General features: G+C 44.9%; 4 protein-coding genes and 1 non-coding gene across 17 annotated transcripts; 3 read left to right on the top strand and 2 right to left on the bottom strand.

The window, feature by feature from the left end:
- Positions 1 to 980: 980 nt before the first annotated feature.
- Positions 981 to 71,618, top strand: ADAMTS14 (ADAM metallopeptidase with thrombospondin type 1 motif 14). Of its 5 annotated transcripts, XM_035137957.2 has the most exons (23): positions 981 to 1,601; positions 4,395 to 4,816; positions 20,492 to 20,645; positions 22,725 to 22,921; positions 39,065 to 39,148; positions 41,007 to 41,163; positions 47,244 to 47,349; positions 48,178 to 48,321; positions 48,677 to 48,809; positions 49,675 to 49,788; positions 52,447 to 52,595; positions 53,445 to 53,620; positions 55,424 to 55,557; positions 56,951 to 57,074; positions 57,922 to 58,005; positions 60,372 to 60,535; positions 61,152 to 61,317; positions 63,491 to 63,623; positions 64,610 to 64,817; positions 66,229 to 66,358; positions 67,206 to 67,316; positions 68,985 to 69,041; positions 69,759 to 69,832. In XM_035137957.2, exons 1-22 carry the CDS (start codon positions 1,514 to 1,516, stop codon positions 69,023 to 69,025), a joined length of 3,219 nt encoding a protein of 1,072 aa, XP_034993848.2. In that variant the 5' UTR covers positions 981 to 1,513; the 3' UTR covers positions 69,026 to 69,041; positions 69,759 to 69,832. The 5 variants fall into 5 exon arrangements, with proteins under 5 accessions (XP_034993848.2, XP_034993844.2, XP_060130883.1 ...); XM_035137953.2 differs by lacking the exon at positions 68,985 to 69,041 and having other exon boundaries at positions 41,007 to 41,154; positions 69,759 to 71,618; XM_060274900.1 differs by lacking the exon at positions 69,759 to 69,832 and having other exon boundaries at positions 68,985 to 69,157.
- A 5,821-nt stretch (positions 71,619 to 77,439) lies between these two features.
- TBATA (thymus, brain and testes associated) lies at positions 77,440 to 121,783 on the bottom strand. Of its 4 annotated transcripts, XM_060274903.1 has the most exons (26): positions 121,651 to 121,783; positions 119,275 to 119,428; positions 115,303 to 115,542; positions 114,309 to 114,479; positions 112,448 to 112,533; positions 109,163 to 109,327; positions 106,508 to 106,589; positions 104,053 to 104,218; positions 103,402 to 103,454; positions 96,481 to 96,668; positions 95,200 to 95,334; positions 92,946 to 93,053; positions 92,175 to 92,291; positions 91,474 to 91,613; positions 90,556 to 90,706; positions 89,949 to 90,106; positions 89,010 to 89,178; positions 87,758 to 87,865; positions 87,416 to 87,628; positions 86,099 to 86,313; positions 85,287 to 85,387; positions 84,956 to 85,077; positions 83,612 to 83,833; positions 82,594 to 82,718; positions 81,838 to 82,008; positions 77,440 to 77,627 (listed from the first exon to the last, which is right to left on the bottom strand). In XM_060274903.1, exons 3-26 carry the CDS (start codon positions 115,520 to 115,522, stop codon positions 77,477 to 77,479), a joined length of 3,537 nt encoding a protein of 1,178 aa, XP_060130886.1. In that variant the 5' UTR covers positions 115,523 to 115,542; positions 119,275 to 119,428; positions 121,651 to 121,783; the 3' UTR covers positions 77,440 to 77,476. The 4 variants fall into 4 exon arrangements, with proteins under 4 accessions (XP_060130886.1, XP_060130885.1, XP_034994588.2 ...); XM_060274902.1 differs by lacking the exon at positions 119,275 to 119,428 and having other exon boundaries at positions 121,651 to 121,782; XM_035138697.2 differs by lacking the exons at positions 119,275 to 119,428; positions 121,651 to 121,783 and adding an exon at positions 116,198 to 117,887.
- A 4,962-nt stretch (positions 121,784 to 126,745) lies between these two features.
- SGPL1 (sphingosine-1-phosphate lyase 1) lies at positions 126,746 to 164,080 on the top strand. 2 transcript variants are annotated; one of them, XR_009557618.1, is made up of 15 exons: positions 126,746 to 126,998; positions 138,381 to 138,546; positions 140,891 to 140,958; positions 141,219 to 141,366; positions 143,061 to 143,140; positions 145,033 to 145,161; positions 154,138 to 154,226; positions 155,294 to 155,399; positions 155,603 to 155,701; positions 156,892 to 157,041; positions 157,817 to 158,055; positions 158,767 to 158,913; positions 159,600 to 159,720; positions 159,853 to 162,914; positions 162,999 to 164,080. XR_009557618.1 is itself a non-coding variant. In XM_035138700.2 (14 exons), the coding sequence occupies exons 1-14, from the start codon at positions 126,996 to 126,998 to the stop codon at positions 159,994 to 159,996; spliced, it is 1,689 nt and encodes a 562-aa protein (XP_034994591.1). In that variant the 5' UTR covers positions 126,746 to 126,995; the 3' UTR covers positions 159,997 to 164,080. The 2 variants fall into 2 exon arrangements, 1 of the variants encoding a protein (XP_034994591.1); XM_035138700.2 differs by having other exon boundaries at positions 159,853 to 164,080.
- Positions 152,023 to 152,101, top strand: TRNAI-GAU (transfer RNA isoleucine (anticodon GAU)). Its single transcript has one exon. It is a non-coding gene; the product is annotated as a tRNA-Ile (tRNA).
- Positions 155,600 to 181,586, bottom strand: PCBD1 (pterin-4 alpha-carbinolamine dehydratase 1). 5 transcript variants are annotated; one of them, XM_035138692.2, is made up of 5 exons: positions 175,467 to 175,607; positions 174,296 to 174,337; positions 168,015 to 168,146; positions 165,533 to 165,613; positions 155,600 to 164,362 (listed from the first exon to the last, which is right to left on the bottom strand). In XM_035138692.2, exons 1-5 carry the CDS (start codon positions 175,467 to 175,469, stop codon positions 164,264 to 164,266), a joined length of 357 nt encoding a protein of 118 aa, XP_034994583.1. In that variant the 5' UTR covers positions 175,470 to 175,607; the 3' UTR covers positions 155,600 to 164,263. The 5 variants fall into 5 exon arrangements, with proteins under 5 accessions (XP_034994583.1, XP_034994586.1, XP_034994585.1 ...); XM_035138695.2 differs by lacking the exons at positions 174,296 to 174,337; positions 175,467 to 175,607 and adding an exon at positions 181,435 to 181,586; XM_035138694.2 differs by lacking the exons at positions 174,296 to 174,337; positions 175,467 to 175,607 and adding an exon at positions 181,431 to 181,586.
- Positions 181,587 to 288,358: the final 106,772 nt, after the last annotated feature.

Here is a 288,358-nt window from a genome sequence, read left to right on the forward strand (position 1 = left end):
CCATTGGTCTCGTCCGCTCAATGTGCCGGATCCTGACACCCCTGACCACCACTTGAGTATTAGACATATATACATTGCTCAAAAGGCCATTAAGCTTGAAATGGCTACCAACCATTTTAGCCATGATGGGGATGTGCCCAAGGAGAATTCTAACACCAAATACTTTGCATCCTAGAGGGGGAGCAGCAATTGTGAGGAGTGATTACTTTTGACGCTACCCTATGTGGACTCATATTGGCTTTTTTAAAAAAACACCACCACCACAGGTTTGTTATATTTTAAGCCACCTGATGGATGTTTTTAGAAGCAGAAACTGCCATGAAGAAATCTTTTCCTGGGACTCAACGGTGCTTATTTCTGAGTAGTACATCATGTACATGTACAGAAACGCACTGGAGGAAACCAGAGAGACGTAGATGACTGCAACACCCTCCCTCTTGAAAGGGCTTCGGTAACTTTTGCAGGAAGTCCTAGCATCCCCAGGCTGGCAGAAACTTTGGAAGGCCCCGCCCGTTCATGAAAACGGTGACCGATCCCATTTCTGAGGGGCTGCAACCAGCTTTGCTTGTACCAAGGTAGCTTCAAACCTCCGAGGCGGCCGAACAGGGCAGGCAGGTAGGGACGTCGCCACGCCAGTCTGCTAGGAGCATAGCTGCCAAGTTATCCCTTTTTTAAAGGGATTTTCCCTTATGCTGAATAGGCTTCCTCGCGAGAAAAGGGAAAACTTGGCAGCTATGGCTAGGAGACGGGCAAGCGCGTCTCGCGCCCAGGCTGCGCGTGGCGACGTGCGCGCGTGCTGCGCCTCTCTCGGGTGCCATCGCAAAAGCCCTTGAGGCGGGGGTGGGACGACCCTCGCCGAAAGTGGGGGCGGGGTTTGGCTTCGTGGCCGGCCAATAGCAAGTGGCGCAGCGCTGGAAGCGCCACGTGCAATGGAAAGTCCTCTCTCTCTCTCTCTCCACTCTGCGAGTGCCTCCCGCGGGAGAGGAGGCGGCGGCGAGCGGGCTGTGTGCAGCCCCCTCCCCTTTGTATCCTATTCCAGCCGGCGGCCCGCCTGTCACTCAGAGGCGTCGCCGTCGTCACGGCCCTCCCCGCCCCCCCCCGGGCTCGGCTCTCCTCAGCTGGCAGCCGCCGCGGGAAGCGCCTCCTCCGCTCCGCCGGTCGCTCGCTGCGCGCCTTGTCCCGTCGCAGTGCATGGAGGGCACTCGTCCCGGGCCGGGCGCAGCGCGAAGACGGGGCCGGCTGGAGGAGGAGGACGAGCGGCGCCTGCCCTCGCTCGCCTCGCCCGCTGACAGAGCGCCCTTCTCGGGCCAGCAACAGGAGGAGGAGGCGGCAGGCAGGTAGGAGAAGGGAGAGCGCGCCAGGCTGGGAGCGCGCTGCTTCCCCTCCAGCCCCTCAGGCGACCCGAAGGAGCAACTTTTCCGTCCGCCTCGTCCTCCTCGCCACCTCCCGGCTGCTGTGTGGGGCTGGCCGGGCGCTGGAGTCCCCGGGTGGCGCGCCGGGCGAGCGTCCGCAAATGGATTACCCGCCTCTGTATGCGATGCTGTCTTGCTTGGTGCCGCTCAGCTGTTGGCTCGCCGCGGGCAGGGGAGCGAGAGCCCAAGGTAGGAAGGAGCGCGCGGAGCGGGGAAGGGCGCCAGCAATCAAAGGATAGAGAGAGGGGGGGGGAAGCTGGTCAATCTGCCCGCACCGGCTAGCGCGCCTTTGCATCTCTCTGGGCGCCTTGCTCGTGTCCCGCTGCTTGCGGGCTTCCTGGGGTAGGAGGTGGGCATCTGGTGACTGGCCTCGGTTGGAAGCAGGAGGTAGGGTCCGTGAGGCGCGCTCTCGGTCCGCGATCCAGCAGCTCTGCCCGCTCCCGGAGAGCAAGGCTCGCTGAGTTCAGGGCTTTCTGAGTAGCAAAACGTGGAAGGTCCCGCTTCCCAGTCTCTGTATCCTCGCCGGCAAGCAAGTTCCACCACTGGGCGCCGGTGGTGCTTGCTGCCGCGTTAAACGGCGACCGGGAATGAATGCAAATGCGTCTTCTCCCCAGCCTGACCGAGTGGCCCGAGAGAGATGGAAATGCTGGTTTGGTTATTGCGCGGAAGTGCAGTCCAGGGTTCTGTTTTGTTTTGTTTTTGGCCGGTCATCTGTCGTCCATCTGATCAAGTACCAAAGTGTTGCACCAAATGCTGCGAAACACGGAGGTTTCACATTTCCAGGCACCCGTTGCACTGTACCCTGCCCCTTACTATACCTTAGAAGCGGGCGGGGGGCGGGAATCCAAACAAAAACTGCTCTTTGATGTTGACTCTTAGACATTCGAGATCTCTATCGGCTAATCCTGCTTAGGACGGGATAAGAAAGGCAGATTTTGGGAGCCATTTTCAGGTGCCTCTGATTTCTCCACTCCTACGTAGCTTCTAAAGATTTTGTTTCTTCCAAAAAACAAAAAAAAAAACAAAAAAAAAAAAAAAAACAACAACCCCCAAAACACTTTAATAGAAGCAATTAAAAAAAAGGAAGGGGAGATCTAGCATTTCCCATATTAGGAGCGACATGTTTTCTTTTCAGGACAGGGAGAACTCCAATTAAAAATTCACAGCCCCCACCCCTGTTCCTTATTAAGTTGGGATGGAGCCCTGAAACAAATGGCAAGCCCTAAACACAGAATTAAACTTATCACTGTGTTTTGGCTCTATGAGTCAGGTTTTCCAAATTAGCTTTAGGCATCTTTCCTCCAAAGTCAGGTTCATGGATTTCAGCTGGACTGATGACATTTGATGGGTAGGCTGAGAATTCTTTCCATTTACCTTGCTGCCCAAGTATTTTTAAATAGGTTCCATTTCAAAACCTTTGCTGCATTTGAAGGGTGCAGAGATGGGCAGTCAGTAAGGCAAATCAGTTTGTAGGAATAGGAGTGCATCACTTGAAAGATTATTGGGTTTTTTAAGATGGCAGTGCTGATCACCTCCATAGTGCATTTTTTTTTAGCTTCGTTTTGACAATTGATGCAATAGCTAAAACAGTGGTGTTTAAACTCTGTTGAGGAATTGGAATACAGAGCTAACACATGGGATTCTTTTGCAAGCCTTGCCAAAGTATGTTACAATGCTGACACACTTTTTTAAAAAGTTCAGCGGGATTCTCTACTTTAGAGGCACAGTGTTACATGGAAACTGCACAATGAATACTTTGGATGCTTGGTCGTTAGCTGGCCATGCAAGAAGCATAAGGGCGTGTCAGTGTGAATTTCTTCTGCTGGGTTGAACATGCCCAGTTGACGCTCTGTGAGCTACAGTTTATGAGGGGGAAATCATAAAGGTTTGCAGGTGGAGGAAGAAGAGCAATAGCTTCCCACTTAACAGAACTGCCCCTCTCCAGAAATATCAACGTTTGCAGCCATCACTCTTTTGGCTTACTCTGAAATAAAAGTTTGAAGGTTTGTAGTTAAATTTAAGAACTACTAAAAAAAACTGGGTGAAGGATGGATTGAGGTAAAAAGCAAAGTGTCTTTGCAGGCCAACACAACTATGTAGTAGCCCACCCAGATATGTTGCCCTCAGCACCTGTGTCTATTCTGTTTGTGTTCCGCAGTCCCAAATGAGCACGGGGAGGGAGGGGGGAGTGCATAAAGCACTTCTGAGGAACAGATCTGAATTTCCTGAGATTCTCAGCTTTAATTTATAAAACAAGTTTCTTATAAGGGAGTGTAGTCAAACTTTGAGCAGACACGCTGAAATTAACGGACATGACAAACGTTGGCCCCTGAATTTCAGTGTGGCTACTCCTGAGTCAAACTTCGTTGGCTACAGCCCCTGTGTGTGTGTGTTACAAACACATTTCTAACTCTTTGGATTGGTGAAAACACACTTGTAAGTTTAGATTTTTTTAAAAAGTATGCCTCCGGAACTTAGGTCTGGTTTGGTAGTGGAACTGGGCAGGAGAAGACATCATTGGTAGTTCCTGGTAGTTCCTTGATTCACCCCCATGGTTAGCAAAACCGGCATAAGTTATGCGAAATACTTGAAATCCCAGAATAAATTTAAAACAATGAAATGGGTTTTGCAAAAGTGCCTTGTGTGCATTAATTTATTCGGGTGCCATAATTCGTCTGTTTTGGTTGTAGAATTTTTATGTATACATTTGTCCAGATTTCATACAGCTCTGCTTTTGTGTTGTTACTGGATGCCTTGTGTGATATTTCCTTCAGGTGGCTCACTTGGAAAGTAGTGTGACTTGCCATGGGCAAATGAATGGCTAACTGCAGGACTAAGCTCTGTGAGGCAGGAGCGACAGGCGTGCATATCTTGAGAGAGGAGCAAAGGCTTTTCAAACACACACTTACGAAAAAGGGGTTTCCCCGCCCCGCTCTGCTTTGAATGTATTGAAGTATGTCTATCTGTATTTATTTCCACTAGAGCTGCTCCTGTCTGGAAAGCTAAGTGAATATGGTGTGATTGTGCCCTTCAGTGCAGATTGCCAGGGACGGTTCCTCTCGCACGTGGTGTCTGGCTCAGTGGCAGCAAGGAGGGGCAAAGCCACCCACCCTCCCGCTCCTCCACCTCACCCAGGCCGGCGCAGGGTTGCCCGCAGCACCTCCTTTCTGAACCAGGGCGTGCCTGGGAATCGCTTGTACTACTTCAATGTTACTGTTTTTGGAAAGGAGCTGCATCTTCGCCTGAAGCCCAACCGGCGGCTGGTATCACCTGGCGCATTGACTGAGTGGCAAGAGGACTTCCGGGAGGTCTTTCGGGAACCGCTGCAACAGGACTGTGCTTTTACAGGAGGAGTCTCGGGCATGCCAGGTGCCGCAGTGGCCATCAGTAATTGTGATGGACTGGTAAGCAAAAGCGGATTGAGTCTTCTCTTCTTCTTCTTGTCCACAGGAGGGATGAATCCCTTTCTGTCTCCCGTTTCCCCAGCTGTAGGACTGTCCTTGCCTTGTTACTTAAGCCCCTCTGAGCCTTGCAAATAATTTTTTTTTGCTATGAGCGTGTATTATGGAATCCACCTCATATTTGTTACGGATATCGGTGGATAAAGTTGCCAACTTCAGAGTTCAAAAATTTCTGTTTCCTGGTTGAAGGTCTGGCAGATCAGGACAGGGGAGTACCGGCAGGTAAGTGGGTGTGAAGGGAATTCCCATTGTTCTGCTGACATCACAATGTTTTCCTTTTGATTTTCAGCAGTCTTGTGCCTTAGTGGGGCTCAGGGAAAACGCTGCTCTTCACAAAAGAACTGTTGTTCATTTTATCAGACTTCTGGCTCTTATGCAGCACAAATTATTTGCTACTAGCCAGGCTGAACTTTATTTTTGGCTGATAGGGAACCCTGCCAACTAGAGTGTATTGCAGAATGGATAGGATAGGTTCACCTGCAATTATAGATAAATCTCAGGGAACCACCTGCTGCCAGCTTTAGGTTATTTCCGTGAGCATCAGCCTAGCTGCTGTTTTAAAGAGAATGGTAGCCTGCATGAACCACTGCTGGACCAGTTGAGGCACCTGCTGGCAATGATGACTTCAGGGATTCTGTGTCGATTTTCAAACTTCCAAGTCACTTGCAGAATCCTAAATATTTAAGTCTGCCAAGGTTTCAAAGACCTGCTTGTGGGACCTTCTTCATTCAACTGCTGATCAACTGCTGACCCTGGGTACCATATCTCAAATAGTTCTTGGATCTACTCTCAGTTTCCAGTTTAGTTTGCCATGGGGCAGGGGCTGCTGCTGTTGGGAGTAAAACAGGATTCCTCAACCTCGGCCCTCCAGATGTTTTTGGCCTACAACTCCCATGATCCCTAGCTAGCAGGACCAGTGGTCAGGGAAGATGGGAATTGTAGTCTCAAAACATCTGGAGGGCCGAGGTTGAGGAAGCCTGGAATAAAACAACTCTAAAGTTCACTGACCAAACTGCGGGAGGCAGTGGAAGACAGGAGTGCCTGGCGTGCTATGGTCCATGGGGTCACGAAGAGTCGGACACGACTAAATGACTAAACAACAACAAAATTTCACTTGCACTCTCAGAGCTAGTTTCAAATGTATTCTGGAGCTTCATAAATGTATCACACAAGTGCAGAATTCTATATTTGGTACATAATTCAGCATCCTGAAAGTTTCAGCTTTTATGTTAAACGAAGTTTTTTTTAGATAACATATTGAAGTGTTTAATGGTCTCTCTGTGTGTGTACACACAGTGAATATTAGGGTTCTGTAGGCTTGCCCTGTCCCCTTCCTGGGCTACTACTATCAGGTCCACTCAATGCCTGTGCACTGAGTGGCACAGTTGAGACCAGTGGAAGCCCTAGTTTGAAGTGTCTGCATACCACAACATTGGCAGGTTTCTGTGTAAGTTTGATGCTGAACAAACAGATGCAGGCTTGGTTGAGTCACTGCCATCCTAACATTGCACGTTTAACTGAACTTCTGTTCAGGTCTTAAAGCGTACCAAGTGCACTGTGCACTGTACCATGTGGTTTTGGCAACAATATCCTATGTTAATTGAAATCTTTGTCAATAGCAACCCTATTTATGCACATTTCCAAATATATGAGAATTTTGTAGGTATTTATTGGTTAGCTGCTTCTTTGTCATCGCTGATTTCAAGTTAGACAGAAGCCTTATGTACCATACTTACTGGCAATTCAAAGGAGTGGATACAGGGGCTCGGTTTTGCATGCTAAATTTCATCTTGGATTTGAATTGGAAATTAATGTACGGTATGGTTTTTTGCCCCGCTTCTTGTAGTAAGGCTCTTCCCTGTAGGTCCTCTCTGCAGCCAGGTACTCCTTACATTTAACCATTTATTGTTATTATTTTTGTTTTCAGAGAAGGGGGGGAAATGAGACACACACCCCTCAATATTCTGCTAGTCCCAATGTGAGTTTTGTTGCATCAAAATATAACGAGCAATACCGATAAAGTGGATTATTAAGATTATTCCTATGTGCGCTAGGTGTTAGGCTATACTTGGGGATCTGATAATATCAGCCGTCCGAAAGCTGAGATGGCAAAGTTGAATGTCTCGGTGATAGAAATGCCTGTTCGTCCTAGCTATGGGGGAATTGGTGAAGCTATATTCCAATGCATGGATCAGTTTACTATGAAGAGGGTCGTGAGTTCTGGTATATACAGGTGGTGACCATTTTGCGTGGGGTTCCATTCCTGGCCTCTGTGCATGCCGGCAAAGCACACATAAATCTGCCCTGCCACCCATACACCCCACCCCGTTCTGCCCCCCAATTACGCCCCCATTCTGCCCTCTTCTCAGTCCAAACAGACCCAAATGCCAGCGGTCATGCACAAAAAAATAGGTGCCCCCTGTGTAATATTTCTGCAGGTCATTTCTATTTCTGCAGAATAATCCCAATGATTAAGCCCAAATTCAAAGGCTTTGAAGTTGGCACATCTTTACCACAGCTCTGCCCCTTGTTTTTCCACACTGCACTAGCCAAGTGTTTTAGTTACAATTTTCACCCACACAAGAGGGCAGAGACAAGACAAGTTGAAGGTAAGACTGGAGAAATGAGAAACGTAAGAAAAACTGATGTTGATGGACTCATCCATGCCTAGCAAGGATCTAGAGATACAGAATTGGTCTGCTGTGGACTTTCCTAAACCTGCCAATTAGTTTTACTCATCCTGAGCCTGCAGGGGCACGGCTTGTTTAATAAGTAAAAATACAGAGCAGTGTCTCTTTGAAGATAAAAGATCAGGTGAAAAACCCACAATAATTGCAGGATATGTAGGAATGAACACCTTCAGATGCTTTTAGCCCCTTACATCAAAATGCTTTTGTCCTTCTCAGCTGTATAATTATGAACATGGGATCCGTTTTTTCCAAAGTGGTTTAGGAAATTAGAAGTTCTAATTACCATGGAGTTGAAAACCTAAGTATTGTATCATTTTGCAAGCAGCACTACAGCTGTAGCTCATATGCCCCTCAGCCAGCTGCTTGTCATTTTCTAGGCAAGTGAGTAAGCAAACTAAGGAGATGCCCAGGAGTCTTCATCTGGCCTAAATTTCCCTTGCGGCCCCTATATTTCATTTCAGTGTCCAGATGTCTGCTGAGTTTCCCCCCCCCTGGATTTGCAGAAAGGAAAGATGGTGATTTCCTATAGCCTAAGCAAGTGGTATTTGGGGGGACGGCGTGGGGAATAGCATTCTTGTTAAATGTTTAGAATTGTAGCCATATTTTAAAGGGGGAACCAAATCAGACAATTGAGCTCAATACAAGAATTCTCCAGGGTTTGACTTCCCCATTTGTACCTCTCCCATATTCTATATATTTTGTCAGATGCAGGAAAAGTTTTTTTGTTTTGTTTTCCCAGACGTTTCCAGAAGGAGAAGTTTATTTGTGGGCAGTAATTGATCTCCTCTGAGAACTGTTTTACCCAGGCACCCCCAAACTTCGGCCCTCCAGATGTTTTGGACTTCAATTCCCATCTTCCCCAACCACTGGTCCTGTTAGCTAGGGATCGTGGGAGTTGTAGGCCAAAACATCTGGGCCACAGTTTTGGGATGCCTGGTTTTACCTGTTTTTACTTGCTTAAAACTTCTTTGTTTTGTTTTTTGTATACCTCTGTGGTGGTATTACGAAGCTTAGAGTTCATAAATATTTCTAATAAATAACAATGTTGTATCTAGACTAACAGGAGGGAGTGTAGTGACATTTAAAGTGGGGGAAGCATAAATTGTGAGCAGGAATAATATGCATTAACTGAATCAGGTACATTAACTAAATCAAGTGATTTCAGCCCCAGATTCTTAATCAACACACTACCCTAGCAATTTCATCCAGGAAGGTTTGATTGCTCTCCCATCTGCTGGTGGGAGAGAGGCTCATCAGTCCCTCACCACTGGGACGTAGACACGTATTCTGAGGAACTCACTTCTTGGGCTGTAGCCAATTTGTGAGGGATGTGGGTGGCGCTGTGGTCTAAACCACTGAGCCTCTTGGGCGTGCTGATCAGAAGGTCGGTGGTTTGAATCCCCGCTACGGGGTGAGCTCCCATTGCTCAGTTGTAGCTCCTGCCAACCTAGCAGTTCGCCAAAAAGTGCAAGTAGATAAATAGGTACCACTCCGGCGGGAAGGTAAACGCGTTTCCATGCGCTGCTCTGGTTTCGGTGTTCTGTTGCGCCAGAAGCGGCTTAGTCATGCTGGCCACATGACCCGGAAAAACTGTCTGTGGACAAAACGTCGGCTCCCTTGGCTTGTAAAGCGAGATGAGCACTGCAACCCCAGAGTTGTTCCTGACTGGACTTAACTGTCCGGGATCCTTTACCCTTTTAAAGCCAATTTGTGGTCAGCTTTGCCTTCTGTCAGCATGTAGGGCTGGTGCTGATGGAACTATTGCCAGTTCCCAATATGCCAGCCGGCCAGATTTAAGGTTTTGCTGTTAAGCATAAGGACCCCTGACCATTAGGTCCAGTCGTGACCGACTCTGGGGTTGCGCGCTCATCTCGCATTTTTGGCCGAGGGAGCCGGCGTATAGCTTCCAGGTCATGTGGCCAGCATGACAAAGCCGATTCTGGCAAACCAGAGCAGCACATGGAAACGTCGTTTACCTTCCCGCTATAGCGGTTCCTATTTATCTACTTGCATTTTGATGTGCTTTCGAACTGCTAGGTTGGCAGGAGCTGGGACCAAGCAACAGGAGCTCACCCCGTCACAGGGATTTGAACCGCCGACCTTCTGATCAGCAAGTCCTAGGCTAAGTGGTTTAGCCAACAGCGCCACCTGGGTCCATATAAACCCCTAAAAAGTTGGGGCCCAGGATATCTGAAACACCACTTTGCTCCCTATGTATCTACTTGCCCACTGTAGGTGTTTATGGGGACTATCTTATACAGTACCAGAGATTCATTCTGTAGTGATTTGGACTAGGCCCTTCACTGAAGTGCCCCCTGCTCGGTGGATCATGCTGCCCACTGCAGTTAGAGAGCTTGGCAGAGCAAGATGTAAGATGGAAATATAAGATGTTTTGTATAAAAGATTGTTTTTTTATTTTAAATTGTTAAATTTGGAAAATGGAATAAAAATTTATTTAAAAAAAATAGAGAGGCTCCAACATTGTATGCATTTTGTCTGATGCTGAAAACTTCTATTTTTACAGGCTTTCTCAGATGAGTGGGTTTATTTGCAGGCAGAGTTTGCTGCCGTTTGATAATTTTTGTTGCAAACTGCTATGGTATTTATTTTTTGCAGTGCTTAATATAAATGATCTCTCTCTGCCTGAAATTGCCTCTCTTCTTGGCTGGTGCTCTTCCAGATCTTTTAAAATCTTAGTGAAATATTAGTTGCAGCGGACTGTTTTTTTGCAGCTGAGATTCCTTGCCTTATGATCTCCAAGTAGCAGTTTTTATCAGTTTCCTCGTATTTCACTGTCAGCATTTCCTGTCCTGTTTGGCGCGTTGTCCTCTTTACCTCCTCTCCTATTGATTTATTGAGGAAACACTAGAGAGGGCAGTAATTTTATCCATGGCACAATGTGTAATGTCTGTGCCAAACTGTCTGACTTTTCATTAAACGACTGGCAAGTTTCCAGCTTGGTGGATTCCACTGTCCTGTATCGAAACAGACTATCAATGGAGATTTGAAACACCCCCGTCCATCCATTCAGTTATTTCATTCCGTAAAACCTCTCCGTTTTGTTTGGATGAGTTTATTTTAACGTTTTCCAAATGAAGCAGCCGTGTTTCTGTTACAAAATTGAGCTCATTCTGGCAATGCCTATCTTGTTGAGCGTCTTAGATAGCTGCTGCTTCAAATTATACAAATCACTGAGTTGTATTCCCAAAGTATCCTCAGTCACAGCAACTTTTCTGTGTCACATATTGGCTTAAAAAAACTTCTAAATGAGAGCCGTGTTGTTCAAATGAGAAAGATGATAGAACTGTGCTCTCTCAAGTGATAGTATCTACAGTATTTGAATGACTAAACCTCTCATTCCCTAGGCATGGACAAGGGAAACGTTGGTGTCCAAGACTACAAACATAAAGGCTTTTGATTTATTTCCTTCCCTAAGGATAGGAGGAGGGAACAAAAGATAAAAGACTGCAGTGTTGACTTTTTAATGGCCCATATGCAAAGGGCAAGTGAAAAGTGAGCTTGGACAGCCTGGAGAGCATCACAGGCTGTGCTGGTCCTTGTTGTCACCTTCTATTTTGGGATTGCATCCAAAACACACTGGCAATTGAGAACCTCCAGAAACAGACATAATCACTTCAGTGGCGTAATAGTCGGCTATGTTGAAAGTTGCGCCCTGAGATCCACTGGAATAGTGCAAGTGCTTATGAGGAGCACTTCTCAGATTGCACATGGCTTCATCGGAACTTCTAAAGAGATTTCTGACCCTAAGTGACTGCATGATTTGCTTCTGGTGTTGGTTCCATTGCAGATGGCGCTGGCGCAGAAAAGGGCTTTTGATTCCCACCCCACCCCCTTATGCTAGAGATAGGCAAACTCTCCTCAGCTTCAATTAAATCTGGCAATTTATGATCAGCATTGGCAAATGCTTGGATCTTTTTTTAAAAAAACAATCAAACTTTTGAACTTGCATGTAATTATACATACACAACTTCTTTCTGATCTATGCATGCTCTCTCGGTGTTGGTGGGGAATGGCAAAACATTGCCTAGTAAAGGCTGGGGTTTTAAAATCCACCAGGCTGCTATATACTGGCGACTTTCCCCCTCTGCATGGTTGGTTATTGTAGGTCACCTGCACCAGCAAAACTGGAAGGCACATGCCAATATTTTTACATTGATTGCCTTGTTAGGTTAACTTTTAAATCGGTTCATTGGTCTGCTGTTCATGATGCAAGGGTTTTGTTTTTCAAATAGCCAGACTTCAAGTTTTTATTTTTAAAAAATTGGAACAGCCAGGTTCCCAATTTGGCTTTCGTTAGAGATCGCAAGTGTGCCTGCACTTGTGGTGCATGCATTGTTATTTTTTTTCCTAACAAGGAAATTCCAAGCCAAACTGATTGCTCAAATCACAAATTAGGAGATAGGGTATTGTTATTTTTAACTGCATACTCAAAGCTGAACTCTGTTTCAGAAATCAACAAATGCTGAGGATGCTTCTGAATTTTTCATCCAAATATCCTCCGGGATTTTCTGAGTCACCCAGTCTTGCTTCTAAGGAAAAACCTGCACACTTGGAATTTCCACTTTTTCCTTGAATGAATGAATGAATGAATGTGTATTTCGAACATGGTAGGGTGCTTGTGCAGTATGTGACAGCTTTTAGTTCCTTGGGTTTCTTTGTGTTCCCCTTGTAATACTTAACTGATGCACAGTGCTTTTTATCGATCTTTATGTGATTGTATGTATAATTGCTCCAAGATTCTTTTTGTGTGGTGTTTTTACCATTGCGCAGAAGTTTGTGTATGCACCAGTGGAAAACCACACAATTATATATTTTTGAGGCAATCATACAATTTATTGTTTTGCAATGTTTCATTGAAGTATATGTGCACTGTGGTGACAGGGGACTGTGCTAACAAGGTGAAGCAAGTGAAATTCCAGAATTCGTTTTAGAAGTTCTCTTAGCTATACTGAAATTCAGGTGGAAGGAAAGAGGAGAAACAGAATTGGGGAAAAATCTTCTCCTCCCTAACCAACTTTAGTGACAGCCCTTAAATTCAGAGGAAAGTAGACCACGGAGGCACAAAAACGGGCACATGAGGATAATGTTCGTGATTTATGAGCAGAAAACTATTTTCTGGGGCAAGGGGAACTTGTGTTCAAAACTGGATATTTTTGAACTCTGGTAGCATTGTTACTGGAGTGTCCTGCGATCCTGATCACTGCATCTTCTTAACCTCTGATGAAAGCCTCTGAAATGGCAATTTATCATTTGATCATCTTATGTCATGGGCAGGTATCTAGGGAGGCTATGATTCTATGTCATGGAGGCTTTAGTTGAGATTCCTGCATTGCAGAGTAGATGACCCTTGGAGTCCCTTCCCACTCTATGGTTCTATTATTTTGGTATTCATCACAGTCAGCACTCTTTTGTTTTCCACCATAGTTTGTTTTCTGCCAAATGCTACCTTGTTTATCTAGCTGTACATAAGTTGCATAAGTTATGTGACTATTTACATTCCCTATATAACATTTAGTGTGAAGAAAATGGCAAAACAACAACAACCATAATTATGTATCATATGCAGACCTAAAAACAACAGCAGCTACATAAATGAATACAGATTTTATTCACTGGACTGATTTTCTTTCCTGACTGCAGAGAAGCGTGTGAACTGCAACAATCTCTGCTTACTTTCCCATTTTTGTTGGAATTCTGACATCCCTTGTCATGGGAGGATGGAAATAAGAACTGGGAGGGGACCATGGCTTGGTGCCAGAATGCATGTTTTGTACGCAAAAGATCTCAAGTTCAATCCCTAGGATTTCCAGGTGGAGTTGAGAAAGACCCAGACAGTGTAGAGACAAACCATTAGTCTTACTCTGTATGGCAACATCCTACGTACCTAACTCGCTGAATTCCTGGTGTTGGATCGAGCTTGGAGAAACACTCTGAAGGAATACTGTTGAGTCCCCCGGCCTCGTTTCTTCTTGTTTTCATTTGTGCACAAGCTGGCAAAACATACAAATAAAGCTAGCGTTCTTTAAAATGGGCATACTTACAAAATGTTAAGTGCCCAACTTCCCTGGCAGGAATTGAATGGGCTGCTCTGAGGTCTTTTTGCTTTTTTAGAATACTCTCATTGTAAGTGAAAAGTGCACACCAGTCATTATTCCATTTACAGTGTAATGGGAACTTGTTGGAGTTTGATTAATGAATGGGGATAGGAGGTTGCAGTTAACTTCCCCAAGGCCCTTGACAAACATTGCTGTGTCTGCAGCTGGTACAGATGTTTCTTAATAACGGCCTTACACAATGTTCAGTATGTGTGGCTGTTTTAACTCAATCCTATTCACTCTTGGAATGTGCCAAAATAGGGACTCTGGTTTTCAGGAACACTTTTTGCAATGAAGAGTGTAGAAATGCTCACCAATTTTGCAAGATTTTGCAAGACTCTCCTATCAGGAATGGCAGGACAGTGGCAAAGATCCACTGCAGTGTGGAAGGTTGAAAAGCATTGGCCTCATTTCCTTGTTTGGTTTCCTAGCCCTGTGACATCTCACTTCCCACGTGAGTCCTGATCGGTTGGAATTGGTTAAGAAGGAAATGTCCCACGATTTGCTGCTGCTGTGGTGTCAAAGAGGGAGAATGCAATGTGTTGGAGGAGGCTGGGGAATATTTCCATAATATAAAACATACTGAAGCTGCTGAAAGATCATTCAATGAACACGTAGGAAAAGCAGTACATTGTACACTGTCTTTTGTTGGCCCTGGGGGTGCCAATTCTTGAAATAAATAAAAACACGCTGGTTCCTGGGGAGGGTCAGGAGATAAGGCCAGCATTTGTGTGTTCGTGTATCTGGATAGGAATCCTTACCACAAAAACTGTTTCCACCTAAAGTTGACCTGCCCACATTCTATGATTGGAGACGATGTTTCCTTGGCAGTGTCACACTGACCTGTGTGATTCAGCATGTGTTTATGCAGAACTGGATCCAACTTGAAAATGAAAGCCTGCATTAAAATTAAGTTCTGCCTAGTTGTTTGGATGGATTAATGAGGCACAGAGTGTGAAAGTTATGTAAAGTAGGGTAGTAATGGAAGCTGTCTAAGATGCAAACTTCAGGAAGTAGAGTTTCCTTCCCTTATGCCTATGGACTAATAAAAACACTTGTAATTCAGTGGATGAAACTGTGGGTGTGGGGTGTGGGGTGGATTATCGAGCGTGTAATCCCAAATAACAAAGACTAACTGTGCTTAATTTTTGGTCGTACTGGGTGGAATTCAATGTGGTGCTAAGGAGGTTGTTCCTACATTGCAAGCATTTCTTCTCCCTCCACACATTGTTCTGGAGGTGGGGGTTTCCCACATGCAGGGCCGGTGCTAGGGCTTTTTGCGCCCTAGGTAAAATCACCTCCTGGCGCCCCTGCGTCCCCTCCATAGGCTGGAGGAGCGCAAGCCCAAAGGAGAGCTCAGCACCCTCCCGCCTATGGAGGGCATGCTGTGAGTTCTTAAGCGGCGGCGGCGGCAGCAGCGCCCATAGCTGAAGGCTTCAGCTACAGGTGCTGCCGCCGCTGCTCGCTCGTTGCAGCCGCTGAGGAGCTCACAGTGTCCCCTCCATAGGCGGGAGGGCGCTGAGCTCTCCTTTTGGCTCGCGCTCCATAGGACCTCCATAGGCGGGAGGAGTGCGAGCGCGCGTCGTGGGAGGGCGGCGGTGGCGCGGGGGTTTTGCGCCCCCTCCATTTACGCGCTCTAGGCAACTGCCTAGTTCACCTAAATGGACCCACCGGCCCTGCCCACATGCCCCTAGAGTGGATTTTTTTTGGGGGGATGCACAAGGGGGAAAGCCCTGTTGTGTTAGCAGGGGATCCCTCATGCTGGTTTCTGCTAGTAGAACAGGGTAGTTGAATACAGCTCAGTGTATTCAAAATAAGACATACCCTGTCTTGAACGAGAGGCGGAAGATATTTACTTCCATCTGCTGGCCATGCAGATGCTGGATATTTGGTAAGCCAGAGAATAAGGTATGGTTGCCCTGGGCGCAAAATTGCTAGGGGCACAAAATTTCAACACCCGGTGCTTCCTCAGTTCAGCTACATGCTTCCGTCGCTGGGGGTCCATTGAAAATGGCTCTCCATGCGAACCAGGAAGTGACCTCTCCATACAACAGAACAACTCCTGCTTATCTCTGCGGCTGCGATCTCCTGGGTGACGTGGACATTGTTAGGCAGTTGAATGCACATGCGTACCTCCCACCCACCCACTTTGCGCAACCCCAGGCACTAGAAACCCATGCTACACCACTGCCCCCACCCTCCCTGATAGGGAGACCCATCAGACATGCAGTTTTGCACCACATGCTGCTTCTGAACATTTAGACTGGCTTTGACTTCATGTGTGTACACAGAACGCTTCAGGGTTTTTATTTTACTGAGTAATGTTGAGCAAACCCGCATCAGCCTAGAGGCTTGTGTCCAGTCATACGCTCATCATCTCCAAGCCAACTAAAATGTTTGAGACCCAACTTTACCAAGATAGCTGGCAGGGAGGTGCAGAGGTTGGCAGGGTCTGCTGAAGCATTGCCTACTAGCCTCCCATGCTGGGGGCTGCCAGGAGCTTCTGCCAAGCCAGTCTCTATTTGGCTTGGGGCTGGCTCCCAACTCCAAAGCTGCTCAGCTGATGAGATTCCAGTGGAGAAACGTGCTTGGCTGAAAAGGCTGGTGCCAGGACCATTGGGAGAAGAGAAAATAAGGGGATTAGGCTCCTGTATGGGATCGTTTTGGGACATTTCACAGCCATGTCTGCACCTTTAGCCCTCTTCCAAAAAGGAGGGAGAAATATGACAATAGGAGAACTTTTAAACCCCACCCCCCAATTTGCTGCTGTTGCTTGTCTTCTGAAGAAGCTCTGTTATGTTGACAGTGTGGTGACTTCTTAGGCTTTTTCCCTTTGCCATTGACATATGCAGTAGAAGAAGCTATTGACCAGGGTTTCCCAAACTTGGGTTGGCAGCTGTTTTTGGACTACAATTCCCATCATCCTGGACCACTGGTCCTGCTAGCTAGGGATGATGGGAGTTGTAGTCCAACAGCAGCTGGAGACCCAAGTTTGGGACACTCCACTATAGACACTATAGACCAGGCATCCCCAAACTGCGGCCCTCCAGATGTTTTGGACTACAATTCCCATCTCCTCAACACTCCCATTCATTCTTGCAGATACATAATTTTTAAAAAGTTTGCATGTACTTTTGTTTCTCAGGGTGGCTTGAACAGTGGGGTCAGAGCGAGCCCTTTCCCTGGAAGTAATTATTATTCCTAGCCCAGGAGAGGGGAGTGCAAGTGAGGCAAGTCTTCACAAGAACACTTTGGTGATTACAAAGGTTAGAGGTTTTAAGTGTGTGTGTGTGTATGTGTTGTTTTCTAAAAGTGTGATTCTAGGTTCTGGACCAACATTGTGTTGGTCCACTCATTAGCAGAGGCCCTGTGCCACCTGCAGTTCGGTGACCTTAATCTGTTCAAAGGCAGCGTTATAACATGGAAAATTAGATTGCTCAGTAGGGAGCAGATCATTAGAATCAATTGTCTAGACTGTTTTTTTAGTCATCCCAGGAAGCTGACAAGTGTGTAACGTGCAACCTGCGCTCTGCATTCCATGTAAAGGTCATAAGAAAGGGTTGCTTGATCCTTTCTTGCAGAAATGCGAAGGAGCAGGCAATGTCGAGGCAACAAATCACATGCACACTCACTTGGGCTTAAATCCCATTGAGATCAGCAAGGAACTTACTTCCATGTAAGCAAGTGTGGGATCAAACTGCATCAGGTTCTAGAAAGTGTTCAACCAGATCAGTACACTGCTGGCTGTCCTTATGCTCCTTTTACTTGGAAGTCATTTGTACTAGCCAATGAAGGCAGTGTCCAGGTGTAGTAAGGAAAACCCAGAAAGAGCCATGTTGAGGCCAAGGCCCAACTGGTCCATCATTCTATTCTCACAGTGGCCAACCAGATGCCTCTGGAAAGTCTACAAACAGGGCATGAGGGTAATGGCAACTCTCCCTATTTGTGATGCCCAGCAGCCAGTGTTCAGGGGTGTGCTGCCTTGGGCAGTGGAGGTGGAACATAACCACCATGGTTAGTAGCCATTGGTAAAGGTAAAGGGACCCCTGACCATTAGGTCCAGTCGTGACCGACTCTGGGGTTGCGCGCTCATCTCGCATTATTGGCCAAGGGAGCCGGCGTATAGCTTCCAGGTCACGTGGCCAGCATGACAAAGCCGCTTCTGGCAAACCAGAGCAGCACACGGAAACGCCGTTTACCTTCCCGCTGTAGCGGTTCCTATTTATCTACTTGCATTTTGACGTGCTTTCGAACTGCTAGGTTGTCAGGAGCTGGGACCAAGCAACGGGAGCTCACCCCGTCACAGGGATTCGAACCGCCGACCTTCTGATCAGCAAGCCCTAGGCTCAGTGGTTTAACCACAGCGCCACCTGGGTCACCTAATAGCCATTGGTAGTCTTACCTAATTTGTCTATTCCTCTTTTGTGGCCATCTTGTGAAACCAGCTTCCTGTAGTTTAAGCATGTTTTGTCTCCTGATTCTTCCCGTGTTCATGGATGTCCTGTGAAGGTCCTAAAAGAGATCAAGGGAGATCTGGTCCCTCCCTTCTAGGGTGCACTCCTTTTTGATTTGCAAGCAGTGAAGGGAGGGGGAGATCTAGGGTTGCCATATTTTGAAGAGCAAAAAAGAGGATGCTATGACGACTCTTACTTTAAATACCCCTACTATATGTAGGCTATAGAAGCTTTGATATATTGTTGAGGGGGGCATAGCTGCCAAGTTATCCCTTTTTTAAGGGAAATTCCCTTATGCTGAATAGGCTTCCTCGTGAGAAAAGGGAAAACTTGGCAGCTATGGAGGGGGGTGGGGCAGGAGAAGAGAAGAGGAAAGCAAGTCTTCAACCACCAGTTATGCCTATGTCTCATCCAGAAAGTATAGCCAGAGCTGTTTTGGCAAGTTTAAAAAATCCACCCAGACAGAAATTTCACCCCTGAAAAAGAGGACGTGTCCTGGAAAAAGGAGACATGGCAACCCTGATCCTGGAGCTCTTCCTTGTCCCCACTTACTGCAGTCTGAAGCTCTAGTGCTGCTTTGGATGGGTAAACAATATTGAAAGGCAGGGAGGTTTGGGAGGTGGTGGTAGGTGAAATATTGAGCTCTTTCATTGATGCTAGCACAGTATAGAAACCAGTTTGCACATGTCTATAACTGTAAAAAACAGAAGAAGGGAAACTGATGGTCATATAAGGCATTCTGAGCTCACCCTAGCTGCAGTACACTTGTGGTACCAATATTCCTTCTTGTGTGTGTAGTCTAGACCAACTTTTGCCAACCTGTTACCAGGCTGGCTGGGGCTGGTGCAAGCTGCAGCCAAAACATCTGGAAGGTGGCAGATGGGTGAAGGCTGGTTTAATATAATTACATTCCACCTGTACTACATAAACCTCCACTGCCCAGCTGTTTACCCCAGGCAAAGCTTGCTGAGTATTTAATATTCACGTAAGTGATTTTACAGCACATTCCTATGAACTGCTGCCTGCTTGATAGGCAAAATTAGTTTATTGCTGCGCAGTCAGTGTGAGAGCACTGCAGCAACTCTTCCAACTCTCTGGCAGTGCAGGTAAATCAACCATTGTTCTCAGGCCTTATTTCCCAGTGTGGACAGACTGGCATGTATTGACATCTCTGCGGCAATGAATTAAGCCGGGACCAGAGGCCACCAAATATGGTAACGTGGCCAATGTTAGTTTCGAATTCCCAAAGCGTTTGTTGGCTTAATAGGGACAAAAATGTTTCTTAAAAAAATAGTCTGGATTGTTGCAGAACTTCAAAGGATACCGCTGATGTGTGTTACAAAAGAGCTTTTTCATAGCCAACAGATGAAGAAAAAAGTGGATGGTGATTAGGGAAAGTCAGTGACTGCTAGGTCAATATTAACATCCTTGCCAAAATCTGTCAGTCTGCAGTGTGTGATTTTATTTCCTTTTGATTGTCCAAAGCCTTAATCAGGTGGAGTTTCAGAACAAAACTGATGGGCAGCCTCAATGCAGATTTATTGGAAGCACAAGACTTATTTCAGAGTAAAGACTTCTGGTATCGCAAGGATTTTGTGCAGTGACTCCTCGGGTTGGGGGTATTCATCATTGTGATGCTCTGCATTTCTAAGGCAGATTCTTCCTAAAGCATTCAAAATGTAGCATGTGAACTGAAATCAGAACTGTGATTAACCAAAGCATTTGAAAACGGAGGAATTGACAGGGGCTCTCTGCCAAGTTGCACGTTAAGAAGACTAGTTGGAAAGAGTATAGAGGATCCAGCAAAATTTGTAATGGCACAAATGAGGAAAGTTCACACAATCACCAGGAGTTATTAATACCACCAGAACTACTGTTGTTATTAATGTCACTCTAGAGTGCATAATAGCACCTTTGATGGCACATATTGGTATATTGAAATGATGTTTATGTTACCAGCTACGCCCCACATGCCATTTCTACTATTCTGGATATTTGCTTGCAGAATGCAACAGAAATTCACTGCTGTCTTGGCATGTGATTTGTTTTCTTTTTGTCTCTAGTGGAAATATGCACAAATGCCCAGTGCTATAGTGTTTAATACAGCGAGAAAACCACAACACTGCTATTCCTTTATCAGCAAGAGAAACAAATAGACTCTTAGTGGTGTCCAGCCTTGCAAATAGTATAAATTGCATGATCACTGAAGTCCTGCATTTTTGCCCCAAAGGTTGGGAGGTTCCAGGATTTGTTAATAATACTGCTGAATACATAGGGGCCAAACATGGCTTCCATACTGACATCACCAATACACGCTTCCTTATTTTTCTTTTGCCATTTCCTTCCATGGCTCTTCAGGCAGGCCTGATTCGTACAGACAGCGGCGAGTTTTTTATTGAGCCCTTGGAGCGAGGACAGTGGGAGAAAGAAAAGAATGGGAGAGCTCATGTGGTCTACCGTAGGTCTACCGTCAAACAGAGAGCAGAAGCATACAAGGACCATCATAATGAAGGTAAGTCTTCCTGTTGAGATAGATGCACTTTTCCGGGATCGTGTTCATGGCTCCCACACATCCATTTCCAGATAGATTTGACATGGAGGCACTCTCTGCTGCTGTAACAGAAAAAAACAGGACAGAAAAAAACATTTTGCCTGAAGAGGGATTCTTGGCAAGGTGCTGCAGTGGTGTTTGAAGTGTTGTCCATTCCCCCCCCCCCCCACAACTACTCCACAGGAAGCAGAGCTGGAATCCTGCTTGCTTGCAAATAAAAACCTAGTGCTCATTAGCTTGATTTTATCCCTTCCTGGGAAAACACACACTCTCTCTTTCTTCTATGGAGATTCTGTTTCTCCCTCTTAAACCTTCCAGATGCCTTGGGAGACCCAGAAAGGCAACCACTAACTCTATGTTCATATTATCTGCTCTTTTGCTTTGCATATTTTCTGTTTTTTTGTGGGTTGCGAATCGTAGCTCATATACAGTGGAACTTCGTTTTTTGAACGTAATCCATTCTGGAAGTCCGCTCGACTTTCGAAACATTCGAAAACCATGGGTCAAAGGGCGGCCTGCAAATTTGCAGAGAAAATTGGGGGGGAAATACAGTGGTACCTCAGTGGAAGCTGTTCGACTTCCGAGGCATGTTTGAAAATGGAAACATTTACTTCTGGGTTTTCGGCATTTGGCTTCCGAAATGTTCAGCAGCCAAGATGTTCGAAAACCGAGGTTTGACTGTACTGCTGTCGATGGATTTTTTAATGATTATAGTCTTGTTTATTTATTGAGGATTTCTATTTTTAACTTTTTTATTGTATGCCGCCTAGATGCTATTTTTGTATTGGGGGGATGAATGAATCAATCAATCTACATGCTTTCATATAGAAAGCAAAAAAGGCATAGCTTCTTCTCCTTTTAAGAGCTTCAGAGCATGACATCTTTGAGCAGATACAGTTTTCCTCAGGACTGACACACTGTGATGGGAGAAGCCTCCTTCTTTCCTGGAGGACAAAGAGAAACACAGATTGCCTTTGTCAGTCACCAAGAAGTTGTTGCACATATAGTTGTTGCACAAGAGATTTATTTTTGTGTGTGACAAAAATGATCCAGAATCCTGCAACCATAAAATCCCAACATATGCAACTCGTATTCTTAAGCACTCCCTCTGGGTGGAGAGAGGTCTACTGAAAGTACTGGTCTAGCGTTCTTTTGCATGAGAGAATGCTGGAGATTTACCGTACTTTTTCTAATAACTGGTTTTTATTTACAAATATGCGAGCAGAGCATAGTAAAAGCTGACAGCTCAACTGCTAGTCCTGCCCCAGGCACCCCAACCAGCAGCATGGACCCCTGTGCCCCTTCCATCTGCTGTACCCAAACTCAAAGGTCTTTCCACTTCTTTCTGTGTCCAGATTCAGAATGCAAAACTGTTGTTAGCTGTTTCTCTGCCCTTTTGAAACTGACTTGAATTTTGTAAGCTAAGGCCATCAAGGCACATAAATTCCAGTATACATGGCAGGGCAATACCTATTCTTAGGCCAACCAAAATGTCACAAAATAGTGTTCAAGATTTGACATTTTGGTTGACCTAATACAGGCATCCCCAAACTTCAGCCCACCAGATGTTTTGGACTGCAATTCCCATCATCCCCAACCACTGGTCCTGTTAGCTAGGGATCATGGGAGTTGTAGGCCAAAACATCTGGAGGGCCGCAGTTTGGGGATGCCTGACCTAATAAATAGTCTGGCCCTACTGTGTATTTTGGGTTTTATTCTTACGGGCCAGCATGGCTACCTTTTTCCTGTTTAAGGAGCATTCAGGCTTTCTTGTCCAATCCTTGGTCCACAACAGGCAATACTTTAGACACAGATTATAGTGATAGCTCGACTCACAGCAATTAAGATGGTCCAAACACTACTGCATATATGTTTCAGTGTGAAGATAACTTGCATGCTTTGGCTTGTGGTGTATGTGTTTCAAGGTTTTTTTTTTTTTGCAGAATAATAAATTTTAGACACCAGAATAACTACTGAAATTCCATAATTGTGCCAGCGATAGCTTTTCAACCCCTTTATCTTTGCTCTTAACTTTTCTAGTTCCAGGCTTTAGCCTAGGTCAGCTCCCAAACACACTGAACCTAATTGAAGAGCAGGTTGGCGAAGCAGATCGGAAGAGGCGCCACGCCAAGAAAGACGACTACAACATAGAGATTCTGCTGGCCGTGGACGATTCTGTCGTGCGATTCCATGGGAAGGAACATGTCCAGAATTACGTCCTCACCCTCATGAACATAGTGAGGCGCTCGGTTCTTTTATTTTAACTGTTACAGATGGGGACTGGAAGGGAGGGCTGCATAACCACTGATCGCGTGAGTGTGGATATCTGCTGTTTGCACTGGATGACGTAGTTTCACTGGTGCGTGCTCTAGTTTCTCTGTGTGAGCGCACATATGTATCCTAGAAGTCTGCGAGACCGTAATGGTGCATATTGTGAAACCTTCATATCTTATAATGGCATTGATGTTGTGTTTGAAGGTGAGGGGCCTACCCAAGCGAAGGATAGTTGGATTGGCTCAATGGACATTTCCATGGGCTGGGTGGGCGGGAAAGTGGCTGTTGAAGCAGGGAGTTGCTCAGATTCTCTACAAAGGAAATCACGACTCTTGATCGAAAGGTCTGATCAACAGTTAGTAGTAACCGACCGTCAGATCCTTCTGGCACCTCAGTTACTGTTTCCGTGGGTGAAGGCTTTTGGATGATGTGAAACCCCATTTAAAACTCTGGCTATAAAATGAAATTTGTTGGAAGTGACCAGCTAAAAGATGTTTTGCTTGCAGTTTTACCAGAGGTCAGACTTCAGCAAATACTGGAGAAGCTTTGGAGTGATTTCAAAATAAGCGGTTCCCTTTTTGGAACAGAGGGTCTATCCCAGCATCAACAATGACAACAAATGTCATCGTGCTGCTAGGATGAATGCTTTTAATTAATGTTTGCCAGATTTATCTGCCGTTTTATATGCCAGCTGTGTTCTAGAACTACTCTTTCATAAACGATGTGCTTCTACATGTGCAGAATAGTTCGTTTGCTATTGGTTCATCTATTATTATTATTGTTATTATTAGTCAATTTATTAGTTGCTTGCCCTATAAAGGAGCCTCCAAGTGACTTACAAACATTCTAAGGGCACAAAGCGCACCATAAAAAGAACAATACATTACATTAGAAATCATTTGAGATCTCATAAAACAGACCCAGTAAAACAATAGCAAAGAAACATAAACAGGAAAAACCATCAAAATATTAAAATCGTAACTTTGTCACATCACAAAACGTAAATGCAAAGACATCTCATCTCCCTATGAACTTGATGTTTTAAATGAGGTGTTTTGGAAACCCTCCCCTTTCAAGTGCACCAATTTGCTCCTTAAATGAACCCAAGTTGTAGAGAAGCGAAGGGGTTCCCGCCACTCCCTGACCCTGCCTTTGCCCCTCCTGCAGAACCGGGTGTCATGCATGATGTCATTTTCCCCCAGCTTCTAGGGGGCGGCATGAGAAGCTTGAAATTGTCAGGTTTAATCAAAAGCTTTATTTTCAACCCCATTTCATGGTTTATACTCAGCAGGGAACACTTTTCACTCTGTGAATGTTCAGGATGCTGGGTTTGGGGCGGAGGCAGGGGGAGGGGGGAGTGGAAGAGAGGCAGCTGCCTTTTCAGATGGAAAAAGGCCCATTGGGGAGCTTAATGAGACAGAAGAAAAGATCGGTAAAAAGGGGAAAACATGACCTCTGTGGGTAGATGAAAAACGAATAGCTTGCTAAAGCATTATTTCCTTCGCCAGCCTCCAGGCCAGACCCTTTTTCTCTCCTTCCTCTTTGTCCCTTCTTTTCTTTCTGACACTTTCTTTTCGCAGCCTTGTCAAGTCTCCCGGCATTTGGTGAGCAACACCCACCATTTAAGGGCCTCGCCTGCTAGTTATCCATCATTGCTGGTGACCTTTGAGAGGCTTCTCTTTGGACTGGACTCCCACCGTGCCACCATGCCACTCAGGGGGCCTCTGCACTTCAAAAGGTGTTTTGGCCTAGACCGCTTCCCAAGCAGTAGTCCCCCACCCCAAACGCAATTTGACAAGTCTCGCTCTCTTCTCAGTACTGTTACAATAGTCCCAAAATGTGGCTGAGGTGGAATAAAATTAAGGGGATGCAAGCAAACTCCCCAGGGAGTAAGAGAACTACCGTGTTTCTCCGAAAATAAGCCATTCCCTGAAAATAAGCCATTCCCTGAAAATAAGCCATAGTGATAGGCAATTTAACCTTGTAGGTTAAACTGCACCATACTTAATAATAATAAAAAAGACATCCCCTGAAAATAAGCCACTGTGTTTTTTTTGAGGAAAAATAAATATAAGATGGTGTCTTATTTTTGGAGAAGCACGGTATTTGTTTTCAATAAGTCTTGTGGATTTTTAGCTGCCTTTTGCCTGTAACCTTAAGTACATCGCTTGGAGAGATTTGTGGTTAAGCAGTCTATATAAATCTTTCTAAATAAATGGGAAGCCAACTTCCTTCTATTTTTTAAAATGCAACACAACTGAGAACCAGATTCTCTTAGTACGCTAACAGCCAACAACCTTCTTAACCTCAATGGGTTGCTTCTTCCCACACTTCTCTAGGAGGTCTCCTTGCTCCAAATATTAACTCTCAACTCATCCATGGCACAGGAACATACAGTAGGAAGATCAGCTGCCTTATACTGTGAGGCATAACATTGGCCCATCTAGCTCAGTACTGCGCATATTGATTGGCAGAAGCTCTGCAGGGTTTCGCATAGGAATCTATCCGAGCTCTACTTGGAGATGTTGGGAATAGAACCTAGAATGTTTTACATGCACAGCATGTGCTTTTATCTCTTGAGCGAAGGCCCTTCCCCAATAATACTTCTGTGTATTCTTTCCCACAGCTTCAAGTTTCTTCTTTGTTTGATAGGGTTAGATCAGCTGGCAGAGGGACAGGTTGGTGAGTGGCAACCAGGGTGTGAACCTCTTTATCTGGAGGAGGGTAGTCCTTGCTGTGAAAAGAATGTGGAGAAACATTTGTTTTAATGGGTGTTTGGAACAGTGAGCCCGAATTAATGGGGTGTTAAACTTATTCCCAACTGCTGAAGGTTTGTGACTTGTTTTATTACTGCTTTTAGCTGCTGTGTTGCTGGATATTTTGCATTTTTAGTTGTCAGCAGGGAGGGGCCTCATCATTTGGTCTTTTACGAGGCATCCCGTTTGTGGGATGGAAAGATTTCATGTGCTTTGGATACTTTAAATTGTCCTGTAAATGCCGAAGTCTTGTGTGCAGAGAAAGAAACCATTGCAGGGAGGAGACTTCGACGTGTGGAGTGGAAGATGGGAGGGCGCCGCAGGTTAGCTCTACTCAGAAGCAGCTCGTTTCTTTCTTAAATCGGAAATAGGTTAGTGGAATGCACAGTTGAGCAGAATGCCCCTGTGCTTTTGGGGTGGTGGTGGTGGGGGACCAAGGCGGTGTTCAGAGTTCATCAGAAAGGAATACAAAAGGGAGCCATGCCAGCAGCTATAAATCACAGCCTGACCAAGACCACACAAATGAACACTAATCCTGTTAGTTCAAGGCAAGGCTGAAGAGGGAGAGCCTTGGCGAAGCTCTTGTCAGATTGTAAGAAGAAAGGATTTGATGAACTGGTAGCTTGGGTGAGTAGAGAGACCACAGTGTTAATGGAGAGAGCGGGAGCAAGGCAGGGCTTAAGGGAGAACCAAGTCTATCTCAGAAGCCTTTTGGCAGGTTTGAGATACAGTACACTGTGTATTATTTTAGCTCTCAAGGGCTAAATCCTGCATGGGATATACTCTTATATAGGGCTGCCTTGAATGGAATTGAGCTGTTTTCCTCAACTAGAAACGCCCTGAGATTTTAAAGGGTTGAGTTTATTTCAGTTGTTTGTAAGATGTATCCTAATTGGGTTTTCTTAATGGAAAATGGAAGTTCCCTATATTGAAACAGTTCTATCAACATAGGGATGAAGTGTGTCTTTTGCCCATGAGCTGTTTATGTGGAAATGAAGTCTATATTTAGGACAGGATGATGACTGGATACTCGTGTACATCTGTGTTGCCATGGATTCATTTTCCTCTTATTATTGTAAACAATATTTGTTTCTTTAGCAGCTTAGGCTGTCAATGAATCATTTAGGTTCAAGCTGTTGTGATGATAAAATATAAAAAGTTGCCTTTAAAAATAAAGTGTATTCCTGTTAGTGCAGTTATAAGACTGCAATACTGCACACACCTACCATTGAACATAGTAGAGCTTGCTCCTGAGTAAACAAGCGCAGGGCTGCACTGTAATAAATGTAAACCTAGTAAATATTCAGATATATTGAACTTTATGAAAACCATTTAAAGTGCCTTATGCTGTTTGCAACATAAACACTACATGGGTTGCACAGATTCTCCAAAAAACATTTTGTTCAGTTTTGGGGATCTCCCTAGAATTCTATCTCTGGTCTTTGACACTAATAAATTGATTCATTCATTCAGCTTTCTAGAATTCTGAAGATCCAAGAGTTCTTTTTATAAAGAATAACAATGCAAAGGAAGTTTCTAGCCTTCATGAATGCAATGATTACACAACAAGACTGAGCACACAAAATATCAAATGGCCAAATATGTGAGGCCATGAATGTGTGCATATGTGTTAATTGCTTTTAAAAGCCAGCCTTGTAAAAAGGTGTGGAGTTCCAAAATTGAATTCATGGGCACCCTATATGGGACATGAATTTGGGGTGTGTGGATAGAAGGTAAGGAATGTACTGGGGAAAGCCAGAAGACGAGTGTGATTCTCTAGCCACATGAACATCCAGGTTTTTTAAGATTCTAACTCAAGCCTGAAAGCAACTCATATGCACAGTCTTAGCATGTGTTGGAACAGAATGGGTAGAAATTTGTGGGAGCTCTGCATTCTTTGTCTACAAAGCCCAAGGGGTGGAGCAAGGGGGCACTTTAGCAGTAGAACAACTGCTTTGCATGCAGAAGACTTCAGATTCTTCAGGCAGCGTTGGGATTGCCCCTTGTCTGAAATCCTGGAGAATCGCTGCCCATTGGTGTAAACAGTACTGAACTGGCTGGACCCAATGGTCTTACCTGGTATAAGGTAGATTCCCCATGTTCCCTGGGTATTTTTGTTCACCTGTTGTGTTAATGCAGTGGTTCTCAAAGAGAGTGGTGGCAAGTGTGGCGGGAAGATTCAAGGACAACCAAAGAAACATTTAAACATTCCAGTGTAATGTAGTATAGTATAGTGCCAAAGTATTTTTATTTTATTTGCAGAATATGGATAGATATCTTCTTGAAATGAGAACAAGAGGGAATGATTCATGTTCTTATGTAGCTCTGCATTGTTTTATACTTTCTGGATGTCCCATGATCATATTAAAAAGTAGTTGTGTTCATGTGTTAACAAATGAAGCACTGACAGGAGTTGTTTTCTTTTGTTTTCCAGTTTTGTATTCCTTATCAATAAAAGATTAGGTGTGGCACAAGCAAATGTTTATTCCGAAAGTGTGGCCCAGGGGAAAAGGTTTGAGAACCACTGCGTTCATGGAAAGTGCAAAAGATTCCTAATCTGCAACCTTGCAGTGCTGCTTTTGTCATTGATGGTTGCTTCCATGTCCCAATGGTTACTCTTCTCTTTGCTGGTAATAATAATAATAATAATAATAATAATAATAATAATAATAATAATATATTTATACCCCACCCATCTGACTGGGTTTCCCCAGCCACTCTGAGTGGCTCCCAACAGAATATTAAAAACACAATAAAACACAAAACATTAAAAACTTCCCTAAACAGGACTGCCTTCTGATGTCTTCTAAAAGTCAGATAGTTGTTTATTTCCTTGACATCTGATGGGAGGGCATTCCACAGGGCGGGCACCACTACCAAGAAGGCCCTCTGCCTGGTTCCCTGTAACCTCATTTCTCGCAGTGAGGGAACCATCAGAAGGGTTAAGAAATATTAAGCTCATGGAGCTTAAAAAGGACAAAGCTCTTTACCCCAGTGATCCTCTACGTGGGGCTGGAAGGTGGGGGAGGCCCTTGAGGCAGATGTCTGTGAGCCTGCTGGGTTTTCATGAGGAGGACTCACTACCGGTAGTTCCTGCCACCTTAATCTGATTAGAGGGAGAAAATTCTTCCCACCGTATTCGAACAATGAGCTGGGTTCAAAACTGTAACAGTTACCATTTGGCACTAATGAGGTGGCCTGATTATCTACTGTGGCCCAAACATTGGCTTTGGAGATGCTTGGAGACCTATCTAAGAGCAATGGGAAGAATGTTACATGCAGGCACTTAGACTTTATTATGCTGCTGTTGGCTTGGTTTTGCTGACATTAGTTAAAATGGCAGTCGCTCTTGGTTTTAAAAAATAAACATGAGAAACGGTAAAAACAGCAACCCTGAACTGCAGAGGTTTATAATCTTTTTGGGTCCATGGCTCCCTTGACCAACGACATTCTTTCTGCAGAACCCCTGTGGGGCTCAGGAGCCCAGTTATGTCACCCTTGCCTGCAATGCTGGCAGCTCCTTACTCCTTTTCGAACACTCTCCCTTGTGGAGTGTTCCCTCAGCCTCCTCTCTTCTCGCCCCCTCCTTGAGAGTCCTCTGGGCAGCTGAAGCTGCCACCTCTGGTCTCTGAGCTACCCCACCTCTGCTCCAAAGAGAGGTGCCTCCTCCTCACTGCCCCACAGGGGCCTGGGAAGCAACTCCTGGCCAGCCCAGAGGCACCATTCTCCTGGGGAGCTTGTAGTCAGGGCTGCTGCAACAAACAGCTGTGCAAGCCTTTGGGAGGCAGAGATGCAAGAGGGCATCCAAGGAGGGATGGAAGGAAAAAGGGATAGAGGCCAGTGTTGCCCGCAGCACCCCTGACCATCATTCAAGGCACCCCAGAGTGCCACGACGGACTGGTTGAAAACTACTGCTGCACTGTAAACTTTGTGATACTGGATCTTTGGAGACATCAATTTGTTCCTCTGTTATCATTAATTCTGTGCCCCAGATTAGTGGGTTTATTTTAGCATGCCCAGCTCAGATTCTCTGCGAAAGGATGCTTCCCCACTGCAGAGAAGCAATCATGTTCAGGCTCTAGAACAAGCCTAGGCAACCTTGGCTCTCCAGATGTTTTGGAACTACAACTCCCATGATCCCTGACCATTGGTCCTGTTAGCTAGGGATGATGGGAATTGTAGTCCCAAACATCTGGAGGGCCAGAGTTTGCCTATGCCTGGTGTAAAGTATCAAATGCAGTTGTAGCCTGCTTTCAATAAAAATAAGACTTCGACTTTTTCTTGAACCATATGTGAAGAAAAGAGATATCAAACCAGAATTGGATTTTTCTTCTTCTAAACAGCTGGATGCACAATTATGTTTTCTGTTCATCAGTTACAGCAGAATCCTTGTTCTTGGGCCTTCATATCAAACAATATCACATCACTTATCACAGAATCCCCTGCAAACATTTGTTGCACCGTTCCTTGTTCTCTGTCCTCATTCTATAAAATATATGTGCTTTTGTCTTGCATTATCTCCGCCCTGCTCTGCTATTCATTCTTCTCAGAGATGGATCTTCCTTCCACCACAACCCTTGCTAAAGCCTTATGGATTGTGTTAGAAAGAGAACAACGATGTACAGATTGATGGCATCATTTTTCCTTCTAGAAGGCAATGGCCGCTATGTTTTGATATGGATGTGCTGACTGCTGCATTGTGGGAGATGGAACAGTAGCTGGCCATCCTGGAAAGACTGTTCTTCCCTCACCCAAACAATTTGAATATATGTCTTTAAAGGCACAGCAGGCAGCAAAATGAGGCATGCCTTCCCCCAAACTTTTTGGGGTATTTCCCACCTCCCACCCTCCCATTCTGACACCAAAAGTGCATTGTTTAGGCAACAAAATGCCTTTACCTGAACCATTTTCGCCCACCGCGAGTGCTGGTAGCTGGGGAGCAGCAAAGAGCTGAATTTTAAAATGGTTTAAGAGGAGACGGGTTAGGTAAAATAAGAAGCTCCTGGATTAAAAGCATACCACATTATGTTAAAATGCAACTTTATCCCAAAGCTAGCGATATTTTCCAGACGGGGAATGCTCTGCGTGATGTGTGGCACAAGACCTTGTTTGGCAAGGAACAGACATTGGCTGCTATAGTGGAGATGAAATTGCTGCTGCCAAAGGAAGAGGGAGAAAAAGAACAGAATTGGAGTTTTTGGGGGTTGGGGTTTTTGGGGTTTTTTTTTTGGTGCATGTGTCTTTTTTTAATGTCGCAAGCAGAGGGACATTAAAACAATGGATTTAGCAGCTGGGTTGTAAGTTTTGTTTATTTAGCTAATTGTTTCATTGAAACAATTTGCAAGACTCCCCCCAAATTATCTTCATCCTTCCCCAAGGAACATAACTTTTATTGCCTATACAAGAGTAGAATAGAAAGAAGGAAAAGGGTCACTGCAAAAGAGTGTGTGCATGTCAATTGGAGATGAAGCGGTCACTTACTGTAAGTAGGAGCCTCACTTCATTAGGGATGGGTCACGACATGCTCTTCCTGAGAACCTCCATAATAGCTTCTTGGGGTCAGAAAATGTGCCATGAAGTAAGCTAAGTAGCTTGTATGCCAGGCAACCTTCTTTTTATTAAATCAACTTAAGGTTGCGTAATATTCCAGCACTCTGGCCAATCCAAGTGGCTTTGCTTCCAGGGCTAATTGACAACTGAATGTTTCATTCTGGTGGCATGGAAGCCGTCTCTGAAAGTGACCCAGCAGCACGGGGCTACAAGTATCTTCAGGAAAATGGGAAGTACTGTTTTCAACAAGGGAGTAAGTCGTCATATCTTTTTAGCATTTCCCAATCAGTCATTGTTCAGTCGTAAGATCTATTATTTTTTATTATTCCTGTGGCATAAGATAAGTTCTTCCTCCCCCCATCATTTTATCCTGTTCTAGCAAAATGCTTTGTCTTTAATCTATTTTTTAAAAAATTACATCTCACTTTTTTTTCTCCATTTGAAATAAAATGCTCCTGGTTAGCTATCGAGTCTTGCTGGAAATCTTGATGGCTTTGTGACATTTTTGTGACATTCTGCTATTAAAGCTTAAATATCTTTTCTCTCTGTGTGTGAGCTTAATCTGTCGGTTAGAAGGATTTGTGCCAAGTAGATTCATTAGTCAAATCTTTCTCAATTTACTGCAAGTGGGGATTAACGGTTTTGCTGGCTCTGGAGTGCAACTTCCCCTCCAACCTTAGTTGTGTGACCTCCACTTTACCCCCTTTGTGTAGCGCAAAGTTTCCCCTTACCTTGGAGTGATGAATTGTCCCCGTGAAACAACACGTGAAGCTTTTCACAGGTCTGAATATCTTTGCACAGATGTAATTCGCTCAGGACTAAACTACACATTACATAAATTGTGTGGCTCACAGCCATACCGTGGGATTTAAAAATAAAAAATAAATAAAAACGTTAACCTAGGTGCAACCCCCTCCAATTTTCACTGGGACCAAAGCAAGAGGGCAGGTTTATCTCCTCCCCCTCCAGTCACGAACCTGATGAAAGTCCTGTCCCCCACTGGTGCCAATGCAGTTAGCTTTCCCCCCTAAATCCAACTGCAGTGTTTTGAAGTGAGGAAAAATTTTCATCAAGGTCCACACCCCACCTCACCCCCAGGATCACGTTTGGGAAGGAAAGGGGGAAAGCTCACCTCCACATAGGCTGCTGTTTCTAGGAAAATTGAGCCCTAAACTGAGCAGCTAGACTGGTGACTGGGAGTGGCCGCTGAGACCATATAACACCGGTCCTGAAAGACCTCCATTGTCTCCCAGTATGTTTCCAAGCACAATTCAAAGTGTTGGTGCTGACCATTAAAACCCTAAATGGCCTTGGCCCAGTATACCTGAAGGAGCATCTCCACCCCCATCATTCAGCCTGGACACTGAGGTCCAGTTCTGAGGGCCTTCTGGCGGTTCCCTCGCTGCGAGAAGTGAAGATACAGGAAACCAGGCAGAGGGCCTTCTCAGTGGTGGTGCCCACCCTGTGGAATGCCCTCCCATCAGATGTCAAGGAAATAAACAACTATCTGGCTTTTAGAAGACATCTGAAAGCAGTCCTGTTCAGGGAAGTTTTTAGTGTTTGATGCTTTATCATGTTTTTAATATTCTGTTGGGAGCTGTCCAGGTTGGCTGGGGAAATTATTATTATTATTACTTGTACCTCGGATTAAATTTCCAAAGCTCCTGATGTGGTTGCTAGCCACACAGTTAACGTAATTTGTATTTTGATGCTTGGTTGCACTGTTTTCAGAGGTACTGTTGCCTCCCTTGTTTCAGCTGCTCAATGCTCAGCCCAGACCTAGTGGGTCCTGGTGCAGAGGGGACCCACGGCAGCTTCCAGACAGTCCTTGTCAAAATCAAGACCCCAAAGGGCCAGAAACCCCCAGATAATGCTAGATCCCATCTGGGGTAGAATTTGGCAGTATTCTCAACCGTTTTTTTAAAAAACCAAAAACAACCCTCCATATTTATTCTATGCCATTGCTTTAACCATTTGCCCTTGTCATGGTTCCAAGCAATATCTTGCTGTTTTGCAAGAGGAAACTTAAGCATGGTTAATAAGAAAGCCAGTTCAAACCAAGCTTGTCTTGCTTTGAAGGCAATCTGTAATCATGATTTAGGTAGTTAATGTATATGTTAAGCGTTGTTTCTCAGTGGAATCTGATTAGAAGCATATTTTCAGAACAGATGGAAGGTGCCCATGATGATGGTGGCGTTAATAACATTGGTGTGTCCTTCTGATGAATGTCTCTTGGAGACCTTCTAAATGTCCCTCTTTCCGTGTGTCCATTGCACTGATTCTGCTTACCCAGCACCTACATGCCAGGTGAGGGTTTTGACTAATGCAGAGACCCACCAATGGTATGACTTCATTCCTTGAGGCCCACCTGCAAGTTCCAGTCCTTGCCTCTGAAAGGAAACTTCCTTTTGGTCCTTAGCAGACTACTGTACAGTCTTAGGAGACTTGCTGGTGGTTCCCCATCCACCTCTTTGTGTGTAGATCAATTTGTTTCTCTCTCATGTTGTTGAAACCGTGACTCAGAATTAGAATGAGAAAGGGCTTTCCCTTGCTTTTGAGAAACCTCACTTCTGTTGTCAGGAGCTTGGAAGAGTTGGATGCACAAACTGTCTCAAAAGCCCCGAGAGTGATGTTTCCACGCCACCTGTTTCCATGTAGTCTGGCCCTTTTAAAAATAAAAGTAAAAAAAAGCATGAACGGAGCAGTTCTTTGTTACACGCAGATGTTGCCTTGCTACCTGCATCTACACAGAGCAGCAGAGATATTAAATCTCCCCTCCTAGCAGTAAAAAAATCTCATCTGGGTGGAATAGGAACAAGTGTACAACTTGTTGCTGCCAGCACAAACAGCTCTGCTCTTCCACTTAAAGCTGGCTTGACCACACTCCAGAACACTTTGTGATCTCTCTCTCTGTGCGTAACTATCTCTCCCATTAACTCGGAGAAGAATGGGCATAGATTGGTTTTGCCCACCCAACTCCGCTTCAGACTGAATTCAGATTGTGTGCATGTACAACAAATGACTTGGAGAGTCACCCTTGGAGAGGTGAGGAAAGGAATTTGCTTAACAATTCTGAGCAAGAAAAATTTCTGCCACTTGGCAATTGACTTGTGTTTGCTTTGCTTACTGTTTAAAGGCACATACCGGTAGTTTTGTGTGCGCTCTCTCTCTCTCCTGTCTTCCCTCTCATTCAGTCCTCATTCTTTCCCCTTTTCTTGACTTGGGCTGAGGCCAACCCATTTTCTTGAGGTTTTGTTTACGAGCTGCCAAAGTCATGCTGAAGGCACTTCAGGTCAGCTCTGTCTGGTTCAGAGATGAGCTGGCATGCTCACTGCTAGTGAAATATCTGGTAGTGACATCCCCTCTCCACATACAGGCAAGATATTTGTATCTCAAAGCCAAGGAGGTTGCTCGTATGCTTTTTCTGCTAATAGTTATTGCTGATTGTAGCCAGACACATTGTGCTAGTGCTTTCTGTTGCTAAGCACCTGATTTTATTCAGCAGGATTCTGAACTCTCTCTATAACTATGTGCAAGTGGTAGGCAACGCGATGCCCTTCTGATGTTGCTAGACTACAACTCTTCTCTTCCCTGACCATTTGCCATATGGCTGGGGCTGATGGGAACTGGAGTCCGACAAAATCTGCTGCAGGGTAGCTACTGCCTGTCTTCTGGTGCAACCTCCAACCCTAACCCATAAAGATGTCTGCAGAACTGTCAATTTCCCGCATGCTGCTTTAAGGCTCACCTGTTAGCATCTAGGTACAGCAGTTGACTGCTTAATGCCAGCTTGGTCAGTGCTAGTTCTTTGTTTGGAGAAGGAAGAAGAGATGGAGAGTCTAGATTCCGTCCCTCCCTCCAAATCACGATTGGTCCTGTATCAGCCGATACAGCTGGCCATCTGCTTGGAGTTGCACACACAGTTCCCAATCCAGTGCCAGGAACAATGTGTGCAGTCCCAGTTTCTGATGCAGTGATCCAACAGTGGGACTCATGCATTTTTGCCCATGCGTTTTCCATTCTAGGAAGCAAGGAATACATATGCATAATCTTCTCTGGATCTATGCACCTGTAACAACAACAACAACAATAACACCCATCTGGCTGGGTTTCCCCAGCCACTCTGGGCAGCTTACAGAATTGTACCGAAGTAGTGGTTGTTACACCATTTATGCACATAGCTGCTTGGAGCCACTGCCTTTGGTATGGATGAGTTTGGCTAAGGTAGCATAGGAAATGGAGCCCTTCCTAGGTTTGGAAGACTTTTCAGCAAGAGGACTGCTAGAGCCTGGACATTATTCTAGATTTTTTAATATTGATATGTACTGAGGGGTGTGTGGAAGATTGTGGTTCTGGGTCTCCGTTTTGTGCGTACTTTTTCAACCATCAAAATGCGTCCAGTTCACATCTTTATTCATAGTTTGGGAAATTATGATAGTGTACAGGGAAAATATCTCTGCCTCAGATACTTGGAAAATATTGAAATCGTCTTGTTTGCTTGCTGGTTATTAAGCGTGACTCCTTTCCCAAAAATGGAAAACCCCATTTCTGTTTTACATGGTAGTAATTATAATGATATCATGTAGTCTGGGAAGAAGAAGAAAATCCTACTAAATTGGGCCAGTTTAGAACTCTCTGTTGTCTGTTTGCATTTAGACAGCTTAGGGAACAAACTGGGAGGAGGTCCTATAGGGCATGTGTATTACTTCGGTGTTGTCTAAGGAGGGCCTGATCTGTGCTCAGCAACTGAAGTCTAGGCTTCATTTGCCCAGTGTGTGTTGCTTGCCCCTCTGCCATGGCTGTAGGCCCTAGAACATTTTTAAGGCCAATTGTGTGAAAGGGGGATGGGGGTTTGAGGAGTTCACATGGAAACATTTTACGGGTTGGGCACTGATCTGTGCCCCTCCAAAGAGTAGGACAATAGGGTAATAATTGATGTAGGGAAATAATTTACATACATGTGTGTGAGAAGAGAGGGAAAGATTTCTTCTCCTTCTCATCCGCTCCACCAGCTGTACATAGAGTGATGGGTTGAGGGATGGTTCAGGAAAATGTTTCATGTTCCTTTGGACTTTTCCAAACTCCAAAATGACTAGTAGGCATCCAGTTTCTCTGTGAGGTGCAAATGTGTTTGGATGTGAACGTTTTCCTTTTAGCTGGATGAATTCCACCCACTCTTTGGCCATTCATTGAATCTGCTGAATGTTTGCGGGATGTTTCATGGCTGATGAACTCCTAGTGGGAAATCCAGCTGTTCTCAGTTCCACTTGGTGATATCATCACCACCACCTAGCTTTCTGTCCTTATTTGAACATTTTGTTTATTCAAGATTAGTCTGTTTATGGTAAAAGAAGATATTCCCTCAGCACCTGGCACAGTAGCAGAGGAGCAGAACAGGAAAAGAGGGGAAATTATTAGTAAAGTTTCCACATTGTCACCGAGAATAATGTTTTTTTAAAAATGTATTTGTTTGTTAAATATTTATCTCCTGCTACATCTCGACTTCCTTTTCTGTAGAAGACAGCAATTCCTCCTGTAATCTTTCAGAAACTTTTCCATGGGTGTTTTGAAATAGGCAACAAGGGAATGAAGTCTAGTACAAGGAGGGCTAATCTTTATTGCACAAATTCTTAATGCAGGCGTAGTCCAGGCAAGTTCTCTTTCAACTTGGGAGTAGCCAATGTCTTGTCTTCCAGAGGATGTTGAACTACAACTCCCATCAACCCTGACCGTTGACCATGCTGGATGGGTCTGGTCAGAGCTGGAATCCAACAGTCTTTGGTGAGGGCACAGCCTTGACTACCCCTGCTTTAATATAACAGGTTTTCCCTCCTCCAGTGATGCTAATGGAAGGTTATCCTCACCTTTCTCCCTTTGCAATTCCCACAGTGCATGCTAGGTTCCTGCTTACAAATGGAGGACTCCCACAGAGACATACTAAAAGTGTATCAGGTCAGGGAAGAAGAGTCAAATGGGGTGGGGGGTGGGCAGTGAAAGAGGCAGAAAGAGGAAAGAGCTTTGGTGACACTGCTTACAACTTATTCCGTGTTTATTCAGCGTTTGATCTAGGATCGATGGCAGTGATTTTTGTGTGTGTGCAAACGGTGGAAAGATGTAAACCACCACAGAAATTTCTATTGGAAGGTGATATAAAAAATTGTGTAAGTAAGTTAATAAAGACTGGGCCCTATTTATATCACATATGCATGTTTCTTGGATAATATTTTCACAGTGGGCATTGCATGCACCCTTTATTTGCAGCAGTGTGTCCCAAGCTTGGCTCTCCAGCTGCTTTTGGACTACAATTCCCCTCATCCTCGACCACTGGTCTTGCTGGCTAGGGATGATGGGAGTTGTAAGCCAAAAAGAGCTGGAGACCCAAGCTTGGGAAACACTGGTCTACATGACCCTTTCTGCTGTGCAAGATGCCACTTTGTGTGACACCATTGGTGGATAAGCCATTATTATTATTGTTGTTTGTTGTTGTTGTTTAGTCGTGTCCGACTCTTCATGACCCCATGGACCAGAGCACGCCAGGCACGCCTGTCCTGCACTGCCTCCCGCAGTTTGGTCAAACTCATGTTCGTAGCTTCAAGAACACTGTCCAGCCATCTCGTCCTCTGTCGTCCCCTTCTCCTAGTGCCCTCAATCTTTCCCAACATCAGGGTCTTTTCCAAGGATTCTTCTCTTCTCATGGGGTGGCCAAAGTATTGGAGCCTCAGCTTCAGGATCTGTCCTTCCAGTGAGCACTCAGGGCTGATTTCCTTCAGAATGGATAGGTTTGTCTTCTTGCAGTCCATGGGACTCTCAAGAGTCTCCTCCAGCACCATAATTCAAAAGCATCAATTCTTCGGCGATCAGCCTTCTCTATGGTCCATGTCTCACTTCCATACATCACTACTGGGAAAACCATAGCTTTAACTATATGGACCTTTGTCGGCAAGGTGATGTCTCTGCTTTTTAAGATGTTGTCTAGGATTGTCATTGCTTTTCTCCCAAGAAGCAGGCGTCTTTTAATTTCCTGACTGCTGTCACCATCTGCAGTGATCAAGGAGCCCAAGAAAGTAAAATCTCTCACTGCCTCCATTTCCTCCCCTTCTATTTGCCAGGAGGTGATGGGACCAGTGGCCATGATCTTAGTCTTTTTGATGTTGAGCTTCAGACCATATTTTGCGCTCTCCTCTTTCACCCTCATTAAAAGGTTCTTTAATTCCTCCCCACTTTCTGCCATCAAGGCAGAAAATAATAATAATAATAATAATAATAATAATAATAATAATAATAATAATGAATAATTATTAATAAATAATAATAATAATAATAAGTGGTGATAAATTTATAACTTGCCCTTCTTCCCTCATGTGCCAATTATAGGGTGATTGCTTTCTTGGTATTCATGTGCTAAAGCAGCCTTATGTGTCTTTATGTAGCAAGGTCCCAAGCTACCATGTCCTGAGGGGGGGGGGGACACTTAATATATTTTCAGCCTAGGGTGATCTCTTTGCTGTTGCCTCATTTGTTCTATTAGTTTTCCCCACAAGGGCTCCAGTCACCCTCCTTACAACTAGGTTCAGACCAAGGGAAACCAGGTCAAAATCCCAACTCCTCTCGAAGTCCTCAGGTAGAAATGGGGGTTGCTTTCTACAAAAGTAGAGCTGAGGTTGTGGGTAGTAATCACTGTGTTGCTTTGAGGATGAACAAGGTAAGGGTTGAAGCATGCTTCATACCCAGAACGTGATGCATACTTTTAACCTGTGGCTTTTTTTTTGTATTTCCCTGCCCTCCTCCCTGGCTCCCTAGGTAGATGAAATTTACCACGATGAATCATTGGGGGTCCACATCAACATTGTGCTGGTTAGAATGATCATGGTGGGATACAGACAGGTAAGGTATTAGTAGCTTTTCTTTCTAATATAATATCTGTGCAGGCCTGTGTTTTAGGCAGAGGAAGTAAGAAGTTTGCAAACCAGTTTACATGGTTTTTCTGTACTAGCTGTTCTCTAATTGGCCAAGCGTTAACATCCCTCACGCCAGAAATAATGGGGTCTGCAGTGGTGCAGAACCTTTAGCCATACAGGTGTTATTGGACCACAGTACCTATCAGCTTCACCCAGCATGACCAGTGGTCAAGGATGATGGGAGATGTAGTCCAACGACTTCTGGAGGGCCAAAGGTTCCCTCGTCATGCTCTTCTGGGTGGATTATGAGCATAGCTGCCAAGTTTCCCGTTTTTCGTGGGAAACCCCCATATTTTAAACCATTTCCCGCTGGCAGCCCGGATTGGAAAAAATCCCGTAAATCCCCTGGATTTCCTACCTGCCAGGGAGGCTCCATTTTGGGTCCTGGCGCCGCCCGATTTCCGGTGCCCAAACATGGGTAGCGCAGCACCGGACATGCGTAGAAGCGACTTCCGGTGCCGCGCCGCTGCTGATCCCGCATTTTTCAGCAGGAGACTTGGCAGCTATGATTATAAGAGATTGTGGGCATTGGTGAGGTGGTAGAGAGAAGGCAGTAGAGAGAACAACAACAGATTTAAGAGTACTTTCAGAGAACTGGCATGATGTAGCCTTGGAGGAATCTAATGTGTGGGCTGTTATCCATATTCTTAAAAATAGAAAGGAGAGGAGAGGACTGAGCAAACATAGGGCTCAGATGCTAGGGAAAGACTCAATAAATGTCTTTTAACTGATCTCCTTCAATTTCTGTTCATCCATCTAAGTCAAGGCTGGCTAGTACTTTCCAGGCCAAGGGCTGCATAGATGGCCACCCCCCTCTTTGAGGGTCATATGGGTGTGGCCAATGCATACTTGTGCATGAGTTCATGTGTGCGCGCGCACACACACACCTGCTCACTTGTTCACTCATCACACCTTTGGGCCACCTACAGCACACGCATCACCCATTAAGAACTCAAAACACACACACACATCATATTTGAAGCTGAGGGTTTTCCTGAGTAAAAAAACAGTTACAGTCATACCTCGGTTTAAGTACGCCTCGGTTTGAGTCAAATCAAACTTTATTTGCGTAGCGGACAGGCCATAGCATCAAAAGGACAAACACTAACAAAAATACCTTACATATATGGTTACCATTAACACCTATTAAACCTATTAAAACCCAAGGTAAAAGCTGGGTTATCATTCATCGATGTCCCTCAGTTTAAGTACTCCGCAGACCCGTCTGGAACGGATTAATCCACTTTCCATTACGTTCAATTGGAAAGTTCGCTTCAGGTTAAGTACGCTTCAGGTTAAGTACAGGCTTCCGGAACCAATTGTGTTTGTAAACCGAGGTACCACTGTACTGCCCTGGAATGCAGATGGTCAGTCGCTTTTTGCTCGTCACAGGCTGAGAGTTTTTATCTCCCCATCTCAGCTTCGAGCACTAGAGCACTGATGTTGGGCGATAATGCTGTGGCTCCCAGGATTCGGCCACCTAAATGGTTAGCCACCTAAATGTTGTAGGGAGTTGTCTCCACGGAACAGCATGTTCTGATTTGTTTTACGGGGTTTTGCCACTCATGGAAGAATGCCCTTTTAGGTCTCCATTTATTATTGAGCCGCTGACTCATTATGAGAAGGCAAATTTCCAATCAGCTGCAAGCCTCACGCTGTATTTCTGACTCAAGAGTATGATTTTTGAGCTGGAGTTTCTGAAACAGACTTTATGAAGCCCCACTTTAAATTCTGGCCAGCCTCACTCATCCTGAATGAATTTCTCATTTCCTTGTTTCCTGTAGTCGATCAGTTTAATAGAGCGAGGGAACCCGTCTCGGAGCCTGGAGCAGGTCTGCCGCTGGGCCCATTCTCAGCAGCGCTCGGACCCAGAACATGCAGAATACCACGACCATGCTGTGTTCCTCACCAGGCAAGACTTTGGTCCCGCAGGTATGCAAGGTACTGTATTTATCTCAATCAGGTATGTGCAGTTTGGTGGACACAGGAGAGAGCCTTCCAGTTCAAAAGCATTGTCTGATGACCTTCTGAAGAGCTTTTCCTTTACCAATTGCCCTTAAAGTTTTAAAATAGGCTTACGGAAGTTGGGGTTTTAAGAGGAAAGATTGGAAGACAGACATAAGTATAGTTCATCCTTTTGAATTGTTCATGCATGCTTCCATGCGTGTATAGAGGTGGCGCTAATTCACACTTGCACCATTCTCTAACCAACCTGGCTAAATGCAACCCCTTAGTTATTCAGTGTGACCTCCTGGGTGCTTGATTAACTCCTTGCCACCCATTTTTGCATTCTTGGTCAGGGATCAAAAGTGGGTTTATTGAGCCTCTATTGGCTATGGGATTTTACATGACTTGGCTGATGACAAGCTGCGCCCGTCTGCACTACATTCAAGAATTTAGAACAACGAGCTCAAACTGCTGTCTTAAGAGAGTACTTAAAGGAAGGGCAGTGCAGCAAACTATATCTGCAAAGAGGTTTCCAAAATCACGTGAATGTAGAGCCTGGAATGGAGGAGGGGCTTGCAGAGGAGGAGCCCCAGAGGGGATGTTTAATCCTTTTTTGTGACTGTCATTCCAGAGTTCTTCTCTGGAAGTGCCACTCCCACAAGTTGATCTCCTCTGCATTCTGGCCCTGGAGTCTGTCTTACAGTTGTGGGAGGGGCAATAGTGTTGTTGTTTTTTTAATGGGGGCATTTGAAGGAGGAAACTGGTGGTTGAAGAAGGGGATTATTTCCCTTGCAGTTTCTCCTCTACAAATTCAATCTGCCCTGCATTGGCATGATGAGAGGTAGGTGTATTGGAAAGCTCATTTGCCCCCTTCTAACATGTGGCATAGGGATGCGGGTGGCGCTGTGGTCTAAACCACAGAGCCTAGGGCTTGCCGATCGGAAGGTCAGCAGTTTGAATTCCCATGATGGGGTGAGCTCCCGTTGCTCGGTCCCAGCTCCTGCCCACCTAGCAGTTCGAAAGCACGTCAAAGTGCAAGTAGATAAATAGGTACCGCTCCGGCGGGAAGGTAAACGTCGTTTCCGTGCGCTGCTCTGGTTCACCAGAAGCAGCTTAGTCATGCTGGCCACATGACCTGGAAGCTGTACGCCGGCTCCCTCGGCCAATATAGCGAGATGAGCACCGCAACCCCAGAGTCGGTCACGACTGGACCTAATGGTCAGGGGTCCCTTTACCTTTACCTAACGTGTGGTTTTGCCCTAGAGCAGGCATAGGCAAACGCGGCCCTCCAGATGTTTTTGGCCTACAACTCCCATGATCCCTAGCTAGCAGGACCAGTGGTCAGAGATGATGGCAATTTTAGTCCCAAAACATCTGGAAGGCCGAGTTTGTCTATGCCTGCCCTAGAGGGTGGGGGGAAAGGGGAAAGGATTTTGCACACAAAACACACCTTTGGGTTTGATAAGAGTTCAGCGTGTGATTTCCAAATTCTAGGTTCCTGTAAGGCAAGGTAAAACTATAGACTGTTTTAACTCCATGCCTTTGTATTTGTGATTGTGCAATCTGAGATTTTATTTTATTTTTTGTAGAAGAAAAGTCATTTGGAATAGCAAAGCAACTGAAACTTGGCCTAAAAATATGTGTTCATATTTGGCTGGTGTTTTTTCTGTAAGCAAAAGAAGTGAGGTATTTGAAAAGAATCTTAAGTATTAGCCTATGTTGCTGCTTTCTCCGCCCCAAGAACAAAGTTTCTGCAACTGTGACAAGTCAACATTTGTTCCTAGTCTGCAATGCGTTTGAGTCCAGTAAACAACACCTAACTTGGACTTCTAACTCCCCTGTCTTCGGAGGAACTTCTTCCACAGATGTTCTTACTCATTGAAGGGTTTATTTTAGTTCCTCCAAGAAGACTATTAAATTCAGATGGTTCCAATTCAGATGGTTGTTTGAGAAATAGACTTTAAGAAATAGAGCAGATTGCAATTAGTTCACTGTGTCCGTTGCAGTCTTTATCTTCTGGTTTATTAACATTTAGCATGAACAAACTCCAAAATATTATAATGATAAAATTTATGAATCAAAATGAATCGAGTTAATGCTCAGATCGTACAAACCATCTCAACAAAATAATTTCCAACAACCAACGGTTGCCTTTCAAATATTATAAGTGGAATTCATGAATGCGAAGATTTTAAAACATAAATTCTACAGTGTTTACATCTTCCCCTCCAAATTTATACGAAGGCAGGTCTATGTTTTGTCATCATGAAATATAACTGAATAGTGATTAGAAAATGATCCTTTAGATGCACTTTTTTCCAAATCCCTATTTGCAGTGCAAGTGACCTTGGAGTTCTGTGTTCAGGTTGTTGTAATGTTAGAAGTACTCATGTTAGAAGTACTCAGCTGGCAACCAATACCATCCACTTAGAATTATAGGGCTGAAAGGGACCTTAAAAGTCATGTAGTGCAACCCCGTGTTCAGTGGCAGGATAGCCAAAGATGAAGCATTCCTCCTTACTCCTCCTGTACATCTCCCACACACACACAGGGTTTTGGGATATTTTGCGAGCTGCTTTCCTAGGGCCACTTCTGCTTTCATAATAAAATAGTTGCCTGCCAAATTGCAGAGAGGGTAGTGAACCCCTTTTAGTTGTCCCTCTCCAATCAGCTTAAAAGGCAAATAAACCTAGACTAATTGGTCTGTAATCTGACGGGCTTCATCCACTTCTGTCTAAAGGTGGGGAAAAGTTAGAGCAGGCATCCCCAAACTTCGGCCCTCCAGATGTTTTGGACTGCAATTCCCACCATCCCTGACCACTGGTCCTGTTAGCTAGGGATCATGGGAGTTGTAGGCCAAAACATCTGGAGGGCCGCAGTTTGGGGATGCCTGAGTTAGAGCTATTTGGGCAATATGGTAGGACATGCTTTTAGGTGAGAAAGCCCAGGGGACGTACGTGGTTTTCAATAAAATGCTTTCCTAAGCACGACAGCTATTGTTGTGATGGAGAGTGTGAGGGATTCTTAAATGAGAGTGTGACTTATATTTTCCTCTTATATTTGGTGTAAACCACTGAGCCTTGGGCTTGCTGATCGGAAGGTTGGCAGATCGAATCCCCATGATGGGGCGAGCTCCCATTGCTCGGTCCCAGCTCCTGCCAACCTAGCAGTTTGAAAGCATGTCAAAGTGCAAGTAGATAAATAGGTACCACTCTGGCAGGAAGGTAAATGGCGTTTCCGTGCACTGCTCTGGTTTCCCCAGAAGCGGCATAGTCATGCTGGCCACATGACCTGGAAAAACTGTCTGCGGACAAACGTCCCTTGACCAGTAAAGTGAGATGAGCGCCGCAACCCCAGAATCATTTGTGACTGGACTTAACAGTCAGGGGTCCTTCATCTTTACCTTTACCTTTACAGTTCCACCCAACCATTTAGTTTATAAATACATTTCAGCACAATCACATTTGCGCTTATAAAGCCCAGTGCCTCATTCATTCATTTTAATTCTTCTGCTTCCACTGGGTATCTCTGGAATGAACACCATGGGAAGATCTCACCCAGTGCACTGAGGTCAGGGCAAGTCTCAAGCTCCTTGGAGGTGGGGGGTGGAAGCAGCAACTCCATAATGTTTCGGCTCAGCACAGGGATATGAGCCAAGAGAGGTAGTCAGCAAAACTGAAACGGTAATTAAAGTGCACACGCCGGTGGCCTGCCTTCTCAAAAGGGGGTCTAACGTTGATCCTGCTAAAACCATTTACTTTAATGGAAGCTGCTCTGGGCCTTTAAACCCAATAGCTATGCAGTGCATTGTAAATGAAAGATCAAAGTTACAAAGGTGGCCATTCATGACTTTGGCAGAAATCCCTGACTTTCCAGTTCCATTTGGCAAGCGTGCCTGCTTTAAAATGCTGAGGCCTCTGTTTGTGCAGAAAGTAGTGCTCGGGGTTGTGTGTGGTGGATTATTATTATTTTTAATCATGGGAAAGAGACATTTCTGCCCCCACCCCTCCATAGCTGTTTATGTGAAGTTTCTGTGGCAAAATTAGTTTTGATAAGGGGTAGTTGGTTTTGTTTTGTTTTGTTTTGCATGCCACAGTGGAAATCATAGACTCATAGAATATTATAACTGTAGCATTGGAAGGTACCCCAAGGGTCATCTAGTCCAGCCCGCTGCAATGCAGGAAACATTTTGCCCACCTTGGGGATCGACCCCACGACCCTGAGTTTTAAGAGTCTCATGCTCGACCAGCGTCGCTAAATGTTATAATTGGATCATAGCAATGCTCTGCATTGCGCCAGTGCTATTTCTTTTGCTCTGTTCTGCATTGAATCCGTTTATGGGGATAATAGCCCACTTGACACAGGGTTGGGCAGGGGAAAAAAAGGTATAAATTCTCCTCCTGCCCCGAGAAGGAAACAGGACAAAAGTGAATGGCGTTGCCACCTGAAAGCACAATCTGATTGGTCAAGGAGCATTGCCATTAAACCATGGAAAGAGTGAGGAATGTAAAATGTCACACACAGAGAGAGATATATGTTAAATTCAGTCCTTGGCAATAGAAGCCGAGATGACTTCACTGGAAATGAAGTTTGTACCCTGCTGGCTGCTCTCCAAACACTTGGCCAGCTGAGGTATGTGGCAAAGTATTTTTGGTTTCTGCTTCTTCCTTGGTAGTGTTTATTTCACCCTCTTTGTGCAGTAGAACAACCGGCATTTCTCAGATGTACTATTCGTTGAGTTTTTCCCGTCTCTTGACTATGTGATCCAGTGCAGAATAAGAGGATAATGGCTTGCCACTGATAACATTTTATTTTTTTAAAAAACACACAGATTCTGTGAATGTAGCTGTTGCCTCCTGAGAGAAGCTGTAACATCACTAAATGAGAGTTGAACAATTTTTCTCAGGGGCCAGAAAATTTCAGGATTGTGGGATCTATTCTTAAAAATAAATAAATAAACCCAAACACCAGAGCCCAAAAATCTACCTGAGGCATTTGCAAGATTGTTGTTTGGGATGGAGCCAGTCACATAAAGAGCTGTGGGGAAGAGAATTACCGTAAATGCCTGTTTTCAAGATCTCAAAAGTATCTAACTGGAGAAAAATCTGTATTGAGGGAATAATTTTTATAGCTTTTAAAAAAATAAACAAATAAACTTAGCGGCACCACTGCATGCCATGCCATATACAAATAATGCACTACACAATAAACATCTAAGCCAGAGACAGAGAACCCGTGGCTCTCCGTTTGCTGCTAGCCTGATCATAGGGCATGTTGACTGGGGCTGTGAGAGGAGTTTGAAGCCCAGCAACAGCCAGGAGGAGAATTGCAGCCCTCACCACTGCGATCTAACCAGTCACAAGGTGTTAAATGCCAGCAACTGGACCTTATGGCATTTGATGACAGATCTATTGAGAGTTTGACCCTATTTCTCATTAGCCTGTTTCAGGAATGGCTGGTGTACAAGTCTAAAGATCCACAGAGTTGTCATACGGCTATGAGGTGCCTATCACTTTACCTCCGGCTCTGTTCCTTGCTAATAGTCTCCATGGCAAGCCTGCGCAACTTGTGGCTCATCAAACCAAAGGCATTTCATGGTCATACATTTAAAGTGGTCCACCGGAGAGTCAACCAACTTCTTGCTTTTGCTACCTGCCTCAGGCTGCAGAAACAGAGGCATTGCCAAGTACATGCTTAGTGGGCCGCATTTGCCTTGGCATTTAGTTTCTGTTAGTTTGTCTGAATGCTTCCCCTGCTGTGTCATTGCCACAATGCCGATTGGGAATGTACTGTATGTGGTGGTGGGTAAATTACTGTATGTGTGCGTGCTGAGATTTAAAACAATTTTTGAATTCAGGACCTTCCAAGCATATATGCTTTCATGAAATTTGAGTGGCGGAACATCCTAAAATGATTCATTTGCATTCCCGGTGAAGCTCACCTCCCTCCAGAGAGAGCTGGGTGTGAAATTTGATGGAAACAGCTCTAGTACTTGATTACCTCCCCCTTTCCTATCTGTCCCCATTTGCTGCCGTGGTTTGTTTTCTCTCCCTTATTCCTCTGCTTTGTTCCAGGATATGCTCCTGTCACAGGCATGTGTCACCCTCTGCGCAGTTGCACCCTCAATCACGAAGATGGGTTCTCGTCAGCATTCGTGGTTGCTCATGAGACTGGACATGTGTAAGTCATCGGGGCAGGTTTCTCATTGATGTCTCTGCAGTGATTGATGCCTGGGTGCCCTTTGTTTCAGCTGCTCTTAAAAGTTTGCTGGCTTAATGAGAAATTTTAATGCCATGCTCTGGGCAGAAACATCCCCTGCATCTTTTGAAGTTGATTCTCCGACGAGTCCTTCGACCTTCCCTTTTTGGGTAAGGTTGTGGAAGTGCTCGTCATCCTGCAGCCTCGTTAGAAGACATTAGATAGCCTGTGGGCCTGGGCCAGCCAATTGTTGGCAAGGGAAGGGAAATGATACACTCCTGATCTCTGGAGACCATTCAGTAGCTTCTAATGCCACTGACACTGAAGGTCTGATGACTCAGCTATGGTACCTGATAGGCCCTTGTGGAACTCATTCCTATAATCACAGAGAGAGCTCATGAGATGTCATCCATCATATGGTCAGAAGGTCTCTCTCTGGACTTCTGCAAATTCTGGTCACAAGTCCAGTTCAGCGCATATATTTGGGCTACTGCAAACATGGTGTTGAATGAGGTGCTCCCATGTTGTTATTTAATTTCTGTGACCTAGAAAGGTGTGGGTCACTTTGATGAGTGACACTGGCTCCCACCGGGTCTGTTTCTAGCCATGGGAGCAAGGGAAGGGGTGGGTTGGAAGTGGTAAGTCAGAGCAGTTTAAACGTGGTTAGGATTGCTTTTGTGTCGGTTTTGCACATGTGGCAAATAAACAAATAGGAACTGAAGCAGTGGCATTCAAACTTCTGCTGTTCCATTATTCACTGTTTCATATACCTTAGTGCTTGGGAACACCACTTACAGACTTTTTAAACAGGTTAGGTATGGAACACGACGGCCAAGGTAACCGATGTGCCGATGAAACCAGCATGGGAAGCATTATGGCGCCACTGGTGCAAGCTGCATTCCACCGTTACCACTGGTCGCGATGCAGCAAGCAAGAGCTGAACCGATACATACAGTAGGTCTATCTTCTTCTTCTTCTTCTTCTTCTTCTTCTTCTTCTTCTTCTTCTTCTTCTTCTTCTTCTTCTTCTTCTTCTTCTTCTTCTTCTTCTTCTTGTCATTGTCATGCGCTATTAAGCTATTGTGAAATTTTGTTTTTGTCTTCTATGGAGAGAATGAATGGGTGAGGAGGGATGCACACTGAATGAATAGATATTAATAATTCCATGTTGAATTAAGGTGGTGAAATCCAATCTAGAATGCCCAGCTGTTTAGGAGAAAAAGGACCTGTGGGGTATCTGAAGAAAAATGCTAAAGTGGCAAGGAACGTAATAACCTTGAGCATGCTTTCTTTATTGTCTTGCGCTACAGTTCCTACGACTGCCTCTTGGACGACCCTTTCGAGCACAACTGGCCTAAGTTGCCAGAGCTGCCAGGAATCAATTACTCCATGGATGAGCAATGCCGCTTTGACTTTGGTGTGGGCTACAAAACATGCACAGCTGTGAGTATAGAAACCCTGTTGGTAGGGGTTCTGCTGCTACTTTCCCTGTCCTGCTCTTGCGTAAATGAAAGGGATGTTCCACATACCCGCTTTTGGGCTGCCGTTTGGCCCCTGGGTGAATAAAGGGTTAGGCCAATCCTGTGATAAATAAATCATAGTTAATGGTTTGCCATGTTTTGCCCCCAGCTTCATTTCTCCCCTAACAAGAGAAGAAGCAACACTCTGCCACCTCTGGCTTAGTAGCATTAGCCTCCAAACAAACCACGATTGGTAAGCCAAGAACATAACATTGGATTCTCATTAAGGGTTGTCTGGACCTAAAGCTAAGCCAGAGATTGTCATTTGTTGCTCCTTCTGCTAGGAAGGAGTGAAGCAGGAGCAGTCTCTGCAGTCACGGTAATGGTGCTGTTGAAAACTGTCCTGAAATCTAGCAAGGTGGCATAAAAATATTTGAAATAAAATAAAATAAAAGGGTGTGTGTGTGCCTTAGACCCATGTAGACTTGGATTCCTTAAAAAACAGAGAAAATCAAGCCTTCTTAACGTGGTTTTGAAAGTACTTTGACATACATAATTTAGCAGGTGAAGCTTTTCCTTGTGTAAAAGGATAATGTGATGGGGGGGGGGACTTCACTTGCCTTAAGTTCTGTATTTTCAGTGGGGGCAGTGCAAAAAGCGGCATCCTAACCTCAGAGTTTCCTAATTTAAATAGATGGTTCTCTGGGTGTTAAAATACAATAATACATGATCTTCACTAGATCATAAGCTGAAGTACTGGTGGGAACAAGCCACTTGCACTTCCCTGTTGGCTTAAACGTACAGAGTGAGTCCTTTCTTTGTCTGCATTGTTTTTTCCTTCTTCACAGTTCAGAACCTTCGACCCGTGCAAACAACTGTGGTGCAGCCATCCTGACAACCCCTATTTCTGTAAGACAAAGAAAGGACCTCCCTTAGATGGAACTGAGTGTGCATCAGGCAAGGTACCCATGCTGTTGAATCTGATATTGGACGGTTTCATCCTTGGCAGAAGGCTGGCATGTTCCACCCCTGCCCAAACCCTTTTGCACAATGCATGCGGGCACCCAGACCATGCCTTGTTATAGAAATATGTAGAGACTGTGTGTATCTCTTTGGGCAGCATTACGCAGGCACCTTTTATTCGTCCAGAGAACATTAAAATGCTTTGTCCACACCTTTCCCCAAAATTGGCAGTGGTTGAAAACAACAACCAAGCCTGAGGTGTTGGTAACATTCTGCACCTTGGAGAATAGCTTCCTAAGATTAGTACAAAAGTACCATATACTTGAAGGGACGTGGGTGGCGCTGTGGTCTAAACCACAGAGCCTAGGGCTTGCCGATTGGAAGGTCAGCGGTTCGAATCCCCGCGATGGGGTGAGCTCCCGTTGCTCGGTCCCAGTTCCTGCCAAACTAGCAGTTTGAAAGCACGTCAAAGCGCAAGTAGATAAATAGGTACCGCTCTGGCGGGAAGGTAAACGGCGTTTCCGTGTGCTGCTCTGGTTTTGCCAGAAGCGGCTTAGTCATGCTGGCCACATGACCCAGAAGTTGTCTGTGGACAAACGTCGGCTCTCTCGGCCAGTAAAGCGAGATGAACCCCAGAGTAGTTTGCGACTGGACTTAACTGTCAAGGGTCCTTTACCTTTACCATATACTTATAGAAAAAAGGTGATTGGAGGCATTGAACAAGAATATATCACCTCTCCATCCTCCACCGTGAAAACCATTATTTTTGTACCTACATGCCGCTCATTTACTCCCATGTTAACTTAGCAGAAAAGTACTTCACTTCTGTTATGCTTACATGGTTGTTTCCATGCAGACTGTGTTGTCTTCTTTGCTCCCGAGAAAAAGACAGTCCAGAACACAGCAGCAAGACTTGGGTCAGGTGCTAGCTCCTGGAAGCACCAGCAACTGTTGTTGCTAGTTTATTTACAGGCTAAATTCTTGGTGCTGCCAAAGCCGTATCATGACCAGCTCAGAAATAATCTATAGCAGGGGTAGCCAATGTTGCTCACTCCAGATGTTGCTGGACTACAGTTCCCATTATCCCAGACTATTGGCCATGCTGGCTGTGGCTGATGAGAGTTGCAGTCTCACAGTGTCTGGAGGGCACCATGTTGGTTACTGCTGTCTCAGGGAATACCCCACCCCCCACCCCGCAACACAGAGACTAGTTGAGATCTCTAAAAGAGATATGCTCTTGAGTCCCCCAACGTAGGGCTTGAAGTTAAATGCCACCAGAAAGCAATATTTTAACAGTGATGGCTCTTGGATCATGAAACTCCCTCCCAAGGTGAGCCCACCCAGACACGTCCCATTGCAGTCGTCCAACACCTAGTGCGAAGAAGCATTTGTTCTGCCTGCCCATATGTTTCTAAATCTGCTTCTGTAATCTTCCAGTGCTGTTAACTGCTGGCTTTAAAACGAGACTGTTAAAAAATCAAACTGAAATATACTCGGAGTCGAGAGTGAATTTCATGCTCTTTATTCAGCTCGTAGTCATCAGGGAGAAGAGGAGAAGAAGAATGCCCTTTCCCCAAAACCATCTGCTTATATACATTATTTACACAATGGGCTTTGCGTGATTGGCTACTTCAGGGCTACACCTGTGGGCCAATCAGTTTGTGGATTGACTTCTGCCAGCAGCCTGATTGGCTGCTCCTGCAGGCCAATCAGGTTGCGGATTCACTTCTGCCAGCTGCCTGATTGGCTGCTCCTGCAGGCCAATCAGGTTGCGGATTCACTTCCACCTGGAGTTGGATTGGGTGGCTCCTGCGGACTAAAAAGACTGCTGATTCTGGATCCTATTGTTCTATGATTCAGCTCAGTACATAACACAAACTATTTTATAAGTTTCATGATTCTTGCTTTAATTCTGTTGTAAGCTGCTTTGAGCATCTTTTGGTGGGAAAACAAACTCCTAAATTCAAATAAAGGATAAATGCCTACATCTTAGGGTACTGGTACTTGGTCCAGCGCCGACTGTTACTTAGGTCTGCATTGCTCCGCTTGGTAAATTGTGTTTGCCAAGGCTATGCTGGCCTTACTCTGGTGGTCTCCACAGTAGAGTACGATGGTTAGCTGTGCATCCTTAAATACTCAGAGCCGCACATCAGGAAATCCTCACTACCACCAACTCCCTGGTGTATGCCCACTGCATTTTTAATAATGAGCATTGGGTGTTTGCGCTTTGCGTTCAAGTGCAGTCATGGAAAACAGGAGGTTCGATCCATTCCTTCCCTTTCCAGTCCTTTGAGCTGTTTCCAGTGTAAATACTGCAAAGTTCTGATGTGGAAAAATCAAGGGCAAGGACAGGAATGCCGACCTCAGTGTACTTTCAGTTTGCAATCTGTGCCAGGGGATTAGCTTGGTGCTGCAGAGGTGACTGGCTTTTTTTTTTCGTGACTTCAGGCCCCCTGAGACCTTTCTTTATTACTTTAAGGTTTCGTGACTTCACAGCCGTCACTGTCCGCCTGACCAATGAGAGTGGGAGAAACAGATTCCGAACCCTATTGTAAAGCCGGGTGCTTCCGTGGCTGTAGAACTGATCTCCTCACTAACACTGGACAGTAATGAAGAGGCAGGTGTTCAGGTAACCCCTGTTTCTTCTCCTGTTCCAGTGGTGTTTCAAGGGTCACTGCATCTGGAAGACTTCGGAACAACCGTACAGCCAGGATGGCAGCTGGAGTTCCTGGTCCAAATTCGGTTCCTGCTCCAGGACTTGTGGGGGTGGGGTACGCTCCCGCAGCAGGAACTGCAACAACCCACCGTAAGTTTGGCCCTTCCGCCAGGGGCGTCGTTTTGGGAAATCGCATCTGGCAGGGGACAGGAGGGGCCTCTCGTCCTTCTAATGCATCTGGGTCACAGAAAAACAAAAACAAAAGGCAGGAGGAGAGTTTGTGGGAAATCATAGGTGAAGGAACAGTAGAACAAGTCATAAATGGATTGCAATAAAATAAAGCAGAAATTCATCTAGTAACAACTGAAACATGTGATCTGTATCCTTGAGCGATAATTCAGTTGCTGGGTTTACTATTTTATGCCGCAGATATGAGCTATCTCATATGCATGGTTCTATATTTAAAACTAAATGCATTGGTTAGTTGGACTGAGATTCTGGCAATTTTCAGGGACTGTACTCTGTTTTACCAATCATCATCATCATCATTTATTATTTATACCCTGCTGATCTGGCTGGGTTTCCCCAGCCACTTTGGGCGGCTCCCAACAGAATATTAAAAATAGAATCAGTCATTAAAAACTACCCTAAACAGGACTGCCTTCCGATGTCTTAGAAGTCAGATAGTTGTTTATTTCCTTGACATCCACAGGGCGGGTGCCGCTACCGAGAAGGCCTGTGCCTGGTTCCCTGCAACCTCACTTCTCACAGCAAGGGAACTGCCAGAAAGCCCTCGAGGCAGTACCTCAGTGTCTGGGCTGAGCGATGGGGGTAGAGACGCTCCTTTGGGTTTGCCCGAGCTTCTGACGCAAATTTTTTGGTGCAAATAATAGAAAGCGCTAAGATTAGAAAGCATGGAAGTGAATGCAATTTCTCTTTAAGTTTTTTGGGCCAATATGAATGTAGGGCTTCCTAAACAGCAGCTTGTTTGTTTTCCAGCCCAGCCTACGGAGGGCGCCAATGCCCAGGTTCTACGTACGAGTACCAAGTCTGCAATACAGAAGAGTGCCGTGGTCCCTATGAGGATTTCCGTGCCCAGCAATGCTCAAAGAGGAACTCTTATTACACCCACCAGAACTCCAAGCACACTTGGCTTCCCTATGAACACCATGATGGTAAGGCATTGAGATACTGCTGATCCGCCCTGAATTGAGAGCTTACCAAACTGGCCTGACTTCATACGCTAGGAGAGAGATTGACTCACTCTTATCACCACGGTTGTTTCCACACTAGTTGAACATTTTAGATGTGATTCATGTGCAGGTGCCTCCGCCTTATGTGCTCCCTTATCCTCCCAAGTGGCTGAGAGGAGCAGTTTGAAAGCTTCTGCTTTTAGGTGGCTGCAGTTTACCATGTCATTTGAACCTGGAACTGTGGTTAAGGCAAACTATGGTTAGCTTCAGCAAGCCAGCTTCAGGAACCACAGTTTGATGTTGCCTCCCCCCTTCCCCAATTTTCATAGTAAAGTTTTTATTAAACTTAAAAATCTTAACATATATACCATATATTCTGGCATATAAAATGACTGGGCGTATAAGACCCCCTCATCTTTCCCAGTTAAAATATAGAGTTTGGGATATACTTGCTGTATAAGAAATACGACCCGGTGTATAAGACAACCCCCGACTTTTGAAGAGATTTTCCTGGGTTAAAAAGTAGTCTTATATGCAGGGTAATCCAGATTTCAAATTTGTTATGCATTTCTCTTTAAACTTTGACTTCCTGCCTTTCCCTCCATGCTGTTCTTAATCCCATCCCATTTACATACTGCATTCTAATAAATATTTCACCTAAGACATTTCATTCATTTCATATATTATCAATCTTCTACCGATTCTCATATTTCAAATCCTGTTTGCGATTTCACCTGATTATAATATTCTTTCAGCTGTTCCAAAAAGGGCTTCCATGAATAGTCCGTCATGTTGGTTTCTTATTTTTGCTGTTCGTTTCACCAGCTCCACAGTTTGATGTTGGCTTTGGAAGTTAACCATAGTTGGGGTTGTTCACCGCCATCGGGCATTGCAGCACATTTCATGGTTAAGGGGAAATTAACGCAAAAGCTTTCGGAATCTTCCTCTTGGCCAAGAGGCAATGGGCAGCATGTGGGCCCAAGGCTTGTTCTTGCTTGTGCATGCTATGCTAAACATTGATTCAGCGTGAGGTACTCTTTAAGCCAGAGCCAAGGCCCTCCTATATGTGTATCAAGAAAAAAATCTCTGGAGGATATGAAATGCACCCCAAACCTGTTAAGCTCTTTCACGGGCTAAAATATCCAAACCTCTGGATTTGGATGCCCTATGGGAAAACATTTGGGACAGGGATGTTTGACCAGTACAGAGCAAGAAAGTTCACATATGGTACTACAGAATGTTGGGCTTCAAGAGGCACTTGAATCCCATTTGGACGGGTAGAAAGAAAGCTTTCCAGCAGCAGCCAGGAGCAGAAGCCAAGGTGGACTTCAACTCAAGAGTAGTTAATGTGGTGCTATCCAGATGGTGTTGAACTCCAGCTCACACCACTCCCCTCCAGCAGGTTTTTTTTTTTGGGGGGGCTCACCATTGACAGTGGCGGCAGCAGATTTTATCTTCCTCCACTCCCTGAAGCGAAGGGTGTTGTGTGTGTTTTGCCACTGTTGCAAATGACAACTGTGTGTGTAGCCTGGGTGCCATTTTGCATCCTCCACAAGGTCTGGACCCAGCCTCATTCTGGTGCATTTTTTTGGGGGGGGGGAGGAATGGTGGAGAATATCCAGAGAAAAATTCTGCAAATTCTTTATTTTCTAGGAGGGTGAGAAAAATAAAAAATAAATCTCTTCTGAGAACATTGGATCACCCCTACAAAATACTGTTATTTCACTTTTGTCTGAAATCCACACACATCGTACCAAATGCCTCTGTGTGTTTGTTTTACTGCAGATGCCCAGAAGTGTGAGCTGATTTGCCAGTCAGAGGAAACTGGAGATGTGGTATTCATGAATCAAGTCGTTCATGATGGCACAAGATGCAGCTATAGAGACCCATACAGTGTCTGTGTGAGGGGAGAGTGTGTGGTACGTAATTGAACTTGCTGGTTCATCTGTTTTTCCTATACTTTTTATGGACAGCAGAGGACAACTATTTATTGTTGGTTGAACCTTCACAGATTTTGGTAGATTTTTCTGGAATGGGGTTGAACAGGTCTTTGCCAGATGTCCTGTAGTTTTCATATCTGTTTCCAAAGTAGCACATTTAGTGCACCAAAACAAACTGCCCCCTCCCCAAATACCCACATTACAGCAATTTCAGCATCCTTTCAATTCTCCAGCTTCTAGGTGCCGTTTTCCTTCTCCTTTGTCCATGTGGTCCTGAGATTCATTTACCAATGCAGCTTTGAATCTCGTCACTTGAGGTGACCCACGTGATTTTGCCTTGAGTGTCCGTAATGGCATTGACAAACCACATGGGCAGTCATAACCCATAGGATAGTTTTATAACCAGAAGCATACACAAATGAGACTGGGGACTTTGTGAGGTTGAGAAAAATGGAAAAGGGGGCAACAAGGAAAGCATCAAAACAAGGCAAATGTGTTTGTGACAAGTGCAGAAAACTCGCCAAAAGTGAGAGGCTCCTTTTTGATGCTCACAAAATATGCAACACGAGTAATTTCAGCTCGGTCTTAGTTTAGAATTCCTTTCATGTTGCAATTTTGGTTTGAAGAGATATTAACAAGTCTTTGGTGCTTGGGTCTTTAGCCAAACTGCCTCACTGCTACTTAGGTTGTATGGAAGGGAATATCCCCACCCTGCGTGTGTATTTGAATAATGCACACACCCTTTTACAATGCATTCATTTAGAAAGTAGTCCAGTGGATGTGTAGGGAGTTTGCTTCTAAGTACATGGGCTTAGGATCTCATCCATCCTTCTTTATTCCTACAGCCTTGCAAAGCAATCCACGAGAGATCGTACTTGCTTGAGGCCACCCAGCAAGTTTGTGACCGAGCAAGTGGGTTGAACTTTGCTCCCACAAACCCAAAACTCCTCACCAGACAACCGCACTGGCTTTTTGTGTGTGGCTGCTATTCATCCGCACCACACACAGGGCTGCAATTGTGGTGATTGCAATAAATCCTCTGGCTTACTATTTCAGTATTTATAGCATGCTGTTCAGTCGCCGAAGCTGAGCTTGCTAGATATAGAATAAAATACTGGACGGTGCTGATTGCTTCCAGGATAATAGGAAGATTTTAGTTGAGTGGGGTGTTCAAAGATCCAATGCAATTTGAATACCATTACACCCACACAACCACACCAAACATTTTCTAAAAAACACTTGGGATCATAACTTTGTTTTAATGATACTGGTGAGAAATAGACTCTATCTATCTAATCTGAAGCAAAAATCTATCTATGTGTTCATGTATATATTTTCTCTGTGTTTGTGTTTTTCTTCTTCTGATGACCAGCACGTTGGGTGCGACAAAGAAATCGGCTCCCTCAAGCAGGACGACAAGTGTGGTGTTTGTGGGGGTGACAATTCCCACTGCCGGACGGTGAAGGGGACTTTGGTCAAATCCCCAAAGCAGGCAGGTGAGAGTACGAAGTAAACTTCTCTCAAACCGGGGGGGGGGGGGGAGGACCTAGAGTGCTTCCAAGACAGAGTGTCTTTTTAAATTTTCCTTACAAGCAATATAGGCTGCCAGAATTAGCAGCTGCCTTTTCTCCACCCCTCTATTATTGGAGGGGAAAACTATTTATATTGTGAGCTGCATCTAGTGTTTGCATAAACACTGGTGATGGAGTGTGTCTGTATGACGACATGCAGAAGTGTGCACCAGTGAACCAGTGAATTTCTGGTTGTTGCTTTCCAGTAGCAATAGCCTCCGAGTGACTGAGGGTATGAACTCATCCGAGGGATTCCATCCATTTGTATATATTGACCAGGCAATGCGCAGAACATCCTGTTTGTTCTCTAATTTTGTGTATATTCTCCAAAGTCATTGGAAAGCTACATGGGTTGAAATTTCCTGTTTATGCTCTCCATCTGGGCATATTCTGGTGTGTGTGTGTTTTTTACACACAAGTACAAATTTCCTTATTCAAAAAATGATATAATTGTCCCTCCGCCTGGCAAACTTTTCAGTGGCTTCCTGTACTCATGATCCGCAGAACTGGATTGGATTACTCAGTCCATGGGGGACATCTCCATTCACTTTCAATGTGGTTTTGTGCCGGAGGTGTCCCTAGGGTGTCAAACACACACTTAAATAAACATAGCTGTAGCAAAAGTCAAAAGAGAAAAATACTCGTGTGTGTTTTTCAAAGCCTGTTATTTCCTGCAGCTTCAGAGAGTCTAAAAGCGAATGTCTCGTGCAACTTATCTCTGACTGTAGCTCTACCCATTTTAAGAATGGCTTCTTTTCTTCGCGATTTTCAGTGGGTGCTTTGAAAATGTTTGAGATTCCAGCCGGCGCCAGGCATGTGCAGATTGAAGAGATGGAGCCAGCAACCCATACAATTGGTAAGAACCAAAAATGGGTTTAGGTAGACAGGGTCGATTTTGCCTGACACTCTTTATACAAAGGTCTTTTTAACAGTTTAGTTCTCAAGAAGAGCTTGTTAAAGAGATTTGCAGGGTTCAGTCCTTTAAAGACTTGCTCGTCTGAACGGGAGAAAACAAACTAAAGATGTTTAACTCTCACAATGAAATCAGTGGGACTTTAAAGTGGGATTTTAAATTTTGGCTGGATCTCACTACCCCCCCCCCCAAAAAAAATCCCCAGCAATCTAACTTTGGGTATTAGCCACACATTGCTAACACCACATGTCAGGTGAACGTTAGTATTTATAAAGTTGTTTTTCCTCTTTCTCGTCCTGTGCCAGCTTCATTAATCATTGTATATCTATATATATTGTGTAAATAGGCTTGGCTTGTGTGTTTGTGTATGTTGTGTACTCTGAGAAAAGGACTACATGGGAGTAACTGCTAACAAACAATTCTTCATCGAACTCAAAATATTGAGGTGCAAAGCTTTACAAAGTAAGCCTATTCCAGATCAATTGACATAATACCCACCGATATAAGGGTTTTGAAGGGCTGTTCCACAAATTACTGCACGTGATAAGCACTTCATCTGGAGTAAACGGCAGGCTAGACCATGTTGTTGTTTAGTCGTTTAGTCGTGTCCGACTCTTCGTGACCCCATGGACCAGAGTACGCCAGGCACTCCTGTCTTCCACTGCCTCCCGCAGTTTGGTCAGACTCATGTTCGTAGCTTCGAGAACACTGTCCAACCATCTCGTCCTCTGTCGTCCCCTTCTCCTTGCACCCTCCATCTTTCCCAACATCAGGGTCTTGTCATTGCTTTTCTCCCAAGAAGCAGGCGTCTTTATTTTCGTGACCATACCATGGTCTGAAACTACACTAAAACATATTCCCCCATATTTATCTTCATTTCTCTTGTCCTTCACCATTCTTCCCTGTTTCCCTCTGTTCTTTCAGCATCATCATTACACAACTATTAAACCCTTTATTAGCCCATCTAAACCTGACAGCTTTTGTAACATGTTGCAGCATCACAGTAGACATTTTAAATTGCATTTCACCAATGTGCTTAGTGATATCAAACCATTATTATTATTATTATTACTATGCAAGGAAGTGTGGGTGGCAGGAATTGATCAATAGGTAGATAATATGAAGCAGTGGTTTCCCTCCCTCTTGTGCGTCTGTCTGCAGCTCACGTCCTGCTGTCTGTAAAATCTGTCCTAAGTGAGACTTCTGGTGGAATTGGCTGTGATCCTTTATTGGTGCTCACACAATGCTCCTCTATGCGCTGTACAAACTTGGAGAGGTCCAGACTAGAAGCCAAATCTCTCGTGCTCATAGGGGGAGAGGAAGGGGAAGAGAGTGTGTATTCCCCCCCCCATCTCTCTTTCTGTTTATAAGCTCTATTAATTCAGAGGATGACTTGGAATGCCAGACATGATTTAAGTGTGCCAGCTGATTACAAACCAGCCAAGCAAAATGAAAATGAACAATAAAGAAGATGGATGGGAGATAGATTGGGGTTTTGTTTTCTACCTTTGCCCAAGAAGAGAGGCAAAAGTATTGCAGAAGGTCTAGCTTTAAAGAATACTGTTTTTACATTGCAGCAAAATGTCCGTCACACTGATGGATGAGGAAGTGTGCAGAAGGAGAGCCTTCATATTGCAAGAGCTCTTGGCTTGTGTGTGGGTGTTTTGCATGTCTATATGTATGCACACGTGTGCAGCAGCAGGTTTTGCTTTCATTGGACCAGTATCCCAAGCACAGCACTCCACATCCCTCCGTAGGAGCAAATGGGAGAGTTGTAGAATCATAGAGCTGGAAGGGACACCACTGGAATGGGAACAAAGCTTAGCCCAGTTGCCTCCCTTTCTCTGCACCCTGGGGCTTGTTTCTTGGTGTAGGACGGAATCTTGGAAGTGTTTTCAGCCCCTAGGCACTCAGCGTGATTTAGCAAACGGATCCAGTTTTAAAAGTTATCTTAAATCTTCTTGTGCCAAATTATTTTACTGATTAGTGAATTGTATAGCCTGCTTTTCACCAAATGGTTCCATAACATAATTAAAACACAATATAGTAAAAACATAAACATAAATGAAGTGTGCACACTACAGGGGAACTTCATTCCCTTGGGAAGGGGCGAAGTGTTATGCTTCTTGCCCTGGAAAAGAAAGAGAACCTACCCAACTGGCACTGACACAAAAAAATCCATACGTACCCTAAAAAGAAAAGAAAAGAAAAGGCTTGAACACTCTTGATTGCCCAATGCCCAAATTCTGCTGCATGTAAAAGGACGTTGATGAGAGGAGATGACCCTGAGCACTACTTTCTCCCTACAGCTGTTAAGAACCAAGCCTCTGGCAACATCGTCCTTAATCCCAAGGGCAAAGATGCCAAGAGCAGCACTTTCCTGGAGATGGGCTTGGAATGGGAGTACGCCATTGAGAATGGCAAGGAAAGCTTGAAAACCAGCGGGCCCCTGCATGAAGCCATCAGCGTCCTGGTGAGTCCTGGAGAGAGGTAGATGCATGTGTATGCTCAGCAACACATGCACAGTCTCTCCCCCCCCCACTTTTCCTTTTGCCCTTTATTAAGCCTTTTGCTCAACTGCGCCAGACAAAACTATTTCAATACATAAACTAATTCAAGAGCATTTCACACAACCAGTGTTGTTTGCAAAATCCATGCAAAAAATAGGAGAGTTGGCACTTCCCTCTTTTCCACATGAGAAAGAGAGAGAGAGAGAGAGAGAGAGAGAGAGAGAGAGAGAGAGAGAGAGAGAGAGAGAGAGAGGGAGAGGGAGAGGGAGAGGGAGAGGGAGAGGCTAGGTTCAGGTTGAAACACAGGTGTCCTTAACCCCCCTTCACTTTCCATTCACTGGGCCATGCCTGTGCCTTTTAAAAATTCCTGCTGGAGTTTCAGAGGAAAAAAACAACCCTATTATATTTCCCCTCCTATGAAATTTAGCATCTTTTGGCTTTAGCCCTTGGGAGCCTGGATCTGGAGGACCCAGCAGAAAACTGAAGAACTGTGCGCACAACTGTAATCTTTATGAAGACTTGTGTAACGGCTGGACAGGGCATTTCCTCTCTCATTGCTCTTTCTTCCCTGCATCCTAGGTCATCCCGCAAGAAGATGAATCCAAGAGTAGCTTGATGTACAAGTACATCATCCATGAAGATCTCCTTCCTGTAATCGGAAACAACAATGTCCTTCTGGAAGAAATGGACACCTATGAGTGGGCCCTTAAAAGCTGGTCTCAGTGTTCAAAAGCATGTGGAGGAGGTATTTCCCCGGCCCTGCATTACTTGGTTTGAGTGTCTTGAATGCACTTCCAGTGTATGGAAGGCTCCTTGCTTGCAGAGGTCTGGTTCATGTATGAATGTCTATCCCAGGACTGCATGCATGAACCGACTCTCTTGAAAAGCAGCGTTTTTCAGGTGTTCACTCTATGGTACTTCATTCATCACTTTTGATTTTGTAGTCAGTCCCTCCAAGTAACGAACTTGCATGTGCAAAAAACCAGCTGTTAGCAGCTGTGTTTGGAAACCTTGAGAAAAATAAGAGTGCCTTCTTTGTTGCAAGTTTTTGACTGGTTTTATTTAGGTGTTTATTTCAACTGCTTTGCATTAGACATGAATTCTTTAAAAATGAATGTCTGTGAGAGTGGACATTCTGGATCCAGCCTAGGAATGGCATGTTGAGTGTCACTTCAGGCAGAGCCCAAATCAGTCCGCTTTAAAAGGAGCAGTATTTTTTGCACACTGTTACTGGCACTGCAGGGTAAATCAGGACATCCCCTGGTGCACATTGAAGGGCTCCCACATCCTAAATCTTGGCATCAGTCATATACTGGGATTGCTCCCTACAGTTTCTTGATGTTACCAATACGAGGAAAGGAAAACCCTTGGCAATATTAATATTCTTGCTGCAGGTAGGTAGCAAACACACATGGTGTGATGTTCTTGCGTTTCTGAGGCAAGTAAGGTGCTTTTAAGAGAGCATGAATTCAAACTTTAGATGGGGGTCACAGTTCTTCACAGTGCCCCTTTTGAAAGGAAGTGAAATAATAAATATTGAGCAGATCAACACAAGCTTCTATCCAGAGCATTTAAATACACAAAGCAGGTTTTGAAAAGCCAGGTCAGAACTTGCTGACTCAAGCCTGCCCTGCTAAAGTTGGAGTGGCTTGAACTGAATTTCCAGGGATATGTCCTGGGAGCAGCTGATGAAGCCCACCCTACACATCCCAAGTTGTGTTGATGACTAGGGTTTGATCTCTGTGTTGTTCTTTACTGGGAAGGTGAGTAGCACATCAAAGCAGCTGCCTAGGTCCTCCCCTATCTATGTTTGTCTTGGCCATGTGTGGAGCTGTTGGATTCTGACCTAGTTCAGTGGTGCTTGAGTCAGGGCGAGGGATCAGCTCCACTCCTTGCAAGGAGGGATTGCGCTAGGAAAACTGGCTAGGCTAGAAATTCCCTTTGCAAGGCGAGGGTTGCAGCCTGCATCTGTCCAAACGAATGGAAATACTTGACAGAAGGTACTCGGATCTGTAGACACTTGTATCATAGGCTGGAGTGTTTTACAAGTAATCACTGTGCTGCCTTGGGGTTGCCAAGCAATCACAGTCGGCTGTCTTTTGTGGGCCGCCCTACAAAGTGAAAGCCGAGCCTGAAAGACCGAAGTTGCCGGTTACACCAAGACGCAGTGTCTGTTTTGTAGTGCGTTTGCGATGCAGAGTGCTTCCCGCACCTTTGCTTCCTCAGAGCAGTAAGGAGCTAATGGTGGCAGCAGCTGTGTAGTATTCATTCATTCATTCATGTGATGCAAAGGCGTGAATGGGAAGCAGAAGTCACACACACAAATACTGTAGTATATTGGTGTTCGTTTTTCAATGGGCACGTTTTCTGCATGGCTGTGCTATCTGTGTAATATGGCTGTTCAGTGAAGTGCCCTACTATGCAAATGAGCATGGTGTGAAAGCGGAAACAAAAATGGGGAGGGGAAGGGGGAGGATTTCAGCTGCCTCAATGAGCCTGTTTTAGCCAGAGATTGGGGGGGGAGTGATTTTATCAGGTGGCATTCATCCAAAAATTGTTTCTTATGCCACATGGAAGTTGCCTATCTGTCTCTCCTGGGCACTGTGACGCCAGGATTCCAAATAGCTCACTTGCACTATTTTTTAATTTTTTAATTTTTTAATTTAATTTGTTGTCTCATGGCACTTTTTCAGTGTCTTCCCATCTGCTTCCCAGATGACCTCCATATATTGTCTGGACCTATTTTCCACTTAGTTGACAAGAGTAGAGTACATCAGGTGCCTTCAGACCATTTTCTGGGAACCCCCCCCCCAAAGCATTAGCGCCTGTCAGGAGGATGCCCACACATCTGTGTGCCTTGAGCAACCTAGACATGCTGGTTCCCTCATAGCTGTAGTTTTGCTTCTTCTGTTTTGCAGGAATACAGTATACCAAGTATGGTTGCCGGAGGAAGAGCGATAACCGGATGGTGCACCGGAACTTCTGCGATAACGGGAAGAAACCGAAACCTATCCGTAGGAGATGCAACATGCAGGAGTGCACCCAGCCTTTGTGAGTCGGTTTTTCATTCTCTTAAAGTTCCAGGGGCCAATTCACACAACCATTTTTGAGGTGCGGAACTCGCCTCATTATTACCATGGTATCGTGGTCTTGTGAAATAGCCATATGTAATAAAATCTCAAGTGAGTGAAAAACCATTGAGATCGCTCTATTTATCCAGAATGCGGCAGCTAGACTGGTGACTGGGAGTGGCCGCCGAGACCATATAACACCGGTCCTGAAAGACCTACATTGGCTCCCAGTACATTTCCTAGCACAATTCAAAGTGTTGGTGCTGACCTTCCAAGCCCTAAATGGGCTTGGCCCAGTATACATGAAGGAGCGTCTCCACCCCCATTGTTCTGCCCAGACACTGAGTTCCACCTCCGAGGGCCTTGTGGTGGTTCCCTCCCTGTGAAATGTGAGGTTACAGAGAACCAGGCAGAGGGCCTTCTCGGTGGTGGCACCCGCCCTGTGGAACGCCCTCCCATCCGATGCCAAGGAAATAAACAACTATCCAAGTCATGTGAAATCCATTCTGGTGCTCCTGCTTATGACAGCTGCAGATTCTGTGGGTATCTGGCAATGTTTTCTGGCTAAGGATCATACTATTGTAGTGGGCGAGAACTTAAGAAGTTCCGTGCAGGATCAGAGCAACTATGTAGTCCAGCCTTTGCACAGCCAGACACCTATAATTTGAAATCTCAACAGCCTTCATATTTGCAACCTAGATGGCCTAGTTCTCACTGAGATGGTAAATATACATCTGGGCTAACTACCCTCATCCCCGCCTATAGAAAACAGACACGTCAAGGTTGAAAGCTAGGCTACATTCCCCCCTACCCTTGATATCTTGGTTTTTTTCTGTGGAGGGAATTTGTTTTGTGAGCTTGTTTTTGCAGGCTGAAGTGGCCCAGCCCAGATTTATCCCGTTCAGTGGGAACCGAGCAGACGAGTCTTTCTGTTAAGAGTGTCTGGTTTTGCTGTTCTCTTTGTAGCTGGGGGGCAGAGGAGTGGGGACCCTGCAGCAAGTCCTGCGGCAAGCTGGGAGTCCAGGTCAGAGTGGTGCAGTGCACCCAGCACCTACACAATGGCACAAACAGGACCGTGCACACAAAGTACTGCACAGGAGACAAGCCAGACGCACGCCGGCCCTGCAGCCGTGTCCCGTGCCCTGCCCAGTGGAGGACAGGTGCCTGGTCTCAGGTAAGGGGCCGCCGCCATTTGGCTACTGTGCCACAGCCAGCATTTCGGTGCCCTAAGCAAAGCAAGGAAAATATCAACCCCTTTGCACTTCTGCAGTGCATCATGGAACACCTTGATTTGACCAGCAGGCCTATGACATGTCAGTGGGGACTTTTTGGGGAAGCTGCCTAATGCCAAGGCAGAACAGTTGTCCATCTAGCTTGACATTGTCTGCACTGACGAACAGCTGCTCTCCAGGGTTTCGGACAGAAGTCTTTCTAGTTGTTCCTGGATCCTTCTGCATGCAGAGCATATGTTCTATCAGAAAGCCACTGGCCTACCTTAATCCACATTCCCTTCGCTCTGTGACAGTGAGCTTGGGAGCCTGGATCCCCAATGATGTTGCTTCTTGCTAGGATTATTTTTTTAAAGATACCAGTAGACACCTTCCTTTGACCACAGCCCTCTCCGTAACAGAATCTGTCTTACTGGGTTTGCTGTTAAGGAAGAGCCTGGCCAAATAGCTCGGACTATAGGGCAATATTATTTTTCTTATTTGGCTGGATTTGAGAACCCTTAGCTGTGTCAGGAGGATGCTTCTTTAAGAAAGAAAAGCAAGCACAGAGCAATGCCACTGGTATTATCGGGTGAGGAAAAACATGGCTTGAGAATGGTGTGGAGCAATTACATTTGCTGCCTGCAAACAAATGAATTGTGGTTAGGATGCAGCTTTTTAGACACTTTTGAGCTGTCCAGGAGATCTTGTCGGAATCCTGAAAATCCTAGACCTCGCAGCTACAGAAAAGTTCAAAAATATCTCTGGCGAAAACTGCTAAAGGACCAGATGTAATTACTGAAGTTGTCACATTCTTTTTAGTGCTTTTCTAAATCTGTATATCAAGACACAAACTGGCGTTGTTTCGAGGGGGTCCTTTTCTTTTCTCTTCTTCTTTCTTTCTTATAACAGTTTGGGAGCAGCCAAGTTTGTGAAGATAGATGGATTAAGCAAAGTGTTGTAGAATGTAAAATACTGACATCCTCTCTTGCCCTCAAGGCTGAGGGGATAAGTTACACAGCAGTTAAAAGATTCATTTCATTTGTATTTCTCAAACGCATACCAGTCCTCATCCAGAACTTCTGACGGCAGCTTTGATAGTCAGCCACTTGTTGGAGGGGAGAGGACATTGTGTGTTTGCTGTTGTCCCAATGCAGTGACTGAAATCGCATTTGTTTTGGGTGTATGAATCCAGACAGAGGAACCACATGCCCTGCTCCAATGACATGTACTTCCTGCAGGTCCTCCTTGCTGGCTCAGCTCTTTTTTCATCGGGGGGGCGGGGGGCGGGGAGTGCATTGGAATAGCTCCAGCCCTTCATTTCCCCTTAGCCTTGACAGATGGGTTTTCCTTCTTCTTCCTCCTCCTCTGTGGCAGTGCTCTGTCAGCTGCGGAGAAGGCATCCAGCAGCGCCAGGTGGTCTGCAAGTCCAACGACAACAACCTTGGCCAGTGCGAGAGCGAGAAGCCAGAGACCATCCAGGTTTGCAAAATGGCAGCATGCCCAGGTAAGAGAAAGAGCTGCAGTTGCAGAAGGGACGAAAGAAGAATGCATGCAAAGTGAATGAAATAGATGCAGCATTAAAACACACACACACACAACTGAAACATGGTGATGTCCATGGGTATATGGCGTTGTGCTTGTTTACACATAGGGGTTGGGTCATTTGGTTGTTGTTGTTGTTATTATTTATTGAATTTCTATACCACCTTTCATCCAAAGATCACAGGGTGGTTTGTACCATGTATGGTACATATGTGTAGAATCCCAAGGAAAATATTCCAAGAGCTCTGGCCAGGTAGTAGATTAATTTTTAGAAAGTTTTAAGTTGAGAATAATAAGACAAATTCCAGTAGCAACCCAGTTTTTAGAAATCCAGGACAAGGCCCTGTTTCGGTTTATTCTTCATCAGCTCTAGTTTCATAGTTTTAAGGTCAAAGCATACCATTCATGCTGATGAAGAATAAACCAAAACAGGGCCTTGTCCCGGATTTCCAGAAACTGGATTGCTACTGGAATTTGTCTTATTATTCTCAACTTAAAACTTTCTAAAAATTAATCTACTACCTGGCCAGACTCTTGGAATCTTTTCATTTGATTTTCTCAACTCTCCAAGGACTCCAATTTATTTAGAATCCCAAGGAGCCATGACAGCTAATGACCATCCCCCAAAGTTACTCTGGCATCCTGTTAGTCTCTAGAATGCTGGAGTGCACTTTATTTTCTTCCAACCATTTGAATCCATTATTAAAGGAAAGTCTCTGGTGTCCCCCCTGCCCCGGAAAAAACAACTAAAACTTGACTCGCTGTTGTGATCTAGATACTTTGACCTGCCTTCCTTTTCGTCCCCCTAGGAAACCTACCAAGTGTCACAACAAACTCAGGCACCAGCGATCATGTGACTCCTAAGGTCCAATGGGTGCCTCAGGAGAGCGCCAAAAATCCTGTTACCAAGATATCATCAAGTAAGTGCCCTCCTGCTTCTGAGTTCCTCAGTTTGGATAATCACCTATTCCCCTCTCGATTTCTTTTTTTATTTTTTTAAAAAATGCCGGACACTACTTAGAAAAGATTGGTTTTGTAGAATATTACAACAGTTGTTGAGGCTTTGCCAGGTTGTACAAGTCAAACAGCTGCCTTCCTGTGACTTTAATGGGTGGGAAGTTGTTGGAGGGGGCGTAACTGAAGGAAAAAGAAACCTTCCTTTGCTTGGAATGCTTCTTGGGCGGCTGTTGTGTGCCTGAGAACGGGAAGCTGCCATCTTGGTCCTCCCCTTACCCTTGGGGAATTGAGAAGAATGAAAACTTAAGATGTTCTCTGTCCAGTTCTGCAAGTGAGTAAATACACTAATTCTGAGGTCTGAGGTCAGAGGTGAGGAACCTCAGTCCCGGAGGTCAGATGTCTCCCCACCACTGCCACCAGGTCTCTCCTCCTAGCCTTTGGGATTCTCCCCAGGCTGTAAACCTTCCCTGGTTGTGTTCCACAACCTCTAGAGTATTTTTGCCTTGCTGGAACGTAGCCTTGAAGTCCGATGACCCTTGCTTGCCTGCATTGGATGGGTGAGTATGTAGAAACTAGGCTCTGGCACAGAGGTAAAGAGTACCTTCATTGGTCTACGCACTCTGGCCTCTGGCCTCACCTACCTCTGGTGGTATGTGGCCCTTGGGCTCAAGAAAGGTTTCCCATGAGTCGTAACATGGAAGTTGATGCAACCCAATACAGACTTCTCTTGTACTCTGTAGATCAGGTCTACCCAACTGGGGACCCATCAAACTGAGTACAGTCCATCCGCCAGGTTTCTGGACCAACTCCAGCTGGAAGCATATTTACTGAGTTCTCGGTGGGCCACCATGCCACAGTTTGCTTCTCATGTTGTGCAGGCCTGCTGTAACATTACACACGGTGAAACATAAATACAGTGGTACCTCGGTTTAAATACACAATTGGTTAAGTCTGTACTTAACCTGAAGCGTACTTTCCCATTGAAAGTAATGGAAAGTGGATTAATCCGTTCCAGACAGGTCCGCGGAGTACTTAAACTGAAAGTACTTAAACCGAAGCGTACTTAAACCGAGGTATGGCTGTAATTTGCAGAAAAGGTTAACTACAAGTGGATCTGCTGTTGCTGTTGCCAATGTGACTATATAGCCTAAGCTGAGAGCGCTTATAATTATAAGCAATTGCTGGGAGGAAAAGGCCAACCTTATTTAGCTTAGAGGGCCAGTAGAATCTTCTGCACCTTAAAATACACCAAATAAAGTGGAAAGGCTTCCCTTTATATGGATCCCTAGATGCATGATTTAGTTCAGAATTAGTTTTGGATTAATGCTCATCCGAGAGCCTTACGCTGCAAGCTCAACTCAGAAGCAAGTCCCATTGAATTTATTGGGGTTTACTCACAGGTAAGTAATTGCAGAGACTTGAGATGGTTGTTCGAAAATGAATCACTGCCCTCTAGTGTTCATCTGCAGGTGTTTCTCGCTAGCGTTGACTCTCTGGGAGGTTTATACAAATTCCTGTGTAGGTGCTTCAGCCTACCTGCCTGTCTGTTTGTCTGACTGTTTCTCTTTCAGCTGTCTGTACACTTGCATCTCACTGACTTTTACGTTCCTCTCTTTGTCTTCTCCTCTTAGGCTCCCCTGCTGACATTCTGCAGTTGCTGACATATCCATAGGCCTAATAGCGTTTGGGTACATGCTTTTATGCACCTTGATTCCTGTAAAGAGTAAATAATACAGTGGTTGTCTCTATATATGTATCATCTTGAATCTTCAGACACACCCCACCTCCTATGTTTTTTTTTTTTTTTTTTAAAGTCCCTTCCCCTCAGCACTGTTTCTCTTTAGAAATATGGTTTGAGTCTTGCAATTCTTTAGTCTTTGTCTCATAGGGGTTGGGATTTTCAATTTCTGACTCTGGATCAAAACCACCATATGCAACCAGGATCATAATATGGATGGAACCCACCCCTCCTACATCATTGACACCCATTGCCACTTGCCTGAGATTGCGATTGCCCCACAACTCTACTGGGGCCTGTGATTCTTTCTCCTCCTCCTTTTTTTCTATTCCTATTTCTGTTTCTCTCTTTTCTTGATGCCTCTTCTGGTATCACTGTTATGTATTGTTTGTGTAACTGATATGGAGCATTCCTTATATGGCATGGGGTGGGAATTGGCTTGGCCCAATCTTCAAGGATGATGGGAGTTTGAGCCCAGGCACATCTAGGCAGCCACAGATTAACAGAGATAAGAGTGATGTAGCCTAGGTTGACATGGCTTAACCACACACATGAGCCTTGTGGGGTAATAGTCTTAGACTGCATTGTAGTACTGTTCTCTTGTGTGCGGTCATCTGAAGCCACGGTCGCTTTCTCGCCAACTTTCCCTAACTTTCCTTCATTGCAGAGGAGCCGTGCCTTGGAGACAAGTCCATATTCTGCCAGATGGAAGTCCTGGCTCGCTACTGCTCCATCCCTGGCTATAACAAGCTCTGCTGCGAATCCTGCGGCAAAAAAGTCCCCACCAGCCAGCCTCCCGCTGTCGACCAAGGAGCTTCCGAGACTGGCACCCGCGGAGGCGCTGCCCTTCCCGGCCCTCTCCCACAACTGTCTCCCCACCCCACTGCCACGAGCCAACTGCGAAGGATGAAGGGCACTTCTCCGAAAGAGACAGAGGCATCCCGTGGCCTCCTGGCTACTCTCGCCGCCTCCACGGCCATTGGCACCTGCCAGGTTAACGCTGCTTCACAGCCTCAGGGCAGCCCTGACAATAGCACTGCGAAAGTGGGCACGCCAATGCTACTACCTCCTCCTCTTCTTCCTCCTCCTCCTCTTCGGCAAGCTCCAGCTGGGAGGGACCCCGAGGAGCATCGCAGCAGCTCGGTGTCCCAATGGCTCCCTGCTGCCTTGGACAAGCCTTCAGTTGTTTCGCAGAAAGGAGGCCCATCTCCTCCTCAAGATGGAGGGGGGTGGAGAAAGGACAGCGTGGGGCCCAAACAGTCAGCTGCCACTCTCAGGACCTCCTCCCCTGTTGTGACATGAAGTGGGGGTGGTGCTTTCTTTCCCCCCAGAAACCCCTCTCTTATTTGTTTTTTTTTGGGGGGGGTTCATTACGTCTCTCTACACCGTTTACATGCACAGGAGCGGGGCGGCAAAGTCACCATGTTGTTGTTTTATCTGGGGCCCTTTCCCAAAACGGAAGGAGTATGAAAAACCCAGTGAAGGAAACAAACTAAAACTGCCGAGGTTGGACACACAACACACACACACACACACAGTGCTTGCGTAGCCCAGGTTAGGTTGCCTCCGAGGGCACCTTGAATCAGCAGGGCTTTTCTGTCAAGGTTGCTAACAAGAGGTTTCTCAATCAATAAGGCAAGCCAGCTGAAGGACCTTGTTTCCCCTCCTCAGTTTCCCCTCATTGCTGCTGCTCTCCCAGCCATCTGGAGGAGCCTTGAAATGGTGCTGCAAGGGACATGGTTTTAGTCCAAGTTACTGCGGACAGCGAGCCTGACGTGTCTCCATAACAGCAGGCTATGCAGACTGAAATTGATTGTGTCAGGAGAGAGGAGGAGACCTGGGGTGCTTCCAGGTGGAGGGCTTAATACTGCAAACGGGTCTTACAGGTAGTGCAAATGCGTTGTTGGTAACAGGTTATTGTTGTTGTTTTCTACCTTGGCAAGGGCAGGTCAAGATTAAAAGTGGCGGTGGGGAGAGAAATGCAGGCTGGCTTTTTTGTTGTTGCTGATGATGGCGCCGTGTAGATGCTGCTGAAACCTTGCATGCCCGGGGAGCACCAATCCCAGGAAAGTGTGTGTGGTTTGAACTAACGGTCTCCTGAGCCAGCAAGCCACCCGCCTCCTTGCAATGCTGAGCTGGTGCGCTGAGAGCCCTGGGATGGGAGTGTTGAACCACCACCACCCAGCTCAATTGGAGTGTCTCTTGAACAGGGAATGAGCAATGAACACCTCATCTTTAAAAACCATTTTTATGACCTTTTTGTTCACCATGGCAGTGACACTTCTCAGTCAAAAGCAGGGAGAATATGAGAACGTAAGGATTGCCTTGCTAACTGGGCCCAATGTCCATTTGTTCCAGCACTTTGCTTGCGCCAGTGGCCAGCTAGACGCCCACAAGCAATTCATGATTGCTTTTCAGCCATTCTTTGTCTGCCCCCAGCGATCTGGTCGTCAGCGGAATGCCGCCCTCGGAATGAGTAGATTTTCAGAACAAACCAGGGAACCAGATACCCAAGTGTGTTACCAAATGCTTTAAAACAATGTTATTGCTGCAAGGATGTTGTGGGCTTCCTGGGGTCTCTCTCTCTCCCCCTCCCTCTTCCTCTCCCTCTCCCCCTCCCTCCCTCTGAAAAGCCACTTTTGTTCCTCATAATGCAGTTTATGTCACTTCTGAGTTTGAAGATGTTCTCTTGCATTGGTAGGACGCTGTTCTGGAAATCTGCTTGAGATGGGAGGTGATGCCAGTTTTAATAAAATACGCCCAACACGGGAATTCTGAATAAGTTAGATAACAGGTGCGTTTTTTAAAAAGCAACTCTGGAGTGACTTTTACCCAAGAACAATAACATGGGCTGCAATAGGCAGCTTTGAAACTGTCTGATACGAGCTGTGTTTTGCCAACAATGGATGCTAAATAAGATCGAGGTGAGGTAAGGTTATGCAAATAATTGAATTGCCTTTTGGGGAGAAAGGCTGGTTTAATATTAAATGGACACCCCATTCCACCCCTACGCACAACACACACTCAAGTCTCTCTTTTCTGGGATTTTGGTTTGTTGGTGAGGGTTTTTTGGTCACCCCTTTTATTTTTAATCATGTTTGCACCATGTCATCTGTCCTTTCTAGAACCTTGCAAATGCCACAAGTGTAGTCTCGGGGATCAGGACGGCTTTGGATGGTGCCCACTGAACCACATTGATCACTCGTGCTGCTTTTTGTGCCTGAGAGATGTTTCCTATGTTACTCTGAAAAGACAAAAGTCCTATCATTTTAGTATCCAGACAAAAACAAATCAGGCCATGGCAAAAAGAGACAAAAGAAAGCAGGGCAAATCTCTGGAAAGTATAGGGGACAGATTCAGCAACTGCATGTTTGCATTTGGAGAAAGAGATGCGCATGTTTTGAAGTTCATCTTCATTGATTGTTTATAAAAAAAAACCCTCAAATTATACTTTCCACGTTGCATGTTTTCATAGGACTGTGCAGAAACGGCTGTTGTGAGAAACCTTTGTATACAGTGTTTGAGAACAGCACTCAAGATGGGCCATTGGCTTGATCCAGCAGGCAATTCCAGTTGAAAGGCTCAAGGCTGAGCAAAGGCACTGCTAGCTTCCCTCCTTGCTCTAGGCTAGGGGTCCCCAGACTACGGCCTGGGGGCCACATACGGCCCATGAGGCTCATTTATCCAGCCCCCGGCACTGCCCACTGCCACTGCCTGCTCTGATCAGCGCGGCACGGCTGCCTACTTCCAGGTCGCTGTGAGCATCGGAAATAGCTTGTGCGCATGCGCCAGCGTCATATTTCCGGTGCACTTCCGGGTTGGAGGAGGTCATACACATGCACACAAGTTATTTCCGGTGTTCTGTCAACCTGGAAGTGCACAGGAAATGACACTGGTGCATGCACACAAGCTATTTCCGACGCTCCTGGCAACCTGGAAGTACGCCGGAAATCGCGTATGGGCGCGCATTCCCGCGCGCTCCGGCCTGCTGCACGATTCGACACTCGAGGCACTGGCCCAACGCCAGGTAAGTCTGAGGCACTGATCTGAAGGCAGCCCTGTTTAGAGAGGCTTTTAATGTTTAATAGATTATTTTATTTCATTTTTCGGTTGGAAGCCGCCCAGAGTAGGTAGGGAAACCCAGCCAGATGGGCGGGGTATAAATAATAAATTATTATTATTATTATTATTATTATTATTATTATTATTATTTACTCATAGGATTTGTGTAGCTCTACTTGGAAATCCTCCACCGAGAGATGTGTTGGAAGGTTGCTCAGCTGGCCAGTCTGTTGAGCAACTTAAATTTCTCCAGTTGAATTCAGGGAAATATAAAAGTGTTGATCAAATGCAGGGGGGACTGTACCTTTGGAAACACAATAGCTGCTTTTCTGAAGCCCATCACAGTTTTGCAGCATGATAAATATAGCTATCGCGTTCTCATCTCCTGCTGAAAGTTCATTCACAGAGGCTTGATTCATCTGTCACTGATGTGTCAGTCTTTTCTAATAAATTAAGTTACTTCGTTTTTTAAATCACCATTTGCTTTATACTAGAAAGCCATTTTATACAAATCATGTCACTGCAACATTCCTACCAAGAAAAAACAAAAACAAATCTAACAAACATCACCAGAAGCTGCTTCTGTCTTTGCTGTCTTCCTTCTAATTAAATGCAGCTAAGCGGGAATAAGCACATAAATAACGAAGTCAGAACATTGCAATGATTTGGTGACGGTTAGTTCTTACAGCATAGCTTCCTCTAATGTGTTGATGGACAACCATTTCCCCTCTAAGAGATTGTAATGCCTGCCTAGCTTTTCAATGTATTTGTGCATCAGCTTAACTAATTGTCTACCAGAGGCTTTCTATTTCGTTTCCCACGTTACAAAACGGCTCACTTTTTACATGCCGCTGCTCCCGAAACTGCTCGCCAAATAATTACAATTTGTCCTTAACACAGGGCCTTCTTAGCCTGCAATGATGAACTCATCACAGAATGCATATAGGTGTATTACTCTCCATCCACCCAGCATCACTGCTGTACATCAGAACTGGGGAACTGTGTCCCTACAGATGTGGCTAACCTGCAACTCCCATCCTCATTGGCCATGCTGGAAGGGGCTGCTGGGATTGAGAATCTAAAAACAGCAGGAGGGAGACTAGGTCCTAATCCCTGGGAAACCACCTTGATTCTGCGGGCTAAAACCTTATCTGATCATGGCCCAAACATGTCAAATGTGGCAGACGGGTGGGGCCACCCATGTTTGGGCCATCAGCTGATGTCAGAATGACACAAGGTGTTTGGGTGCTTTGAAGTCCTCAAGTTGGGGCTTCAAAGCACTGGGTAGGGCTTGCAAAGTTCCTGAGGCTTCAGCTTTACTGCTCATCAGCTGATGGGTGGCAGGGCCAAAGCCTGTTTTCCTTTGCCAAGGCACCACCAGCAGCTCAGTTTAAGGCTCCCAATTGTGGATTGGCAGCTGCCTCTACCTGCCCCATACCTGACATCAGATGGGGATGGTTTGGGGAACGTGGTGTTGCAAGTCAAACAGTAGCTTAGAAAGGCTACAGAATGGTGCTTCTGAGCATCGGCTCAGCTGGGGGAGAAATGAATTCAGTTTGCATGGAAAGGCAAATCTGGAAAAATGGAACAAGGAAGGAAAGTTAATGGCTCCTCCCTCCCTCTCTACTGCTGCCCCCCCCTTACCAAACTGACCGCCCACCATGTGTGACAGTATTTCAGTGAAAATGTAAAGTGAGGTGATGAATCCACAGCTCCCCTGGATAAATAGGTACCTTGACCCTCAGGCCGCAATCCAAAGGGCATGTCCCTGGGAACTGGTCCCGCTAAACTCAGTAGGACGTGAACCTCTGAGCAAACAGAAGTCAGCAAACATTGCTCAGGATTGTGATGCTGCATGACTCCGCTCTGTAGTTCATTAGTGATGAATAAGCGGCCATGGACAATGGTGTGAGGGTTGACTGGGCAGCGGTGGTTTTTATGCAAACAAACATAGTCTCGTGGCATCTTAAAAGAGGAGCAGAATTGTGTCATCACGTGTTGGGAGTAGAACTTCCTCAGACGACTGAAGTGTTGGCCAATCTCCACCAGTATGGGAGATGCGGGGTGGTAGTGGTGATGGTGTAAATACTACCCTGGTATATTTCACAGCCATTTGCTAACCCCCCATATTTTTCAGTTTCTTCCCTCTATACCCAGTTATATCTGCCAGTGAATGTGCATGTAACTGAGGACCGTGCACCGTGCATCTGATCTAGGGCTCTAATCTACTAAAGCAGGCTTCCTCAACCTCGGCCCTCCAGATGTTTTTGGCCTACAACTCCCATGATCCCTAGCTAGCAGGGCCAGTGGTCAGGGATGATGGGAATTGTAGTCTCAAACATCTGGAGGGCCGGGGTTGAGGAAGCCTGTACTAAAGCTTATGTCACAGTAACTGCATTGTAACTTGACTTAACGGCACAGCCCTGTGTCCAGAAGCATGTCCTACTGAATTTAATGCAGCTTAATCCTAGGTCAGAAGGGACCCAGGTGGCGCTGTGGGTTAAACCACTGAGCCTAGGGCTTGCTGATCAGAAGGTCGGCGGTTCGAATCCCTGTGACGGGGTGAGCTCCCATTGCTTGGTCCCAGCTCCTGCCAACCTAGCAGTTCAAAAGCACGTCAAAATGCAAGTAGATAAATAGGAACCGCTACTAGCAGGAAGGTAAACAGCATTTCCATGTGCTGCTCTGGTTTGCCAGAAGTGGCTTTGTCATGCTGGCCACATGACCTGGAAGCTATACGCCGGCTCCCTCAGCTAATAATGCGAGATGAGCGCGCAACCCCAGAGTCGGTCACGACTGGACCTAATGGTCAGGGGTCCCTTTACCTTTAATCCTAGGTCAGTAGGGCTAGAGCCTCAGCCCAACACCCCCCCCCCAGATAATGTTCATAGAAGTAGCACATGCATTCTACATTTTCTGTCCGAGCTGCCTCTCTAAATGGTGGTAAAACAGTCACAGGGTCAATTTTACTCTGGGCCTTAGTGAATATTGTACACCCATTACCTTGCTCTGCACACTGGGTCTTTTGGGCTGCATCCTCTGGTGGATGGGAAATATTATGCAATGTATAGCCAGATCAAGGATTTGAACATATTTTCCCTATCCTTATAATAATCGGAGCCAGGTATTGTTGCATGAGAAAGGCCAAAACTTAAGTAGCAGGTTAGATATTAATATGATGCTTCCATCATAGTAGATACTGGGATTTTGTGGACAGGAGTCAGCCATTCTGTAAAGCTGCGTGGTTTATTTTAAAAAGCATTAGTATTACTTCCTTCACTATTTTTGCTTCCATGGAAAATTGTTGGTAAGTGAGCAGGGGTTTCATGTCCACAGGGTTTACTGAGAACACACACACACACACCCGTAAAAAGAAGTTGGCACCCCTCCTTTGTGTTTCAGTTAATAGGCACTTGTTCAGCTGCCTACACTTTGCAACCACTAGAGGTCACTGCTGGACTATTGTTTCTGAGTTCAATGTCAGCAGTTTGGAAAGATCTAATGGCCAGGCTCCTTTAGGCATTGAGAAGCAAAGTTGTTTGAAGATCATGCAATAGGATACAGACCAGGTCCTATCCAAGTCGGTGGCAAAGTCTCCCAGTGATTCGAATGGTTGTCGACTGCAGCCTTAGCAATTAAATAGGGCTCTAACAGGGAGGTGACTTTCCAGTGCGAACAGCATTAACAAATTGAGATTTTCTCTCCTTCCTTAATTAATTTTTGTTTATACTTCTGCAAACCTCGGAATTGTCCCCAAGATTATCTGAAAGCTCATCCCCTCCTCTGGTGCAGGGGTACTTTCCCTTTAGCTATGGATTCAGCCCCTTTTATTCCGCGGCAAAAGCAGAGGACCAGCAGTTGTTGCGGAAAGGTGATCCGATAGCAAACAGCAAAGAACAATCTCTTCTCCCCCAATGCCCTGCAGCAGAGGCTGGAAAAGAACAAAGGGGAACATTTCAAAGAATGGGCTAGCAGGGTTAGCACACGAGCTATCCCATGTAAAGGGGCTGATATGAAAGAAGCTGTGTGAAATGATCAAAAATGTTGGCGAGAGTTCCTTTCTTGACTCACGCGTTTGCCTTAGCAACTCAATACGGCACAAAACAGCATTCTTCAGTGAGATTGGAAATGTGGGAGATTTGTGACCTGGTTGTCTGTGATGTACTGTTTTGGTCCATCCAAAACTTCTGTCAGAATAAAAATGTAAGTGAAAAAAAGGGGATCAGGAATTTGTGCACTTTAAACTTTGGCCTAGGTATAAGATGTGAGTGAGGGGAAAGAGGAACAGCAAGTACAAGGTGACACCATATGGATGTTGCTTTTTTATTGTTCCATTGTCTCTGCAAGCAGGATCCTGCACATTTCAGAGTTGGCTCTGTGAAAGGGAAGCTCACGCCCAGGGATGGTGGTCCATCTCCCTTTGCGGACAGTAGTGCTGTGGTTTGCAGAGGATTCTGAGACGGAGAAGATTTCTCTGGGAGGAAATAAAACCACAAGCAACAAACAATGAAATCAATCTGACCTAGCATTTAGCATCTTGTAGGATGGCTTCAAGTTCTGCGACTGTAATGAGTGCATGTACAGACATACAAAAAACCCCACATTTCTCTAGGACAAGACACCCCTGCAACTAACTAACTTTAGATATGTGCCCATGGCCTGAAAATACCACCTTTCCACAATATTATCTTCTAAACCAACTGGTACTGAGGAAAACATATTCAGGTAAACCATTTTCACGTTATACGCTCCCGGAAGACTTGCTTTGGGAGACATTCATTGTATGTAAAAAAAAGAAAGAAAGAAGGTTCTTAACATCTTTACAAAATAGTTTTTGGAGGGATTCTTAAAAATGTACTTTTTCCACCTCAGATGGTTAATGCAGCCTCAATAAGCCTTTAGACAGGTTACACACACACACACACACACACACACACACACACACACACACACACACACAGAGCCTTCCCAGTTTCCCTTCCTCCTCTGCAAACTGGTATATACTGGGGAAAGTAGAATCTTTGAAAAAACTCAAGAACTCCCAGTAATTTACAACATGTGGGACCTGCAACAAAATGTGCTCTTGTTCAGGATCCTAGCCAACCAACTAAGGGGTCATAGACACTTCCACTGCCCCAGTGCCTAGAAAGCACATGTTCCAAGAGGTGCATGCCCTCTACCAGGATATTCCATTCCATTTTCCTCTCCCCTTGCATTCTATCCTCCCAGTTAATATTCCATGCCTACTGAGCATGCTCATTCCTTATTGAACAGTTTATGACCCCCCCCTTTAAGTTTGTACACTAAATATGTGTTGTATTTCTGCAAACTTTTGGAGTTCCTCCAAGCCTGCTGATTTTCCTCTCTTGTGCATGAATGATGCTGTTTTGGCTACTCCAGGATAGGGCTAGGAGTGTCTATTTTGGTTCCTTTCAGGTTCTCATTTTCCCAGATTCTGATCTACATATTTCTACAATTTTGCAAAAACTCCTCCTGAAAATTCATCAGTGCAATTTTCTCTTTTTCAATATGTACCCACATTTGTCTGCAATTTTGCCTTTCACACACATATTGGCAAGGCACTTGTAAATGTTATTTTCCCTAATATTTTTTATACACGCTTTTGTGCATATTACTTGGCTGGAGAAGTGTCTTGCGAAATGCACTGAAGTTTTTTCTTTTTGTATGGAATGCTGTGTTTCAGATTCTGTATTGTTTTAGAAAACGTGAATTAGCAAAGCTCTCCTCTCAATGCAGATGGCATCGCATTTACCTTCTCTGCCCAAAGACCCACAACTGGAGAATGAGCTTGCCATTAGTGTCTATACTATAGGATTGGAACCTAGCTGGACTTTGCCTTTTGTAGGAGCATGTCAGGCAAAGAGACTGAAGGTTTGTCCCTTGGGGAAGTTCTACAAATAAGTTCTACAATATGAAAACCTGAGAGCATATGACCTCCATGGAAGAGGTGGAAGACATAACATAGTTCTGAGGTCTCCCTAGTGCCAATTCCAAACCTGCGGGTGAAGTCTGTCTCATGTCCCCGAACTGGACGGATATGCCAAGGCCTTTCTCTTCTACACAAGCAAAGGCTCTGTCTCACAAGCTTGGATGAAGCCTGGGAACACTGCCAAGTGCATCTGTGCTAGATGTCATACACAGCACCCGAATCCTGCTCTGGGTCTATTTATGTCAAGAGGCAGCCATGAAAGATTTATCGGCCAGAGCATAAGAGAGCAGTGCTGTTATGTCTGGTGGGAAATCAATCTTGGCACAAGATGCGGTAGTTATGGTCCTAAGGAAGGGATTTATCGCCATAACACTTAAAAGATAAGCCCACATTCTTTGTATTTGGGCAGCACCTCTTAAAGCTCCTTAGTCTGCCATTGCCCAAGGCTTCCATTAACCTCCCGGCGACCTTCCTAGATGGTGGATTTAAGAGAACCAGCTTCAGCTCAAACGGTGGGTACGGAACTCATTATCGCTTGTTGTTGATAAATATTTGGCTCTCTAAAAGGAGAGGCTATCCCGGCTTTCCTCGTCCCTGTTGTTTCTGCATTTTTACAAAGCCCAAGTGGCAGCTAAGTTCATGGTGTAGTTCAGGCATCCCCAAACTTCGGCCCTCCAGATGTTTTGGACTACAATTCCCATCCTCCCTGACCACTGGTCCTGTTAACTAGGGATCATGGGAGTTGTAGGCCAAAACATCTGGAGGGCCGCAGTTTGGGGATGCCTGGCGTAGTTGAACCCAAAGCGCTGCAGTAGCCAGGTACAGAGGAGTTGGTGAAACTGGTCCCCACTGTCATGAACTGGCAGGACGACGGGAGGGAGGAAGAGGATCCCGGCAAGGGGTGTAGCCAGGACTGGGGTATACCAGGGCAAGCAGCAGATGGGGATAGAAGTACTCACAGGGTGATGGAGGATGACCAGGGGGTGGGGGTCTGTGCACAGGAACGAGAGCAGCAGGATTGTCATCAGAGGGGTCCCTGTCTCCATGAACAAAGGAGGCTCTAAGGCAGGCATCCCCAAACTTCGGCCCTCCAGATGTTTTGGCCTACAACTCCCATGATCCCTAGTTAACAGGACCAGTGGTCAGGGATGATGGGAATTGTAGCCCAAAACATCTGGAGGGCCGAAGTTTGGGGATGCCTGCTCTAAGGTGTAGGGAGCAGCAGGAGGGACACTCCTGGACGCTGAGGCAGGAAAGGGCCCCAGCCCAGCTCCCTAGGTGGCCAGGTGAGGCTCGCTAGCTCTGGGAGGATGGGTGTGATTCCTCAGCTGGAGTAGGCTTAGAGCAGGTGAGTGTCACCTGCCTCGTCAAGCCCAGATGTTGCAATCAGCAGGCAAAGTACAAAAGGGAAGCAGAGCTGACGTGCTGTGCCTGCTCAACTGCCCACGTTGGTTGGGCTACGGCTTGGATGCTCCTGGTCCTCCATGGTTAAGTCTGGATTGTATCCTGACTGCTGCACTTCAGACCTGACTTACTTGGGCTGTGTTTCCGGACCTTTGGACTCTGCTTGTGTGGATTGACCCCCTGGACCCTTTGGACTTGACATACTGACTTGCTACCAGGTAGGCCAGAGGTTCAGGACAGGTGCAGGCCCGGGGGGGGGGGCTGAAAAAATGCCTATGGAGGATATGACATATATGTGTGTGGCGACACGACACTGCATTCACAGCAAGATGCAATGTGGGAGGAGCTTCCTATCCTTTTTGCAGCACAGTAAAGTGATTTGGGGGGCAGAGAGGGGACGCCGATACAGATCCTTACGGTACTTGGTATGCCTTTGGCCAGGGGTTTGGCAGAGACTCCAGTATTAACCAGTAGCAATGGTGACCAACACAATCTAGGCCAGGCATCCCCAAACTCCGGCCCTCCAGATGTTTTAGACTACAATTCCCATCATCCCTGACCACTGGTCCTCTTAGCTAGGGATCATGGGAGTTGTAGGCCAAAACATCTGGAGGGCCGCAGTTTGGAGATGCCTGATCTAGGCAATATTAACCAACAGCAATGATGGCCAACAGACATGGAGGACTACTGTGCCCAACTGAGCCATCTCATACTTTATAAATCAGGGATGGGGAACCACAGGCTGAGGGCTAGATGTGCTCCCCCCCCAGACTTCTCTGGATTCTCACCAGCAACATTTCCCCCTTGAGTGTTTTGGCCTGGTTGGAATGCCCCCTTGAACCCTGACAATGCCTCTTATGTGTGTAGAAAGTTGCCTTAATCAACATTAACTGCTCTGGCCCCACGCACCACTGGCCATGTGGCTCTCAAGGGTAATCCAAAGGGAATGCAGCCTTTGGATTGAAAAGGGTCCCTCGCTCCAAACTGTGGTTGACATGTTATATGTTTGGAAGCTCAGACTGTGAGGTGGACTCTGAATAATGGTTAGCACAAAAAGCGTGATATGTTGAGTTGAACTTTTCTCTGTATTTGACCTGTGATGGTGGTGGTTATCCATGCAAGTGATTCCTTAATGTTGAGGTCGTTGAGTGTTCTTGGACAGGGCTATAGTTGTGTGGGAGTCAAGAACAGCACCTGCTCCAGTGCCCCTTATGGAGAAGCCATTGTGATTCGGGTTGAAAGTTAGGTGTTTGTAAAACTGGAGAATGTTTGACATTATCCTTGGTTTAGATTCCATCGCTATGGAAGGTGCTTGAGCTCTACAACTCACCTGTAAGCGACTTCTTCTTCTGTAAGCTGCAGACACATGAGCACGGGCATGGCAGAAACTCTTCCAGCTGTGTTGAAGTTTGTGGCCATTTCGACTTCTGTTTGGGTTTTGACAGTGGCTTGAAAAAATGGTGCATCCAGTTCTGCTTGGAAATCAATGGTCAGTGCGCCCCTGTAATTGGAGAGGGAAAATGAGCACTGCTTTTCAAGGAAGTTGGCTAACTATTGTTGGCAGTGGAAAGCTGGTTTTAACCTTCATTTGCACGAAGTCCTGCCATCTCTGATCAGTTATTTCAGGTCCGTCCCCCCAAGTAACAGTTGATGTCTGCTACTTAGCAAAAGAGTCACCATCTGAAGTGCTATGACTCCTGAGTAGCATTGACGCAATTGCTCGGCCCCAGAAAACAAAGGACACACATATCTGGCTGCTTTGGGTCAATGGCTTGAAGACCAGAGGTGCCATTTTGGACATGAAAGTAAACTGGGATGGGTCTGAAACAGTGCATGTTTAGCATGGTTGATATAAGGGGCAATTCAGACTCCGCATTGTACCTTTGTCCTAGCATAGAAAGCATGTCCAGCAATTTGCATGAGGAGATGGAGATTGAAATGCAGAGAGCAAATGCTGTACAATCAAATAGTCATTTTATGGGCTTTATTGAGTTGGGATAACAGTACAATTTTCTAGTGTTTGACAGAGTATTGGGCAAGGGTCCATCGCACTTAGGAGAGGAATCCACTTCTTACTCACACGTACCTTGTTTCGACGCCTGTTTTGAACTCCTGCTCCCACAAATTCACATTGATGTCAGCTGAAACATCTAACCCAAGTCCTCCTCGGAGAGTGATCACAGTTTGCAAACCAGACTGAAGTGGGATTGCCTATGCAGCACAGTAACATTCACTTACTGGATTGTTCAAGCGCTTATCATGGGCCTACAAATGTTATTAACAGGGCAGTCATACGTGTATCTACTCAAAAGTAAACCCCACTAACTTCAATGGGGCTTACTAGTGAGTAAGGTACATCTTGTCTGTACAGGTGTTCTTGCCCCCCCCCCAATAGCTAGTCTGCAGGGGACAATCGGTGCTCATTGCTTCAAAATAGTAATAATTGCATTCACATTCCTAGCCTATCTTTCTCTAAATCAGGGATTTAAATGTGGTGCTCTCCAGCAAGGGTTGGGCTGCAGCGTCCATCAGCCCCAGCCAAGATGGCAAATGTTCAAAGATTGGTTTAAGAGCCCTTGATCAAGGAGCCCCACTAAATAGCTTCCTGTAGCTCACCAAGCTAGCCTCCAAAGGTGGTGGCACAAGAAGCAATGTGATGTTCTCATGGGAGCAGCTCTTCATTTCTTCCCATAAGTAGTACTCTTGATGCACATGGGTTACTAGAAAGTTAATGCAGATTCACAGTGTTGTCAGTTGAAAGGTGGGTGTCCTTAGGATAATATCTGCATGTTTGGTGTTCTACCTGAATGCATCAACTGTCTTGAGAGGACCTGTTCTTGGAGCTTTGGTTCCAACATGGCTTAAACCAGGCATCCCCAAACTTCGGCCCTCCAGATGTTTTGGACTACAATTCCCATCATCCCTGACCACTGGTCCTCTTAGCTAGGGATCATGGGAGTTGTAGGCCAAAACATCTGGAGGGCCACAGTTTGGGGATGCCTGGCTTAAACAAATGCAGTGTGTGTGGGGGGGGGGGAATGCTGGTCCCACCATGACAATTCCTTCTATGCATCAGTGTACAACGGGAAAGCAGGGGCTGATACCTGTAGATGGTCCATCAGCAATACGTTCCCTTTGACCACATTTGTGGGTTCTCCTGAGCTCGAGAAGAACTTCGACATCAGATCTGTGTATCCTTCAAAGAAAGTGATTGGCCGTAACTGGACATCAAGCAGAGCAGCAGACATGCCGGCCATGAATTCGTCTTCTCCGTCGGCTGCGCTGCCTCCCAGGATGCCCTCAAATCCTTTTGCTTCTATGGCCACCTAGGATACATGAGATGGGAAAGTCTGTGTGATGTTCAGGATTACTCCTTTTTCTGCAGCACTAGACCACCACTTCAGAACATACTCCTCTTTCTATGTAGTAGTAGTAGTTATTATTATTATTACCACTGCTGCTACTGTTATTTTGATTTATTACTTACCCTTCACCCTAAGGTTTCAGGGCATACAATCTCACACATGAAAAAGGACGGGCCCTGAAAATACACATCTCAGGTGTCAAAGGCTAGAGTAAAGGCCCGGAGCATCTTCAGCATCCCCCAAAGTCTGTATGGTTAAGTTGCCATGTGTGCCTCCATGGGGAAGCAGTTCCACAATTTAGGGGTTAACACAGAGAATACCCTCTCCTGGACCATCCCACCTGAACCTCTAAGGGTGGTGGAACCACCAAGAGGGTCCCCCCCCCTGCTTATCTTGGGGAAAGAGTTGGTCTTTCAGATATTTAAAGGATGTGTACTCCCTACCCCACCCTAGTTCCCAACAAGAGAGCTCCCTTTTCCTAAATAAAGGGAGGAAAAGAGTCAAGATGTTTCTATACACCACACAGCAAGGCCTCAACCCCTCGACCTAAAGCAGGTCTCCTACTATGACATTGAGACAATTATCACTCAGCAGCTATCTTCAGGATTTGGGCTGGTGTGAGGAAATGCCAAGCACCTGCCTTGGTTTCCAGAGCATTATTGACCAGTGAAACATCTCTTCCTTTGGAGTGGGGGCCACTGCCTAAGCAAATTGGGTCGCATCTTTTTGTATAAATTGACAAATAAGGCTAAGAAAAATTGGGAGAGGGGGAAAATCTGTTGAAAATTAAAAGGTACGTTTGGACGACAATTACATATTGCCCATAAGGCAAGAGTGAGACCTAAAAAATATTCAGAACCGTCTCGAGCAACAACAGAACAATGAAATACAGGCTGGATCTAGACATGTAAAAAAGCATTTCAGGAAAACGTGTTGTAAACCTCAAAGTGGGAAGCCACGTTGGCGAAAGATGGGACTTCACAGCGCCACCTGGTGTTGCAGTGTCACAACGCATATAAAACGTTTTTTTCTTTACTAATGTAGACGAGTCCACAATTGGACCAGCTATAGGAAGCGCCATACCTGAGCTGCTTGGAGTTGGTAGCCATGGTTTAGGATATTGAAACTGGTGGTGCTCTTCCTCAGGATGCCAATGTCTGAGAACAGGAGATCCAGCCCAATGGTAGAGAGAGTGTCATTGGTGGCTGAAAGGAAGATCCGAGAAAGAGACACATAGCCTCACAAGAGATATTGCATGAAGAGGAGCAAACAGCTTTCCAAAGGTTTTAATAAAAGTGTGGCAACATGGGAAGTATCTGCTTGAACATGTGGTCTGGCCCCTTGATCTCCTTCAGTGGCACCCCAGAATATGCAGGAGAATATGGCCGCCTAGTGCATGAGGGGGAAAAATCACCTGTCAGTGGTCCTGAGAAGGAGATGGAGCTGCCAGCTTCAGAGGAGAGGAAGTAGTAATTATTTATTTGTGGGTCATTCAGAACCTCTTTAGCAACCTTCCTGTGGGGGAAACAAAACAAAACCAGGAAGGGGTGTGTGATATGGGCTATATCTGCAAAGGAGAGTAAACTCATTCTGGGGAACCTGGCTGCCATTTTGGAAGAGGTTAAATTCATTTGTGAAATATATGGTAAATGCAGAGGAGGAGGAGTGCATTCCCTAGAATAATGTAGAAAATCTGTGACTATGGACACCCACAACGTTGGGGGGGGTGGGGTGGCAGAGAGGTTAATTTTCACTTAAGAAAAAAAAGAAAGAACAGTGCTAGTATATTTTGCCTTGTAGTTCAGGTGCTACAAATGCCAGAAACGACCGCATCCTGTCAGCACAAGGATTTCCGCTTGCGCAACAGGACTTCCTCTCGTGCATGCGCCCACACTCTCCCAAGTTGCTCCAGAGTGTTAGGGGAACCCCTAAAATATATTTATGAGGTACACTGGGAAAGAAGAGGAGGAGAAGCAGAAATCCTTTCACTGTCAGAAACATTCACTTAGTGCTACATTGGATCCTACCCTTACACTTTCCTAAAAATGAAAGCTGAGAACCTGGGGGGTTATAATTCATTGGGGGAGGGGTGGGACTGCTCCCCCTTGCCTCACACCCTGTGAATGCCTATGTCTGCCATGTTCCTAAAAGCCAGTTTGAAAGTGGGGTTGTTCTGATCTCTTCGCCAGGACCAAATTGAATATTATCATACAAGGATATTTTTACCTGGTTGGATGATGACCGGAGTGTACGAAGCTTTGGATTTTTGACAGCAGAAATCTTGACATTTCTGGTTCAAGTTCTCTGGTGGCCAACAGGATATTGGTGAAGTCCTCTGGCAAGGGATCATTGTTCAACAGGATTTCTGCAGCAGCCAGCCTTGAAATTTTTGGATAGTGTCTCTGCACTTCATAGAATATGCGTTTCATTGCCATTTTAACCTGGCAACGCAGAAATTAAACACAGTCTGTTTGTTTTTAGCATGACATTCAGCAACTAGGTTTGTACAGAGGCCATTCATTATACCAAATACATTTCGAAGCTACAATTTTATCCCTGACATGCTAGTTTTCTAAGTGTAGGGGTCTCCCTCATGCTCTCATTCATACAATCCCTTAATTGCCTTGTGAAGTGGTACAGTCACAGGAGGATTATACCATATGCTCTTTTTTTGACAGGGTGATATATTTATACCCATTGTGGTCACCTCCACACCTATACATTGAGAGCATTCTTATAGCACTTTAACAGTCATGGCTTCACCCATAGAATCATGGGAAATGTAGCCCTGTAAGGGGTCTCCTAAGGGACCCAGGTGGTGCTGTGGGTTAAACCACTGAGCCTAGGGCTTGCCAATCAGAAAGTCAGTGGTTCGAATCCCCACAATGGGGGGAGCTCCCATTGTTAGGTCCCAGCTGCTGCCCACCTAGCAGTTCGAAAGCACGTCAAAGTGCAAGTAGATAAATAGGTGGGAAGGTAAACAGCATTTCTGTGCGCTGCTCTGGTTTGCCAGAAGCGGCTTAGTCATGCTGGCCACATGACCTGGAAGCTGTCTGCGGACAAACGCTGTCTCCCTTGGCCTGTAGAGCGAGATGAGCGCCGCAACCTCAGTCAGACACGACTGGACAGGGGCCCCTTTAAGGGGTCTCCTAGCCATAACAAACTATAGTTCCTTTGGGGGAATCCATGACTGCTGAAGTATTATAAAAGTGCTCTCAATGTATGGTATGGAAGTGACCCTTGACTCTCCCTAAATAAGGGGACTATGTCTCAAAGTCCAGCCTGAGAATATCTCCAGGTCCCACCAGTAGGGAGAGATGGAGAAGAAGGAATATGACCTTTCAAGCAGATGTGGAGGAACCTCCAAAAACCGTAGAGGGTTGGTGAAATAATTTTCTGCTGGATATCAGGCAGTGGACAAATTATAAACCCAGCCCTTCTTGGCACAAGAGGACCTAGAATGTTTCACTGATTAAAGCTTACATAGGGGAAAAAAATATATTCTTGGGAAATGCTCTTTCAGTAACGGAGACTGTGCCATACCGTGTTCGAGATGTGCTGTGCAGAGTACCTCTGTAGTGCGTTCAGCGCTGTGGCTGAGACCATGGCAGAGCCCTCTTCTGCATATTGTAGGAAGATGGGGATGGATTCTGGAAGCAGAGCACTTTTCAGGGACAACAGATAAATGACCCTCTCAGAGTCCTTCTTGGTGTTCTTGAGCCTTTGCATGATGGAGTCTACTTCAAGTCTTACTTCCTGTTTGTTTGGCACGGGAGACACAAGAAAAAGGGAGGTGGGCGCTAAATCGACATCATCCGCAATCTGAGTTTTCCTAGGTATGGGTGGGAGGGAGTAGAACAAGGCATTGGACGGGCGTCAACTCACTTGAAGACCACACAGTTTCATTTGGCACAGCTTGCCAATCAGGCTGCCGATTACAATATTCCCCGTTTCCCAGGTGGCTGCTTCTAGTTTCTTCCCATTCAGCTTATCCTGGAAGAGGAATGAAGACAGGTCATAGAGATGCCTGAGGAATTTGATTTGATTTATTTGCTTTTGCAAATTCCAATCGGGAATGACCTGATCTACACCTCTTGGAGTACTGGGAGGATCAGAACACAGCCCTCCTTGGCACTGTACAAGCCTTTTGAGCTGCCGTCTTTAAAAAAAAATGTTTGAGATGCATATTTTGTGAGAAAACGTGTTCAAAAATACCTATGTGAACATGGACTTTCATGCAGATTTTTCACATGTGTGTGAGAAATGTTGGTTGGCAAGGTCGGAAGCAAAAGTAGGTAGGGCAACAAATATAATTGTTTTCTTTTGTACACCAGTTTCTACACCAGGCATCCCCAAACTTCAGCCCTCCAGATGTTTTGGACTACAATTCCCATCTTCCCCGACCACTGGTCCTGTTAGCTAGGGATCATGTGAGTTGTAGGCCAAAACATCTGGAGGGCCGCAGTTTGGGGAAGCCTGTTCTACACACTCGCACATCTATCTGTATCTTCCATCCTGACAAGCGAGACTCCTTATCTAAGTTCAAGGATGCCTTTCAGCTAGGCAAAATCACTTAAGGGGGGTGCAAAGCAGGATGTGTGAGGGGTGTGGCTTAGGGAGAGGGTGTGTGGTCTGGGGAAAGTCCTATGGGCCAGATAGAGAGTCTTGTATTCAGCTTCCAGAACAGAGATGCCCCAACGCCTAGCTTGAGTGTTAACCTGCACTGATGAATCACTGTCAATATTTCCTACCAATGGATATTGACTCAAACCTCACTTGTTTCAATGGAGCCAGCTTAAACATTCACCTGAGAGTCGTCATGAGCTGAGCACTCGAGTACAGTGCACAGGTGTGTGAAAAAAGCACAAGAAAATCACTAGAGTGAATTCTAGGTTTCCAGAACGATACATTCATGCATTTCACATTTTCAAATTCCATCCTTCCTCAGAGCAGCAAAAAGAAAAAAAGTAGTTTGCCCCATTTAATTTCACAAAAGCCCTGTGGGGTAGGTCAAACTACGCCCAGATCTAAATCTCTGTTCATCCTATGTCACAGGGACATCCATTCATAAATAAAAGGGGTGAAGTAAAGCTCAAGAAAATGCACAGAGAAATAAGCCGCAGTGCCTTCTACATACCACCACCAGACGCAAGAGCTCCTTTGAAGGGCGAGGGGAGAAGGCTGCAGCGTAGAAAAACTTCTCCAGCAGGGCGGCGTTCTTTTTGCTCCCGAAACTGAGAAATTCGGACAGCGCCATCAAGGAAGCTGTAGAATGGGCAGCCACTGCCGCTTCAACATAGAAGGACCTAAGAGGTGGGAAGGTGTGGAGAGAAAAGATCAGGTGTCCTGGAAGAAAAGGAAGAGACCTGCATTGCACCCAGGATTAACAAGACAGAGGCAAATTATAGATGCGGTATATAAATTAGATGGGCATCTGACATCAGGTGACCCAAATTTAAATATGGGCACCACACACTGTGACAGCAAGGGATGGGCAAATCTGTCAGTTTTTGTTTTACTCAGTTTCTCATTCTTCCATTCTTCAGTTCCATTCTCCTTATTTTCATATCAGTTTGTTGTTGTTGGTTTGTTTGTTTTTTAAATTAAAAAGCCCAGAAAATTCATAATCACTTTCATTCAAATGTGTCCTAACATACATGTTTTTGCATGCAGATTTGCCCAACAATATTTTTTCCAAATCCATTTTCTCTAATATAATGCAATTGTATATTACTTTCGTTACTATATTCACTTTTATGCACACTTTACCCTAATAAAATGCATTTTTGTACCCATTGCTTGGCTAGAGAAATGTACCGCAACATTCCTCCTGCAAACAGATCAGAACAAATGCTCAACAAATAGCAGGTGTCCTTGAAGCTCCCCACAAACTGTGTGCAAACAAATCAGGAAAGGTGCTCAGCAAACAGTTCTTCTGATTTTAACTGGTGGAGACCACCCTGAGTCATCCCTTTAGAAGGTTCTGAGTAAAAAATTCATTTTTTAAATAAATACACAATTTCCAGGGTCTTAAGAAAGAGCAATTCTTCATTTGCCCTGCTGTCTCTTTCCTTACACCATCTCTTCTGGTGCTTTCTTCAACAACAGCAGGATGTCTTTCTTCTTGGCATCGCGTAACATCTGGACAACTTTGCAAAAATGCCAAGTGGTCGATGCCTCAGAGAGGTCTATTCTGCGTCTCTTTTTAGCCAGTGTTTTCAAGTAGGTTTTGAGCTAAAGGGGAGAGAGGAGAGAGAGAGAGAGAGAGAAAGAAATTGAAATACACAAACATCCTTCTTCATAACAATGTATATCAGCAGTGCATGCTGATATATATTCCAAAAATGGAAATTTGCAGAACTCCTTCCTGACAAGCTGTCTCCACAAGCTATGTGCTATTTTCACACCTTGTGAAACAAGAAACCAAGGGATGAGGTCTCGACGCTCTAAATAATTCCTGATTGGGAGTCCTCTACTCTGAAATTTAAATAGAAAATTGGTAAATCTCGACCAGGCATCCCCAAACTGCGGCCCTCCAGATGTTTTGGCCTACAACTCCCATGATCCCTAGCTAACAGGACCAGTGGTCAGGGATGATGGGAATTGTAGTCCAAAACATCTGGAGGGCTGAAGTTTGGGGATGCCTGATCTAGACATAAGCCATAGTTTTCTGTTCCACTCACAGTTGGGTACTGGGTGTTGGTCCTCTTGACAGGGTCACTTGCTATGTTAATGGGTTGTGGTTTTCTCAGCACAGCCGCCAGGGCTTCCTGAGGACTTTTCCCAGGCAACTCTTTTGATCCAGGCACTTGAGTCACAAGTTCAAGATGTTGCCTGGGGAGTGAAAAGACACTTGTTGATAAGGGCCTCCATCTTTAAATATCACAAACATAACTCACTGTGTGGCATGGACTCACATTTGAAATTATGACAGCGGGGACCCCTTCTGAATCAAGGTGCAAAGTATTGGTAAAAATGCAACACTCAAGTGTCCACAGCATCCTTGCAATAGGAGAAAACCAGAACAACTTGGCCATGTCCCCATTAACTCTCATTGGCCACACTCCCTTGACCTCCTAGCAGCTCCACCAGACACATAGTGGTCTACTGTGGTTGAATGAAACAGATATGAATTCAGGTGAACTCCTTGGTTTCTTTTCAGGTTGTGCAAAGGGGGGAGACAGTGCTGTTAGGGTGCTGGACCAGGACCTGAAAGAGTAGGGTTGAAATCCCACTCAGCCTTGAATAACATTGGGCGATCTTGGGACAATCAGTCTCCCAGCCTCACCTCCCTCACAGGTTTGTGAGGATAAAACAGGGAGGGAAACTGTGTGTGCTCACCTTAAGATCCTTGAAGGAAACATGGGATATAAATAGATGAAGACATTTGAGAAATGGTGAGGAGGCCCTCAACAACAGCCATTAATACGAGGTTGTTGCCGCTTGTTTGGAGCTTATATGTTTCTCATGAAACTCTGGCCACAACTCCAATGAAATCAAGATTCCACAGGACTGTTTTCTAATTCTGACCAAAGAAGGCACCATTCGCCGCCCCCCCCCCAGTGTGCCGGGCCAACTAAATGTAGCAGCGCAGAACCAACCTGGAGGTGATATTGACTCCAACGGAAGACTTCAGGTTTAGAGAGATTATATGGCTTTCTTCGGACAATGCCGACTTGAGGACCTGCCCTTCCACAGAATAAAGACTTTTACTTACAGGTTGCCACAGGACTCCAAACATCTGTAAAAAGAAGATGAATATTTCCTCACTAGACCATGGCTCCACCTCTTAGGGTTGCCTGGAAGAGCAATCCTGCTCCATATAAAGTTAGCTTTATCTAGACCAGCCAATCAACCAGTTGCTAGTAAATATTATAAAGTGTCATTAGCCTCCAATGGTTTTCCTCCAAAGAGAAGTCAGATCCCATTAAGTGGTTGCCTATGGGAAAATAATGTTGCTGTCTCAGTGCAAATAATAATAATAATAATAATAATATTTATACCCCGCCCATCTGGCTGAGTTGCCCCAGCCACTCTGGGTGGCTTCCAACACATATAAAACATAATAAAATGTCAAACGTGGGGGGGGGGGGAGAAGTTAATGTGCAGTCTATGTATGGCATTCATCGAATATTGCAGAGTGAATCAGCCTAGGAAAAGTAGTTCTATGTGGACTTTGAAATCAAAACCCACTAATTTTTGGGCGCAGGATAAACTGGTATTTTGAAAGTGGTTAGAGAAAGCTGGAAAATGGATAGAGAGGCAATTATCAAATGGAATGAAATGAAATGAATTGACTTGCCTTGTTAACAGAGCTGAATCCAAACTTTGTTCTTTTGCAGCCATGTAGGTCTTTTGTCTTCAGAACAGAATCCTTGGAGACTGTGTAGGTCACTGGGCAGCTCCCAGAAATGTCATCCTAAACAAGATAAATGGGAAAATTAGGAGTAGAATAGTTTTTGCTACATTAGTCCTGTTTGGTTCAAATGCCTTTTTTTACTATTCCAGTGATGGCGTTGACTGAGCATCACATGTACTGGGCTGGATCAGCTGTTTTCTGAATATGCTGCAGACTCCATCCAGATGATGCAATAAATGGGATTCTGGTGGGTTGACTCATCTGTAACATTGGGGGGGGGGTCTATGGCCCTCCAGCTTCCATCCACCATTGCAAAAGGGCAAGGAGGATGTTTTCCAAATTCCACGATTCCTACACAAGATGCACAAACGCTCTTTATTGATGCTGAAAGCACTTGGTGTTTGATTTTTTTGCAAACGTAAAAAGTGGAGTTGGCTACATGATCAGAACTGGCCAATTATAAAGTTGAGGGCACTATGAAATAAACTCCCACGGCGCTTCCTTAATCGTTGGCCTTATTTTGTGGTGGGTGAGAGCACTTTTTAGAAGACATAAAAAGGTGCTAGGTGTTCCAAATCTGATTACAGCTGTATAAGAGTACAAGGATATTCGCTGCTGCAGTGGAAAGAAAGGAAAGAAAGAAAGAAAGAAAGAAAGAAAGAAAGAAAGAAAGAAAGAAAGAAAGAAAGAAAGAAAGAAAGAGCCTTGTTTTACCTCAGTCACTGTCCCAGGTTGGGTCTGAAACTGGAGAAGGCTAACCAGGCCTCTCTTCAGTTCCAAAGTTAAGGGGCTTCCAGCTTTGTCTTCATAGATGCCTTCAATCTGCAAAGTGAAAGCAAGGCCATGAGGGGAGGGAATCCTGAGGGGGAAAAGTGACCAAGGACAGCAGAAAGAGGTGCATGAACTAAATGGTGTATGTGGACATCATTTCTCTTCCTCGTGGGCTATCAGCAGTTTGATAATGAGTAACAGCAGCATGAGGTAGGAAAATCTACTGGTGCTGCTTTTTTTGGCACCCATAAGAATGGTAGGAAAACTCAAAGCAATGACAGGAACCTTTGGAGTATCCCAGACATCTTTTCAGACAACAGAAGGATGAATTGTGACTCTCAGAGGTGAACAGGCCGTCCCAGGTCCAACACCACCGATAGAACTTATGCACCTCCTCAAAACAAAACGCTTTCCCAGCAAACTCAGTCCACACATTTCAGCTGTTAATTATCAAGCATTTAAGTCAGAGCTGTGTGGAAGCGGCCTCTCTAAATTCTGCGCCCCATTTGTGAGTAGGGGAATTTGGTGGGTGGGCTAAGTACACCACCAAATTTCTCCAGGGTGAGGAGAAATTCTCCAGTGGTTTCTCAACAGGGAGGTTTTCTTCTTGCAGTGGCAGTAGAACAACTCCCTCCCCCATCTATTCCCCGATGCTTCCTGCTTCAAGTTTCAGCAGTGGCAACTTAGTCACCATTTTGAACTCCCTGAACCTAGTATCATTCCAAGGCATGGTGAAGGTAAGTTAGTGACCACCCCCAAAAGAAAATGGTAGAAAGTGTTTGAAGAAAATTCTGCAGAGTACCATTCTTTTTCTGTGTTGTGGGTGTGAATGAGGGTGTGTGAGAGAGACACACAGAGAGAAAGTCTCAAATGTTTTTAGAAAAATGCAGTCTGGCCATTTTTGGCTCAGCTCTAGTTTCATTAAATGCAAGTGTGAACCACCCCATAGTGTGGTTGGTTTAATGTGAACCTGTGTCATTTGAAAAAGACATCATGGCCTTGTGCATCTCATGGTTTCATGTGTTTCGTTGGCTTCAAACCTCATAATCTGGTTTCTCTCTCCTTCCCATCAGGATGGTGGTTGTCTAGCCAAGGATACAGGACTGTGAAGCCAATACATCTATAATGAGCCTGGCGAAAGGGCCAATTATTCAATATCTGCAAAAGCAGGTCTAGCCAGCTGCATCTCTTCCAGGAAGTGTTGTTCACGCTGCTGAACATTTTAGTTGTATGTGCAGTAAGGGCGAAGCTGAGATGTTCTATTAACTTAATTTACAGCGTTAAAAGAGCGCCATCATTTACAAGCCTCTGGTCAATATCAGTGTATTGTAGTCACCATTAGCCCTATCCTATACTTTTAATTTTCTTTTTATGGAAAAGAAAAAATAGGTTTACATTTCAAGTTATATTTTATTACCCTTTTACAAGAGACATCTGAAGGCAGCCCTGTTTAGGGAAGTTTTTAATGTTTGTACTGTGTTTTTTTAATATTTGGTTCGGAGGCGCCCAGAGTGGCTGGGGAAACCCAGCCAGATGGGCGGGAAATAAATAAATAAAAAGCTTGCTTCGCCTCCGCACCTGGCATTGGCAGAGGGTTGGTTTAAATTATGTTTGAGGTGCCTTCCAACTCCATGAGTCTCAACAAGCAACACTATGCATACAATTATTACATTATGCATAGGTATTGGACACTGTACCCTGAAGCACATAAATTTGGTAAGATTCAGAAAAGGTAGACAAATAGATAATAAGTTATTTAAGAACTGGAACATCTTAAAATGTACACCGAAATACGAAAGCACAGGCTTCTGTTGTGTTCTTACGCAATATTAGTTCTATCCTATATTTATTGAGAAATATATCTGGCTGAAGCAGGTTGGGTAGTACAGTCACTTCCATCTCCTCCTCGGCTTGCACAAGTGCATTATTAGTGGTATTAATACCACCTGGCGTACTACCTGATACTACTTGGGCACTGCCAGTAGCCCATAGAAAGCTGTGCTTGTGGTTTCTGAAGGGAGCGTCCTCTTACCTCAGGCAAACGTTGACAATTGTCCGCCACTACTTGCTTTCTAATGACGACAATAAAAAGTATAAATATCCTTGTTGACGATGCTGGCTACCTTGCATGAAGCTGAAACTGGGGAGAAAAGTGAGCAAGCCTTTACCTCAAAAGGTCTGCCTCATATTAACATACCTTCCCATTTTTCCAATGCAGGAAAACGGGCTGCTCCAGTTCTGTAGTGTTCAGTGAAACTTGGGCAGGTTGATCGTTGTTACCAGTCTGACTCTTACTTCGTTCCAGGTCGTGATGGAATAGTAGGCCATGGATCTAAGTTCCCAAAATGAGCAGAAGAAAATTAAGACTTTTGCCCACCTCCCCAGTCCTTCATAGTTACAGCTGCTAATGGCCAACACCTTTGGGCCAGGAGGTCTGAAGGGGACCTCGTTTTCCCATCCCACAAGTTCATTGCAAATGCACCACACCGTGACGTCCCTCTCTTCTCCCAGCTGGAAGCAGTGGTGCTAAGTGTCTATAAACAGGACAGGTCTCCAAGACAGTATCTTTCGGTTGTTCTATATATCCAGAGCTAGCCTGAGGGAAAAGATCTGCATTTCTCTACTCCCCTTTTTAATAACAATGCTAATTATTTGCTTACCTTCCAAGTCCCGGGCTGCAGAATCCGGGACCGGCAGCCGTGTGACACCGGAAGTTGCGTCGACGTAACTTCCAATGTCGCTTTGCCCTTCTATGGGCACCAAAAATGGCCACCGCTGGCTTCAAAAGTAGCTTCTACGCATGACCGGAAGTGCGTTGACGCAACTTCCGGTGCCGGCACGCCCATCTATGGGCACCAAAAATGGTCGCGTCTACGCACTTCCGGTCATGCGTAGATGCAATTTTTGAAGCCGGCGGCAGCCATTTTTTGTGCCCATAGAAGGGCAAATCAGAAAAAAAATGGCCACCAGCAGGAGAAAATAACAGACAAAAACTGGAGACAAAGTGATACGGGGGACCACCGGGAAAAGGTAAGTAAAAACGGGGGTTTCCCGGGGAAAACGGGGTACTTGGCAGCTATGATTATTTGTCCAATCCCTTTTAAAAGCCATCTAAATTAGTGGACCTGAGCTCCCCTTCTGGCAAAGAATCCCATATCCCACTATGTGCTTGCAGTATATAAAATAATAAGCAACATTCTTTAGCTCGATGTCTGTGCAGATAGTGTTGGCAGGGAATGGGGAGGGATGTTGGTCGAGGCTGATCATTTCCACATCAACCTGAGTTATTGTTCAGACTAGGTGAACATTTCAAGTGAGCAATGTCAGTTCTATTGTGGAATAGAAGCCCAGCGGTAGCAGGAAGAAACATACAATCTGAACATGCTTAAAGAAATCTCTGGCGTTGGTTAGTAATGGAAAACCAGTGTTTCCCCCCTCAATAGTTTAAAACCCCTTGTAAGATGAGGACGTCACCAACTTGGACTTGGAGAAGGTGCTCCCCGGCATCGTTGAGATTTCTCCACAATGGATGCACATCAACCAGAGCTTCAGCCTGCAGCTTGCTTCCTTGCAAAGATGGCCTTGACAGATATCTTAGCTGGCCCCCCAATGAATAGCGGTACTGGTACAGGATTCCTGTCTTGAAAGATGGTGCCTCCAGGTTCTCTATAAAAGAGTCCTACACTGAAGTCACTTGAACACTTTTATTTCCCCCCAAAAAAATTATTTATTCATTTTTAAACAATACAAAATACAAAAAAATCACAAAATCAAAAAGAAAAAAGAAAAATATGTCAATTACAACAATCTTTCATTTTTACTTGACATTGTAGACTTCCTCAATTCCCCCCTCACTGGGTCAATTTTTAAATCCAGCTTAAGCCATTTTCATGTTATATCTTAAATCATTTTAACACATTTGTTTTCATTATCTCTCAATTGTTCCTAATCTATAAACATCAACTATCCTTAACCTATAATTCATCAATTATTCAAAATCAAAAATTATTTCCCCAACCATCTATCGTCTATTTCACCCCTTAGCCTAAAATTTATTCCCAAAAATTATCCATAAATTCAAACATTACTTCTTCTATCCTAATAACATTTATACACTTAGATCTAATTCAGCCCCCCCCCCCCCGGACTCGGAGTCTCCCAGACGATTCAGCCAGTTCCATAGGTCAATCCAGTTTTGGACCATCTTAATCAGTCAAAAAATAACATCCATTATTACTCCTCACCCCACTCCCACTCTGTCACAGCCTATCCACCACACTTCCCTCTTCGTTTCCTGCTGTCTCCCCATTCCTCTAACTGTTACACGATACCACCCATCTAATTTTCCGCTTTTCAATCCTTTCACAATTTTTGTTCCCCTTAGATTCTGACCCCAGTATGGATCCTGCTCTCCCCGCTCTCTCACTGGGAGGGCACTTGAACACTTTTAAATAAGATGCTGAGACTCAGCTGGTCCATGTGAGAAGGGAGGGCTGAATTGGTTGGAGGTGCTGGACCCCAAGAATACTGACCGGCTGAGCTCTCCCACCAACCTCACAAACCCATTTTGCTAAGGCAAGGTGACTTGGTCCCACATCACCCCAAGGACAGAATATCAAGCTCTTATCATGCGCACTGCACTGAGCACTGCAATTCCTTCTCATGCCATGAGCAGCTGGACACAGAGGTAGGAGAAAGTCATGCTGGCTGGCAGAAAAAGGACCAGCTAGATCAGGCATCTCCAAACTGCGGCCCTCCAGATGTTTTGGCCTACAACTCCCAGGATCCCTAGCTAACAGGACCAGTGGTCAGGAAAGATGGGAATTGTAGTCAAGCAGGCTCTGGAGAGCCACAGGTTCCCCACCCCTATTTTAAATAGACGAGATAACAATCATTGCTGAGATACCAGTATGACCAGTATGACCATGTCTGCAGGAAGATGCTCTTAGACCAGGCATCCCCAAACTGCGGCCTTCCAGATGTTTTGGCCTACAACTCCCATGAATTGTAGTCCAAAACCAAATGAGGGGAGGGAGGGAAGTCAAAGCTCGGCAGAGCATTGGGAATTAGAGATATGGGAATAATTGTTAAAAAGAAAAATTTGTGTGTGATGTATTTGTTTTTGAATGTTTTGTTTTGTTTATTTTTGTTTAATGTGTTTATTGTGTTTATTTGGAAAATTTAATAAATTGCTTTTTTAAAAAAAACCCAACAACATCTGGAGGGCTGAAGTTTGGGGATGCCTGTCTTAGATACTAATGGACACCAGCCCAATCCAGTTAGAGTTGATCATTTTCAATCCCCCTGTTCCTAATAGCTTTAAAAATATGTTTAATTTTGGCTGAGGTGTGCCACATCAGAATCATTTTAATACGGATCCTCTCCAATTTAAGCCACCATAAATTGTAGGGTTTAAAGATCCTCCTTGCCAAACACTAGGATGGTCCAATACGTTGTGTTATTAAAATGATTGTTGTTTTATATAACACGCCATCTGAACGCTCATAGCGCAGCTGGCGCTGTGGGTTAAACCACAGAGCCTAGGGCTTGCTGATCAGAAAGTTGGCGGTTCGAATCCCTGTGACGGGGTAAGCTCCCGTTGCTCAGTCCCAGCTTCTGCCAACCTAGCAGCTTTCGCACGTCAAAGTGCAAATAGATAAATAGCTACCGCTACAGCGGGAAGGTAAACGGCGTTTCCGTGCGCTGCTCTGGTTTGCCAGAAGCTGCTTTGTCATTCTGACCACATGACCTGGAAGCTGTACGCCAGCTCCCTCAGCCAATAACGCGAGATGAGCGCCGCAACCCCAGAGTCAGTCACGACTGGACCTAATGGTCAGGGGTCCCTTTACCTTTACCTTTAGAAACCTAGGTTATAGTTACATTTCATAACCCATTTCAATTTGGGATCCTTAATTCTGCAAAAAGTCCATAGCAGATCCAAGGATGGGGTTGCGGAGGGGGGGCAATAATCAGCTTTCCACTGACCATTTGGTAGCTAGGAAAGCTAAGTCATGTTTAAATACTTTCCGTGCTACTTAATTTCATATTTCCCACAAACATGTGGAAAACAACAGGTGCTCAGGGAAATTTGCAGGCAAGGCTCTGGGATCCGGGAGCCTGGATCTGAGTCACAAAGAGCTGCCCCTCAGGGTCCATTGGTTGATAGTTGCCATGCCAATAAATCGTACATAAATGGGACTGAGAAGGGGCTCCTTTTCACAGCTTCCCTCCTTTGAGCTTGAGAATCGCAACTAGCAAATAAGTTAACCAGGACTCACCTCAGTGAAATACTTTTCAGATTTCATGCCCTCCCCCCAAGCTTACCTTTTGCTGCAGAGGGAAAGAAAAAGAGAAGCAGCCAGCAGTATCTTGAAGCTGCCGGCGAGTTCATGGTGCAGATTGTGTACGCAAATCAAAATGTATGGATGGGCAGCGAATCCAAAAAGGGGGTGGGGAGAGTCCCCTCGAGCTGAGATTCACAATATATTGCGGCCAGCCCTGACTTGCTTCCTATCCCCAAATTACACATCACAGGGAAGGCAAATGATTAATCAGCAGCAGCAAAAGGTACTCAGGGCCTGGAATGTGCTGGATCAACATTTACCGAAGCTCTGAGGATGAATGCTGCAATGAACATTTGAAGTGGAGCCTTTGGAATCTGCTTGCCTGTTTTGCAGCCTTTCTATTCCCTACCCATCAGCCCCCATCTGTAAGAAAGTTCTGCAAAGGGGGCCCCTTCACCTTCCTCCTCCAGAGGGAAACTGACTGGAGGAAGCAGGCATAGCACTTAGAGGCAGCGCCTCTCTCTCTCCTCTTTACCAGCATCAAGGGGCTCAGTGTTCCAGCCTCTAAGATCAAGTTACTTCAAGGGCAGGCTGGGAGGGAGGGAGAAGCTTGGCTTTGTGAATGCACTTCTGGAGAAACGAGCACACACATGCATATGCATGCACAAACACAGCCAAACGAGATCCATTCTAGCTTGTATGAAGGGTTCCCTCAAGCTGAATTGAGTTGTTTGGGAGGAAATCATTCATGGGAGGACCCTTCGTAGTGAATGAAAGGCAGACCAGACACACTTCCTTTGCTTGGATAAAATTTGGCATCACTAATAGGGATCACATGGCAGCACAGAAAGTTTAGGTGTTTCCCTGACCCTGGGGGAACAGTCCCTTTGCAGAACAGGCTTTCCATCGCAGAGGAATGTGCCAAACTGCAAGCACTTTGCATCCTTGTTTCGCCTCAAGAACTGAACGGCTTCTGGAGGCAGGCAGGGGCATGTGTCGAATGTTTTTGCTCATCGTGGATTTATTGTTAAAGAGAATTCTACAGGCTGCCTTTAGAAACCCAACAGCAGCAACAACAAAACAATTCCGTACGTTATATACATGAATTTCATCAGCAAATTCCTGAGCAGGAGGAATCTGTCTCCCTGTCCTCTCCCCTTCACTCTAGTGCAGGCATCCCCAAACTGCGGCCCTCCAAATGTTTTGGCCTACAACTCCCATGATCCCTATCTAACAGGACCAGTGGTCGGGGAAGATGGGAATTGTAGTCCAAAACATCTGGAGGGCCGAAGTTTGGGGATGCCTGCTCTAGTCCATGGGGAGGCAAACTAAGGCCCGGGGGCTGCATCCATCCCAATTGCCTTCTAAATCTGGCCCACAGACGGTCTGGGAATCAGTGTGTTTTTACATGAGTAGAATGTGTCCGTTTATTTAAAATGCATCTCTGGGTTATTTGTGGGGCCCGCCTGGTGTTTTTATATGATATGAGTAGAATGTGTGCTTTTATTTAAAATGCATCTCTGGGTTATTTGTGGGGCATAGGAATTCATTCATCCCCCCCCCCCCCAAATAAACATAGTCTGGCCCCCCACAAGGTCTGAGGGACAGTGGACCGGCCCCCTGCTGAAAAAGTTTGCTGGCCCAAGACAGCCCAAACAGGTAACTAGAGCCTAGCTCTTTAGGAAAAGTTTCAGCTCCTCCACACCCATGACCATTCAGAGCACTAAGCAGCAGCCTCAAACAACTAGCTTTTTATTTTAAAAAAAACAAAGCTGCAGAATTTTGCAACATCTTAATTGCACTCCTACTACCGGTATGGTCATTAAAAAGCAAGCAAACAAGCAAACAAACAGCAGTGTGGAGATGGAATGCAAATTGTTCCAAGAGAGGAAATAATTAATTGAGGCATTTAAAGGCCTCTCTAAAAGCCTTGACATACTACCAACTATCAAAGAAGGAATGAAAGGCTCTGAGTCCTTGTCTCAAAGTGTTTCTAAAGAAGCCCTTTTCCTTGCAGCATTGTTGCCATCGGGTGAGTAGCAGGAAGGGTAACACTATAAACTGGAGCAGCAAGTGTAGTCGCATCAGGAGGAAGGTTTCTTTCTAATTGGTTTGGTCTGATTGGTTTTGCTTTTCATCTGCAGAGGGGTGAAACTGGAGAACCTCTGCAGAGCCGATGTGAACTGAAAATGGAAAGCACAAATGGTACGGTTTGGTTAATGTGTTTCCAGTGGATATATGAGAACCAGAGATTATGGCCACATTTTTGTAACCCCCCCTGCCCAAATTTGCTACCCTAAACACTATAAAAGGCATACCACCAGGCTTCCAAACCTCCTTTGGACAACTAGGTAGCATATTATGAATGATGACTGGTTGCTTGCATCCACCGAAGTAAGCCAGAATCAGAAGAGAATTCAATAAGGCTATATAAATATGAAGTGGAAAGTAAAGATAATCCAAGTTAACTTGGTGCCTGAGGTCAAAGATAAAAAAGGCCCACTCAGTTGTGTGTGGGGACAGGGAAGCAGCAATAGGCAATTTCTCACCCTTTTAATTGTGTTCAAAATATATATGAAGTATGAAGAAGTCCCCTCAAACTGTCCAACAGTAAGGCCAGAACTGCCTAAAACCTAAACTTGAGACCAAAATGCTGGGAAGTGCTCAGGAAAAGTAATCTGCAGGAGAAATTTGGGTAAATTTTGTTAGCAGCAGAACAGTAAAGTATCATTCCATTTCAATGAAGGATCAGGGAGCCTGCTATTTAAAAGCAGGTCACAGTCACCGGTCGTCCAGTAAAGGAACGTTAATTACAGATATCTATCAAGTCCATAACGGTGTTTCCGTGTGCTGCTCTGGTTTGCCAGAAGCAGTTTTGTCATGCTGGCCACATGACCTGGAAGCTGTAGGCCGGCTCCCTCGGCCAATAATGCGAGATGAGCGCGCAACCCCAGAGTCGGTCACGACTGGACCTAATGGTCAGGGGTCCCTTTACCTTTACCTTATCAAGTCCATAGGAAGCATGCATGGCTAATTTTCTTTCTCCAGTTGCTGGTTACGAAATATCAAGTCATGTCCTATGTCTAGGAGCATTGCTGACTTTGACTGGGCTCACCGCCACGACAGAAAACACAAACAGAAAAACCTTGCTTAAGTCAAAGATCACTTTGATAAACCTGAAGTTTTTTGAGGAAGTGCCAGCATCTTTTCCTTTCCTGGATGCAGCTCAGCAAAGGCTTGACTTCACATAGGCCCTAGGTGAGAACACCTTGCATCTTTAGAAATACAGGAAATGATTGTGCCATCCATTTCGTAATGTATATAAGTCCTGCTGTAATTATATGTCAGGAGGGCACGATGTTGGCTCTCCGTGTGGTTCAGCATGCACAAAGCAGGCATGAAGCATGATTCCACATTGAGTGCTTACACAATACATAAGCAGTCCTGCTCCTCCACCTTAAGGTATTTCACTGAGCCTAAGGAGCCGCATATGCATACCCTGTGCAGATGGCCTCATATGAAATAGTTTGATGGGAACATGTTGGAAGCTGAGCTGCGTAATCGGGCACTGCCCTTGGCTTATCCTGAGGCGAGATTGGCTCGACTCAACCCACCTGAAGCACATCCAGCAACTAATTTCCTGCTTAAGATCCCTACATAGGACCTTTCCACTGGTTGCTGCAGGGACATCTACTTTGAATCATAGAGTTGGAAGAGACTACAAGGGCCATCCAGTCCAACCCCCTGCCAAGCAGGAAACACCATCAAAGCATTCCTGACAGATGGCTGTCAAGCCTCCGCTTAAAGACCTCCAAAGAAGGAGACTCCACCACACTCCTTGGCAGCAAATTCCATTGTCGAACAGCTCTTACTGTCAGGAAGTTCTTCTAGGTGGAATCTTCTTTCTTGTAGCTTGAATCCATTGCTCTGTGTCTGCTTCTCTGGAGCAGCAGAAAACAACCTTTCACCCTCTTCTATATGACATCCTTTTATATAATTGAACATGGCTATCATATCACCCTTAACCTTCTCTTCTCGTACTTAATGCCTTGCATTTTCCAGTGAAAACATAGGATTTTCTACCGGGTTTTTTGTGTTGTTGGTTTTTTTTTTACCTGGCTTTTCTTCTTCTGGGATAGGTTCTTGTTTTTGTCTCATAACAGACAGCCTGCAACAAAATAAACCAGGGCCAACATGATTATAAGAGAAGCTATGCACCTTGACCAACATTTCTGGCATGACAACAGAGGACTGGCAAGGACTACTTTTGTCATTTTTTGATCATCTTTGACTATCTGTTCATCTTCAGCATTTGCATAGCCCTTTAAATGGTTTCTTTCCAGCAGGAATGATGCTGGGGAGACTTTAGCAATCCGCTGACTGTGTCCCTAATGTTCATGCTATTGTAACATACAACAAGTGGGTTTGAAGTTCTATTGGAAGTAGATAATAATAATAATAATAATAATAATAATAATAATAATAATAAGGAGAAAGTATTAATTGTAGCCCATCCTAGCCACTTGTCCCAGTCTCTCTGGGCAGCTAGTAGCCATTGATAGCTTTACCCTGCATGAATTTGTCTCGACCTCTTTTAAAACCATCCAAGTTGCTTCCTAGCACTACCTCTTGTGGGCATGAATTCCATGATTTAAGTTTGTGCTGTGTCAAGAAGTACTTTTCCCCATAACATGTCCAGTTATTTTCTGTAATATGCAACAGAAATTCATTTTAGCAAACATTCAAAGGACTTGCAAAGAGGGCACCTGGATACATGATTTCTCCCAAGGCTGTGTGGTTTGGAGGCAAATCCTGAGGCATCTGGGGGCAACTGTGGCGGAAGTCTCTCTTCCATGCCTGAGGTCAGCTCCTGGGGATCAAGATGTAAATTGGCAGTTGCTGTCTGCAACAATCCCATGACAAGGTCCTTTTCTGCAGGGAGAGGAGAGGACATGCTTTAGGAAACAAAATATCTCACCTGCACAGTTTTAAGGTAAAATAAATAGGTTTGTCCCAGCTGCCCTTCTTTTTTTCTGCATGCACTTTCACATATACCATAAATAAGAATTATCCTACAAGTTATCATTCCCATATAAAACTATCAGTTTGTAAATAACCACATGAACCTGCCCAGACCTTGAGATATTTGAGGTGGATCTAGATAGAGCAGGGTTTCCCAAACTTGGGTTTCCAGCTGTTTTTGGACTACAACTCACATCTTCCCTAGCTAGCAGGACCAGTGGTGTGCGGTGATGGGAACTGTAGCCCAAAAGCTGGAGACCCAAGTTTTGGAAACTCTGAGGGTTGGTGATGAGAGAACAGGCCTTCTCTGTAGTAGCCTCTCGTTGACATGAGTCAACCAATCTGGGCTGCATCAATAGGAGTATAGCATCTAGATCAAGGGAAGTAATAGTACCACTGTATTCTGCTCTGGTCAGACCTCACCTGGAGTACTGTGTCCAGTTCTGGGCACCACAGTTCAAGAAGGATACTGACAAGCTGGAACGTGTCCAGAAGAGGGCAACCAAAATGGTCAAAGGCCTGGAAACAATGCCTTATGAGGAACGGCTTAGGGAGCTGGGTATGATTAGCCTGGAGAAGAGAAAGTTAAGGGGTGAAATGGTAGCCATGTTCAAATATATAAAAGGATGTCATATTTCTGCTGCTCCAGAGAAGTGGACACGGAGCAATGGATTCAAACTACAAGAAAGAAGATTCCACCTAAACTTCCTGACAGTAAGAGCTGTTCGCCAGTGGAGTGTGGTGGAGTCTCCTTCTTTGGAGGTCTTTAAGCAGATGCTTGACAGGCATATGTCAAGAATGCTTTGATGGTGTTTCCTGCTTGGCAGGGGATTGGACTGGATGGCCCTTGTGGTCTCTTCCAACTCTATGATGGAATGCTCTCCTCAGGGAGGCCTGACTGGCACAAACTTTGTCATCATTTCAGCATCCGGCAAAGACATACTTGTTTCCCCAGGCATTTGGGCAACACTGGTGATAGGACTGTGCTTAATAACGATTTTGTTATTGCATTTTCACTTTGGCTGTAAATCACTTGGGGACTTCCTTAGAGGAAGTGTTGTACAGGTTTAACATACCTGAACCACACGTTATTCCTACGTTGCTAATTTAGGTGCATATCTAGGAATCTAATTTATTATGTTTCTTTATTCATCATGCACGGTCATAAACTGCTAAGTCACAAAAAGGGTGATGTGCCTAAGACACAAATAAAACAACATAAACTTAATAAAACAAAGAAAACTGTTCATAATACGCAGATTGCACACAGCTGAGTGACAAAACCTGAATGAATAAAAAAGCTTTAAGTGCCTGATACTTAATAGTGAGGGTGTCTGCTTAATATCAGTTGGGAGTTTCATGGTTTTGGCACCGTCACTGTTAAGTGACCTATTCCTGGTAGTTCCACCATGCACCACTGGCAAAAGTGTCATTCCTAATGATCTAATGGTCTGGCAAAGCTATATGGAGTGTGGTGGTCCAGCAGGTAAAGTGTTTGACCTGGTGGCAAATTGGCAGCCAGGGCAGACCTTTCAGCAGAGGTGATGTGTGCAGTCTCCATGGCCCACCTCCATGGGGTGGAGGAAGGGGAGTGCTGTGAGGGCGGGCCGCCCTGGGTGTCACCACTGAGGGGGGTGACAAACTGCCAGGCGGCACTCACGGTGGGGTATGCAGCGTGCCTGAGCCACGCATCTCTCCTGGGAGTGATGCAGTGGCATGAGCGCTCACAGGCTCCATGCTGCCACAAACGGTCCGCCTGCTGCCTCCCCCCAACTGTAGGGTGGTTGAATTCTGCACTAGCTGCAGCTCCCAGGCCAGTCCTAAGGGTGCCACCACACAGAGCGCATTGCAGTAATCCACGGTACCAATGCATGGACCACATTGGCTGGGCTATATAATCTGCAAATGAGACATAGCTGGAAACAGTGGCCAGAAAATCAGGACTTACTGCAGCAACTTGTCAGCTGCACATTCTGCTGCAACCCCTGGCTGCTGTTTTGTTGTAATGTGTGGAGAGGCCTATGCTTCAAGGGGGCATTGCAAACATGCTGCATGCCCTGAGGGTTTCAATGCATTTGACAACCCACTGAGCTGGAATTATGTAACAGGTGTTAACAGGGGGAGATGGTTGATAACAAAGTGGAGATAATCCACATTTCCAAAGGCTTTTGCTCCTTGCAGGCTCTGCATGCACCTTACCCCTCTGCCCAGCCATGAGCAGCCATTGCTGAATCGCAGTCAAGGAGTCTGTCTGCAGGATCTGACAGAGCAGCTCCAAAATCTGTTGGCGGAAGAGGACAGTGGGAAAGTGTCAGCACAACCGGGGTCGGAGTGACATTGAAACAAACAACGGGGTCAAGAGGGTATACACACAGGCTTATCTCGGTAATTTTTATACTGGTGAGAACTTTGCCCTACGTTACCATTTGTCGCTCCTATGGTGCAATCTCCCCACGCCTCTCCTGCAGTCCCAGGCAGGGGTCAGAATGAGGACGCTGGTCGAACCCTTGGTGGGCTTCCATTTATAGCTAGTAGCTTGCAGGCAGCAAGGTATGGAGACCTATCTTAGGATAATTAGGGTTGCCATGTGTCCTCTTTTTCAGGGGTAAAATTTGAGACTAATTGCATTTATTTGCTTTGAATGGTCGTCATAGTGTCCTCTTTTTTTGCTCTTCAAAATATGGCAACCCTAGAATGCTTAGGTGTTCCAGTAAAGGTCCTGGGAACTTTTACTTGGTGTTGGGGAGTAACATAATGCCATGGGCAGTGTGAGATCTTCCCTGTTGCCACCACACTCCCCTTAGGGCCACTCAATCCCTAGACAAGTGTACTTTCCAAGAGTCCAAAGCAAACGCTTGCCCAGAGCCCAAGGCATAGCTTGCTTTTCTCTGTCAAACCCTCCCCAAGCACACATGCAGCGTGAGCCAAGTAGAAATATCCCTAACCCTAACCCAGTACCCCGACACCAACTTTATGAAGTTGATTAAGAATAAAAGAGGCAATAAGAGGACAAACATAGGCTGTTGCTTCGGGAACAGAACAAAAGGAATCTTTATGTTCAAATCTCTCCAACCTATCACTGCTACTTATAAGCTTCAGGTCTCCGCATGTATAGTTTCTGATCCAGGTGGGCCTTGGTTGACAGGTGGTTGTGGCCTGCCAATAACCATAGCTGCCAAGTTTTCCCTTTTCTCGCGAGGAAGCCTATTCAGCATAAGGGAAAATCCCTTTAAAAAAGGGATAACTTGGCAGCTATGCAATAACTAGCCAGTCAAGTCCATCAGGGAGATGCCTCGAGATCTTTTGGAAGTTGGGAGATGGGCTATGGAAAAGTTGACTAAGGCCAGTTTCCCCCAGTTCTACCAGACGAAATCTATTTGTGTATTCAAGAGGAGAGACCAGAACTCTCGGGGGGGGGGGATGGAGAATAGGATCTTAGCACGCAGCCGGCCTGGGTTACACAGCCTAGCAAAAAGTTGTGTCATATGAATTTCCGTTCTGTTTGGGCACTCACTCTGCATAGGGTGCTCAGAAAGTGGCTACTGTATTCAGAACCAGGTTTTTTTCTTTTCAAAGTGCAAAGAGCAACTGTGTGTTTCTCTGAATTGGATACATTCCCATTTTTTTTTTTGGTTCAAATTTCCCACTGAGAATAATCACAGTTATTCTCTCACGGGTGCTGTCTCAGGCACTGGTGACTTCAGAGCTGGATTACTACAATGCACTTTATGTGGGGCTTCCCTCATGCTTGACCTGAAGCTGAAGGCAGGAGTGAGTCCTTGTCAGCATATTTTGCCTCTGCTCAGAGTTCTGCACTAGTTGCCCATTTGCTGCTGGGCCAAGTTCAGTGTGTTACTATTGGCCCTTAACAGCTTGGGACAGTTTACCTGAAGGATCACTTTAATCTCTATAAGCACATGCAGCTGCTTGGATTTGTGAAACTGGCACTCTTACCAATGCCATATAATACTCATTCCAGAATTGTAAGAAATCAATCCTTTAGTTCAGCAGCATCTACACCAAGCACCCCCAAACTTCGGCCCTCCAGATGTTTTGGACTACAATTCCTATCATCCCTGACCACTGGTCCTGTTAGCTAGGGATCATGGTAGTTGTAGTTCCAAAACATCTGGAGGGCCGCAGTTTGGGGATGCCTGATCTACACTTTGGACCCCCTCACCTATTGACACCAGACAAGTTCCTTTGCTGTACTCTTTTCAGAACTTGTTTAAAACATTGTTGTTTAGGCAAACTACATGTGCTTATCTCTTTTTTGGTTACTGTTCATTTTAATAATCTTTTGAATGTTTTTAAATACCTGTTTTTAACTGTTTTTAAATTAATGTTTTGTAATCCACTTAGATTTCTTACAACCAAATGGTGTGTGTGTGTGTGTGTGTGTATATATATATATATATATACACACACACACACACACACACACACACACATATATATCTGGGCACTTTGCTGCTTTCATAACTCCCCCCCCCCAAAGCAAATGAAATATAACATAACAATCATACAGTGTGTGTGTGTGTTAGCTATCTGCTTTATCAGATTTAATTTCTAATCCATTCTGAGCAGAAACTGTTCTTATTATTCCATCAATTATCAAATTTAATTTATAATCAGTTCTGAGCAGAAACTTTTCTTATTACTCCATCAATTAATTTCCAGGAAAATAGTTGTAATTGGTTGGTGGTACAGAAGAAGAAGAAGAAGAAGAAGAAGAAGAAGAAAAAGAAGAAGAAGAAGAAGAAGAAGAAGAAGAAGAAGAAGAAGAAGAAGAAGAAGAAGAAGAAGAAGAAGAAGAAGGGTCTGTTTGCCCCATTTTTTCCATGCATGGCTTACTATAAGTTCTTGGTCCCGGAAGAGCATGGTCGCATCCTTGCCTTTATTCTTGGCATTGTTCCTGTGCAAATGGCGGGACGAATGGCAAGCTGTAGCTCGAGAGGGAGGTGGGATAAGACGTCCTGTTTCTTCTGAGTATTGTGTCTCCCTCCGAGACTTTTCTGCCTTAAAATACAACAACAAGCTACAGTAGAGGAACTGAATATGGAAGAGCAAGTAAGACACAAAATATTGCAATGTAGAGTGCTCCTGTCCAGACTCGTAAGCCAGCCATACCCTCTTTCAGGATACGCCATTCCATTCCATTCCATTCCTGCTCAGGTTTTCCTTTCCCACCTGCTCTCATTTGTCAATCAGCATTCCATGTCTGTTCAACATGCTCTGATCTTGCTGAGTTGAGTTTGCAGTCTGCCCCAAATTCACTATTTGCATATATTACAGCAAATTAATTCTCTGAGTATGGATCTGATAAGGAACCTTTGATTTGGACATATACTCAGGAGCCTATTTTTGCTACAGTAAAGGAAACACATTTCTTAAGAAACCATTGTGAATGCATTTTGGCCACATTTAAAGTGCTCTCATACCATTTTAACAGTCACTGCTTCCCCCAAAGAATCCTGGGAACTGTAGATTGTTAAGGGTGCTGAAAGTCCTTAAGAGACTTCTATTCCGCTTACAGAACTATAGTTCCCAGAGTCTCCTGGGAAGAGAAATGGACTGTTAAATCAGTCTGAGAGGGGAATAGGGGTCCCCCAGGAATCTTTGGGGGAAGCCACAACTGCTAAATGTTGTAATAGTGATTTAAAGGTGTAGCCTTTCAATATGCAGAAAATTTACATAGGGCTCCAAAATATGACATGGGAAAAGTACTAGATGTTGAAATCAAAATAACCCATCCTTATTTATAGCTGAGGCTTGTGAGCCATCTACTGGTGACCAACAGTGTATATGTGTGAGAGAGATTTGTAATGACTTTTAGTTAAACATGATTGAGTGATTGATTGATTGATTGATTGGTGTTGCATGAGTGAGTGTGTGTGTGTGTGTGTGTGTGTGTGTGAGAGAGAGAGAGAGAGAGAGAGAGAGAGAGAGAGAGAGAGAGAGAGAGAGAGAGAGAGTGGGTGTATAGTTGGATGGATGGATCTAGATAGATCTGTGGTACTAAATGTTTAGGTTTAGTAAATAGCATGTAATTAGAACTAGTGTGTTATAACTGGTATATGTTGCAAGACTGTCTCAATGTGCATTAGAAAGGGATTATGCAAGAGGTTTAATCAGAGCTTATCTGTAAAGACTGTGTCCAACGTCGAGACTATAATCAAGATCCATGTGTACTGGAATGTGCGTACCTATTTCTGAGCATCAGCAATTAGCATGGAAAGAGGTAAATGTTCTAAGTGTTTACCAATCTTTAATCCTAGTCAACCAACAAGTGTTGATGAAGGCAGGGGAATGCCTTTGTTAGGTCACCCCTAACCATGAGTACTTCAAAGCTTCCAAAGAACTGACCATTGGAACGAAACTGAATAGAGGAGGCTTAGTTTTTAGGAAGGTAGAATTAGGAGAGGTGCCTTGAACTGAGCGCTGCACTGACCCTCTTGAGATGACCATGCTATAAAATCTGGACTCCGTCCATGCAGGCTAAATAGGTGGGAAAAATTTCCCCCCTTAAAGCTACAATGGTCTCCGCCGCTTTTGGTTCGCCAAAGGAGCCCAAACCCTGGGCGAGTGCCTGGAACCTTATGGACTTTTGCTACTGCTCGGCAGAGAGAGGAGAAGGCACCCAACTTTTGTGTGTATATCTATATTAATAATAATAATAATAATAATTATAATTATTTATTTATTTATACCCCGCCCATCTGGCTGGGTTTCCCCAGCCACTCTGGGCGGCTTCTAACAGAAAAATGAAATAAAATAATCTATTAAACATTAAAAGCCTCCCTAAACAGGACTGCCTTCAGATGTCTATATCTATATCTATATCTATATCTCTATCTATATCCCAGAAAGTGCAGCACTTCATTTTTGAACCACCATCCAGGTTAGGTTGGAACAAGCTGCTCCTAGTATCGTCTGTATTGAGGAAAAGCTCAAATTTCAGTTGTGGTCTTCTGCTGCCCCATAATTCTGACCTCCAGTAGAGTTTCAGCACCAGCCCTTACAAAACTAGAGATGATGGTATTGTTGTTGTTGCTGTTGTTGTGTAGTTGGTTAGCCTTGTGTAACCGGCCACAAATATTTAATTGAGAATGGTTCCAGGCAGCTGCTCCAGAAAGTTGTTTGGAGCCAAAGTTTCAACAACGGGAAGGCTAGCAACTGCATGCCATTCTTTGCCTAGGAACCAGCCCAGTCTTTCCACAGTGCCCTGCCCTCTGGTATTGGACCTTAGCCTCAGAGTTCATAGAAGTAAGCTGGATTGGAGTGTTGACATCCCTAAATCTGGAGGTTGCTTAGATCTTGTGGTTTTCCATGGGCACCTGGTTGGTTGCTATGGGAACAGGATGTTGGACTAGAAGGGCCATTGGCCTGATCCAGCAGGCTCTTCTTAAGTGCTTGGAGTTTCAGTCTCAGCCCAGCCCATGGTGGAGCTGAGTTTGGGAACCTGTCCCTTTCCAGATGTTGGTGGGCTCCAGCTCCCATCAGCTCTAGCCAACATGGCCAGTGGTCCGAGATGATGGGAGCTGGGAGTCCAATAACATTTAGAAGTTGCAGGTTCCTTGCCTCCTGCAGGGGATAGTTATATATGCTTATTCATTTCAACAGAAGTCCATCATTTGACTATATCATAAAAGCATAGAATTGTAAAGTTGGAAGGGACCTCGAGGACCATCTCATCCAACCTCCTACAATGCAGGAATCCTGCCCACTGCCATACCTGGGTGGGCTCGAACCACCAACCTTCTGGTTAACAGTCAGACATACCAACCCACTGTACCATAGGCCTATCACCCCCTACCTGTACATTAAGCATCCCACTAACTCGTCTTTGGGTATTCTTTGAATGAGAAATAAATTATTCTGATAGGAACAAAATGAGGAGTTGTCATCTTCTGAAAGAATCACTAAAGAAGGCGGCCCAAGTCTCAGCAGGGTTACAAAATGGAAAACAGCAGTGCTGTTTTTCCTCATTATCCAAACAAATAATTGTACTGTACTGTTTTTCCTCCCATCCACTGTACTTGGTTACTTTCATTACCAGTGCTGGGCTCACCCCCTTCCTTAACAAATCAGCCCCACGGTATAGGATCACAATGCTTCCCCCTCCCTTTTCCTACTCACTGCCTCCTTTTTCTCAGTGGACGAGGTGGCTCTGACTCTTGCAGCAAGTTCCCTCAATTCTTCTCGCCAGGCATTGGACAAAGAACCTGCTTGAGAGAGGGGAGGTATGAGGAAGACGGCAAATCCGAAATTTTAAAAAATGGCTGGGATGCAGTCATGCGGGAGCCAGGATTGGCTGCAGCTTCCCTCCCTGAGCTTGCCTCTGTGCTTGATGTGTGGAACAGTCTTATAGGCAAAATACATGATTGGCAGTCTTGTGTGATATATTGATAGCAGGCAGTTGGACTGTACCACTTCAGAAGGCAGACTGAACGTTCCGCTACACAAAACCCCCTTGTGCATTCAAAACTAGCAGGCTCGTACTATTATTTCTTATCTGTTAGTTTTGACAGAGGCTTCCTGGCCTCTGGGTTACGACGGAAGATCATTGTTTCAAATGCTGTCGAACATTCAGCAGCAACTTGATGAACATTCGGAAACGGCTCGGAAACGAGGCCACATTCACACCATACATACGAAGCACTCGTTTACCACCATAACTGCCATGGATTTCCCCAAATAATCCTTGGACGTGTCGTTTGTTAAGGGTGCTGACCTCACAGGGCTACAATTCCCAGCACCCTTAACCAACAGCATTTCCCATGGGGGGAAGCCATGGCTGTTGAAAGCGGTATAAGAATGCTTTGTATATATGATATGGATGTGAACCCAAGCGGAGTCTGTTAAACCCCTGGCAATAATTTGATGCAGATTCAGAAACAGCTGAGAACCACATTACAGCCTGCTGAGATCACGTGAGGCAGCTCAGGAAACGGGCACACCCCCACCCACCCCCCGTTTCTGCTTTAATGCGGGTGCTATTAATCACCGTGTCCTCAGGAGGCATATTCATCATGATGATATTTAATGGCGCAGTCTGTGATATAATAGCATTGACAACCCTTGTTGATTAGGATAGATTGCAGGTGGTGAAGTGGATCTCGGAAGGAAGCTAAGCTGAGCTTTTTGACAGCAGTGCTCTCTGTGGTATCATAAGACGGGGCAACAAATCGTCCAAGCAGGCAGGAAAAAGTCTTTGCCCGGAGACTCTTATCAGTAGTGCCTAGCTACAAAATACACCAGCTCCAGATCTGTGCCCTCATGCACAATTATATACATACATACATACATACATACATACATACATACATGTATATCTGGATGAGGGTGGCGCTCTGGTCTAAACCACTGAGCCTCTTGGGCTTGCTGATCAGAAGGTTGGCGGTTCAAATCCATACAAAGGGGTGAGCTCCTGTTGCTCTGTCCCAGCTCCTGCCTACCTAGCAGTTCAAAAGCACGCCAGTGCAAGTAGATAAATAGGTACCACTGTTGCAGGAAGGTAAACAGCATTTCTGTGCGCTGCTCTGGTTTCCATCATGGTGTTCTGTTGCACCAGAAGTGGTTTGGTCATGATGGCCACATGACCCGGAAAGCTGTCTGTGGGCAAATGCTGGCTCCCTCGGCTTGAAAGCGAGATGAGCATCGCAACCCCATAGTCGCCTTTGACTGGACTTAACTGTCCAGGGGTCCTTTATATAAAGCCCACAAATTTTGAGCATGAGGAACATGATCCAGACTGAGCCCCTAGCATGTTTGTGGAATAGGGGTGTGTGTGAGAGAGAAGTTTTAACTATTAGCCCCAATCCAGATCAAGGCCCCTGTGGGCTATTTGCATAATGGGGGAAAGCTCATTTTGAAGAGAATGGGAGGTGTCCCCCCCCCAAAAAAAACTCGTTCTGCAAATGGCCAGTGTGCACTCCTGGAAAGTTGTCCATGTGCGAGTGTGGCGCTTGTGTTTGAAATATTCCTGTTGCATACTAACCTGTCGATAGCCAGGGGACTGGAACAGGTTGTGGGTCTCCGATGGGTATCTGAGCCCCAGGCGCCCCCCAAATAGAAGCAGGAATCTGACTTTTTATCATTGGGTGAGGTGGCAGAATGGTCTGCTTGCAGCACTCATCATTAACGGTGCAAACAGGAGCACCATTCAAACCTGCAACAGAAGAAGGCATCCGTGGGTAAGTCGCACAGGAAAGAACCACATTATAGAAGAAAACTGTGGCTTGAACTAGAGATTGGGGGAGCTACCTGGTTCTGCTTCAGAAAGGATTCCCTAGACTCAGATTCTTCACCTGCGTGCCGGCTGAGTCTTCAGAACTCCCTTCTGGAATCCATTTCGGATTTTGAAGGCTCCAATTCTGCCTTCAAACTTACTGAAAGGTGAGACTCCAGCTATGTACACAACACCATACATTGAAAGCACCCAACGCCCCTCGAAGAATCCTGGGAACTGTAGTTTATGCATCACAAAGCTACCATTCCCAGCACCCTTAGCAAACTACAATTCCCAGTGCATAGCTGCCAAGTTTTCCCTTTTCTCGCAAGGAAGCCTATTCAGCATAAGGGAAAATCCCTTAAAATAAGGGATAACTTGGCAGCTATGGTCCCAGTGTTATTTGGGGGAGATCACGTGCTTTGAATGTATGGTGTATGCACAGCCTCTTTCTGCGGCGTGGTGAGCCTACATTATTGTATTAATTACCAGGGGAATTTTTGTTGTTGTTGCATGCCTTAAAGAGCTAATTGAATTGTCACACACTATACTTTTTTTTGCATTCCATTGCATGTAAAGCACATAAATATATACGCCACTGTAATTTACAGCTATATGCAGCCATTTTGCGCCGCAACATTTGCACATTTTTATTTATTGATTTAAGCGCTTTCATTATCTAATATATGCACGGAACAAAAGCATGCCTGAACTTTACTTCCGAACAGACTCGTCGTGCAGGATGGCGCTGCTGTTTGCTTACCTTGAATATGAGTGACTCTGTGAGGGTGGGGGTTGTGGCGCGAGAAGAACGAGTGATGGCTGAGGCAGCCAAACCGAGCGCTGTTCTTGGAATGGGGTCTCAAGGCCTGAGCGCTGAAACGGAGTGGGGTATTCAGGGCCACGTGTTTAAGCTTCCCTGCCAGAACAGTGATGTCTTTGCCTGTGAAGGGGCCGGAAGATGGACTCTTCAGATCCCCCATTTCCTCTTTAGTAGACGTCCCTGAGTAAAAAGACAAGAGGCAAAGTTATATAAAAAAACCAATTATACAACTTGTAGTGCAACGGATGCCTAATGGATGTCTCTCCTAGGAAAACAGTGAAATTTGGTTCCCTGGGCTGCTTACGTAGTACCCAGGCTCCTCGTTCCAAATCCACAAAGGTGTGCAAAAACAGTTTGACAAACAACTTTAAACAATTGCAAACACCCCCCGTTTCTAGTGAGACAGGGCGCTTCTAGACTGTGGCAAGTTTACAAGTAGAATTGCAACAAATTCAGCTTGTGCAATTAAAATGGTTTTGGATCTGGTGCTCTTATGCATCAAGCCTGGTTCAAAAATAACCTGAATTTCTGCAGCAAGGAAGGCGATAGAAAAGCAATGGAAAAAGTGTGGGATGACAATTGATTGACATGATGCTGTATGAACAAGCAAATCTGAATAAATTCTGAATAAAAACACATTGTCTGGAAGCCAATACAGTTAAAAACATTTCTATTCCCTCCCACGGAAATGACTGCCTTTAAACTATTACACGTTATCTTTTACACTCCAGGGAATCCAACCAACTTGATAGAATCCAATGTCTAGATGAACGCTGGCGAGTTCTTGTAGTTTTCTCACTATAAAGAAGTCAATAATCCTGAATGTTGTACTAACCTTAAAAGCCACTCTTAAACAGACTGCCGCAAGTAAGGATGATGTGAACAATCTCGCATAGGTGTGCAGGAAAGGTTTTTAATGCCAGAGACTCTATGACAGGGAGTCTGAGTCATGTGATGAACGAGAGCTTGAGAAGCAGAGTCTGCAACAGGTTTGCTGAAGAACAAAACAACTGGCACCCTCCCTTCTGAGAGTTTTGAAAGGTGACCTGGAGTCTTGGCCGTGCCACTGAGATCATATTCTGAAGACGCAGCAAGCTCTTTCTCTCAAAGGATTGTGTGCTGTTCAACACACACACACACACACACACACACACACACACGTTGCACCGTCAGCATCAATAAAAGAGATGCAATTGTGAAGAAGCATTGAAGCATCTTATCAAAACGAAAGCAGAAACTCGGCTCAGTTTAATGATGCTACCCTGAAGCTCCACAGCGCTGCATAAGTTGACTTTGATGATGTTCCCACACAGACCTGTGTACAGCATGTGCTATTTGGAAAGCAGCCAATTAGTTACATTAAGATGTTATGGTTTCAAAGTTTTGTTTGCCCAACGGAGGTGAACAGAGCCGGCACCTATTGCTGGAGGTGAATGCTGGAATCTTTCTTCACTGCTAGTAATCAGGATTTGTGAAATGGTGATAATGCAATTTGCATTGCAATATTTACCAGCCCCTGCTAGGTCCTGTTTATTCAAACGCTGCTACCGTTCCTGGGCAGGGATATTCCTATCCTATATGAATGATGATACATAGCAAGAGTGGGGAACCTGTGGCCCTTTAGATGTGGCTGAACTACAACTCCCATCAGCCCTGGGTGTTACTGATGGGAGTTCGGGTCGATCAACATCTGGGGGGCTGTAGTTCACCCCCCGGTATACAATTTTCACTCAAGGAAAGATATTGCATGTACCATTTAGGCTCATGGAAATGTGATTGCCAATTAGGGTCTTGATTTGAGCAGCACCAGGCCTGGAATTTATTGTTGAACCCGTTGTTCACTTTGGGGACCTGGCTCTCCCATATCAAGTGTAACCCAGCACCATTTCCCAGACAAATGGAAAAGAGTGTTATCTCTGAAGTTTGTCCTCTCTTACCATTGACTCCCTGCAGCTGCTCTTCTTATTTCTGACTTTGGGTGAAAGGATTCCTCAGTCAGCTTCCAGGTGGGCTTGAACCCTCACACTTTTTGGTTTACAAAAAGATGCAATCATCCATCTGAAGAGCTTTGAAACCCTCATTTCAATGGAATATACTTAAGCCAGTGGTTGTCAACCAGTGTGCCATGTCACCCTGGGGTGCCTTGAATGCCACAGGCAACATTGGCCTCGGTCCTTCTTTCCCACCCTCCCTCCTCTGATGCCTTCTCGCATCTCTGCTTCCCAAAGGCTTGTGTCCCTGTTTGTTGCAGCAGCCCTGGGTATAAGCTCCTCAGGTGAATGGGGCCTCTGGGGCTGGTCAGGGGGTGTAGTTGCCAGGAGCTGAGATGGCCTTGGATTAAGCAAGCAAGCAAGTGGGCAAGGAAGTCCAGACAGCCAGTCCGCCAGCCTTTGCTGTTGGAAATAGACAGACAAGTCTCAGGCCCCTGTGGGGCAGTGTGAGGAGGCACCTCTCTTTATACCCTCCAACTCCTGGATTGAAAAATCCGGGATCAGCAGCGGCGCGGCACCAGAAGTCGCTTCTACGCATGTCCAGACATGCGTAGAAGTGACTTCCCGTGCCGTCGCTGCCTGATTTCCGGTGCCCAGACATGGGCAGAGCGGCACCAGAAGTCGCTTCTACGCATGTCCAGACATGCGTAGAAGTGACTTCCAGTGCCGTCGCTGCCTGATTTCCGGTGCCCAGACATGGGCAGAGCGGCACCAGAAGTCGCTTCTACGCATGTCCAGACATGCACAGACAGCCGGGAGCCGGGACATGGCCGTTGGCAGGAGCTGCATTCCAAATCCAGGGGATTTATGGGATATAAATCCATTCAGGATAACAGCAGGAAACGGTAACAAAATACGGGGGTTTCCCCGCGAAAAACGGGAGACTTGGCAGCTATGCCTCTCTTTGGGGCAGGGGTGGGGCAGCTCAGAGATCAGAGGCGGCAGCTACAGCTGTCCAGAGGACTCTCAAGGGGGGGGGGAGAGAAGAGAGGAGGCTGAGGGAACACTCCACAAGGGAGGTTGTTCAGAAAAGGGTAAGAGGCTGCCAGCTCTGCAGGCAAGGGGTGACATAACTGGGCCCCTGACCCCAAAGGGGTGCTACAGAAAGAATGTAGTTGGTCAAGGGAGCTGTGGACTCAAAAAGGTTGAAAACCTCTAACTTAAGCACATGCTCTACTACTCTTCTATAGAAATCAATGATGCTTGGGTTGGATTGTGCCATTGTTACTGAAAGTAAATACTTCCCTCCACCCTTCAGTTCAAAAACAAATTTCACCATCCTATCATGACAGCAAACTGTCTCAGCAACAAAGATACAGTGGAACCTCGGTTTATGAATTTTCGGTTTACGAACGTCGCAGACCTATCTGGAACGGATTAATTCACTTTCCATTACTTTCAATGGGAAAGTTCGCTTCATGTTAAGTACGCTTCAGTTAAGTACGGACTTCCGGAACCAATTACACCCATGCTTCGGGTTGAGTACTCCGCGGACCCGTCTGGAATGGATTCATCCACTTTCCATTACTTTCAATGGGAGAGTTCGCTTCAGTTTATGAACGCTTCAGTTTAATATATATATATATATGACTAAGTGGGGCCGTTATAGAGGTTTATACAATTATGGATGGATGGAATCTGGGAGTCAGCCATAGAAATTGGTTGATAGCAGATTCAAAAAGTAGAGGTAGCAGAGACAAAAGACAGGATTTCTCTGTACAATACAATTACAGTAATAGTATACTATTAGTATACAATAGTATACAATTAAAAGTATTCACTACTGCCAGGTTCTGATGATGACCAGCTCAGGTGGCTTTAAAAAGCAATTCGAGAAATTCACAGAGAAGTCCGTCAATGACTCATAGCCATGTTGACTAGATTCAACATCCAGATTCAAATGCAGTATGGTAGTGCGTACCAGCTACTGGGAGTGAGTCATAGTTGGTTCATGGACCTTCCAGATGATCTGGTTGGCCACTGTGGGAAACACAATGCGGAACCGATCCAGCAGTTCTTCTGATGAGCTTGTACTGATGTAGCACACCTAGGGCTGAGAACAGGCTGGTCTCCTTCTGTGGAATTGCAAAAGTTTTAGTGCAATGCAGTGTAAAGTATCAAGGCCATGCCAGGGACTGACACAATGTCCTATTTCTGATCACTCTCTGCCTATGCCTCTGGCAGAAAAGGCAACTGTGGAGAGGGGTTTATGTTGTGCAGATGGGCCCGTATCGTCCAAGGGATACTTAACTAGTGGTAGAAAGCACAGGTGAGCCTGTGGTGGACCAGGAAAGTCCTTGTAAAAGGGAATGGATTCTGAGGAAGAATTTGCAAGGAGGAAGGGGAGTTGACTGAATGGACACAGTGAAGAGGTAGCTACTTCAGTCACAGTCTGGGAGAAGATTCAGACTGTGTTGACAAATGTTTGTTTGTTGGTGCATCAAATGCCACCATCTCCTGTTGAGGCACTGGTCTTGATCCAGCTTCAGGAGGCTGGTCAATGTAGAGATGTAATTTGTGGGAGTGGGTTCTCGTATTTGGAGTTGCTTCCTCATGTTCCATGGACATGAAGTGAAATGAATGGGGAAACTGACTCAAGCAAATCCTAAGCAGTTTCTGATTTAGTCAATTTCACCCATAATGGAAAGGTTGTACTTCCTTTTCTTTGTTAAGGGCCACATGACTGGCTGGTGTGGGAGACAGAGGAGAAAGGATCTCCCAGGGTGGGAGGCTGGAGTAAGAAACAGAAGTTCTCAGGTGAGAGCTAGGAAGGTCTACTTTCCTGTATATGGATAAAGGATATGATGCAACTACTGTATTTTTTGCTCCATAAGACGCACCTTTTTCCTCCTAAAAAGTAAGGGGAGATGTCTGTGCGTCTTATGTAGCGAATATGTGGTCCCTGGAGCCAAATTGCCCAGGGGCAAAAAGCAGGTCGTGCTTTTTTTATTTATTTTTTAAAAAAGAGCTAAAGGCTAGCAAGAGGGAAAGGGGGTGTTGAAAAGAAGCTGCTCAGCAGCTGATTGCAAGAGTTTGGGGAGGGAGATAAGGGACGCTAGCTCCCTTCCTGGCCTGCCCCCTTGCCCAGGCCTCCATTGTTGAATGTTCTGCAGAGGGAGTTCAACAGGATTTTTTCCCTTTGCCAAGTAAACTCAACAACTTTGAGCCGATCCTTTAAAAAAATGGGGCTTTTCCTCTTTGCAAAAGAAGCTGCACAACTGTGAGCTGATCCCCCCCAAACAGGGCTTTCCCCATCTGAAAACAAAGTGCGTCTTATGGTCAGGTGCATCTTATGGAGCGGGAAAAATCTGGTACTTTTTCTCTTTCTTCTCTCTCTCACCTTCCCATTTCTTGCTTTTTATTCTCTCTTTTTGCCTCTCTCTCTCTCTCCTTCTTTTTTAGATTAGATCAGTTTTTATTATATTTTATGTTGAAAACTTTCTCAATAAAAATATTTTGCAAAAAAGGGGTTGGGCTGTTGAAACTGTGGGCACTTCCTTTTTATTCCACACTCATGATGATTTCTGCTCATGGTGCTATTGGGGCAGTCAGACATGATACCACTCTGAATACTGTGTCTGAAGCTGCAAAACTTTTGGGGTGCTCAAACTGCTTCACTTCCCGTCAGGGCATAGCCTGTAAATTCCTGCTGAAATCCCACAACTTTTTATAACATACAATGTTCCCGTTTGTTTTTGTCCACTTTTGTTGCAGCAATAGTGTGGTAGCGTTGCGGCAGCATCCCAGAACAAAGAAGAGCAGGAAAAGTCCACAACTACCGGTAATGCACTATTGTCATGTCAAGAGAGCGTTGCACCTGTGATAAAACACCTGTCTGGAGGGGCCCCTAATTGGGCCACCATCCTATAGACTTATGCAACAAATACATAAAATGTCCAGTCTCAGAGATGAACATGGGACAAGACGTGAAAAGAAATTATAGCAGTCGGTCAAAAAGAACAAGAAAAAATATACTGCATATGCTTGGAAATCAAGGTGGTCCATAGTCAACAGCCGTATGCAATTCTTCTAGTAAGAAGCAGAAAGAAAGTGCCCTTGTCTTTCAACTGTTTTTAAAGCCCTTGCAGGATACTTACGGAAATTTGATATAGGAGGTAGTATATTTCTTGCTTTCACTCCCTTTCTTTTCTGTTCCCCCCTTGCTGAGTTTTCAAAAAGCAATTGTTTTTAAAGGATCTGCATAAGCTAATTTGGCCTGCAGCTATGGCATTTGAACAAAGACAACAACAAACCCCAGATGTGCTTCTTATTCAATATTTATAAAGGAGCGACTCACCATTTAAGCTGTTGCCACATCCATGTAGGGAGTGGGGTGTCCTTTTGAGTTACTGTTTGGCCAAAGGCTGCAAAATAATCTCACTTCTGTACATAAGTCTGCCTTCTTTGTCCCTGACTGTGTCAAAGTTGCTAGGTAACACTACTTCTTGACAACAGCCAACGATTGTCCCTCCTACCCCTTCTCCCCTTTCATCTGCTCTGTTTTCGCCTCCCCCCCCATTAACCATATAGTCAACTCCTGGTTTTCTTTCCTCCAGAGGCAAATTCCAGTTAAGAAAATTCACTTGAGTTTTGTTTTTTTGTTTAAATCCGAATTTATTTCAGCAGTGGGAGGAGACGTGGATTCATCACGATCAAGACAGGAGGATTGAGATAATTTTTCTATTTTATTTTTATTCCCTTTCCATTAACAATCTCATGCATACGGTACTTGTCTTGCACTCCGTGATGAACCCAGTGCTAGGCTCAGCCTGTACATATGTGCCAATAAAACCATATCGCACAGAAATGCCATCAGTCTCCAGCGACCTTCGCTCCAAGGAAAATAGCCCGGGTGTGAGCCTGAAAGGTCTCACCACTCAAGAGACTGGGGTTCATGTAACTTGTTTCTGACAGACGCTCACCTTGTGGAAGAGAAGTTGGAGATCGTGTGTCTCATCAAGCTGCTGCATGATAAGATCTTTTGACACGCTTGCATTTTCAGGCTTCCATGCTGACATCAGTAATGTCTTTGTAAACAGTACTGGATCACTTCCTAGGGCATGGTATAGTGTTACTTATGCGACTGAAAAGACTCTGAGATACATTACGTACTACTGGTATTATTTATATTGACTGCATGCAGGTTGGAAGGCCAACGCTGTGGTTGTCAGTGAAGTCATAGCTGGAATGTTTTACATGGACCCCAGGCCTATTCAGACTTCAAACTAGTTTATTCATCATTCTTTCACTGCAGGGAACTCTGAGAATTGTTGCTCTCTGAGAAGGTATGGCGATGTCTAACTGAGAACTCTCAGCAATCTCACACCAAACTATTGCTCCCAGAATTCCCTGGAGGAAACCTTGAAAGTTAAGCTAATACAGGCCATATAACTCTAGTTACAGGTAGGTGGCCGTGTTGGTCTGCCGTAGTTAAAACAAAATTAAAAAAATTCCTTCCAGTAGCACCTTAGAGACCAACTAAGATTGTCATTGGTATGAGCTTTTTGTGAAGAAGTGTGCATGCACACGAAAGCTCATACCAATGACAAACTTAGTTGGTCTCTAAGGTGCTACTGGAAGGAATTTTTTTATTGTTTCGACAGGCCATATAAGTTTGCACAAAAGAACACGCCCTCCGTGTATGTCCCTGTGGCAGTTGTCTGCTGCCTCAGTTTGGTACTTCTGCAACTCAGCTGAAATTATTAGGGCTGTCAGCTGGTTAAAGAAATCTTACTTACTTACTTGCATGGATTTTTAATCAGTTAATTAAATGACCCATTAAGGGTCCAATTCTAACCACAGCTTAAATCCAGCTGAGGAGCCTTAAGGGCATTAAATGTTGTTCTCCTGACGTGGCTGGAGGTTGATTGTGGAGCAACACTTATGCCATTGGCCGGCCTCTGAAAAGTTCCTCTGGCGTGGATGTTCTATTTGTGATGTCCTGCTAGTGGAGCAAGTAAAAATGGGGCATGTCAGGGATGCGCGTTGTTACACCATGTTCAAAACCTCTTAATTCCCCCAGCATGTCCACAGAAATGGCACAACTTTATGGCAGCTCTAGTAGTAAAAGAAATAGCTGCTCGTAACATTTCGTATCTCGCTGACAGCATCACTGCAGAGCAATGATTTTGGCAGCTGCCCTGTGGCGGCATCTCCTCCTCTCTCCCTCTAAATGTGAGTTAGGAGGACTGTTCTGCCCATCTGCATAAATATAGACAAATATGCAGTTTTTAAAAAGGTACCTTTTAGATGATGTACTCATGTGCTACAACAGGTATCAGCTTAGAATAATTCATTTCTTTCTCACACACAGGGAACATCTCTTTGAAGGCAGTGCATGTCATCAGCTGTTTTTATTACTCATTGTAATAATGATAATAAATAATAATAATAATAATATTTTAAAATAAAATATGTTGGCCTGTTTATCAGCAGCTTTGTAGATCCTGAAAGATTTTTACTGACCAGTTAACCAAATAAACACTACAGGACTAGAAATTCTAGTTTTATGTCTTGCTTCTGAATTGTTTTGTCTAAGCAATGGGCAGATATGGTTACACGTAGCCCTACGGCATTACTGACAGACAAGCTTAACTCTGTAGGACTCCTTTCAAGTTAGTTTCCTACAACAGAAAAGGAGTTTTGCACATGTATGCAAAACTTATTTACAGTACACTGAATTATTGAAAACCTGAAACCATAGCCACTCTTGCATAGGAATAGTGGGGAAAGGCAACATAGTTCCTGCAATGTCAATTGCATTAAAACATTTCTCAAAAGATTTTGCAGCATGTATTCTTTGTAATAGAGGACCCTCTGAACAACCAAAGAGGAAGCATGCAACAAATATTGTATATAACCTCCAGTTCCAGAGGATATTTGTGCATACAACTGGTGTCAAGAAATTGAGTTTTTTCCTTGTGTCACTGAATACGGGGAGAAAAAGAAATCCCAGACATGAATCCAAAGCTTTGCGCTTGATCAACAGGGAGATTTGTGATGTCTTTGATGAAAACAGAATATTTGAGAAGAGAAAAATTTAAGAGGAAAGAGAAGTTTTGTCAGAGACAAGCTGGATTTCAGGTGTCAATAAGATCTCTCCTCCTCCACGAGGGGAGACTTTGTGGGCGGGACCTGCTCCTCGCGGCAAGCAGGGGGGCCGTGTATTGGCCCCCTGCTGCCGCACCAAGCCTCTGGCTGGCCAATAGGGCCGGCCTGGGGGCGGGCTTTACGGACATTTAAATCTGTGCGGCAGCAGGGGAATCTTCCTTCTCCTGCTGCATCCCGATGGATCTCCCACCCACCCTCCCTTTAGGTCTTCCCTTTGTGTGTGCGCTTTGACCTTGCTATGGACATCGGCTGGTTGCCTTGGTTGCCCAAGGGGCCTGGTAGGAAATTTTTATCCATTTGGCTAATTGGCACCGGCCTCTTGGTTTTTTCGCCTACCTCGTAGCAATTCGTCACAACTTCCTTCGGTATTTGGCGGTTAGGCATTGGAATATGGAGTTGTCTGGTGTGTTTGAGGACTGGTTGTGGCCATCATCCAACCCTCCTCTTATAGGGGTATCCCCTTAAGGGATCCGGCGGTCGTGGATCCCGTCCGATGCCCTGCTGAGGCTAGGGCCATGGCACGACCCCCGATGACACCAGGGGGAGCTTTCAGTTGTATTTGCATCAATAGGTTCCTCCCTCGGGGTGTTAACCTGATATGACCCCCCCCCCCCCCGCAGAGCGGGGAGGGGTCATGCTTGCTAGGGTGTCCAATGCCTAAGCCAATACCTCGCACATGCTCTAACCAATAAGGTTGTGGCCTTATTTTACCCGTTAACTCAAATCCATGTGTCACTGTGTCTTCATTTCTCGCGGGGGGGGGGGGGGTCCTCGAACCGCAAAATACCTGAACACAGAATGTCAGACACAGATGGAGATCTAAGATTTGGTGGAAAGCTCTAGGTATGGAAAGCCACAAACTCTGATATTGTCCCCCAGGTGTAGTGAGAAGAGAAAGAAGAAGATCAGGAACAGATCCTAAGAGTTCCTAATGGAAAGGCTGAAACTATGGTACAAAAAGTTTCACCTTGTGGTGACAGCAATCACTGACTGAGCAATTAAAGAGGTAGGAAAAGAACCAGCAGGGGACAGTCAAAGTATCCCTGGAGCAGAGACTCCTTACAAAACAAAAAGGAGTTGGAAGTGAGGTGACTGGTAATAGGGCAGTTTCTGTGGGATGCAGTGGGTGGAAGGCGGATTGCAATGGGTCATATAATCATTGGTAGGGCTGTTTCTTGGGACTTGCATGGGGTGGAAGCTAGTTAGTAACAGGCCAAGAGGATGAAGTCGACAGCAAGGAATAAGTGGCATACTCCAGGGAGTTTGGAAGTAAAGAACAGAAATGTATTTACTTCATTAGAGGGTGCTGAGGGATTTTCCCTCTTTTCCTTTTTTAATGCGGGAAATGGTGGTGCATTTGAAAAACACTATATACAGTAGTTAGCAACCAGATAAGTCTGAAGTGGGCAAAAGGATAGTACTGCAGAGGTAAATTTGGAGTGTTAAGACAACATTCATGATGGTATGATGGTAGTAGCCATGTTAGCCTGTAGCAGCCAAACCAACAAAGCGTTTGCTAACACCTTAAACTCTCACGTTTACTTGAGCATGCCTTCCTGGGTCAGAGAGGCCAGTTTGTCAGGTGCATGCAGTGTGCTCTTTAGCATTTCGTGTCATCAACTCTCCCCCCTTTCCTAGGCAGAAAATGGACAAATCATTCGAGTATAGGAAGAGCATCCTCACAAGTGGGGGCAAGTGCTGTCGCTCTCAGGTCATGTTTGTTTATTATCCTTATTTTATTTATTTATTGTATTTAGAACCCACTTTTCCTCCAAGAAGTTAAAGGGAGCATAGTTCCCTTTACTCTCCAAATTATCCTCAAAACAAAACAACTCTATGAGGGGCAGGTTGAGAAGAGAGGCAGCCACCGGCCCACGGGTGAGCTTTCGTGGCAGAGTGAGCCTTTGAACCCAGGTCCCCCACCGACCCACTCTAACCCCCACCCCACCCTGGCTCTAGCAGGCCGCGGTGAGATATGCCTTCCTCCTGCTCTAGCCAGCGCTTCCCCTTGCGCGACCAGGGCGCGCCAAAGGCTCCCCTTGCAGCTGCGTCCCCTGCCCGCGTCGCTTTCGCCCGGGCCAGGGGCAAAGCGAGCGTGCGGCTCCGCGGCCTTTGGACCCAGCGGGTCTGCGGCAGAGGGCGCTGTGATTGCCAAGGCCTGTGGCGAGCGAGCGAGCTACTCGAGGAGGAGGCTGCGAGGGCCTGCTTCCGGGCCGGCACCTGGAGGGGCGTGCGGTGGCGTTTCTTGTAATCACAGCCGCGCCGGAGCGAAAGAGGGCGGCGGCGGCGGCTCCTCTCTCCTGCCCTCCCTCTCCTTCTCCCTCTCGCTCTCTGTCCAGTCACGCGCAGAGGCTGGGGTGGATCTGCGGGCGGCCGCTCTCCGCCTCTTCCTTTTTTTTTTTTTTGCAAAGCCAAACTCTCCGCCCGACGCTCAGGCCGATTTAGTTGAGCAGCACAAACAGCAGCAGCAGCAGCAGCGTCCCTCGCTGACCCCGCGCGTGCAAAGGCTGCCCGGAGAGGCTGTGGAGAATCATGGTGAGTGTTTGTGTCGTCCCCCCCAACTCCTCTCTGCTTTTGTTTCACTTATTTGGGGGACCCACCGAACGAGGGGGTGCTGGTGGCGCGCGCTCGGCTCCTCTCCATCACTTCTCGGTCCCCTACTCCAGTTTCCGTCAAACTTTCGCTCCGCTTTCCCCGTTCCCTGCGCTCCCCCACTCCGGAGAAACTTCCCCGTAGCCCCTCTCTCGCTCGCGCGCGCTCCTCCTCAACACGGCACTTTGGCACGCTCTCGTGTGCACACGCGTCGCCCGCGGGGATCGACCCGTGCGGTGGGGGCGCCGTGGCGAGTCGGGAGTCGGAACAGAAGGAGCCCAACCACTAGGCGCTTGGGCCGTCTCCTGTAAACAATGCACGGAGGCGGCGCCGCTGGGTAGGTGGGGGATATAATTAATGCCAAGCCAGGCGCCAATTTTTTCAAGGTCAGGTTGGGATGGTGGGGCAAGTGAGGGAGACGTCGCCGGCTACCCCACACCCCAAATACGCCCCCAAATCGAATGGGAGCCAGTACGGATTTTCTACTTGAGGTTTTTAAGTCTTGTAAGTTCATAGGCGCAGCCAGTCTCAGGATCTACCCTCCCCACCCCCATCTACCCCTGGGGTGGGGAACCTGTGGTCCTTTGGTGGGCTGCATGTGCCATCAGTGTTCATGGATGATGGGATTTGTAGTCCTCTGGCATGTGGAAGGCCACAGGTTTTCCTATCCTTGGTCTCCTCCCGCTGCCCGCCCTCTCCCCTAATAGAACAAAGTACTGTACTGGGCTTCTCCTTGGGTCTGATTCATCTCCCTGTTTCCAGATTGAGCTCAAAGCCTGGCTTTTCCTTGCTGAACTCACTCCCCGGAATGCTTTTGTGCTTTGCTCTCAGATCTCTGGATAACTTCCCTGTTTGTCTTCCCTGTTTTCTCTCCACAACACTCTCTCTCCCTCCCTCCCTCCCTCCTCTCCTCCCATCTGCCTAATGGCAAATAGGAAAGTACCCAGACAGGGGAAGTGGTTATAGCTGTGTTGGATGGGCAACCTGCATGTGTTTGGTAATACACAAAAGCTAGTGAGTGGAGATTGGAACGGAACAGAGATTACTTTCTCAGTAGAGAGTTTACAAAACAGGAAGTGAAGGGGGGGGCAGATGAAAGTGGCCTGCCCTAAAAATCCTTTAAAAAGCGGAATACTTTAAATGTATCCTTTTCAAGAGAGTCTTTCTGAGGAATACAGTATCTTGAGTTAGCCCACACTGGTTGCCTTGCTCCATTCTAAAAGTTTGGTTGAAAGGCAGAGATTATTACCCTGAAACGCCTAAGGGTTTGATGGTTGAAACTGGTCTTTGCATGGGCAGAAAACCAACTATTGTGCCCAGCTTGGCATTTGGTAGAAAATAAAAAGGCTGCTTTCCATATTCATTTTGGGGTTGTTTTCTCCAAAGCAAAGTCTATTGTGTGAACTTGTAGCACGGCAGCTGCATTTTTGGTGATTCCTGCTTTTGAAATATCAGTGTTCCCCTCCTAGAAAAATCACTGCAGAATGTACCCTAAAAATTTCTGCTTTGCACAACACACTGCTCTTTCCTCAGATGACTGAGTGCCCAAAGAGGATTGCATCCAACAGGATTAGGCAACCCCCCCCCCCCAAGAGCCGCTCCCTAGGCTCTTGGGGGTGTGTGTGCCTAATCCTGTTGGATTTGTCAGGGTCCACATGGTGGGTGGGGCCAGAACTAAAAGTGGGCAGGGCCATGTCTTCTCTCTCTCTCTCTCTCTGTCTGTCTGTCTGTCTGTCTGTCTGTCTGTCTGTCTCTGTTTCTCTTGTCAGGAGGGCTGCACCGGTTGGCTAGAGAGGTGGCTTGAAACTAAACCATGCGTCACCTCACCTGTAGGCCCAAAGGTTGTCCATAGGAGAATATAGAGAATTATGGCAGTGGACAAAGCTGTATTGTAACTTTTGAATAAATGGATTTTTAAAAAGCAAACAAACTAATAAACACAACATTGATCCTAAGTCCTGCTGGGTGTTTTATGTTGCAAGTTGTAGCTTCCCGCCTCAGGTACGCAGGAGGAAATGGTTGCATGATGCATTTGGTACATGTGACTGTGTACACAGGTTTCCTTGCCCAGAGGTGATACCTGCGTAGGACACTAACCATGTGCAAAGCAGTTCTCGAATATGGGCTGAGTTTAGGCATGTGGTAACAATGTTCCAGGCCTTGTCATATGTTGAAATCCTTCTTTTTAAAATGCAGTGAAGGATGGTCCAACAGAAGTGTGATCACATTCCACACTGCAAATGTGGCAGTTGCATGCTGCATAGCTGCCAAGTTATCCCTTTTTTACAGGGATTTTCCCTTATGCTGAATAGGCTTCCTCGAGAGAAAAGCGAAAACTTGGCAGCTATGGCATGCTGTCACTTCCCTGCATGACCAGCTGTTGCATACAATCCAGGGTGGATAAAAATCAATGATTTTTCCCCAAAGAAAATCAAAGATTTTTAAAATAAAATGCTTTTGGAGGAAAAATCTTTCTAAAGATAGTTTTCTATTTACCATAACTTACATTATAGTCCAAAGGCTATTCATCAGGAAATAAGGGTTTGTTTTAAGTTTTTCATGTGTGCTAAAACTCAGTTGTTGTTTTTTAATTGTTTAACCACATCAGTTAACAAACATAGACACATATGCTATAATGCTATTGTTTTAGTTAAATAAATTGTTTGAATTGTTAATAAGGAAATTATTATTTTTCTCCTTCCAATAAAGTACAGCAGAAAAGTTGTCCAAATATAAACAGTTGACTTATTAAACCTCACAATAATTTCATAATTATCTATGTATTTCTCATAGTATAACCAAATCAGTAATTTTTGATATAACTGTAAAAACTACTCTGAAAATTTATTCTTCCAAAAATGAAACCTTCCTCTGGATTATACCAGCAAAAATGAGTATGTAAAAAAATGATTTAAATCAAGTCTTACTGACTAATGATTTAAATTGTGATTTAAATCAAATCTACCCTAATACAATCCATGCTCATGAGACTCACCATCTGTTTTTAATAGTGCCTAAAAGTTTTAGACTGCGTGAATTTGCTCTAGTGATGTGAGGTGTAAAATTGCCCCCCCCCATTTTATAAATTTGTTAGTAACAATTAATGGATACTAATTGCAAATATGATATTAGGTAAGCTTGGACGTTTCAATGCTTTTAGCCGGGGGTCAGCAACCCCTGTGCCTAAGGTTGCCTACCCCTGCTTTTAGCTTTGACTAATAAATGCAAGTAGAATAAACATGCTAAATTAGACTGCTCTCTAGAGCAGTGGTGTTCAACCATTGTGCCATGGCACACTGGGGTCCCTTGAAAGATGGCCAGGGGTGCTGCGGGCAACACTGGCTTCTATCCCTCTTTCCTTCCCTCCCTCCTGATGCCTTCTTGTGTCTCCCAAAGGCTTGCACAGCTGTGTGTTGCAGCAGCCCTGGCTACAAGCTCCCCAGATGAATGGTGCCTCTTGGCCAGGAGCTGAGACAGCCTTGGAGTAAGCAAGCAAGCAGGCGAGGGAGCTCAGCCCGCCCGCCCTTGCTGTTGGGAATGGACAAAGTTGCAGTTCCCTGTGGGGCAGTGTAAGGAGACACCTCTCTTTGGGGCAGGGGGGCAGCAGCATCTGCCTGGAGGACTCTCAAGGAGGAGGAGGCTGAGGAAACACTCCACAAGGGAACATGTTCGAAAAAGGGTGAGAGGCTGCCAGCTCTGCAGGCAAGGGGTGACATAACTGGCCTCCTGAGCCCCACAGGGGTGCTGAAGAAAGATCAAGGGACCCGTGGCCTCAAAAAACCTCTGCTCTCTTGTGCATGTTACCCTATGAGATTACCCCATTTCCCCCCCCCCCGAAAACACACATTACTGATCTTCCCTAAATCAAAATGCCCTCCCTTTCAGGTTCAGGGTAAACCTCAAAAAGAGTGAACACTGAGACATCTTGGACAAGCAACAGTTGTTTATCATGATTCTGATTTTTCTAAACACTAGATAGATCACTTTAAGCAGAACATACCTGTATCAAAATACACATCCAGCCAATTTATTGGGACATGGATGAGTGTTGTGGTGTGAATCCAGACACGCATCTGTGTTGGTTGCATGTGGCATCAGGTCCAGAATGCCTATGTTTTCAGTACTCAGTGGTGATCTTTAACATCTAAGGGAGATAATACACACAAATAGGTTTTGTAAATCAGTAGGACTTAGTTGCTTCCAAGCATGTGCGTTTAGGATGTGTCCTCCCCCCCCCCCCCAATTCCTAATCTAGACATACATTTCTGAGATCTCCTCTCTTATTAGTCCTCATTTACAGTTCTTTTCATTTGCAGTGTTTACTGATGCCTACATACAATGGAACTTTCATGTGGTTTGTCTTTATTTCAGACTGTCTTAAAGCTTTCCCGCTGTGGTTTGTTGTTAATTTGCATAGCTTCATCTATTCAAGAATATATGAGCTTGCAGTTTAGATCAAGGAGCACCACACAATGTACACAGAATTGCGGATCTTCAGCTTGGCTATACATCATATCATTGAATAACAAAACAAATTATACGTTTGCAACATTCTTTTATCACAGACTCCTACCAGTCTGGGCTGATTTTTCATACTGTAGGTCAAGGATGCAATAAGGTTCCTTAGGGTATATAGGAATTGAGCAAGAAAGCAGGCATGCCTAGAATTTTATCTACAGTGATCTCGTTGTCACTAAGAAAGCAAACCTGTTTATGGACTGTGTTACTTTAGTCTTCAGGTTGAGGCTCACAGAGATGAATGCATATTTCCCTGCACAAAGAATGCTAGCATGTCAGGGTGAAGGATTCTAACTTAAATCTTCTCCCTGACAGGTCAGCTTTCTTTGTTTTGAACTTTCTTGTGTGAAGATACTTTACAGTGTGATAAAATGGCATAGCCCAGACTGCAGGTTCTCTGCTTTGGTGAGAATCTGCATTTGAAGAGCATGGACTTTAATGTAAGGCTACCAAAAAATTTTCAAAGAATCCGGGGACACTTTTTTTTTTGAAAAGAGAAAAAAAAGTTATTTAAAAAAGTTGGTTTTGTTTTGTTTTTTTTAAAAGAAGATCTTCTCTTCTGTGGGCAGTTGGCTGGGTGGCTGGGCGCTCTCGCTCCCGGCTCGATTTGAGTCGCAGGGGGGGGGGGTCAGTGGTTCCCCCAGTTTCTGTGCCGGGCATCCCCAGTTCCCCCTCAGCAAGTGGCAACGGCAGTCTCAGCAGCCCAGAGCCAGCCTGATAGCGCAGTTGCCTCTGGCTGGCTTCAGGAGCTGCTCACTGCCATGGAGCCCGCCATTTTGCCTCGCCGGAAGTCCCCATATGATGTGTCTTGTGCCGTTGAACCAATCACACAACATTCATTCCCTACTAATATATCTACAACACTTAAAATATAAATCCAGCACATTAAATGAAATCTGGGGAAATTCTGAGGACGGATTTTGTCCGGGTACAGATTTGTAAATCTGGGGACTGTCCCCGGATAACCATACTTTAATGGGCTCTGGAATTTTGGATCTTCAGAAGCTGTCTTTGTTCTTCAGGGTGTATCTGCATTCTTAAACCACGACATTGCTTCTAATTCTTTCCAGCTTGCTAATTCCACAAACCACTGAAATACCTCTTGTTAGACAAGTTCTTTTTTTGTTACAAAAGTACAGGCAACTGTTGGAATTGAGGTTTCTCAATAAGAGTTGGAGTGGTATGAGGGGATGCAGAAGATGTTTTCACCTAGCTTGAGAAGAAGCTAAGAAACAGGCAGCCCAGATACCAGGGAGCTGAGGGAAAGTCGCAGAATAGACAAGGAACTTCTGTGGCCATGGAAGGCCTTTATAGAATCATAGAATCATAGAGTTGGAAGAGACCACAAGGGCCATCCAGTCCAACCCCCTGCCAAGCAGGAAACACCATCACCATTTATGTCCTCAAATTATTAAAACAATTGTAATGACTAGGCAAAATACTACTAGCATTTAAAGAGCTCAGGCCTACTCTTAGTAATACGTATTTTCAGGGACAAAAGCGTTTGCTCAATGGTAAGGATGAGAAGCTAAGAGAGATGGAGAGGCAGGCAACATACTACTAAAACAATGAAGAGTTGATCACATCAAAGCGGAGGAAATCAGGTCTTTGGTGCTGTAGTAAGATTGGGAGATTTTCTGTGTGTGTCCAACTTTGGTTCATGGTGTGATGCATTGTGGGACCAGCCAAAACCCAGCACCCTCGGATTGTGCCTATATAAGTCCTAGCTAGCGATATTACCCAATGTTTTTATTTTCATTGCTTGTAACCTCTTATTGAGAACTGTGTAACCATTTATATTAGTTGTTCTTTCTCTTAATAAATTTTGGAAGGACATTTTTGTCTTCTTGCTTTTGTGTCTCCAACTGCAAAGCTAAACTGGTGCCTGACTGCTTGACACTACTACTTAAGTTTCTGCCTGTGCCCGGTTCTACCTTGAATTAGGAGGACTGGGGGAGGGGGACAAGGAAGGGGGCTTTTATCACCCCTCCCCGATCACCACAGGTGCATTCTGGTCAAGTTTCCTCCCCCACCCCCGGTCCTTTGCTGTCTGCCTTCTTTTCAGTTACCGGTTAATTGGAAGGTGACAGAACTCAACGCAACCCGGAAATTATAGCCTCTGCTTGTGGGGATCAAGAACAATGTGCCTGCTTACAGCCACACTTCTACTGTTAAGTGTTCTAAATTAGCCAGGCGCCAGGCGCATTTCGCGACTAGCAGCGGGCCTTTTGTGAGGCATTGGAGATGTCCAGGCGCCATGGTTTGGCGCCTAACATCTCCATCTGGCTGGTTGGCGTGGCTGCAATGCCGCACCAGTCAGTTGGTCTGCGGGGCAGCAGGGAATCCAAAACCTGCCTCTTTTGCTGCTGTGCTGCTGCATGAATCACCTGGTCGGGGTAGCGCGGCACCAGAAAATGCACATCTTTTAGTGTCGTGGTGCCCCATCCTGGCACTTGGGCATCCTCACTTGGTCTCAAGTGGCCAATAGTCAGGTGCAAAATTCACCTGGTGCCTGGCTAATTTCGAACACTGCTTGGCACCTGTATTTTGAACTAACTGAAGTTTCCAGGTAGTCTTCAGAGGCGACCCCACATACAGTCCATTACAGTGGTCCATCTAGATCAGGCATGTCAAACCTGCGGCCCTCCAGATGTTTTGGCCTACAACTCCCATGATCCCTAGCTAGCAGGACCAGTGGTTGGGGAAGATGGGAATTGTAGTCCAAAACATCTGGAGGGCCGCAGGTTTGACATGCCTGATCTAGATGATGTCGCAGCACTGATAAGCTGATGAAAGGCACTTCACTGTCCCAGAGGCTATCAGGGACTCCGTGATAAAGTTGAGTCAAAAAGTACCCCCAGATTGCAATTTTGATCCTTTCTGGGTATACAAACAAACCCATTTCTGACCCCCATTTTGTCATGCAGACCATTACTGATTTCACATACTTGTTCAACAGTTGCTTTGCCCTGCAAAAAAATAAGAGTGTGTTTAGTGTTGTCAGCATACATGGAGACACCTTGCTCTGTGTCCCTGAGTAGCTTATCCCAGCAGTTTCATGCAAATGTTAAAGAGGATTAACTTTCCATTGCTAGTTGGAATACCCAGGGAGATGGATTGGGAGGCTGTCCAGAAACAGGTGGAAGTGTGCCCTCGCTTTCTGCATGCCATCAGAAATTCTGTTGTGTAATGGTGGTGTAAGGAGAAGTAGCAATAAAAGCTAGGGGGTCCCATTAAGGAGCATAGCTGCAAAGTAGAGGGTTGTTACCTCTTGTACTCTGGTAGAAGACACAAGCTTAGCAGGTTCTAATCTTCAGATCTGTATATAAGCATCCTGATAAAGATAGAACAGTTCATGCTGAACTTTGAACCTCTGTTAAAAAAAAAAAGGAACATGAACCTCTTAGATAAGGCTTCGGATTATGAAAAATGCATGTAGCTGACTTGCTTGCTGCCTAATAAAGTAGGCTTATGTATGTATGCATTGATATGGAAGTAGAAATTACATAAGTCAAATATGCATCTGCAAGTAAACAAATGCATAGGGATGGAAGTGGCAGGCAGGGGAAGAGGGGAGTTGTGAAACCTGTATTTCGACATGTTAGCAACATAGGAACCTGCCGTCTGCCAAGTCAAGACCATTGTCCCATCTTGCTGAGCATTGTCTACACCAGAGGTGGAGAACCTGTGAGCCTCCAGATACTGGAATACAATTCCCATTCCCCCTGGCCATTGGCCTTGTTGGTGGGGCTGATGGGAGTTGGAGTCCAACAACAGCTGGAGAGCCACAGGTTCCCTGACCCTGGTCAACCTTGACTACCGGTGGCTCTCCAAAGCTTTGGACAGCCCTTATCTTGCCAGCTGGTGATGTTAGGAACTGGATGTGCTGAGGAGAGAAAGAAGAACAGCTGCTGGAATGTATAATGGCCTATGGTATCATATTAATGATCCCTGAGGATCATTTTAGTCCAACCCCCTGCAATGCAGGAATAGGCAGCTGCCCCATACGGGGATCGAACTGCAACCCTGGCATTATCAGCACCACACTCAAACCAATGGAACTATCTTGGCATATCTGGTTACAATAATGCAACAGAGTAGGGAGTCTCTCTCCCCTCCCCAGTGATGTGTCTCATATTAGTTATCCCTCTGTACTCTTCCCGCAATTCAAATGATTTCACCTTTGAATAAAACCGTTCTGTGGCTCCATGTAGGCCCACTGTGTTGTCGTGGCATCAGTTATCAGAAGTTGCTAGTTAATAAATGTGTCAGGCACCTAGACACATTATTGTCTATAACTTCCCGTCTTCTCCACTTCTGGGGTTGCAAATGTTAATTGCATTCATGATGTGGATGGCCCTAAAATGTGTAATGTTTTATTATGTTTTATATATGTTGCAAGCTGCCCAGAGTGGCTGGGGCAACCCAGTTAGATGAGCAGCATACAAATAAGAAAACATTATTATTGTTATTATTATTATTGCAAAATAAAAGCTTATTTGAATCAGACCAAAGGCATCTCCAGCCCGGCATTTTGCTTCCTATAGTGGCCTATGCAACTTCCACAAGCAGGATTCCACAGGCTTACTCATTGCATTCTGCTATTGTGCATTTCAATTAAGGCAAAATCACCACACCTTGGCAGGGACCTTGCTCAGAAGAAGGTTTCAAAGGTTGGATGTGGAAGAACAGGTCTGAGGAGCAGAGTGCAGCCGTGAAAATTTGTATTTTCCGCAGCGCGGCTTTAAGAGCGTGGGAGTTGGATACAACAGACATGGTTGACAAAGGGAGGGGGGAATCTTAGGACCGCAACTGTGAATTTGAAATATTAAGGGTTGGTTTCTTTAAGGGGTATGGGCTCACGGTTACACAGCATAGCTGCCAAGTTATCCCCTTTTTTAAGGGAAATTCCATTATGCTGAATAGGCTTCCTCGCGAGAAAAGGGAAAACTTGGCAGCTATGTTACACAGTGAGGTGGGAAAGGGGAAATGGTAGGAAGCAACATTCAGCAAGTATTGAGATTGAGACTGGAAAGGCTCCTTGCTTCAGAAGAAGAAGAGTTTGGATTTGATATCCCGCTTTATCACTACCCGAAGGAGTCTCAAAGCTGCTAACAATCTCCTTTTCCCTCCTCCCCTACAACAGACACCCTGTGAGGTGGGTGGGGCTGAGAGACTTCAGAGAAGTGTGACTAGCCCAAGGTCACCCAGCTGCTGCATGTGGAGGAGCGGAGACGCGAACTCCAGTGCATTTACTACAGCAGAGGTCTTTCCCTGCCTTCTACTTACAACAAAAAATGTTAGGAAAAACAAAGGAAGCTTGTGTTTAAGGAGCTGTGCATTCCAGAGTTTTCCTTTGTGGGGCTAAAGTTCTGGGACCTCAAGCTGATATGGCAATTCCTGCATTGTCCATTGATGCCATTCAAAAGTTGCGGTGCAAGGCAGCCCCGTGGAAATGAATGGGAGGCTAACTTTGAAGGAAGGTGTTCCGTGTTGCTGTTGAGCTGCAATTTATAACTTACACAGGGAGAACTTACCCTGAGGAAATCTTGGGTGGTTGAAGAAAGCAGTTACAAAATACACAGTCTCAAGAACAGCAAACACCGGTTAGATTTAGTGGGAGACAGTAAACATGGATTTATCCCTGTGCGCTGGTGGTTCTTATTTTGGATTAATGGGGAATGATGGAGAGGGTTGCTGTTTTCAGGTAGGATTCATTCTGTGCAATTGAGGTTGGTTTGGTGCTTTTGTGCAACAAACATAGCCCATGGTCAGGGATGATGGGAGTTGTAGTCCAGCAACATCTGGAAGACCACAGGTTCCCCAACCCTATGCTAAATGGTTTGGGACAAAGTTACCTTCAGAGCTGTCCACCCATTTGAGCCAAAATTCTCCCAAAGATTTCCCAGGGAGGCTCTTTTTTGCATCTCCCTCAATATCTGAGTTGTGCTTTTGTTGTGGCCACTTCTTGACCTTGGAACCTCCTGCTGAGAAAAGCCCACCTCGCCCCTCTTTGATGACTCTCACCTCTGTGCAACATCACTTATCGCCGAGCAAGGATTTTGTCTGTTCATTTTTGCGGTAAATAATTTTTATTCGTTTTCCTGATACACAAATATTGTAGCTGAGAACTTTAGAACAATAGTATTGTCGAGTTGGAAGCGACCACGAGGCTCATCTAGTCTAAACCCCTGCAATGCGGGAATCTTTTTGCCCAATGTGGGGCTCGAACTCATGTCCCTGAGATTAAGAGTCTCATGCTCTACCGACTGAGCTATCCTGCGGGCATCCTGCATTGTCAAACAAACAGTCATTCTTATCTATACACAAAAGAAACTGCAAAGTATACAATAACAATTTCTTTAAACACAAAAACCACAGGTGTATAATCGTTTGTTAGGGCTGTAATCCAGATTCAGTAATTGTAACTAAAATCAAAAGCAGAATCCTAAAGCCCTCCTTACCTACAAACAAGATAAAATTGAACCAAAGTGTTATGAAATTATCTATCTTCCTTTGGCTCTTGGTAACTCAATTTGCCGCCTCCCTGGTTTTTAAATGCCACCTCTCTGACATGCAAATTGATGTGTTTATTTGCTGCCTCTTTTCTTCTTGATTTTATTTTTTGTATTTTATTGTTGGTGTTACTTTTGCTTTGATGGTAAAACTGCCTTGGGCATTTCTTTGAATGGGAAGGTGGGGCTAAAACACACTTAGCAAATAAATCGACCTCACTTTCCAGCCACATTTGTTCATTCTGCCTTGGCCTTGCCCTCTGCCTCATGGGTTCTTTGTCTTCTTTTCTAGGATGCAGTCGTTCCTTACAAGGAAATCCTTCTGCAATATTTAAACGAAACAAGAAATGCCGTGAATGCAAAGTGTGCTGGGGCTGAGCCCTGGCAACTGGTAACATCCACAATTGGTGCTACCCTCCTGGTTGTTTGGCTACACAGGTTCCTCTTCCAACGAGAAAGTAAGTGCTATGTGTCTCTGGTGTGAGGAATTTTTGGGGGGGGGGGGGGTTCCACTGCATTTGCGTAGAATGATGCTCTTCAAACAGGATTTCATTTTTAAAAGCCCCTGACCTTCGTGGTAGCAAAGAGATGAGGTTAGAAAGTCCCAACTAACTCTTCACCTTATTTTATTTCCAAATCTATGGCTGTGTTTGGCCCTAATACTAAACTATAATTTACGAGAGCTTGGCTTCTCCTCCAGTGCAGCTGCAAGGAGCAAAGCAGAAGTTTCCATTTCTTTTTAAGACTAACCAGAGTTTGGTGTGTTGTCCAAATCTTAAACTGTGTTTAACCTTAATATTAGTGGAAACAAGCCAGCCTAGTTTGGAGTTGGCTTGTGTCCATAATCAGAGTTAAGGATAACCACAGTTCGCTCAGGTTTAGATGCATGAGCATGGGACGTGGGTGGCGCTGTGGGTTAAACCACAGAGCCTAGGGCTTGCTGATCAGAAGGTCGGTGGTTCGAATCCCCGCAACGGGGTAAGCTCTTGTTGCTCAGTCCCAACTCCTGCCAACCTAGCAGTTCGAAAGCATGTCAAAGTGCAAGTAGACAAATAGGTACCACTCTGGTGGGAAGGTAAACGGCGTTTCCGTGTGCTGCTCTGGTTCGCCAGAAGCGGCTTAGTCATTCTGGCCACATGCTGGCTCCCTCGGCCAATAGAGTGAGATAAGCGCTGCAACCCCAGAGTCGGTCACGACTGGACCTAATGGGCAGGGGTCCCTTTACCTTTACCTTGCATGAGCAAGCTGTAGCTGATCTGAAACAGAAATGAAAGCTTTCAAATTTCATATGGGTCAGCCAGGGGAGATGGGAGTGTGTGAGCTTGAGGCTCACTCAGGTCCATTTCTGTAATGTTTTATTCCAGGGGTTGGGTACCACAGATGCAGGGGCTTCTTCTCTATATAGCCCTTGGGACTCCCACATTGCTTTATGATTTTGTTATGATGCCCACTGCCTTGATGCTTAACGTGACTGGGCCGTATATAAATACTTTTAGAAATAAAAGGCTAAACTGGTTTCGTTTCGAACAGCTGGCTCGAAAATGTTCAGAGTTGGATGTTGTAGAATAGGCTCACCAAATAAAGTTCTATATATATAGAGAGTGCACAAGTTACATACTCAAATGCAACAAATTCATAAATTAGCCAGCCCCTCTGCAGTTCAGGGTTATGGTATTGAAGAAATTTTATACTCTCTGTTGTAGGGTATGATAGGTCTTGATACCTGTGTGTGTCCTCAAAGCTTGATGGAGAAAAGAAAGGTAGCATTTTAAATATAGACATGTTTGATAACACAGGCAACAAGTTGGTTCTTAGTTTAGCACAAAAGCCTGGTCCCCGTCCCCCCCCCCCACGTTAGATTCTGCACCCCTTTGTTGGTATTCACATTTTTCCTACAGCACATGCCCAAATGTGTTCCGAGCTGTTTTCTGTGTTCATTCCATCAATAAGCTTCTGGGTTGAGTTTATTCCCCACCCCCCATTGCTATGTGCAGACAGGAATTCAGAAGGCTTCAAAGCATTTCCAGCTTTGCAAAACAGACAGTGCCAAGACGGGCATTTGCCTGTGTTGCAGACATGCTAGCAGTTCATTTATATCCCTGTCCTTCCTGGTCTTGAGGGACCCAGGTGGCGCTGTGGTTAAACCACTGAGCCTAGGGCTTGCTGATCAAAAGGTCGGCGGTTCGAATCCCTGTGACGGGGTGAGCTCCCGTTGCTTGGTCCCAGCTCCTGCCAACCTAGCAGTTCGAAAGCATGTCAAAATGCAAGTAGATAAATAGGAACCGCTACAGCGGGAAGGTAAACGGCATTTCCATGTGCTGCTCTGGTTTGCCAGAAGCGGCTTTGTCATGCTGGCCACATGACCTGGAAGCTATACGCCGGCTCCCTCGGCCAATAATGCAAGATGAGCGCGCAACCCCAGAGTCGGTCACGACTGGACCTAATGGTCAGGGGTCCCTTTACCTTTACCTTTCTGGTCTTAAGAGCATCTGGGGAAGCTTCGCATGTCAGAGTTTCGTGTATGCCAGCCTTCTCCTGTGTACATGCAGGGTTTCGCAGTTCCCAAAGATGTGCTTGGGATCAGTAGAGGCAGTGCAAAGGTCTTGGCAACAAATTGCTGGGAACTTTGATGGCTAGAGGGCAGTGCAGGTAAGCATGCAAGATGGGTGGAAGGCAGCTTTCTGAAGCAGGAAGCCTTCTGTACTCAAGAAGCAGGGAATCTTCTCTACCCTGGCAAATAAAAGAAAATTACATTTGGAAACTTTGGGGCTGAATAATTTTTTAAAAATGTTTTCTTTCTAGGTTTAACAGCACGATCTAAAAAGTGGTTCTTCAGAGTTTTACGCAAATTGCCCTTTATTGGTACTATGGTAAGTTTTTAAGCATTGAGCTACTTACCTATTTAATTTGCAAGGAGGAAACATATTTATTGCTCTTTATCATTTGATGCTTTGGGGTGGGGGTTGTGGGAATTAAAAGCAAAGCTGCGAAAAGAGGTCAACTTGTTTAAAATTGAACTCAAGGCTTGAACTATTTTTTTTTTTTGCAAGGAATTTGCAATTATATTATCCCCATGATGATTAGAATCTGTTCATATTATATTTGCGTGTGTGCTCATCTATCCTAACAGATAAAGAAACAGATGAATAAGACTATGGAAGATATGGCCAAAACCTTAAGTTTCTTGCAAGATAAAACGGGTTATGTCAAAATCCTGCCAGCAAAAGGCTTGAGCCAACCAGATGTGCTGAAGAAGATGAAAGAATACAGCTCTATGGGTATGAGTCTGAATGCAGACTGGCACGTGTCAATCAGTTTCAGCATCTGCTCTGCTCCAGTGCCAATGTTAATTAATAAGCAGCAGCAAATTGCTGTGTGTTACAAATACTCAGCCTTCGTTCTCAATTAATGGTGGAAGGATAGTTCTTGGAGAAGAGTACAAAATAAAAACCCTGCCACTGTCTCATAAGAACAAAGTAATGTTGTTAGTTGCATGAGGAAATATGAACTTGACTTAGAAAGTTTGGAGAGCTCCTGTTTGGAGGGGTGTAAAACCTGGTTTTCATGCTTTCTCCTTGCCATGTATTTTTCACAAGTGTTGGACATTTCTCTCTTCCAGAAATATATTATTATAAGTTTGGGTCCCCTCTGGAGCATGAATTCCTGCCACCTGCTGTTGTAATACCGTAGTAATAGTAGTAATAATAATGATATTATTAATAATAATATTGTTAGTTATACCCCGCCCATCTGGTTGGGTTGCCCCAGCCACTCTGAGTGGCTTCCAACACATACAGGTAAAAGGTAAAGGATCTCTGGATGGTTAAGTCCAGTCAAAGGCGATTATGGGGTTGCGGCACTCATCTCGCTTTCAGGCCAAGGGAGCTGGTGCAACGGAACACTATGGCAGAAACCTTTACCTTCCCGCCACAATGGTACCTATTTATCTCCTTGCACATATAAACATATATAAAGCAACACATATAAAAACACAATAAAACAACAAACATTAGTAATAACCATCTGATCCAATATAAAAGTCACAATAATTTTAAAACAAACCACTTATATCAAGATTCAGGTAGGTAGACGTGTTGGTCTGATGCAGTTGAAATAAATTTAAAAAGTAAAAAATTGTCCAGTAGCACCTTAGAGACCAACTAAGTTTGTTCTGGGTACAGTGGTACCTCTACTTACGAATTTAATGCGTTCCAAACACACATTTGTAAGTCGAAAAAAATTATAAGTCAAATCCCATAGGAATGCATTGGGAGAAAAAATTCGTAAGTAGAAGCAACCCTATCTAAAAATTCATAAGTAGAAAATATCCTATCTAAACCGCATCCAAGATGGCGGATGGAGCTCCATTCGTAAGTAGAAACATTCGTAAGTAGAGGTACCACTGTATAAGCTTTTGTGTGCATGCACACTTCTTCAGATACCCAGAACAAACTTAGTTGGTCTCTAAGGTGCTACTGGACAATTTTTAAATTTATTTCCACTTATATCAAGTAAATCAATATTCAATAATCCATTAGAATCCAATAGTAAACAGTAAAATTAAACAATAATAATTTTACAGTTCCATGGTTAATTATTGCTTTTTAACAATAGTTAAAGAGAAAGGCTATTTGCCAGTGCTTAAAAAAACCCTTTGCTATCTGCTGATAGTTGTCTATGACTAAGGGTGTCTTAAAACCCCACATTGCCTTGTTTTTACCTGCCCAACGCCTGATATGATGTCAGGCGAGCGGCAGGTGGGTGTGACTTAGGGAAAAAAAACAGCCTTGTGGGTCAGAAAGGGAGACCTGCTGGGCCTAATTTTGCATGCAGAGTAAAGGTTCCCCAGCTCTGCGCTAGACTGTAGTTTTAATGTTGTCTCCATAGACTGTTGTGTGAACAATCAACTGCAGTTTTGATCGGCAAAGTGCTTTTAAATATGACAGGCAGTTTCTTGTCTCCGTGCTTTCAGGTGAAGTAAACTGGGAAGAAGGGAAAGTGTCTGGGACAGTATACAGCGGGGATCAGAAACTCACGAATCTGCTTGTGAAGGTAATTCAGTGTGGTAATAGCTATATGTTTATACTTCGGTTTGTTGAATGCACGTGTGTAATTTTTTATTTTTTTTAATGACGTATTTTAAATGAAGCACTGCCCTGTGCTCTCTTCCGGTGAAGGGCGATCTACAAATTAAATAATAAGGATAACTAATTACCCCTGTAATGTGGCATTCTGTTTTGATGGAACAGGAAGGAATGTGAAGTGGAAAGCAAATTGTGACAAGGAAAAAAAACCTCACCCCACTTGTGAATAAGTGAGGTTCAGGCAGGCCAGTGAAGTAGTTGTACTGGTTAGGCATCACACACATTGGAATTGGAAGCAGAAATTCCCCTGAATTTATGCCCTGTGAATCATTTCAAATGTATTAATGTGTCTTGCTCATAATTGTAAGGCGTGGTTTTGCTACCACATGCTGTGACTTCCAAGCATTAATTCAGTTAAGCTTATCCCCCCCCCCAATACCCAATGGAGATAGGAATTGTAGGGAAGAGGTTGGTAGACTGTCCCTGCCTCTGCCACAGCCAGTTTACAAGGAATTTACTTACCGTAAATTATTTTATCAAGAGTTGCTTTCCATGAAACAAACCTGAGCGTTTCTGCAATAAAAGCACGCATAAAAAGAATTTCAAGCCTCAGGTCGGGATACAAAATCTCTGATTAAAAGGCTTGTTGAAAAAGGTGTTCAATAGTCTGTTTGACTCCCAGACAGTCATATGTCTCTCTTTTTCAACTTGTTTTCCTTCTGTCACAGAAAATAAGTAGGAAGAAATGTCACGCTAGCTCTGTAGAGGCACCTGAGCCTCATGTGATTAGAATTGCGGGAGAAGGGCAGGGCTGTGCTTGCTCCCTTACTCCTCTGCAGGCCCCCCTCAGAGATCCAGAGTCACCCTGGGCTGTTTCTAGGTTTCAAGGCCCCCAGCCACAATAGGAATGGATGGCAACACTTGGAAATAAAACAAGGCACCAAAAGAAGAGGGAGGCGTGAAAATATTACAGTTCTCCACCTTTCAACATGCACTCGACCCAACAACAGCCACTGATTGGTAGCGCTTTGTTTATATAATTGGCCGATCTGAGTTCACTGCAGTCAAACCACGCGCCATCGGAACAGATATATTTGTCTTAATATTTGTGAACATTTTAAACTCTGAAATTTGATAAAACCTGTATCTGGTAGCAAAAAGTATTTTGTCAAATCACATATTTTATTTGCTTCGATTTGCAGCTCTAAGATGAGCATGTTTGTCATGTTTTGTCTGATGAGCTCAAGAGCAAGTGGCGAAACTTGCCCACAATTCCCCCCAAAAGAGCAAGGGCCTACCTTTGAGGCCCCCTTTGAGTTTGAAGCCCAGGTCACATGGCCTTCCTGGCCCCGCCTCTGATAGGTTCTGCTCCTCTGCTGCATTTTGCCACCTGGCCCTACCCCTCTCCATGCCTTGGGTGGGAAGCCGCCTCAGTGTGTGCATGTAGGCTTCTCACGTGATTTAGCCTAGGGGTCCCTGCTTCAGACTTTGCAGCCAAGGTGTGGATGTTGGTGGTGAAACAGGTAGTGTCTGTGAGGTTGAGGCCAGCAAGCATAGCTCCACTCATCGCTTCACACAGCTGCCATCACATGAGACGTAACTCCTATTCAAAGCTTCTGCGGCATTAGAATTTGGTGTTTGGATGATATGATCGGTGAGAGTGTGCAAAGCATTCTGGGACAAACTTTATAGCAGAGAAAACTCCACAGTGTCCTTCTGCGATTTCTCCGAAACCAATCAAGTTTGATGGATGGGGAGCGAGGTGACTTTCTCTTGTATGTAAAAAGCACAGTGTAGCGTCACCTTTTCAGGGTTTACTTTGGAGGAGCGATCTCACCTGTGCCATTTTTCTCCCTGAAGGTTTATGAGGAATTTGCATGGAGTAACCCGCTTCATCCAGATATATTCCCGGGCGTGAGGAAGATGGAAGCAGAGGTCGTGAGAATGGCTTGCGCGCTTTTCCACGGGGGCCCCAAATCTTGTGGAACAGTAAGTAACACAACATGAATCCCACTAGCTGCAGTCAGTGTATTTGTGTAAATGTTAAAAGATCCATTACAGAAAAAAGTGTGTGTCTTTTTTTGCCTTCTTTCCAAGGGAAGCTGCATTTGCTTTGGGTCTAGCCGACTCTAATGAAATTGTTATTTTATTTATTAGAATATGTATATAACCTTGATGGAAGAGCTGCCTAAGCAAGTGTACAAATGAAATTGTAGATAAACCACAGTTGAAATCCACAAAACAGTTGAGAAACAAAACACCGTTATATTTTGTTAAAGTTTGAAAACAAATTTACATAGCTAAAATATAGGTAGCTAAATTATAGGTCTGGTTAGGCAGAACATATATAAGCTGTCCTGACAATTAACAGCTGTTCATCAAAGGTAATTAAGAAATTGTGGACAACCTGCCAAATACCTTGGTAGTTATGCAGTCCTATTCATAACCTCTCTTGCAATTTGCAAGCTGCTTGGCTAGTTAGTTTACATAATGTTGTTGGTTGACCTGTGCAGGCAATGAACTTGCTTGCAAATGTAAAAAGCCTTGCCATTTCTAAAGAGGACAACACCTAGAATTGTGGGTGTCCAGTTTTTGAAAAAGTCTAAATTAAAAGAGAATTGTGTTCTCCCTCCGCCCTCTGTGTGTGTGTTATCAGAGCAAGTTGTATGTAATCAGTATGTTGGGTGAAAATTGTGGTTGGTATTTCAGCAACTCATATGTTTAATAGCAGCATTTTCTATATGCTGTTGCCAAGAAGGTGAACGAATAGGCAGGAGTTCCTTTGGATCTAATGTGGACGGTGTTTGTTGCTGGAGCAGTTTAGGGTCAGTAAGATTCATTCATTCGTTCACTATATTTGTATTCCGCTCCCCCCCCCCCCCCGGCTCTCTGCTCAAAGCTGCTTACAACAAAGAAACAGATACATTTCAAGCAAACATTGCAAAAACTTTCATAACATAGCAAAATAACGCGATAGCAATTTCAGAATAACATAGCAAAACAAAAACAATATACAAAATAACCACATTTCAATACTGTAAATAAAACAAGATTAAATGACATGCAGCATTCAATAGCAAAAAGAACAAGGGAGTGTCACAGTTCCACTTCAGACCTAGAAAAACACCCCCTGTGATTTCACTCAGTGACCCTCTCCTGCAGTCACTTGCAAGGCTTGCAAGAACAATGGGTGGGGTAGCGGGAAACACCCCCCTCCCCAATGTTGCTAATGAAGATATGAGATGAGAGGCCTAAATCCAGCACAGATTTAGGCCTGCTTAACCCCATTAATTTTAACTTCGTGTCGCAGTTAGCCTAGGGTTTATGACCCTAGCAATGCAGCGTGCCGTCCCATTCTATAAACAGTGTTTCTCCAACTTGGGTCCTCAGCTGTTACTGGACTACAACTCCCATCATCCCTGACCATTGGTCCTGCTAGCTAGGGGTGATGGGTGTTGTAGTCCAAAAACAGTCGTGCTCTGGGCTGCATACTGTCAGTCTGATAAAGCCAAGAGGCATTGTATGTGGGTCAGGATCTGGGAACTCTGGCTTTCAAAGCTGTGGAACACTGCGTCTCACCTATGCCGAGAGGGTGATGGAGAGGAGAGAATGGATGCCGTAGATCAGGCATCCCCAAACTTCGGCCCTCCAGATGTTTTGGACTACAATTCCCATCATCCCTGACCACTGGTCCTCTTAGCTAGGGATCATGGGAGTTGTAGGCCAAAACATCTGGAGGGCCGCAGTTTGGGGATGCCTGCCGTAGATTGACTTGAAACCAACTAGACAGTTGTTTGGCTACAGATCTGTAATAGGTCAAGGGCTTGCCTTTCGATGGGTGTGATGTTTTCTGTGGTTTTATAGTTTGTTGGAAGCTGCTCAAGAGTCACTGCGGCAACCCAGTCAGACACGCAGCATATAAATGCTAAATCACCACCATCATCATCTCTTTACCCTGGCTGTTGATACATGAGATGTATGTATTCAGGACCTACCCTGTTCTTGCAATTCGTTTTACATACGGAATTTTAAATGGTTGTAACCTGCCCTGGAACCTGATGATGAAGGGTAGATAATAATCAAAATAATAACGATGCACTTTAAGTGAAGTATACTGATTTGCTTTTCTACCAAGAGAGATGAACATCTTTATGTCAATCTTTATATTCTCCAGACGTTTCCCCAGAGTAAAACTGTCAGGTTCACAATACTGTTTCCAGTTCCTGGACGTACATGAACTTGCAAGATGTAATATTACCATTCAATATGCAGGATGGTGTTGATCTTCTAACTCCATGTAAATAAAAACTACCAGAAATAAAAAATAATAATCTGTTTTTCTTTAGCATGTGTTCCTTATGAACAATGAAACCAATCTCTATAGAGTTCTACTGCTAGGATGCTGATCTGTGCTACGTACTTAGACTGAAACTTGTGTAGTAGTTATCCCCTTCTCCAGGGAACTCTGGGAACTGCAGTTTGGGAGGGATAGAGAAGGCTAAGGATCTCTAGCAACCAGCAGCCTCACTGTACCACATTTTCCAGGAATTGTTTGGGAAGCCACAATGAATAAGGTGCAATACATCTTAGCGGTTAATGTAGATATGCCCTAAGTTTGCCTTTTACAGTTATCTGTGCTGATCCAAAAATACCTTTCGTACATTGTCTGTATTGGCAGAAGCTTCTGTGCTTCATGTATGTTTTTAGGAATGTGAGTGTGGGGTGCAAAGAGAATGCCACATTACAGGGATAATTAGTTAAATTAATTTTTTATTAATTTTTTATTTATATCCCGCTCACCTGGCTGGGTTTCCCCAGCCACTCTGGGCGGCTCCCAACCGAATATGAAAAACACAATACAGTGGTACCTCGACTTCCGAATGCCTCGACTTCCGAAGGTTTCGACTTTCAAAGTCGGCAAACCCGGAAGTCTTTTCGCCGTTTGCACGTTCTGCACCTGCACAGAAGCGGTGTGTGCGGTCTGCGCATGCGCAAAGCACAAAATTGCACTTCGCACATGCGTAAAATGGACGCTTTGACATCCGAAGGTTTCGACTTACAAAGAGCGCCGCGGAACGGATCGCCTTCGTAAGTCGAGGCACCACTGTACAGCATTAAACATTAAAAACTTCCCTAAACAGGGCTGACTTCAGATGTCTTTTAGGAGTAAGATACCGTAGTTGCTTATTGCCTTGACATCTGATGGGAGGGCGTTCCACAGGGCGGGTGCCATTACCGAGAAGGCCCTCTGCCTGGTTCCCTGTAACGTCACTTCTCACAGTGAGGAAACTGCCAGAAGGCCCTCGGTGCTGGACCTCAGTGTCCGGGCTGAACGATGGGGGTGGAGACGCTCCTTCAGGTATACAGGACCTGAATGGGAGAGCAGGGATAAAATTCCAGTTTTAAGTATTGAGGCAGCTGCTCTTGTCCAACAGCAGATGAAGACTGCCAAGTGACTTTTCTGAAAGAGGCTTAGTTGTGAGGAGGGATGGTCCTTTTGTGTCTGTGGGGCTGAACCCGTAGACTGTTGTTGTGCAGTGTTGCCCACCAGTTGAGGCTGAGTGCTTCTAGCTAAGCAGCAGTGCACTGAAACCACTGCTATCGGTGCCCAGTCACCAGCCATGACCTTGACTGGGTAAGGCATTGTTGCTAAAGAAGCAGCAGACCCACAGGCGAGGGTTGTACTTTCGACCTTATTAAAATTAATTTCTTGCAAACTCGTCTTACAGGGTTAGCATCCCCTTGCAATCTGTAGGGAAGGAGCTGCCCACAGACAGTGAAACTTAGGAAGGAGGTTAACAGTTCAAAGGACTCGGAGGTGTATGGCTAGAGGTTAATAGAACTCACTTGGAGCAGAAAATATGACAGGTGGTGTTTTGAGGAGGCAATTCTTCAATGATATGAATAGTTGCTTGAATAGCTGCATATTTGTTGGTGGTTAGCATTTACTTAGCATTTCCTCTCAAGGGTTAAAGGGTTTCACATACATTCTCAATGAATGCTTACAACTACCCTGTAAGACAGGCTAGTATCCTTCTTCCTGTTACAGATGCGTCTGTTATGTGGCAGCTTGGTGGGATCATCACAGCTCATTCTCTTAATCACTAAGCCCCATTAGGTCTTAGGAGCCACAGTTCCATTTTGCACAAACTTTTAAAAGAGCCTAAATACCATTTAACTGAGTCTGTGCAGCCTTTATTTGCTTAGTTAATTCTGTTTGACTTTTGGTAACACAAAATGGGTCCTTCTGCACTATAAAGATAGAGAGAAAAAGGCTTACGTACAATTAACAATTCTTTTTTAAAAAGTGGTACAGTCTTTGTTAATTGATTATTGCCATGCCTGTCAATATATCTTCCTCATTCTTTATTGTTGCTGTAAATTTCTGGAAGTTAAAATGTGTTTTTGAAATTCTGAGTGTCCTTTTTTTTTTTTTTTACTTGAGAGCACAGCACGGATACTTCCTTTTCCTAATCTCTTTAAAAATGTTTTTCTTGATCTATTTTCTCGCGGTATAGTATTGTTGAGTTTCAAGGCCATACCTCTCAGTGCTTGGGCACAGCAGACGTTTATCCTGAGGCCTAATAACTATGCCTGATTAATGAAAACATAATTGGCGCGTTTCCAGGCGCTCTGGTTTCCGTCACGGTGTTCTGTTGCGCCAGAAGCGGTTTAGTCATGCTGGCCACATGACCCAGAAAGCTTTCTGTAGACCTTTGCCGGCTCCCTTGGCCTGAAAGTGAGATGAGTGTCGCAACCCCATAGTCACCTTTGACTGGACTTAACCGTCCAGGGGTCCTTTACCTTTTACCTTTTGACTCAGGCCCTCCTAATACAATAATGCTGTGAAGCTCCCTCTTTGCCACTTCCTTTGTAGAATTTTTTTTAAGCCCACAGAGTTTCACTTCACAGCAAGTTTACATAACAACCTTTGAATGATTCCTCCCCTTGGGAGGTGCATCATTGAAACCTACCTCAGCCAACCCCCGCAAAACCAAACAACTTCCCCTTAGATCTTCCCCTGCTGTTGCAAGCCAGCTGCAAGCTCCCATACTTCTGTGTCCTTCACTGACTATGCTCTAGTCTAGTAAGACATGCCAGAGATTTTGCCATGGAATGTTTGCAAGAGGCATGGAATGTTTGCAGAAGTGTGTCAATGCAAGGAACAGGGAGAGGTGCAATATGATCCCAACCCTTTTGTAATTAATTTCCTGAAATTAAAACTTTCAAATCTCTGCTGCCTTTGCAATCTGCTAGCATCCACCACTCATCAAAAGCCACTGAGCCCAAGTATCGTCTAGCTATCACTACCCTTCAAAGAAAGTTCTTGAGCTATTACGCTAAACAAAGAAACTAAATGTGGCGAAGAGCTGTAGCAGTATTCTTATTGCCTGACCCAAGGAATTCCAGGCTGATTTTTTTTGCCACATCTACTACTGCGTTGGGTCAGTGCCCGGGCATGTTTTACCTTGTGAAATGGGGAGCTTTCATTTTTAGTCTCCTCTCTTGCACCATATGAAATAAACACTTCTGGTTTATTTCCAGTTTACAAAGGCTGTGCACATAGGCCTTCTTGCCACTTCCAGCCTGCAAGGCTTGACTTTCAATGCAAAATATATTGCAACAGTGAGAAGATGATTAGGGACAAGGCACAGTCGGAACCTCTGGTGAAAGCCTACCAAGTCTTAAGAGCAGTCCCACTGCTCTTACCCGTAAAGAATTAATTGCCAATGGTGGCATTTTGTTTTTACCAGAGGTTCAGGCTATGTGTCGCTCCAGTTTTGCTGTGTCTGTGGGCATAGATGTGCTGCCGCCTTGTGGGTTTCCAACCAAACTCAGAGGATTACATGCTTCTGTCGTACTCCTCTACCATTGTAACAAACTTAACATTGCCTCTTGTGCTTGCAAAACCATTCCCACTTTTAACGAGGAAACTACCCATGAGCTTTAATCCCAGTACCAAAGGATATTTATTCCTCTTGGTCTCTCACACGCCCTTTCTGTCTTCTGCAGACTTCAGAAATGCACATTTTAAATGTGCTGTTCCCTGCTCAAACTGGCAACATTCAGAATAATCTTGTCAAGAAACAAAAGTGAAAAGGAAAAACGAATAAGGCCAATTTTTTTTTGCCCAGCTGTTCTGGGGGTTTAATAACTAGATATGCACTGGAAGCAGAACCTGCCTCCCTGCCTCCCTCCCAAATGTTGCTGTATGTACTACATCTTCCATCAGTGGCTGTGCTAGCAGGTGCTGATGATAGTTGTAGTATAACATAACATAACATATGAAGGGGCACCAGGTTGGGGAAGGTTAGTATGAAGATTTCCTGTCAAGTAATTTCCTTACACAGAACAGGTCAGAATAAAAGAGGAGTTTTTTGTATAGGAAATGCTATCTTTGGTTTTATTTTCTTTCTTTTTTTTTTAGGGGGGGGGAGATGACACCCCATGCTTCCCTCGCTTGCAAATAAGCCCAGCCTTTTCTTTCCAGACACATGCCATGCTGAAATTAGCCAGTGCTTTACTCAAATCCCACTTGGGAAGAACAACAGCACTGGGATAAGAATCTTGCTGAGCAACATACAATTCCTTGTTAGTGTTTTCACAGCTGTCAGGCTTCTGCTAAAAACAAACAGTACATCATCTGTTCTTTTTTTTGTTAGAGGGATACGGTCGGGAGTGACATACTGTCTTGTGCAATGACAGTTTGTTTTCTTGGGTTTGTTTGTTTTTTAAGGGAAAGGAATCAAAAGCATGTGGGATCTTACATTGACAAATTGTGAGCTATGTATTCCAAGGGGGTTACAGTGATTCTGAGATTTGGTAGGGAACTACAGGTTTCACAAATAAGCCATAGGTGGATAGCTCAGTTGGTTAGAGCGTGGTGCTGATAACGCCAAGGTTGCAGGTTCGATCCCTGCATGGGGCAGCTGCATATTCCTACATTGCAGGGGGTTGGACTAGATGATCCTCAGGGTCCTTTCCAATTCTCCAATTCTGTGGCAGGGAGCTATTTGTACTCGTTCAGTTGGACTTTGTGGTTTCAACCTGCAAGGCTAGTAAATTTTTTATCATGCAAGTTATTACTTCTGGCACACAAACTTTTTTCATATGCACACAATATACGTGCCTTTATTATTTGTCATTTTTTTAAAAAAATATATATTCACCTTTCCTTATAGTAAGTGCACTAAATCTATTACATTGACCTTCAGTACTGGCATTGTGTTTTCATGAAGTTTCCACAACTGAGGCATAGTTGTGGGTAGTTCGACTGTAACAGCCTCCCCCGAAGAATCTTGGGAAGTGTAGTTTGATGAGGATGTTGAGAATTCCCACAGAACTACACCCCCCAGGATTCCTGGGAGAGGAATGTTAATTTTAAACTGGTTTGTAGTGTAAAAATACCCACTGCTGCCAAAGTGCCATAATTTGAGATTTGCTCTCCTTTCATAGAAATGGTTCTTCTTTATTCATGTGCCATGTAGGAAGTACTCTGGAGGTGCTTAAAAATGATCGTAATAGGGTGTTCTGCTGTGGAATGCCAACCTTATATGTAGTGGAACTGACAGTTTAGCAAGGAAGAGTTATACCCTTTAAACTTCCTTTGAGAGAGTGTGTGTATATATACAGTGGTGCCTCGCAAGACGAATTAGTTCTGCGAGTCAATTCATTTTGTGAAAAATTTGTCTTGTGAATCACGGTTTCCCATAGGAATGCATTGAAATTTCTTTTTTTGCCATTGAAACGCATTAATTAAATTTCAATGCATTCCTATGGGAAACCGCGATTCGCAAGATGAATTTTTCGCAAAATGAATTCGTCTTGCGAGTCACCATCAGATTGCAAGACGCATTCGTCTTGTGAAAAATTCGTCTTGCAGGGCATTTGTCTTGCGAGGTACCACTCTGTGTGTGTGTGTGTGTGATAAGACATCTCCCCATTTCCCTTAAAATAGTCAAATTCAGCTTTTTTTGCATACAGAATTAGAAAGATATCCCCAGACGTTGTCTGCTTCATTTTTTGCTTGTCACGTTCTGAGCTTCCCCTTTTTATTAGTGGAAGTCAGTCAGCAAAAAAGCTGTCAGCTGTTGCTGAGTCACCTGACATTGGCCAGCTGCCCAATATATTGCAAAAACCAGAATATTAATGTCCTGTGACAGTGATTCATAGTCTCAAGGAGATAATAGTCTACACTGGAAGGCAACCAAGACAGTGTTATATAAGCTAAAGTTGACATCAAAGCTTTAAGCAGGGGTCAGAAAGGGTCTGAACGTGGCAGTTCTGCAATGTTCTTAGCTTGAAATTGTGCTGACAACCTCACTCAGTAATGGACTAGACTCTCATTTACATTTCTACCACTTATAAATTTGGGATTGTCCAATGAAGAGTGGTCCTAATCTTCAAAATACCACAACTCTGCTCTTTTCTGATATGCACAGTAGCTGGAATGTTTAGATACACTTTTGCACAAAGGAGTTAAGAAAGAATGGCTTGGACGCTGGATCCCACCACACCAGGCCAACAACAACAACAGCCAAGTCCCTTAAGCAGATTTCTCATTCAACTGTCTCCCTTTCTCAGATTACGTCAATATGTCTCTTTGGGTTTATGTGTACCAACAAGTCTGGCTGCAGAAAAGTCCTTGCCATGACTGCCTACAGGAGCTTTTGTAGTTAACATGCTGACAGTCCAGCTGGGAGTCCCTTTGTTCTGTTAGTGCAATTTGCGTGTGTGGAATTCTTCCCTTGTTAGGATAGGGCATTGCATATCCTTGGCTTGATTGTGGTGTTGCTGTGGCACTTACATCCTCTCCCGTGATATTTGTGTGTGTGTGTGCGCGCACACACACTTTCAGAGTTTCTGATGACTAGAGACTAAAATTCACTTTCCAGTATAAGACTGTACTTCCATTTGTATGTGGTCATTTAAGTGTGTCTGTTGTTTTTAATTCCTTCTAAACAGATGACCTCTGGTGGGACTGAGAGTATCCTGATGGTCTGTAAAGCTTACAGGAATTTGGCTTACGAGAAAGGAATCAAGCATCCAGAAATGTATGTAGCCCATTCTCTCTCTCTCTCTCTCTCTCTCTCTCTCTCTCTCTCTCTCTCTCTCTCCTGCATCTTACGCTTCTGAACACCAGTTTCTGGAAACCACAAGAGCAGAGAGTGGTCTTGTACTTGGATCCTGCTTGGCCTCTGGTTGGCCACTGTGAGAACAGGATGCTGGACTAGATGGGCCATTGGCCTGATCCAGCAGGGTCTTTTTATGTGTGTGTGGTCAGTGTGGTCCATTTTTATTCCCCCTCCCAACAAAGTAATTAATCACAAAGTAACTTCTCCTTATTATAGGAGAAGTTATTTTCATTAAGCATCTTTTTAGACCGGTCCCTACTTTAACTTTTCATATGCTGGGCCAATACTTTATACCGAATAAAATGGAACCAAAAACCTAAGCGGAAGGGGTAGCCAAACATGGTTCCCTTCAGATGTTTTTTGGACTCCCAACTCCCATCAGTCCCAGCCCGTGTGGCCAATGGTCATACTCTAAATTAAACTCTGAATTCACTGTAGAATGGCAAGAATTTAAAGTGCAACTTTGAAACCTCTTCTAAATGCACCCCCCCCAAAGACTTTTGCTTATCTAGGAGCACTTTGGAGTTTGGTTGTTGTCAGTGGAGGCAGAATAATAGGATCACAAAATTGGAAGGGCCCACGAGGATCATCTAGTCCAGCCCCCTGTCAATGCGGGAATCTTTTGCCCAATGTAAGGCTTGAACCCACAACCCTGAGCCCTTCTGTTCCCAAAGCTGCCTGCCATGCAGAGGGTGGTGACTGTTGTTTGTGACAAGCCAAATACCCCACTGGGCCCACAGAATAACTTGTGCAGTTTTCCAAACTGTGGTCTTGTGTGGTTGCTGGTTTTATTTTAATAGCAGAAACAACTTGCCAGAGGTCCATGCGATGCATGTATTTCTTTTAAGTCCCCCACATCTCCCAAGCTTTCAGGTGTATATCCGTTTATTTTTGTGCAGACAAGGAGGGGATAAAGCAGGAAAGATACGAATCACAGGCAACTACAAACGTTTTCTGAGACATCTTGCTCTATCTGTCTTCCCCAGGCTGGTTCCACAGAGCGTCCATGCGGCATTTGATAAAGCAGCTCATTATTTTGGGATGAAGATTGTGCACATTCCATTGACCAAGACGATGCAAGTAGATGTTAAGGTATTGCTCAGATATTCTCAGACCTCTTGTCAATAGTGACTGTGTAAAGTATCGAACATTGTTGGGCTTCCCAGGACAGGGTTCATCAAAAGGCCCTGGTACCCCAATCATAGTTGCAAGCCTGATTGTGCCAGTCTGAAGACTGGTATCTTAACAGAGTTTCTTGACTGCCTGATCATTTCCTCTTGATTTTTTCCCCCCAGGCAATGAAGAGAGCCATTTCCAAGAATACAGCCATGCTGGTCTGCTCAGCACCGCAGTTTCCTCATGGAGTCATGGACCCAATTGAGGAGGTCGCAGAGGTAACTACCTTTGTGCTACTTTAACCTGATATACACATTGCTTACTTTGGGTGGGGGTGGGGTGGGGGGTTGTTTTCAACACACAAAGTCCCCCCCCCCCCAGTCCATAGTTGATGAATGGAAAACCCAGCTGCAAGCACAGATCTGCCTCCTGCATGGCACCAAGTGTCCATAAATACAAACCCGCATCCCTTGCAAAGTGACTGCAAGATCCTGATATAGCTGAGTGCAGCTCCACATCTTTGGAAGATGGCTGCAAACGGTTCTATTACCATACCTTCTGTGGGCTTAGGTGTTGCAACTGCTCCTCCTTGCTGCAATGCAAGTTTTCACCAAGTGTCACCCGCTCTAGCAAAACGTATGACTTGCTGAGCAGATACCTGTGTGGGCTCAGCCCAGGAGAGAGTGTGCTGTATGTTCTGGCATGTGTGGCTCTCAGTTAGAAACATACATTTACATTGTATGTGCAAATTTATGTAGCCATGTTATGCTTCAAATCCTGCCCTGGGCATTGGGGTGGTAATCAGGCTGTACCTTAAGAGAGGGGCTTCAGCTCAGTGGTGGTGAACATGTTTTGCAGGCCAAATATCCCTGCTTCAACCTCCTGGCATCTCTAGGTAGGAATGGCAATTATTTTGGCATCAAATTCTGGAGAACCTCCGCCAGTCCATATAGAGCTAGATCTGACTTGGTATAAGGCAGTGCCCTACATTTCATACTGCTTAAGTATCCTGTAGTGCGAATACCAAGCAGGAGCTGTTCAAGCACTTAGTTGGAAGTCGGAGCGACCTTGACTTTGCCAGCAAAAGAAGACTGTGAGCAAAACATGGCCCTCACAAGGACCGTTCCTTGTGATCAGTTTTGGATTCGAAGCAACCCTGTACTGATGCAGATCTCCCCTTCATTGACTTAATGAGGATCAAAGGGAAGATAACAGTTTGGAAATTACAAATAGGAGGAGTTCGGTAGACGCTACCAGAATCTGAAGCCACTGGTCAGGGCCTCCTTGCTTGTAGAATGCCTTGAGAATGGTGAATTATGCATCTTTTTAGGGAAGAATGCTCAGTCGTCTTTTCAAACAATGTAAATAGGTTTGATACTTTTGAGGTTCACACTTGGCAGGAAGTTTCCGTCTTGTTGCTTTTGGTTTAGCTGGAGAAACTAAGTTGATTCCCCCCCCTTTGGCACAGCTTGCATTGAAATACAAGATTCCCTTCCACGTGGACGCGTGCCTGGGGGGCTTTCTCATTGTCTTCATGGAGAAGGCAGGGTACCCTCTGAAGCAGGGTTTTGATTTCCGAGTGAAAGGTGTCACCAGCATTTCTGCAGATACGCACAAGGTGAGTTTAAGCAGGTTTAATGGAGAAAATCTAGCTTGAGTTGATTGTCCACTCTCCAGACTGGATCAGGCATGGTTCCTTTAATTCTGCTTCCGGTTCATTTGTACGGGAACACTTTTATGATCATGCCACTGGACATTTGCCCTAAACTGCAATCCTAAACATAAGTCCTTGCAAATAAATTGCACCGCACTTCTCGGAAAACTTGTTTAGGTTCAGGGTATATAAGCATGATGGCAGATGTGTACACGGCAGGAGAATTTACCTTTGCAAGAAAGGAGTGGACTTTAATAGAAGACTAAATGCATTAATTAATACATTAATCTTCAGAATGTTTGGAATTGGTTTCAGATGTGATCCTCTGTCTTTTTAGCAAGTTGACACCTGTGCCCTTGTTACGCCCTATCTTTGAAAGAGACACTCTAAATAGCTTGCAGGCTTCCTATAGGCATCTGGTTGGCCATGGTGAGAGCGAGATCCCGGTGCAGGTGGCTCTTTGCCCTCATCTGGCCGAGCTCTCACCTGCCCATAGACTTTCAGCAGCTGGAATGCTTTATAAGAAAAAAAGGAAACCCACACAACATTTTAAAAATCGCTGAATTCCAGTGTGGAATCATTAAGTTGTCGGTTCTGCCCTGCAATTCCCTGCAGAAGAGGTTTGAACATGTCTGTGGAATTCAGTCTCCATCAGATTCTTGGGGGGGGGGGGAAGATTTGTATTAAATGCTTGCTTTTTATTGTTTTGCAACTCGGACTCCCATCTCACCCTCTGCAGTACGGCTATGCGCCAAAGGGCTCCTCCGTGATCCTATACAGCAGTGAGAGATATCGGCAGTATCAGTTCTTCATTGCCCCTGACTGGCCAGGTGGTATCTACGCCTCCCCTACCATGTCTGGTTCCAGGCCAGGTGGCCTCATCGCAGCTTGCTGGGCGACGATGATGCACATAGGAGAAGACGGATATGTGGAATACACCAGGAAGATAATTGCAGCTGCACGCTTCCTCGAAGCAGAGTACGTGCGGGGTTTAAAGGGGGCAAAGCCAGATGCTTCGAATAGAGATTTCGAGAGATGGTTGGGGCCACCCATCTGCCAATCATGACATCATAATGTTGGTTGAAATTTGTCCACCTGTCAAATTTGGCCCATGCTAGACAGGGGATGGGGAAGCTATGGCCTTCCAGGTGTGGTTGAACTACAGCTCCCATCATCCCTGACCATGAGCTTCCCCACCACTGAGAATAAATCATTGTTTAGTGTGATATGAACAGACCTATGCAAGCCTAAAGCTCACATACTTCCCTCTCCTCCTCCAGTCAGCATGGCTGCAAGGAGTTTCGAAGTGTTTGCTTACATTTTCCTTTAACAGTGGCTTATTTATCAACCTTCTGTTTGTGTGAAATGAGCCAACTTGAAACCGTGGTTAAGCGACACTGGGAAAGCTTCCGAACTGCTCCTTTCAGCTGTTCTGGAGGGGAAGAAGGGTGACACTGATCAGTAACTGCTTTCTGTGTTCTTTTAGGGGAAGATTGAGGGTTTTTCTGAATTTAGAGGGAGGGAAGCCAGCCTTTGACAACAATTAGGGTGTATGCATCATTTTTTTAAAATCAGTATAAAAAGGCAATAGGACTATTTTGATTTTGTTCTGCCAACCGCTCCGAGACCTCTGGGTAAATTCAATAATACTGTAATAATGTAAACTTTTAAAACATGCATCTTTTTAAGGCTGCGGAAAATTGACAACCTCTTCATCTTTGGAAATCCCGAGGTGTCTGCACTTGCTTTGGGGTCGGACAAATTTGACATATATCGGTTGTCAAACATGTTAATAACGAGAGGATGGAATCTGAACATTCTGCAGTTTCCTCCAAGGTGAGCTCATTGTGATCCTGGGCTCTGTGGGCTGAGTGCTTTGATGATCATCTGGGAGATAGGAGAATGAGCAACAATCAAGGAGCTGTTTTGGCGCCCCCCCCCCCAAAAAAATTGCTTTACTGCAATAGCCACATTAGAAATGACTACATTCTATGGGACCCGAGTACTCAAAGCGTCTGGAGTGAGGGCGTGAGGGCATGGCGAGGAAGGGCAAAGGAATTCACATGCCATTATGCCACGATGCGAGGAGGGTGGGAAGCTCCTCCTGCATTTGATCTCACAAAGACACTTTCCTTTTTAAACTATTTTTTAAACCAAAAAAGTTGACACAGATGGCTTCTGCATTTCAGTAGCAGAGTGAAAAAGGTATTGACTCGTTGGGTGTTCTGTGGCTTCACAACGCTCCGAACAAATAGCCTGGTTTCTCAAGAGAAACAGGAAGCACATAGAGGCAGCGCCTCCTTTTGCATTTTTGTAAATTTACAGCCAGCTCCAGTCTGTTCGAAAACCAAAACGGCTGCTGTATTCCACACAGGTGAGCATTGTGTATGGATAAAAGATGCTCCTCGGATCTTCCAGCAGTTTTCTAGAACTAAAGGAAAGGATAGGTACAAACGCCTGTGAAACAGAACAGCACTATTGGGAACAAAGCTAATTTTTTGTCTTTTTATCTCCTTCCCTAGTATTCATTTTTGCTTAACCCAAGTGCACACGAAGCCTGGGGTGGTTGAACGGCTGCTGAACGACATCAAAGAATGTGTCCATGAGATCATGAAGTTCCCCGAGGGCAAGACCACTGGCCTGGTAAGACGACCCTCAAATTCTAAGGGGATGCTTTGGGTTGAATTTCAGCAGGAGCGTCTTGCATTTGCAAAGAAGCAGCAGCAGCAGCTTGGACGCATTTACTGACTTTTTGTTGTGTTTTGACTTTTATAGGGTGCCATCTATGGCATGGCCCAAGCCATCCCTGACAGGAATATGATTTCAGAGATTGCTGGTGTTTACTTGGACTGCCTGTACAGCACGGAAATGTCTCCTTCATCTGAAGCACATGTGAATGGGTCTCCAGGCCACCACTGAGTCTGTGTGCACTGTCCACTGAAGGATGGTATTCTAAAGAATTCCAGGGGAAGGGAATGTTGGTCCTCCTGCAGATCATATGGCAGCTTGATCTCTGTTCTTGTCACATCTCTCTCTCTGATAAGCACCGGCTCTGTTCACCATTTTGTTTATGTGAGCTTTCAGAGTTAAGTGGTTTCCCTCCCCCCTTTCTAATACTAACTCCTTGTGTTTCTTCACACTTGCTCACTGCTGCTACTACTAGTCCTCGACAGAACAGCTATATTTATGGCCACTGCGACTCCATTCTACCCCCCTCATTCTCAGGTGTTCAACATCTATACATTCCTTTCCTTCCTCCTGGTTGGCTTTTTGTTTGTTTGTGCTGAATGATGAGCCACGGGAAAAGAACTGAAAGTGATGGAAGAGGAGAAAAGGAGAAACTCGTTTGTTTTTTCCAAATCACCAGGTGTGGGATTTGCTCTGAAAGGGAGATATGAGGTACTTAACTCTGTTCCTTTCCCCCATGGTATCATCTTGCTGCTTTCCTCTTTCTCTGGATTTTTTTTTTACAGTGCCGCCCACAGCCCTATTGAGTTGTGGCGTATCTGTGGAGCAGCTTCAAGGGCAACACACTTACTCAGTTATCTGAATGTTTTGCTCCAGCTTAAAATAATGCACTCTCAGCAGTGTTAGAAAGCGATTTTGCGATTCCTAGGTGCCAGAATTGGATTTTGAGAAGTCCAGAGCTCTGCTCTCCTTCCTGTAACTGGCCGTGAGCTTTTATAAAAGTGGAGAGCACTAACAGCAACTCTTGTTTTTGTTTTAAATGTAATCTTACAATAGCGGACTCTGTTTGGCTTTGTTTGTGTGCTGCGTTGACTGTAAGGTACATTTCTAAAGAGAGCACTCACAGGTTTGCCTTAATGTTGATAGCATTCCCCCTGGGAAGCCCAGGGAGCAGAATACCGTCAGTCAACAGGTGATCCAACTCTTTTGTGGTACTACACTGAAAACCACCTCAGTGGCGAATCAGCCTCAGGTATAATGAAAACATTCCACTCTCCGTTCCTATTTATAGGTAGAACAGGACTTCACAACTGTGTTTTGGGCTACCTGCTGACTAGGAGGAGTGGTCTTAACTTGTATTCTGATGCTACTGTGCATTTCAGTTTGCTTTTAGAAAACAGCTATAATCCCTGCACAAAGCTGAGAAAAGCAGGCACCAGTAGCTTCTTCCAAGGCTTGAAGGGAGGGTGAAAGCAGAGTTTTCAGTCGGGACTCGAGCCATTTTGATACAGCACTAAGTACTTCACTGGGTCAGTCTCGTGAAATATGTCATTACCTCCTACTTGGTAGCAGTGCTTCCTTTGAAGGAAGCACAAATGTGAATTTACAGAATTGTAGATTTGTGAAGCATTGTTTTCCGCCATTATGACAGAATCCTTTTTGTAGCTTGATTTGTTCAGCGGGACATATTCCCTTTTGACTATTGTGAATTCTGGGAATATTGGCTTAGCGCTCCATAACCATCTTTCTGATTTAGTTTTAAATTTAGCCAGTCCAGCCAGTCCAGCCATGCATACAACTTGGACTTGTATGGAACTCATAACGACTTACTACTGTGTGCTGTTCACCACGTTGACAGTTCTGCATCATTTAAGAAAGGGAAACATTTGACCGTCACATCCTTGTGCATAATTCACCCAGAAATGTGTTCCCAAGTAGTTCTGATTATGTTTTAGAGTGGAATGAAACTCTTTGTCAGTTTCTGCAAGAAATGAGTTGGGTTTTGCAGTCCAATCAGGAAGTCGAACATGTGTTTGCATACCACTTTTTAATATCCTGTAGGATACTGTCTCGGTACTATTTTATTTTGAATGCATAATCCATGTTTACTTTATCATGCATCATGTATACAATTCCAGGTTTAAAAATAAAAAATTTCTAGGGTAGAAAAAAGTTTGTTTTTTTAAAAAAAATATTATTGGGATTACTGGGATCGGGGGGCGGGCTGCATGCGACCAAGCAAAAGGCACCCCCCCCCCATTTCATGTGGGGAGCGGTCATTATTATTATAAATGTAAAGCTGCATTCACCGGTAACTTTTTTGCAAATTAAGAGAATAAGTACTGATTCATTGGGGCCTTTGCTTCCAAAGTATTGTACAGTCTTCCACAAATTATCAAGTATTATTACAAATGAAGGTCTGCTGCCAAATTGGTTTTTAACTTGGTTTTACAAAAGTGTAAAATGTGAGAGTACATTCCATTTTCCCTTTCAGGTACAGTGGTACCTTGGTGCTCGAACATAATCCATTCCGGGAGTCCATTTGACTCCCGTAACCGTTCGAAAACCAAGGCGCGGCTTTTGATTGGCTGCAGGAGCTTCCTGCACTCGTTTGGAAGCTGTGGAGAACGTTCGGCTTCTGAAAAACGTTCGCAAACAGGAACACTCACTTCTGGGTTCAGGAGCCGATTTGTTCGACAACTAAGCCATTTGGGAACCGAGGTACCACTGTACAATATTTGAGACAAACCCTCATAGGCGTTGGATTTACTAAAGGGTGCAATCCTATGGCCCCAGGGACCATAGCATAGAATGGATCTGTCCTTCTGACATCACAGCTTGGACGTCTCTCCCTTCTGACATGGTACAAACAGAAATGGGAAATTCTAGGAATTGGTTTGGATCTGGGGGATCCAAAAGTCATCCTAGTTCCCTACCCCACCCACCTCAACCTAGAGACATATTTATTTATTACATTTATATGCCACCTTTTTCTTCCAAGTATCTTGAGGCAGTGTACATGGTTCTCCTCCCCATTTCATCCTCACAACAACCCTGTGAGGTAGGGTTAGGCTTAAGAGATGGTGATTGGCCCATGGTCATTCACTGAGCTTCAAAGCTGAGTAGAGATTTGAACCCTGCTCTCCTAGGTACTGTTGTTGTTTAGTCGTTTAGTCGTGTCCGACTCTTCGTGACCCCATGGACCCCATGGACCATAGCACGCCAGGTCCTAGGTCCTAGTCCGACACTAACCATTTAGTTATGCTCATCGAAGAAGAAGAAGAGTTTGGATTTGATATCCCGCTTTATCACTACCCGAAGGAGTCTCAAAGCGGCTAACATTCTCCTTTCCCTTCCTCCCCAACAAACACACTCTGAGGTGAGTGAGGCTGAGAGACTTCAGAGAAGGGTGACTAGCCCAAGGTCACCCAGCAGCTGCATGTGGAAGAGCGGAGACGTGAACCAGATTACGAGTCCACCGCTCTACACCACACTAGCTCTGTAAAGCTGAAAAGAGGACATAGCAATGGAGGACAGTCCTGTGCCCTTCCTCCACCCAACAGGATGCTAGATAAGGTTGCAGGCTTGCCTTAAAATCCCACACATGCACTCATCCCTTGCTTTTCTCAAAAAGCATGCGATCATTTATCGTGCTCTGGTAGAGAAAATGCCTGGTTTGAGTTCAGTCTGCTCATTGGAGTTCTAGAATATGTCCTTCGGCAGAAAGAAGGTAAGACTCGGGTAACGGGACAGATAATAAGTTTATTATAAACTGCTTAAGTCACAAGCCAGGTTGACTGTAACTAACTGTATCGCAGGTAGGGCTGGGGTGATACCTGGTTTTATCACCAGCTGAAAACATTGCAATAGACCAGGCATCTCCAAACTTCAGCCATCCAGATATTTTGGACTACAATTCCCATCTTCCCCGACCACTGGTTCTGTTAGCTAGGGATCATGGGAATTGTAGGCCAAAACGTCTGGAGGCCTGCAGTTTGGGGATGCCTGCAATAGACCAATATGTCACAATGTCTGAAAATAAAAGATGGAGCTACGTAGAGGCATTGTCTGGCTTCACGGTTGTCCCCACAGTGTGATTTTTGCATAGCACAAACATACACCATGATTCACGATATATTGGCAGATCAAAAATTATGAAACGGATATCACAATATGGACTTCAAACCAGTTTTGGACAATATCTCGCCTACCCCAAAGGTAGCTTTTTACTGTGCTGGTATAATACTGCTTGAACAGACTACGGAGTAGCCACACTGAAATCTGAGAGGCAATAAACATGCCATGAGACAGCTTTGACCATAAAACAATAATGCAATGGCATCGATTTTTTAAAATGGCAGGTACCATCATGCACTGGGCTAATACTAAGGCTCTGTCAGCAACTGGATAAAAATAATTATTTGCATCAACATCTCACACTTCTCCCTTGGGATTGGCTTGGCCAACAGAAGACTGTAGATGGCAAGGATGGCTGATTCTAAGCCAGCGTGTTTGCCACTTGCTCTATGAAGCTGGCCAAGTTAATATCCCGCTCCGATAAGCCTCCACACTCATGGGTGCTCAAGGTTATGTGAACCTACAAATACAAAAATAAAATAAAATGCAGTCACCATGCTGAGTGGGACTATAGGAAGCACCTGTCAAGTTTGCAAGCACCCTAGAGCAGCAGGACACATTTTTAAAGTTCAGTACCGCAGTACGAAGTACCTCTTACTCTCAGCCCCAGAGAGTACACCAGCCCAACTTAAGGCTTAATCCAGAGCTTTCCAAACTTTTCATGTTGGTGACACACTTTTTAGACATGCATCATTTCGCAACACGGTATAATTCAGTTTTGCATCACCTCGTGACACAGTAGTTCAGTTTTACTAGCAAACTAACCCCTTTCCAGCACCAGGAGGAGCGTGGGGAGCATGGGCGCAACACACCTAAACACTGCAGCCGACACACAGTTTGGAAAGCTCTGGCTTAATCTATGCCACGTACATTAGAAGGATCCACTTTGGATCCAGGGGAATACTAAAGAGCTCTATTGCTTCTTAACTGCTGGCGAAATATTGATTTTAAAGTGGAAAAAAGAAATACTGATGCCTTGGCCAAGGGACACGACCCTCCTTTTATGCAGCCTAAGAGGAAGACTATGAATTACGCTATGGACCTAAATAGCAAAGCCCTAGTGGTTCCTTCCCCTTCTTTTGCATTGGAAAAGGAAGAGGAGTTTACCGAGGCAGAGGACTGTAGTTCAGTAGTAGAGAATCTGACTTGTTTGCAGAAGGTCCTCGGCATTTGCCGCTGGGGCTGGGAAGGCCCCATGCCTGACACCTAGGCAGCTGCTTCCAGTCAAGGGTAGACTATACTGAGCTAAGTTGCACCCATCTTCTGGCTCTGTCTAAGGCTGCTTCCTGGATTTCTAACTGCCCCCCGTCAAGTCCCTGCAGAATACAATACCTTTGAAAGGAAGAGGACAGGCCCAAGTTGGCTGGCAGGGGTAAAATGTAGCTGGGAGGTGACATTTTGGAGGGAGGTTTAACACCCCTCCCCTTCTAGGATCCTTAGTGGTACATGCTTAAGGGGAGCACACAATGGGAAATGGGGAGATGGAAAGCACGTTTGGTTATCTTGATCTTAAGCCAGTAGCATTAATCACACGCAGCTCAATCCTACTCCCAGGTGAATGGTGTATATTATAAGATTGCAGCTGCAGACTGCTTTGTCTAAGCTTGGACAGCCAACTGTTGTCTCTTACCTTGTTGTAGACATTGAACCATTCAGGGTGGTGGTCCAGTTTTTCTGCTTGCAGAGCTACTCTGGTCATAAATCCAAAGGCCTGCTCACGAGATGCAATGGACGAGTTAGGAAAACACACACATGCAAGTTCGCACATGATGAAATTCATAAATATCAACCAATGCTCATTTCTCTCTACACAGGCTACTCTTACATAGTTTAAAAGAATGGACAGTCATTGACAGCACAGTACAGTGGTACCTCGCAAGACGAATTTAATTCGTTCCACGGGTCAATTCGCTTTGCGAAAAATTCGTCTTGCAAATCGCAGTTTCCCATAGGAATGCATTGACACTTAATGTGTTCCTATGGGCTCCGGGGGACTGGCAGCTGCAGCGGGGCTTCCTCGGGGAAGGCAGGCAGGCAGGCGGCAAGCAGCCCTGGAGCCAAAGCACAGCAGGTGCAGCTTGCCGCCTGCCTGCCTGCCTTCCCCAAGGAGGAAGCCCCGCTGCCGCCGACAGTCCCCCGAGCTGCGCTTTGGCTCGGGACTGGCGGGGAAGGCAGGCAGGCAGGCAGCAAGCAGCGCCCGCTGAGCTTCGGCTCCGGGGCTGTTGTCGCCTGCCTGCCTTCCCTGAGCTTCGCTTTGGCTTGCGCTGACAGCTGTAGCGCGGCAAGAAGGCAAAGAAAATCAGCTGTCAGCCTTCTTGCCACCCTACAGCTGGTTCCCCTTTGCGTTCCGCTGGTCTCTGCCGGTTGCCCCTCACCGCTCGCGGCAACCAGCAGAGACCAGTGGACCACAAAGGGGAACCAGCTGTAGCATGAGAAGAAGGCAAAGGAAGATCAGTTGACAGCTTCCCGCGCTGACAGCTGATCTTTCTTTGCCTTCTTCCCGCGCTATAGCTGGTTCCCCTTTTGTTGCCGCTCGCAGCCGCTTCGTCTTTCTATGGTCACACTTCGCAAGATGAAGCAGCGGTAATAGAAAACCTCGTCATCTTGCGAGTCCCTCACGCAACGCAAAACGCTTTCCACTTGCGAGTTTTTCGTTGCGCGAGGCATTCGTCTTGCGAGGTACCACTGTACTGTACACAATGTAGTGTGGTACCTTGGGTTACAAACACTTTGGGTTACAGACTCCGCTAACCTGGAAATAGAACTAAGGTTGCTAGACTCAATAGAGGACAGGACTTCTGTGCCTTTAATTGCCCTGCTCTCTTCCGAGTCTGGAAACCTTAAAGAGAAACCAGCAGACCCTTTGTTTAATTTCCAAGCAAATGGTCTGCTGGTTTCTCTTTAAGGTTTCCAGACGCAAAAGAGAGCAGGGCAATTAAAGGCACAGAAGTCCTGTCCTCTATTTAGTCTGGCAACCCTAAGTAGAACCTTGGGTTAAGAACTTTACCTCAGGATGAGAACAGAAATTGTGTGCTGGCGCCGCGGAAGCAGCGGGAGGCCCCATTAGCCAAAGTGGTACCTCAGGTTAAGAACGGTTTCAGGTTAAGAACGGACCTCCGGAACGAATTAAGTTCGTAACCAGAGGTACTACTGCAGGGGTCCCCAAACTACGGCCTGGGGGCCGGATGCGGCCCAATTGGCCTGCCAATCCGGCCCGCAACGACCGCCGCCCGCTCTTATGGCGCACAGCGCGGCAGCGCTCTTCCGGGTCGGGAAAAAAGCGCCGAAAATCCTTTGTGCGCATGCGTATGGGCCTCTCCCGACCCTGAAGAGGTCATTTCTGGTGCACTTCCGGGTCGGGGGAGGCCCATACGCATGCGCACAACGGATTTTCGGCGCTTTTTCCACCCTGGAAGCGCGCCGCCGCGCCAGTAAGCGCCCGTGCGCATAACCGGCCCAAACGCCGGTAAGTCTGGGGACCCCTGTACTACTGTATAGGTTTATAGGTTTAAATTTGCCTTCCACATCCACTACAATTTTGTTTGTATCAGATGAGATGGTGACGACGACGATAACTTTGCTTTTTTAAAAAAATAATAATCCTGCACATTAAGGGGACACACATATTTGGCCCCCGGGGCTCTATAAACACAGTAAAAAAGGAAGCTACAATGCAGAAAAACTACATTCAGAGATAGTGCTAGGTTAAGATCTCTAGGGTTTGAGAAGCAGCACCATCACCAGCAGCTCCTATGCCTAGGGATACACTTCTGCCATTCTGCAGGGGCCCCTGAAGCACTCCTTTTTAATGGGAAGCAGTGGTAAGCCATGACCTTTGACCCTGGCATGCTCCATCCAGGTGATACAGCTGAACTCACACAACACAGCTGTCTGCCTTGGTCACCGAATGCTGATGGGTTGCCCATCTCTTCCTCCCTCTCTCCATGGAGGTGTCATGCTGCAGCTGCACCCCTAGCCAAGTCCTAAATTAAATACAGGGCTGCCATGGGGCAGTGAGCGGGTTCAAGCTCCCATTGCTACCTGCTTGAGCTTCCCTGGAATAAAATGCAGACAAAAGAATGGTGATGTGGGGATACTATTATTTTTTGTACCCGATTGAAGTCCTTGAAGTGGAACTCCTTGTAAATGGCATCTCTACCCTCCACCTCATTCCATCCAACAGCTCTGAGATTGGGCAGCAGCTGTTCTCTCTCTTCGCCGCTTAGTCTGTGGGCTTTTCCCGCCTAGGAGAGAGAGAGAGAGAAAGTGGAACAGCCACAAGAGTTTTAAAGTCACCTTCAGAACTTCATAATCCAAGCTTCATTTGGAATGCACAGTCTCAACTGGGGCGGAGAGCAGGACAATCGATCTTGGAAGAAGAGACAAACTAGTGCGTACATAAGCAAACGACAAAGCAGAACATCCGAACTCTCCATTTCAAAAAAGTAGTTCAGACTGAAAGCTCAGAGGGTGGTTTGTTCCATGCATGTGAGTAGACTTTGACTTGCAGCTGAGCAACAGATAGGCAACCAAAGAACGTCAGTCGGAGTAGGTCAGGTGTTGGAAAGGATTTGTCCATGGGCCTTTCGAGAGGGTAAGGCGTCCAAACATCTGTTTCAGAGTTATTTTGGATCACTTGAACCATCTGGGTGAGAACATCTGGCAAGATGTTCACCCCACTTTTAACTACCACCCACAATGTTTGACTCTTGCTACACTTTTTTTCTTTCTTTGTGGGAAACCCCACAATTTTTTTTTGTAATACGCCATTAGGAACAGCCCAGTGTATGCATTACCTACAGTAGAGGTGAGGAATGGGGCTCTCCAGATGTTGTTGGACAAAGCTCCCATCATCCCTGGCCAATGGCCATGCTCACTAGTACTTCTAGGAGTTGAAGTCCAGGTGTTTGAACTCATCCTTTGGCCAACAGGCTAAATTGCAAACCTTTCCGTATCCCCTACTCACTGGGCTCTATCTTGGGAGCAGTTAACCAGCTACACTAGGCTATACACCTAGGGCTTATGAACGAGAGAACTGATTTGAAGACACAACGGTACACACTGCTTGGCAACTTCACCTGGAATCTAGAGAAAAGAGCGTAATCCACTAGCAACAGAATCCTGCTTTTAGGCATTTCCACTGTCAAGAAGTTGCTATCAATTTGGTTTTTTGCATCCTGCAGTTGGTGTCTGTGATAGACGCTCTCCACAGCACACACCTGCAACGTCACATCACCTGCGCTGTTGGGTTGCAGTGCATTTTCAGTCTCTGGGAAAGCTTTTCTTAAAGCATGCTGCTATTAGTCTCTGGGAAATAGGAAGCACCCATGTTTATACGAAGGGTGGGGGGGGGGAGAGAGAGAAACACTGCTTCACATTAACCAGCTTGCTTGCAGTTAATGGTTAAAAGCTATTGCATTACTTTGTTCTGCCGTTTAAACTCGCCTGGATATTGGGAGGGACAGAGAGCGGCAAATCAGGAACAGCACAGTAACTTATTGGAAGCAGCCTCGCTAATGCAATGAACCCCTCCCCAGTCTGCAGCATATTTTGTCTGAACCACAATCTGAATCAGGCATCCCCAAACTGCGGCCCTCCAGATGTTTTGGCCTACAACTCCCATGATCCCTAGCTAAGAGGACCAGTGGTCAGCGATGATGGGAATTGTAGTCCAAAACATCTGGAGGGCCGAAGTTTGGGGGTGCCTGATCTGGATAATAAATTGAACCACTTTGGGTAATATTTTGTATGATTGCTATTACCGCTGGGGTGGAGGGAAGGTGGAGAGAGGAATAAAACCACGCCATTATTATGCAAGAACAAACTTCCCAATCCATGGCAATCCAAGGATTGGCTGGCTTATGTAAGGCAGTGTTGTCAGCAGGAGGCACAACCAGCCTTTCCCAAGCCATGGCCTTGCAAGGTCTTTGATAAGGTCATGAGACTGAGTTTCCCAACACAGCCCACTGCCTACTAATTGTATCATACTTGCTGCTTGCCAGCTATTCCCATCCTGTGCTAATTGCTGATGGGACTGTAGATCCACAAGGCACCTACTCAAAAGTATTTTCCATTATTTTAATTTTTTTGCAGAGGAGGAGGGATGCTAGCTAGGGAACATTTTTTGGTGTGCTAATTCATCTTTTTTTAGTTTTTTTTTTTAAGCAACAGAATTGCTTTCTTAACATGAAATCACAATGTAAAATTTCAGTTTTCTTGTTGATAAACATGTAATTCTAAATCATAATAAAGAAAAACAAAGATATATTCTTATTCATTTGATTCATTGATACTCTAATTACTGCTGACTTCCCTGCCCTTCTTACTTGGGTCTTTTAGTGGTCTATCAGGTATTGTTTAAACATATTCCAATCTTTACTAATTTTTTGTTTCGCTTGATCCCTTATCTGCCCTGTCAGTTTGTTCATCTCAGCATATTCCATCAGCTTAATCAGCCAATCTTTTTTTTTTATGGTATGGTCTCACTTTTCCAATTCTGTGCGATCAAAACTCTTGCTGCTGTGGTGGCATACATGAATAGTCTCTTGGAATCTCCCTCCTGATAATCCCTAAAAGAAATGCCTCAGGTTTTTTTGGGAAATGAAATTTTGAACATCTTTCTCAACTCATTATAAATTGAATCCCAAAATTCCCTCATTCTTTTACAGCTCCACGAAAGGTGGAGACATTGATCCCACCGCTTCCTTGCATTTCCAACACCAGTCTGAATTATTTTTGTACATTACTGCTAATTTACTCGGTGTTATGTACAAACGGTAGAAGATCTTCATATAGTTGTCCTTGATAGCATAAAATGCTGTGAACTTAAGCTCTTCCCTCCACAGTTTTTGCCAATCTGAGAGTTGTATTTTATGACTTAGATCTCTTGCCCACTTTACCATGACGGATTTTACCTCCTCATCTTTAACTGACAATTCTAATAAAATTTTATACATTTTGGAACATTAAATAAGGCTGTAGAAGCCTCGTCGACCTGTTTCCTTATGTAAAGCCTTTTCTCTGTCCAGGCTCGCTATTTGCCACCTGTCAACTTTTTTTGTGTCCTCCCCGCCCCCCCCTGAGTTGATGGGCTCCGTTCTAGAACAAGGGCTAGCAGAGCACCAAGGTGGGGGAGGGGCTGGTGCCTAGGACAGGCAGAGCCAACACATTCTAGCTTGGACGACATCCTCATCTCTGCAGAGTTCTCCAAGGGCAAGATGGAGGCTGAGGAGGACGAAACTGGCAGGCAATTTCATCCCTGCAAGTAGGAAGGCAGTTGGGGGGGGGGCTGGCTATGGACCAACTGAGGTTGCCAGGGCAGTGCCCCACTTGCCCTAAAGGACCAGTCTCCATGGGTTGACAGCACTATGCTGGTGGGTTGTTTATTTCAACAACTGAAACACAGCAAAGAATTTGTTTTTGCCAAGCACCCAAGGCCGAATGCGCACAAGTTAAATTGGTGTAAGTTGTGGGCTTGCTGTACATTGTTTTATAACACAACCACAACTTTGCATCACCATGCAATACTTGGACTATTTGCTTGGATACTAGGGCAATTTGCTTGGACTAGACGCCACTGTGGTTTCTTAAAAGGACAACAAAGAAGCTTTTGTGGATAGCTCAGTTGGTTAAGAGCGTGGTTCTGGTAACACCAAAGTCACAGGTTTGGAAGCATCACTAAGGCAATGTCCGGTAGGTTCTTGTTTTGAACATCTTACAATCCAGCTGAAGATGTGGATTGTTTAAGACTCTGCTCATATATAAACAGACACACATACATGTATATGAGGTTCTTGAGGCTTCTGTCATGTATGAGCTAACCCACACTGTAAGTGTGTAGAGCAAGCATCCCCAGACTTCGGCCCTCCAGATGTTTCGGACTACAATTTCCATCATCCCTGACCACTGGTCCTGTTAGCTAGGGATCATGGGAGTTGTAGGCCAAAACATCTGGAGGGCCGCAGTTTGGGGATGCCTGGTGTAGAGAAACCTTCACAAGACTGGAATCCCCAAAAGGAGGGGGGAGGGTTTCCTTTGATCCACCAGATGTTGTTTTACTCCCCTTAGCTCCCACCAAGATGACCAATGGTCAGGTATGGCTGGAGATGCACTTCAGCAACCATTAGAGAGCAACCCTACTATCAAACAGCAAGCTCACGGAGGGCTAAGAACAGCCTTCCCCCAACCTGGTGCCCTCCAGATGTTTCAGACTGCCAGCCCCAACCAGGATAGCCAACGGTCAGGTATGGTGGGAGTTTCCAGTCCAACAGTATCTGAAGGGTGGCAGGACCCTCACCCCTATACCCCGCAGGGAATATTCAAGGAGTCACTCAAAGGGGTTTCTTCCCATTTTCATCTGTGTCAATTGTTTTGTTGAAGTGCAGCTGCACTGAGTAAACACTGCTCAGTGCAATAAAGCTCCAGCCTTTGCCCTTTGAGTAAGATCAGTAGATAAGCTGGCACAAGGTATCTTAGCAACAATAAAGGAGAAGGGACAGGAGGAAGGGAGGCTGTCGGAGCCCACTGCTTTCTGCTCTTCCAGTAACCGCCTACTAGAAGGGAGGAGGCAACTGACAAAACGGGTTCACCTCTATCATGTGAATGGATGTTTTAAGATTCATTTTTAAGATGAACGTCGGTGCTGTCAAGGCAGCACAAACTGGTGCGCTTCTTCCACTTTATCCTTCAAGTGGTTAGTGCTCCAGCAATTAATGGAAGGTTAAAAACAAATTCAGATAAGGCAACTGCAAAAAGCAGGCTTTCCATTCCTGAAAAGGATAAGTCTCTGGGAGTGGAATTCTGCCACAACTCTTGCAAATCCCGAGCCATGACAAAAAAACAAGACAAGGTAGTGACGATGACTAAGCAAGGATAAATCAATTCTTTTCAGTCCTATGAAAAAAAAACACTTCTTTCCATGGGGAAAAAAAGAGGGATTGAACCAACCACCACCCTTTTACAGGTTAAACAAATCAACACTTTAATTACGCAACCTTGCCATACAATGCAAGAATGGGCATTTTAAAGCGACACTCCTTGATTTCATCTATTCAGTTTGAAAATGACATCATCTTCCTGGCACACTTAATTTGGCAGGCTTTGCCCCACTTTCAGATGCTACCCAGAAATGGAAAGAGATGCAAGGATGCATATAGAAGCCATATAGAAAAGCCTAGTGAAGGCCTCACCTGCTAAGGCAGGGATGGAGAACCTGAAGCATCTTGTTGGACCCCAGCTCCCATCATCCTTGATCACTGGCCATGTTGACTGGGGCTGATGGGAGCTGGAGTTCAGCAAGTTCCCCATCCCTGTGCAGGGTCTGTGATGTTGTGCCACTGTTAAAAATGGCAGGCATCCAGCATGAAGACATTCAGAAGACACAAATGATGGGTGGAAAACAGTGTTCTTCAACCTTAAGTCTGCAGATCCTGGAGGGACACCTCTTCCCATTATCTGTAGCCAGTTTGGCCAACAGTTAGGAACGGAGACAGCAGCTGAGCTCCAGAATATCTGGATAGCACGCATTTGTGGTACGTCTGAACAAGGTATCCACTAGCAATCCCATTGCTGATTGTAATTGGGTCTGAAAGTAAAAAGCTTCCAATTCATTTGGCAACTGTCTATTTATAAAGGTCACAAAAGGTTGGATCCAAACTACACGAGTTGCATTTAGGTCCCACTGCTATCAGTAGAGCTTAATAAAAAAATTCCTTCAGTAACACCTTAAAGACCAACTAAGTTTTTATTTTGGTATGAGCTTTTGTGTGCATGCACACTTTTTCAGATACACGAAAGCTCATACCAAAATAAAAACTTAGTTGGTCTTTAAGGTGCTACTGAAGGAATTTTTTTATTTTACTTCGACCCAGACCAACACGGCTACCTACCTGTAAGTAGAGCTTAAGTTAGTCATGACTAACTCAAGCCCCGTTGATTGCAGTGGGACATCAACACAACTGGTCCCAACCCATGATGTTTTACTTTAGTTTGCAGGCTTATGAGTAAACTTGTTTCTAGGATTCTTCATCTGTGTTGTTGACAGCCACTAGCTTTAATCATTTCCTTACCCATCGAGTATCATGCCTCTTGCCAGCTTGCTTCCCCTATCCAAAGCTTCTGACCATGAGTCAGAATGTGTATGTTTAATGCCTCACAGATCTGATATGCTTTGCCCCTTTTCCTCTCCAACATAGGAAACAAAAATGCTTTCCACATGCTTTCCATAAACCATGGAAGTCCACATGCTTCTCGTTACAGCAGACTGCCAAAAGCATTTAAGAGGGAACGTCACACCAACAAATGCAATTTTCTAACTTCCTGGACCCAATTATAAACAACAGATGCATGAAAAGCCAATTCAGGCATACAACAGAAGTTACTTTTGTCTACTTACTTGGAACTTAAAAAGGTATAGCAACTCCCTTTCAGGCTCCAGCTGGGGATGGCAAAAGTTGCAAAATGTATTACCCAAAAGGCAGTGGCAACAACTTCCTCCACTCCCCCAAAACTCACACATGAAACATTGACTGTGTATGCACCATCCATTTAAAGCACACGTCCCGTCCCCGTCCCCCAGAATCCTGGGAACTGTAGTTTAAAGATACAGGAAATTGAAGCTCTATAAGGGGTAAACAACAGTTCCCACAGTCATTTTTTGGGAGGGTCTGTGCTTTAAACCAGATGTTCCCAAGCTTGGCTACCTAGATTATTATTATTTTTTTGGGGGGGGACTACAACTCTCATCATCCCAACTAGCTAGCAAGACCAGTGGTCAGGGTTGATGGGAGTTAGAGTCCCACAACATCTGGGGACCCAAAGCTGGGAAAGGCTGATTTCAACGCCTCTTTCACCTGTCTGCTTCAGTCCCTCCCCAAAACAGGAGTACCGGTAGCAATCTCAAGACTGAAAGCTCTTAAAGCAACATTTAAACCTAGCCAGGGACAAAATTAGGCTTTATTTCACCAGTGCATTTGTGTGTTGCGCAAGCACACACATGCTGGGAACCTCAATGGCGCCCCTCTGGAGGCTTCACCTGGGGGAAAAAACCCTGGCTAGCCCCCCCCTCACCCCCCAGCTAAAACCAGAAAATGCCAGACGCTCTCTCCTTCCCTGCCCCCACTGTCCACCCCCTTGCCCTGCTGGGTTCAAAGGTGCCACAGTTCTTATAGGACGCCAACCCAAGTTATTTTATGACTGTCCGTGTGCCTAACAAGAGTACAACTGTCGTAGCCGTAGAAACACTACAGCTTTCAGAGAGATCCGTTGAAATGCGAAAGAGAGTGGCACCTTAAGACATTGGGATTCGCCCCATCTTCGAGTCTGAGCCTAAGCACACAAAAAACCCTTCCTCCCGCCCCGCCCCGCCCCTCCTTTCCCGGCTTTAAAGAAGGGCAGGGCGTTTAACTTGGCTTTTGCATTAACTCGTCCACCTATTTCACCTGAGCGGCTTCCAACCGCCTTCCTCAATGCCTCCGCCGCTTTTGCAGCAGGAGGGATCTCTTAAGCTAGGTTTGCAAGCCACCGTGCAAAGAACCTGCAACAAGAAAGCACCTTCTCTAACTTACCATGCTTGCAGCCGGTTAACTGGCAGCCGGGTTGTGCAAGCAACAGGCGGGCGGGCGGGCGGGCAGGCGGCCGCTCATAGCACCGCCCGGGCGCTTCGCAGACGTTCTGCTCTCGGCCTTGCATTGGCGGAAGAGGGCGGGGCCTCTGTCCGCAGGCTGCTCACTAGGAGCGGGAGTAGCCTTTTCAATGATTAACCAATGACGTATCAGCGGAGATGGAATCTCGAGGCGCTCAAGGTTCCGAAGCGGCCCTTTGATCCTGAATGGAACAAAGGTTCGGGCGAGGGGGCGGGGCCGGCCAGATTAAGGGTGACCAAAGTGGGGGAGGGAATTCTCCGCCAACGCAAGAGGATGCTATATGATTTGCCAGAGATTCTCTAGCGTTGATTCCTGCATTGCCAGGCGGGTTGGGCTAGATGCCCGCGTGGGTCTCTCCCGACTCTACAATTCCATGATTGTAAGATGGGCAGCGACTTCTGATGGGAGCAGAGCTTTGCTTCCATTCCAATGTGCCATTGCATTCAAAATGCACATAGAAGTGAAATCTCAGATAAGTGGGGTCATGATTGCAGCTCTGCTTACAATCCATTAAAACAGGATGTGGAGATCTGAAAAAATGACAGGGCAACAATATCATTTTATTTGTGACAGAATAAAAAAAATCCCCCCTTCCAGTAGCACCTTAGAGACCAACTAAGTTTGTCATTGGTATGAGCTTTCATGTGCACGCACACTTATTCAGATACTGGAGAATCTGATGACCTGATTGTTCCCAGCTTGGAGAACAGAACAGAAAAGGTCTGCAGGGTACCAAAAACATTGAGTCAGTGGTAGATGAAACATCTGAGGATGCAGATGTCACTACAGACAAAGGTAGGTAGCCGTGTTGATCTGAGTCGAAGCAAAATAAAAAAAAAATCCTTCAGTAGCACCTTAAAGACCAACTAAGTTTTTATTTTGGTATGAATATACATAAGGGTCTGGTTGATTCTGTTTCAGTGTATCTGACGAAGTGTGCATGCACACGAAAGCTCATACCAAAATAAAAACTTAGTTGGTCTTTAAGGTGCTACTGAAGGAATTTTTTATTTTATTTTGCTACAGACAAAGGGACAGCCTTGAATGAATGAAAAGGTTGCAGCACAGAGTGCCAGCGAGATGTTATGAGAAGGGTCAGGATGCCGAAATGCTTGCCTGTGACTGCCTCAAGAGGCAGAAGTAATAGGGAAACCTATCAGATGGATTGTTTTTAGAAAGAAGAAAGGGACAGGAAGGGAGGACTAAGTAGCAAGGAGAACAGAAATGAGAACAGTGTGTGACCACCTCATCAAAAAAAGATGATGAAATTTGCATACTTTTTGCCTATATCAACATATATCTATTGATAATGACTTAATGACTTATCTATTGATAATGACTTAAGAAGAGCCTGCTGGGTCAGGTTGTGCATCCATAGCAGTGGCCAGAGGAGGAATGACCGCTGGCAGGAGCGCAGAGAGAAGAAACGTCATGGTGCATCTGCAGCAGAACAAGTGGGCGCCTTCATCTGCCCCAGCTGCAACAAAACATGTGTCTCCCAAATCTGTCTCTACATCCACAGCAGGCGCTGTAACTCTCCAGTGGTTTGACTTCACTTCCAAAGGTGTACTCCTCCACTGGCTCCCGAGACAGATGGATGCCCTGAGTATACATCTCTATGGACTAGTACAGTATGTCCCAGTGAATTTGTCCTTCTAAAACCCCCAGTGGGGGTTCCTCACATCCTGGTAGCTCACATAAGATGCCCGTTCTTCTTAATTATCCTCTGTGCTCCTAGATCAAGTACAAAATTCAAAAGGGCATAATAGGAAGTAAGAATGTACAGTACTAGAATATTGCCTTGAGAAGTTTGTACTAAGGTATTTACATTCAAGTGTAAAGAATAAGTCGAGGAATTAACAGGAAGTCCAAAGATATATATATATCTATATATATATACACAATACATATTTTTATTTTTATTTTATTGATTTTTTCCGGGTTTTTTTGGTATTTTAATTCATTTAGGGGAGGAAAATGTAGGAAATTATCAGATAAACAGTAGATAAACAGTAGAATGTAACCCTATGATGATTATTCTGTATAATGTATATATTTTTGTATGTTTTGTAAGTTATATATACTTTGTAGTTATGAAAAATAAGCAATAAAAGGATTTTTAAAAAATTCAAAAGGGCAGGTGAGCTGGTCTGACTTTTGGCTGTCTCTTACCTGAAGGAGAGATTCTCTGGGTACCTCTTATGCTTGGGGGTGTGTGTGGCGGCATTATAAACAACATTTTCTGGGTAGCCCCTAGATCAGACATCCCCAAACTGCGGCCCTCCAGATGTTTTGGCCTACAACTCCCATGATCCCTAGCTAACAGGACCAGTGATTGCAGGAGATGGGAATTGTAGTCCAAAACATCTGGAGGGCCAAAGTTTGGGGATGCCTGCCCTAGATCATAGAATCTTGGAGTTTGAAGGGACCCCAAGGGTCATTTGCAAATTTGATGCAATTCCTCTGCAAATTTGATGCAATTCCTTCATCCAAGGATAAAGATGTTAACAATGGGCCCAGGATAGAACCCTGCATCACCCTACTTGTCACTCCCCCCCCCCCCGGATGATGAGGAATCATTAATGAGTACACTTTGGGTTTGGTCAGTTAACCAGCTACAAATCCACCTAACATTTACCCCATTTAACCTACATTTTACCAGCTTCCTCGCAAGAATATCATGGGGGACTTTGTCAAAAGCCTTCTGGACATCAAGATACACTGTGTCCACAACATTTTCCTGCTCCACCAAGTTTGTAATTCCATCAAAAAAAGAAATCAGATTGGCCTGGCACGACTTATTTTTGAGAAACCCATGCTGCGTCTTAGTAATCACAGCATCCTTTTCTAAATGCTCACAGTCTGGCTGTTGAATTATCCGTTCTAGGACCTTCTCTGGTATCGATGTCAAGATCACCTGCCAGTAGTTACCTGGGTCTTCCTTTCTCCCTTTTTTGAAGATAGGGACAACATTTGCCCCCCCCCCAGTGCCTCCTAGATTGCAGTTGATTCACGGTGGTTTGTTAAGGGCGCTGTGAGATTCAGAAGACCCTGTAGCCCTCATGGAGCTACAATTCCCAGAGTGGTTTAACAGTCAATCCCTCTTCCCAGGGAACTCTGGGAATTGTAACTCTGGGAGCGAAAAGTTTGCAAGAATGCAGCTCTTACAAGAATAAAGAAAATGCTTGTGTGACTCACATAAGTCGATTCATCACAAGCATGAAAGGTTTTTGGAATGGCTGTCAGAATGCTAAGGTCAGGAGTCAGAAGAGGCACAACCCCAATATTTGACCTGACTCCCAGCATGTCCCACACTCCCTGATATTTAACAGCAAGTCTAGCAATTGTCTTCTTCTGGTGAGATTCACTTGTTTATATGAGTCCTTTGGGATTCATAACTCTGAGTCTCTGGCATCACTTCTTGTAGCTCTGGGGGCCTTCCTTGGCTGTTGTTGTTGCAGTGATTGTCCATGTTTGCTTTCCGTTTTTTCTGACCACTAACAGCGACGCCTTTGTGAACTAGCACAATGCATATATCTTGGTTCATTAGAATGGTGTGGGTTTTTGTTGGTTTTTTTATTGGTCAGAGCAATCATGCCAGGAGTAATGCTGACCTGAGAAAAGCACTTCATTATATTGCCGGATAACTTTTCAATAATATATGGTTCCCTTCAGCTGCCATTTGTCAGCAGTTTGCTAAAATAGATCTTTCACAAATCAAAATTAAATTTGAAAGAAATATGATGGCAGGGACGTGTGTATGTGTGAGTCTGGCAATGGAAATAGGCACATAGGCTATAGAGTTAATAAAGATTTACCGGTACTGGACGACTTATATCATTCTCAAGAGATTAACATTGCCTTGCCACACACTGCTGGAGCACCATTTGGCAAATCTATTGGTTGTATCAGGCCTAACTTACTTAAGAGCAGTTATAATTGCTTGCATTCCACAAGCTATGGAACAGACTATGCCAGGCATCCCCAAACTGCGGCCCTCCAGATGTTTTGGCCTACAACTCCCATGATCCCTAGCTAACAGGACCAGTGGTCAGGGATGATGGGAATTGTAGTCCAAAATATCTGGAGGGCCGAAGTTTGGGGATGCCTCCATAATGAGTGTTGATTGCTGCCTGCAGAGGTACCACACACAAGTGTTTTCCAGCTGATCTGAATATGCCCATCCTGCTACAGGAAAGCATTAGGCAGAGATGGGGAGCCTGTGGCCTTCCAGATGTTAATTAGACTACAACTCCCATAATGCCTGACCATTGACCAGTCTGGCAGCAGCTGATGGGAGCTGGAGTCCCACAGTATCTGGATGGCCACAGGTTTCCTGTCCTTGCAGTAGAGAATTTAGAGATTCTGCCAGAGAAAGGACAGAGAGGGGGCCCTTCTAGGAGTGCTTGCGAAGCTGGAAAATCAGCTCAACAGTTCCAGCGGTTGCAGGAAGGATGAAGGGCAATTATATTCTGTTTCCAAAATTCCAACTGCCTGTTTGCCTCCACCTGTACTTGGCTAGATCTACTTTAGTCATGCAAAGGTCTTTCCTCCCAACAACTCTGCCAGGTTAAGCTGGTCCTATGTTTGCCATGCACAGACCATTGGCTTATCTAGTGCAGCGTTGTCAACACGACTGGCAGCTTGTCAGGGTTTCAGATGGGACATCCCTGGAGATGGCAGGGATTGAACCTGAGACCACAGATATTCTGTCACTGCGCTATGACCGTTTTCAAATGATCTGACCCCTTTAGCAGTCCCCTTTTACTATCAGAATCACAGGACTGGGAAGGGGAACCATGGAAAGATCATACAACCGTCCCCCCTCCCACCACATCTCATTACAGTATGGTTATAAGTTTGGCAGAGGGTGAGAAGCGGCCTGTATGCAGAGACTCTTCTAATCCCTGGATCCAGCAAATGTTAAAATTCAACCAAGGCTTCTCATTCTTGGAATAGCCAGGCTAGCAAGGAAGCAAGGGGAACAAGGGAAGGGTTTTCGATGGGAGACGGCAAATGTGTAGGGACGCTTCCTCAACTCGCAAGTAGCCAGATGGGCAAAAGTCAGCATTGAGAGCTGAGAGTTTGGACAGTGATAAGTAAAGCAACAAGCTGGGGAGAGGGAGAGAGAGAGAGGGAGAGAGCGAGAGCGAGAGAGAGCAAAGTTTGATTTCTCCTTGAATCCCAGGCTGTGGGAGAAACAAGACGCTTTTTGGGTGTTAATGCTGTGCAGGGATGCCAACTTGAATAAAATATTGGCGTGCCCAAGTAAGCACCACCATGCATAATTAATCACATAACATGGTGCGCACACACCATTTGAATGGCAATGACCATCAACTTTTTTTGGGGGGGGCGGCGAAGACCCCTCGGCCCCTAGGAGTTGGCTCCTGTGATGCCGCAACCCCCTCCATCGCAGGCTCAGGTTGTATATTTGTGCAAATAAACCATATATCATAAAGACTCCACGGTCTCTGCTGTGCCTCATTCCTGAAGGAAACGGAAACCTTGGATAAGCTCCTGGAACCCCTGTCATCTCACACCGCTTGGAGATTGGGGTGGAATGCAGCAGTATGATTAGCCATTTCCACACCGGAGGGAAAAAGGTTGTACTTTAGATATCCCTTTGAGTTCCATTAGTAAGGAGTGGCTGGTTTGTTGGTTGGGGGTAGGGAGGTGTTGGCATAAAGGCGCGCTTGCTTAATTATAAGAAAGGCAATTAAAGTGACTTTCTGATTTCAAAGACTGGCATGTACGCGTGTGCATATGCATAATTCCGTGGGAGGACATTTTGAATAATCAGGCTAAAAATAGCCATTTCAAAGCCAGCAGGATTAAGTCATAGCTTGGGTGGCAAAGGTGCCTGCTGCCCCCCCCCAAACTCACCTACCGAAGCTGCCTCTCTCTACTCTGCCGGGCTCTGATGGCATCACTACAATCCCTCCTGCGGCAGGTTCTTCCAGCTCCGCCAGTATTTATAACATCGCCGCTGTCTCTCACACACAAAAGGTTTAATTAAAAGCCTTGTTTAGTGTTTTGGATTTAGTGGATTTGTGGCAACCTTTACACTGACTAAAGAGCCAGATAAACAGGGATGAATTATTAACAAGTATTAATTATCCCCCGTGCAAGGCTCGGCCTCGTGGTGTTGCCGTGCCAAAGTCATTGAGGAGGACTCATTTACTCATTCGCTTGAGAGGGAGGAGGGAAATGGACTGGGGGAAGCAGGTGTACGGCCAGTTGGCTGCCAGGGCAAGCGAAGGTCCCTCCCACCCCCCACCCCCCGTGCCATAAATGCAATGGGAACAACTCTCGCTGGGTTGTGTGTTGCAGTTAGGGATGGGAGAAAAGTTCAATTCAGTTTGCATTTAAACCTGCCCCGATTCGCACTTTCTGAAACAATACAAGAACAGAAATGCGTTGATTTTACAAAAATGTGTACGTTAGGTAAAACTGCATGAATGTGTGTATTAGGAGAAAGTCGCAGGCTGATATGGAAATGCGGAGAAGGGAGCTTAAAACTGGGGAGAACGAGAGACTGAAATTGACAATATTTTTCCATCCCTTCTTGTTGAGAATGCAAATCAGATTGATTGTTTCATGAGCAAGGAGGGACTGATAGCTCTCCTACAGATCTGCACAGATCAGCTGAGGTATGTGGGGGGTGGGTCCTGTTTGCTGCATCATCATCATCATCATCATCATCATCATCATCATCATCATTTTCCTCATTCAATTTTTTAAATCTCCCATTGACACCAATGGAGGAAAATTAACTTGGCTACTGGTGTTTTTGTTTGGGAGTGAGGGGGCTTTGCATCCTGCAGAGCCAAGGCTGCCAGGGCAGCGAGATGGGACATCTATGTCCCTGAGCTTTCTTCTTGTGTACCGGGGACTCCTTGGAGGTGCCATTGCAGGGGTGGAGCTTTTCTTCCTGTGGTAGAAAACGTATGGAAGCCCTGTCCTGGGAACTCCTCTTACTCATGTTCTTAAGGCCCCTTAAGGCAGCCTGACTACCTCTTATATTAAACCGTTTGCATGGCAGGAAATCTTCTGTCCTGGCCCATTGCCATAGGTGATAATAGCCCAAGTTCACTTCTCTGGACTTATAGGAGTTTGACATTGAAAATACATTCTAGGACATACAGTCTGTTGTAACAGGGTTGGAGAATGGTCATAATCTTTTATGCCCTGTCCAAATTGTTTCTTAAGAGAAAGGGAATAAATCACTGCGGAAAGCCGCACATGAATTTAAATACCTTGAGCAGAGGCAGGAACTGAGGCAAAGGTTAAGGCCGTCATCCTGTGCACACCTACCAGGGCTCGTTGTTTTTAATGGGCAGCCCGACCCAAAACGGGCAGCATGAAAAGAATATTTGCGCAGTTCAAAAATTCAAGCCATGCAAAAATTATGTTAGGTGACATAAAAAGGAAACAACGTGAAAAGTAAATTCGGTTGTCCGTGTTCCCCTAGAACCCCTGATTCTGACCAAACATACCCATCCCCCCCCAAAAGTCTGCACTTCATGTGTGGAGCTTGCAACAGTTTTCTGCATTAGTGCCGTCAAATTCCCAGTTCTGAGGCTTCTTTCCCACTCTTTGCAGGCGTCTAAATGTCATGGGATGTGACTGTAAGCAGGAAAACGTGCACACACGCAGGGAGGAAATGCACAGGTGTGTAGTGCTTTGTGCATGAATTATAATCACCTACCACTGGGCAGTTCTACATTTTCTTTCAAAAAAATATCCCTGACACCTACCTATGAGTAAGGCCTATGAACAGAGTGGGGTTTACTTCCACACAAACTTGCATAGAACTCACATAAACTTGTGAATAGAACTCGGATTGCATTTGGCTCCGGCTTGCTGGTTTTCCTCATGGGCACGTGTTTGGCCGCTGTCAGAACAGAAGGCGGGACTAGATGGACCTTAGCCTCATTCAGCAGGCTCTTCTGACGTCTGTTGAAATTACACAGTAGAACTGCCCCAACAAGACTGATTGCCTTGTGACTAGGTTGTTTCTTGAAATAGAAATCAGTATTTGCAACTGTCAGGATGCTGTCAGCAGCTCCCAGTTGGTTGCCCAGGAAATTATAAATTTAAGGAAAAGTTTATTACAGTCCTTTTTTATTTCAATCTTTACAGAGAGAGGCCATAGAACATAGCCTCTTGGATAATGGCATTATCCCAAGTGAATCTCCACCCCTCGTTCCACCCCACTTCCTCATTCGTCATTCTCATCGTCTCCTCTATGGTTGCTGCTACGTGCCCTCTGTCTTTGCGCTCTTTGCTCTCCTACTTTTAAGGCTCGCCGGGTTCTGGGAGATGGAGGGTCTGGAATGCTTTCTAGTGACAACGTGTCAGCTGGGTGTTGTTCTGGCTCTCCCATGATTCCCCAGCTTTCCCCCTCATCTGCCTCTGAGCTGCAACCTCCCTCAACCCCCTGTTGTAAATCTATACTGTCTTCCTCTCCCTCCTCCCTGGAAGGGTCAGGATGGGGAGGTGGTCTCCACCACTCCTACTCCTCCTCTGCCCAGCGCCTGACAGCAACTTAGAACCAGCGACGTTGCGTCATTTGCCAGTGTGCAGGGGGGCAAGGCACAGAGGATTCACAGCCCAGCCCTTGCCACCGGAGCCAAGCGGGGCCACACGGCACCTTCTGGCTGACCGATGTGGCCCTTGAGGGGAAATCCCCACTCACCATCTGAGCAAGGAGCGAGCGGGCACTTGCCAGGCAGCCATTCAGCGAGGGGCCTGGGGACATGGTGTCAAGGCCAGGCCAGGCTCTGGTGCCCAGAGAAACCCTTGGTTTGTGCCCCCTCAAAACTGTGTGCCCCCTGTGTCATGGCTCCCCTGGTCATCCCCCCCCCACTATGTCCCTGTATAGAACTTATTCACACCCTGCACGGTGCTTCAGGACGCACACCCAATCCCTGTGCTTCAATGCATGTAACTTTGCAAACATGCATTTTCTGAAATGCATGCTATTGTGCCATACATGTGCACACAAAACACTTCAGGTGCACTTGTGATGATGTTGGTAATGATGATGTATATCCCGCTCACCTGGCTGGGCTTCCCCAGCCACTCTTGTTAAAATAGGATATGTGAAGCAGCCCACAAATCCTTAGTAAAAAAAAAGGTTCTCTCTCACTGGCCTGCAAGACCAGTGTCCTCTATGCCAAATGCAGCATGTTGGTATGCATTGTGGCCTAGCCAGGTCTCAGTCTTCCTGATTTGGCTGCCTGTCTTAGCTGACGGTCTGCATGAGGCTGCTTGAACCACAAGTTGTGCAGAATGGCTGCGCCGTTTATGAACACATTGCAATGCAATGTTCTCTGCCTGCCACTAGGGGTCAGGGAATAGCTACTGGAGAGCATGTTCTAGTCTAGTGGGAGTTTCTAAAAGATCAGGCATATCTTTTCAAAACCCACGTTTCCCAAATCAGTTTTGTGCATGTAATCCTCTGTGCTTCCATACCAGTGCTGGTTGTTTGCTGTTCTTGCAGTTTGTTCGACCAAAACCACATGTCCTGCCTAATTTGTATTTCACATCTAGGCGCCTATTGATCATGAACCCCTGCTCATGAACTTTTCATAAGTAGCGCATAAAACCCACTGATTTCTGTTTCCGGTGGAAATAAGAAAGAGGCATGTGCTCTGCTTGCTTCTCTTTTACCTCCATGCATTTTGGGCGGGGGGGGGGGGAGCATTGTTAGATTGCTAGATTGCTAGGGGGCATTGTTAGATTAGATATGCACAGACTAAGCTTCCACAATTACAGAAGCAGGTCTCAGTGGATCTGCCATAGGCTGCTTTCTGGTGGTGAAGCTTTTGCCAGATTCTGACACCCAGTCATAAGATGGTGTGTGTGTGGAACAGCACATTATGGGCTGGTGGGGAAAGTGGAGGCTGCTGGCATGTGTTGAAGCAGTGAGCAAACCAGAAGTGAGTCAAATATGTTGAAGAGACTCAGTTAAAGATGCGGGACGGGACTCGGAAGCACAGGAAATGGGGGCAGCAGCAGAGAGAAAATGAGGCAAGGAAGGGCAAGTACAATGTGACATGATTGTGGGCACAGACAAGGGGGTGGGCTCCGAAAGCAGGGATAGCCCATATAACCCCCAAACCGTGACATGCCAAACGCACGTTGCGTGGTCCAGTGGAATGCAATCATTTTAGACAATGTTTCACACCTCTAACGGTCAGGCGAAAAGCAGATTTTAGGCGCTAGAGAAACCAAAATGTCAAGCAGATGGTGGAAACGTCATGTGACCCATACCCTCCAAAATGCAGGTGCAGGCAACCTATAAGGCGGTTTTTGAGACGGTGCAGATCAGCCGTGTGTTAGCCAGGAATCTGAAGTGAAACGATACCTGGAAAACACATGGCCCAATGACAAACCCCTTCTTCAGCCCAGACCATCTGTCAATGTTTTATTTAATTTATATACCGTATTTTTCCAATCTATAGGATTTGGGGGGCATCAAAATTGAGAAAATAGGGGGATTGAGCTTTGGGGGAGGATTATTTGGGGGAATGCCGAAAATCGTTCACCTGCCAGAATGCAGTACACAACCGCTCGCGTCGCTTACAATTCCCGCTTACAATCTAGGGCTCACACTTCGTTCCAACAGGTGAGCGATTTTCAGTGTTGGCCGCTTGATTGTTGTTGTTGTTGTGGTGGTGGTGGGAATCCTGAAAATTGCTCACCCTCCGGAACGCAGCACACAACCGCTCGCATCGCAGCTGCCTGATCGCTGCCATTAGCCCTCCTGCTTGCCACTGCGGCAGCCAGTAGACAGCTGCCCTTGTCGCAGCAAGCGGGAATGTGATTGGCGGCTGCTGGCAGCCATTGGGGAGCTGATAGGTGGTTTCTGCGACGTGAGCTAGTTGGGAGATGCCGAAAATCACTCACCCGTTGGAATGAAGCGCGAGATTGTAAGCGGCAATTGTAAACGATGTGAGTGGTTGTGTGCTGCGTTCTGGTGGGTGAGCGATTTTTGGCATTGCCCCCCTAAAACAATCAAGTGGCCAATCGCCGCTTACAATCTTGGGCTCGTGCCAAGAAACCATTCGCGCATCCCCCTTCAGCACTACCCGTGTATAAGACGAGCCTAAATTTTGAACCTCATTTTTGGGTCAAGAAAGCTCGTCTTATACACGGAAAAATACGGGACCATCTTTATCTTCCAAGGACGTGACACATGAAAAGCTTTCATCACCACTTGTGGCAACAACAAACTCAAGCCCTAATCTCTTGCTCTGGCTATTGAAAACCTCATTTCCAATTGTTGTTGTTGTTGTTGTTGTTGTTGTTGTTGTTGTTGTTTGCTGTGAACCAACATAGAGTTGGTTGGATAACAGAGGTTGGATTCAGAGATTATATAAAAGTTGCCTTTGGGGAATGTCAGACTATCTCAAGTGAGACAAAGACTTTAGAAAACGGGTCTATTTGTGGTTATTAGCGGGGGGGGGGGGGGAGGAATGCATGGTAACTCCCCTCCTGCCTGCAACATGCACCCTTTCAGGTAAAACACTGGATTTGATGAATGGCGGAAATTACACATGGCAAAGTGGAGAGGTGTGTGCAGCCTCAAGCCCTTGATGTTCTGCCAAGTAGGTAAGCATAGGCTGCAAGATGCTTTAATTTGCTCAGCAGTCAGAGTCTCGGAGGCTCTGCCTGCCTGCTGTGAGTAGCCAGGAAACATCATGTTCTGGCTGTTACATCATATTACTCCTACAGTGGAGGTGATGTGAGCTGCCGGGGTGTTATCAATGCTCTGTACTGGACATTTCTTGCCAATGTCGCGCCAGGCTCACTGTCCTTCACTGTGCTAGGCTTGCAGGCCTGGCATTGCACCCACGTATTCCGAGCCTTCAGCCATGTGTACAAAAAGCACAGGGGAGGCAGAAAAGATTCCCTGTTGGTACTAATCTTGCAGATTGCTGTCAGGCACCCTCACAGGTTTTGGACATAATCCAACTCTAGGCAGATAGCAGGTTGTAGGGCAAATTGGATGTGATGCAGGAGATCTGCAATTAGGACTCCTCTAGGTTTAAACTAAAGTTCAATTGCAACAGCAGACACACACACCACCAGCTGAGAGAGCCAAGGGCACTGGAGGGAGGGGAATAGGTGGTTAATTTCCCCTTCCCGTGCCTAATTCCTGATGGAAATAGCCTCCCTGAAACTGTTTGCTCCCACTGCAAAACATAGAGCAAGGATTGGGAAGCTGTGGCCCACCAGACTGGACTACAACTCCCACAATCCATTTCCATTCTCCATGTTGGCTGAGGAAGATGGGTGTTGGAGTCATTCAGCTTCTGGAAGGTCACAGGTTCCCTACCCTTGACACAGAGGTGCCCATATGTTGCTCCATAAGGATGCAAATACAGTGGTACCTTGGTACTTAAACAACTTGGAACCCAAACCCTGGAAACTCGGAAGTAAGTGTTCCGGTTTGTGAACTTTTTTCGGAAGCTGAATGTGCTCCGTTTTGAGTGTTACACTTCCAATTTGAGTGCCACACTTCCGTTTTGAGTGTTACGCTGAGGTCTGTCTGTTTTTTGCTATTTATTTTGTGTTTTTGTTTTTGCGGCTCTTTTTGTTTTGTTTTTGTGACTGTGTGGAACCCACTTCAGCTACTGATTGATTGATTGATTGATTGTGTGACTGCAGTACCTTGTTTATTGCTTTCATTATATGGATCAGTGTCCCGTTAGATAGTAAAATTCATGTTAAATTGCTGCTTTAGTTTTTTTTTTGTTTTTTGTTTTAAAGTCTGGAACAGATTAATCCATTTTGCATTACTTTCTATGGCAGAGTGCATCTTGGCTTTGGAACGCTTTGGTTTTGGAACAGACTTCCGGAACAGATAAAGTTTGTTTGTTTTTTAAAAAATATTTTTTATTCATTTTAGAAAAACAAAAATAACAAAGATAAAAAAACCAAAATATAAATAATTCTTACAATTCATATTTTTTTCTGAACATTATTACATGACTTCCCCGCCCCCCATCTGAATTTCTGTTCTAATTATCTTTTCCAATTTTCAAGATTTAATACCTCTTCAGAATTTAACCTTAAAACAATCTAAAATTCATCTGCATCTTACCATTCATGCCAAAAGCCTATAACAGGAACAGATTAAGTTTGAGAACCAAGGTACCACTGTAACAGCTTCAGGGTAAAGGTAAAGGAACCCCTGACCATTAGGTCCAGTTGTGACCGACTCTGGGGTTGCGCGCTCATCTCGCATTATTGGCCGAGGGAGTCAGTGTACAGCTTCCAGGTCATGTGGCCAGCATGACAAAGCCGCTTCTGGCGAACCAGAGCAGCACACGGAAACGCCGTATACCTTCCCGCTGTATACTTCCCTATTTATCTACTTGAACTTTGACGTGCTTTTGAACTGCTACGTTGGCAGGAGCTGGGACCGAGCAACGGGAGCTTACCCCATCGCAGGGATTCGAACCGCCGACCTTTTGATCAGCAAGCCCTAGGCTCTGTGGTTTAACCCACAGCGCCACCTGCGTCCCTGCTTCAGGGTAGCATTGTTAATCAGGGAAAATAGCATGGGAGAAAGGTTAGCCACCATGCCATTATCAAAGACCTGATCAGAATGCAAACCCCCCCACCCACCCACTTCCACATCATACATAAGCTTGATCCCATTTGCCCACCCCCATCTGTGACTACTATTCTCTTTACCCTCAATAAAACCAACGTCATTATGGGATATCTTAATGACAGAACTTGCAACAGATCAGATTTGTCTCTCAGGGACAGAGTGAATCAGGCAACGGCTTTTTCTATTATGAATTCAACAGGTATGATCAGGCAATCTTATACAGAGCTACCGAGAAGTAGGTCCCACTGAATTCACTCACAGGTAAGAGTGCACAAGGATTACCGTCTCAAGCAAGTGACTTTTCCTTAGCCCCTCATCCCATCTGATAATGGGAGGACTGTTGCAAGCAAGCATTGCTGAGGTAATTCTGGCGAAGTGCCTCGAACACTTGAAAGCACTTTGCAAGATGCTCAGTAGCATTATAATCTCATTTAAGCAAATAATGCATGACAACACACATCAGTGAATGATTACAAAAATCCACAGGGTTAAGCATCACAACAAATGGATGGGTTGCTCCTAATCCAAAGCTTCCAAAGGCTAACATAGCAAATATTATCTGCAGCTTTCACATTTTTAATGTCAAATGTGCCCTGCTTTGAAAATCTTTTAGACTGAAAGGTTGGCTATGAATAATCTTGATAAGGATAATAATAAATGAAGAAGTCTTGTGTAAATGCTGAGGATGTTCTTAAGGCACAGGAGACCACCACCTGGGAGATCTGGGTCTGGTCTGGTCAGTGTCCAGATTTGAGACCCCTCAGAATCCACATATTTGATACTTTGGGATCCATGTTGGAAGAAATCTGGAAAACAAAAGTAAGAATGGTACCACCATCATCAGAACACTGCAGGTTTTTAAGGTTGGATAGCCATCTGTCCATCTGTCCTGTTCGTAGCCATCTGAAGCTACGAACATGAGTTTGACCAAACTACGGGAGGCAGTGCAAGACAGGAGTGCCTGGCGTGCTATGGTCCATGGGGTCACGAAGAGTCGGACACGACTAAACGACTAAACAACAACAGCCATCTGTCATGGGTGCTTTAGCTGAGATTCTTGCATTGCACTAGTTGACCATAAGGGTCCCTTTCCAACTCTACAATTATATGAGTCTATAAGAATCAGGTCAGATCATAGGCGCCAAGTTCTGGATTGAAAAATCCGGGATCAGCAGCACCGCCGCACCGGAAGTCGCTTCTACGCATGTCTGGAAGAAGAACATGGCTGCCAGCAGGAGCTCCGTAATCCGGGGGAATACAGGGTATTTTGCCATTCGGGACACCTGCGGGGAACGGTAAGAAAATACGGGGGTTTCCCGGGGAAAACGGGGTACTTGGCAGCTATGGGTCAGATGCTCATCTAGTCCAGCATTTTGTTTTCACAATGACCGACCAGATTACTCTGGGAATCCTGCAATAAAGATCAAAGCCCTCTTTTCCACTTGTGAGTCCTAACAGCTGGTATTTAGAGGCATGCTGCCTCCAACAATGGAAGGAGAAAAGAGCTATCACCGTCATTTTGTAATGCAAGAATGACTATGATTACTATTACAGTGGTACCTCGGTTTATGAACAGTCCTGTTTGTGAACTATTTGGTTTATGAACACCGCAAAACCGGAAGTAGTGTTCCGTTTTGCGAATTTACCTCAGTTTACGAACGGAAGCCGAACGGTGGAAGGGCACCGGCAGTGGGAGGCCTCATTAGGGAACGCGCGCCTCGGTTTAAGAATGGATTCAGTTTAAGAACGGTCTTCTGGAACAGATTAAACCGAGGTACCACTGTATTATTATAGATGTATGTTGAAATAACTCCCTCTGTATGACTCTGGTTCACCAGAAGTGGCTTAGCCACATGACCTGGAAGCTGTACGCCGGCTCCCTCGGCCAATAACGCGAGATGAGCGCTGCAACCCCAGAGTCCGTGACTGGACCTAATGGTCAGGGGTCCCTTTACTTTTACCTTTATATGACTCCTAAAGGTACAAAGGCATTCTGCTCCCTTGCAACCAGTCACCAACTTTGCATTCCATCTGTTTGGGGTGTGTGTGTCAGGAGAGGAAACTGCAGGAAATAGCTGCTGCAGACTGCGTCAGCTGCAATGTATAGCGAAGTCTGCCCTGAATTCTCCACCCTGCATGGAGAGTAGAACCAAGTAATATGTTGAAAGCAGCTCCCCAGGGCTGGATTAAGACATGCTGAGGTCAAGTTTGTATTGCCGCCCAGAGTGGCTGGGGGAACCCGGCCAGATGGGCGGGGTATAAATAATAAATTATTATTATTATTATTATTATTGCAAAACAAAATGTGAATCATTCTAACAAAGAAGGCAATGAAAATATAAATAATATACTTTTATATTTGCATTTATACTTGCACATAGGTGGGGATACAACTAATTAAAACCTATATATTGCAATAAGCTGTGAAATGCCTTTAAACAGTGCTCTTTTTTTCCTTAAAAAAATATGTTTGGGGTACTCTCATTTTCCTATTCATATTGAAATACTGCCCTTCAATGAGGCAAAACTTAGATTGACAAAATGTTTAGGGGTATGTATCCCCCTAGAAAAAGCACTGCCTTTAAATGAAAACACCTTATGATTTCTTAGTTAGCATATATGGGAACTTTGCATGGCAGCAACTTGGGAACAGTTACACAGAAGAAACACAACTGTGTTTTGCACATAACGTAACATTTAAAAGCACGTAACATTTAAAAGCGAAGTCACGAAAATTTAGTGTTGTTTTTTTTAAAAGAAAATTGTTGAGACCTTTCATAACCGGAAGCCCTAAACTGTAGTTTACTTAACTTGTGCGTAAATCCTGCGCCTGCAGCCACATTGCGTGGTGTGCTCATTAACTGCCGAAATAGGTCAAAATAAAAAATAAATAAAAATTGTGGAAAAATGGCTTTGGAAATAGGTAGTGGAAGGGAATAAAAGAAGAAAAAAAACTGTCAGAGGTAATGATTTGTGCTGTGTTTATGACTGCTACCATTCTGCTTTGTCCTCAGGTTCTTTCTTTCTCTCATTTTAAGAAATCGTACACTTGCTGCTGGAGGGTAACCGTGTTTCTACAGAATATTGCGCATGTACCTGTGGAGCAGCACCCAGCAGGTTGATTGTAGAAAAGGGAAATCGGGTTGAATAGACATGTCCCTCACCATGCAGAGAAAATATTTTAGACCTCTCCTTTTGTCAGCATCAAAAGATAAGTTTAAGCGAGTGGAACGCTAAAGGCTTCGCTATTCCTCTACTGCGCCTTGGGGGATAGATCAAATCTCATTTTGTCCTTGAATTTCCAAGATTTTTTGACTCTTCAGGATTCCTTCTGAGTGACATGGCCCGAGTGGGCTTGGGCTGTGGGCAAAAGGGAGACCTAGCTTATCTTTCTTTGCTCCATTGTGTGTCAGTTTTCCAACTTCTTGATCTGCTGCCTCTTGACCTGGGCTGGATCTACACTGATTTGTAAAAACGCTATGAAAGGCTATTTAAAAAAAAGTTATATAGCTCTCCATGTTGCTCTGCAGCGCCCTCAGGTGTCACATTTATATAACTTATTTTTAACGTTATAGCCAACCAGTGTAGATTTGCCACTGGACCCATGGCAGCAAACTACACATGCCAGCAGTTCTAGACAAGACCTGTCCTCATAGGTTTCTTTCATCCTTGGCCTCGTACCATTGGCCATGCTAACTGATAGGCCTGGATAAATTGGGGAGGGTCTGAAGCTCCCTAGGAGCTGGCACGAATACTCCCCTTTCCTTGTATTATTGATGCATTAGCAAGAAAGAAGCATTTATAGCAGTTGCTAAGGATGAATCCTAGCCAGAAATCATGTGCAGGATTTAAAATCCTTATTCGCCTGCCCTTCACCCTAAAGTCACTGGGCAGGTTACAGCAATTAAAACACAATGCTCAAAACAGCTTGAGACAACTGTTCATATGAATTAGCGGCAGGCCTAAAATCCAGAAGTTTCATTAACCAGCTGCTTTTGTGATATTTGAAGGGAGCCTCACATACAATTGGAGAGAGCTATCCCCCGAGTAATCAAGTAAATACAAATAAAATCTGGAATCCATATGGATTAACTGAAAGGTTTACTGCTCTGCTGAACTGATGACTTCTAAAAGCGCAGGCGATGCATAGCTTATTAAAAACCTATTTTTAAGTATTTTGAGGCTGCGGTGATGTATTGGTCCCAGCATATCCTAGAAGTGGATGACATTTTCCTCGGAAGATTTAAACACTTCTCAGCATTGCCACAAAACTCTCCCCACAGTCAACAAGGGTGAAAATGCCTCAATGAAAACAGTCAGAAGAAAATACAATATATTTTCCCTTCTTGTCTCTCCCCTGCCCTTGTTGTGCTTCCATAGTTCTCTGGGTCTAGGAAAAGAAAAATGGATGGTTATGAAAGAGGTGAACTGAATGAAAATAAGTCAAAATTTGACTTATTAGCTTTATTTTGAGAAATCAAGAAGAAAATCTCACTTGCATTATTTCACTAGGCTTAGTGTCTACATGGACTGATTGGACACAGAGGAATGGTGGGAGGAAGCTGCTAGGGAACCCCGAAGGGAAGACAGCTCAGAGCCTGGGGATTGGTGGTCAGAGGGAGAAGACTGGGAAGAGGAGGCATTGGAAGCTGAAGAGGTAACAGAGCTGAGTGAGCTGGGAGAGTCCGTGGCAGAGAGGAGTCCAGAAGTAGAGGAAGAAACTGAAGCAGAGGAGGCGAAGAGGCAGAGACTGCTGAAGAGGCATGGATGTCTCCCCATCCAGCTGCAATAAGCTCCCCTCCCCGCTGGTCTCCCAGAACCAGAAGGGGCATGAAAAAGGCAGAGGAGAGACACAGACACAGTCTCTGATTGCTTGGGAAAAATCCTGGAGAGGAGATAACTTAGGCAGCTGCGGGGAGTCGGGAACCTGCAGTCTCAGCAACTGCTTCATGGGGGCCAGAACTACCAGAGATGAGTTGTTGTGGCCTGACAGTCCTGCGCAGAATGTGTTTTTGCTAATAAAGTGTTAACTCCAACTTGTGATTTACTGCTGGCTTGCTCGTGCCACTTAAGCACACCTAACCCTGTATGGGACCCGGGGTGGTGAACCTGTGGCCTGCCAGATGGCATTGGACTCCATTTCCCATCAACCCCAGACAGTGTGGTGAAGGGTCAGAGATAGTGGGACTTGTAGTCCAGCAACTTCTGGAGGGCCACAGCTTCCCCATCCCAGCTTCAAGTTATCCAGTTCAAAGCAGACTTTACCAGCAGGCCAATGGGAAGGAGACTGGGGCTTGCCATGCCTTCATGCGAGCCTGGAAAGTCCCTGAGAATCACAAGAGGGAAAAGGGCTATTGCATTCATGTAGAGGCACTTTGATTGCCACTGTGAGGACAGAGTGCTAGACAAGAACAGCCTTTTTCCTGATCCAGCAGGGCTCTCCATATGTTCTTATAAAAGCAGCCTATAAAATTAGAAGCAAGATACTTGAGCTGTTCTCATCTGCTGTTTCATTCTTCCAGTTTACCGCTCCTGGTTATATGCAATGTGGGCCAACAATCCGTTCTGTGGCTTTTCATATTTCCATTGAGATCCATCATAATACTGGACAATTTTCGGAAGATCTCACTACATTTTGGGGATTGTAGAGGTGTCATCCATATTTAAATCCCAATCAAATCCATAGGCTTTGGGCTAGGTTGCAACCTATTGCGAATGCCCAAGAAGAATGATGCTGTGTCAATGAATCATCCCGATACTGTTTTCTCTCATAGTGATGTTTTTCATAAGTTCGTCGTATGTTAAGAGTTGGAAGATCCCATAGAGAACATCCAGTGTCCAGTCCACTTAATGTAGCACTTGCAATGCAGGGTGCAGCTACAATATCTGTGGCAGATGGCTACCCACCAGCCTTTACTTTGAAAAAAAGAGGCTCCTGTGAAGGAGAGTGTACCACCTCCTAAAGCAGTCCATTGTTTTCCATCGGCAAAGGGAAACGTGCCGGAGGGACCCACCTGAAAATACAGACTTCCCATGCAATTGGGCCAGCATCCAACGCAAAGTCTTCTAGGCACCCTTGCATTCAAGTGCTGAGCCATATGGATTTTTGGATCCAAGGCCAAAGTTAATTGCAGAGAAGAAGGCAATTCATCTTGGCCGTGCCCCTCTTATTCGGAGGTCAGAACTGCTTGCTGGTGATGACGAGGGCACCTGCTGCCACCGTTGTTGCTGGTGCAGAAGGTGAGCTGCAAAGCTGCGCTGTTCTATCATCCTCTTTTAACACATAGGCTACCAGTCTTGATTGGATCTCTATTATTAGCAGCTGATATGCCATTAGAGCTCCTCTCCTTACTACCTTTGCTAATTAATCAACCCTCCCGGTGACAGCGCTTTACCATTAAATAATTTTCATTAGCAACAAGAGGCCAGCAGTGTAGATGGGCTCATCTGTCTTCATTAACTCTCAGAGTCCCATGACTGGCCAATGCCAATTGGGGAGATTCTTCCCTAGGCTCCTCCCCTTTCCGTTCAGCTTCCTATGAACAACGTGGTTGTTTTTTTGGTGGGTTTTATTTTTGGGGTACATAATGTGTCACTTCTAAATTAATTAGGATTGCCAACGACCCCCTAATCTCCCTTTCCATCAGGTTCTTCAGCTGCAGGTGTGTAGCAGCTGGTTTCAAGTTTAGGATTCTGGTTTTTTGGGTTTTTTTCTAAGAGAAGAAAGAAATGAAGAGTAGTGGGGAGGAACAGAATAGAGATTGCGAATCTGACTTTTGGAAAGGAAGGGCGGAAGCTCGGTAGCAGATCACCTGCATGCAGAAGGTCTCTGGTTCAATCCCCAGCTTCTCCAGGTACCTAGGTTTGGGACTCTGGTGAAACCCCTGGTCTAAATTCCTGGAGAGCTAGTGCCATTCAGTGTGTGCAGAGAATTCTGAACTAGATGCACCAATTCTTTGACTTGGCATAGGGCATTGTTTCCTATGTCGGTATATGAGAAATATATCCAATATAAATGCAGGTGTTTATTATTATTATTATCATCAAGGAGGGAGGTGGAAAGGTCATTATTGTGCCTCCTCCCCTCCCCATCTCCAACGCTCCTTCTGGCCAGATTTCTGTGTGCGGCTTGAGGAAGAGAATGGACAGTGAGCCTTTTAAGAGGCGGATAAATAATGTATAGTTTCCTTCGTTTTGGAAGTAATCTGAGAATGCCTTCCTAGGTCAAGAAGGGAGATCAATATTCATTGATATCTGAATTACTATTCTCCCAGACTAAAAATTGACTTCCCCACTTGCTTAGCGGAACTCGCTTGGGAAATAACCCTGCAGACCTCAGGACTCATGCGCACAAAGTCCCAGAAGGGCAGGGTAGGAGCTGCGGCATTTCACGGCCGTGCAGTGAAATAGGCTCTCATTCCGAGACAGGCAGAAATATTTTCCCGTTCTTCCACTCCAAGTTTTACACAGCTCAATGGATGGAGAGCTGTCCTTTCGACCGGGCTCCAGTCTTTGTGCCATCATGTCCCCAGAGCCAGAAGGACAAAGAGACTCGTTGGCGTGAGAGACACCGCAGCGGCCTTCTCATGCTCCTTGAGGAATAAGAGTGGCGAACCATCCCAGAGCGTCTTAAGGAAGTGACCTTGAAACTTGAGGGGTTGTTTTCCCCCCCCCCTGGCTTAGCGCAACCGTAAGAAAGACAAACTAGCCACTCCTAGAGGTCCTTGCGGTGGAAGAGGTTTTTCTGGTTGCCATGAACATTTAATTGCTGTTTCTTTGTACAAGCAAAACACAGTGGTTGTCCTCAGGGTAACAATTCCTGATTCCCAAGCATGATTGTTCTCCTGCTTAGATATCAAGGCTGTCATCTCTTTTCTGGTGGCCATTAACTGCAGCAGTACAGGCCGAAAGGCAGCTATTGAATTTCTGCCAGGCGCACGCAAGTTGCTAAAGGCGGGGAAGGCTGGGGAGGATATCAGGCCCATTAAGTATTTTGCCATTGGAAACTTCAGCAGATACAGTCAAAGCACACCCAATGCGTATTTAAAACACATGTCTCTTCCCCCAACCCCACCCCAAATCCTGAGGACTGTAGTTTCCTCACCACAGATCTACAATTCCCAGTGCCCCTAACAAACTACACTTGCCAGGATCCTTTCGGAGGAAGTCAGATGGTTTAAATATGTGTTGGCTGTGCCTTAAATGTATGTTTATTTTCCTATTTTGTCTCAAAATATTTACCTAGCCTGTTTAGTGCCCAGCTGAAAAAATTTCCTTAAGAGTTACCGGTACATGTTATTTATAGGGCTTAGACAAAGATTCCAGCTCTTAATGCAAACTCGTAAATCACACTTCCAGATACAGCTATCGGTCACAAACTATAAAGTTTCATTGGGCAGTATACATCACTTACTGTCTTTCTTAATGTTTGTGTATGTTTAATTTTCCCCAGACTTTCTCCTGCTGTTATTTCCTTCTGATTAAATAGTAAATCTAGGAGATTTCTGGAGGTGTTGTGCTGGGACGGTATAAGTGGAATTCTTTTTAAAGAGACACGCCTGAGGTAAAAATCCATACGCCCTAAGTTGTGTTACTAACAGTTTGGGTAATCCGGTAAAAAGAATGCACTTAAGTGCATAGGATCTGTCGTGCCCCGGGTCTCACCAAACTCAACAGGAGCTGGGGTGCTCCTCAAAGTGTTGCCACTCCCTCAGACCCCTGCTATGTGATCTCCAATTGGTTGAGTTTGCCAATGCGATTAATTGAGCAAGAAAATAGGCAATAATTGGAAGACTGGAGGAACAGCACCCACATCGCAGGGTATCGGAAACAATGGCAGTGACCTCTGGCAACAGAGAAAAGGTGGACATTCTCAAAGCTTAAAAGTCTCTCCCCAACCCAACCAGGAAACAATTCTGTCTCCTCCGCAGCTTTCCACCCAAGAACAGAACATTTGGTGAAGTCCTAGCTTGATGATGTTTCTCCTGCTATAAAATACGGTTTAATTTATTTTAAATGGAGACGTCATTAAACTGCAGACTACAAGCTGCCTCAAGCATTACGGACAGGCAGCGGAGAAACCAGGAAAGAAAGAAAATGTGTTCCCTCGCATGGATACGAGATTCATACAGCTTATTCATACTGTTTATAGAAATTTAATAAATAACAATACGCCTTGCTTTATGAGGCATATGGTATTCAAAAGGTTATTCTAAATTTTGCAAGGAAGTCACTTGTCCAAAGGGCACGGCTGCTCTAACATGGTCCAAGCTTGCCCATGCCACAGCATTTGGCGGCACAGATCACATTTCATTACACTGACAAGGCTGAGCAAATTCTTCCAGTTGTGTTAATTTCGCCCACAAGTCAGCTTGTGTCACATTTACAAAGAAGATTGTGACATTTCCTAGCCACCGTCATCCCTCCAGGTTCTGTGGTCCATTGCAGCGCATTTCTAAAGTGGAAGAGGATTTGGTGTAAAGGAGTTTGCGGCTCTCCGGCGCGCTGTCACGGTCCAGCAGGGCACCCCCTGCAGTCGCCTGGGAAGTCAGATGTGCTCACCAACAGAGTGGGTGAGAAGTAGACTAGCACATAACATGTTTGTTTCCTTTCTGGGCTGAGAGTGATGAGTGGCACATTTCTAATTCCTGACATGGAAGGTCACAGCTCAGAAGAACCCTTTGGGAATGGGGGAGTACAGGAAACTGAAGGGCGAGTCTTTGAATGACATTGATTTCCCCCAGCAGACAATGGGTTGGAATACAATTGACACAAAACTTTGTTCCATGGCAGCAAACCATTCAAGCCCTGTTGCCCATTGTTATGGTGCCTCCATCAATGTTGTTTTGTGACTATAGCTGCTCCTTTTTATACCTTTGCACCTTCTTGTTTCTCTTTGTTGTTTACTTTATTCATTATGTTCTCATGACACAGATTAGTCTTCATTTCCATCAGCTTGGTTTACACAGAACGCTAAGTCATGGTTTGTTAAACCAAACTACGGTTGGTTTGAGCGTGTGTACCTAGCCCAACATACTAACTATGGTTTTCTTTCTGTCAATAAATAAAAAAAAAACATGATGTGAAGGCAAGGTTTGTTGGCAGCTTACAATTTACAATTTAATTATGGTTTCGCATTATGTTTGAACCCAACTGTCTTTCTTGACCATGGTTTGTATGACCATCCCAGACACTCACTATGAGGTAAGAGCAAGCCATGATTTGGTGGAAGAAGATGGGGCTTATTTGCTGTTCTGCAAGATGACGTGAGCAAATCATTGTTACATGGTTAAAACATGGCTTAGATGACACAAACAAACCATGGCTTATTGTTATGTGCAAATTCAGCTTATGCCAAGTAGTGTTACTCAATTAAACTTGCTCAGTCAAAATTTCCCTTCTTTCCCCTTCCTTTCATGTTTTAATTTAGTGCGGAAACATGCAACAGACATGTGACTTTTTAAACAAATGTGCCTAAATAGTGGTGATGATAGACAACCGGCTGTGCTGGCCTAACACTGAACCTACTGCTCTGAGGGCTAATATTTCCCCAGTGCTCACAGTGGCAATGCGTTCTGAAGTCCCTTTGACCAGCTGATAGTCAGTGCTTGCATAGATCTGTGTGTGGTGCTTTGAAGCCCTGGCAATCATCTGACCAAACGGGCTTTAGAGTGCACTGCTCAGGGAAAAATGGGTCACCTGGTGCCATTGTGACATCAGGGGAGTGGACCCACACACCTGTCAAATGTTGCCCATGAGGAATGGGCTTGCCTGCTGGCTGAGCCCACTTTTTGCCACCGAACCAGTTTTCTGGAATTGCAGTTGCCACATTGGAATGGCAGTTGCCAATGCAGCTCACTTCAATTCAATAAAAACAGGAAAGGTAGGCCCTGCGTACATCAAACTAGACAAAACACTGAAGGAAAGACAGAGTAGAGGGGAAAGCAGATCAGTTCTCCAAGGAGCTTAAAGAGGCACACATGGTTCTCCCCCATCTCATTTCATCCTCTCAACAGTCCTGTGAGGTAGGTTAGGCTGGGAGACTGTGAGATTTTGAACCCTGGTCTCTCAGGCCCTAGTCCAACACCCTAACAACTACACTACACTGGGGTAGTGTGCATATGGCCTAATCATAGCTGCCAAGTTATCCCTTTTTTACAGGGATTTTCCCTTATGCTGAATAGGCTTCCTCGCAAGATAAGTGAAAACTTGGCAGCTATGGGCCTAATTAACCTCATACTTCAGCTCCTCATCCATTTTCTTTGCCTCCAGCTGCAGTAGAAGCACCCTACTGGATAAACAAAATGCCCCTCAAAACTAGTGTCAGGTTTTTACAAATCTGAGGATTGCTGTTACTACAGTAATTATTTGCCGAAGATTTCCGCACCCGCACACTTCTCCCCCAAAGGGAACAACATTTAAATTTGGTAGTGTGAATGTGTCCTGTACCTCATTTATTTTGCTTCGATTCCATTGCCTGCAGAAACTTGCATTTCTTTTCGATCAGCCGCGCCATTCCTTCTCCTGCAAGATTTGCAGCTTAGCTCTTTCTCAGCTCACTGCAACGTCTTCCTGCCTGCATGATGAGTTGTGCTTAGGGTAGATTTTGGTTAAGTAAGTAGATAGATACAGCTTTGCTTAAAACAAATGAAGTTGATTTAGTGGACCTATACAGCAGTCAGGCACCAGCATTATTTAAGAATATTGGCTCTTTGGAGTCAAGGCAGTAAAAGCACTTCGTTTTCATTTCAACCCTTAACTGAATATCACTTGCTTCAATCTGTTCATTTACTAATTCCTCTCGTTTCCTTGCCATCTTCTCTGCCCAGCTCACCCTTAGCCAGCAAACCAGCACATAGTATGAAATGCCCTGTGCTTGCAGTTCATGGACTTTGTGCAGTTTTACAAATATTTTCAAAGTTCAGTAGAACTTTATGAAAACAGAAGAAGAGCCTAACATAATCACATCACATCGGACAGGAACATAGGAAACTCCCATATACTGAGGCTGTGTATGTACCATATAGGTAAACATAAAGGGACCCCAGACCAATAGATCCAGTCATGACCGACCCCGGGGTTGTGACGCTCATCTCACATTATTGGCTGAGGGAGCCGGCGTACAACTTCCAGGTAATGTGGCCAGCATTACAAAGCCGCTTCTGGTGAACCAGAGCAGCACACGGAAACGCCGTTTACCTTCCCGCTTGGAGCGGTACCTATTTATCTACTTGCACTTTGACATGCTTTCTAACTGCTAGGTTGTACCATATACTTACCGCATATTTAAAGCTTTTGCCCCAATTCCCAAAGCTATTTCACAATAAAAATGTGGGCCATCGCCTGCCCCTCCATGCGTAGGTGTATTCCGTTAAAGGAATCCGGGGGTGTGGATCTTGTCTGAAGCCCAGGGTGGGGCTAGGGCCATGACACAAGCCTTCCGGGAACCCGGGGGGGGGGGGGGGAAGCTCGAGTTGGTTTGCATCTATGGGGCTCCCCCTACTGGTGGTTTACCCTATGAGTCAGATATAGCCTGGTCTACTCAATGCCTAAGCCAATACCGCTCACATTCTGTAATCAATAAAGTTGTGGCCTACATTTGCCCAATAACATTAACCTTATATCCTGTGTCTTAGTGTTTTTATTCTTCCTTGAGGGGGTGGTTACGGCGTCTCGACATGCAAACTGCCAAGACTTGTGCTTTCTAGGCACATGCGAAAGTGTGGATGAGCCCTACACACACACACACACACACACACACCTGTATATATAAAGAATTGCAGTCACCTGTGTATGACAGCAATGTATATTTTACAGTTTTTTTGTGTGCTTCTAAGCTGCCCACAGTGGCTGGGAAAACCCAGCCAGATGGGCGGGGTATAAATAATAAAATCATCACCACCATCATCATTCCTTTCCCGATTCTCTAGCTTTCTAAATTGTGAAGGGAGCCTCCACAGACACAAAAGGCTTCCTGTTGCAGATGTTTGCCTACCCTGAGCAGGAAGGCAAATGGGAGTGGCTGCTGCAGCAGGTTTGAATTTCTCATGTTTGCCCCCCCTCCCCCTCACATGCTTAAATTTACCTTATTGTAACACCTGAAGACAGCTTAAGAGTTAACAATATCAAGATGGGCACAGAGAATCCTTGCATGGAGCTCCAAGACTGCATGCAGGAATGGCGTGGAACTGGGGGCAGGGACGAGGAGGCAGAGACCACATTTATATTTTGCCTCGGAAAGCAACAAACCAAAGTTACGATGCGCAGATGCGGTTGGAGGGGAGGAAAGGGGTAAAATCTTCTTAATAAATCCATTCCACGCCTGCAGAAGATGAGACAGGAGTCGCATATTCAACCATGTCATTTTGCTGGGCCGAAAGCAAAAGTGTTTCCAAATCCATTTGTTCTGTTCTGCGGTATTTTGGGCTTTCAGGGAGCTTGGGCTCCCTTCCAGCATCTAGGAGATGCCAAAGAAGCAGGGAGAATAAGAGATGGATCCTGCTCTGAATGCATGCCATGAACCCATTAGCTGGCCTTAGCCCTTTCTGCTATATCGGGAAAACAGTTAAGTAACCTACCTTTCAGGATTGTTGTATTACAAATAGATAAAATATGTGAAGTGCTTTAAACACAAAAAAGCAATGTATGTTGCTGTAATTGCAATTGTTATTATTATTTACTGCTGTTAGTATAGCTGTTGTTCAGCTGAAACCCACTCAAGCACCAAGCAAATCATTCCCAGCAATGTTTGTCAATATCCCTTTTTTCCATCAGCAGGGCCGAAGCTTCCTAAAGTGTTGGACCAGACGTGGGTGGCGCTGTGGTCTAAACCACTGAGCCACTTGGGCTTGCTGATCAGAAGGTCGGTAGTTCGAATCCCCGTGACGGGATGAGCTCCCTTTGCTCGGTCCCAGCTCCTGCCAACCTAGCAGTTTGAAAGCATGCCAGTGCAGGTAGATAAATAAGTACCACTGTGGCGGGAAGCTAAACAGCATTTCCGTGCACTCTGGTTTCCATCATGGTGTTCCGTTGCTCCAGAAGCGGTCTAGTCATGCTGGCCACATGACCCACAAAGCTGTCTGTGGACAAACGCCGGACTGAAAGCGAGATGAGTGTGCCGCAACCTCATAGTCACCTTTGACTGGACTTAACCGCCCAGGGGTCCTTTACCTTTTTTTTTTTTACCTTACCAAGATTCACAAACCACGATACACATGGCAACATCTCCCACCATGGACTGTGTTCTCTGTGTGTCTGCCCCTGGAATTTCTGCAGCCTGTAATGCAGGGGTGTCAAACTCAAATTCATCGGGGGCCGCATCAGCAGTTTGGTCACCCTCAAAGGGCCGGTTGTATCTGTAGGACTATGTGTCCACTCTTTATTATCATAATTTATTGTCACTGCATTCAATTATTACTGTTTTTTGTAATAATGTAAGTAATAACTAGCTCTGAAAGCAGAAACATAGTCAGAATAATGGCAAGTAGATATTCAAATGTACAATTATTGTACAATTTATTGAAAAATGATTTTTGGTAACTGCACTGGGTGGTGGAGGCTCGCTAGGGTTTCATGCAGGACCTTTGCAGAGCTACTAGTACCTGGAGATGCTGGGGTCCTTCTGCATGCAGGACAGATGTTCTGCCAGTGAGCCACCACCCTTCACCAAGGGACTGGCTGAGGTTGACTCACTGGAGCTGCTCTCCTGGTTCCAGGGTTTAAGGGCCAGAAGTATAAAGCAGCATCCTATGTTTCTGAGGAGAGGGAGAGGGAGAGGGAGAGAAGGCTGCTCTGGCCGCCTTTCTACCCCCCCGCCCCGCCCCAGCTGTTTGTCGGCGCTTTGTCGCATGGCGCTTCAGCAGCAAGGTCCCGCTGCTGGGTCCCGCTGGCTGGGACGCTCGGCGGGCCACATGACGAGGTCTGGCGGGCCGGATTTGGCCCCCGGGCCTTGTGTTTGACACCCGTGCTGTAATGTATAGAGACTGGTACGTTCAAGGAGATTCATGCCATGGTTTTCTGGTGGATTGCACAGACTAGGTGATGCTGAATCAACACCACAGATGTCAGAACCATGCTATACATTTAAAGCACATTCACAGTCACAATAAAAAACCTGCATTTTGGCATGATCCTTCCCCTCTCCCCATTGGTCCACAGTAGGAACAAGCACCCCCTTTAACCCGCAGGATTTGCACTGATTCATGCTTTCCACTCCGCTCCATAATGACCAGCTACGTCAAGCAGCCATTTCATTGGTTTAAAAGAAACTCACCACTTTTCTGGCCACGATGTTACAGATGTAATCATTCCTCCTGATTATGATTACAGTATTTTACACACTGCAGGGTACCAATAATAATAAAAATGTAAACATCACATTATTTTTTCACCTTAATGTAACTTCAAATTAAAAGGAAGAAGAGCCATAATATGTCTTGAAGTCTTTCCAAATGCAAAACAAATAAATAAAGTCCTGCGAGATGCCAGCAGCATTTTGAGAAGCCCGCTTTGCTTTCTCACCCTGCAGTTTCAATCTGATCTAATTTCTAGGAAGGAAAATACATTTCCCTGGAAAATCGGAAGGGGAAATTTTTTAGTTGAGATTGGCACCAGGAAAATGATAGCGGAACCCCACTGTTCTGTAGACACTCTTTAAAGAGATTGAAAATAATCAAGGTGACAGTAATTTTGTAAAGTGTCTTTCCAGTTTTGGAATCCAGATTTAAAAGTCTGAACTGGTGGGGGAAATGCAGTGGAAGCAAGGATACTGCTAACCCATTCAGTCCCACTGAAGCCTGCCTGCCTTCCTTCCTTCCTTCCTTCCTTCCTTCCTTCCTTCCTTCCTTCCTTCCTTCCTTCCTTCCTTCCTTCCTTCCTTCCTTCCTTCCTTCCTCCCTCCCTCCCTCCCTCCCTCCCTCCCTATTGGGTTTTATAGTATGCAGGGATTTTACAGTGGGCATCCATAGCTTATGACCCACCAAATTGAACACTACCCACCACTAGTCATGTATGCAATCCATCAGCAGCTCAATCAACTTCTTGATTTTTCAGCTTCTGATGAACTTCAAAAGGTGTAGCCTGGGATGTTTATTAACCCTCTGGGTGTGACGGCTGAACATGTCTGGTGTGGTTGGTGGGTCACATCTTGAGCAGGTCTGCTTTATGAGACTTGGGCTTCATGTTGTTGACTTGGCTGTGCTGGTGAAGGTGGACTTACCCTCCCAAATTTGGGGAGCATGTCAGGTGACCACGAGGAATAAGAAAGCAAGAAGAGTACAAGACAAAGGTCAGCCACAAGTTTAACTTTCCCAAAGAGTTTTATCAATCACTGTGACACTGTCGGTCATCTTGCTGTGTAAATCTGCACACACACAAATGAGTCATACCATTGAGCTGGTGTTTAGCCATTTACAGCCGATTATTATTATTATTATTATTATTATTATTATTATTTTTACAGGAACCATGTGATATATGTATTTATGTGGAATATTTAGGGCCCTGATGGGTAAAGCAAGATAAACTCATGTGACACCCCCCCCCCAATTTTCCTGCAGGGTTTTGTGCTTTGTCGTAAAGAGCGGGAGTTATAGTTTTCCAGAGTATTAGCTATAAAAACGGAGCCTTGTTAAAGTTAGACTCAGGGGATGCAATAAATGAGTTATTTCAGCATATATCAGAGTTCAAGGCTCTTCTTTGTTACTTAGAAGAGGTGCCGTTATGTGGTGGAGAGGCGCTGCAGCCCGGGACTTTCAGGACAAGTGCTATCTGTGCTGGAGCCTGGAAGTCACATGGCCTCTCCTTTAAATAATGTATTCCCCTACAGTTTCAGCTCTTGACTTGTTCAAAGACAGTTTCTTTAAAATTTAATCAGTAGCTTTATCATCGCCTGCAGGAAAAAAGTGCCAGAGCAAAAGTGCTTTCAGAGCAAGGAAACCTGACATCTAATGAAATAGCACCTTTCCTCATCTCTCTTCCCCTCCCTTCCCCAATCGGCCACATTTTTGATAATTTCTCCTACAAGTGTGCCTATTAAAAGGAAAAGGTAGAAAGGCTCCATGCACTGTGGTGACATTCTGAAGCACCATTCAGGTGACCTTGTTAGAGCCACTGCACAGTGACTCAGGTGGGATGGGATCCTTGTAAAGGTCACCTCTAAATGAGAACGGAATCAAATTTCTAAACTGGTGGTTGGTGCAGGAGATGATACCTCAGGTTACAAACACTTCGGGTTACAGACTCTGCTAACCCGGTAGTAGTACCTCAGGTTAAGAACTTTACCTCAGGATGAGAACAGAAATTGCGCGCTGGCGGTGCGGCGGCAGTGGGAGGTCCCATTAGCTAAAGTGGTACCTCAGGTTAAGAACGGTTTCAGGTTAAGAACGAACCTCCGGAACTAATTAAGTTCATAACCAGAGATACCACTGTAGTTGAAACTCACTTGAGATTTCACTAATCTGTTGCCCATAGAAAATGGCAAATTTGAAGGAATTCGTAGAAGTTTATAACAGTGTGGGGTAGTGGTTAAGAGCGGTAAACTCATAATCTGGGGAACCGGGTTTGCGTCTCCGCTCCTCCACATGCAGCTGCTGGGTGACCTTGGGCTAGTCACACTTCTCTGCAGTCTCTCAGCCCCACTCACCTCACAGAGTGTTTGTTGTGGGGGAGGAAGGGAAAGGAGAATGTTAGCCGCTTTGAGCCTCCTTCGGGTAGTGATAAAGTGGGATATCAAATCCAAACTTCTTCTTCTTCTTCTTCTTCTTCTTCTTCTTCTTCTTCTTCTTCTTCTTCTTCTTCTTCTTCTTCTTCTTCTTCTTCTTCTTCTTCTTCTTCTTCTTCTGTTCTCCTCGATATCCATGACAGGAGAAAATAATATGGAATGCATACGTTTCTGTTCACATTCTACTCAGAAGAGTATTTTGGTTAGATGAGAAGATATACAACAGCAGGAGGAAGAGCTGGAAAAGGAGGGCAAATGTCAAGCACACGTATGAAGGAAGAGTTGTTCTTTAAATTGTTGAGCAGGTGGTTCAATTTGATGGTGAACTTCTATGGCCTGCTTCCCATGGAACATGGAATGGATGAATCAGTCTATTTATGGTTACAGGTAGGTAGCCGTGTTGGTCTGGATCGAAGTAAAATAAAAAAATTCCTTCAGTAGCACCTTAAAGACCAACTAAGTTTTTATTTTGGTATGAGCTTTCGTGTGCATGCACACTTCTTCAGATACAGTGAAATGGAAGTTTCCAGGCACTTATGTAGAGAAGGGGTGGGGAGGGGTGGGGATGGGGAGGGGGGATCACTCAGAAGGGTGGTGGAAATGGGTGATTGACTGACTGATAGCTGTTGATGACCGGAAACGACTGCAAATGGTTTTGCATGAAAAAGCAAGGGTTGAGATGGCTGAAGATCGCTTATCATGTATAATGAGATAAGAACCCGATATCTCTGTTCAAACCAGGTCCCTCCATGGTTTTGAGCTTGGTGATAAGTTGCAATTCAGCAACTTCTCTTTCCAGTCTATTTCTGAAATTCTTTTGTAGTAAGACAGCTACTTTGAGATCTTGTATAGAATGTCCTGGGAGATTGAAGTGTTCTCCTACTGGTTTTTCTGTCTTCTGGTTCCTGATGTCAGATTTATGTCCATTTATCCTTTGGCGTAGGGTTTGGCCTGTTTGTCCAATATAGAGAGCTGATCACCAAAATCATTCACCTGCATATTCACACCACACCGAACTATGCGTCCACAGTGCACAAAACTAAGCACGCAACCTCCGAGTATGCAATTGCTCAACAATCTCCATAACACCCACCACATCACACAATTCTCTCTTCAGTAAAACACTTCAAAGTTGAAGGAACGAATAAATACGTTTCAGTGCATGCATTTCTAAATGTGTTTGATCCTAAAATACCCATTTTAAATGCACATTGGCATGTTCTTTTGAATCAAAAACCGCATCACACCCTTTGGAGAAGTGTGAAATCCAAAGAATAATTATGTTCCAATCTGCACATTAGTCCAGGAGGCAGAGGTAAGATCCATTTGCACTGGGATGGACAGGATTCAAATTCCCTAAGCACCCCTGCATGAGACCTGGGGGAAGAAGGCAAGCGTGTGTGTGCCATGCTGGTGGCAGTAATAGTGGTGGACATCTTCAGAACTTCTTCTTCTTTGATGATCACTCGTAGCTGAGTAAGTTGTCTTCCATAAACACGGTTTTAACAATGAGTCCGTAAGTGACTGTGGAGGCCAATTCTGTTTTTTTTTAAGCATAATTTTTATTGATTTTACAAATTACAAAAAACGGTACATACATGAACACCTTTTCCACCTTCTTCCCACCCCCCTCCATGGGTCCTCCCCTGCCACAGAAGTATCCCACGCAGGTGAACAGTCAGAGATGGTCCATTTTATGGTTGGATTTCTGTCCTCCTCCCCCTCCCCTGCCCCCAAAGCCCCCCCCTGCCACCAGAGAGCTCCAGGAAACCAGGGCAGTACGCAGGAAGGCATCCATCCAACCATCTGTTCTCATACCAAAAAAAGAGTAAAAAAAAAGAAAAAAAGAGAAAAAAAAGAGACAAAAAAGGAAAAACAAAACAAAACAAAAATAATATTTTTTCCATTCATAATTAATAAACCATATTTTGTGGACTTCCCCAACCTCCCCCCTTCCCCGGTTTTCATCCCTTTTTTATCCTCTTCAACAGTTTCTTATTCTATGAAATAATTACCTTTATACCTTATACTACTTTAAAACTTGACTATTATCATTTTCACCAAATATCCAAATCACTGAAAAATCAAACTCCCATTTTTTCTTCCCGTGCCTAATTTCCCCCCCCCTCTATAAGCCTCCATATTTTCACCTTTTTCCAAAATCAATTCACTTTTAAACTATAACTATTCCCAATCTAACCTTTCACCCCCAATTTCCGGCTCCAACCCCCCAATCCAGCAAGTTCCGTAGTCAGCAGTCCAGTTTTAATCCTAATAATCCATCCTATTAATCACAACCTCACTTTCCCTTCACCCCACCCCCTTTTTGCAGTATTTTGCCATCCAGGCCTCCATACAGCACCCCTGAGTTTCTTCTCTTCTCTGCTTATTTTTTTCCTCTTCCCTGTGGATATTCTGGAGTTCCAGTAAATCCAATCGTACACCCCTCAAAGGAGGGGCACTCCACCTGACTTTTTGTAGAGTAAAATCATCTTTTCTTTCGTGGTGGGCTTCATTTTGTATTATATTGTCACAGTCCTCATCTTCATTTTTTCGTTCCAAGTCACAGTCCCCATCATTGTCAAAATCCTCCAAATCACTGTCACTGTCATTCTCACACTCGTCTTCCTCAGTTTCAGTATCTTCATCCTCTAAGAAGTCATATTCTGCCATCACCATCTGGAATTGTTGCTTTAACTCTTGCTGTTGTGTCTCCTCTTGACATAGTCCTATTCTTACTTCCCACATTATGGTCAAAACAGTCCGCTGGAACTCAGGCGAATACCTTTTTGTTGACATAGTTCAATCCTGTCAAGGTCAAAACTTGTCACATGTGGTGGAAAATGGTCACAGTTTATTTTCTCGACTCCATTTTAACAAGCTGGCTGCATTCTCCAAATCTTATTAGAAATAAAGTTCAGACTCACATTTCAAAAGCATATAAACCAAAAAAGGATTTCCAGAAAGTCCAAAAATAGAAATAAAAATAAAATTCCACTTATAGATCCTGATCAGCTCACTGGGTTGTCTGGGCTGCCGGCTTGTGGAGGCCAATTCTGGATCCACATGTCTTTCCACAGTAGGGACATTGGTTTCCAGGTGGGAGTTGATCGCGGTGTGGATTTGCCAAGTGTGCCTTCCTCTTAGCACATTTCTCCCATGCGTCCTGAGTTCGAGTGTCTTCAAAGCCCATGACACCTTTGGTAAAGGCTGTTCTCCAACTAGAGCGCTCGCAGGCCAGTGTTTCCCAGTTGTCAGTGTTTATACTACATTTTTTAAGGTTTGCCTTGAGATAGTCTTTAAACCTCTTTTGTTGACCACCAGCATTACACTTTCCATTTTAAAGTTTGGAACAGAGTAGTTGCTTTGGAAGACGTAACTTCAGAACTACACACAGCATCCCACCCCAGCTACATATCGAGCACTTGCCTTTTGGCTTTCCTTTGCAGTTGCATGTGTACTTCCACATCACAGCATTTGGCCTAACCCTGCACAGCTGCTGAGAAGATAACTGAAGACTTGTCTTCTGCTGCCTTGTCCAAAACTAAATCTATTAGGTGCTGCAAGGAAAGCAACAATGCTTGCACTTAGGTACCTGAGCCAGTAGAGGGTGATAGACAAAAAGGCAACCTGTTAGGTAGGGATGATGGGAGTTGTAGTCCCCAAACAGCTGGAGGGCTGAGTTTGGAGATGCCTGGTTACGAGTATGAGTCAGCTTCTGCTCGTGTTAACTACTTGGCTCCATCTTAACCACATGTAAAACCTGTACCCAAGTTTTCTTTATCCTTTCAACCAGCAGTCTTGTCGGACTATTTATTTCTGCACACCATTGCAGTATATTTATCAAAAGCCATCAATATTTTTAAAATTGACTTTTTAAAATTGCATTGTTTCGCTGCTTGGTTGTTTGCTGTCCTAGGCTCCTTTTGGAGCAAAGGCAGGATAGAAATGTGATTTTAAAAGTGCTGCCTTTCTGGTTGATAGCAGCTCTCCATAGTTTCAGGCATGATTTCAGATGCTGCGGCCGGGTTCCGTTGCCCTTTAAAGCTGGTAATGCCATGGATTGGACCTAGTGCCTTCTGCATGCAAGCAGGTGCTGTCCTGTTCAGTGGTGGCCCCTCCTAATTTTAAAAGTTTAGGTGCGTTTATTTGGATGTGCAGATTTGTGGCTAGATGCAAGCTCCTTGTTTTGCAGGAAGAGTGGAGAACCTCATCCCATGCTTCGACTGGGACAAGGCCGAATCTTCTCCTCTTATAAGATTTGCTCGCTTCTGGCTGAAGGGCATTCCCAAAAGACAGGTTAATTTTTAGGGGTCAGTTATAGCTGTAATAACATGGAGGCACAGAATTGATTACTGTCTCCTCGGCAATTTGTTTTTCGAAAGGATGCTCAAGTGGTGATTTCAGCCACAGAATGATTTGTTTGTCGGCAGAGGGGGGAAAGCATGGCAGGAACTGTGTGCCAGAGCATGGCAACCCCAGAAGGTTAAAGATATCTGCCGATTGCAGAGGACAGTGGGAAACGGCATGTCAGAAGGAGGGAGCCACCTCATCAGAACCAAGCAGCCTCATCTGTTGGGAATCTATTTTATATTATTATTATTATTATTAGCAAAAGGATTGCTGTGGTGGTGGTGGTGGTGATGATGATGGTGGTGATGATGGTGATGATGATATGTGTGTTTCTCTCTGTCTGTATTTCAGGCCAGGACCCTGTAGGAGTGCTGGCGAAACCCTGCGGAAGGCAGACCTAACTGCAGGAAATCAGCACCATGGCCAGCTCCTTGTGGAGCAAATGTCAGAAACTGGACCAGTTTTTCTCAAACTTGGGACTACAATCGCCATCATCCCTGACCACTTGTCCTGCCAGCTAGGGATAATGGGAGCTGTAGTCCAAAAACAGCTGGAGACACAAGTTTGGGAAACACTGCTTTAAGCAACGAAGACAATCTAAGCGGGTCGTCTGCTCAGCCAAGTTTACAATGGAAATCAAGACATCATTTTCCTGCTCTTCAAGTTACATGGACAATAGAAAATGGAGGTGATGGTGAGCAAAAAGAGAAAGCCTGAGAACAGGACAGGAATTCATCGTTCTTTTGAGCTAATTTGGATTGAAACTGTTGCAGTTCAGAAGAACAAAGTTTGCTTCTAGATGAGCCAAGAGGCATTTTCTTCCTCCCTACCACCAACTCAGCTTCAGCCATGCTGGGGGTTGGCTCTAGCAACTGTCTGATGCCAACTGTCTTCCCCTAGCTCTGCCCACTCTGATGGAAACATGACCATAGAAGGGTCATGTGCTCATTTCCAAGGCACTGGTTCTGGTGGACTGGGGAGCATCCTGCTGCCCTCTGCCAGCTATATAATGTATTCTTCTTAAACAGATCAAAGCAACTGTAGCCAAATACGTAATAGGCTTGAGAGGACAGGAGCATCTTAACTTTCCGTCATAAAGTGAGAAAAATGTTAACTGTTGTATAAACATTTGCAGTGAATACCCATCCATCCTGTTTCATTTAAAGAGATGAAGGCGACCTGCTGTTGACCTGGCACATGAGTGGCGTTGAACTTTTTGCCCTGGCTTGGCTAGAAATGAATCCAGGGATTCCCAAGCTCCCTTTTCTCTGCTGAGCATGTTTTCTCCAGGGAACTGATTCTCACTGCTTCCAAACACAAGAGGATCCCCACCCCATGCTTTGCATTCTGTGAAAAGCAATTCTTTCAAGAGGTATAGGAGAGAGGGGTTTGCAAATACCCGGAAGAGAGGTTAGAAATGGGAACACACGAAAACAGAGTTCTGGGAAGGTAAAGCGCATTATGAATTGAAATGCTATTATACACAGAAGAGTGAAATATGTGATTGCACTGAGGAAGGTACCTGAGAGAGCTAGCTGTTTGTTTGTTTTTAATATTGCAGGATCAGGAGCTTGGTGTTCCTTGGAAGGAAGGGGGAAAGGCACCTCACAGTGCTTTAATACAATGGCGCCTGCTTTCTTTGGCACATGCCTATTGATATTTCAATGGAACACCATTTACCTTTCACAAGCCAGCTTTGATTTACCTTCATCTGCTTTCCCGGTGCCATAAAACCACCTGCAATTCTGCCCTGACATTTTCGACAGTTCTTCCTCCAGCTGCAGTGCTCTGACAATTAATCAGTTGGGTTAATTGAAAGTAATTTTACTATGTGTTTTTACATACAATTAAAAAGAAAAAGAAAGTAAAGAATAAATGAAGAAAAATGAAAAGAAAACCACAAAAAACCAAGGACACAATACCAATCACCTAAGGATTTCCCTTCGTCTCCTCCTATTGTATCTTTTCTTTTCCCTCTCTTCCACGTAATTTAAGTTACCAAGTTCTACTCTACTATCTCCTACTTCCACTTTTATACTGCTGAATTTATTCAAGTCCTGCTAATCTGTTCACTTGTTTATACTGATTTTCAAAATACTCTACAAACATTTTACAATCCTTTTTGTATTCTTCATCATCTTGTTCTCTTATCTTCCTAGTCAGACCCACCAGCTCCACATATTCCAACAACTTAAAGTGCCATTCCTTCATGGTCAGTACTACACCTGTTCTCCATTTTTGTGCAAGCAGAATTCAGGCTGCTTTAATGGCATAATTTTTTTTAAAAAAAACCATATAGGGTCACTTATGTTGTTACTATTCCCAGAAGAAAAGCTTCTGGTTTCTTGGGAAATGTTCTCTTAAATATTTTTAATTCGTTATAAATCATTTCCCAGAATTCCTTTATTACTTTACACAATCACCACATGTGGTAAAATGATTCTTCTACCTCTTTACACTTCAAGCATTTGCCTGTCCCAGCTTTAAACATTTTTGCTAGTCTACATGGCGTTAAATACCGTCTGTGGATCATTTTCATGAGGCTTTACTTCAATGTATAACACACAGTATATTTCAGGTTCGTTTCCCATAGCTTCTCCCATAGTGCAGACTCAATATTGTGCCCCACATCCCTTGCCCAATTAATCATATATGATTTCACATGCTCATCTTTCATTTCCCATTCTAAGGGTTAGAAGATCTAATAAGATTTAATAAATAAGTGAATCTATCATGCCACTTGTCAGGGATGATCCTGACTCCAAACATCAAAAACAAACAATATAATTCATTAACCATTCCAAAACATAACAAATGAAAAGATTCCTGTGAACAGCAGGTGAATAAAAAGCACCACATCCTCTCAGAAGATGCATGGTGAGGGAGAGAGTAGAATTCATCTCCAAAGGGATGTTTCCAGACTGTTGGTATTTTCAGGTGGGACCCAATCACATACGGACAAATTCAGGTCACACAATTATAGTTCATAGGGAGGTCTTGTGCAACAACCCTCCCCTCCAAAGAGCCAGCCTTTTTGCAATACGGAAAGTGACAGGAAATTGGAAAGTGTGGGATGACACTTGCTTTCAAGCATCATCTAACCTCCCTGCAAACAAATCAGAACAAACAATCAATAAACAGGCTTCCTGGAAACACCCTAAGATAGTGCCATCCACCTGCATACTGAAAATAGTTACATTGGAAGAGGAAATCTGCCTGCTGATTAATTGGGGTTCTTCCACTTATTTATTAATATTTTTTTTATCCCACCCTTCCTCTCAAAGGAACCCAGGGCAAGGAACACCAAGGTGGAAAAGCAATACAATTAGGAATAAAGCCGAAAACACATTTAAAACAACAAAAAACATGATGGAGATTGCACATGCCATCTTGGTGGAAAAGGAGGGATTGCATCCAGCTAAGTCCTTCCACTCCTGCAACGACTTCTGCTTGCACAAGGAAACTTCCTCTTCTCCCTGTGTTGTCCAAATTGGTTCTGGGTTGTTGTTGTTTTTTCAATCCCCCCACAGCAGATTCCAGGGCTAGGGGGCAGGGATTCCAGGGAGAGAAGAGGGAAGAGGGAAAGGGAAGTTATTGTTATTTAATGAATTTTTAGCCACTTTCTTTTGGCTAAGGAAACCCAAAGTGACTTGCAACCAACTATCCCCTCCACCCACATAAATACATTAAAACTGGGTGAGAAAAAAGTTAGTGTGCATGCACTTCCGGCTCCCCCTCCCCCGTTACGCTATTTTCTTATTTCAGAAGGTATTTTCCTTCTGGATTAAAGTTCCCTCTCCTGCATGGCCCAGGAGAACATACTGCAGGGCACATAAAAATTGATGGCACCCAAAGCCACAGAATGATAACACCTTGATTAGGACCAGTCAGAATGTCGCAAAGTCATGTGCAACCTTTGGAGTTTGCTAGAACTTTCCGCCAGACTGGATGTCAAATGCAACAGAAACCAAAGTCTGAAGTCTGAACCAAAGTCTGAAGTCTGAAGTTCCCCAAAGTCTGAAGTTCACCAGAGGCAGCGTGTTAATTAATCAATGACAACAAATTCTTTAGCCAGGCAACAATGTTGTTGTTGTTTAGTCATTTAGTCGTGTCCGACTCTTCGTGACCCCATGGACCAGAGCACGCCAGGCACTCCTGTCTCGCACTGCCTCCCGCAGTTTAAAAATAAATAACAGTTGCGAAGGAAAGTGAAGGACTATTCTGGAATATCTACTAGTATCTCAGAAGGTGGCTTGTGAGATTCAGGAGCCTTGCAGGGAATCAAATGAGCACAGTGGGTGATGCACTGAAGCTGCTTAGCTAGAGGCCACTGAAAGCCCCGGACAGATCTGTCAGCTGGACATGTCAACTTGTCAATCAAGAGGCTGGCCTCGTTAAGAACGAGGAGCGAGATACCCCCATCCCATTCCACTCTGACTCTTCTTTCAGGTGCAGCCTACAGCCATGAAAACAACCAGCCAGAAACTTGTGAAGAACAGCGGCGGTGTTGCAGCAGCGGTGGACACAGCAATTTTCAAGGGTTCTTGCATCCCGAGTCTCGCAGGAGGCAAAGATGTGTATCAAATTTGCTATTAAGGAAAGAATGCAAAACACAGCCACTCTGTGGTGCCTGGCAGCTGTGAAAAGGTTAATTTGGACGCTAAAGACATGGCTGGAAACAGTAATGTGCCCTTGGCATCAGCCGGTGATTGTTTGTTCCAATGAAATTTGATGATGCTTGTAGATTCAGCGATTGAGCATGTTGCTTAATAAACCCTTGGCTCATTGAATCTTAATAAACCATAGCCAGGCTTGGAGGGTGGAGTTCTGCAAGACCTTAGGAGGCTTCCTTTCACCCACATGTTGACATTTCTCTCAACCCTTATTAATCTCTACTGTCGTTTCGCTAAGTTGCCTCTGGACTCTCAGCTGCCCTGATTGTTCCAAGTGCAAGCCTGCTCATTGCCTTTTTAGAAAAGTAATAATAATCTGATTTTTGAAATGTCTCTCTCACCCGGTCTTGATAGCCGTTAAAGACATTGATCTGTCAATTATGACTTGTTCCCTTGGGTGTCAGCTCTTTTTGTCCTATACTGAAGATATGAGCGGTTGAATTATGGATGTATTTACAGGGTTGATGTAAAGATAACAAGATAATATATGGCAAGAGCTTCGAGGGCTTCGGGAAAATGCTATATAAATACTATTTTGGCTTCTGGGACCATTCCTTTGCTTTTTAATAGCCAAGGGTGGTTGGTTGATGTTTCTTCAAAGGAAGCAAATTGTTAGAAGATAGTGCCTTGATATCTAGAGATCTCTTTTTGTCATCACAGGAGGTGATCCCAGCTAAGCAAAGCGTTCATAGGAACATAGGTGGCTGTCTACCAGCTCCATCTGGTCTGTTAGCTGAGACCCTACCTGTTTGCACTCTCCCTCACTATAGTGGTACATGCTCTGGTTATCTCCTGCTTGGACTACCACAATGTTCTCTATGTGGGGCTACCTTTGAAGGTGACTTGGAAACTACAATTAATCCAGAGTGTGGCTACCAGACTGGTAACTGGGAGTGGCCGCCGAGACCATATAACTCTGGTCCTAAAAGATCTACATTGCCTCCCAGTACATTTCTGGACACAGTTCGAAGTGTTGGTGTTGACCTCTTAAGCCCTAAACAGCCTCAGCCCTGAATACTCAACCACAGGATTAAGAGTCTCACGCTCTACCGACTGAGCTATAGGAAACTGCCTTATGCCAAGTCAGGCCATGGGTCCATCTGGCTAGCAGTGGGTCTCCAGCTAGCAGCGGGTCTCCAGACAAGAGTGTTTCTCCACCCCATCTAGAAACACAAGGGATTAAGTGTGCCCCTACCATTGAGTTACAGTGGTACCTCTAGTTAAGAATTTAATTCATTCCGGAGGTCCGTTCTTAAACTGAAACTGTTCTTAACCTGAAGCACCACTTTAGCTAATGGGGCCTCCTGCGGCCACCGTGCCGCTGGAGCACGATTCAATCAATCAAGCTTTATTACGGTCATATACCAGCTATTAAAAATAAAAATGCTTTACAAGGCTATGGGAGTTGTCATTCGGGGTGGATATAAGAGTCTATGAGTTTGAAGGGGCACGATTTCTGTTCTCATCCTGAAGCAAAGTTCTTAACCTGAGGTACTATTTCTGGGTTAGCGGAGTCTGTAACCTGAAGCGTTTGTAACCTGAAGTGTTTGTAACCCGAGGTACCACTGTACTGCTTTTCTCATAAGACAATGTAGTTTGTGTGTATATTAAGAATGCAACCAAAATAACTGGGACCTTGCTGGATAAGACCAAAGACCCATCTAGTCCAAAGTCTTCTCACCTTTTGGGTTGACTGAGTGGAAGGAGGTAAGTCAGCCACTGAGAATTGGCTCCTAGGGTCATTCTGGAGAAGGCGTGTGGGAAGAACACAGAAGAATTGTTCTCTATGCTCCAATGCTAGCCAATGAGGAACACTGAAAACACAAGGTACTACTGTATTCAGTCTCATAAGAATAGTGTGCGAGTTCTGCTACTTACAAAGGAACTTCGTGGAAAACACAACTGGAGTCACTCTGAAAAGAAGATATTGGAGCACTCCAAGTAATTTGCCTGTGCATACCTGCATAGAAAATATTAGATCTAGCTGAAAGGCAACACATGGAGATCTGCATCAATTGTTGCATCCCTAATTTTTATTATTGCATAATCTTAGACAGTTGAATAATCTTAGAAGGGTGTGTGGCTGTGAGAGGCCATGGCTGCGACTGTCATGAAAAGATCCTGCACTTCTGAACTTGCCACTACTGTACTGACTGTGTCAAACATGTAGAATGGCACCAATCGACAAAACAAAGGGGAAAGGTAGTCCATCATTCTGTTTTCTTTCTGCCAGCTGAAACTTCCCATCAGATGAAAAATAGGGGCAGAGAGGCTCCTCCTTATTCAGGCCAGTCTCCTCATACCGCTGGTCCACTAGTTGTAGGTGTTGTTCTGCAGCTTCACGATTTATAATTGGCTTAAAAAAGAGAGAGAGAACTGGGTCAAGAAAGAAACATAGAAGCTGGCTCACTGAATTATTCTCAGGGAGTTGTGAAAGCCTCGCAGTCTAATTCTGATGTAAAACAGAGCAGGTCAAATAGTACTCAGGGAATACATTGGATGAATGATGCTGAGATTTGTCAAATAATTTATCTGAAGGGGAGAGGAAAAAAAATGTTTGCAACGTCTCAGGCTGCATGTAAAACTGATCAAACCTTATTCATCCAGCGTGTTCCTTGAGGAGAGGAAATGACAACTTTTCATTGGTTAATTTAGTTAGGGATTATTTTTTCCTCCACGGTACCCAGTGAGAACGAACACATTACAAATTCCTTTCCCTAAAGGGGAAGTCTCTCGAATGCAAAGGATGCATAGAGAGGACTAGCAACATGGAAAGTGTTTGATTATTAAAAATTGCAAACAGGAGAATTGGCCTACGAAGCAGCCAATTCTGAACAATATGCAATGTGACATGTTTTTCTCAAAGTCAGAACTGATTATATAAATCACACCTCCATGCACCAGGTGCTTTTTTTTGGGGGGGGGAGGAATATACATTTTTTCCAAAGAGTTTTTTTTGGGGGGGGCAGCAGTGGGAAGAGCATCCTAATCTCTTGAGCACACTCAAGCACAGGAAACAGTCAACACTCAGACAGAAGGGCCAAAGGTGAGCTTTACATAGAGAAGGCAGGAAATTAACTGTGGCAGTTATCTCACTGGTCCACATTTTGCCACATCATAATCCATTGTAATGTTCGATGCACCTTTCCACCTGGGGGATTACACGCAAACTCTATTTAAAGCAGGATTAACAAAATGAGACAGTCACTTTAAAACGCCATTTGAAAAGCAGTGCCATGACAAACCCCCATCACATAAGCATCCTTACCACCCAAAACGACAAGAGAAAGAAATAGGCACATAAAGGCATGTATGCGTGTGTCACTGCAAATTCATTTAAATTAAGATTTTAACATTAAAAAACATGCAAAGGGTTGGGTAATGAACTGACCGCAAAATTGAGGCCAGTGGCCAAAGAAATGAAGGCAAGGTTCTTCCTTCCACCCCTTGGATTGACCCCCCCCCCCAAATATAGAAAGCTGTGCACCTTAAGCAAATAGAATATGTTTTGCCCTGGATTCCAGAGGTGCAGTTAGATAATTGCAGATTGAACTTAATCATTTTAAGACGTGTGTGTGTGTGTGTGTGTGAGAGAGAACCAAAGACTGACAGCAGTTTCTTCCTACCTGTGTGCATAGCACTAAACCAGAAGGAGGAGCCTTTTCCTTAAGACTCACGGGAAAAGTCATCCCAGCTGATGGAGGATGGAGTTAGAGCCAAAAGTGAACGGGCTTTGCATCATTGCAAGAGCTCTCTCTCTCTTTCTCTGTCCCTTCCCCGCTCTCTGTGCCTCCCAATGCCTCTTTTCATCCTGCATGAGCGTCCGTGATCTTAGTACATCACAGCCTATCAACATCGATATCATGTTTTGTCTACATTATGAATCGAACAATTAGACTATCAGCCCTACTGGTAACGGTTGTGATCTTTGTGAAGAATTATTACGATTGCCACCCCCCCCCAATATACAAGGCGCTTTACAGAGAATGTGAGGGCTGCTCCCTGCCCCAAGGTGCACACAATCTAGAAAACAACATATTGAGCCATCTACTAAATAGCATCAATTGACTCTTCCCTGCTGAGTTCTTCTCATCTTGTTAATATTCTCCCATTTGTTTTGTTAATTAAGGCAGATTGGTTTCTATATTTATTACCTCTAGGTGGCAGCAGGGATCAAACCAAGGTACAGTACACTGTTTTCCCCAGCTGGTAAAACTACTGTGTTCAAATTCAGCAATGGAGACTGGGCAGCAATTTGCAGAGCTGCTTGTAGAAAAGGTCTGTGGTGGATGTATGGACTGCATCTATAGAATCAGATTGCTCCCATCCGTTGCTTTTATTGCACATAGTTTCTGAACAGAATGAGTGGTACCTTTCTCATCACTCACCTTACTCGGGCATCCAGCAGGAATGCAACAATTTTAGACATTTTGCTTCTAACTAACAGAGCCCGCCATATTGCAATGACAAGATGGCATGTTAGATTCATTTTGTTATCCAGACTTGCCACTCAAAAGCATGGCTGCAAATGGATTCACGATATTGACTGTATTGCAGATGGGTTCCAAAACTATATGGATTGCAAGAGCTGTTTTACACATGACATTTTCCTGTTTGCAGATAATCCTTGAATAAGTGGTGGGAGAGAGAAAAGAAACTCTTCAGGCATCTATCATGCTTGGATGCTTGAGCATTGACTTTTTCAATGGGTGGTTTGACTCAGTGAATAAATGAGGAAAGTTTAAAAAATGTACTGGAGAATTTCCAAACTCCTGATTACAGTTTCTTCCTCAACCTCCATACAGTGTGTGGAAATTGACTACGTCAGTTCCTGAGGAGCCTCCATTCTTACTGGTTTTATTTCCCAGTGAAACTTTAAAAGAGAGTGGGGGGGAAATATGCACTCGACTGAAAGGAAGGAGTACTTCTGGATTTGGGTAAAGAAAAGGGAGACAGTGGAGCCATCAAGCAATTCTAATTGTGAAATGAAATTCACATCTGTGAAAAAATGCCTGGGATTGGGCCACACGTCTGCACACTTAACAGGGAAATCCTATACATGCCTTTTCAGAAATAAGCCTTGAGTTGAATGGTCTTACAGTCCTGCAGTTTCTTTCCGATTAGACATGCATCGTATTGCATGGCACAGAGAAGAGCAACATGGGTAAAGGTAAAAAAGCAACAACACTTAACAATAGCCCACAGTTCAGTCTTCACCAAGCTTGAAAAAAGTAAACAGAGTGAACAAATCTGAGTGAAAAATTCACACTGAATAATTTACTCATCTATTTATGAATTAATTGGTAGCAAGATACCTTGTGATTTATTTATTTATTGCAGTTTAATTTTACATCACAACGATCAGTGATATGAATCCCTCTGCATATCCTGCCAAGCAGTGACTTATTTGTGACTGTTCCTTTTGTAACCCGCAGGATAATTTTAGAACCCCATTTATCCCATTGGCTTCATTCATCAGATTAGCACACTTAGATACATGCCTACTGGTATAATATCTGAGGGTGAATGATACGTGGATGCCTATATCGGGGATTCTTGGCAGAGTGTCTAATGTGCTGGGCAAATTTTGCTTCATTCTTGACCTTCTCATTTAGAATTCATAGGAAGCTGCCTTATACAGAGTCAGACCATTGGCTAATTTAGTATTTCCTATATCAACTGGCAGTGGCTCTCACAGGATTTCAGGTGGGGTTTTCTCCCAGATGGTAGGGATAGAACCTGGGACCTTCTGCAGGCAAGCTGCCACTTAGCTATGGCTCTTTGTCCTTGAGTAGGAGCCACCAGGAGCCAAGCAAACCTCTGTGTAGCAGTGTCCAGTCATCTCGCATGGATGGATCCACTATAGATTCAGTTTCTTGGTCATGACAGCATGTGACAAAGAGCCCAGGAGCTGGCTTTTCTTGAGATATTATCATGTTGATCCTGTGATCAGCAAGGCATGCAGAAATCTTGGATCACCAGATAAGATGGATTTCCAGCACAATCCTAACCATGCATACATAGAGATAAGCCCTAATGAATCCAACAGGGCTTAACACCTGAGTAGGCATGGTTGGGAGTGCACTGTTACTATTGAACAATGTGGTGCAGGCTGGCCAAGAAAGAGTGGTCCATCTCGTAGACTTGAATGTAAACAAGTGTCTCTAGGATGACAACTTAACCTGTACCATGATATCTGTCGCCTTCTGGCGTTGCAAGAGATGGGGAAAAAGAAAACCCAGGTTCCATATTCCCACCCATCTTTTTTTTTTTGCTCGTGTTATATAATCATTTGAACAAAATCACCCTTGCATGAAAGCTGGAAGAACCTGTCTATTTGGGGCCTGCAGAACAGACTTCTGACATACTCCAGACATCCAGGCAAATAAATGTTTAGGAGAGATTTAGTCCAGAGGCATCAGCCTCAAGCTCACGTTCAAAGTTGTGTGAGCTGCATAGTGTGTATATCTGTTCTCAGTTACGCCGGAGTGAACTTGGCTGGCAGAGTGCCACTGCCTTCAGTAATCTCCCCCGTCTCTGAAGCTTTAGATCAGAACACATGCCTTGTCCTCCGACGAATAGCATGTCTTCAATTACCTCTCAGGGCTTTGATGCACCTTGGCCTTGGCATTGCTTTGAAGCATTTTCCTCCTCTCACTGCTCAGGCGTAGCTCCCATTAGTGTTTCCAGGGAGCAGTAAAACTGTAGTGCTTGCAAGAAAATTGCTGGTTTGAAGAATTAAATGAAAGAAGACCACATCTTTGCTTTACTTTTCCTAGCAAGGAGATTCATGAGGCAGACAGGTGAGTAGATGGAAAACTCGCAGTCTTTTTATCACATTGATGGCTTGAATGGATTTTGTTTCTTGGAGTATCTTTTAAGACTTTAATTAAATCAGGAGATGCTCTCTCCTCCAACCAGCCGCCCACTGCTTATCTGCCTCTTAAGGCCTTGATTCATTACGCCATATTATTTCTCTCTCTCTCCACCCCAGAGTAATCTTTAAAGACCGCAAATGGAAAGACAAAACTTTCAGGGAATAAGCTAAGAAATAAACATACGCATTGTTGTTTTCGTGCAGATGTTTGCAGGCTCATGTTGGGTGACCCCCCCCCCAAACAAGATGTTGCTCAGTGTGAGCCTTTGCTGCTTCAGCTTCTTTTCCAAAGCACCCTTTCTAAGAGCCCCTCTGACAGTTTGGGTTCTCTGCCACAATCTGGAGCACATTCTGCTCTGTAGTAAAATCTGACGATGGGAGGGGGAGGGGCTGCTTTAGGTCGTCCTTAGACACTGCAGTTGCTTGAGAGGCAGGAGAAGATATTTTTCTCTGCAAAGTAGCAGAGAACGTGCCACATAATACTTGTTTTGTGTTCACAATAAATACAAACTTTGGAATTCCCTGCCTATTGACACCATGCAGGTGCCTTCGCTGTATTTCCCTCCCGGGACTTGGTAAAAAACATCTTCGTTTAGGCAAGCCTATCTAGATGCATAAAATCTTGAGATGCGTTGTCATCTGGTTTTTAGCTTATTGTTGATTTTAATTTTTTTTAAAAAAGTTTTAAATAGTTACTTTTAGCTATCATGACTGATAATTTTATTGTTTTATTCTTTTTGCAAACTGCTTCAAGGTTTACAATAAAGTGGTATATAAATCTTGTGAAATAGATAGATGATAGATAGATAGATAGATAGATAGATAGATAGATAGAAGGGGGGGGGAAGTTTGCTCTGAAATCCAAGTTGGCTCTGGAGTCTGCATGATCTGTTTATGTATTACATCAACTCCTGAGTTCCCCGTGTGACCACAGAGGCATAATACCGGAGATCTTCAGTTTGTAGCTCGTTGCATGCCACTGTGACTCTGCTCCCTTTAATTGCTTCAGGGGAAATTGGCCAAGAACCACTGAGTCCCAACTTGGGTGAAAACAAAGCAGTTTGTTTAAGTACATAGCCAAAATGGCAGCCTACAGAAGAAAGTGTTTTAGTGGCTTGAAGCACTGAAGACAATGCTAAACAATAATATGGCGGTCTGTTGCTGGTCGTCCTTCTGTGTACACATTCCAACCTGTCCATATCCTTCTTAAAACTTGGTGCCCTGAACCAGACACAGTGGTCCAGTTGTGGTCTGGCCAAGGCAGAATAAAGTGGTACTATTACTTCCCTGGATCTGGACACTATAATTTCTGTTGATGCAGCCTAGAATTACATTCGTTCCCCTTCTAACTCTGAGTCCCTGACCTCATTTTCTTGAAGAAGAGGGACCTGACCTCAGGGCATCTTGTCCATGCCCCCCACTGCAAAATATTAGGATCTGAAAGTGTGCCTGTATGTACTCCCCCTAAATCTCCCCAGCCCTTTACTCATTCCTTCTGTCTCTTCTCGCAGCATTCAGCCCGCTGCTCCGTGTACTTAAACTCCTTCTCCAGTTCGGCACTCATTTATTTATAGGCAGTATATTTGCGATCTATAAAGTGTAAGTACATCCCTAACCCGTCCAATCATGCTTCATCACTGCAAAGAAGTCTCTGGTTGGTGCATTGCTGACCCTTGAGAAGTACCACTCAACAGTCCAAAGGCTCTAACTCGACTTCTTTGTTTCTCTGCCTCTCCCCCCCCCCCACAACTCCCTGGTAAGATGCTACCTAATAAATTCCTTGCAGTGGAAAGGAAGAAGTACCTAATCTTTCTGCTCACTAGATTTAGTTACACCATTAGCCAGATCTTTCTCATAAAACTAATTTTTTAATTTGTAAATGTAGCTGAGTGGTTTTTATAGAAGACTGTCAGGAAATGATAAAATGCCATCAACAGATTTATATAAAGGAATTTAGTGCTGGCTATCCTCCCTCCTCTTTCTGCAATCCCTGCCATTGTGAGCTGGAGCTGTTCGCAGCTAAAACATGTCCAGAGAGCAAGAGTTCCAGGGACAGCACTCAGGCCTTTAATTTTACTTTTACAAGACAGGTTTACAATGTCAAGAAGGATGGGAGAGCTGGAAGCACTGTCTGCTACACTCTGGTCCATGTTCTGCTTCTGATCACACCCAAACCACAAGAGGCAGAAAAACAAGATGAAGGTCCTTTTCAAAAAGCTTCAGGAAACAAACCCATCTTTTAAATTCAGGAGTGGCAGGGAACAAAACAAAAGCCAGGAAGTCTTTGAGATGGTAGCATCTTCCTCTCTCAAAACCAGCATTCGTTTAAGCAGCACAGGATACTTTCCTTGCATAATTTCCCACTATCCAAAAAAGTTAACCATTGTGCACCAAACAAGCGCCAATGAACAGAGGCTTCTTTTCAAATTCTCCATGTATATCCATCTAATAAGTATTGTATCCATCCTCAGTGTGTCAAATCCTGGTGTTGGAAACTGAACTAGTTGTGCCTTATGTCGTGATTTCCTTGCCAGCTTTGCCAGCGCGAAAGTCTCAGTGTTATCAGCCTGTCTCAGTAAAATCCGCCTTAGATTATGAATGGTGCTTTTAAATAACTGGCCTTCTCTTTAGTAAAGAAAACAAGCAGCTATCAGGAAAGGAGAATCTGACCACTACAGAGGTCATATGCACCCTGCATGCCCATGAGTGTTGCTATTTAAACTTAGGCATTTTTATAGCCAAGATCAAAAAGTAAGTGTGAGTTGGACAGCAAGTGCAGGTCTCAGGTTCCATACTTTGGACAGGATTATTAGTTGCTAGGAAAGGTGAGCATATCATCACATTTGCCTTCTATATAGTAGCATTCCTTGGCTCCGCAAAGTGCCAAAGGACTAACATTGACCCCCCCAGGAGAAACATTTTTTTCTTTCTCCACAAAACATTGCTTCCCCAAACCCTTCATTTCAATGTATTTTGTCACTGGGGGACACTTCCTGTTTAAATTTTCCTGACGCAGAAAGAAAATTACACCTGAAGCCTGCACCTGTAGATTGCTAGGAGGCGGCACAGGAACCATGCATACTTGCAGCAAATTACAAATATATAGGTTAGTCACACGTGATGGTCGACGTACCACCTTCACAGATTTACCTTCCGGTGGCAAAACTCCCAACTCACGATCCAGCCTTGTCTGCACTGCATTTCACGGCCTCTTTGTGGGCATACACAGACTGCTTTAATTCTGGGAATTGGGATCTATTTGAATGCTTCCAATTTCCACCACCGAGATATGTGGGCTACTCCAGCTTCCACTGATCCCTGTGCCCCAAAGGGTCTGTCATGGGCTGGGTAAGTCTCTACAGCTGGCTCCCCACACTTACTACAGTGTGTCTTAGAGTGACAGAACTCTGTGAACACCTGAAAGGCTGTCTGTAGGCGAGGGTGATGTTCTCTGCAGATGTTCTCTGCTGCCTGGTGGGCAGGAGTAGATCCAGTGGGCTTAAGTTATAGGGAGGTAGAGTCTGGTTGAATATTAGCAGGGACTTCTCAATGGTAAGAGAAATTCAACAATGGAAGTGATGCCCTAGAGCAGGCATAGGCAACCTTGGCTCTCCAGATGTTTTGGAACTACAACTCCCATGATCCCTGACCACTGGCCCTGTTAGCTAGGGATCACGGGAGTTGTAGTTCCAAAACATCTGGAGAGCCAAGGTTGCCTATGCCTGCCCTAGAGGGCTGGTGTGGTCTTCAAGCAAAGGCTGGACAGAATATAATGGAGATGCTCCAGCTCTTATCCTGTTCTGCAGGGCTCCCAGGAGCAGGCAACACACAGAATCAGCTAAGGTTCTTTAAGCAGATCAGGACCCTGGACAGCTCCTAGTGGCCCCTGTCCACTAAAGTTTGAATGATGCTGTCTCACCCAGGATAATAATGTGAGTGGCCTTGGGTACTACGGCTAGACACCTTGACTTGAGGTGGGATGGGATGTCATCTGCTGCTCCACCTCAAGAAGCAAAACATCTTGGGTTGGCCCTGAATTTTGCCCTCATTTTGGTCATGACTTAAGCCCAGGAGGTGCTGTAGGTTTCTCTGGAATATCCTTGAAGTTTGACACTCTCACAAATGCAGCCTGTAAAGCTTTCTGATAATCAGGGGTGGGAAGGGAGAAAGTCAAGAGGACATCATTTGTAAAAGTTCTCTGGATGAGAAATGAATATCATTTCTCCTGACTTGCTATCTAACTGGGCTTGTTCAGATTGCTCCCTTGCATTGTGTCTCCCAGCCAACCAACCGGAATCTCTGCTATTATCTCCAGTGTTCACCATTTGTATAACTGACACTGTTTCCCCATCCCTCCCCACTCATCTGGAATGAGGACACTAAAGCCCTGAGATCCAATTTATTGACAAGAAATCCCTGTATGAACTCTAAAGCATTGCCTGTTGCTGGGAGGTAGTGGAAACACATTCCTGCTAGTTAAGAGGACTTTTACAGCTTCAGAGTCCTTATCTTCAGTCATTACCTGTTGTCTGAAAAGATGCTCTCCCATTTGCCTAAGTTCCTGAAATATCACCGTTTGCAAGAAAGAGTAAGAAGAAGTGGACCCTGCAACAGAACAGGAGGACTCCTGTTCAGATTTCCAGAACTATTGGATATCTTCATGTCTACTGCAGCAGGCAATTTTTGTTTCTTGCTAGTGAGATCTTGACATTCCACCCCCTTGGGAAAAATAATAATCTGCTTACAAAAAGAAGTGCTACTAAGAAAAAATACCCACTTCTTCACAAAGCACCAGCACCAGATGTGGGAAACCTCTGGAGCAACATCTGGAGGAACAAAGGTTCCCCACATCGGATCTATGCAAGCTGTAGGAAAGCTGTTTTTTTAAACAGATTTTTTTTTTTTACAGCAGCTGAGCAACCATTTCCCCTCCCCTATTCATAATGCTTTATTTGGCACTATTGAAACCATCGGTTAGACAGGCTGTTGTTCATAGCTCCTCCAGGCAACTAACCTTAGCACACTTTCGAGGTTTTTAAAGTCTTGCAGATGCTAGTCTCAGAAGCAACACCTGTTGAACGCAGCCAGGTGGTCCACCTGGGTTGGGGGAAGCCAGCTCCTTTCTTGTGTGAGCAACATTTTTCTGGGTCCAAAGAGTTAGCGGTGACCTACATACACACCCAATTATAAAGCACATATCACTTCACAAGCTGGAAACCGGTGGATTGGGCTTGGAGTGGTAATATGCCAAGATGAAAAATGGCCAACATAGTGTTTTTTCGAGAGAATGTCAGGCCCTGGAGAGTTCAACTGATGTGGGAGTGCTACTAGGGAGTTCACAGGAGAAATGCTGTCATATTCAGCCAAGTGCCTATTTATTCGCCATCAAAGTGAAGGATGTGGCTGGTTGGTGGTAAAGCAAAAGCAACCTGCCCTATATATTGAAAGGGTCCAATATTAAGAAATAGGAAAGCGTGAGAGTGGCTTTAAGGGGTTTCATAGCTATTTTACTCTCCTTGTCTAGCAGGGAATTGAAATTATTGTAAAAGATCCATTGGATCCAGATGTTTCACCTTTGACATCTGCCCTCTGACACTTCCATTTCTCATTGATAGACAATGCTCCAGAGAGTGTTTCTGTTGAAATATTTGGTCAATTAGCCTAGGATAACTATATCACTCTACCACACAGAGTTCTAAAAAAAAAAAATTCTGGAAGGAGAAAAAGCGATGAGATATTTTTGGGCAATGTGGGTTGTATTCAACAAAACCATCCCATTCACAGAAGGATTTTTGCTTGTGCAGTAGAACTTCTTCTCCCCCATACTTTCCCTGTGTGAACCCCAAATCTATTCTGGGTTTTCCCCCAACCCTCTGGAACTGGATTTTGGCTGTGTGTGGGGTACATGGGGACAGAAGAGGAAGAGGAAGTTTTGTTGCATAAGTGGGGGTCCTTGAGCAAACAGGACAGTTTGCCTGGATGCAACCAGTCCTTTGTTTGATTTATGAAATGTCATTGGCCTCACCTGTTTTGCATAGGTCTTCTCCCATTGTACCAGCCATTAGGCTATCCAAGATCAAATTCAGGAGTCTTCAGAATTCCATAGTTTAACTATGCACTGACTCAATGAGTGCTTTCTTTTGTCTGCCCCGTATCTGCTCTTTGCACATCTGGACAGAAGCAGGAGCATCCATGGGCCTAGCTCTACCATTGAACCAAGGCCAATGGGATTTATTGGTAGAACTCATGTCAACAGAGCTGCTGTAATTCTGAGACTCTGGCAAAGAGCGCAATTTTCTATTTATTTTTTAAAAGCCAATTGATCCACTCTGGAGTTTTACAAACAGAGGAATGTTGGACAGCAGCTGTTGCTGCCACCAGTGTAGGGTTAGTCTAAAACAGGATCAAATACGTTTCCGGCCATAGCTGCCGCTGACATGCCATTCATCTTCCTAAACCATAAGCCTTCTGTAATAGACAATGAGTGAAGAAAGATGTAACAATAAAGGGAAATTAGAGCAGGTCCCCTCTAGCTTTCCAATTCACATGGTAATTGTGGATCCCATCAAACTTTCAGTGCTTTTAATGGGATGCATTTTCAAAACTGTTGTCAAACTGCTCCAGGTTTTTGAGTAGAGGGTGAAAGGAGGAAAATGGCTTTTGTGATACCAGGGTTGTTGTTTGTTGTGCTGAGCTGGCTTTTGCCATGTAGTGGGAAAAGGCACATTTGGATTGGATGTGTCATGAGCACTTCCCAAAGCCCCAGTTCTGCATGAATGCTAAATCAGTGTGACAAACAAAGCTGCCTTGGTCCCAGTCAGACCATCAATCTATCTATCTTAGTATTGATTATACTGACTGGCAGCAGGGCCGAGGAACCTTTTTCCTCTTGAGTGCCACATTCCCTTCTACGCAACCTTCGGGGGGGGGGTCATGTGCCAGTGGTGGGCGTGGCCAGAAGCAAAATGGGTGGAGCAACAAATGTTTTTTAAAAAACACAACCCAGTTCAGTAGGCTTGTTTCTGTACATACTCACACGCCCCCTTTGCCCTCTATCCAGGCAAGAAAGAAGCATTGTCAGAGTTCAAGGGTGCATTGCAGCCAGGCATAAACAGTAAGGAAGGATGAAGAGCAGAGCCAATGAGGTGCGTGGCCTGAGGAGAGTCCTGAGGACTGCATAAGGAGGTCTAAAGTCCCTCATTCGGCCCTGAGCCTTAGGTGCCCCATTCCTGCTGTAGGGGGCATTCCCAGCCCTCCTTGGAGATCCCAGGGATTGAACCCCAGACCCTCCAAGTGTCCCTATTTTCCAGGGACATCCCTGTTTTAGAGAAGCCATCCCGGTTTCTGATTTGATCCCAGAATGTCCTGCTTTTCCTTAGGATGTCCCTATTTTCATTGGAGAAATGTTGGAGGTTATGGAGTTATCCAACCCCCAAGCTATCTGAAGGCAATCCTGTATAGGGAAGTTTTTTTTAAAAAAAATGTTTAATGTATTATTATGTTTTTATTTTATTTTGTATTATTATGTGTTGGAAGCTGCCCAGAGTGCTGGGGCAACCCAAAAAGATGTGTAAAATAGTAAAATTATCATTATGGAATGGGACACCCCTATTTTTATTGAAGGAATGTTGGAGGGTATGGAACCTGGGATTGCATGTGCTCTGCCACAGAGTCACAGCTTAACAAACCTTGACAAGGGAACTGCTGGGCAAAGAACCAGGCCCACCAGACTCCCCTCTAAATTAGCCTGTGTCAAGGTACAGTTGCGCAGTCATCATTCCTGTGATAACCAGGAAGGCTTTGGATCGTATTTTAACAAGCTTTTATTGTAAGCTGCTCAGCGAATTATGGGTCAGCCCATAAATGGCAGGAAGAGATAAATAATGCAGTAACTGGTCTCTTAACACCCGCCGTGCCTGACCTCCTGACCATCACTGTTGAACAGCAAAGGAGCTTCCTGGTTAAAGGAAAGGAGAGTTTAGTGGGGGCAACAGCAAACTCACGAAACACGGCACTCTTTAGCTAAAAGCCAAGAAGTGCTCTTCTTTCTCCCAGCCCCCACCTTCGCCATAGCTCCACTCTGTACTCCCCTTAAACACTTGTGCTAATTAGTTAAATCAATCACCCAGGAAATCATCATTCCCACTCTTACCTTCTCCCCCAGCCACCCACCCCCAAGCCCCAGGCAGGCCATCCATCTTAGCTTCCCTCTTTGCCAACGCTTCCCAGAGCCAGCAGGAGCCTCATGATTGAATTCAGCCTTTATCGCCCAAAGAATGCCCCGAGGGATCAGAGAGACGAAGGGGGCCGAGGGAGCTCTGTTGAATGTCATTGCTGTGCTCCATTCCCATGTAAGCACAGCCGGTTTAATGAGGGTGCTTATGGGCTGGGACCCTTGCCTTGGCCAGCGGTAAGGGATAATTGCTTGCAATGGCAATGCGCCCACCTCCTGTAATGGGACAAAGCTGAGCAGCTCTTTCCATACAAGGCTGAAGGCAAATAGGAATCAAATAGAATGAGTGTGTGTGTGTGTGTGTGTGTGTGTGTGTGTGTGTGTGTGTGTATGTAAGAATATCAGCAGAGGTTCTGTTCCAGGTACACCTGCATAAATGGGATTGCCACCATGGAATGGGTCTTTTTAGTGATGGTGTCTTGATTATGGAATGCTGGTGCCAGCAAGAATCATTTGGTGGTGGTGCCTACATTCAGATCCTTTTGGCATGGACTTTCCTATCCTGCCAGACCCTTTGGGATCATGCTCTAGAGCAACGTTTTCCAAACTTGGGCCTCCAGCTGTTTTTGGACTACAGTTCCCATCAACCGTGACCACTGGTTCTGCTAGCTTGGGATGATGGGAGTTGTAGTCCAACAGCAGCTGGAGATCCAGGTTTGGGAACCTTGCTCTAGGGCAAATGGGGGCAATGCCCCACCTGTTTCACTCCGCCCTTAGCCAGCCCCCACCTGCCGGCCTTCCTGCTTACAACCAGGCTGGTGGGCGGCACCAGCTCTCACCTTCCTTCTGCTTGGTCTCAGTCTTGCCTTTGTAGAATACAATGGGGGCAAAAGGAGTAAGCTCTGCCTGTTCCTGGATCTGGCTCCATTTTACGGCTGGCCTCTCTGCCTTCTGTCCTACCACTCCCAGGGCTTGCCCATGCTTCTGCCATTTCCCCCAGGGAAACCCACTGCTTACCACTGAATCAGAACAATCCAGTTTTTCCGCAGATTGACGTTTGTTCAAATTCAGAGGTAAGCAGTAGGGAAAGTGGCAGAACCAATGAAAACCCACTCTGCTTTTAAGGCATGGGAGTAGCGGAAGGGAAGAGAATCCACCACTGACTGGAGCACAATCCTAACCCTAGTGGCTGGGGTGGCAGCGGCAGCTAGAATAGCACCTAGGGGCCTCACTCTGACACCAGAGAGGAGCACCACAAATGGAGGAGTGTTGCCCCAGTGGAGGGTTATGGCTTTCCCCAGAAAGCGACCAATGACAGTTCTCCCTCTTGCATGAGCAAGCAAACATGAGCTTTTGGAGGGGGGGGGGCAGCAGTGGCTTTGGATTAACTGGATCCAAATCACACACCTCGAGCTCAAACCTCCAGCCCTGCAGCTGTGGCAGCCAGGAGCTGGAGTAGTGAAATGGGAAAATAATGGAAAAGAGTAAGGCCCCAATCCCTGCCCTGGTTTGTGTGAGTTGGCAGGGTGGAGCTGTGGGGATATTTCTACTTGGTCACTTCCTCTCCCCGAACCCACTTAGAATTGATTGCTCTGTCTATTTTAGTTCTTGGGAGATATTTTCCCCGTTACCTGGTTGCTGTTTTTGAACGATTTTGTGTTGCTTGTGCTTTTTTATATATTTAATTTGGATAATTTGATTGGTTTTTAAGAGGATTTTACTTTAAAAAAACAAACAAAACACATGTTGCTGCCATTTATAAGTATTATTTTTGAATTTTGAGCGAACTGCCCAGTGGATGTTATTAATGGGTGGTCAATGGGTGTCAAAACTAGATCAACAGGATTTGCCTCCCTCCATCGTCTTTCATTTCATCCACATGAAAGCCCATTAGAACCATCCCTTTAGTTTCCAATAGCTGATGCCTCCCTCCCTCCCTCCCTCCCTCTTACTTTCTCTTTGACACAAATTGCTCACTTTAAAAAGAATGCCGAGAAAGAAAATTACAAGACATTTGAGTTGCGTTAAAGAAAACTTGTCAACCACTTTTTCATTAATGTCCACTCCTTTGCAAATCACAACGCAGATTGCTTTGAAATCACATTTGCTGGTACCAAGTCTGTCAACTCCTTTCCTTTCGCCAAACATTGTGTCAAGGCACTTCTAACAGATCGTGTGATTGAACATGGCTTTGTTTTGTGTTCTAACTTGCTGGCAATTTTGCCGGTTGCTGGCAACATTCTATAAAAGGGTTAGGAGATGGTCAGCTGCTTCTGTGGCTCAGCTTAGATTTCTTCCTTTCGCCTCTTTTTGTGTGTGGTGGGGAGGGAGGAGGATTACTTGTCAGTATTGATGGGCAGGCATGAATTCTCCCAGACTGTCATTTACCCTTTCTGTAAAAGTGAAAGACAACAACATCCTTAAGTATAGTGCCTGCCTACTCTGCCTATAAACTGCATTTGCACAAAAACTAGATCTTTTTTGAACTAGAATAGCAAATATGTTACCTGTCTGGTCTGGCCACTACTTGAAAGGCATGACCAGGTACGTATCACAGGAGGACTGGTCTAACCATCATGCCAACCATGATCAAGGGATGCTCTACACAATATGTTTGCTGTAGGTAACACAAGTGGTAAAATCACATTTCCAACAGCAAGTGCACACACATATTTTAGCATCAGCCTTTGTGCTTCTGGGAACCTAAGTTCAGCCAGGTTTCACATGTACACATTTAAATGTGTTTAAACAGACACATGGACTCATATATATTGTCTACATGTTGCATGTTTGCTATGGAAAATGCCACAGGAACTGCCCCTGGAGAAGGGAGTTTCAAGCCAACTATGAATTCTTCATCAGTGCAAGCATGTGTGTGTGTGTGTGTGTGTGTGTGTGTGTGTGTGTGTGTGGTCCAGTTTGTGGATTATAGGTTAGAGCAGGCATCCCAAACCTGTGGCCCTCCTGATGTTTTGGCCTACAACTCCCATGATCCCTAGCTAACAGGACCAGTGGTCAGGAATGATGGGAATTGTATTCCAAAACATCTGGAGGGCCGGAGGTTGGTGATGCCTGGGATAGAGGGATGATTTAGCCTCTTGCCATTGGGACTTATCCACTTGTGGGGAACCCTCATTGAATGGCACTTCCTACAACATAGCTGTTATCTTTGTATTATTATTTCGCTCTAGGGGAGAAGTTCCAGCTCACCTGAGCTCCCAATGCAGTTATAGTCCCTAGTCCCTAATGCATATAGTGATTGGTTGCTCCCAATGGGGATGATTATCTGCATGCACATCAAAAGACACAACCATCCAATTTGGTAGTGGATAGTTCAGGAGAAGGGCCACATGCATTGCATGAAAAAGGTCTCAGGTTCAATCCTTGGCATTTTCAAGTGCCGTAGGTTGCAGAGCTACCCTTATCTGAAACTTTGTCCTGCTGCTCTGGAAAACTGTAGTCAACGAAACTAGGTGAACTGATGGCATAAACTTGTCCCTACATTCCTGAATGAGCCTTGTGAAATTTTGGACTGAAGAGTATTTCTAGCTAAGGATAAGGCCAAATTCAACTCGGGATGGAATGTGAAGGTTTTATATGAGGTTCACCCCCTGCAATAACAAACCAGAGTATATTCCCAGTTTATTAGATCATGGTGGGTTTTGGTGTGGGTTCCTGGTGACGTAAGCTGTGCACTTAATGGTGGCACGAGGTACCAGTGCTGATGTAGGGACTTCTGCATCTTCTCAACACTGGCCTAAAAGATTTAGAAAGCCTCTGAAAATGCTGGACCCTCTTATTTCTGAAACATGCCAGATTTTGATAAAGAACTGGGGGATCTGTTGTACACAATGGCCAGGGCTAGCCAATGTGGTACCCTCAAAATGTTGTTGGACTCCAGCTCCCCTCAGCCCTAGCCAGCATGGCCAATGGTCAAAGATGTTAGGAGTTGTAATTCAGTAGCATCTGAAGGGCACCATGTTGGGTACCCCTACAACAGGCAAAATGTAGAATACAGGGTTGTCAAATCTTTTTTTGAGTGGAACCGGTTGGATCTGCCTATTCCCAGCTTGAGTCCACTACTGTGTGTTTACTGAACGCTCTTCCAGATTGGTGTGGTCCTGCCTCAGTATTGCATCTACATGCAACCTGGTGGGTTCAGAAATAGAATATAGATCAGGCATCCCCAACCTTTGGCCCTCCAGATGTTTTGGACTACAATTCCCATCATCCCTGACCGCTGGTCCTGTTAGCTAGGGATCATGGGAGTTGTAGGCCAAAACATCTGGAGGGCCAAAGGTTGGGGATGCCTGATATAGATTTTCCAGTAGCCAAGTTAGTACCTTCAAACTTCAAAACTTTCCAGTCTACTGCTTTATATCTGAAAGACACAAAGTTCAGATCTTCCTAAATGCAATCTTTTATAGAACTTAGTTAACTTATTTTTCTATTGCTGCAGCTGTAGATTAATTATTATCGTAGTGAAACGAAGTGAAAAAAAGGAGAGAGATATCTGATTGAAGAAGGGAGCAGGTGCTGAGTTGGGGAAAAACTATGGAAAGGTTTTTCATTCTCTTGAAATCTAGGATTGTTACTGAGCTAAAGATGGGCAAATTAGTACTGTAAAAATAAGAGTGAATATGCCTGATTGTGACCCAGATCTTGGGAAGTTCATTTTAAAAAAGGAACTAGTTCTAGTTCAACATGTCCAAATGGGAACTAATACCAGTTAACGTTCATGCCTTTACAAAGCAAACTAGTTTCAATTCAGATTCAGTTCACAATTCAACTTCATCCAAATGATCATTGGCATGTCCACCTCAGCATTCATACTCTTTACAAGCAGAAGTATAAAATATACTTAAGAAGATGATGAAAACATCAAAACGCCGAGACAGTGGGATGTGAAATGTTCATTTTCTTCAACAATTGCAACCTTTAAGCTTAAATCCCTAGAGCAATTCACATGCAAAGGGATGAACTTGACCAGAAATCATTCCAAGTTCCACCACAAACAAACTTAATTCATATTCAGTTTACTCAGCAATTATGGGAACTGCTTTCAGCTGTAGTGCAGATATTTTAAAGCTAAACAAAAAAAGTTCATTTCAAGCACTGACCTGACCTGGAATTTCGACAGAGATTTTTATGCAGTATCCCTTAAAAAAAATTAAAAAAGCAATACACATTTAGCCATTTCCCCATTTTAAACTTTCATTTTAAACAGCATTTCATTGTCAATTAAACATGATCACTAAGTCAAAGTGCTCTTCACTAGCACCTCCCCTCATCTCACTTCCTTGCCACTTTGGAGCAGAGTTTGACTTGTAACAAGCCAGAATTCGCTAGTACTAGCCAAACCAGGAAACTCTGGCTCGATGCCAGAAAACAAGCCAACAAAAATATGCCAAGGCCAGATGAATGCATTGATGACACAGGCCAGGAGTGGGAAACCTTAGGCCTGGGTGCTGAATGTGGCTCTCAAGCCCTCTCTATGTGACCTACAGATCTCTCTCTGAAGCCACACCTCCTATTCCTTAGCCACACCCCTAACTGGTCCTGCTTGTAACTCTTCCTGAATGTTTTTGCCTGGTTTGGAAGGTGTATTTGAACTCTGATAATCTCTCTTGTTGGTCTGGCTAGAGTATGGAGAGGGGCAGGGTGCATTTGTGTAGAAACTTACCTACTACACAAGGGTAGAAATTACTTCAGAGACTTTTGTCTCAGCCGGTTGCTCTGAAGGGAATGGAGTTCCCCAGGGGGGGAAAGGCACCACCATTGTAATCTCGTATGGCTTTCTCTGCAATTTCCTCCTTTTCCAGCTCATCAATAGGGAAAATTATCCACTCTACTCCCTGGGCACTCCATAATAATGCAGACGGCTGAGGGAATGACGGAGCATGCAAATTCTGAGGTCCTTAGGGCAATCTTTTTTTTCTGTGATTGCACTCAGTTTATTGAAATTAAAAGTAACTGAGTTGAAATGGCCACAAATACTTAGGGGGGAAAATAAGGAAAGGGAGAATACACACCATGTGATCCGTGAATACAAAATGTGCACACCTGAAAACAATTTTGAGCTTGAAGTTACAAGACTGCAGATTCAAGGGCCTTGTTGAATTTGATATTGCTCTTGAGTATTCATGGCCAGGTGAGATTTTTGGAAGGCAGCTAGAAGAGGCGCAGAAACCCAAGCTTCTGGTGAGGAGGAACATGTGATCCTCTTGAAAGCAGCAGCAGAAAAGCAACCAAGGGGGAAATCACATAAAAAGAAATGCAAATAAAAAATAAAAAAGACAATCCAAAATATTGCAGAATCTACAATATGTGCCACATTCTTACTTAGGCCAGTTTTCTCTCATTGTACACAGCCCCACATTCAGTTCAAAATAAGGACGTTATCTTAATTGCTACAGGGCACCGTGCCACCTGGCAAACATATTTGCTGTGCTCGGTTGCCCCAGAATGAAGCCTTCACATTGGGATACTGGGTTATTTTGTTCCTAAATAGTGTGAGCACTGAGAAGCTGGCTCTGGGAGCATGTCATGCCAGTTGCTCTCAGTAGATCTGCCCATTTGCTTTGGGAAATGATTGTCCAAGTTCCAAATCAACCAGTCACTGGTTAGAGAAATATAAAGCCATGCAACTCATTATTTCACATTTTAAAACGTCTTGCAATGTATTCTGCTTGTGTAAAACCTCTACGCAAGTTGCGAGGTGCTTTTGAAGCCCATTTAAATGGCACAATTGGCACCCCCATGCTGCAAATATGCATGCAGAAGGGTGCAGCATCCGTGTCAGGTTGGGAGGAGGGGAAGAGAGACTTCCAGGAACCAGGACGGATTCTCAGACTGGCAGCCTGAGACCTCAAATCATGCCTTATTCCTGTGCCTTCTGAATTGCACTCTCTCCTCTTCCTGTCACCACTGCCCGATCCATCTTACAAAGTACTTCAAACCATGGCTAAATATAACTGTTACCATGTGGAGGGGAGACAGCCAGGGGAAAAGTCACCATTTAGAGCCCCTTTCCTGTCAGAAACTCAGCCTTGGGACTCTGAGCCAGGAATCACAAGTCATCCTGTCCCCTCCTATGGGAAAGACATGAGAGGCCATTTCACCAGTAAGGGCTACATTGTAAAAACATCTCCAATCTTTCCAGAAGCAAACTTTGTCCTTCTGAACTGTAACGGTTTCAATCCAAATGAGCTCAAAAGAACGATGAATTCCTGTCCTGTCCTCAGGCTTTCTCTTTTTGCTCACCATCACTTCCATTTCCTATTGTGTATGTAACTTGTAGGGCAGGGAAATTATGTTTTGATTTCCATTGTAAACTGGGCTGAGCAGATAACCTGCTTAGGTTGTCCTCATTGGTTAAACCAGTGTTTCCCAAACTTGGGTCTCCAGCTGTTTTTGGACTACAACTCCCATCATCCCTAGCTAGCAAGAGGGTCAGGGATGATGGGAATTGTAGTTCAAAAACAGCTAGCGACCCACATTTGGGAAACCCTGGCCTAAAGCAAGCTTGGGAGACCTGAGGCCTTCTAGATATTGCTGGACTCCATACCCAATCAGCCCCAACCGGCATGGTCAACCATCAGGGAAGATGGGAGTTGTAGTCCAATAATATCCTGGAGGCCCACAGTTTTCCAGTCATCAGTACTTGGGTGATGATAAGACTAGTATGTTGTTGGTCACATTTTAGAAATGATAATGTCAATCAAATTGGAGACCTCCTGTGCTGCCTGGGCATTGTGTGGCCACCATGTTTTTAACAAAGAAATAAATACGGTGATGTGATAACATACTAACAATAGAGCTGCCTCCAACCCAGCTGCCCATTGCACTCCAAACCATTCCCCATTGCAGAGAGGGTCTTGTGCATTCCAGTTCTTTGGAAGCACCCAACATCCTTACAGCTGAAATAATGCAAAAATTTCAGATTCATCAGAGGATTTTCCAGATACAAATAGGAAATCTGATTCTAACACAAGCGTTTTTCCACATCGGGCCTTTGTAAAAATTCATTGGCATTTTAGCATGAATTTCTCCTAAATAAAACAGACTTTTTTGTATGCAAAATAGACACAATAGTGGGAAGCAATTTTCCTGAATATAATGCATTTTTGTACGTCATTTTCACCAGTCATTGCAGCGCAGTGGCCTTCAGAGGAACATAGCAAGTTGCCTTATACAGAGTCAAGCCATTGGTCCAGCTAGCTCAGTATTGTCTACACTGATTGGCTGTGGCAATGCAGGGTTTCGGAGACGGGATATTCCCACCCCCTACCTGGAGAGGCTGAGGACTCTCCTCCAGCTGCTATTAGACAAAGACATTTGGAGATTCCACCACGGATTCTCAGTATATATACATTACAACCCATTAGCCAGCGATACCCCCGCCTTCATCCTTTCCTGATTCATTTGCATGTGGCTATTCTATTAGTTTAAAAATGATCCGAAGCCATAAATCTTAAATTTGTAATTAAAAACCAGGCCACTGGATCTGTGCTTTTCTAACAGTGACACCTCAGGGGGAAAAAAAGAAACCCAAATAATAATAATAATAATAATAATAATAATAATAATAATAATAATAAAGTATCTTTCAGTGACATCTTATTCATTGAGTGACTGTAGAAACCGTTCATTCACCTCCTATTTAAACATACAGACAAATGAATATTATTGTACAAGACTCTTCCCTCCCTCCCCTCCCCTCTTTCCCAAGCTATTTAATTAAACTAATTTAGTGCATGAGGTGAGATTCTGAGGGGGTTTTCTCTCCCCCCCCCGGAAAATAATGAACGCATCTTTCTTTGGTGACAGCCCTCTGTAGGGAATGTATTGCAGCACACGGCTGGGGGTTTTCATTAATACAGGACGCCTTGTTGAAGAAATCTCTGTCTAGAAAACACTCAGCTGAAAGACTTCCTCAGCAGTTGTGACTAGGGCTGACATCTAAAGGGTATTCTTGTATTTTTAAATGACGAGCTTCAAATTTTGTTGGCTCCTTCTCCTTCTAGGTGATAAGAGTCGCAAAAGCGAGCATCAAAACCCAAAAGGAAGGGTGGTGAGCTCCACTGTGTAAAATTAAGTAATTTATCCACATATTTCCTGATTCACAGGAATGTGAGTAGTTGTCGTTGCCGCCACCGCCACTGCTTTTGATGATGTCTTTCTCATAGTTTAAAAGAAAACAAAAACAGAATATTCAGAAAAGGGATCTTGGCAGCTTGCTGATGGGCTTACTCCCCATGTCATACTTTTCCTGCCCACCTGCAAGGTGTGCTTTTTGAATGAGGTTTTTTTTTTTTTAACACGCACCCCGCTGATCAAAATGGGACACTTGTTTTTTGGGTCCTGAGCTCTCGCAGGAGCCAGCTAACTCCCACGGGAGCATGAAAGCCAAAAATGAATGTTGTTTGTTTTGGCACTCCGGCATGAGCCAGTTGATTCGAGTCAGAGAGCTGGATCAAAAAATGGGACATTCTGGGACTAATCAAAGGCCAGGTTGGCTTCTGTGATTCAGGGATTTCCCACTCAAATCAGGACAGTTGAGGGGAATGTTTTTAGTGTTCCACTTGGACAATGGAGTTGCTCTATTCCTCCTTGCCTCCTTCATTCCTCCACCTTCCTCTCCATGTCCCCCACCTTACCCCACGGGTGAAGAACCTTAGGGAAGAGTGTTGGGGAAGTGAGAGAAGATGAGAAGGCAGCTTCTCCTGGTCTAGGCAGAGCTAGCATTTGCAGTCAGGGGGTAGACGGGGCCTACATTCTCCAGCTGCAGATGGCAGAGATGGGGAACAAGCCCAAATTCAAGTGTGGGCAAGTGTGTGAGGCAGTGGGGTGGGCCTTAAACTCGAGGCACTCTACACAAAAACATTAGAAGAGGCCTGGTGGGTCAGGTACGCAGGAACCAATTATTTGTGAACACAAGTAGAAACCTATGAGTGACCGTGGACCCTGATGAAAGGTATCAGCTATCCTTCCACTTTTGCCCTTCTCACTTTTTATGACACAGTTCTTGACTCGAAAAGTCCCAAAATTTGGATTTTAGCTTAAAGTACTTACAAAATGTGTTCAAAATGCAGATTCCGGAGTAAAAATGTATGTTTTGTGTGGCCAAATGCGTTCAAAAAGTAGGGCAACGTTTTACGCTTTGTTTTGTAAATTGCCAATTGATGAGGAATTGATGCCGGTCTTTGGTACAGAGAGAAAAGAAAACACTGAATTAAAATGGCAAGGAAATATATATATGTTTTCTACAGTTAATGTACCAACATTGCTCGCTTGAGTCAAGGAAAATATAAAAGTAACCCTCTGAGAGATCTGAGCTGTACATCCGTGACCAACTCCAGAATGGAGGGGAAAATTCCTCCTCAGTAGTCACAATCCAACATTCTCTTTGCTATCTCTCCTCAAGAATGCCAGAGATAAAAGTTAGTTCAGTTCTGAGCCGAGGGTGGGGAAAGCGGCAGAACATATTGCTGAATAGAATTATTTCTGGCTTTTCGGAAGCCTGTTAAATAAATCCCACCTAGCTGCCCTCATTGAAAAGAGGCAGGCAGGCACCAGAGACTCTGAAGGCAGTGTTATTTTTGCATAACACTTGAAGGAAGGAGAAATAAGACTTCTTTCAAGACTAGAAGCTTTTGGCACCCTCTTGCAGATACTGCTAAAAGATTTTTTCCCCCCAGATGGGGAAAAAGAAAGAAAGCCATTTAGCCAGAGATTAGCACTGCAATCTCCCACAGCCTGATGGTCACCTCAGCCTGAGTGAACCCAAACTGTCGCTCTGGAGAAATGGTGGCAAAAGAAACAACGAAAGCTTCTGAAAACAAAGGTTCCCCCCCCCTCCCTTAAGAATGGGAGAATTCAAAGATGGGTTAGCACACTGATCAATATCCACATACGCTGCTGAAAAGAATAGTGTTTTCTGCTGTGGTTTAGGCTACGGGACCCAGGTGACGCTGTGGGTAAAACCACTGAGCCTAGGGCTTGCTGATCAGAAGGTCAGCGGTTCGAATCCCTGTGACGGGGTGAGCTCCTGTTGCTCGGTCCCAGCTCCTGCCAACCTAGCAGTTCGAAAGCACGTCAAAGTGCAAGTAGATAAATAGGTACCGCTACAGCGGGAAGGTAAACGGCGCTTCCATGTGCTGCTCTTTGTCATGCTGGTCACATGACCTGGAAGCTGTACGCCGGCTCCCTCGGCCAATAACGCGAGATGAGCGCCGCAACCCCAGAGTCGGTCACGACTGGACCTAATGGTCAGGGGTCCCTTTACCTTTACCTAAATGTGGAAATACCAATGGCTGGAAGAGAATAACTATACTGGTTGGTTTGGTCGTGGTTGCCTATGCCCTACCCTGCCACCGCCAGCTGTATTCACTCCTCTTTTGGTCTTGTGTATACAAGGCCAGGCCAAGACATTTTGCTGCCCAAGGTAGAATGGAAAATGGCACTCTGACAGTTGGGGGGGGGGTATCCCTGAGAGCAGCAGACTGTTTTAGTGGTCACATGGGAGGCACACAGAGCTCCAGATGGGCTATCACTGCTGTCCATACAACAACTGTGACCAAAGCTGTCCGCTTCACTCTGCCTAATGGTAGGGCCAGCCCTGGGTCTTGGCTCCTCAAGGAACTAACTGAAAAAGCAAAGAATTCAGTGGTGAGTCTTGCCTGATAGAATTCCCCTTTGAGAGAAAGACGCCTGGATCCATCAGTTCTGATTTTTTAAAGGAAAAACTGCCTGCCCACCCAAGGGTCTGGAAACTAAGTCTTATGAGGAATGGTTTGAGGGAGTTGGGTGTGTTTAGCTTGGTAAAGAAGAGACTGAGCAGAGGTATAATAGCCATCTTCAAATATCTCAAGGGCTGTCATATGGAAGATGGAGGAACCTCATTTTCTCCTTCTCCAGATGCTAGTATCTGAACCAATGGGTTCCAGTTACAAGAAAGGAGATTCTAACTAAACATCAGGAAGAACCTTCAGACGGTGGGACACTCTCCCACAAGATGTGGTGGACTCTCGTTCCTTGAGGTTTTAAAGCAGAGGTTGGATGGCCATCTGTCAAAGATGCTTTAGTTGAGATTCCTGTATTGCAGGGGGCTGGACCCTCGGGGTTCCTTCCAACTCAACAATTTTATAACTCTGTGTAGAAGATGTGAGCCTGTGTGTCCAGCACTCTAACCACAACGCCGTTGAAACTCCCATTACAGTCATTCCCAACATGAATTGGCTGGAGAACTGCATTGCAAAACATGGAGCAGTACGGATTTTGACGGGTTAATGTTTTTCTGTTTTGCAATTTGTTTCAGAATGAAATGCAAACTGAATCAAATTTCCCCACTATCCCTACTTGCTGGCCCTCCGCCCTGCCTCTGTTTTTGAGGCATTCGCTCTGCTGATTAATATTTGGGCAAGAACAGCGGCACGTCCAAGGCTTTTTCACATGACTGCCGGCTAACAGACTCCTTGTTCTCTGGAGCTTCAGGTCAGTGCATCATGTGAGATGTTTCGCTGACTCTGAGTCAGGAGAGGAGGCCAGTCTTTCGAGTGACCCGCCTACTCCCTCCTCTGTTGGCAGGATAACAAAGAAGTAGCCGTAAAAGTGGCTTGGTAGAAACGGTCTGTCTTAGCTGCACTGCTCTTGGTTTGTTCTTGCAGAGTGGAGCAGATGGCAGCTGCTTACTTTTTTAATTGAACAGTTTGGTATTAAAATTTAACAAGCCAAGTTGGAGGCTTTATTTTGGCTCTTTCTTTTTTTCTGGTTTCAGGTTAAAGAAAGCTACATTGATTTAGCAGTAAGGTACATATTGCCGAGACTGTCTCCACATCTCCCTCCTAGCTGAAAATATTAATCGTGCCTTGAATTAAGAAAGTGCTGAAATAAAGGGAATGTGGAATCCAACTGACACTGCACCATTTCTACATGGTTGTGAAAAGGTACTGAGAAACCCATTCTCCAAACTGAACCCTAAAAGCAGCGAACAGCTGCAAATATACAAATAATAGTGATTCAAAAACATCTCACTTTAGTGGGGAAGACTGTGACCAGGTGTGTCTGGTGTATCTGCTCATTTCACTGTTCAGGTGCAGCTTGGAGATTCCAGACTGCTCTCCCTTCTTATGATTCTTCAGCTCGAAACCAGATTTGGACTGTGCAGCTCCATCCCTCCACCAAAGGCCCCGCCCCTCCCTGGCTTGGTATCACACCTTGCAAGTCTCTTTTTGGCCTGGCTGGAATGTGACCTTGAATTCTGATCAGGGGTGCCGACTTGAATAAAATATTTGCGGGGTGTGTGTGTGTGTGTGTGTGGAGATAAGGCCCACCCTGCATAATTGATCACAAGACATAGCACACACAAACCATTTGAATAGCAATGTCCATGAATTTTGAGAGGGGGCTGAATTTTTTTGGGGGGGGGGCTTGAAGGGACCTCAGCTCCCAGGAGTTGGCTGCTATAACTCTGATAATGTCCCTTGCCTCTCTCTCTCTCTCTCTCTCTCTCTCTCTCTCATAGGTGTTGACTACTTAGGGCTGAGGCTGTTTTGGCCCCCCAACCTTTTTTTAGAGGGCAGGGCCACCTCAATGTCCAGAGGGCATTCAACTCTGCCCCCTAACCTCCCCAATTGTCTGGAGGAGATGGCACCCATGTTGTGTAGAAACCAGCCTACTGTACAAAAGTAAAAATTTAATCCACAGCTCCACCCACTTTCCCCTCTGGCCCCATGGCACGTGGACCTTGAAAGCTTGCAAAGAAGGGATCATGGCCCTCAGGCTCCAAAAGATTCCCCACCCTTGTGCCACATAAAGACACCCTCAGAGAATATGGATAGATCCAGATGATCAAGAGGCCCGGTCCTATCTTAAACCAGGCGGCTATGGAATTACCGCCAACGCCATAAAGATCTTTGTGACAGGCTTTCGTTGTATGGCTGCCACACAAACAGGATGTCTGAGGAACTGGCAGTGGAGGGGGAAAAAAGGAAGAGAGAATTGGAACCATTTCCCACAAACCCCGAGCTTAAATGCCAAACATGCCTTCTCGGCTCTTGGGGAAATCATAATATTGTCAATTGAAATTAACTAAAGAGGGCATGATTCAGCCGCAGTTGAAGCAGTGCTGTGCTCAGCTAACCCACTGAAACCGCCAGGGCTTCTATCACGTGCTGAATTTGGGCTGGATTCGTGCCCTCATTTTCTAGGATGGAAGTCTGGAGGGAGACAAGCAATAATCTTACACTTCCTTAAGGCTATTCGCAAACAGCAGACCTTGCAGCTACAGACACTGCCAGCTCTCCATTTATTCCACCCGTCCTCCCGCTCTTCTGCTTAGTAAGGCATGACTCAAGAGAGCGGCTCTTGCTTTTTAAAAAATGAAAAGGAAAGGAAAGAAAGAATTGATTTGTTTTTAGAGAGGCTTTGATTTCAAATCAATTCCCCAATTAAAAAAACAACAACTTAAGGTTTATGGTTGGCAGAGAAGTGAAACTGGGTCCATTTGTTTGTTTGTGCCCCCCTGCCCAATGTATGTGTGTTCAAAAGTGCTTTCATTGCTATTATTTTAAGATCCATTTTAGATCCATTGCTTTCTGATGGGGCTTCTTTGCTCTCTCTCTCTCTCTCTCTCTCTCTCTCTCTCTCTCTCTCTCTCTCTCTCTCTCTCTCTCTCTCTCTCTCTCTCTCACCCCCTCTCATAAGCTAGACCAAGGCCTTGAATCCCCCTCTACAGCACTCTAAAGATTATTCCAGTGGAATTTAAGAAGCCACCTGAAGCTTCAGTGAGCTATCTGTGGAGTGACCTCTCCCAATTGCTTTGCTTCATATTTCGAGGTTAATCTTGCTATATGAATCCCTTGTAGCCAGTGGCTTCTATGTATGTACAAAGAATTCTCCATTACCCCCCTCACATGTTCCTGCTCTAGTCAAGGATCAACAGAGACAAGACAATAAAAGGAAATATTCTCGAAGAAAGGGACTTGGAATCACCCAGGTGTGGCTTGCAATCACCTCCTGAACCCAGAAAAGAGGTTTAGTACATCTAGCAAATGTTCAGGATCTTGTTATCTTCAGATATGTGGTTGCTTCATCCCTGCACAGTGATATTGGAGCGCTCTATGGGGAAACTGCTTCTGCACAACTCTCTCTCTCTCTCTCTCTCTCTCTCTCTCTCTCTCTCTCTCTCTCTCTCTCTCTCTCTCTCATTGTCTGTCTGTCTGTGAAGGGAACCTGGATCATTAGTATTAATAAGACTGTCTACAGTTCTGATCATAAATGCAGACTGAAGAAACTCCCGTATACTCATCTTCCTCTCAAGTTGATGTACTATGAGTCTTATCCCGTCATTAACATTTTTGTCTCATTGTTCTGCACTGGCTTTAAAAATCTCAATACTTTTGATTGTGTGTGTTTAATTATTATGTTCGTTGCCTTAATTGCTGTTGTAGAAAGAAGGTAGTGTAAAAAAAAACACGTTTCAAATAGATAAATAAATGATCTCAAGTGGGTTTTCTTTTCCTAGATCAAAAGGCTCTTATCTTTTTGCCATATCAGCTAATTATTTAGGTGTGTGTGTGTGTGTGTGTGTGTGTGTGTGTGTGTGGAATTAAACTATAACTATACTATATAAAACTTCCACGTTCATTGGTCGTCAACTAAAAGCATCTCTCCAAGGTCTTAAGAGTCTTTCGCAGGTGAGCTCTTTTATCTCCAGACAGAAAGAACTGAACCAAGAGCTTTACATGCAGACGCAAGACCACAGATGTTGCTGCACTACAACTCCCACAAGCCCTAGCTAGCATGGCCAGTGGTCAGGCATGATGGGAGTTGTAGTCCAGCGACATTTGGAGAGCCACAGGTTCCCCACCCCTGCCGTAATAGCCTAAGATGAACCCTGCTGGACAGAACAAGGGACCATTTAACTCATTATCTTTTCACAGACAATGGTGAACAGGTGTTTCCGGGAAATCCACAAGCAGAGCACGAGAGCCGCAAACCTCCATCAGAAACGTTCTATCTCTGAACATAAAGGTTCACTTTATCTCCTATAAGTATTACTAGACAAATCCTTTGTTTAACCCCCCTTTTAAATCCACCTGAACTAGTGACCATCACTACATCATTTAACAGCAAATTCCAGAAGTGAATGTTTTGTTGTCTGCCGGACTTTGTGCTGCTGTGTCAAATCTCCTGCCGATCAATTTTCACTGGGTGATCCCGAATCCTACTGCTAGAGGGAGGAAGAGATGTTTCTCTGCATCCACTTTTCCCATACAATGCACAATTTTATTCACCTCTACCATGTTTCTCCTCCAGCAGTTGTTTTCCAGTCTTCCAGACGACCTGTTTATCAAGCACTCACCCTGACTTGTCTGCACAAAGTTTGCGAGGAGTTCGACAACCCTGGCTATTGTGCGTTCATTGAGACCTGTTTGCAAGGAGGTTAGATGACATTGTGCCAAGCAAATGCCACACAAAAAGTCCAGTGGGTGGGCTTGTTGCGCAAGTGCTCCGCACAGACTTCAATTGTGCAGCCTGAATTCTCTGGTATCTGGTCAAATCCCACCCCCAAAATAATGACAGCCTAGAAGTGCTGCACACCTCAAATCCCAAAACATTTAACCCTTTTTTTCTGCAAGGAAGGTGCTCTGACACCTGGTTCATTTTGGTTGCCCTTTTCCACACATTTCCCAGCTCTATGATATCCCCTTTGAGAAGGATTGACTAAAACTGCACTTACTGTAGTATTGCTTCCTTGAAATCCTGGCTGTTAAAGTTACATGTTTGCAAATATGGGTCACTGTTTTTCACGTGGGCAAAAGCCTTTGGCAACTAAAGCCATCACTTCCTCGTGGCTGTGAAAGGTTTAAGTTCACAGATTTTGGGCAGCTCTTGAGAGACAAGTCACATGGCCTGGAGGCTGAACCGATGTCTTCTTTCATACACTTGAGAGATAGCTGTGCAATAATATTAAAAATCCTCACAAATTACATGCACTAATGCAGGCTTCCTCAACCTCGGCCCTCCAAACGTTTTTGGCCTACAACTCCCATGATCCCTAGCTAGCAGGACCAGTGGTCAGGGATGATGGGAATTGTAGTCTCAAAACATCTGGAGGGCCGAGGTTGAGGAAGCATTGCATCCATTTGGACCCTTGTTCAAATTAGAAAGTAGGATCATCTTGCTCAGGATAGTGTCTATCATCTATCTATCTATCTATTCTTGACTTGTGAACTACTCAGGGAATTTTGGATTATGACTGTTAAAGGCAGAGTGCTGAACTCAATTGTCTAATACAGTATAGCACTGGCAAATCTTACATTCTTATTCACATTTTTTTGCAGTTTCATTTAAATTAGCCCATGCACCCAATTACAAACTATTATTTATCTCCTTAATATATATCTAATACCCATGTGAAGTTACCATTCCACCCCCACCCATTTTTGGAACCATCTTCCAGGACAAAATGCATCTTATAAATCTTGCTTCCTTCAAGAGAATATTTGCAAGATATCTAGTGTTGCCCCACAGTCTAGACAGGATGCTCTTTTAATATAGTGAGTTTTGCTATCTCTGGACAAAGAGTGCTGTTGACACCTTAGACTCCCTAGAGGTGATGCAATAAAATGAAAGAAAAATCAACATCTCGGGCGAACCTCTCTCCAGGGTTCCTCAAACACTGAGAGGAGAAACATGCAAATAAACAATCCAGAGGATTCATCCTCACTTCCAGCTTTGGTATGTAAACTCTGATTGAAATTCCACACTGTGACCTCTTATTAAGCTATTGCAGTGAAAAGTGAACATCCCTGTTCAGAGCGATGCCCAGGCATACACAGGTGCTGTGGACAAACAGAAGAAAGCTACTCCTTTCATTTGTTTCCTGGGGACAAATCATCAGATTTATTATTATTATTATTATTATTATTATTATTATTATTATTATTAGAAATTATATACCACCCTATACCCAGAGGTCTCAGGGTGCTTCACATAAAAAGATCACAATATATAAAATAAAAATAAAAGCAATAACCCAATAATACCCTCCCCCAAGAGCCACATTTTAAAAGGATATGGGATGTTGATCAGGAAAACCAAAGCCCTGGTTAAAAAGGGACATTTTTGCCTGGCGCCTAAAGGTGTATCATGAAGGCGCCTGGTGAGCTTCCCTGGGGAGAGCTTTCCACAGACAGGGAGCCACTGCAGAGAAGGCCCGTTCTCGTGTTGCCCCCCCCCTGGACCTCTCGAGGAGGAGGCACACGAAGGAGGGCCTCAGAAGATGATCTCAGGGTCTGGGTAGGTTTATATGGGAAGAGGGAGTCCTGAGCTGTTTAAGGCTTTATAGGTCAAAACCAGCACTTTGAATTGGGACCAGAAACTAATCGGTAGCCAGTGCAGTGCGTCTCTTGCTTATGGGGCCATTGATACAGATCACCTTCCCCCTGCTTTTCAGAGTGGCTCCCAGTTTGTGCCAAGCAGGCTTTCGGAGTGGTTTGCCATGAGTGATTCAGCCACACATTGCTCAGCCCCTGTAATTGACATTCAGCCGGGGGGGGGGGGGAGCGGAAAATAGCAGCCTCCACTCATTGCAGATGATTTGCACAAACTCATTTTTTCCCACCCGGGAGCTGGGGCTAGCGGAGCTGCTTGCCATAGGGCAGATCAATTCAGCCCATCAGTCCTATGTTATCAGAAGCTTGCCAAGCAACGCTCCCCCACCCACCTGCAGACTTAGCAAGAGATGACGACTCTAGCCAAGGCAGAGGAACCTGAAGCCAGACAGGATATTCAGTCACCCTCATATGGAGAAGATGACATATCAGTTGCATAAAATTAATTTATTTAGTTAAAGGAGGTGTTAATTAAGAGATCTCATTTATTGTGCCTTTGCAGAGAGCTCTCGGGGGCCTTTGAACTGTCAGCTCTGGTGACAGCAGAAGCTAATGGTGTCACAAGTTAATAATAGGATGATTCATGTTGAGGAATAAAGTGGAAGAAGGCATTGCATAAAAGGTGGGAAGGAAAGGGGGAAGGAGGTGATTGCATGTGTGTGTGGGGTCACCATGCAGCTACATGCGGGCTGATCTCGCAGAATGTGCCGTGCGTTACAAGAAACGGGCTTTGCAGCTCCGTTAAAAGGAAAAGGACAGCTACAATATGGGGTCTGGAATCGAGCAGCTTGGGAACTGCTCCTTTGTAAGGCGAGAGGTGCTCATCAATTATATTTATAAGAGCCAAACCCGTAGGAATAGATAAGGACAAGTGGTCTAATCGTATCTTGCCTCCTCCATCATCCACATCAACTCGGTGAAGTCAATTTGCAGTAGGTTCAGGACAGACAAAAGGAAGTGCATCTCTCCACTGAACGCATTGTGTGTCCAGGAGTATAGTGTTTTAGCACCGACGTGGAATGCCATATAGCTTTTGATGTCACCAGGACCAATCCTGAATGAATTTATCGAACCCTTTACAAAAGCTATCTAAGCCAATGGCAGCCACGGCCATGTTTTATGCCGGTGGAGTTCATAGGCTGGTGTCTGTGGCGTGTGTGTGTGTGTCTGTATTAAAATGTCCTTTCATTTTGTCTTTCTTTCCCCGACTTACCGCAAATCAACTTTATTGGATAATGTGGAGCATTCTAAGAGATGCGGAGGATGCAAAAGACTTTCGGTCCACTTCTCCTTATCTGTATGGGTTTTGCTCTTATAAATATAATTAATGGGAGCCTTGTGTCTTCCCAAAGAAAAATGCGGCTCTCCACACCATCCATAATTTTACAAGCTCTTGAGTTGTCTTTCGCCGCCTGAACTATGAAAGCCTCAAAGCATTAGCCTGTCCCCATAAGGAAGGTGCTGTGCCTCCCTCCCCCGCTGTACATAGGAAGCTGCCTTACACCCAGTCAGACCCATTGCTCCATCAAGCTCAAAATTGTCCACACTGATTGGCAGAAGCTCCCCAGGGCTTCAGAGCTTAGCCGTTATGGCCAGTACCCACTGAGAGCCTTCTCATCCATGTGTGGAGTGTGACTTGTTGCCAGCGGCCTCTGTGCAGCTCAAACATTAGCTTTTTGTATTTGAGTGGTAAGAGAAAAAGGGAAGGTATTTGCCAAAGGATGGAATCACAGAATCACAGAATTGCAGGGCTGCCATACATCCGGACGAGATTCGGCAGTTGGAAACAGTGTCTGGACGGAAATTGCTGAAATGGCTGGGAAAATAACCCATGCCGGAAGTCCAGATTTTGACGAATTTCCTTAAAAGGTTCTTTTGCAAGAGTTGGAAGGGACCCCGAGTCCAACCCTCTGCAATGCAGAAATCTCAACAGCCAATCTGAAACCATACCGGGCCCTGCTTAGCTTTGCAAACGTGCTAGCAGTTTTATTGCTGCACCACTAGGCTTAGCTGCCATTGCCCTGCTGAGAGGCTGCCTCATCGCTGTTCCCCTAGATGAAAGTCAGGCTCCACCTTCACACTTGAGGAACTTGAACTGTACAGAGCAGGAGGGGGAAAGGGGCAGAATGAGGACGGAGGTTTTGGGGGGAAAGGGTCTCTGACAGACATCTAGATGAATACATCGCTCTTCTGGAGACCTGGAATGGTCACATACTTCACACTGGTGCCTGGTCATTTCTTGGCATCCTTGAGATGGTGGATGAATTTCTGGAAATGTGACAGCCCCCTAGCTGTGCTGCTCCATTTGCTAACTAGAAAGGGCATTCTGTGTGTGTGTGTGTGTGCGTGTTGAGGTTGCAGCAAGTTCAGCAAGAGAAAAAGAGCCTTGGGGACCCAATAAACAACCCAATAAAAAGACTATATCAAGAATTTATAAATTACTATTAGAATGGAGAAGTAATCAAAGAAATAACAATCAAGTGGTCGCAAGATCTAGGTAAACCAATCTATTTAGAAAGGTGGGAACAGCTATGGTGTTACGATATTAACTTCACTGCCTGTTATGCTCTGAGGGAGAATATCATGGAGATGGGTTACTGCTGGTATCTCACGCCTGTAAAATTGGCAAAGATTAATAAAAAATATTCAAATTTATGTTGGAAATGTAAAGAGGAGTTTGGCACATTATATCATATGTGGTGGGGGTGTAAAAAAATCAAACAATTCTGGACAAAAATTCATGAGGAATTTTTTTTAAAAAAATGTTTAAAAGAACAATATATAAAAAACCAGAAGCATACCCCTTGGGGCTGGTAACAGAAGATATTCCTAAGGAAAATAAGATCATATTTCTCTATGGTACAGCAGTGGCGAGGATATTAGTGGCAAGTCATTGGAAAACAGAAGTGATACCAGAAATACCGGAGTGGAGATCTAAACTGTATGAATATATGGCAATGGCAAAACTGACTGTAATTATAAGAGGGGGTTCTATCCAGAAGCTGAAGGAAGAATGGAAAATGGTAGAAGTGTACATGGCAAAATATGGAAATGTAACCTAATCAAGCGTGAACACATAAGGGTTAAGCTCACAAGGAGGAAAATATTGTACAGGAAGGGAAAGTATTTCAAATATAATTTATATAACGCAACAGAAAATTTATAGGTAAGATTAAATGAGATTGTATATCGGTGAGGGAAGTCAGGAGTGGGAGGGCAAAAATCAGGAGAGGAGGGAAGGGGAGGAGATAAAGGATTGGGCTTATATGACTGGATGAAAGGATTTTTGATTCTGATTTACCAAGGATTGTATTTTACTTGGGAATATCCTGTTATTATATTATTCTATGTGTTTTGTTTATTTTGTATTGTTATTTTGGGATATTTTGCTATGTTTTGAACCTCCTTGGAGGAGAACAATCTATCTCAGAGTTGTAGTAGGATGAAATGGGGATGATCACATGCATGAAGCCACCAGGTCCTTGGAGAAACAGAGTGTTAAAAAATACGAGTTATATAGGTGGGTACGTAGCTAGGTAGCTAGATGGATAACTACATATTTAGCTAGCAGTATGGGGCTGACATGAAGAACAAGAGGAAGGAGGAGAGAGGGGGAATTAAATGACAAATTTCATTTACATATGTAAAATTCTCCACAGGTTTGTTTGTTCCAGAGTTGACATTTCTTCAGCAATAATATTAGGTCAAACCCAGCATGCCATCAGCAGACTCATTTGGAAGATAAGCAAATTCTCAAGTGAATTAAATGATGGATGGTGAATAGAGGAGAGGCAACGTTTGAGGGACAAGCTCTGCTTCCAGAGCACCAGCAGGGGTTGCTATTGAGTGAAGAATGGGACCGTGTCACGTAGGGGAATGGAATGAATATGTAAGGAAGAGACCAGATCATTTGGGATTCGTTTAAACCACAATGTCAGATCCTATAAATCTGAGGACTTTGCATATTTCCATATTTATATATGAAAATCTCATGAATTGGCTTAAAGGCAATTGAAATAAAAACAGGACTGTCAGAGCTTGAAAAGTGCCACCAAATCTCTAACAGACCATTTAATACAAATGTATGGATCTGAAGAAGCTCTGAGCAAGCAGAGGAATTCAGCATGCACTAGGGATCTGCAACTGGCTTTCCTGCTCTTGAAATCAAGTGTGTGTGTGTGTGTGTGTGTGTGTGTGTGTGAGAGAGAGAGAGAGAGAGAGAGACAGACAGACAGACAGACAGACAGACAGACAGACAGACAGACAGACAGTTCCACAGAATGTAGGTGAGCAGAGAAATTGGGAGGACCATTCCATTAAATTTCTCCAGGGTAAGGAGAAAATCTCCAGGTTTCTCACCATTTGCTGTGGCAAAGGCTTCATTCCCCTGCCCCTCACAGTAGCAACAACTGAGTTGGCAGCCTGGCCACCATTTTGTCTCCTCCAATGCCCTGGGTCTAATTCTTGGATACTGCATGTGCATGTGTGTACACATGCATGGTAGGGGTGAGAACGAGGGAGAATACCTGGGGGACATTTCGCAGTCAACGAATTTCTTAGACAAAATGTCCGCTGTGTAATTTGGGTTAAAACCTAGATGGGTGCTAGTAGCCTTATCACTTTTTGCTCCCTCCAAAATTGCAACATGGTCTGGTAATGGGCAACTCACCTCTCATAACAAATGATTGTGTGAATTAGACACCTGGCAGGTTACTGCTTGGTGGAATAGAATCAGGAACTGGTTGTTTACCTCTCCCGCCAATACCCACACTCACAATCTCCAGGATCAAGACCATAAGACCATAAGAAGAGACGAGACCATATAACACTAGTCCTGAAAGACCTACATTGGCACCCAGTGCGTTTCTGGGCACAATTCAAAGTGTTGGTGCTGACCTTTAAAGCCCTAAATGGCCTCGGCCCAGTATACCTGAAGGAGCGTCTCCAGCCCCATCGTTCAGCCTGGACACTGAGGTCCACCTCCAAGGGCCTTCTGGCGGTTCCCTCACTGCGAGATGTGAGGTTACATGGAACCAGGCAGATGGCCTTTTCAGTAGTGGTGCCCATCCTGTGGAACGCCCTCCCATCAGGGAAATAAACAACTATCTGACTTTTAGAAGACATCTGAAGGCAGCCCTGTTTAGGGAAGTTTTTAATGTTTGATGCTTAATCGTGTTTTTAATATTCTGTTGGGAGCCACCCAGGGTATAAATAATAATTTTTATCATCATCAGAAAGCAAATGGCCCATCTAGCTCAGCGTCCTGTTCTTTCATTGGCCAGGCAGATGCCTAGCAGGACCTGAGCATAACAGCACACTCCCCACTTTGGATTGGAGGCAGGATGCCCTTCCCCAAAGGCATCTGATTGGCCATTGTGGGAAACGGGATGCTGAACTAGACACACCTATGGGCTCCTCTTATGCCTGGAGAAGTCACTGAGCGGTCAGCAGCGTAGGGCTATTCTTAACAGCTCTTTGCTTAGGATCATGGAAATGTAGAGTTGGAAGGGACCTCAAGGGGCATCTAGTCCAACCCCTGGGCAATGCACGAATCCCGCCCTGGGTGGGCTTGAACCACCAGCCTTTTGGTTAACAGCAAGGCGCACCGACCCGTTGTGCTACCAGGAGGAGGATTGCAAAGCCCGTTCCATACTTTTACCAAACTTTCCTTTGCAGCACCTCAGTCACTGAAGCACAGGTAAGTCCCATTGAAGGTGAACGTGGCGCTGTAACTTAAAATAGCGCGTTGGGTGGATTGACGTCACCGTCCCCTTAAATTATCTAGCGGAGTTTGCTCAGGAATAATAGGTTAAAATGTGGCAAAGAACCTTTCTTTTCTATGCGCCTGGTAGCTGGAAGGCAGCATCTGCAATGCAGGGGCGGGGGGGAAGTACTATCTGACATTTCCCCCTTAATTGACACCTTTGACTCTGTCTCCATTTGTCACATCAGACTACTTATTATAAGAAATGACACATTATAAATATTACAGAGATTCATTTTACATCTGGGCACCCTGATAATAAAAGATATCAAAATCACTACCTTTAGAGCAATTACAGCCCATTGGCCCTCCTCTCGCCTCCATCACTTGCTGCCACATAAAGGACAAGACGTGTGCATAATGAGATGTTCCACTACTGTCTGGGGGTGGGGAGACTTAAAATAAAAAAACGCACATTTGTTTAGAAGAAAGCTAAGATGGGCCAGGGTGTAGGGTTGGTTTTCGTAGGCATCTCTCAAGTTTTTTCTTTTTGCCAGTTCAGACTGAAATCGGGCCAATCAACTAATTTGCAAAAGCAGCAAATTGCTGTCCTAATTCACGCAAATTCTTATCAGTGGTTCCATTGAAAAAAGAAGCCTGCCTCCCCCCCTTTTTTGCAAGGAGTGGCAAGGTGCTGATAAAATGCCCGTAAGCAGAGAGTATTTGATGCTATAGCTGTCTGCCCTTTGTTGCCTTCCATTAAGTGGCTTGGCTTTAAGTAACGCCAGGTTTGCCAGCTGAGAACTAAGGGCGGAAGGCAAAATAAAATAAATCACTCTAAAGCTGTGTCAGTGCAATGTATTGTAATAAAAAATAAAATATCGCAAAGAACCCATGTGTGAATTTCTCACAGAACTGCTTCAAATCTCAATTGTTTCATCCTAAAATTTTTATTGCATTTGTACCCCAACCTTTTCTCCAAGGACTCAAAGTGGTGTGCATATTTCCTCTTTTAACCCCCACAACAACCCTGTGAGGCAGGTTAGGCTGAGAGGCAGGGACAGGCCCAAGGTCACCCAGCGAGCTTCATTGCTGAGTAGGGATTTGAACACTGGTCTCCCAGGTCCTAGACTGAAACTCTAACCCGGGCTTCCTCAACCTCGGCCCTCCAGATGTTTTGAGACTACAATTCCCATCATCCCTGACCACTGGTCCTTCTAGCTAGGGATCATGGGAGTTGTAGGCCAAAAACATCTGGAGGGCCAAGGTTGAGGAAGCCTGCTCTAACCCCTACACCACACCGGCTTTCTAAATTTCCTTTAGGAAAATCGAAGCAATGCTGAAGTAGTTATTTCCTCTTCCTTTAGTGTAAATGGGAGAAGCGGAAAGGCTGAATCGGGAAAATATCGAAGAGAGAATCCAGCTCTCCTTCCACCTTGGACAGCGTAAGCCAGCAGCGTTGAGGAATTGGCAGGTCCCCCGCCACAGACTCTCCAACCCCCAGCAATTTAGGATTGCTCTGCACATCTGCCAAAAAACCTTAAATGTGACCTGCAGAGCCAAAGGTAAGTCTTGGTCTCCTCTGGGGGTTCCAGGACTGTCTACCTCTGGCACGCTGTGTATTCTTTCTTCCACACTGTTGACAGAATGTCTAATGGAGATTAGGCTCAGGAAGAAAATGCATTCCCTACCTTAAGGAGATGTGGGGACAATTCAATTAGATAGAAAAGGATCTATCAGATAAGACGGGTCTTTTCTTCCTAACCCTTACTGGAAGGAATAATGAAGCAAAACCCTTGTTGCTTTTTTTATTTCATCACTTCTCCAGGTGTTGGAGGAGTTCCAGAAACCATCTTCATGGCTGTTGTGACAATCTAGAGAATGTAAATAAAAAGAGAGTCTCTCTCTCTCTCTCTTTGGTGTGCTGAAACTGAGCACTCGGTGCCCCTTTGAGTTACCCCAGATTATGCTAGGCTTCTTCATACCAGCATTAAGCACTTTTTCAATTAAAGTTCATTTCTGGATGAGTAATTCCTCCAGCCCAGGCATATCCAGACCATCTGGTCCACCTTCGCTTTCGGCTCCATGCTGGGGCTGCATCTATAGGTACAACTTTGATCGAGGCCAGTGACACAAATGTCATGGGGACCTCTGATGAAGTCAAAGGGAAGAGTGTGCCAGAAAAGAGGTGGAAGAAGGGGACAGCTGGCCCTCCGAAGCAGCAAGGAATAGGCAGGAAGAGAATGATGTCAAGGCTCATTTATTCGCGCTTCGTTTGCTCCTGTTTTGTTTTGCTGCTCAAGAGTCTGGTTGAGAAACAATCTGCAAAAATTAGTTAGCAATGAACTTAATACATGAAGAATGTTTCCGCTTCAAGTCTCTGCTCGGCTATGTAGGTAAGCTGCTTCTCAGTGTCCCCCCACTATTACTCTGTAATATGGACATAACAGTAATCTAACATGTAGAATTGGAAGGGACCATGAGGATCATCTAGTCCAACCCTCTGCAATGCAGGAATCTTTTGCCCAATGTGGGGATTGAACCAACGACTCTGAGATTAAGAGTCTCATGCTCTACTGACTAATCTATCCGATGTGGCAGGGTTTTGTCCTGGGCCTATTGTCCTGGGCCTATTGTTGTTAAACATCTTTATATATGACTTGGATGACGGAACTGGGGGGATGCTTGTCAAATTTGCAGATGACACCAAACCAGGAGGGGTAGCTAATGCCGCAGAAGACAGAATTGGGATTTATTAGTTTCATGAATTCCTTGATGGGAAGTGTAAGTACCATTGCAGCAGAAGCTCTTTCCACACTCCAAACACTGAAACGGTCCCCCCCCCCCCCCGTATGAATTATTTGGTGGGAAGTGAGGTGTCTGACATAAGCCTTTTCCACAATCTAAACATGGATACGTTGTATTTATCCTGTACAGTCGTACCTTTTATTTATTATTTAATGCTGTATTGTTTTAATATTTAATGTTTTTATTTTTAAATTTAATTTACTGTAATATTAAAATTTTAATTTAATTTAATATTCAATTGGGAGCCACTCCCCAGAGTGTCTGGGAGACTCAGCCAGATGGGTGGGGTATTAATAATAAATTATTATTATTATTGGAAGTCAAACGGAATCCTTTCCGGAAGTCCTTTCGACTTCCAAAACATTCGGAAACCAAAGCGCAGCTTCTGATTGGCTGCAGGAAGCTCCTGCAGCCAATTGGAAGCAGCGGAAGCCCCGTTGGATGTTTGGGTTCCAAAGAATGTTCACAAACTGAAAAACTCACTTCTAGGTTTGCGGAATTGGGGAGCCAAAGCGTCCAAGTACCAAGGCATTCAGGATCCAAGATACGACCCTACTAATCTCACCATTTCTATCAATGTCTATTTTGGACATGGTTTGTACTGAAGCACTGAATTTGTGCGGCTGCCTCCACAGAGGGACGAAGCTTGAAATACAGCCATGAAGTTGCTGAAGCAGCATGAAAGAAATGAGCAGATGAAATCATGGGTGGCTGGATCCCATGACACATATTTACCATGGCCTTTTAAAAAATAAAATAAAAATAAAGCCTTGATAGGGAAGAGGAGGTAATGTACCCACAAATAGGAACAGCATGAGACTTCATGTCAGACAGACCAACTGTAGGATGATTTGCAGTTCTTTTGCAACATCCAGTCTTTCAAAGAAACAATCTGGAAGTGAAACTCTAAACAGCGAGGAAACGCCGCCTGCTGAAAAGCAATGGCTCCAGCAAATCTAACAAGCCATGTGTGGTATTTAACGCGAGGCAAGTCAAAATTCAGGTTTACTCTTGTAGGGTAGGGATTGTTGCTTACTTGAAATGTCGGGGGGCGGGGATTGAAATGAAGATATATGGCGCTTTAAAAAAAGGGTTATGAATATGAGCTTTTGCTAAGATCTGCGTGAGGTTCCTCTCTCTCTCTCTCTCTCTCTCTCTCTCTCTCTCTCTCTCTCTCTCTCTCTCTCTCTCTCTAACCAACTATCTTAGAAGGTTAAATGCTGTCTGCCTTGCTGCTGCTTTGAGGGCCAAAAGAAAACTGCCCAAGCATGCTGGGATATGCAATGATATTTGCTCAATACCAACTCAGCCTCTTTGCAGTTTGGAGTGTGTTAAATTCAGGCTCACTTTAAAGCACATCATGGCATTTACCCAAGTCTGACATGGACAGGGAAGGAGTAGCAAGTATGTGGACCTAACTTTTTTTTTTATGAAGGCAGCTGCTATATATTATTGCAGCTCACTTGTCTTGCAAACTCTGGTCTAATTTCCCAGGACTCGGATTTCATGGCCTTGTGGGCTGTGCCATGCGAACTATTCTGTGGCTGCAAAGAGATTTTGCTTGAATGTACCACCGGAACCCCTTGGCGTTAAGCCAAAACATCTTCCACAAAGCCCATTGCCTGGAGTTGACTACTCAGTTAGCAATGCAGCGTGTTAACTAGAAGTGCAATGATCCCAGAGCCACTTCACCTACTGTCTGATTTTTTGCATAAGTAGAAAAATGAAGCGTGAAAAAAGGTAACACTTATCCAAACATGCAACAGACACAAGTCATGGTCCTGCAGCCCACTGCATGTCCATTGCTTGTCTCCTCTTTGCCACATCAAACACCGTCCCTCTGGTGCGGCACAGAATGTGATCTATTTTGGGCCAGTTTGGTGATCCCGCCCCAAAATGTGTTTTTGATGGCCCAAGGTTCCCAATCATTCTCTTGCTTTTTCTTCTCTGGGTGGTGTCAAGCAATCCCTGCAGAATCACAGACTCGTAGAGCTGGAAGGGATCATGAGGGCAATCTAGTCCAACCCCCTGCCGTGCAGGAATATGAAGTTGTATTTACTTTCAATCTCTCTGAAGTTATTTCTTTTCTTTCTCTCTTTTCCTTCGAAACACCCTTATCTGGACAATGTCAACACGATACATTGAGAAAAGAAACCAATTCTCATGGAGAAAATATTTGCAGCCAAGAACAAGTAGCATCCTAGAACAGTGAAGAACAACACGTTTCAAGAGGTGCACAGCAAAAATTTATTTTGTAAAACGCTACATCAGGCATCCCCAAACTTCGGCCCTGCAGATGTTTTGGCCTACAACTCCCACGATCCCTACCTAAGAGGACCGGTGGTTAGGGATGATTGGAATTGTAGTCCAAAACATCTGCAGGGCCGAAGTTTGGGGATGCCTGCGCTACATCCTCTGTTTCCCCAAGGAGGTCTATGGCTTGAGAAACACAAAAATTAACTGTTTTACACAGTAAATATTTGTATGCTTCCTAAAATAGGTTGTTCTCTACTGAGTACAAGCATACCATCACCTACTGGTATACTACATATACTGTAATCACAAGAGCCTTGAACCTGGCCCTGTGGCATAGGGACAGCCAGGGCATAAATTTTAGCAGACGTGTGGCATGCTGTTGGCTATCTGCCCCCATCAGCAATATAGCCTCTCCGTTCTGCACTAGCTGAGTTGCTTTGTGCTCTTTGATGAATACTCTACATGCCTTCCTCTTCCAGTCTCCATCTCATGAACTCATTACAATCCACCTTCAAAACCTATTTGGAGCATACCCTTCCTTATCTGTGAGGGTGGGTGGCAAGTGTGGAAGATGTCAAGAAGGTGCGGGGAGCTGCTTTTCATCAAGCTCTGCTGGAGTATGGCTGCAGGAGGGGGGGAAACGCCTGCAAGAACCAACAGAAGACATTGATGTTTACACTTCATCTGTTAAGAATTGCCTAGAGTTATCCAGCTGTGTCTTTCTCATCAGCTGGAGCATTTCTGCCCCACAAAGAAGCATCTGCAAGAATAAACATGTATCTGTTCTGTTTGTTTGGGTTTTGTTTTTGTTTTTTTGTTGGCCTATTATGGTTATAGGGAGCATACAACTCCCTTGTTATAACAGCTCCACTGGCTATTGGTCTGTTTCTGGGCACAAATCAAAGTGCTGGTTAAGTCCTACGTGGCTTAGGTCCAAGCTCTCTGAAAGATCAGATACCCTCATGCAAGCCTGCCCAGGTTTTGAGATCTTCCACGTTTGGTAGGGACGTGGAAGGGGGCCTTCTCGGTGGCTGCTCCCAGACTTTCGAACTAGTTTGGAACTAGACTTTGGAACTAGAGAAACTAGACTGGCTCCCTCTTTGTTCCAGCAGGCTTTTGGAACCGACAGCTTTCAATGATAGGGCTTTTGCCATGCTGTTTTTGTTGTGATTATTGCTATGGTAGATTGTATATATGTAAATATTGTTAATTAAATCTATGTTTAACAGTTTTTTAATGATTTTTGTGGTTCTTACATTTGAAAGTACTAATTTATACATCCTTAAGATATCAATGACTTCCCTTCTTCTCTTTCCATGATTCATTTTTGATATCATAAATCCCTGCATATTTACATAAACTATACCATTCAGTATTCCATTATTACATCCATCATAACTTATTTACACTGTTGAATTTATTTTAATGCTGCCAGCCTTTTCACAGTTATTTCCCATATATTCAATAAATGTTTTCCAATCTTCTCTAAACACATGTTCTTCTTGTTCTCTTATTCTATATGTTGTCTGCAAGCTGTGCATATTCTGTCAAGTTGATTACTCGTCTTTAGTTTGGACCTCGCTCATTTTCCATTATCTGTAGGCAACCTTGAGTCCCATCAGGGAAAAAGGTGAAGCCTATAAAATGCATAATAATCAAAGGTCTATGGCAAATCTTTCATTCTTGAATGGAAAACAAGCAAAACTGGTTAGATATTTATACTTCCATTTAATTCTCCTCCTCAACAGATGGCTATCGGAATTAACTTAATTTTGTGCTGTTTTTGTGTTGCTGTTGCCTGTCATTCTTCAGAGACAGATACAAATGACTTCAAGAGCAGAGAGAGGTGTTTCGGCATGGTCCACCCAGCAGAAGGAAAGCAATGGTCTCTCCAGCATCATTGCCTTGTGACGTATCCACTCATCGTTGCTTTCAGATGAGAAGCGAAGCCAGCCTTGCTGGGAACATCCTATTTAGTATGCACATTTCAGGAAAGTTGTTGGCATGGCAAGTCTTTGCGAAGAAAAGTACAAGCACATGCTTCTGCTGAGTGACTGAAATGGGTGCAATGTTTTGCTTGTCCATTTGTGGGGTTCTTGGCAAGGCTCTTATATGCAAGAGTCCTGTCATCCATCCATCCATCCAGCCAGCCAGCCATCCATCCATATTTATTTCCTATTTGAACTTCTGACCCACCCTTCACCAAATGGTCCCAGAGGGCGAGCTCCAAAAATACCACAATTAATAACAAGTGCAAGTTTCATCAGAATAATAAAATAACACCACAGAACAACCAAAGAGGGTGGCGCTGTGGTCTAAACCACTGAGCCTCTTGGGCTTGCCAATCAGAAGGTCGGCGGTTCAAATCCCCGCGATGGGGTGAGCTCCCATTGCTTGGTCCCTGCTCCTGTCAACCTAGCATTTTGAAAGCACACCAAAAGTGAAAATACATAAATAGGTACCACTCCGGCGGGAAGGTAAACAGCATTTCCGTGCACTGCTCTGGTTTCACAGTTCTGTTGTGCCAGAAACGGCTTAGTCATGCTGGCCACATAACCCGGAAAAACTGTCTGTGGACAAACGCCGGCTCCCTCGGCCTGTAAAGCAAGATGAGCGCCGCAACCCCAGAGTTGTCTGGGACTGGACTTAACTGTCTGGGGTCCTTTACCTTTACCTTTAGCACAAAACAGCGAATAAAGAGGTGTGCCTTGATCAATAAAAAAAAAAAATACAGGGATGGTGCAAGATGCACCTCATTCCAAATCCACAACCTGGGGCCGCCACAAAGAAGGCCTTTTCACACCCCTCTGCCCTTCAAACCATAGAGAGTGGAGACACTGTCAACAGGGCCTCCTCTGCCAATTTTATACCCAGGCAGGTTAATGTGGGAGGAAGCACTCCTTCAAATATTTGGTGCCCAAGTCTCTTAGGGCTTTATAGATCAATGAGCTCAACATCCTTAAACTGAGCTCAGTGGTGAATTGGCAGCCACTGCCTCACTGCTGCATTCTGCGCTAGGTGCAGCTTTCAAACTGTCTCCAACAGCATTCCAATAATTCAAAGAGGAAGTATGCAAGTTGCAATTTTGCCAGATAGGTCCTCCATTTCTTGTGGGGGGGGGGGAAATGAGAACAAATTACCCCAGCCACCCCATCTTTAAAGGCAACCCACGACTGTCCGAAAGTTCTGCAATTTTGCGTACCCGAGATTTCGGCAGATGACAAGCAAACATAAAGTATTCTGCAAACCCTTCTAAATTTCCAAAGCTTAGTTGGTAGAATATTAGACTCTTAATCTCAGGGTTGTGGGTTCAAGCCCCACATTGGGCAAACGATTCCTGCATTGCATGGGGTTGGAATAAATGACCCTCGTGGTCCGTCCCAACTCTGATTCTATGACCAAGCACAAGTTTTCATGCAGAGCAAGGAAGTGAGACTGCCATCTCTCTCTCTCTCCCCTCCCTCCCTCCTTGGGATTATAAAACTTGCTGTGAACTTCTGTAGCTGTTATTTCACACATGCACACACAGCCTTCCTTTTGAGCCACTCATCCCTGTGCTGAGGACAAGAGCAAGCCCTTGCCAAGGAAGCCATCTGCTTTTGTTATGCCTCAGGGCTCCCATCCACAGTCACCTTTCAACACTGGTGGTATGTTTCTCTTCTTCATTAGTCATGGAGTCTTGGCAGACAGTAGGGAGATCAATGCGGTTGGCTTACCAACGGCAAGAGTTGGAATCATTGTTGGAGGACATTCTCCCTTAAGGCATTTTCACAATAAAAACCTTCCCCCCCCAACACACATTTTGAACGTCTCTGAGGCTGTTTTTGCATGCGGGGCATGTATGTTGTCAACTGCGGGATACCAAGCAAGTCAGAGGCGTTTTCAAACAGAGCGTGTGTTCTTGACTATATTGGATTCTTTTATTGTCAAACCACAGATATGAGAATTGAGGCGGTCCAAAACACGTCCGGGGGCACAGGGCTCCCCTCCCAGAAGCAATTCCACTTCAGCTTTGCAGAAATAGAGGTGAAAGGAAGGGCAGCTTGGCTTCAGTCGCTGGCCTAAAGCCCAAGGGCTGGGTAACTGCACCACCTTCATTCCAGCAAGGTACCAGCAGGGAGGCGAGAAAAGAAAAATATCAAATTTCCACCTGTTCTGAGGAATTCTGGTTCCCCTCTAAATCTACCACCACAGTGTGCAATGCCTCTTGTTACAGGACAGGTGTACATGTAACAACTGTGACAAGGAACCCTCTCTCTGGCCATCACATTTAGTGCTGTGAGATGACGACTGTGGCCCTGGGAGTCTCCTCATCTCCATCTCACGTTCCTGGGGGTGTCTAGGGCAATATCATGCCACCCACCTCCCTCTTGCGCCTATGAGGCTAGTGAACAAAGAAAAAAAAAGGAAGATTAATTGGTGATAAATAATGTATTTTGCTCACACCTAAGGCAGCCTTGGCCTCCAAAAGTGCTCGTTTCTCCAGTGACAAGGGACTATATGTTAATAGCTATTTGTCACCCATTGTGGTGCTTAAACAGCATGAACAGAACAGTATTCAGTTAATATGTCTGAGCCAGAGGCAGGCTCTCTCTCTCTCTCTCTCTCCCCCCCGCCCCCACTACTATTATGTTTTTAAAAAAACCCGTTTCTCTCCTGTGGTGACTGTTCACAGCAATTATTAGAAGTGAAACAATTAGCAGACATTAAATGTTCCCATTCCAGCAGCCCCCAAAACATGCAGCGTTCATGGAAGGGCTGGTCCAGTAGGCTCCATTATTACTATGCTTAAAATAAAAAAATAAAAATAAAAATCCAACAAACCAGCCCACTTCCAGGCAGAGTAGAATTGCAAGTGATGGTTAAACAGCATAATGTTTAAATGAGAGTTAATTATTACAGGCCATTTGGATTTTAATGTCTCCTTCTGCACAGTATGTAAATGTAGGCTTGGGCAACCAAGTGAGTTGGCTTTTGTCTTCTGGCGTTCTGAATAGTGTCTGCACCAGCATGTTCCATAATGCCTCACTTTCCAAGACAATTAAAAAAAAAGAAAAAAGCAGCAAGCTGGCCTTTCTGGTCCCAGTATGTCTCCACATTCTTCTTTGTGTTAGAGCGGTGCTTGACGTGTGAAAATGGCCACCCTCTCTCCCCATAAGCTTTAAGCACACGTACCCTTGTTGTGACACCACCAAGTTGTGTTCTTGCTCCCAACCCTTCTCCCCAACAGTAGCTTTTGGAAGTGGAAGTAAAAAAACAAGCAAGCCAAGAGAGTAGATAATAAAGTCTTGCATATTTTGGACCCTACTGGTCCTTCTTTTGTGACATGTAGAGAACGCTAACTCAGAATTCAGATCTTATTTCTTATGCCAGAAAGCATTCCATTATTTTTACACTTCTGCTTCCCATTTTTTCTGGGGTTCCTATTTTTGTTGCATAAGAATAAGTGTTCCGGGGGGGGGGGCAGAGAAAGAACCTGGGAAAGTTGGTTGAAACATCACGGCAGAGGTGTCCATACTGGTGCCCTCTAGAAGTTATTGAACTCCATCATATTTCTTTCATTTTTCATTTTCATTTTTCATTTCACTTCTAATTTGTATACCGCCTTTCTATATTGCTATGCACAAGGCAGTTTACAAGCTGAAGAAACAACAAACATAATAACAATCTGATCCAACACAGAAAGCCATAATAAAAATGTAACATTAAAATAAACAGTATATGTCAAACAAAGTAATATTCAACCATCCCTTAGAATATAATAGTACACAATACAATTAAACAGAAATTCAGTCCCAGCAATTACAATGAATAATTACTAAACTATAATCAATAAAAATAACAACAAGTCACATTGCATAAACGGCCACAATACATACAAAACCAGGTAAAAGGATCAAATGGAGAAAAACAACTTATAAAATTATTTTTAAAACCATCCCTGAACTCCTCTTCTCTATTTCCAGCTGCTTCTGCTGTTCTGGCCAATGATCATGTTGGTCTGACAATATATAGAGGGTGCCATGTTAGCTATGCCTGCATTAAAAGATTAGGGAGGCTGATGAAACACATGGATGCTATTCTGAGCACATCAGTCCACTGCCAGGAGACCTGGCCTGGAACTACTTGCAAGCAACCATTCCAGTCTGCTGTGTGAAGTATAGCTTGGGAGTGCTTATTTGGGAGTAGGGAGGATTTTGGTTTGACTACCTAATTCTCATTTCTTGAAACATTGCATACACAGAAACATTGCTATCCTTTGAAATTTACACTTCTCTGAATATTGCGATGCAGTTCACCAACCCCCCCAAATGTGTGCAAAAAGGTGTGTGCATAAAAACCCATCTATTACTGAAAATAACATACAGAACAGTATTATGTTAGGTAACGTTGCTTGCAAAAATGTTTATATGAGAGAAAACTGAATATGCAACTGTGTATATTAAGAGAAAAGTGAACCGGAAGTCTGATGAATCTTCTGGAGTTGTTGTTGTTGTTGTTGTTGTTGTTGTTGTTGTTGTTGTTGTTAGCAAACTGATATGTAAATTTGGGAAATGGAATTTAAGACTGGGAAACGGAGAAGCCAAAATTGATAGAGAAGCCAAAATTTCCCCTTGACATGAGACATCTTGCTCTGGTTCTGGGGCAGAACCCACAGCACCAAGGAGAGCTCCTAGTCAGCAACTTTCTCCAGTGGGGTTGGGAACAGACAGCGATCTTTTGAGTCTCTTGCCTCCAGCCTACCCCTCCTTTGCTCTGCCACTTTGTTGTGGAACTAGAGCCTTTTAAAGGGGTCAACTCTCCAGGCAGAAGAGCATCTCTCCCACACTCCATGGCCTCCCACCTGATGCATTCCCTGCACTGTTGGACTAGCAAGACAGTGTGAGGAGTACTCAGTTCTTTGGGCCCTGAGGAAGGTGGCAATGAGGATCTCAGTTCTGGTTCTATGGGATCTGGTGTCGTGGGTTCTGGTTTGGCTTTCTCCTGCTCACCAGCCTCAGTTTCACCATGCCCCTGGTCAGCAGCATCAGCCTGAAAGCAAGAAACTCCATCCAGCTCCTCAGGTGGCACCTGTGACTTAGGGTCCTGACCACTCCAGGGTCATGACATGGCAGGCTGCAGCACCTGTAGCTGATCTACTTGCAAGGGCCCCAACCTTAGGCTTGTCACAGTTCCCATTGTACTTTGAGCATGTCTGTTCATGGACAGGCACTATGATCTGCTGTTCATGCAGCAGGGAAGGGAAATGATTCATGAATGGGGCCTTTCAATATTGGAGTTGTGAAACCAACTCCCTGGTCAAAACGCTACTTGCAAAGAGATGTACCCCACCCTCACATTTCAAGGGGCATATGTTTGCCAGGCAATGTTCTTTGTGATGTCTGCACAGATGTTGGAAGGAAGTCAACACTTCTTTAATGGCTTCCCTGTAACAGAACCTGGAGGTTCTAAGCCAAAAAGTGTTGCATCACACACCAGCTGTTCTTGGGATGCATCTCAGGAAAACAGCTGTTGATGTAAACATTGGTGTCAGTACCAAGACCTCTCATTGAGGCTACTGATTGGCATGGCAATAGTTTTAAGATTATATTGTCCATGGAAGACCTTAGTCAGACAGCTGCCTTATGCCTTCCTTCTTGGGCATCATTAAGCTTGTTCATTAAGCTACTGACAACCTGACAGCTGATGCCAAAACAAAATGCTGTTGTCTATACACTGTAGGGGGAAAACTAGATCTGAGGAACAATCTGAGGCCAGGTTGTTGTTCTTTCCCAGACCTGTGTCCCAAGTTAACAGGTGGGCAGGGGTACCCACCTGACAACACAATGCCATCTAGATTGAACCAAATGCCCAACTAATCCTGTAGTCCATTCTCACAGTGGCCAACTAGATGCCTATGGGAAGTCTGCAAGAAGTACAACAGCACTCTCTCCTCATGCAGTCAGCTTCATTGAAGGTCCCTGAGTTATATTATGCAAGTGGGAGAGAAACTGTTCTTTCTCCACTTTCTCTACACCATGCACATCTATCATGTCCCTCCTTACTCATATTTTTTTTCTAAACTAAAAAGTCCCCAAATGCTGAAACCTTTCCTCACATATGCGTTGCTCCTTCAGTTTGGTTGCCCTTTTATGCACCTTTTCTAAGAAACCCTTGCTTGAGGTGAAGGGACCAGAACTTTGCTCAGTATCACAAGTATGGTCACACTAGAGATTTGTGTAAGAACAGTACAGTATTGACAATGGTTGTTTCAGTCCCTTCCCTAATGATCTCTAACATGGAATTCACCAATGTTTTCATCACTCTGTCAGCCACCCCAGCTCTCTTTCCTGGTCCAGACCCCTTAGGTGTAATTTTGCCGCAATTTGCATCGTTTTACTCCTCTGGTATTTGTGCTGCCCATTCACCCAGTGTGGTTCTTTTGTCAAGAACTCCAGGGTTATTTTCCTGAGTAAAAATGGCTGCTTTTAATTCCTGCACATTATCGCATGCTTCCCTTCACCATTGTTAGACTAAACCCCCAGCAAGCCACCAAGTAAGGAAACTTAATGCCTTCCAGATGTTATGGACTAGAACTCCCATCATTTCTGATCAGTCATGAGGTTGCTTGGGGCTGTTCAACCCAGTGTTGGGGAAGGCCGGGTCCTCAAATTTCCCAGTGGAAGTATAAGCAGGATATAATTTTTGAAGAAAGCAGACGGTCGGAAAGATTTTTTCCCTCCGGCACTTCTTGCTTCCCTCCCCCACCCACTTGCCAGAGGCTCAGTTTGTCTCGCAAAGTGGTGTCATTATGAATGCATCAGGCAATATCACACATGCAGCCTTCATTTAGCCTTCCAAGCTCAATTACATCTGAGGATGTCTTGGGGTAATTAAGTAATATTAGAACCTTGTCTTTGGCCATCTTTTTATATATATATATAATGCAGTTTTCAGTGTGTTAAGCCTCATGCGCTCACCCAATCCCAGTCCGCGTGGAGTTTGTGAACCTCTAATGCACTTTTGCCATGAATGAGGGCTAATTGCATTTCTGAGAGATGTCATTAGTGGCAAATTCGAGCTGGCTTTCAAGAGAGTTAGCACACGGCAAGAAATGTTCCCTTAGGTAACTAGCACGTGTGTGTGTGTGTGTGTGTGTGTAGGTGTTGTGGGGGTAGGATTGCAGAGACAGACTTGACTTTTTGGTAAATCATTTGGGAAAGGAGAGTGCACCTATCTGACATCAGGGCAACTCTAGGATGTTGTAGCCAGCATGATTGCTGCTTTTTCTTTTTCTCCAACATGGTACCCTCCTAGATGTTTTGGATTTCAACCCTCATCAGCCTTAGTCAACATGACCATGCTGTTCCAGTCCACTCCCGACTTATTTGGGATTCACAGAGACTCAGGAGTTAAGGCTGCCTATCAAGGTTTTTGGAGTGACTATATTAGGATCCATAGCTGCCAAGTTCTCCCTTTCTTTAAGGGAAATTCCCTTATGCTGAATAGGCTTCCTCGCGAGAAAAGGGAAAACTTGGCAGCTATGTTAGGATCTTGGGATGCCAGACACACCACCCTTTCTGATCCCGGTAGTTACTGTTAGAATCCTAGAATCATAGAGTTGGAAGAGACCACAAGGGCCATCCAGTCCAACCCCCTGTTGAGCAGTGCAAGGATGGGAAACGGAGGTTTCTCTTTGGCCTCTTCATCTGCTTGTTGCTGCTGTTAATTCCTGAGCTAGCAAACGGAGGGCTAGCTATTACCCTGGTAAACAAGTATTGGTAAATAAGTTTTCTCTACCTTGAAAGCAGTAGTAGGTGCAAAGCAAACAGGTTTGTTTTTTAATGATATCCCCACTCTAATGTCTTTTGGAGGAAGCCTGAATAAGGTATCAGGACCAGAGCAGAAATAAGAGAGAGGTAGTTTGGGGTGTGTGCATACGGTAAGGTTAGCAGGGATTTTGCTTCTCTCTGAAATGCTGGCCTCAGAACTCTTGAGGTGGGTATGCATACAAAGGCCTTGCGTCTAATAAGGAGGCTGGCATGTCGGAAGCGAGACGCTCTGTCAACGTAGGAAGTGCGCACATACTGTAAACTCACCTCACACTTGACTCCAGTCACACCTCGCTTTAATGAGCACTTTTGTTTCTGACCCATTTTAAAATCTTTTGACATTGATGCTATAATATCCCTGCAGGAAGAAGAGGACTGTGAAGAGTTCTTTGGCGCATCCTTCCTTTTAGATTTGTCTTTTTAAAAGAAAAGAAAAAATATTGGCACCATGTTTACCACATTTATAAGTAGAAAGCTGGGGAAGAAAAAATCCAGCTGACTTAAAGAAACAATGAAATGCTTTTGTGAAGAAGTCTTATTCTTTATTTTTTTAAAGGGTTTAAAGATCAGCTGGGCTTCACATAATTATAACTATATTCCGAAAAGGACAAGGTTTCTGTCTCTTCAAGAGCTCCATAGAAGCAGAAGTTCAGTAAGTGGAACTGTGTGGCTTCAGGGAGGAAAATCCTTTACTGAAACAGCAGAGTGCCGCTGCCAGACAGTGCAGACATTACTGAGCTAGATGGATCAACCCCTCAGAGCAGCCTGGGCTGGGGAAGAGAGGGGAGATAATTCTGCCTGCCAAGCAGAAATGTTCCTGCCGAAAGAACCATCTGACATTGAATTCCCTCCACAAGTTTTATCTACTTGACATTTTCTATTAATATTAAAGCATTCACCACCACGTTAATCCTAGTCACCAAAATATCTGCTCTAATATAGAAGGCCTTTTACTAGTTTTAATGTGTAATGTTTTATTGTGTTTTTATATATGTTGGAAGCTGCCCAAAGAGGCTGAGGCAACCCAGTCAGATGGGAAGGGTACAAATAAAAATGATCATGATAAAACCAGTGATTTTTCTGGGGGTACTCAAGGGCACACTGTACCGGCACTTTTTTTTTTAAAAAAAATAGAAGTAAAGCACTGATTCTTCTTCTTCTTCTTCTTCTTCTTCTTCTTCTTCTTCTTCTTCTTCTTCTTCTTCTTCTTCTTCTTCTTCTTCTTCTTCTTCTTCTTCCAGAAAATGTTCATGCTTCGGCACCAGGTCAGGCTTCCAGGTTGAGATTTTGAGTTGAACAGAAAGGAACATTCCTTTTCCCCCAGGATGGTTTCCCCCATCATGCCATTGGTGGAGCTTTTCCTTCTTTGCTATTCTTAAGGGTGACAATCTCCCTTTAAATTGCTGCTCAGATATTAGGATTCCACCCCACACCCACACCCCAACACAAGGTAGGTTTCGCTTATCCTGGGTTCCCTTCAGATATGGATCCATCAATCCTAGCACCCAGTTGTAACAGGACAGTCACTAAGGATCCATGTCTGCAACATGCATGGAACCGTTCTGAGCTGATGCACAGGCAATATTGTTAGAAATGTCTTGATGTGACCAAGCAATTTTAACAGGGGCCAGAGCACAGGATGATTTTTCCTAGGTCTGTTTTGGGCTCCCCACACAATCTTGCCTGAGCGTGTAGATTGCTTTTTGAACTAGGAAGTAGCCGGGGCAAAAAAAATGCAGTGCTTCCTGTGCCCACATTGTGAGCAACTCCCCTCATCGATCAACCACAGTCTTTAATAATAATAATAATAATAATAATAATAATAATAATAATAATTTATTATTCGTACCCCGCCCATCCGGCTGGGCCTCCCCAGCCACTCTGGGCAGCTTCCAACAGAGATTAAAATACATTAAAATATCACACATTAAAAACTTCCCTAAACAGGGCTGCCTTCAGATGTTTTCTAAATGTCAGGTAGTTGCTTGTCTCTTTGACATCTGGTGGGAGGGCGTTCCACAGGGCAGGTGCCACTACCGAGAAGGCCCTCTGCCTGGTTCCCTGTAGCTTTGCTTCTCGCAGTGAGGGAACCGCCAGAAGGCCCTTGGCACTGGAACTCAGTGTCCGGGCAGAACGATGGGGGAGGAGACGCTCCTTCAATCTTCAAAGGGAGGCAAGTAGTTTTAACCAAAGTTTTGTCAGGCAGACACTTCCAACTATTGTGGGTTTTGTTTTGTTTTTTAAAGTGAGAGGTTCACCCAGGGCCGGATTTAGGTTTGATGAGGCCCTAAGCTACTGAAGGTAATGGGGCCCCTTTATATGTCCAGCTATCCTTTGTCAACAACAAATTGTCACTGTTTTTTGTGTTGAATGTATGCTATATGGTCCTAATAGGTATCTAAAGCCATTTGCACATAACAAAATATGTATTTTATCAAAGTAATTGCTATATTTTGGAAATGTACATCCAGGTTTTTTTCCTTTGATTTTTTTGGGGCCCCCAGGAGAGTGAGACCCTAAGCTATAGCTTGTTTAGCTTATACGTAAATCCGGCACTGGGTTCACCCCAAATCAAAATTTATTTATTTTATTTTAAAAATGGAATTAGCTCCCGTATCACTTTAACTCGGAACACTTGAGGTTGCCCATCTTTATTTCATACTCTGCAATTACATGTTCCTGCTGCAGACTCCAGTACTCGCTAATTACATTTAATGGGACTAAAAGTTATAATTACCCTGTAACCTTGTGCAGTGTGGATCTGGATTTATATCCCCTTTTCATATATATTAAAGGCATGTGCTCTCTTGGATGGAGTGGCCTGACCCAGACCTAAAAGCTATGCAGAAGCAGAAGCTGGAGCTTCAATTAAGCACACAAGATCCTATTGTCTACATTACCAATATTTGCCTTAGCTGAGAATATCGGTAAGAGATATTATTCTGTCTATGCTCTTTGCAGTTCTTATTTTATCACACATTTCATGCATTTATGTGCCACTTTCCCTTTAAGCAGCTCAAGGCGGCACCCACACTTCTCCCTCTCCTCTTTTCATCCTCCCAGCAACCCTGCGAGGTAGGTTAGGTTGAGAGGTCATGACCGGCCCAGGGTCACTCAGTGAGCTTCATGGCTGAGTGGGGCTTTGAACCCTGCTCTTCCAGGCTCAAGTCCAACACTCTAACCCAGGCTTCCTCAACCTCGGCCCTCCAGATGTTTTTGGCCTACAACTCCCGTGATCTGATTTCTGACATGATTGAGAATCGCATAGCCAGGGATGGAGAACTTTAAAGCGTTAAGATCAGAATGTGGAAAATATGAGAACAACAAGAAGAAGGCAAGAACGAAGATATTGGAGATATTCTTCAGAGGTCCATACTATGGGAAGCCTGGAAAAATTAATACTGTAATTAATAATTTGGATTGTAATTTGGTTGTTTTTTTATTTTAGTTTATTGTTTTTACTTGGATTATTATTATGATTTGATGGATATGTTAATTGGCTGTTTTTATTGGAAAATCGATTAAAATGATTTTTTTTAAAAAAAAGCTTATGACATCATATTACATGGTCATAAAACATTGACCGACCCTATTGGTTCTTCACAGACAGGTTTGTGAGGCTGGTGGGAGCGCTTTATTTTATTTCCCCCTTACGTATGAAAAGAAGAGAGATCAGGTTTCATCCAAGGCATTTTCTTTGTTTCTAACCCCTTTTGCAACTCTTCTAAGCCCAGTTAGTCATTCTGAACTAGCTATATCCCAAATATTACTGAGCCATATCTCAAGAGGTAGCTCCACCTAGGATTTCCAGCGATACGTTATCACTAGATGGGCAACTACCAGTGGAAAGAGAATTAAATCTTAGGATCAGAATCTGGGTTTAGTGAAAGTAGGTCTAAGGCTGGTTTTGGCGAGAGAGGTTGTTAAATCATTTTGGTTTGGTTCTTGTTAAGAGTGGGGAACTCTAGGCTAGCCTTTGCCAACCTGGGCCCTTCCAGATGTTTTGGACTACAATTCCCATCAGCCCCAGTCGCTGTATCCTGGCTAGAGTCTGCTGGGAGTTGAAGTCCAAAACAGGTTGGCAAAGGCTGCCATAGGCTGTGACATCACTAGAGAGCTACAGATGGGCAAATCTGCCCATTGCCATTGCGCTCAGTTTTTTCAGTTTTCCAATCTGACAGTTCAATTCTCTTCATTTCCATAACACTTTGTGCATATCTATCTATCATCTATCTATCTATCATCTATCTATCTATCTATCTATCTATCTATCTATCTATCTATCTATCTATCTATCTATTCATCCACCTACCTACCTACCTACCTACCTACCTACCTACCTACCTCTCCTTATGAAAATGTGTACGCATTGTGTTTGAAGAAACCTATAAGCAGGACAAAAAGGCATGGGAAACCACTACTCTTGCAGGCTCAAATTTGCCAGCCTATGGTTACAAGACGCAGGAGCCTTGACTATGAATGATATTGCCATCTTAGAGTAACCCATCAGCAAAACGCAGGCTTTGTAAAGCTGAGACGCGCTGCAGGACATAATGGATGACACTATGCAAATTGTGATTGCGGCTGCAAAGTGGGCTCCCTGGGAGATGCTACTGTATTATCCCGGGGAAGATTTTTCAAAATGGGGATTATCCCAGTGGGCTAGCTGTAGCATGGATGCTTTGCTATTGGCGGCAGTAAAGAAGGGTTTTGTTGGGTGCTGCCGGTTCCTGCTCAGTGAGCGGAGTAAAGAGTGCCATTAGATTCCCTGCAGGGATTCCAAGGCAATTCTGGAGAGACAGGCTCTGTGGCGGAAAGAACGAGCACCTCGCTTAACCTAACTTCCAGCGAAGCCTAGACTCATCCGTCTCCTGTCACTTTAGATTCCACCTTCATCTCTTCATCATTTTCCAAGCTGCCACCAAAGCTGGTAATGAGACGTAGGGGCAGGCTTGAAAGAGGCACAACTAGAGGGGCGAGGGGAGAAAAGTTTCCTCTGAAATGAAAAGTTTTGCTGCGCAAACTTTATTTTGTGACTCGGATAGTTCAGGATCATTTGCTAATTTTGAACTCTTAGCAAATGGGAGGAGGATAAATCTTAGCAGACGTCCTGCCTTTTTCAGAATGAATTTTGTTTTGAATGAGTGTGGTTCCGTGCGCAGTGAAACAGCGATAGCTTTGAAATTCAGAAGCTCTTTCCATAGACTGTGCTTTTCCCTGGACATGGATCGGCATCATTTCATGGGAGGGATGTTCTGATGATGCAACTTCTCTTTTACAACAAGAGGCAACAGTGTGGAGCCTCCCAGGAATGACATGCAGGACAGACCAATGCAAGCACCATTCCTCTTGTGGCACAGGCATCGTATTATGCGAGAAAGTGCAACATGTTTTCCCTCCAAAGTTGGCGATGAAATTAAGTGAAATATTTTCTGCCTGTTTGCTCCCACTTCTGCCATTCATCCTGGCACACCAGGTTGCAGGCATTCAATGCACAACTCAGTTGCAGGGTTCTTTGGATGTCACTGAGATGTGTAACTTAGGTTTCTGCTGCAGGGTGATATTAAGGTTATTAATATTGCATGTTTGGAAGCAATAGGATGAATAAAATCAGACTCGTCCTGAAATAAAAATGGTCCAGTCCAAAAATATGGTTCAGAAGGTTGACTAACAGAACTTGTACCAAAACAAAGTTGCATCCAGAAAGTTTCATATTATCATGTGCTGATCCCAGCACAGGCAAAATATCCTGGAAGGACAAATCTCTGCCTATCCAAACAACCTGCATTGCGCGGTCAGGCGGAGTCCCCCAAAGCCCCCAGGCAGCCCCCGAGCGGAATGATGACACAAGACCATGTTCTATGGGATTAAAATTGGCCACAACTTTATTAAGAATTCAGATGTAGGGAGACCTTGGCTCAGGCATTGGGCGTATATCCTTCCCAGCCCCCAGCCGGGGATCTAGGTAATTTCAGGGTTATCCAGCATGTGTGGGGGTTGGGCTAGCTCTGGAGAACATATGTTCAAGCAGATAGCCCGCCACCCTTCGATCGCAGCCGCTGGAGAGGGAGGGCAATGACAGCCTATTGTGTATGGTCAACGCCTCCCCCTTAGCCCCATTTACAGGAACCCTGTTATCGCCGTCGCAATGGGGGCGGGGGGGGGGGTCACCGCCCCATGCCCCCTATTTATGTAGATGACCAAAGGATTCCGCCCAAGGCCTGCATCCACCAAAGTTGTGACGAATTGCTACGGGAAAGGCAAAACCTGCCAATGCAGGGGAAATTCCTTTCCGGCCCTTCAACAGCAGCGCCTGCGTGCGTGTACGCCTGTGGAAGAAAATAACCTGCAATGCAATCATTAATTATCTTTTTTATTTTTGGGAGTGGAGGGTGGGAAAACTTCTGGAGCTGTTGACTGCTTCCCAGGAATGACTCTGCTTCGGCCGTGTTCAAGGTAAGGTTACCTCCTCCTACCTGGCCAATTCCCCCGGCAACGCCTCCCCGAGCTGGATTGGACAGGTAACTTACTGCGTGGGTGGAGATCACCAGTATCCAGCCCGGGAAGGCAGTGCCGGCCCCTGAACTTCCAGGGCTGCCCCAGGGATCCCAGGGGGCTGCGCGCGACCGCGCAAAATGCGCCTCCCCTTTTATGTGGGGAACGGTCATTCCAGCCTGAGACTGTGTTACTGGAGACAGGAGACATTTGCATATCCTTTCTCTTTGGTGCTTCAGAACAAGGAGCTACTAACACACCACAAATGGAGACCTGTAATGGAACGCCTCATGTGATCTAATTACAGGTAGGTAGGCATGTTGGTCTGACGTAGTCGAAACAACAACAACAAAAAATCCTTCCAGTACCACCTTAGAGACCAACTACATTTGTCAATGGTAGCAAAGATACATTCTCGCTTAATCATTAACTATTAGGCTCTCTGCAACTCCGTTGCAGCTTCTTTATAAGCTTCCATACCATGCCTTCAGCAGTACACATACACAGTTATTTTTCCATTTCAATGTACAATTAAACAATTATAATCACTTAACAGAGGGGCGATAGCCTGAATGGAAATCTTCATTCTCACATTCATGTGCACTGCACTGGATCTCTCTAAACTTGCTGAATGTCTGAACTGACTCCACTGTGTTTAAGGCGAGGTGATATGAAAGTTCTGCCTGCTGTGTTTCATCTGTAGCAGTCTACCTGATTCAGCACTAGGCAATGCAATCATTATGCATTGAACATGCAAGTGTGAACGAGGAGCTAAAAGTTACGTTTGCTGCGTGAGAGCTTTTGGGGGACTCCTTTTTTAAAAAAATGAAGAAGGGTGTGTGTGTGTGTGTGTGTGTGTGTGTGTGTGTTAAACAATCAAAAGATAGAGTAGCTGGCCCGGCTTAAAAAGCGGGAAAGCTTAGAAACACGGCCATATAGTAAGTAGCAATTATTTTTTAATGTGTATGCTGTAATAGCTTGATTTGTTTTTAAGTATCTGTGAAAATAATTATATATGCAATTATGTATATATACATTTTACACCCCCCATAAAAGTGTGTGTGTGTGTGTGTCTGCCACAACACATGAAGCATCTCCCAATCCGCCCCAGAAATGACTCCAAATAAGCCATGAAAATGAATCAAAATAATAGACAAGGGAATCACAGCGTGTAATTTCCTCTGTGGTGCTGAAAAAGGCTAAGCAGACCTTTTTTAAGAAATGTATCAAGATACTGTTGATGGATACCAATAGCATGCACAGCTGCCTTGATTTAGCTGAAATTAAGGGCTATCCATCCTCTTGCTTCTGGACATAAAATGGTTACCACGTAGACTGAATATTTACTTAGATTTGCATCCCTTGTTACTTTTAAAGCCTTTCTCGATGATAGGTTTATCTCATGCACAAAGCAAGCAGTTATTGTTCATTTGTGTGGGATCTGGATGACTACTATTAAGGAGGAATTATGGATTCGGAGGAGTCGCATATTTCTCCACTTTGCAATATGCTGTTCCTGGGTGGTGGTCCAACACCCCCCCCCTGCAAGCCAGGCAGCCCATTTCAATCCAGGTGGTTTTCTCAAATGTGGCTGCACAAGTACCAAGGGCAACTATGGGAGATGCCACCACTCTACTCTTAAGCCCTTAAGCATGCCCTCATCTCTCCACCTTAGTCTGCCATGAGGGTAATAGTTCTTGCAGGGTTGTTGTGGCGGGCACCTGAGATTATGTTTGTCAAAGGTTTTGAATGCTCATTGTAAATACTTTGTGCACGGCGGTCTCTTTCTCTCACTCCCTTCATGGGAACATCCTTCCCTCTAGCACTGCCTTAGCTACCCAAGTCCTCAAAAGGAAGAAAGGGAGTTGGTACCTATTCGTTACTGGTAGGAATGGCCATCAGTAGAAGGCCTCCACATCCAAGCTATTGTTGCTGCTGCTATTATTATTATTATTATTATTATTATTATTATTATTATTACCAACCTGCCCTTCACCTTAAGGTCCTATGGTGGATCAATGCCAATTAGAACACAACATTTAAAATCATCTAAAACTGATTACAATGACAATAATAGGATAAGGGTCTTAAAAATGTACACCTCAAGTTTCAAAGTCTAGGGCAAAGGGATGGGCCCTCAGCCTATGACAAAAAAATGCATAGTGAAGGTGCCAGGAGTACTTCTGCAGTTTGCCCCCTTGTTTCACCTCTTCATGTCCTTCAAGCTTTCCCACTAGCATGCACCCCATTTTTGCACCTCCAGGCCTCAGTGTCATGGGGCTATACCCCTTACTATGACTCCTCTCTCTCCCATTATTCACGGCAGGGCTCTTCTAAGCCGTTCAAGGCCTGGACCCACATTTGACACACTGGCATTCTAGAAATCTCTTTCTCTCTCTCTCCTTGCCACCCCAAACAGCCAGTTCTAAAAGGTGCCTGAAGGCCGCAGTCCCAGAGCCCGATTTCCAGGAAATCTTCTACATTCCACGAGGCTAGTGAGCCAAACAGGCTCAAATGGTTCTTCGCCTCAGTAAAAAAACAGGCACTTGACTCGAATTGCTGCCATTAATCAGTGTGGTTTCATGGCAGATTTAGCAACTAGCAAAGGCGGCACTTTCAATCAGTCATATGGATTGCAATGGGACTTAGGGAAGGGGGAGTTCTCTCCATGGCATACTGGACTCAAGACATTTCGAGTGCCGAATGAAGCCCAGGCTTCCCCTCCTCCGAGCAGACTGCATTCTCATGCATGGTTCCTTCCAGCCATAAACGCTACAGAGTGGAAGGACAGGATTGCTACTTTAAAAAAACAAAGACAAACAAACCCTGGCTTTGGTCCTATGTGTTTTATAAGAGCATGACGACAGGAATCAAGCAGGAGAAGTTTTTCCTAATGCGCAGATAAAGGGGCAACGATCACCCACAGCACGTCTACACATCATGGAGCCCATCAAGACAAACCAAAGCTCCACACCACACATTTAAAGTGGAACCTAAAAGAAGCAACATGCTGCTGTGGTTAGCGTGTCTGACTAGGACCTGGTCCCTGCTTGGCCAGGAAACTCACTGAGCCACCTTGGGGTGGTCACTGCCTCCCATCCTAATTGACCTCATAGAGGTATTGTGGGGATAAAATGGGGAGTAAATGAACCCCATTAGGTAGGGTGTGAATGAATGAATGAATGAATGAATGAATAAAAGGGGGGGGGGGAAGGCCACCCATAAGATGTAATCATTTGCAGAGGCAGGAGAATTTTGCAGAGCTGGTTTAATTCTCAATGGAAGCTGTCTTGTACTGAGTCAGACATCTAACCTACTGTTAGCCAGCAGAGGAATGGGGAACCTGGGGCCCTCCAAGTGTTTTTGGACTCCAGCTCCCATCTACCCTGGTCAGCATTGCCAACACTCAGAGAGGATGGAAGCCATGTGGTCCAACAACATCCTGAAAGATCCACAAGCTCCTCATCCCTGATCTAGCACATACTATGCAGAGATCTTTCCCAGCTCTGGTACCAGACAGAGATATTTGTAAACTGGAGATGCCGCAGGGATGATAAACCCTTTGCCGTCTGAGATGTTGGACTCCCATCATCCCATACTAGCATAGCCAATGGTCAGGAATGATGGGAGTCGTAGTCCAATAACATCTGGAGTGCCACAGGTCCCCCCACGCTTTTTTCTCCATCACAGATTCACTAACTGTGATCATTTATTGCGTTTGGGCATCATCACCTACGGGGTGAGGCAGGTGGTGACCAGTGACAGGGCCTTTTCTGTTGTGGTGCCTTGACTCTGAAGCACTCATGCTGAGGATGCTCATCCGGCACGGAATCTGATGCCTTTGCAGAGCCAGATAAATACTTTTTTATTTGACCAGGCATTTTAGAACTCTTCAAGGTCTCTGTTTCCTCACTGCTCTCTACTGTGGTTTTTTTTTTTTTGCGCTTGGAAATAGATTGCCATGTTTTAGCTCATTTGCAAGCCATTCTGGGAGCCCTTTGGGCTGTAGAAGCTGGATATAAATAATATAAAATAACAAATCAACGCAGCCCTTTTTTTCTTTCTGTAATGAGCAGCTGGTGGAGATGCCAGGGCAAAATGTTGCAGCGGAGTGCGTGATTGCTTTTGAATAATTTTGAACTATTGTTCTGAATGGCTGTTTGTGTTCGTGCTCAGAACAATAGGAGGGGAACAACTTCTGCAGAGCTGAGTGTGTCAGGCAAAAGTGCTTTGCCAAAGAGGCGCCCAAGACCAACGATGACCTACATGACCATAAATACAAAAACCTCCTAGTGATTCCGATTGCCAGTTCCAGCATGTGTACTAATGAGGGGACCTTATCCACCCTCTTAGGATAAGGCCCCCTATACATCATGGAAGTCCTCTATGGGGAGATGGCTTCAGGCACTAGGCCCATTGGAAGACCAACTCTGTGTTATAAAGAGATCTTCAAATGTGACATGAAGGCTGGCAACATCGACACATGTGGGAATCCCTTGCAGGCGACCACAGTGCCTGGAGACAGGTTGTCCCCCCATAGCAGTGACCAGAGGAGGAATGACCGCCAGGAGAAGCGTAGAGAGAAGAAACCCCATGGTGTATCTGCAGCAGCACAACTGGACGCCTTCATCCAGGCGTGGAGGAAGGGGGGTGCGATGGGGGCAGGCCGCCCTGGGTGTCACCACTGAGGGAGTGACAAAATGCTGGGCAGCACTCACGGCGGGGCCTGCAGTGTGCCTGAGCCACGCGTCTCTCCTGGGAGTGACATGGTGGCTTGGGTGCCCGCAGGCTCCGTGCTGCCCCAAATGGTCTGCCCATCGCCTCCCCCCCAGCTGTAGGGTGACCGAGTGGGAGGAGGCAGGCAGACTCCTCCCAGGCCCTGTGGAGTGTCCTGCCCCAGCTGGCCCCACCCACGGGTGGCTGTCCCGTCCCTGCAGGTGGCTGGCCCCGCTCCTGGGTGCAGGGCACACGCACCGCCAGGCACCCGATTGGCTTGCTCTGCTGCTGCCTTCATCTGCCTCAGCTGCAACAAAGCATGTCTTTCCCCTATCGATCTCTACAGCCACAGCAGGCCCTGCAACCTTCCGACAATTTGACTTCACCCCCAAAGATGCACCGAGACAGATGGATGCCAACAGGACATAATATTAAGATTTTTTGAAGGCAAGCACATTTCCCCAATGAGCAAAAGAGATGAAATGAAATAATAAAATAAGTAAGTGCAATGAATCTTACACAGTTTAATCTTAAAACAGCTTACCAGAGTCCGATGCGACATCACTTTGGGGGCTCAGTGGTGAAGAGGGCTCTCCATCGAGGCAGAGATTCAAATCTGGATTGTGGAGATGCATTGCCTATAGCTTTGGCAGAGTGCTACAGGAATTATCAAGGCAATGTGCATAAAGCTCATTGTATTAAGCAAGAGTTATAAGAATGTAGAAGAGTGGGGGAGGGGGGAGAGAACTTCAGGAATTCACCCCGTCCACAGCCACACTTCCTCTCCCCAGGCCACATCACTCATTGACCTGGTTTTGCATCATACTTAAATGTTTTCCCTGCCTGAAAAAGTGCCCTTGGACTCTGATAATGACTCTTGCTTGCCTGGAGGGAGGATAGAGAGAGTTGTGTGAGTGTGTGAAGAAACTAGATGGAATCCACACACATATAAAAATGCTTTTTTCCAAAACGTTTTTTTTTTAAAAAAAAAACACATTGAATTTAGCATAGCTCACTGTCGCAACCTACTGTTACATTTGTATATTGCACTTTAGGTAAAGGGATCCCTGACTATTAAGTCCAGTCGTGACCGACTCTGGGGTTGCGGCGCTCATCTTGCGTTATTGGCCGAGGGAGCTGGCGTACAGCTTCCGGGTCATGTGGCCAGCATGACTAAGCTGCTTCTGGCGAACCAGAGCAGCAAACGGAAACGCCGTTTACCTTCCCACCGGAGTGGTACCTATTTATCTACTTGCACTTTAACCTGCTTTCAAACTGCTAGGTTGGCAGGAGTTGGGACCGAGCAACAGGAGCTCACCCCCGTCTCAGGGATTTGAACCACCGACCTGCTCATCGGCAAGCCCTAGGCTCAGTGGTTTAACCCACAGCGCCACCTGCGTCCCATATTGCACTTTACAACACATTTAAAACGTTTTATTTGCAGCTGTATAGCGGAGTTCCTAGCCTACTGTACAAAGGTAAAATTTGCATCCATTGCTTCTCTCACTGTTGGCTCTGGCTCCACCAACCCCTGGCATGTGGCCGCTTGAAAATTGCTCAGAAAAGAAAGTGGCCTTCAGGATGAAAAAGGTTTTCCCGCCTCTGCTTTAAATTATTCTTTCAATTCCTCTTCCTTTTGGGGCCTGGTTTCTAACTGTTTTCCCTTCATAAGCTCTGCAGGGCATGGTGTCTGAAGCGAGCAGGGACAAGGAGTTTGTTTCAGTTGCTAGAACATCACTCGCAAAAGATCAGCTGCATAAGATCCTGCGCTTCTGATCGGCACTTTTGCAAGCACCAAAACAACGTTTCCGACAAGATGGAGTACCTGGTTTCTCTTTAAAGCTTTCCCATTCATCTTCTCCTGGTGACGATGAGAGCGGGCATATTTCTAGAGCGGCATGTATATTTTAAAATAGCTCGCTGCCGTTAAAATAATGCTGCATATCAGTCAAAGGATCATCTACATAAATGACACAGCACAACTATAAATATGGATGCTGGCCATGTTGCACCAGTTTCAGGACCTGGAGCTTAAGCCCATAGGGAAGATTTTGTTCCCAAGTGGGTTCAGTAATAAAGGTAAGCAACAGAGAACAGCTGGTCGGCTGTTGGCCTCAACTACACGACCTCCTTCTCCCATTAGGAGAGAATCACCTGTGATAAGTGATGTATACCTTCCAACATCGCACTGATCAAAATCAGGATGTCTGTCCTTTGGTCCTGAGCTCTCAAGGGAGTCAGCTGATTCATGCTAGAGTGTGAGACCAAAAATCCAGACATTCTGGGGTCCAATCAGAAGCCAGGATGAATTCTGTAATTCCAGGATGTCCCACTCTAATCGGGACGGTTGAGTGATGTGTCACAAGAAGCCATGGGGCGTCCTAAAGTAGCTAGCCCCAGCCCCATTGATCTGGACCAGGGGTCAGCAAACTTTTTCAGCAGGGGGCCAGTCCGCTGTCCCTCAGACCTTGTGGGGGGCCAGACTATATTTTGGAAAAAAAATGAACAAATTCCTATGCCCCACAAATAACCCAGAGATGCATTTTATTTTTATTTTTTTTTATTTTTTTTTTGAACATACTTTTTATTAATTTTACAAAATACAAAAAAGCAAAAAAAAAAAAAAGGTACATACTTAAACCCCTTTTCCACCTCCTTCCTACCCACCCACATGGGTCCTCCCCTGCCACAGAAGTATCCCATGTATGTGAACAGTCAGAGATGGTCCATTTTATGCTTGGGTTTCTGTCCTCCCCCCCCTCCCCTGACCCCAAAGCCCCCCCCTGCCACCAGGGAGCTCCAGCAAACCAGGGCAGTACGCAGGAGGACATCCATCCAACCATCTATTGTCATACCAAAAAAAAAAAAAAAAGAGAAAAATAGAAATAGGAAAAAAGGGGGGAAAAAAAAGAAAGGGCGAAAAAAGAAAAAAGAAAGAACAATACAAAACAAAAATTTTTTCTTGCATTCATAGTTGTAAAACCATATTTTGTGGGCTTCCCCTCCCCCCCCTTCCCCGGTTTTCATCCCTTTTTTATCATCTGCAACAGTTTCTTACTTTATAAAAATACACCTTTGCATCTTATACAACTTATAAATCAATTATTAACATTTTCATCTAATATTCAAATCACTGAGAAATCAAACTCCCATTTTCTCTTCCCGTGCCTAATTTTTTGTTTTTTCTCCCTCTATAAGCCTCCATATTTTCACATTTTCCAAAATCCATTCACTTTTAAAACTATAACTATTCTCAATTTAACCTTACATCCCCGATTGCCGGCTTCCCCCCCCAATCCAGCAAATTCCAAAATCAGCAGACCAGTTATAAACCTGTTAATCCATCCTTAATCACAACATCACTTTCCCTTCACCCCACCCCCTGTTTACAGTCTTTTATCGTCCAGGCCACCATACAGGACCCCTGAATTTCTTCTCTTCTCTGCATATTTTTTCCTTCTTCCCTGTGGGCGTTCTGGAGTTCCAATGATACCAATCGTGCCCCCCTCAAAAGCAGGGCACTCCATCCAACTTTTTGTAGAGTAGAGTCATCATTTTTTTCGTGGTGTGCTTCATTTTGTGTTGAATCATCACAATCCTCATCTTCTTCTTTTCCTTCCCCATCATTGTCATTCTCACATTCATCTTTTTCAGTGTCAAAAGCTTCATCTCCTAAAAAATCATATTCCGCCATCACCTCCTGGAATTTTTCCTGTAACTCTTGCCGTCGTGTCTCCTCTTGACATAACTCTATTCTTGTTTCCCACATTAAGGTCAAAACAGACCGCTGGAACTCAGGGGAACACTTTTTTGTTGACATATTTCAGTCCTGCCAAGGTCAAAACTTGTCACGTGGGGTGGAATATGATCACAGTTTATTTTTCGACTCCATTTTAACAAGCTGGCTGCATTCTTCAAGTCTTATTGACAATAAAATTCGAACTCACATTTCACAAACACTTAAGCCAAAAAAGAAATTCCACAAAGTCCAGAAATACAAAGTGAAGTAAAATTTGACTTATAAATCCTGACAACTCACTGGGTTGTCTGGGCTGCCGGCTCCCGAGTGGAAAGGTTTTTTCTTAAGCTGTACCTCTTATTACAGGGCAGTCATAAACCGCAGTCTCTCTCCCCTTTTCACCCTGCATCAAAGGGGAGATTCTCTTTGATGCCTTTGAGGGATCCTTTGAATTGTAAATCTTCTGTTTATGGCTTCGGGTTTCTATTTACTGTCTCTTTTGTTGCCGTGGGGGGGGGTGGCTTCCTCTTTTCTCCCCTCTCTCCCAGATCCAAATTGTTTTATAATAATCCAAATCATGAGGTTACTTACAGTCTTTTCCAATCGTTTTATTTTCGGAAGAATCCAGCGCTCTCCGCCTTCGGCTTGAAGCTTCTCCCTGCTAGAATAACGTTGCCGCTCAAAATGGCCCCCGCGACTTCTACCCTCCTCGCTCCGGAGCTCTTATTAGAGCTAGCCGAAGAGTTGGGGAGTCCGGATTGGGTCTGTGCCGAGCAAATTGCCCTCGGGACGCCCTTCCCGAGGTTCTAAGGGGCGCAGCGTCGCTCTCGCTGCCCTCCCCACTCCTAGCAGAGACGGGCCGTCTCGGAGACGAGACGAAGCCCCGCCGATCGACGCTGGCGCTGAACCCGGAAGCCCCAGAGATGCATTTTAAATAAAAGGACACATTCTACTCATGTAAAAAACACCAGGCAGGCCCCACAAATAACCCAGAGATGCATTTTAAATAAAAGGACACATTCTACTCATGTAAAAAAACCAGGCAGGCCCCACAAATAACCCAGAGATTCATTTTAAATGAAAGGACACATTCTACTCATGTAAAAACAGGCTGATTCCCAGATCGTCTGCAGGCCGGATTTAGGAGGTGATTGGGCCACATCTGGCCCCCGGGACTTAGTTTGGGGACCCCCTGATCTGGACTAACAGCCTACCAGTCAAAAATTATTTCCCCCTTCTTAAGGAAAGGTGGTGGAGAAGGCCAGGACCAAGCAACTTCAGGCATTCTTAGATGATGCTGATCACCCAGACCCATTGCAGTCTGGGTTCAGGCCTAGTTATGGGGGCCAAATTATTCTTGGTCACCCTGGTGCATTACTTTGATTGAGAATGGAATGAGGAGGAGACTGTCTCGCCAGAGTGCTACATGCTCTAGTTATCTCCTGTTTGGACTACTGCAATGTGCTCTATGTGGGGCTACCTTTGAAGGTGACCCGGAAACTACAACTAATCCAGAATGTGGCAGCTAGACTGGTGACTGGGAGCGGCTGCTGAGACCATATAACACCAGTCCTGAAAGACCTACATTGGCTCCCAGTACGTTTCCGAGCACAATTCAAAGTGTTGGTGCTGACCTTTAAAACCCTAAACCCCTGTATACCTGAAGGAGCGTTTCTACCCCCCATCGTTCTGCCCAGACACTGAGGTCCAGCTCTGAGGGCCTTCTTGAGGTTCCCTCATTGTGAGAAGTGAGTTTACAGGGAACCAGGAAGAGGGCTTTCTTGGTAGTGGCGCCTGCCCTGCAAAATGCCCTCCCATCAGATGTCAAGGAAATAAAAAAAAATATTAGCTGACTTTTAGAAGATGTCTGAAGGCAGCTCTGTTTAGGGAAGTTTTTAATGTTTGATGTTTTATCATGTTTTTAATATTCTGTTGGGAGCCACCCGGGTTGGCTGGGCAAACCCAGGCAGATGGGCAGGGTATAAACAAACAAACAAACAAACAAACAAACAAATTATTATTATTATTATTATTATTATTATTATTATTATTATTATTACCATCATCATCATCATCATCATCACCATCACCATCACCACCATCTTTCTCCTTCCTCTTGATTTTTCTGTGATTATTAATGTTGTTGACCATGATTTCATCCTTCAGTAGCTTAATGGGAGGGGTGCCAAGGTCACCTTCCTATGTGACCAGAGAGCAGAGTTCTCTTTGGCCCCCTAGCAGTTGTGCTATGGAGGGCACTATTTTAGACCCAATGCTATTACCGTATTTTTCCGTGTATAAGATGATATTTTCCCTTAGAATTAATAGGCAAAACTTGTGGGTGGATACATGGATAGCAGGGGGGTGGGGTGGGCGATTGGTGGCAGCAGCCAGCAGGAGACTGACAGTGGCAATTGGGTGGGTGATTGGTTGCTGCAGCAAGGCCTGCTGACAATTGGCTGCGGCTGCGGGAATTGGGCGGGCGATTTATGGCAGCGGCAAGGTGTGCGTGCAATCAGCTGTGTTTGCATCGCGTGGGCAGGTGGGCTTCTGGCGGCAAGTGTGCAGATGAGTGGTGGCCGCGGCAATGTGTGCAATTTTTATTGGTGGGCAGGCTGTAGAGTGATTGGCAGTGGTGACCCCCCCTAATCCAAAAAAGCTCAACAACTCTGGGCAATTCCCCCCCCCCTTTGTGGTCCAAAAAACAGGGGTCATCTTATACATGAAGTGTGTGTGTGTGTGTGTGTTATGGACGAAAAAATAATATCTATATGAAGCCATTGGGAGTGGTCATTAAGAGATCTGGGGCACAGTATGCTGATGACACTAAGCTCATAATACTTGGGTGAGGACAGGCTGTGCAGGCCTTGAGCCTGGATGCTGTGATGGGCTGGAAGAGGGGAAATAAACTGACCTTGAATCCTGGCAAGACAGAAAGACTGTAGGTGAGTGCCTCCTGTGTCCAAGAAATTGGCAAGATGCTAGCTCTGTATGGAGCTTGCATTTCTTCTAAAGGAGCGAGCATGGTGTCCAGGGCTGCTTCTGGATCCATCTTTGTCATCAGGGGCCTAGGTGATGACCTCTGTGGCTAGGAATGCCTTCCGCCAACTTTGACTGGTGCAACAGCTCCAGCTGTTCCTGAACAGGCATTGGTAATAATAGAATACTGTAATGCACTATACAGTGGAACCTCGGTTTACGAACACCTCGGTTTACGAATTTTCGGGGTTTATGAATGCCGCGGAACCCATCTGGAATAGATTAATTCACTTTCCATTACTTTCAATGGGAAAGTTTGCTTCAGTTTATGAACGCTTCAGTTTATGAACAGACTTCCGGAACCAATTACACCCATGCTTCGGGTTAAGTACGCTTCAGGTTGAGTACTCCGCGGACCCGTCTGGAACGGATTAATCCACTTTCCATTGCTTTTAATGGTAAAGTTCACTTCAGTT

This window comes from Zootoca vivipara, chromosome 5 (genome assembly GCF_963506605.1).
Source record: "Zootoca vivipara chromosome 5, rZooViv1.1, whole genome shotgun sequence".
In the NCBI taxonomy this organism is placed as follows: Eukaryota; Metazoa; Chordata; class Lepidosauria; order Squamata; family Lacertidae; genus Zootoca; species Zootoca vivipara.

Coding starts and splice junctions, on each gene's coding strand:
- ADAMTS14 (XM_035137951.2), top strand. CDS start 1,514: ATGGATTACCCGCCTCTGTATGCGATGCTGTCTTGCTTGGTGCCGCTC. Junction 22,922..39,064: donor TCCTCACCCTCATGAACATA/GTGAGGCGCTCG, acceptor CTGGCTCCCTAG/GTAGATGAAATTTACCACGA. Junction 61,318..63,490: donor TTCAAAAGCATGTGGAGGAG/GTATTTCCCCGG, acceptor TCTGTTTTGCAG/GAATACAGTATACCAAGTAT.
- TBATA (XM_060274903.1), bottom strand. CDS start 115,522: ATGGGGGATCTGAAGAGTCCATCTTCCGGCCCCTTCACAGGCAAAGAC. Junction 114,480..115,302: donor CAGAGTCACTCATATTCAAG/GTAAGCAAACAG, acceptor CTTCTGTTGCAG/GTTTGAATGGTGCTCCTGTT. Junction 90,107..90,555: donor CCAACACCCAGTACCCAACT/GTGAGTGGAACA, acceptor TCTCCCCTTTAG/CTCAAAACCTACTTGAAAAC.
- SGPL1 (XM_035138700.2), top strand. Junction 145,162..154,137: donor GCCCCAAATCTTGTGGAACA/GTAAGTAACACA, acceptor CCTTCTAAACAG/ATGACCTCTGGTGGGACTGA. Junction 158,914..159,599: donor ATTCTGCAGTTTCCTCCAAG/GTGAGCTCATTG, acceptor CTCCTTCCCTAG/TATTCATTTTTGCTTAACCC.
- PCBD1 (XM_035138691.2), bottom strand. CDS start 174,418: ATGTGTGAGTTTTGGGGGAGTGGAGGAAGTTGTTGCCACTGCCTTTTG. Junction 168,147..174,295: donor TATACCTTTTTAAGTTCCAA/GTAAGTAGACAA, acceptor TCTCTCTCCTAG/GCGGGAAAAGCCCACAGACT. Junction 165,614..168,014: donor ACTTCAAGGACTTCAATCGG/GTACAAAAAATA, acceptor TCTCGTGAGCAG/GCCTTTGGATTTATGACCAG.